The sequence below is a fragment of the Hemicordylus capensis genome, chromosome 3, assembly GCF_027244095.1.
Source record: "Hemicordylus capensis ecotype Gifberg chromosome 3, rHemCap1.1.pri, whole genome shotgun sequence".
NCBI classification, from domain to species: Eukaryota; Metazoa; Chordata; class Lepidosauria; order Squamata; family Cordylidae; genus Hemicordylus; species Hemicordylus capensis.
In genome coordinates this window covers 194,700,044-194,941,906 of record NC_069659.1, presented here as the reverse complement: position 1 = coordinate 194,941,906, position 241,863 = coordinate 194,700,044, and the positions used below count along the sequence as shown (strand labels likewise).

At 44.5% G+C, this 241,863-nt stretch overlaps 4 protein-coding genes across 14 annotated transcripts; 3 read left to right on the top strand and 1 right to left on the bottom strand.

Moving 5' to 3' along the window:
* Nucleotides 1-32,088: 32,088 nt before the first annotated feature.
* LOC128349903 (broad substrate specificity ATP-binding cassette transporter ABCG2-like) lies at nucleotides 32,089-83,944 on the top strand. Its single transcript, XM_053307192.1, has 16 exons — nucleotides 32,089-32,314; nucleotides 34,446-34,742; nucleotides 43,830-43,889; nucleotides 45,693-45,807; nucleotides 55,161-55,313; nucleotides 57,887-58,044; nucleotides 60,694-60,845; nucleotides 70,132-70,260; nucleotides 70,418-70,683; nucleotides 74,013-74,095; nucleotides 75,807-75,896; nucleotides 77,878-78,002; nucleotides 78,591-78,745; nucleotides 79,179-79,268; nucleotides 80,334-80,419; nucleotides 82,717-83,944. The coding sequence occupies exons 2-16, from the start codon at nucleotides 34,459-34,461 to the stop codon at nucleotides 82,862-82,864; spliced, it is 2,094 nt and encodes a 697-aa protein (XP_053163167.1). The 5' UTR covers nucleotides 32,089-32,314; nucleotides 34,446-34,458; the 3' UTR covers nucleotides 82,865-83,944.
* Nucleotides 83,945-89,565: 5,621 nt separating this feature from the next.
* BLOC1S2 (biogenesis of lysosomal organelles complex 1 subunit 2) lies at nucleotides 89,566-97,681 on the top strand. Of its 4 annotated transcripts, none has more exons than XM_053307200.1 (6): nucleotides 89,566-89,723; nucleotides 90,294-90,410; nucleotides 91,462-91,581; nucleotides 94,644-94,748; nucleotides 95,134-95,231; nucleotides 97,168-97,681. In XM_053307200.1, the coding sequence occupies exons 1-6, from the start codon at nucleotides 89,657-89,659 to the stop codon at nucleotides 97,279-97,281; spliced, it is 621 nt and encodes a 206-aa protein (XP_053163175.1). In that variant the 5' UTR covers nucleotides 89,566-89,656; the 3' UTR covers nucleotides 97,282-97,681. The 4 variants fall into 4 exon arrangements, with proteins under 4 accessions (XP_053163175.1, XP_053163176.1, XP_053163177.1 ...); XM_053307202.1 differs by having other exon boundaries at nucleotides 89,615-89,767; XM_053307203.1 differs by lacking the exon at nucleotides 89,566-89,723 and adding an exon at nucleotides 89,750-89,821.
* Nucleotides 97,682-100,181: 2,500 nt separating this feature from the next.
* Nucleotides 100,182-181,343, bottom strand: LOC128349904 (uncharacterized). Of its 7 annotated transcripts, XM_053307198.1 has the most exons (8): nucleotides 160,964-161,154; nucleotides 151,390-152,201; nucleotides 119,091-119,252; nucleotides 115,220-115,406; nucleotides 114,288-114,436; nucleotides 111,518-111,636; nucleotides 103,743-103,854; nucleotides 100,182-103,239 (listed from the first exon to the last, which is right to left on the bottom strand). In XM_053307198.1, exons 1-7 carry the CDS (start codon nucleotides 161,073-161,075, stop codon nucleotides 103,758-103,760), a joined length of 1,638 nt encoding a protein of 545 aa, XP_053163173.1. In that variant the 5' UTR covers nucleotides 161,076-161,154; the 3' UTR covers nucleotides 100,182-103,239; nucleotides 103,743-103,757. The 7 variants fall into 7 exon arrangements, with proteins under 7 accessions (XP_053163173.1, XP_053163174.1, XP_053163170.1 ...); XM_053307199.1 differs by lacking the exons at nucleotides 100,182-103,239; nucleotides 103,743-103,854 and adding an exon at nucleotides 108,586-108,798 and having other exon boundaries at nucleotides 160,964-161,157; XM_053307195.1 differs by lacking the exons at nucleotides 100,182-103,239; nucleotides 103,743-103,854 and adding an exon at nucleotides 108,853-109,244 and having other exon boundaries at nucleotides 114,288-114,433; nucleotides 160,964-161,165.
* A 9,747-nt stretch (nucleotides 181,344-191,090) lies between these two features.
* HELLS (helicase, lymphoid specific) lies at nucleotides 191,091-241,044 on the top strand. Of its 2 annotated transcripts, none has more exons than XM_053312135.1 (22): nucleotides 191,091-191,522; nucleotides 194,060-194,181; nucleotides 197,994-198,116; nucleotides 211,420-211,476; nucleotides 212,042-212,078; nucleotides 212,166-212,227; nucleotides 214,356-214,400; nucleotides 215,701-215,922; nucleotides 218,065-218,247; nucleotides 220,620-220,763; nucleotides 221,864-222,060; nucleotides 222,466-222,562; nucleotides 229,671-229,832; nucleotides 231,468-231,610; nucleotides 231,926-232,064; nucleotides 234,245-234,328; nucleotides 234,408-234,527; nucleotides 235,423-235,539; nucleotides 236,454-236,613; nucleotides 238,753-238,849; nucleotides 239,031-239,107; nucleotides 240,536-241,044. In XM_053312135.1, the coding sequence occupies exons 2-22, from the start codon at nucleotides 194,077-194,079 to the stop codon at nucleotides 240,628-240,630; spliced, it is 2,466 nt and encodes an 821-aa protein (XP_053168110.1). In that variant the 5' UTR covers nucleotides 191,091-191,522; nucleotides 194,060-194,076; the 3' UTR covers nucleotides 240,631-241,044. The 2 variants fall into 2 exon arrangements, with proteins under 2 accessions (XP_053168110.1, XP_053168109.1); XM_053312134.1 differs by lacking the exon at nucleotides 191,091-191,522 and adding an exon at nucleotides 191,628-191,828.
* Nucleotides 241,045-241,863: the final 819 nt, after the last annotated feature.

The window sequence follows — 241,863 nt, the reverse complement described above, 5'->3', positions numbered from 1 at the left end:
TTTTTTCTGAGGTGTTCTGAGTGTGGATTTTATGATAGCAAATAAGAGTGGATTCATGGTGTCTCATTGAAAATCTCATTTGCTATCATAGAATCCACACTCAGAATACCTCAGAAAAAACAGAAACCTGTACGCCATGGGTTAGAAACCCATGGGGGTGGTTGGCACCCTATGTTCACTACACCACCATTTGCTCTGGGCCACAAGCACCCCCCAAGTGCACTTATGGGGCTGCTGAAATCTCCATTATATTATAACTTATGAGGAAAAACCTTAAAGACGCGTAAACTTCAACAATTAACCAAAAAAGGAGCTCTTTCTTGCCTTGTTAAATCATATAACGGAGGGGCACTCTAGATCAGGATAGGGTAGGTTTAAAGCCATGCATCTCCAAGTGATTTTTGCTCATCTAAAAACAAGCATTTCAGCCTTAACAGGCCTAACATCACATGTTGCTTGGCAAAAGGTGGGACAGGTCCCATGGGGAGGCCACCAAAAACACACTTTGCTGTGGTCCTGCTCCACATGACGGACGCATACCTTTCAGCAGCACCATGTGTTAGCCCAAGCCCATACAATGTTTCCATGCTAACACCAGAAGACACCACAGATGTGGAGCTCTTGCATGAAATTGGGCTGATGCACAGAGTGAGTCTTGTTATGTGGTATGCCAGTCATCCTGAATAATTGCTTTTCAGCAGCCTCCACACTAAAATAGGCCCTTTTGTATACCTCCTTAAGGTTATTGAGTATTGCTCCCCATAAACCACTAGATGTCCCTAGTGTACAACCCATATCTCAACTGCATATTTATTTTTAGTATATTTTATTCTGTCTTGATCCGATCAATACTAGAACTGATCTGGTAATACGTGCTTACAGTGTTGCATATAAGCAGGTGTAAAGTGATGCATATTGGGGCAAAAAACCCCAACTTCACATATACACTGATGGAGTCTGAGCTGTCGGTGACTGACCAGGAGAGGGATCTTGGGGTCGTGTTGGACAGCTCGTTGGAAGTGTCGACTCAGGGCGTGGCAGCTGTGAAAAAAGCTAATTCCATGCTAGGAATAATTAGGAAGGAGACTGAAAATAAAACTGCTAATATGGTGTGGCCATAATTTGTACTGCATACAGTTCTGGGCACCATATCACAGAAGGAGATTGTAGAACTGGAAAAGGTGCAGAAGAGGGCAACCAAGATGATCAGGGGCCTACAGCACCTTCCATGTGAGGCAAGGATACAGCATCTGGGGCTTTTTGGTTTGGAAATGAGGTGACTACAGAGAGACATGATGCATAATATTATGCATGGAATAGAAAGAGTGAACTTTTTCTCCCTCTCTCACAATGCTAGAACCAGGGGTCATCGCATGAATCTGAAGGCCAGGAAATTTCACACAGTGCATAATTAATCTTGGAATTCTCTGCATTGGAAGGTGGTGACGGCCACTAGCTTGGAAGACTTTAAAAGGGGCTTAGACAAATTCATGGAGGACAGGTCTATCAATGCACAGGCACCATTTGGGTGATCAGCAACACCAAGCAAATGACACTCATGCATGCACGGATGTCATCATGTGCATGCTGATGCCGTGCAGGGCTTCAAGGAATGTGTGCCACCCCCTCAGGAAGCTGCATGGGGCAGTAGAGAGCCTGCTCTCCTCTTTCTTAAAGCTTCCATCGAAATGTGCTTGAATCACAGTTGGTGCACATCCCTAATCCTGAGTCTTGATCTTTTTCTCACGAGTATTCTTACTCCCAGTTAGTCCAACTGGTTATATTTGATGCCCCCAACTATTCCAGACCACATAACTTACAATAATTTAATATTTCACTTTATATGAGTGCAGTGGTGACCCTCACACCACAACTCACTGAGAATATGAGTTGTTAGCTAAGAAAAATTAACATTTCATACCCTACACTAATGAGAATCCATGCTTCAACATTTCACTTCTCAGCATTTCTGTTGAAAGGGCATACTGTCCTGACCTAAAGGCAATCATCACAGGTCTTGGTAGCTGGTCAAGCACATTCTACAGACCAGACTCCCACAATCGTCACATCTTTTGTTTAGCTTTTTGTCAGCTGTCCTTGGGCACACACTTCTTGTATACATACAAAACCTACATCTTCTAGGGATATGCACAAAACTGGATTGGCCTGTTCAGTTTGAATTCAAACCCAATTTGAACCTGGGTGGGTAGGTTTGGTTTTGGTTTTGCTCAAACCCCCACCCTGGTTTGGTTCAAATTCGAACCCAACTTGAACTAATTCTAAAAGGTTCTACATAGGGTATAATGGGGAGTCAAAGTAGCCCATTATTCCCTATGCATAGCACCTAGGGGCACAAAACTAGGGTGGGTGGTAGCCACCCAGGGGTTGATTGCGTAAGTCTAGGAGTGTAGCTCATGAGAGACATTATTACACATCAGAGTTGCCAGAACCTAAGGGGTATACTTGTGGGTCAAATGGGCCATAAGCCAGAATTTGGCTTTTTTAAAGCCAAATCTGGCCACCTAGTTACACATATCTAAAGCTAGATTTCAGCCAGTCTTAACATATAACATTTTTCAAAGTAGATTTCAGTCAGTCTTACAATATAGCATTGCTAAAAATTTCTCCCATCTATTAACCCTCATCCAGAAAACCTAGGTGGACTGATCCTCCACATCAACTCTGTGGGTGACAATACAAGGCCTGAAAGGAAATGTGCTTACAGGGGATGTGCTATCGCCCTCTGGATCAAAACGCTGACAGTGACTGGTAGTTGCCGCAGGAAGTCAGGGAGGAGTCAAGGAGAGGCAGGGCTAAAATAATGGGTGACTTCAATTACCCACACATAGACACATAGAGCTCAAATTTCTAGATACGCTGAATGACTATGTCTAGAACAGTTAGTCTTGGAACCAACCAGAGAGAAGGCAACCTTGGACTTAATCCTGAGTGGTACCCAGGACCTGGTGCATGATGGTCAGTGTCATTGACCCTTTAGGGAACAGTGACCATAGTGCAATCAAATTCAGCATACATGCAGGGAGAGAATCACAAAGGAAGTCTAACACAGACACTTTGAATTTCAGAAGAGGAAACTTCTCCAAAATGAGGAGTATGGTAAAAAGAAAGCTGAAAGGGAAAATCAGGAGAGCCACTTTGCTCCAGAGTGCATGGAGTTAACTCAAAACCACAATACTAGAAGCCCAGGTATATTTTATACCTAAAAGGAGGAAAGTCCAGGAGGATGCCAACTAAGTCTAGGAGGATGCCAACATGGTGAATAGGTACCGTCAAGGAAGCCATAAGGAAGAAGACTTCCTTCCGAAATTGGAAGGCCTGTCCAAATGAAGAGAACAGAAAGGAACATAAACTCTGGCAAAAGAAATTTAACTAAAAGTATTTACATTTAACTAGAATTAACTACAATTAACTAAAAGCATCAAGGGGAATAACAAAAACTTCTTTCAGTACATCAGAAGTAGGAAACCTGCCAGGGAGGCGGTTAGACCTTTAGACAATGAGGGAGTGAAAGGGATTATTAAGGAGGATATGGAGGTTGCAGAGAGGATATGGAGGTTGCAGTTATCCGTCTTCATGGCAGAGGATACTGAGCATATACGTGTTCCTGAACCAGGCTTTTCCAGGATGGAGGCTAAAGAACTGAGTCAGATAGAAGTGACAAGAAATGATGTTCTATACTGTCTGGAAAAACTGAAAACTAACAAATTGCTAGGACCGGATGGCATCCATCCAAGAGTCCTCAAAGAACTCAAATGTGAAATTACCAACTTCCTTGCCGACCTCCAGGGATATAACTTATCAGGCTTTGTACTGGAGGACTGGAAAGTAGCAAATGTAACACCAATTTTCAAAAAGGGATAAAGGGGTGATTTGGGAAATTACAGTCTGGTTAGCTTAATGTCCGATGAGGCAAATTGATGGAAAGCATCCTCAAGGATAAAACTGTAAAGCACATAGAACAACAGGCCCTGCTGGGAGAGAACCAGCATGGCTTCTGCAAAGGGAAATCTTGCCTCACCAACCTTTTGGAGTTCTTTGAGAGTGTTACCAAGTGTGTGGATGAAGGTGGTCCAGTTGATATAGTATACATGGACTTCCAAAAAGCTTTCGACAACGTTCCTCATCAAAGACTCCTGAGGAAACTTAGCAGTCATGGGATAAGGGGACAAGTACATGTGTGGATTGCTAACTGGTTGAAAGACAGGAAACAGAAAGTAGGTATAAATGGAGAGTTTTCACAATGGAGGGAAGTAAGAAGTGGGGTCCCCCAGGGATCTGTACTGGGATTGGTGCTTTTAATTTATTCATAAATGATCTAGAAGTAGGGGTAAGTAGCAAGGTGACCAAATTTGCAGCTGATACCAAACTCTTTTGGGTAGTGAAATCCACAACAGATTGTGAGGAGCTCCAAAAGCATCTCTCCAAACTGGGTGCGTAGTCGACAAAATGGCAAATGCAGTCCAGTGTTGACAAGTGTAAAGTGATGCACATTGGGACAACAAACCCCAACTTCAAGTATACGTTGATGGGATCTGAGCTGTCAGTGACTGACCAGTACAGGGATCATGGGGTCGTGATGGAAAGCTCATTGAAAGTGTCGACTCAATGTGCGGCAGCTGTGAAAAAGGTCAATTCCATGCTAGGGATCATTAGGAAGGGGATTGAATATAAAACTGCTAATATAATGCCCTTCTACAAAATGATGGTGTGGCCACACCTGGAGTACTGCGTACAATTCTGGTCACCACATCTAAAAAAGTACATTGTGGAACTGGAAAAGATGCAGAAGAGGGCAACCAAGATGATCAGGGGCCTAGAGCACCTTTCTTATGAGGCAAGGCTGCAACACCTGGTTTAGTTTAGAAAAAAGACGACTCCAGGGAGACATGATAGAGGTCTACAAAATCATGCATGGTGTGGAGAAAGTGGATCAAGAGAAATTCTTCTCTCTCTCATATAACACTAGAAGCAGGAGTGATCCCATGAAACTGATTGCCAGGAAATCTAGGACCAACAAACGTTAGTACTTTTTCACACAACGCATAATCAACTTACGGAATTATCTGCCACAAGATGTGGTGACAGCCAACAACCTGGATGGCTTTAAGAGGGGTTTGGATAACCTCATGGAGGAGAGGTCTATCATCAGCTACTAGTTGGAGGGCTAGAGACCACCCAGCCTCAAAGGCAGGATGCCTCTAAGTACCAGCTGCAGAGGAGTAACAGCAGGAGGGAGGGCATGCCCTCAACTCCTGCCTGTAGGCTTTCAACGGCTTCTGGTGGGCCACTGTGTGAAACAGGATGCTGGACAAGGTAGGCTTTGGGCCTGATCCAGCAGGGCTGTTCTTATGTTCTTATGCCATGGAGGTTTTTTTTTACACATGAGTGAGTAGAACCTCCTACTCCCATGTAATTCCATTGGATACACTCAACCTTTTCAGGCCATAGAAGTGTGTGTGTGTACACACACACACACACACACACACACACACACACACATATATAGATATATAGATATATAGATATATAGATAGATATATATAGATATATACATATACATATACATATACATATACATACATACCATGGCTAATCCCGTGCATGGCAGATCTCACAAGAGTTTGTGAGCAGAAGCACCGTGGTGACTGGGCAGTGGATTTTCCATATGCAGATAGGGAGGAGGAGTCTGTGAGACAAAGGCTGGGCCTAAATCTGCTACAGATACATACTCAAGAAAAAGTTAATTGGCAGTCCTGAATACCCCCCAGCCTTATCCACAGTGAAGGTAGTAAAAGCATCAGGAAAGGGATAATAAGTGGCTGTCAGTGTGAAATCAGGGTTTTTAAATGAAAAGTATGGGGTTCAAAGAAACCCTAGCAGTAGTATTCCTCCCTAGGGCCAGAGACAGGCAGGGAGAGAGGCTGAATTGTATCCCTTGCGGTGGCTCGAATAGGTGATCTTTTGGTAGCCAGAATGTCTCCATGTCCCATGGAGATCAAAGGCCGCTTCTATCTCCTGTCTTTCTCTAAGAATGGATGAGAAGCCCTTTAAGATCAGGGAACAAAGACTATTCTTAAAAGTTTAGTAAACAAGCCTGCTGGGCTTATTATGTGGATGAAAGCCTGAGAGCTGCCCCATCATCTCTTCCTTCCCCAGGAAAGAGCTTCAGAGAGCTCCTGCCAGTTTCAGCCCTGATAATGTGGGGAAAGCACACGTTGACTGCCATGAACCAGCAACCACAGATGGGCAGCTGCTTCTTAACATTTGTTCATTGAATGACTAGAGGAAAAGGAGTTCAGCAGCTTAGGCAGTGATACTGAAGAAGGAGTTTCAGCAGGTGCAACTTGTCATGTCATGACAGTTAACTGACAAATTCACATATGGGTTGTCCCTCTCCTATGCAACTGTTAAAGGTACAGACAGAGGTGCACCTAAGTAATTTTGGGTCCTGGACCTAAAGGCCATTGGAGGCCCCACTCACTCACCCAGTATTTTTTTAACACATTTTAGCATGACCACACCACCTGGGACAGACTAAAAGGAGAGCCAGCGTGGTGTAGTGGTTAGAGTGCTGGACCAGGACCGGGGAGACCCGAGTTCAAATCCCCATTCAGCCATGAGACTAGATGGGTGACTCTGGGCCAGTCACTTCTCTCTCAGCCTAACCTACTTCACAGGGTTGTTGTGAGGAGAAACTCAAGTATGTAGTACACCGCTCTGGGCTCCTTGGAGGAAGAGCGGGATATAAAATGTAACAACAACATTGACAATAAAATTCAGCCCATCCCAGGTCCTTGGGAAGGACTCGATGTCTGGATAAAACAAACCAGTCAATAACACCTGTCTGACTGTGTAAACAAGAAATAATAATAATAATGATTTGGAGGCCCCCAGGCGGTGAGGAGGCCCTGGACTTGGGCCTGGAAGTCCTAGGGTAAGCGTGCCTCTGGTTACAGGAGCTCAGATAGCCTCCTTTGCCTCTCAACATTCAGTGCACAAATGTATTGATATTATAGATTATATTATAATCTATTTGCAAAGGGCTCCCCACCCAGCAAAGCTGTATGGAACACTTAAGTTATCTCTGTGGAACACACTGTCTAGATTACTCTTCAAACTGTTTGGTTCCCACACATATTCTTGTCCCCATCACATGTGAACAGCAAAGAATGAAGCTCAGTTGGATTAATTCTTAACCCTGGGCCCCAGGTGTTATTGGACTACAACTCCCATCATCCTCAGCCATGAAGGCCATGTTGGGGATGATGAGAGTTGTAGTCCAACAATATCTGGGGGCCCAAGGTTAAGAAACCCTGATCTAGTCTTCTTTCTCTTTATTTTAAGAACTTCCATGTCATTCTGGTTAGTCATAAAGCTAACCAAAGCATGAAGGGATAGGTAATGTATATTCAGTCCTAGCAGAGATAAAACTGGAGAAGCAGTTAGAGAAGGATTGATAGTGGAGTCAACCAGACTGCTGCTGGCAATTGGCAGAGGACATCAGGAGGAGGTGTGTATGTATTCCATCTCCTTCCCTCCTCCTGGTCAGGCTCTGCCAAAGGCTCCCTCTCCACCCCTCTGGTTACCTGTCCTTCTAACTGTTCTAACACTGAGCAGCTGGGCCAAACCTGCCCATTAGCTGACGTGAGAGTCAGCTGACTGGGCTTTTTCAACTCTTTGGCCCTTAAAAGAAGGGCCTCTGCTGGAGGCATAGCCTACAGTGCAGGTTGTCAGCAGGTGGCCAGCCTTTGGGTGGGTGGAGAATTTACCATCTTGGGCTCCCTCCTCATAGTGCCAGGCCTCCTCTAATTGTCTGGCTATTTACAACTATGTGTCAGGGCTCTGGTGAAGGTGTGGGAATGGTGGGTACTTCTGAGGGTCCTGGAGCAGCTTTTGCCATAGTGGTGGGCAGTAGAAGATCTGGCACTGGCAGGTCAGCATGCCATTACAGGGGAGGGGAGACCAGAAATTTAATAGCTGTTTCCCCTTCTGGCTGTTGCCCCTTCTGGCTGTTCTCTCTGGACTTGGTGTGTAGTTGATTGGTTGATTGTTAAATTTATATACCGCCTTTCATTAAAACAATCCCAAGGCGGTTTACAGCAAAATTTAAAAACAAGATTATAAAAATGACACAGTTAAAATATTAAGCTAAAAATATAAGACAAATCTGATTGAAAAAATTTAAAACACAAGTATAAAAACAATACAAAATACAAAGTCCAAAGAGCAGCAGCAGAGACAACCCTATAAAAGTCTGGGTAAAAAGCCAGGATTTAACAAGCTTTCTAAAAAGCTTGCTCCATTCATCCTCAGAACCTGACCTTGCTCCTTTGCAATGCCTGGTCGGTTCAAAACCAAACCAAAACAATCCATGATTTTATTATGGATGAGGGAGCTGACTTGGCTTGCATAACTGAGACCTGGTTGGGGGAGGCAAGTAGCCCAGTATGGGCTCAGCTCCTCCCCGCTAGATATTCTGTAGTGAAGCAGGTTAGGGAAAGGGGGGTGGAGTGGCTGTGATCCATTGGAAAAACATCTCCCTTACCAGAATCCCTGTGAGACAATTGGACCATATTGAGTGTGTGTATCTAGGCCTGGGGACTAGGAATAGATTGGGGATTCTATTGGTATATCCTGTTGCCCAATGGAATCCCTGACTGAACTGACAGAGCTGGTTGCAGAGTTGGTGCTGGAGTCACCCAGGCTTTTGGTGTTGGGCGACTTCAATATTCACTTTGGGCCTGGCTTGTCTGGTGCAGCTGAGGAGTTCATAACAACTATGTTCATGACAACTATGAGCCTATCCCAATGAGTCATGGGCTCAACACACACTGCTGGTAATATTCTTGTTTTGGTCTTTCGCTCAGATCAGGGTGGTGTTCTGTGGGGTGGGGACTCCTAGAGTGTCTCCACTGTCATGGACAGACCACCATCTGGTTAAAGTTGGTTTCGTGGCCACAACCCTCTTCTTCTGCACCGGACCTGTTAGGATGGCCCATCCAAGAAGGCTTTTGGATCCTGTAGGATTCCAAAAGGATTCCTTGGAGGGTTTTAGAGTTGGTTCTGCTGGTGATTCTGTTGATGGCCTGGTGGGGAGCTGGAATAGGGAGCTTACCAGGGCAGTAGACACTATTACCAGGGCAGTAGAAGGCCTAGGCCCCTAATTGGCTCCATGGTATACTGAACAGCTATGGGAGCTGAAGCGGCAAGGGAGTAGAGGAAGACTCAACTTGATTCCAATAAGACACGGCACAAAGCTCATTTGAGGGCTTATTCTGTGGCAATATGTGCAGTGAAGAAACGATTCTATTCTGCATGTATTGCATCCTCAGGTTTGCATCCAGCAGAGTTGTTCAAAGTTGTGAGGGGATTAACTCAGGTTCTCTTCTTTCTGAACTTAGATCTGGATTTTTCATTCTCCCACTGTGAAGCTTTTAAAAACCTTTCTGCAGATAAAATTTCTTGCATTCCAGCCGACTTGGACTCCATGGTTATGGCGTGGTCAATTGCAGAGGTGTCCAGTAACTCCTCTGGCTCGATTTGAATGGCTCAGTTTCAATTTGTGACTCCTGAGGATGTGGACAAGTTCCTTGGAAGTGTTCGGCCTACCACTTTCCTTTGGACACATGCCCAACATGGCTTATAACATCTAGCAGGGAGGTTTTTAGAGATGGCATAGTTGCCATCATAAATGCCTCACAGAAGGAGGGCGGGATACCTTCTTGTCTGAAGGAGGCAATTGTGAGACCTTTGCTTAAGAAGCCTGCCCTGGAGTCCTCAGTGACGGACAATTATAGGCCAGTCTCCAATCTCCCTTGGGTGGGCAAGATAATTGAGAGGGTGGTGGCTGATCAACAGGCATTTTTGAAAGATACTGATTATCTAGCTCCATTTAAAACTTGCTTTAGAGCAGGCTATGGGATGGAGACAGCCTTGGTCACCCTGATGGATGATGTCTACAAGGGAATGTGACTCTGTTGGTTCCCTTGGATCTTTCTGTGGCTTTCGATACTATCGACCATGGTATTCTTCTGGATCATCTGGGGGATCTGGGAATAGGTGGCACTGCTTTGCAGTGGTTCCATTCCTATCTCTCTGGTAGATTCCAGATAGTGTCACTTGGAGACTGTGGTTCTCTGAAACAAAAGCTATTGTATGGTGTCCCTTCATGGCTCCATCCTATCTCCGATGCTTTTCAACATCTACATGAAACCGCTGGGTGAGATCATCAGGAGATTTGGAGCTGTGTGTTATCAATATGCTGATGACATGCAAATCTGTTTCTCCATGACATCATCATCAGGAAATGGAGTAACCCCCTTAAATGCCTGCCTACAGTAATGGATTGGATGAGGGATAATAAATTGAAGCTGAATCCAAGCAAGACAGAGGTACTCATGGTAAGGGGCCATACTTTGAGGGATGCCACAGATCTTCCTGTTCTGGATGGAGTTGCACTCCCCACCAAAGGAATAGGTACATAGCTTGGGAGTGCTTCTGGACCCAGGCTTCGCTCTGGTTTTTCAGGTTGAGGCTATGGCCAGGAACGATATGACAGCTGCGTCAGTTTCTTGAAGATAATGATCTCAGAACTGTGGTATGCTCTGTACACTCAGTAATTACAAGAATACTTCAAAAAGCACCCTCAGATAGAATTCCTTTTCTCATTATAGCAGAGTGCACAGAGGCACAACACAGTGGATTAGTTAAGCATGCGTGTGTGCTGAGAGTAAAGTAACTTGGAGCCAATTCATAGTTTCAAATCAATATAAAAGGCATTTATTAAGGAACTCTATTCTAGATAGGAAAGTGAGGAGTTAGGATCTCTAATCTATCTATCTAGCTGGATGCAGATGGATTCTGCATCCTCTCTGCACATATGGTGCAGGGAGAGAGGCTTGCCATGTTGCAAGGTAGGCGGGCAGGTAGGAAGAGAAAGTGAGGAAGGAAGTCCCTGAGATTAGCAATCTACACATCAAAGGGATAGCATCAGAGCAGTGGAGAAGTGATGACAAATGTCTTGACCCTCTAGCCCTCTGACTTACTAGTCTGTCCTCCACTGTCTGAGGCAAAGAGACAGCGCAAAGTCCTTTAACTTCCAACATGATATTGGGGTGGCACACTTTAAAAATCGTGGTTACCCAGTTGCAAAGAACATAGATGTAAGAAAATACAAAAAGCCCCTTTTAAGAGTTTACAGAGACTTTTGCAATGCCCTGCTGGAATAGTGCTGGCTCCGTTTCTCTTGGCTTGTTATGTTACAGATAAAACACAGTAAAACAGTTGCAAGGTCTTGCAAGGCACACCAAAGTAAAATAAGAAGGCTAACATGGGCTAACTAACAAACTGTTCCCTAGACTAAAACTTTCCCCAAGGCCAAAGCCCTGGCTTCCTTCCTGAACTCACCAAATCCATGGTAGAGACTTCAAGCCCCTGCAGTCCTAACTTCCCAGGATTGCAGTCCTCCTGGTTGCAGCCATTGCCTGGCCAGCCAACCTGTTGTTGGCCCTGCCTGGCTCCAACTGAGAACAAAGAACCCCTTCTCTTCCTGCCACAAGGCCCTCTAGGTCCCACCCACTGTGTGCTGAGCAGCTGATTCCTAGAGGTCACTGCCTGTTAGTCAAGGCAAGGTTCACTTCTGGTTCACTCTTGCGGGGGGGGGGGCATTCACTACAGCCTGTTTTATAGCAATTGCACTGAATACTAATAGGCTGATGATTACCTTTAAAGTCCTAAACAGCTTGGGACTGGGTTACCTAGGAGAGCGACTTCTTCTGCATGAGCCCCACTGCACATGGAGAGGTCCATCTCTATATGCTACCAGCTCTTCTGGTGAAGACTTGAGAGCAGGCCTTCTCTGTAGTTGCTCCTGAGCTATGGAATGCACTCTCTATAGATATTTGTTTGTGGTTTAACATCTTTGTCAGCCTTCAAAAGAGCTCTTAAGACACATTTTTCCAGCCAGGCTTTTAGTAGTCTCTGAATGTTTTAAATTTTTAAATTGCTGTTTTTAATAGTTTTATTTTGTTTTTCTTGTGTTTGTTTTTGTGAACCGCCTAGCACCTTTGGACTTAGGCAGTATATAAATAAAATAAAATAAGCTAACTTCCTTTCCACTGGGGCTGCCTTTAATTGCTGCATAGTAAATGGAAGTCCAGCTGATAAAGCTTTTCCCAGCATGCAACTGCAGGAAAGAAAACCCTGCTCACCTGTTGGATTTATATTTCACATGAGCTCTGCTAGAGAGGAAGCTGGCAACATCATTTTCCAAGAACGGAGACCAAAGGAAACTGTACAGCCAGCCTTAGAGGTAGGGATGTGCCGAAATGTGATTTGGCTTCCAAATTGTGGCACAATCCCTTTAAAATCATGGGCTTACCCAATCCCTTTAATGTGGAGAAGAGCAGGTCCATACTTGCTCCTCCTCTGCTCACTGCCGCTTCTGTACTGCTGCTGTTCTCCCCAGCTATCAGCATGCGCCAGCAACGCTCTCCCCCAGCAGCATGCACGTGACAATGGTATGCACATGGCCTCCGCACATGCTCTCCTCTGCATTAAAGGGGATGGGTAAGCACTCGATTTTAAAAGGATTGTGCTGCAATTTGGAAGCCGAATCACATTTCGAGCACATCCCTACTTAGAGGGAAGGGATTTTTAAAATGAATTAATTTGTTACATTTTTATTCTGTCCTTTCCTAGTGAGACCAGTACAGTATTTTTAGACTCACAATACTCTTGGGAGGTAGATTATGCCGGATTGACTGGCCCAAGGTCTTCCAGTGAGCTAGTTCCATTGCTGAGCCCTACATTCAGAAGGATCCGTTTGCACATTTATTACTTATTACAACAATTAGGCTCTGTACCAGAGGACTGGAAAATAGCCAAAGTAACACCAATTTTCAAAAAGGGATCCAGGGGGATCCGGGAAATTACAGACCGGTTAGCTTAATGTCTGTTGCAGGCAAACTGATGAAAAGCATCCTCAAGGATAAAATGGTTAAGCATATAGAAGAACAGGTCCTGCTGAAGGAGAAGCAGCATGGCTTGTGCAAAGGTAAATCTTGCCTCACTAACCTTTTGGAGTTCTTTGAGAGTGTCAACAGATGTGTGGATAAAGATGATCTAGTTGACATAGTATACTTGAACTTCCAAAAAGATTTCGACAAAGTTCCTTATCAAAGACTCCTGAGGAAACTTAGCAGTCATGGGATAACGGGACAAGTACATGTGTGGATTGCTAACTGGTTGAAGGACAGGAAACAGAGGGTAGGAATGAACTGACAGTTCTCTAAATGGAGGGAAGTAAGAAGTGGTGTTCCCCAGGGATTGGTACTGGGACCAGTGCTCTTTAACTTGTTCATATATGATCTAGAAGTTGGTAAGCAGAGAGGTGGCCAAATTCACTTTTTAGGGTTGTGAGATCCAAAAGAGATTGTGAGGAGCTCCCAACTTCATATATATATGCTGATGAGGTCTGAGCTGACCAGGAGAGGGATCTTGGGGTCATAGTGGACAGCTTGTTGAAAGTGTTGACTCAATGTGCGACAACTGTGAAAGAGGCCAGTTCCATGTGTAACCCCTGCTCTTCAAGGGTAAAAACATCAGGTGATATAGGCTTGTGCAGTAGGGGGCTGCAAGTTGAATAGTAAGTAAAGTAAAATGTGCTGTCAAGTTGATTTCGACTCCTGGCACTCACAGAGCCCTGTGGTTTTCTTTGGTAGGATACAGAAGTTTACCATGGTCATCTCCCATGCAGTATGAGATTATGCCTTTCAGCAACTTCCTATATTGCTGCTGCCTGATATAGGTGTTTCCCATAGTCTGGGAAACACCTATATTAGGAGAAGAGCAGAGGGAGGCAGGGGAGCAGAGTGCTGGCGGGGGAAGAGCAGAGGGAGGGGGTAACCTAGACATGGTTCTGGGTGATTTCAATCTTCTGGCTCTTGATTGGAGTTCAATGGTCCGGGAGTTCATGAGCTCTATGGCTATCATGGGCTTATCTCAGATCATTTCGGGCCCGACTCATGGGTGGACATACCTTGGACTTGGTTTATCTCTCGGGGCAATGGCAGGTGAATCTGGTCATGGGAGACATTGTCATCTCTCCCCTGCCTTGGTCCATTCATTTTCTGGTTAACATGCAGATTGTAGCTGTCCCCTGTCTCCACCAGGACAGCATTACTGTTGTCCTGGTGGATGGGTGGACCATTCCAGATGGTCCACCCCAGGCACCTTATGGATCCTGTCGGATTCCAGGAGGCTCTTGGGGACATTCCTTGCAATCTGGTGGGTGTTTCTCCGATGCAGCTCGTGGAATCTTGAAACATCGAGGCCACAAAAGTGTTAGATGAAATCGCTCCCAAGCGTCCTCTAAAGGTTCAAGGATTCTTGGTTCTCTGCAGAGCTTAGGGAGATGAAGCAGACCAAAAGATGCTTGGAACGTCATTGGGGGGAAACTGGTGCCAAAGATGACCAAATGCGATTACTTGCTCATATCCGGGAATATTTTAGGATGATAAGAGTGGCAAAATTTCACTCTTTCTCTGCTCTTATCGCATCAGCTGACTCTCATCCAGTGGCCTTATTCCAGATTACCCGCTCCCTTCTTAGGAGAGTGGATCTGGGAGATGTTCAATCTGGCCGCTGTGATCAATTTGCTCGATTCTCTGCTGATAAAGTCACCCGCCTTCAGCTAGGGTTGGACTCTACTTCTATAGGATCTGATCAGATAGAGGATATTCCACCTTGTGATGTTACATGGGACACCTTTGCGTTGGTCAAGGATATGGACACAATTCTTTCAGGTATCGGTGCGGCAACATGTTGCTTGGACCCTTGTCCCTCCTGGCTGGTTAGAACAGCCAGTGGGAATGTTAATTCTTGGCTATAGGAGTTGGTTAACTCCTCACTACGTGAGGGTTTCATGCCAGTAGCCCTTAAATATGCAATATTTCGCCCGCACTTGAAGAAACCCTCCCTGGACCCTGAGGTCCTTGACAACTATAGACCGATCTCCAACCTCCCTTTTTTAAGCGAAGGTGTTAGAGACAGTTGTATGTGCCCAGCTTGAGAGGGTCTTGGAAGAAACTAGCTATCTTAATTCTTATCAGCTGGGTTTCAGGCCTCGGCATAGCACAGAGACAACACTGGTCACTCTGGTAGATGACCTTCTTCGGGACCTTGATGAGGGTCGTGTCCCTCTCTTGTCCTTTTAGATCTCTCAGTGGCTTTTGACACTATCGATCATGCTATCCTCCTTGAATGCCTGCGTGGGTTGAGTATCGGGGGCACTGTCTTACAGTGGTTCCATTCTTACCTTAGCGGGCGTGTCCAGTCAGTCTGCATTGAGGACAGATGCTCTGACCCATGGCCACTCCTTTATGGAGTTCCCCAGGGTTCAGTTCTTGCCCCTGTCCTCTTTAACATCTATATGGAGCCGCTGGGTCAGGTCATTTCCCAGTATGGGGTGAGATTTCTTCAATACACTGATGATACTCAGCTGTATATTGCCATCCCAGACCATTCTGGGGATGCTGTTTCTGTGTTTACTTGACGCCTGGAATCTGTTAAGGTCTGGATCAATCAAAACAAGCTCAGACTGAATCCCACTAAGACTGAACTACTTTTATTCAGCCCTCGTACCAGCCAACAGCTGGATGTGAACCTTGTTTTAGATGGGGTGGTGCTGCCCCCAAAGGAGCTTGTTTGTGATTTGGGGGTCCTTTTACGCTCATAGCCGCTCCGTGGGTGTGCGTGCTTCTCTCTCTCACGCGCGACACCTGTGACCAGTGACCAGCACCATGCTTTATACTCACGAAGAGCTTGTGTGTGTCTACCCACCACTGCCATTCCTGCAGGATGTGCTGCTGCTGAACCCACTATCCACCACCCTGCCGCCACCAAATCCAAAGAACCAGGGCTGCTGCCGGGTGGGTCAGGTATGTGCTGCGTGAGAAGTGGGCTCAGGCTCTCAGCCCTCCAGCTCCTGCCATGACTGTCTCTGCACTGCAGATTGAACACAAAAGGGGGGGATGTTTTGCAAAGTTTGTTGGCTGGCTGGCTCAGCTGAGTGGGGGCATGGGGCGGTTGGTGGTGGTGGTGGGGTACTAGGCAAGATCAAGGGCAGAAATGCAGAGAGCTTGCCGCTTATATATTGGTCTTTTCCCCATCTCTCTCTCCCAAACACATTCTTATAAAACATGCTAGATCTAGAAAATGTAACGTTTAAATTGTAGTTTTCTTACTTTTGGCATTTGAAATTGATACCTACATGTAAGTATTACTGAAGTGTCAGACATTTGTTGTATTATCTGGCTGTATAGCAAATGGAAAAAAAATTGAATTACTTTACTATGCAAGTAAATAATTTATGTTTCAATATTTATGTGCATTTTTTAAATTTGGGGCCCCTTCATAACATATGCTACTGGCCCTGCATTAATCCGGCCCTGGCAGAACCGGCCACCTTTCTAACTGGTCCAGAGGCCCATAAAGGGCCTCTGAACTGGTTCCTTGCACATCCGTAGTTTAGAGTTCTTTCCTTGCTGTGGCATTAAGATACAGTCTGTTTCTGTCTCCCCTTCTTGAAAGCCTGAAAGTAATAAATATAGGCTTAACAAATAACCAGCCTACAGGAGCTCTCTATGCAGGGACCTTCTTCAGTAGTCCTCTGGATCCAAGGAGGAGGATTGTGCCTCTTTTACCATATATGGTAGTCCCTGTTCAACTTGCGTAACCACCTTAAGTGGAAATGCTTGACTAAAAAGCAGAAGGTTGCCAGTTCAAATCCCTGCTGGTATGTTTCCCAGACTAACCTGTTTGCAGGGAGGTAAGCTGCCGCCCTGATGGACTTTAGAAAAAGGAGTGCCAGCAGGGGAAGAGCAGAGGGAGGTGTAAGTGCACCCTCCCCCACTCTTAAAGCAGCAACACCCCCACCATCGAACCACCCGCGCCTGGTTCCATGCACATCCAAAGCCAACACCACCACCATAAAGGAAGAACCTCAGTTTGGACACATGAATCTAAGCAAGTCTCTGTAACCTTTTTTTTTTTTGGCAAATTCTGTTGTTTGTGTTAAGAAAGAAACTTAAAAGTGCAAAATTGTCATTTAATTATTGTTATGATTGTGTTTTATTTATATGGGAAGTTAAAGAAATCTCACAAGGCAGGGTTACACTGCCAATTGTATAATAACCCATACATAGTGTAAAGGAAGTGTTATACATGCTTTGGAATCATTAGGAAGGGTTTTGAAAATAAAACTGCTAATATTACAATGCCCTTATACAAAACGATGGTACGGCCACATTTGGAGTACTGTGCGTAGTTATGGTCACCATACCTTAAGAAGAACTTATTGTAGAACTGGAAAAGCTGCGGAAGAGAGAGCAGCCAGGGGCCTGGAGCACTTTCCTTACAAGGCAAGGCTACAACATCTGGGGCTTTTTACTTTAGAAAATAAGACGACTGAGGGAGCGACATGATAGTGGTCTATAAAATCATGCATGGTGTGGAGAAAGTTGACAGAGAGAATTTCTTCTCCCTCTCACATAACACTAGAAACAGGGGTCACCCATGAAACTGATTGCCAAGAAATTTAGGACCGACAGAAGGAAGTACTTTTTCACACAATGTATAATCAACCTTCAGAATTAACAATGAAGACATTGAAGTGGTGGATAGCTTCTGCCTTTTAGAATCCACCATCAACTGTAAAGGATCCAGCAGTCAAGAAATACGCCGCAGACTAGCACTTGGTAGGGTTGCAATGAAGGCCTTGGAAAGGATATTTAGATGCTGTGACGTGTCTACATCTACAAAGATCAGAATCGTTTGGACAATGGTTTTCCCCATGACACTCTATGGATGCAAAAGCTGGACTTTGAAGAAGCAAGATAGAAAAAGCATTGATGCTTTTGAACTTTGGTGCTGGAGAAGACTTTTGAGGATACCATGGACAGCCAGGAAACAAAACAAATAGATCATAGAACAAATCAATCCAGAATTTTCACTCGAGGCACAAATTACCAGGCTCCTCCAACTATCATACTTCGGACACATTATGTGAAGGCCCAGCTCCCTTGAGAAGTTCTATAATGCTGGGGAAAGTTGAAGGAAAGAGAAGAAGAGGACGACCAGCAGCAATGTGGATGGCCTCAATTACAACACCAATGAATGCACCACTGGGAGACCTTATAGTAGAAGCTGAAGACAGATCACCCTGGAAAGAATCTATCTATGTGCGACTTCGTGCACTCTTGACCCTTGCCTTCATGGCTAATAAAAACTGCCAGGGAGGGGACAGGCAGATGGCTGGAGGTGATCGTTAATGCTTCATTAAGGGAGGGCAGGATGCCATCGTGCCTCAAGGAGGCGGTGGTAAGGCCACTATTTAAAAAGCCCTCCCTTGATCCCTCCAACCTGGATAACTATAGACCTGTGTCTAACCTTCCCTTTTTGGGCAAGGTGATGGAGCGTGTGGTGGCGTCCCAGCTGCAGAGGGTCTTGGATGTTACAGATTATCTGGACCCTTTTCAATCTGGCTTCCGCCCCTTGTATGGGACTGAGACTGCCTTGGTCGCTCTAGTGGATGACCTATGCCGGGAACTAGACAGGGGTAGTGTGTCCCTGTTGGTTCTGCTGGACCTCTCGGCGGCATTTGATACCATCGACCATGGTATCCTTCTGGGCCGCCTCTCGAATATGGGAATCGGAGGCACTGCGTTGCAGTGGTTCCGGTCCTTTCATGGGGGGAGGGTCCAGAAGGTGGTGCTGGGAGACTACTGCTCGGCCCCGTGGCCGTTGGTCTGTGGGGTTCCGCAGGGATCAGTCTTGTCTCCCATGCTGTTTAACATCTACATGAAGCCGCTGGGAGAGGTCATCCGGGGACATGGACTGAGTTGTCAGCAATATGCGGATGACACTCAGCTCTATCTCTCCTTGTCATCTGATCCTAGGGAGGCGGTGGATGTCCTGAATCGGGGGCTGGAGGCCGTGATGGGCTGGATGTGGGCTAATAAACTGAAATTTAATCCGGATAAGACGGAGGTACTGTTGGTCAGTAGGAGAGCCAGTCGGGATGAGGAGATTTTACCGGTTCTGGATGGGGTTGCACTCCCCTTGAAGGAGCAAGTACGCAGCTTGGGGGTACTACAGGACCCGGCTCTGCTTTTGGAAGCTCAGGTGGAGGCGGTGGCCAGGGGTGCCTTTGCACGGCTTCAGCTAGTGCACCAGCTGAGTCCCTTTCTCGAGAAGGCAGATCTGGCCACGGTTACCCATGCCTTAGTCACGTCGCGGCTGGATTACTGTAACGCACTCTACGTGGGGCTGCCCTTGAAGAATATCCGGAAACTGCAGCTAGTGCAAAACGCAGCAGCGAGGGTTCTATCCGGAGCTGCCCATTGGGAGCACATCACCCCCATTCTGAAAGAGTTGCACTGGTTGCCGGTTCATTTCCAGGTCCAATTCAAGGTGCTGGTTTTGACCTTTAAAGCCCTTAACGGTTTGGGCCCGGGGTATTTGAGGGACCGCCTGCTCCCAAGGGTTGCTGCCCACTTGACGAGGACATCTGAGGGGGCCCTGCTCCGGGTGCCGACAATGAGAGAGGCTCGGCTGTCGTGCACTTGGGACAGGGCCTTCTCTGTTGCTGCTCTCAGACTTTGGAATGCTCTCCCAGTGGTCATTCACTCCTCGGACTCCATCATGGCTTTTAGAAAGCTTGTTAAAACTTGGCTTTTTACCCAGGCTTTTACATAATAGTTTTTACTGCAGCTTTTGTGTGTTTTTATCTGTTGTATTGTTTTTATGCCTGTATTTTATGTTTTTATTTTTTTTATTTTTAGCTTGATGTTTTATTGCGTTTTTATTGTATGTTTTAACTTTTGTAAACCGCCTTGGGGTTGTCTTTTAACGAAAGGTGGTATATAAATGTAACAATAAATAAATGTAACAATAAAAATGTGGTTGATAAGAATCGACACTAACTTGACAGCACTTAATCAATCAATAATCAACCTATGGAATTCTCTGCCACAAGTTGTGGTGACAGCCTAGATGGTTTTAAGAGGAGTTAGATAAATTCATAGAGGACAGGTCTATCAATGGCTACTAGTCTGAGGGCTACAGGCCACCTCCAACCTCAGAGGCAGGATGCCTCTCAATACCAGTTGCAGGGGAGTATCAGTAGGAGAGAGGGCATGCCCTCAGCTCTTGCCTGTGGGCTTCCCAGAGGCATCTGGTGGGCCAATATGTGAAACAAGATGGTGGTCTATGGGCTTCTGGGTCAGGGCTTTGGACCTGACCCAGAAGAGATTTTCTTATGTTCACATCCTGTTGACATCAGCTGGACATGGTTGATTTGTTGCTAATTTCAACAAGACTTCAGCATGAATAACTTTCTGTGGATTGGAACCGTAAATTCTGCGGAAAACCAGTAATAGCAAATACAATCCCTCCCTCAGACTGATTCCAGGGCATTTTTGTCCCAAGAGCTTATTTAATACTGGAATCAATCCTTGACATTCTGGTCCTCCTTTCCATACAAGTTTCTTTGTTTAGCAAAGAAGACTTGCCCCTTTTCATGTTTAAATACAGTGACTTTTAATGTGGCCTCTCCCAAGCAGAACATGAGTGTTGATACAACATGCAAGATTATATAGTGGCAGCTACCTAGATTTTCAGGAGCAAAGTCCACACAGCTTCTGCCTGAATTACCACGTAGGTGGATTCAGCTGCACCTTTAACTACTATTTGATCCTTCACTGTCACGAAACACAATATACTCGGTGATGCTGGAGAACTACAATAATGGCCGGCTGAAGAGAACACAGCAGAAGCACATAAACACTTTCATGGTCTAAGAAAAACAAATAGGAAAAAGAAACCTTCATCAGCATTCTGGAGCAGCCATTTGGGTTCCAAAATGAAGTCCAGAATTGACAGGTTCTGATCGCTCTCGACATCCGTACCTAAAATGAGTGGGGGAGAAGGGGCGGTGTGCATGTCTCCTCCGTGAACTGCGATGCTGTTCAGGGAAGCAATTTGTCTGAACTACCTCCTTGCAGGATTAGGTGATGATGGTGTTATTGATTTTGTGAGGGCAGAGGAGGGATGTGCATACCCATGCTCTTCCCCAAAGTGTTGAAGGGAACAGTTCAGAGTGTCACCCAAACTGGTTTTGGTTTTAAGCTTCTGGAAGCAGAGATAGTGCTTTTGCTTTATTCAAACAGTAATAACAAATATGCCCAGGTGGAGCCAGTTAGGAAAAATGGAGCAAGGGGGCAATAAAATTAAAGTTAAAAATTTGAAACACCAGTTTTGTAGCAAGCAAAGGAAGGCTTTATTATCTGGACTTAGAAACAGGATGTAGATCTCTGAATTCCCATGCAGAAACAGAGGAAACTCATGTTTAAAGAAACACGAAAATAAACATTCTGACAGGGGCAGATAAGTGCATTTGTACAGGATGCGTACAAATGTACTGTGATGTACTGTGAGACTAGCCCAGCGGAGGGTGGAGTCCACTGGGTCAGGGGGTGAATTCCACAGAAAATGCTCCATCTAACTCAATCCAGACAGCAATTTAAAGCTCAGGAAGAGGCCCAGTGAAGAAAGCGAAGTGAGTCCAGCCTCAGATAGGCCAGGTCTATATGCATTCTTGTACACATGCCCTCAGAGTGGTAGCAGTCTTGCCCATGTGCATTGCTCAACCTGGTCTCCTGGGGTATGTGCCATGAATGTTTTGCTGTGGATTTCTAACATCCTCCTCCACTCTGTTTTCTGTACTGAAAAGTGGGGTGGGGGGGGGAGACTGGGGGCCCTTGCTGAAGTGGAATTTTTAATTTCTAACTGAACCATGCATTTGAGAGGCCTATACCTAGCTTCACTTTTTAAATGAACACAGGTGCAGCAGGGGAGTAGGGAGCTCAGCCGTGGCCGGAGGACAAAGTCCTCTGGAGACTCCCTCACCCCCTAGACTTTGCAACCATGCACGCGGAGCGCACATGAACCCCAAGCCACACCCCCTGCATCTGATGTCAGATACAAGGGGGTGGGGCCAATGCTAAGGAAGGGACCCGTCGGAGCTTCCCTTCCCCAGTCAGCGATGCCACAAGCTGCTGACTAGGGAAGGGAAGTACTAATAGGTCCCATCCTCGACATTGGCCCCGCCCCCCTGTGTCTGATGTCAGATGAAGGGGTGGGGCCAATGCCCAGGAGAGGGTTGTTCAGACCCTCTCCTATGCCTCCCCAGTCAGTGTTTCATTGAAATGCTGGCTGGGCTTTTCCCCCCAGCACAGCCAGCATTTCAATGAAACACTCCCGGGGAGGAGAGGGACATGCCTTGTACTCCCAGCCAGCAAGCATTTTTTTCACCAGCTGAGTGCAGGGGGAGGGGCGAGGGGGCGCCCTGTCCGAGGGCAAGGAGGTGCCCCTTGCTCCATAGTCCCTACCAGTGTTCTCTCTAATTTTTTTCATCTGTGAATGAGTTTTGTTCTGAGCGGCAGTATCAAGGCAGTGTGCGCACACACGCAGTCAAAGTGGGACCTTCCTCATTCCACCTGAGCGGGATAAAAAATTAACTGAGCCATGTAAAATTAGTTTTAAAAAACCATGTGAGCATGCACACACATGCACGCCTTAGAGGGAACACTGGTCCCTACAACCCTGAGGTACAGTCATTCTCACAAAAACATGTACAAGTCTACAGATGTCTTTACACTTGTACAACATAATGTCTGAATAAGGCTATTGTCTCAGACCATCGGTTTGCATACACATCAGCTTAGCTTAAGGAATTTGTGGGCAAAAACCTTACCGAGCTGTCACCATTGCACCTCACCACCTCTGAGCCAATGGCCAGGATGGTCCAGGCAACAAAAGATGCCCTGAAGTAGATTGTTGGAGGAGACTAGTCAACATGTATTTCCAGGTTTCTCATTGCTTAACAATATTAGTTCTTGCTCTTATCTCCGGACCTTGGGGCCCCAGTCCATGGCCTCCAAGGTCCGGGAGGCCTCCAAATGACCGGGGGGGGGGTCCTGCTGCCACCCTGCACCCCACTCTGCCACTGCCCCACTCTGCCAAACCATGGCTTTTGTCTCATTTCAGCCACCTTGTGTGCAGCCACAGGGTGGGGGGTGAGCCAAGCAGGCTCCCGCCCCCTACCATGGCGGTGGTATGCAGAGCAGCCACTGGGTCTGTCTGTCTGGCCTAGCGGCCCTTGAAAACTGCAAGGCACACCTGTGCAGTTCAAATAGATCATCACAAGCCCGTGACATCACGAGGTTGCGACCATCTATTCAAACTGTGCAGGCATCCCTCATGGTTTTCAAGGGCCGCTGAGCTGGACAGACAGGCCCAGCGGCTGCTCTGCCCACCCCCGCCCTGGTAGGGGGTGGGAGTCCTGCTCAGCTCATCCCCCACCCCCGGGCTGTGCACGTGGGAAATTACAGAAAAGCCATGGTTTGGCGAGGCGGGGCCTCATAGCAGTAAAGGAAACCTTGCGGTTCTGGTGGGGCTTGCGTAGGCAGCAGACCTCATGGCGGGGGCGGTCTGGGCACCAAAATCACCTAGGTGCACCACTGATCAGAAGCATATTCCAAAGAGCAATCTGGAGTTGATGTGTCTGTCACTCTGCTCTTGAATTGTTTGAGTAGTTAAGTGCGGAGGATGGTACTTGTGTCTTACCTACAGCAGCTGTCAGCTGTCACCTGGGCATTCTGCATCTACCAATCAAATTCAGAGACCACGCCATGAAAAAGTTCCTCCTCTTTGGTATTGGTTTAAGGATTATGTTCGCTAAGGTGGGGGGAACTATGATATATTCCAGTTCAAGGGGCTGCTGTTCAAATTAGTGTTTTTTTAACACTAATTTTTCACCCCGGTTCATAATAGTTAAGAGCTGTAGCTGCTAGCTGGAGCCTAGTGTTGCTGTAGCGATAATTGATAGTTTGACTCTGAGGTATTCCAGGTGTAGAATGCTACAATTTAGCCTTGGACTGTTAGTAGCAATTCAATCATAAAACTTTTTAAATAAAAAATTCAGCCAGAGAATCACACCTTATAATGCAAACGAAAGCACTAATACCAATAGTGATAAAGACTAATTCCGTGAGAACTGACACCAATTCCATAATGTGATCCTTTATAGAACACTTATGCCACACCCACTGTATACTGTGAGGGCACAAGAAACAGCCTTTTGAAAATAAGATGCTTCCTACAGCCTCCCGCAATCTAAAGCCACACCAGCACTGTGTTTGTTCTGGGGACAAACCCTCCCAAATGTAGAAATTAACTTCTCCATATTCAGAGGGTTTTGCTCCAGTCTCGTGCAGTTCGTGAGAGCTTTCACAGGATGTAGCTACTGCTGAGTCATTGGTTAGGCCACGGTCATGAGTATGGTACAGATAATCAGGAAGACACCCAGCACTTCTATAGGGCATCAGGGCAAAGAACTTTGGGGCACATCAGTTTGGATGCAATGAGGAAATGAAGACACTCGTCACAACATGAAGCTGGCTTCTGGCTTGTGCAACATCAGCACTCTGCTCAGCATTTCTCCAGCCGGCCTGAGTGACAATGCTAAATCCTCACAATTGCAAACCTTCATTTCTGCTGAACCATGCTAGCCAGCAAAAATGAAAAGGGGCAGTTGTGCAATTCAGTGGTTCCAAACCAAAAGATGAGAATAAAAGTAGTAGTTGTGCAATTCATAGCATGGTTGGCCCCTTCATGAGATGAGGTAAGCTGGTCACCTCAGGCATCAGAATACTGGGGCAGCAGCAGGGCAGAAAGATGTGCCCCCTCCCCACTGCCGCCACAGCCATTGGAGCAGCTCTTTGAAACGGATCTGACCCTTGCAAACTTTGCCAGGGAGGAGTGCTTCTTCTCACATTCTTTGCAAAGCTTGCAAGGAGCACTAGGAGAAAAGAGGCTGCTAGCAACTCTTTCCCTCCTCCCATCCCTCAAAGCTTGCAAGGGTCCAGTGAGAAAGAGGGCTGCCCCCCCCCCACCCCGCACACTAGGTACCATGTTGTGTGCCACCTCTCAATATTCTTCATTTTGTTTGTGGCAGGGACGTACCAAGGTTGGAGTGGGCCCGGAGAAATGAGATTTTTTAAAAATGGGCCTCTCGCTGCCTTCCTCTTCTTCTCCTGGAGGTTTTTCCACACATGGCATTCTGCCTCATGGTATTTGAAGAGCGAATCTGCTTCACAGTAGATGGCTACTCCCCACATTCCCTGCAATCTTTCTCCTTTGTGAGTTCCCACTGTTTGCTCCGGGTATTTTCAAGCTGGACCCCCTCAAAGAGGGCTGCCCCCCCCACCCCGCACACTAGGTACCATGTTGTGTGCACACCTCTCTCTCTCTCTCTCTCTCACACACACACACACAAAGAAAAACCTTTTTTATCTCCCCCCCCTCCACCTCTCTTCTTCTGCAGCTTATTAATGAACACTGAAACTAGTTATTCATTACTAAGCATCATAAACATGCACCATAAATATGGAAGGACAAAGAAGTGTATTTTACAATTCTACTCTATTTTATTACGAAGTGTAATAAAAACAAGGCAATACTTCAACAAACAGTTTCTTCACCTGAGTGATACTTAATCTGAGTAAAAGCATGTCTGGGTAGACCCATAGATGCCACGATCAAGATTATAAAGTGCACTGAGTCATGTTTATAGAATCTGTAATTTATATGAACACCCGCAGTTTGATCAGTCTGTCCTCCCTAGTGAGTGGCAATTGTGGTGTCATGCCAGAGTTGCTGTATCAGCACCCTATTTTTTGGTGAGTGAGGCAGAACCATTCACCTGTAATTTGTTTGGGATGGGAGCAATTTTCACTCCACAGATCAGATACAGGGCTACACAGATGAGTAAGGGCTTTAAAGGCTGAAGATTATTGTGAGTGGTGCTTGGGAATGGACTGCAGGGAGTTGCTCTTCCAGTTGTTTCTAGACTTGGCATTCCCCTCTGATCGCCCCCCTTTCCCCATTGCCTGATACACCCTCAAGTTTACATTCCCTTGGCTGCTGCTCCCCCCACCCCTTCCCCATCACAGCCTCAGACTCTCTTTGCTTGGGCTGACTGAGTCCCCCCCCCCCCCACCGCCCGTTGCATCTGTTCTCACCCACGCCCTCCGCCTCTCGGGCGATCTCTTCTGACGGAGGGAATGTCTCCCTCCCTTTGCTGCTACGGAGCCCAGCGCCTCTGCCTCTCCCCACCTGCAGCAGCTCTTCTGAAGGAGAGGTGTTTGCTTGCTGCTGAAGGGGACCATCAGAGGGATCTGTGGAATTAGAATTTAAGCAGTCCCAACAGTGATTTTTAAGGGATTTTTAAGATTTTTAAAGAAATACAGTAACACTAAATAATCTACTCCTTTCTTGTGTCTATTTGCCCCCTCCCCCAATATAATTGCATGTTTCACACAGCAGGAAGGAGTCACTTTCACACAGTAAGCAGGATTCCCCCCATTCCATATCAGCTGTGGTTCTATAACTCCCCCCTACACCCCACTGCAAGGACCAAATTAACCTAAATGGGTCTACCTACCTACAGCACATATTCTAGCTTGTGGCTGGCTCTCCCAGTGTTCAGTCCAAGCCCCGAAGCAAGCAGTGTGGACTACAGGGTTCAATCCTCAACAAATAGCCAACAGCAAGCAAGTAAATTGGGGGGAAATGCACCTTTGCTTTAAGGCAGGGTTTCTTAACCTTGGGCCCCCAGATGTTGTTGGACTACAACTCCCAGAATCCCCAGTCACAAAGGCCATGTCTGAGGATTCTGGGAGTTGTAGTCCAACATCATCTGGGGGCCCAAGGTTAAGAAACCCTGCTTTAAGGGCAGCCTCTCATCAACACGCTCAAATGGTCTAGCAGAGGAGTTCTGAGGAGCTCTCACAGAAGTCAACGATAGTACTGGGGGAGGGACTGCACATTCAACTGGGCTCCCCAAGGAGCACGGTGAAGCTGCACAGCCCAAAGGAAGCACAAATCTCAAGTGTGGGGCTGCTTGGGCTTTGCAGCAAGAGCAAGAGTCAGTAGGAGATGTGGCTATTCCTTCAGCTATGTTTGCAGGGCTGGGCTGTTGAGTGGATGAGAGGGGGGACAGTGGGTGTTGCTGCTTCAGCAAAGTTTCCTTTCCACTTGAACAGCTAGCACCCAGCTGAGTGGGGAAGGAGCTGAAGACGAAGCTGGGGAAAGAAACTGACAAAAGAGAAATTGAGAGTCACAGAAAAACTTCGGGGGCCCTCAGAGGACACTTGGGCCAGGAGACTTTCATCTCCCCTTGTCTTATTAATGACATGCCCCTGGTTTGTGGGATGTTTTAGCCAGAAATCCCAAAACTGTAAGTACTGTTGGGTACAATTGCCAATTGTTTTGCCATGAAATGTAGAACTACTACAAAACTAAAATACGGTGGCAGGTAGTATGGTGTTTTTGATTTAATCCATTCCTTGATCTAGGCTAGCATTTGAATGGGGCTTGAGTTACTTGTATTCCAGTCCTGTAGTAGAGGCGGGACTAACAAACAGCCAGCAGCAAGAGCACTGGGAAAGCCATCTGAACTTGCCTCTCTGGACATAATATCTATGTCATTAACAACAACAACAATTTATATACTGCTTTTCAACAAAATTTCCAAAGCAGTTTACATAGAGAAATCATAAATAAAAACTAGCAGACCCGGCACATATCATCTGCGCAGCTAGTTTGTCACTTGCTCTCTCCCCCGCACCTCTCTCATTCACTCTCCCTCCACCTCTCTCGCTCTCGCCCTCCACAATGCTCTCGCTCACTCTCTCCCCCCACAACGCTCTTGCTCACTGTTTCTCCCCCCCACAACTTGCTTGCTCGCTCTCTCCCCCCCACAGCTCTCTCATTTGGTCTCTCCCCACAACTCTCTCACTCGCTCTCTCCCCCCAACTCTCTCACTCGCTCTCCCCCCACAACTCTCTCACTCGCTCTCTCGCCCCCCCACAACTCTCTCACTCGCTCTCCTCCCACAACTCTCTCTCTCTCTCGCCCCCCCACAACTCTCTCGCTCACTCTCTCCTGACTCTTCCCCTGACTTTTCCCCCTTTCAGCCCCATTTCATTCTCCCCCCGCCCCAGTTCTTTCCCACCTCCATCTGCACCTCTAGTTTGGTCTTCCCCACATTCTCGGCCTGACCACCACTTTCTCTCCCCCCCAACCACTTTCTCTCCTCACTGGCCTGCCAGCACCTCCTCCAGCATCTCTTCAGCGCTTCCTCCCCAGGGCCTCTTTCTCTCACCCGTTTGCTTTTCCCCTGCCTCGCCCAAACTACACCCCCACTCTCTCTCTTTCTCCCTTCTCACCGCAGCTTTTGGCCCCGACTCGCCACCACCTGCCACCATTTTCTTCATCTGTTGCCTGTCCCATCGCTGAGCAGTGGGGTCGGGGCTTGCTACACATCCCCACATCCCCACGCATCCCCTCTAAGAGTATATAGAAGATAAGTATATAGAAGATAAGACGGATCCCTGTCCCCAAAGGGCTCACAATCTAAAAAGAAAAAAGAAACATAAGACAGACACCAGCAACAATCACTGGAAGTACTGTGCTGGGAGCGGATAGGGCCAGTTATTCTCCCCTCGCTAAATAAAGAGAATCACCATGTTAAAAAGGTGCCTCTTTGCCCAGTTAGCAGGGGTCTAAATTATTAATATTCCTGATTCCACTCCCCTGCCTTCTCCTTGCATACCACAATTATTTCCCTTGAAAACGGTAGGGTCATCAGATACTTTTACAGATCCTGCATGTGGTGAATCCAGAGGTAAGATTCTGTCCAGATAAAGGAGGAGCTGTTTTGCTTTGTAGCAGGGTGTCAGACATTTCACCAGTGTGTATGTACCTGTCTAGTCCCAGTGGAAACAACATCTTGACCAACCTCTCACCCCAGCATCACCAAGACGGCAATGTAATTCTGAAATATTAGGGCTGTGCAATCATATTGGTCTGACAGACATGCCAGACTGAATATGCCCTCTGTCAGGCATTATCAGAATAACTTCTGCAATGACAGGAGGGAGCCCTGACAGTCAGAACTCCAACAACATTCCCTCCTGTAATTGTGGAATTCTCCATGCTTGTCAGACACCCCACTGCCTTCTCCCCATCCTCCTCCTTTCTTCTGCTTCCCCCCACCCTGGACCTGGGTGCAGCAGACAGCAGCACCATGTCCTCTTCTGGATGTGGTAAGAAGCTGCCTGGCTTCTTACCTCTTGCCACAGCTTCTGTCTTAAAAGGGAATTTCCCCCTTTAAGATTCTTAGGACCCTAGCCAGTATGATGGATTGGGGGAATTAATGCCATGAGTCCACTCATTAAAAGAACTATGAGATGCCTACAATCCACCATGCTGGCTGGGGTCCAAAGGATCTTAAAGGGGAAAAAAATCTCTTTTAAAACAGTTTAAAACAGCTTCCCCATTTCTTTCCTATGGCTGAAACACTTGAAATGATTTGAGCTTGTTTCGTCAAAACAACTGGTTGGACCAGTTGTTTTAATGAAACATTTTGGCCATTCGCATTTCATTTTGAGCTCAAAACTCCTAACAATTAACTCCCATGTTAGAGAAAAAAATTGACCATTAAGCAACAATGGTCAAATCTAAGACCCTGATCAGCCATAACTTTATGGCAAAACTGTCACATTCAGATTACACTTTCCCTTATTTGTGTTTGTGATACTAGTACCTTTGCTATGCTAACTTCCATGAGAACTTTTTAAAAATCAAACTTTTCAAACAGAAGACTGTAAACCCATCAGCAGTGGAAACACACAAAAATAGAAAAATGTATTGCATGCAGAATTCAGTTACTATCTCAGCCTTCACTTTTGCAAAAACAGATTTTAACCCTTGCATGGTTGATTGATTGATTGATTGATTGATTGTTAAATTTATATACCGCCTTTCATTAAAACAATCCCAAGGCAGTTTACACAAAAATTAAAACAAGACTATAAAAATACACAATTAAAATATGTTTTTAAAAGCTAATTATAAATATATAAAATATAATTTTATATTTATAAAATATAAGCTAAAATTATTTTTAAAATATGTATCTCAAAAGCAAGGGAAGTGGGTGAGATGAACAGGATTACTAGTCATCAAGAGGCAAGTTTCTTTGTTCCCCCTGTAAAATTTATATCATATGGCCTTTGAATGGGATTGCTTCTGACAATTGGCTTTGAGAGAGCTAAGGGATCCATCAAATTAAGAATAAGTGATGTTGACTGCCGGAATGACGTTGCCCCAGGCCCTAGACATCTTAATTCAGAAAGAATAAATTGTACATTGAAGCTGGCAGCATATTATTTATAATTTAACAACGCCTAGTCTTAGAAGAGCCTCTACCTTAGTGAGGTGTAATGCTTTGCTTGGGAGATACAGGAAAACTCCTTCTCATGAGTTTGCACTCCACACAAGCAGCCCTACCCGGGTAGAGGGGCTGTGCAAGCCTGTGTAGGGCTACTCATGTGCATGCCCTCATTGTTTACTATTACTGCCTGCCTGGTCTATTCCTAGAATGGCTGTGAGGCAGGATGAATGGGCTCTGTACTGTCACCAGACCTCAAAAGTTTACTCACATGTACAGTGATGGCCACAACAGTCCATCTGAGGAGAGTATTGGTAATCCCCATTTTCTCTTGCAAATAATACATTTACTATTAAGAGGAACCAGAGACTCAGAGACTCCACAAAAGTGGTAACGAAATGGGGTGAGTTTCTCTCTCAGTGCTAGAAGTGGCCAGCAAGTGGACAGTGGAGCTGTGATCGTGCAAGGTCCCTGCTCAGCATGTGTGCAGAGAGTCAGCATCTCAAGCCCTGTTCATGGCCCCCGCCAGGGGTATAGCAAGGTTGGAGTGGGCCCAGAGGCAAGATTTTAAAATTCCCCCCCTCACTAAAGCTCAACTGATGAAGTAAAAAAATCTTAAATGAGGCTGAATAGTGGTATCAAAAAGCATAGATATAGATATAGATAACACCTATGTGCCACAATAGAACATCTTCCTAAATTTTTTTTAAAAGTTTTGTAAATTGTGGATGATGCAAGTCATTTAATGATACTCAAGAAAGACATGCTGTTTGGGTAGCTCCAGGTCTTAACACTCACATCAATTGTGGAGGATGAATACAACTGAAGGAAGCCTGGGTGGGTGCGCGGCTGGGGGAGTCAGTCATGTGACTTGCCTCTTGGGGCCCCCAGACAACTGTCTCCCCTTGCCCTATTATAGTTACGCCCCTGGCTCCCGCCACTAACAGAGATCTGATTGGTGGGGACTAGAGACGGGGCCTTTTTGGTTGTGGCCCCTCGGCTTTGGAACACCCTCCCCAAAGAGCTTTGCCATCTTCCCTCCCTCAGTGTTTTTTTAAAAAAACAATTGAAAACATCTTTTAAAGAGGCTTTTTAATTTTCCATCTGTTTATAATTGGTGGGTTCTTTAGTTTTTATAATTCTCAATTTTTAGTTTTTAAAATAACTTTTAATTCGAAACTTTTTTTAAAAAAGTTGTAATTTTAAATGTGGTTTTAGCGTGGTCTTTTAACTTGTTTAACTTAAAACTGGTTAACTTTATTAGTCTTATTCTTCTTATTCTTCCTATTGTGGTGTGAGCTGCCCCGAGCACTAGTGTAGTGGAGGGGCGGGGTATAAATACATTAAATAAATAATAAATAAATAAATTCCACTAGGAAGTGTACAGGAGTAAAATCGTGTTTGGAACATGAGAAAAAACATTATACAGCCAGCACTAAGAAAGGTCCATAGTTACAACATACAAGCTCCCAATACATTTCTCTATGAGTAGACAGATGCAGTTATTTATCAGAGGGAAGTGGGCATGTCTGCACTCAAAAGCAAACGCTCTCCTCATCTAGTTTCGCCACTGTGGTTTATTTCTTGATCTCTCTCTGCAGTTCCACTGGACTGAAGCCCAAATCTACAAAAAATAAACATAAAAATACATGTTAAAGGCCACTCTGATTCTTTGGTGGTGACTTCTTCCCCAGTGACCTCAGGATGAAGTATATGATCACAGTAATTTGACACTCGCAGCAGCAGCAGCAGAGCAGCAGCAGCAGCTCCGCATGTGTGAGACTTCCTCAAACAGAAATTTATGTAACTTAACCTGAATTGAGTCATAAAAACCCAGAGGATAGCGGTTGTCACCGTCAGTGCCGCTCTGGGAGAGACCTCTAGACATTCAGCTGAGTGGAAGCCGGCTCGAAGTTTGGAAGCAAGTGAACCAAAAAGGTACTGAACCACTTTGGTGTTGGGGTAGACAGGATGTTATATGCCTTCAAAAGTGACTGTGACTGTGTGTGGCTGAGTTTTCCTAGGACTGGGGGTCTGGCTTTGGGAAGAAATGAAGCATTTGTTGGGCCAAAGGCAGAAGAGGCTTTTGCCTCTCAAAGATTGGAATGTTACCATATAGTCACTGCACAGTTGCACACAGCTGCTCATACATTTTCTGTGACTCTTAAAATATCTTGAATATATTCCGCAGAAGCCGATTCAGAGGAAGGCCTCCTCTTACCAGCATTACTCCAAAAAGCCCTCTGGCCTGCCTGTGCCACTCTTCCCTTAATACAACAAGCAGGAAAGAAGAGGGCACTGACGCAATAGGACACTCACAATCAATAATAACAGTATTAACTCACTGATTTTAGGATGCTCAGAATGGTTCACATGTTATGTTAAATAGTATGTGAGTGTTATGTTAAATATGTTAAATAACATGTTAAATAAATAAATACGTTATCTCAGTAATTGTTACAGGGAGGAGTGTATTGTTATCATCCCCACATTGAAGTGGCAGGATCTAAATCTGATTAATAGTGACTTTTTAGGCTTGTTCTCAGGGGCGTAGCAAGGTTGGAGTGGGCCCAGAGACAAGATTTTAAAATGCCACCCCCCCCCCCAGCTCAAGCACAGCTCCCAGGGTTAACCACCTGGGAGCCACCAGGCTCGCCTGCGGGCCCGGTGGCTCCCAGGATCAGGCAAAATCGGGCTAGGCTCCCCTAGCCCGATTTTGCCTGATCATGGGAATAACCCCTAAGTCAAGCCTGGAGGTTACCAGCATATGTAGCACTGTTCTAAGATCATTTGCCTCCAGAAATGTGCATAGATGACATATCAGCCGAAGCTGATTTAAAAAACGCTCCTGGCCACTGCCTCAACCTGAGAGAGTTTTGGATTCAAGAGCACTCCCAGGCTATGTACAGGTACTTGTTCTTTTGTAGGGGAGTGTAACCCCATCCAGAACAGGCAGATCTAAACCATCTCTCTGGTCCTGATCCCTCACAATCATATTGCTATTGATAATGCCTTGCACCATATCTCCTGACTGACACTGTTAGCAATGCACACACAAGTCCCCAGGGAGGTCTCCTGTGCAGGCCCTACTGAAATGAATAGGAACAAATAGGAATAATGAATTGTGCCAACTGCCACAGTACTACTTTACACAAACCTTTAAATATCTATTCAAGCATGCAGCTCCTGCTAGGGTACAACTCCAGTGGAATAGGGCTGAGGACGACCAGTCAGGGTTGACTCAAGGCTTCAGGGGGGCCTTTTTGGCAAACTGCCCTCCGTGGGCCTCCTTGTACTTGGGTGGGTCCTGAGAGAATCACTCCATCATCACCACATGAAGGTTGTGGGCACAAGAGTGCTCTCAGCAGCACTCAACAGTGCCAATTCGCTGATGGTGGTCCTGAAATCAGTTTGCTCATACCATAGAATGGGACTTGATTAAACTCAGGGCCATTAGACTAGGACATATCACTATCTGTCAGTCTCATTTTCCCTGGTGCATGAAGTAGAAAGAGTACCTAGGAACATAGGAAGCTGCCATATACCAAGTCAGACCATTGGTCCATCTAGCTCAGGATTGTCTACACAGACTGGCAGTAGCATCTCCAGGGTTGCAGGCAAGAGTCTCTCTCAGGCCAGTCTTGGAAGTGCCAGGGAGGGAACTTGGGAACTTCTGCATGCAAGCATGTAGATGCTCTTCCCAGAGTGGCCCCATCCCCTAAAGGGAATATCTTAAAGTGCTCTCAGATGTAGTCTCCCCTGCTTAGCAAAAGGGACCATTTGTTGTGAGCCACCCAGAGAACAATTTGTTATGGAGTGGCTAACATTATTAATTATTGATGATGATGATGACGATGACGACGACGACCAAATCTCCTTTGCAAGATTGCTATGAGGCTGTGTGAAAGAAGAAGATCATAATGAATTTTGTGCACTGAAAGTGCTATAGAGGGGGTGAATGATAAGTTCCGAGATTCCTTATTTTTCTTCAGTGCCTTGAAGATGGTTGTTAACATATAGATGCAAACATGTTATCCAGAAGTAAATTCAAAACTTTTTAATATTTCAGGCAGTTCCAGCAGATGGGAACCATTGATAACAAAGACTTTGTTAGCATTGGCCCAATAGAATTTGGTGCCTGTGGCAAAGATGCAACAATGAGTTTGTCCAACCGCACAAGGGAATCTACTGGGGATGAAGCGGAACAAGGGGGCAAATTCTTGCGTTCACTCCCAACCAGGGAATCTCTCCGATCCCCTCGGGGATCAGTTGTAAGCTTCCACAACATCCAGTATTCCATCACGCAGTCCCATGGGCTCCCATGCAAGCCGACAAGAGTGGAGAAGAAAATCCTACATAACGTATAGTAAGTGTACATGTAATTATACTTTTAAAATTTTGAAAATATTCAAAAAGCTTTGAAGGGCTCCTGTTCTGGATTTGTTGGGGATTAGGCCAAGCAAAGGAATGTGGTTATTTTCAGAGTCAGTGAAATGCTGGCATTTTAGAAACCCAAATATTTATATTATATTATTATCAGGGCTTGGGAAATGCACTTGTCTGCTTGTCACTGAACAGGCCTGGGTGCCCACCCCACCAGCCAGCTACTCTGCCTCCATCACACCTTTGCCAGCCATGTGCGCTCCCAAGGGGAACTTGGGAGGACCCGCCTTCCCATCCAGGGGTGGAGCCCCACCATGCCACACCCTTTCCAAACCATTCCGCAAGTCGTATTCGCTAGCATTACTCAGGATGGTGGGCGGGGGGGGGCACTAGAGGCTGATGGCACCCCTAAGCCTCTGCGCCCTTGGCTGGTGCCACTTTAAGCTCCGCACTAAGCTGGCCCTGGCCTAAGAGGAAAGCCCAACTGCCCAAGCAAGCACCCCCAAACTGCTTTTCTCCCTCGTGTCTTGCTTCTCTGGAGGAAAGCAGGTCAGAGGCACTTGCCTCTGTGACTGGGCGCTCCTGGTAAGCAGAGCTCAGTCGTGGAGGCAGCCCCCTCCCCCTCTGCTTTTCTCCATTGAGGTTTGGTCCCAGGCACGGAAGAAAACAGGGGGAGACAGGCTGCCTCCTTGACTGGGCTCTGCCTATGGAGAGAACCCAATCATCAAGGCAGGTGCCTCAGACTGCCTCTCCAACACCAACGTGGCAGCACAATCTTACCTTCACCTTTTACCAACCAACAACAATATCCCTGACTGGAGGATTGCTTCACAATGGGATGTGTCTGTGTGTTTCTTCTTTACAGCAGACTCAATGAAAGAATAGTACTCACAGTACAAGCTTATGCATGTCTACTCAGAAGTAAGTCCCATTTAATTAAATGGGGCTTACTCCCAAGTAAACAGATATGATTGTGTTTATGCAACATGGCAGGCTAATGTAGCTTCTTCCCAACAGCACACATGTACCAACACAACTTAAGGAACCATCTGACCAGTAAGATTTTTGTCCGGCTGGTGAACTGAGTCAACATTTCTTGTCTCGATTCTTATATATTACATTTATATTATATAATTTGACCTGGCTTTTGAAAACCCATATTTAGCGAATAGATCAGTCTTGAAAGGAAATGCATTTCTGTGCTTATGTGTGGAATAGTGCCCCCTCCACTCTGTGGTTGCCTCTCTAAGAGTTCCTGCCCACAGCATCCCAGCTGAGCTGCCCACTCTTTCCCCCCAGCTCATGTAATTAGGATAGGTGGGAGCTGGAAAGGAAGGTAGGCAGACCAGTACAGCATAAAGACAGGAGGAGACATCCGTGAAGGCTGACCATAACCTCTGAAAGAAGCTGGTGCCATCAGTGGTCCAAGAAACAGTCGCATTGGAAGTAGCTGGGAGACATGACATGCCTTTCTTTGACCTTGCATTTGTTTTTTGCATTGTGTCTTTCCAAGGGCACACAAGCCTATCCCTCTCTGTGTACTTTTGTATCCACTACTACTCTTTTTTCTTACCTGACCAATTACGTGTTCCAGAATAATTTCTGTAAGTAAAAGCGAGAGAGAGAGAGAGAGAGAGAGAGAGAGCATACCAGGATTTATAAATCTACAACACAACAAAAAATCAAAAGATCTTTTAAAAAAAATCTATAAAACAATATCTATAATATTATAATAGACCATAACAAAAGTCACTGACAATCATCATATAAAATGAACTATAACATAGGCACAAAGATAACAACAGTTTGTAAAACCATTGCCACACAAACAACTGATATAACAATAACCATATAAATCCACATATGCAACGGTAACCCAGTTCACAACTGTTTCCAAGATGTCAAGTCTTTCTCAAGTGGATTAAATGGGTTTTCAGACTTGAAACAAAAAAGCATTATTGGTATATGCCTGAGAGTCTGTTTGAAGCCTTATTATGAACTCGTCTTTGGGCTTAGAAGACTAAAAGGTTGTTCACATGGCTGAAATTTAATTTAATTTAATTTAATTTATTTAGCAAATGTATTGACCACCTGACTTCCTTACACTCGAGGCAGTTTACGTAAATTAAAACAACGAATCTCGAGTGGCTAGGGAGGGCTGGGGGGAAGGCAGGCGTATACCTACCTTTCCCCACAAGATCTCCTGGAACACTTTACTGCGCACACAATTGCCACTGTGCCGAGTGGCAGGGTGTTGTGGAGGCCAGGGGACCACCTTCAGAAATCTCACAATGCACCACACGGGGAGTGCAGTGCATTGGGGGATTCCTCTTCAAGCCAGGCATTCTAGGTATCCAGCTTTGTGTTACACCACAACTGAGCAGACACACGACTGGGATCCCCAGTAGAAGAGTGCACTCACACCCTTCTACTTGGGTAATAGCCCAGGGGAGATTCCTGGGCTACTCTGCGGATAATTCCTGTTTATATATAAACAGAAATTTATATCTTTATATCTCAGAATGCTTATATTTGGGGTTGTCATCATGGATATGTGGATTTATATGTTTATTGATATATTATTTGTTTGTATGGCAATGGTTATATGTACTTTTATTATATCATATTCTTTGTGCCTGTGTTGTAGTCCATTTTATATTATGCTTGTCAGTGACTTTTATTATGGTCTATTATCAAATGTGATAAATATAAAATGTGTTATAGATTTTGTTCCTTGGTAGATCCTTTTGCTTTTTGCTGTGCCAGCATAATTTCTGTCATTTTGTTTTCTGGAACAAATGATAGCCCAAGTAGAATGTGATGTTACTATTTCCCACAGAGACATATATCTTAATCAGTAGGTGAGACCCATTGTTGACCAGGCAAAGTCATTTTGTGTAGATTACACTGCTAAAAATGTGCAAGAAATGAAATCCAGGAGGCCCTCTAATATTGTGAGGGTAATGTTCATGGAAACCACAATATAGAGTGCTTAACCTAACCCAAAAAGTGGGGTTAGGTTCCTTAGCCAAACAATCCAATCTTGCAGTGAAAGTGGATGGAACAGCCTGCATGGGGGGATTGGCTACTTAAACTTTAAACTTCCCCACACATCAGCTGAGAAGTTCAGGGAGGTGTGAAGTTTAAATAGCCACTCTCTCCACTTCTCAGCAGATGCCTGGGAAGCTTTAAAGAAGCAATGGACGAGACCCAGAGTCTTTGGATGGATACCAGAGTCTTTGGATGGATAGGGCAGCATACAAATGTAATTAATAAATAAATAAGAGGCAAGAGTGGATGGAGCAGCCTGTGCCTCTCACACCACTTCTTTAATTTTCCCTGAACACCAGCAGAGAAGTGGGGAGAGTGGCTATTCAAACTGTATACAAAATTGGGGGGGGGGGCGGCGGTAGAAAACCACAAATAACCCAAACAGATATACAGAGAGGTGGCCCATGAATGGGTGAAACCGCTATTTGAGGGCCACCTGTCTATGTCATAGAATTTTTGAATTAATGTACTTGCAAAAAGAACAGTTTGACACTTGTAGGATTTCAACTTCAAATATTATTATTCGTTTTATTGATAAATTTGAATCATAGTAAATTTGAATCTGAGAAAGATCTTCTGCTTCTATTGGACATGATGTTATTATGGAATTATTGATCTGATTATTGAGTGTTAAAAAATCTGTTGAGAACCGTAACAGTTAAAATAGGGTTATATTCAGAATTTCTTCAAGAAAACCAACAACCAAGAAAAGAATTATTTAAACCTTTTCCCAGCATATTCTGGTGTAAAAGGTAATACAGTTAAATTAAGTGGAGGGATTGTTCATGGAAACATTTAGTGTTTGTAGGTAACCAGGAAGTATGATATTCAGAATTTCTTCTAAACCAACCAACCAAGCAATTCTTCAAAATATTTATTTATTTATTATTAATAAATAAATATTTTGATAATATATTTATTATAAATAAATAAATAAAACATACAATAGATACTAGTGAGAGGAGGCTGTGTTGTTCCTCTGTCAGCTGTCTTGGATCTTGCTCTCAATTACAACAGCAGCTGCAGTACAGTATCATGGTTTTATCATACTGCATTCTCAGGGTTCTTTGGGGCTTTGCTGTTCTTCTCTTTGGGTGACCATTTGGATGATGCATCTGAACCAGCCCCACTCACATAGGAACACAGGAAGCTGCCATATACGGAGTCAGACCATTGGTCTATCTAGCTCAGTATTGTCTTCACAGACTGGCAGCGGCTTCTCCAAGGTTGCAGGCAGGAATCTCTCTCAGTCCTATCTTGGAGATGCTGCCAGGGAGGGAAATTGGAACCTTCTGATGCTCTTCCCAGAGCGGCTCCATCCCCTGAGGGGAATATCTTGCAGTGCTCATACATCTAGTCTTCCATTCATTTGTAACCAGGGTGGACCATGCTTAGCTAAGAGGACGTCATGCTTGCTACCACAAGCATTGCTACCACAAGCATAGCACAAGTGCACATGCTTGCTACCACATGCAATAAGGGACACAAACACATACATTCCTCTCCTGCAATACCGTCCCAGCGAATCATAATCACATGGAAAGGGAGGTTCATATTTCAATCACATGTGAGGGATGGCTCAGATGAAGAACCCCCAATGTGATTATAATGTTGCAGAACAGCATTCTTAATGTTATGTTTTGTTTATCTGATGTTTTTGCACTCTTTTGATAACTGAAGGGGTAAAGGTAAAGTGTGCTGTCGAGTAGGTTTCGACTCCTGGTGACCACAGAGCCCTGTGGTTGTCTTTGGTAGAATACAGGAGAGGAGAGATTTATCATTGCCGCCTGGAGAATAAGTGATATAGTGCTAAAACAATTCCCTAGATGATAATGAAAAATCATTAAAATGCCTATAACTTGGCATTTTTATTTTTATTTTTGGCACAATGAGAAGAAAATTGTATGCCTGCTGAGGACATGCAGCCTGCCAAATTGTATAGCTATAAATCTGACCCTGGTGAAAACAAACAAACAAATAAATAAATAAATAAGATGCCAATGACTGAAAATAAAATGGCAAAGGTCTGCTCAGGTGCAGAAATGGAGGGAGAGTGCCCTTTGGAAGTCAACTCTTCCTTTTTTGTTTTTTAAACATTTTTTTTTTCAATTTTATTGAAACAAAGCAAAAGAAAAGAAAAACAGTGTCATGAGATTTCTTTAAGCAAGTGCTAGAAAGAAAACATTCTAAATATATTAACAGTTCTAAGAAAATTTGGCAGCAATGATCAGCTTTGATTACAACTGATCAACACTTGGTTGCATAAATCTGGGTACAAAAAGCTTCACAAATCAAATCCGGACAATGGGAACAAATGATGTCCTTGTTGGATATTAAAGTTTATAAAGGGATCCCAAGTTGACATAAATGACTCAGTTGAGACTTCATTCTTATAAACTGAAACTTTAGAAATTGAGGCATAATCCCATAATTTCAAAAACCTTCAGAAACGCTCCAATTATGAGCATATAAAGTCCTGGCTGCAGTAATCATATATAAAGACAGCTAATTACATTTAGAAGGAATATAAGGTTTTCTCATACTTAAAAGAAAGATTTCTAGTAAAAAGGAAATTTAATCTCTAAAATTTGTTCAATTTTCTCGTGAATTTGCTTCCAATACAATTGGCCCTTATTACAGGTCCACCACATATGGAAAAATGACCCTGGTTGGTGTTTACATTTCCAACAGTTTTTTGAGAATGAACTATCTGTCTTATTAAGGGGGTCATGTTCCATCTGAAAAACATCTTATACCAGTTTTCCCTTAGGTTATAACACATTGTAAATTTAACGTTTCTTTTCCACTGGTATTCCCAGTCAGAAAAATCAGTTGTCCTGTTGAAATTCTGCATCCACTTTATCATGCACTCTTTAACCTGCTCTGTCTCTGTCTCATATTTCAGCAACAGATTATATATTTTTCCCAACAAATGGTCCTTATTTCAACTTCAAAGTCAGTCAGTTCTCTAAGTTTTCCACCGTATATTTGTAACTCTTTCTGTACTATTGAACTAATCTGGACCTGTTGAAACCAAGGTGGTTGTTGAGATTCAGAATCTGCCTTGCTCTGTGTTAAGTCTTGAGTTAAACTTTGCAAAGTATATATATAAATTGTCTTTCCAAAATTTGTACTTATAAGAAGATTCTTCTTCATAAAAGTAAATGTTCAAAATTGACGCCAAAAGAGATAATCTCAGACTTATTCTTTTTTAGTATTTATCTCAAACACAAAAAAGACTTTGTCTGGTAGAATGTTATTGTATCTCCAAATCTTTTTTCATACTGGTTACCCACAGAAAATTATGCAGTCCTCTGAAAAGACCAGAGTTCTCCATACTGGCAAAACGGCCATAAGGGGTTGTAATCCAATCGGAAATCCAAGTCAGGCAGCTGGCATAATAATAAAGCTTCAAACTGGGAACAGCTAGCCTTCCTCTCTCTTTTAGAACCTGCATAATTTTAAATCGAATTCTAGGTTTTTTGTAATTCCAAATAAATGAATTTAGCTGACTCTGCCACTTATTCAAAGTCTTGTCATCAATCTTTATAGGAATCATTTGGAAAAGAAAGTTTATTCTTGGTAATATATTCATTTTTATTGCAGAAATCCTACCAAGCCATGAAAGAATCAGCTTTTTCCATCTATCCAACTCAGCAGTGATTAGTTTCCATATTTGTAAATAATTGTTTTCAAGCAGATCTTTATTGTTACTTGTTAATTTAATTCCCAAGTATTTAATTGGCTTCTTCATTATTTGAAATCCTGAAACATTATGAAAATGTTCTGTTTCCGCCTTTGTAAGATTCCAGGTCAAAATCTGTGTCTAATTATTAATCTTGTAAACAGAGACAGAACCGTACTTATGTATCTGTGTCATCAATGTGTCAAAAGAGTCTTTAACCTGAGTGATAGTTAGAAGGACATCATCCGAGTACAATTTTATTTTATGTTCTTGGTTCTCCTTATTGATACCCCAGATCCATTGCTCCTGTCAAATCTTAATTGCCAGGGGTTCTAGAGCGAGTATTGTTGGGAATACTCTCTGGTAAGAGAAACCTGTTTTAATTATAGCAGAGTGCACAGAGGCACAACACAGCAGAATTTGGTTAGGTATGTGTGTATGCTGAGAGTAAAATAACTTGGAGCCAGTTTCAGGGGCGTAACTACTATTGGGCAAGGGGAGACATTTGTCTCGGGGCCTGTTGCCTTGAGGAGCCCCCCAGAGGCAAGTCACATGATCATCATCCTGGCTCCCCATATATCTAGCTCATGATATCTTAGCATCTATCTAGCTAAGCAGCATAAATACTCTTACCTCTAGTGTTTCTAGTGTGTTCTAGGCATTAAAAGTAGCACAAATATATAGTATTCAATGTATATCACTATATATTGGGGTGTGTGTGTGTGTGTGTGTGTGTGTGTGTGTGTGTGTATTCAGTGAAATGTATTTCCAGCCAGCATACATATTTTGAAATATCAGACTTAAATCCTTGTATTAGTTGGTTCTGCTGTTATTTACACCTTGTAACTAGTTGGGATAGTTAGCAGAGACATTGGGCCAGGAGAAAGAGAGGAAAGCAGTGGGGGGGGGGGGGCATTTAAAAATCTCATCTCTGGGCCCACTCCAACCTTGCTACACCCCTGGCCAGTTCATAGTTTCAAATCAATATAAGGAGTATTTATTAGAGAACTCCATTCTAGATAGGAAAGTGAAGAGATAGGATATCTAATCTAGCTAGCTACCGTAGCTGGATGCAGATGGATTCTGCATCTCTGCACACATGGTGCAGGGAGAGAGGAGCTTGCATGTTGCAAGGGAGAAGGAGGGGAGGAAGAAGGGAAGAGGAAGTGGCAGGAAGGAAGGAAGTCCCTGAGACCAGCAATCTACATATCAAAGGAGTCAGAGTAGTAGAGAAGGGATGACCAATCGATTGACCCTCTAGCCCTCTGACTCACTAGTCTGTCCTCCTATGACATTGAGACAAGAGACAGCGCATAGTCCTTCACTTCCAACAAGTATAAATAGCAGCGGGCAACCTTGTCTTGTACCTTTACTTATAATACAAGGAATCAACTATTCCATACATCACCACATATGCAGAAAACTCATTCCTCCTCACACCCAGACAAGTTACACTTTGGTCCATCTACACCAAGTCTGCTCAACTTAGGCCCCCCAACTGTTTTTGGACAACAACTCCCACAATCCCCAGCCACAGTGGCCAATAGCCAGAGATTATGGGAGTTGTAAGCCAACATCTGCAGGAGGGCCAAAGTCAAGCAGCCCTGATCTACATCTTTCTTCATCATACAAGTTGTTCCTCTCTAAGGCTTTAATGTCAGAATATATGAGTAATGGGGGAAAACTGGTGTTTTATGGGGATAGTACACATTCCACACAGATAGTACATATCCCACATGGCATCTCGCAGACAGTGGGGTTATTCATACAACCACACAGGAAGGTGGTGGGGTGGGTGGGGTAGGGGGAAGGCAGGGTTACCTACCTTCCACCAGATGGTCAATGGTCTCCTCTTCGGCGTGCAAGTTGCATGCCCACACAACCCACGCTGCTGGGAACAGCACGGACCAACAGAGCCTGGGACTCATTTTCCTGGCCTCTGGATATCCCACAAGGGACTGCATGATGAGCACAGTGCCTTGGGCGATTCCCCCATCAGACAGGCACTCTAGATGCCCATCTCTCAGTCTCCTCAGGCTCCGTGGGGCCCAAGGAGACAATCAGCCAGGTTAAGGGAGCACTTGCTCCCTTAACTTTGTCTAAGAGCCAGGCTTGGGAGCAGGATGAGCCTGGGCAGAAACACCGGGATCCCCGTGAAACTTGGAGCTCTACATGAGCAGCCTAGCCTAGCCTAGTGAGAAAAAGCCTCATTGTCATATAGGCACCCCATAAAATCCCCATAACAATTGGTGTTCCTGTATAAACCACCATCTGCAAGCACCTACAAGCAGTGGTTGAGAATCTGAAATTCCTCTTTGTTCCTTTTACTTCTAGTGGTATCATGAAGCCAGGCATGAATGCTATCCTGGGGCCAACAGGCAGTGGCAAATCTTCGTGAGTATATCTTATAGTCAAAGCAACTTGCAAGTTTCCATTGTTTGCTTTATCAATTACTATCCTCCTTACTGCTCTCTAGATTAGGGAAGTGGTGCTCTGAGAGAGGGTGTTTCCCTTCTTGGCCTTTCCCCTATTTAAACCCCACCACCACCTCAATCTGCTATTGCCTAGATGAGGAGAAGATATTACATCATCTGTAACTACTTTTCCCTCTCCCAACAAAACCAATAGCAGCCGTAGTGGTGTAGATAAGAATCAAGACAAGGAAGAAAAGAAATATACTCTTCCAGAATGTCACTTCCCCAATTTTCAAAGCAGCCACATAAAGCTGCTACTTTTGAAGTGTCACAGGTAAATTATACTGGCAGAGTGCAGTATTTGTTAGCATTCACATGTGAGTAGGGTTGCTATCTTCCCCTGCCCCCAGCGTGGCTCTTATGCCTGTCACAGTGGTGTGCCAAGAAAAAATGCAGCCGGTGCCATGCAGAAATACAGCAAATTGCTGATGCAATGGTGCATCTTCACCTACTGAATGTTCTCCAAGAATTTCCTCCTACCCTGTAGCTCTTAGAGGTGCATCTAGAAGTCCTGCAAGACAAAAGAGTTGGCACCACTAGTTACTACTCTTAGGAGATCAAATCAGCAGTCATTCCCCCGTTGAATATTTACTTAGGATCTCTAACGGGAATCATCGTAGGGCTCTTTCAGTGGCTAGACTTAACGCCCTTCATATGGCGGTATTGGAAGGACGTTTTGTGAAGGTGCCCTACGATCAAAGATTATGCCCCTGCCAGAACAGTGAAGTGGAGACTACAGAACATCTGATGCTGAAGTGCAGATTTTATACTGAATTAAGGGAAAGCTTCTCTCCCCACTACTAACTCATTACAATTCTAATTGCTCTTCTGATGGAGACAAGGTCCTTTTCCTGCTTACTGCTAAGTCAGACTATGCTTACAGAAGGGTAGCAAAAATTTTCTTTATAGCAAGCAAGATTCAGTTTAGAGTGATTGAGGCACGAGATGCTGGGTTGTGTACTTCAGATTAACCGGTTTTATTTGAACGAAATTAGCCATGTATACGGTATTTGAAGGTATTAATGTTTTATGTATTTTATGTATTTTATGTATTTACTGCTGCTGTTGTTTCTTTTCTTTTTGTATTTATGCTGGCCTTGGGCTGAAATAAACAAATACATACAAATTCATACTACTTCTACTACGTATATTTATATACCGCTCTTCAACCAAAGTTCTCAAAGCGGTTTACATAGAAAAATAAATAATACATAAATAAGATGGTCCCCTGTCCCCAAAGGGCTCACAATCTAAAAAGAAACATAAAGGAGACACCAGCAACAGCCACTGGAGGGATGCTGTGTTGGGGTTGGATAGGGTCAGTTGCTCTCCCCCTGCTAAGTATAAGAGAATCATCACTTTAAAAGGTTTCTCTTTGCTCAGTTAGCAGGGGTTAACTCATGACATGACTTTTTTGTGCTGTTTGAATCACCTGCTCCTATTTCCTTTCAGAGCATTATTTGCTTGCAATTTGAAACATCAAATGAGTGTTTCCTTAGCACAGAATGTGAATTTCTTGTTGATTTCTTTCATATGAACAACTCTGCGTACTATATTTTAGAATTAGAACTTCTCCAGTATAGCTGTGTAGTAAACAACACATTCAGAGCTTGGATCCCGATTCCTGGAAAAGACTTTGCAGTGTTTATTCCAGTAATTATCACCACTGGAGATAACATTGTCCAGAGAAGAAAAACCTGACAGACCATTTTCCTGTTTGCAGGCTTCTAGATGTTCTGGCTGCTCGAAAAGATCCTGCTGGTTTGTCTGGGGAAGTTCTCATAGATGGTGTCCCACAACCTCCAAATTTCAAGTGTATCTCAGGATATGTCGTCCAGGTTAGTGTCGCGTTCTACATAAGTAGCTGGAAAAATGAAAGGAAAATGCAACATGCATGGTTTATGAGCAAAGCTTTCCAAACATTCAGCATTCTGTTGGGCATTTTTCACACAGCAGGCTTTACTGTGAGTTTACTGTGGGGCTTTACTGTGAGTTCGAAGGTACCCCAAAAACCCCTGCAAAAAGTGGATTTTTTTACCCTGGATATAAATCAGGCTACACTCTTCATGCGCAGTGAAAAACCCGAATCATGTGTAAAGTGCTTCCTGACAGTTCACAGGGACTTTGAGGTAAATCTGGTTGATATGTGAACACACACCCTCCATTCCAGAGGAGATGTGAGCTAAAAGCCCTGTGTGAAAAATGTCATAAAAGCCAAAACGGCTGCCGCCCAGCCCACAAACAAAGCTTGCTATTTCTGGTGGAAGGAAATGTTCCATAACCCCTGAAAACATAGCTTTGTTTCAGCCCCTGATGTTACCAATGTGAGCAAGGTTTAGCCATTGTTTCCTCTGTGAAACAATTACTTCCCTGTTGTATTTATTAAGCTCTCATTAGCTGCCAGCATTGACATTACATGGAAAAGCAAAAATTACCACTCACATCTCCAGGCTTTTAAATAGTAACCAGTCCAGTTGCCTCTGATGAGTTAGACTTGCCCCCAGGCAAACAGGAATGAAAGCTTCTGTGAACCGCAAGAAATTTGGCTCTGCCCAGCCCCTGATTTTAAGCCAGGGTTTCTCAACAGATATGTCACAGGACATTGGAGTGCTGCAGGACACTGGCCACTGGGCTGTGCCGACTCACTCTGAGTCAGCTCCAGAAGTGGGTATGTTTAAACTCCCCGCTTTGGAAGCTGACGTGCCCCAAAATGCACTGAGAAGCATGCATCCCTCCTGGTGCATAAGGGAGCAAGTCAGCTCCCATTTTAGGAGCTAATAACGCTTTCTCTTATGCACCAGGAAGAACAAGAGGGATAGCTACAGGCCACATTGCATATGGTGGAGGAAGAAATCTCAGACTGATAGATGTCGTCTAGTAGTTTTGCTGTCACAATTTTAAAAGTGTTCTATTTTGGGAAGGGGGCAGTGTACCCCCTTTAAAAAAATTTAAGTGTGTCTCAGTATGAAAGAGTTGGGAAAACATTGTTTTAGGCCATCAAAGTGAAACAGTTATTTCCAGAGTATCAGGTTGGCCACTGTGGGAAACAGGATGCATGACTGAATAAGCTTTAGTCTGATCTAGCAGGATTCTTCCTATATTCTAATAAATAAGATAACGAGGCTATTCCCATGATCCCTGGAAAGCAGGGGAGCTTAGCCACATGTATGACTATTTGCCCCATGGGCAGAAGTCATGGGTGTGTGCTCGGTGCAAGGAGCTCCTGGCTCTCAGGGAACAAATCCGTTCCTTTGAGACCAAGGTGGCGGATCTGGAGAAGCTCAGGGAGACAGAGAGGCATGTGGACGAGACCTTCGGGGATGTGATAGAGGCATCCCACTCCAGGGCTGGTAGCTCCTCTGCTGTCAGGGAGAATGAAGGTCTTGGGCAAGGAGGACATCAGTCTGAGGAAGAGGGAAATGCTCCTTTAGAAGGGACCCGTTCCGTGGATGATGAGCCCATATCCTCTCGCATGGGGGATACTCCTCTGGGGGGTGGGGGGCCTCTTTGTAGTGGGTGATTTGATCATTAGAGGTATAGAGAGATGGGTTTGTGACCCGCATGTTGACCGCACGGTGAGTTGCCTGCCTGGTGCGAAGGTTGCGGACATCACGCAGCGTCTAGAAAGGCTCCTAGGCAGTGCTGGGGAGGAGACAGCTGTCGTGGTGCACGTTGGCACCAATGATGTGGGGAAATGTAGTCGGGAGGTCCTGGAAGCCAAATTTAGGCTGATTGGCAGTGTATTGAAGTCCAGGACCCCCAAGGTAGCATTCTCAGAAATGCTACCTGTTCCACACGCAGGTACAGTGAGACAGGCAGAGCTGAGGGGTTTCAATGCATGGATGAGACGTTGGTGCCGGGAGGAGGGGTTTAGATTTGTTAGGCACTGGGACACATTTTGGGGCAAGCAAGGCCTGTACAAAAGGGACGGGCACTTGAACCACTTGAACCAAGATGGAACCAGACTGCTGGCGCTTAAAATCAAAAAGGTTGCAGAGGAGCTTTTAAAATGACACCTGGGGAACAGCCGACGGGAGCTGGGCAGTATCCCGTTTGGCAAAAGCCATCCCTTAAAGTGCGAGGGTGCAATGAATTCAGATAAAACAGAAGGGGACAGTGCAGAACCGCATAAAGAGCAGACAGGAGCCTGTGCCAGCAGGTCAAAGAGTCTTAAGAATAGCATACTTCAGGGGAGAGATTCAGAGTATAGGTGCTTATATGCCAATGCCAGAAGCCTCCGAGCCAAGATGGGTGAGCTGGAGTGCTTGGTTGCTTACGAAGAAATAGATATAGTGGGCATAACAGGAACATGGTGGAACAGTGAGAACCAGTGGGACACAGTCATCCCTGGGTATAAACTCTACAGAAAGGACAGGGAGGGGCGCATTGGAGGAGGGGTAGCACTGTATGTTAAAGAAGGAATAGAATCTAACAAGCTTGAAAACCTAGGTGGACTGGAGTCCTCCACAGAAACCCTGTGGGTGACTATACAAGGCCGGAAAGGGAACGTGCTACTGGGGATGTGCTATCGCCCTCCGGATCAAAACGCCAGCAGTGACTGGGAGCTGCAGGAAGAAATCAGGGAGGCGTCAAGGAGAGGCAGGGCTGTAATTATGGGTGACTTCAATTACCCACACATAGACTGGGTAAATTCACAGTCAGGTCAGGACAAAGAGGTCAAATTTCTAGATACACTAAATGACCGTGCCCTAGAACAGTTGGTCATGGAACCAACCAGAGAGAAGGCGACCTTGGACCTAATTCTGAGTGACACCCAGGACCTGGTGCGTGACGTCAGTGTCATCAACCCTTTAGGGAACAGTGACCACAGTGCCATCACATTCAGCATACATGCGGGGAGAGAATCACCAAGGATGTCTAACACGGACATTTTGAATTTCAGAAGAGAAAACTTCTCCAAAATGAGGAGTACGGTGAAAAGAAAGCTGAAAGGGAAATCCAGGAGAGTCACTTCGCTCCAGAGTGCATGGAGTTTACTCAAAATCACAATACTAGAAGCCCAGTTAGATTGTATACCCAAAAGGAGGAAAGATACCACTAAGTCCAGGAGGATGCCAGCATGGCTCACGGGTACCGTCAAAGAAGCCATAAAAGGGAAGAAGACTTCCTTCCAAAATTGGAAGGCCTGTCCAAATGAAGAGAACAGAAAGGAACACAAACTCTGGCAAAAGAAATGCAAGGTGACAATAAGGGAGGCAAAAAGAGAGTTTGAGGAACATTTAGCCAAAAGTATCAAGGGGAATAACAAAAACTTCTTTAAGTACATCAGAAGCAGGAAACCTGCCAGGGAGGCGGTTGGGCCATTAGACAATGAGGGAGTGAAAGGGATTATTAAGGAGGATATGGAGGTTGCAGAGAAGCTAAATGAGTTCTTTGCATCTGTCTTCACGGCAGAGGATACTGAGCATATACCTGTTCCTGAACCAGGCTTTTTAGGGATGGAGGCTAGAGAGCTGAATCAGATAGTGGTGACAAGAGAAGATGTACTAAACTGTTTGGGAAAACGGAAAGCTAACAAATCACCAGGGCCGGATGGCATCCATCCAAGAGTCCTCAAAGAACTCAAACGTGAAATTGCCGACCTCCTTGCTAAAATTTTCAACTTATCCCTGAAATCGGGCTCTGTACCAGAGGACTGGAGAGTAGCAAATGTAACACCAATTTTCAAAAAGGGACCCAGGGGCGATCCGGGAAATTACAGGCCAGTTAGCCTATCGTCCGTTCCAGGCAAATTGATGGAAAGCATCCTCAAGGATAAAATTGTAAAGCACCTAGAAGAACAGGCCCTGCTGGGAGTGAGCCAGCATGGCTTCCGCAAAGGTAAATCTTGCCTCACCAACCTTTTGGAGTTCTTTGAGGGTGTCAACGAGTGTGTGGATCAAGGTGATCCAGTTGACATATTATACCTGGACTTCCAAAAAGCTTTTGACAAATTCCTCATCAATGACTCCTGAGGAAACTTAGCAGTCATGGGATAAGGGGACAGGTACATGTGTGGATTGCTAACTGGCTGAAAGACAGGAAACAGAGGGTAGGTATAAATGGAGAGTTTTCACAATGGAGGGAAGTAAGAAGTGGGGTCCCCCAGGGATCTGTACTGGGACCGGTGCTTTTTAATTTATTCATAAATGATCTAGAAGCAGGGGTAAATAGCGAGGTAGCCAAATTCGCAGATGATACCAAACTCTTCCGGGTAGTGAAATCCAAAACGGATTGTGAGGAGCTCCAAAAGGATCTTTCCAAACTGGGGGTGTGGGCAACAAAATGGCAAATGCAGTTCAATGTTAGCAAGTGTAAAGTGATGCACATTGGGACGAAAAACCCCAACTTCAAGTATATGCTGATGGGATCTGAGCTGTCGGTGACGGACCAGGAAAGGGATCTTGGGGTTGTGGTTGACAGCTCGTTGAAAGTGTCTATTCAATGTGCGGCAGCTGTGAAAAAGGCAAATTCAATGCTAGGGATCATTAGAAAGGGGACTGAAAATAAAACGGCTAATATTATAATGCCCTTATACAAAACTGTGGTGCGACCACACTTGGAGTACTGCGTACAATTCTGGTCACCACATCTTAAAAAGGATATTGTTGAACTGGAAAAGGTACAGAAGAGGGCAACCAAGATGATCAGGGGCCTAGAGCACCTTTCTTATGAGGCAAGACTACAACACCTGGGGCTGCTTAGCTTAGAAAAAAGACGACTGTGGGGAGACCTGATAGAGGTCTACAAAATCATGCATGGTTTGGAGAATTTGGAGAGAGAGAAATTCTTTTCCCTCTCACATAACACTAGAACAGGGGTCACTCCATGAAATTGATTGCCAGGAGGTCTAGGACCAACAAACGGAAGTACTTTTCCACACAACGTGTGATCCACTTGTGGAACTCTCTGCCACAGGACATAGTGACAGCCAACAACCTGGATGGCTTTAAGAGGGGTTTGGATAACTTCATGGAGGAGAGGTCCATCAATGGCTACTAGTTGGAGGGCTGTGGGCCACCTCCAGTCTCAAAAGACAGGATGGCTCTGAGAACCAGTTTCAGGGGAGAAATGGCAGGAGAGAGGGCACGCCCTCAACTCCTGTCTGTGGCTTCCAGCAGCATCTGGTGGGCCACTGTGAGAAACAGGATGCTGGACTAGATGGGCCTTGGGCCTGATCCAGCAGGGCTGTTCTTATGTTCTTTTGTTAGGTGCCTCCCGCCTCCTCCTTCTGTTAGGTGCTGGAACAGGAATTCTAATTTTAGTAACTTCCTCCTTGCAGTTTCTGTTAAATGCAACTAGCATTACGGATGTCTGAGTAACTGATGAACAGTTCTCTTGCTAATCAGTTCCTGTCATCCCCCTTCACACTGTGAGCGGGTTGGGAATAGTTTTAATTCCCCAATTTCCTCTCTTTACTTTTACTTTTGTTTCTTTTACTGTGAAAATGTGCTATTTTTGTTGTAATTACATATCTTTATTAGTAATTGAACAAGAAGCCAACTTTAACTGAGAAACAAAAGTTTGATATTTATTACTAACTAAACATAGGCTAAGAAAACAATAAATTAGAGTGCTGGACTAGGACCGGGGAGACCCGAGTTCAAATCCCCATTCAGCCATAAAACTAGCTTGGTGACTCTGGGCCAGTCACTTCTCTCTCAGCCTAACCTACTTCACAGGGTTGTTGTGAAAGAGAAACTCAAGAATGTAGTACACCTCTCTGGGCTCCTTGGAGGAAGAGCGGGATATAAATGTAATGATAATAATGATAATAATAATAATCTCTTAGCAGAGAGAGGAAGAACCTCTTAGTATGAATTCAAGGCACCAAGTTAGGAGCAAACACTGTGGCTCCACCCCCAAGTCAGTACATAGATACATTCAAATAGAGAAGCATGCCCCATAACTGAGACAATGAGGCAGTTCCCACAATCAGTGGGAGCCGCCTGGGGAGGGTTAGTGGGGAGAGCGGGCTTAGCCCACTCTCCCCACACATGAGCAGGAAGTCTGCTCCGGGCGGCTGAAGCGGCCGCCCACACAACTGCTGACTCCATTACGGAGCCAGCGTGGGCTGGGAGGATCGGGGGCCGCATGACCCTGGAAGCTCCAGCATGCTGGAGAGACCCTGGAGCTGGGAGGCTGCTTTTAAGCCCTCCAGTTGGGGTCTACTCGTGAGTTGCCACAGCGCGAAGCCACACCGTGGCATCACACAATTTTTAAAAACGGGTTTGCGGAGCACTTGCTCTGCAAACCGGGTTTTAGGGCAGGGGTAGTTTAGCAGGTTAACTGCTTGGAGGCCACCGGGCTCACCTGTGAGCCCGGTGGTTCTCACGTTCAGGCGAAATCGGGCTAGGCTCCCCTAGGAATAGCCTCATGATCTATGGAAAAATCCCAACAATTTTGCTATGCTGCATAGGAGGCCGTTTGAGGTAGAGGTAGATTCCTTCCAGAGAAGTCTACCTCTACTTAGCTTCTAAGTAAAGGCACAGTAGCCCAGAAAAGCCTCAATAGTGCTTTACTAGTCCCTAATGAACAGGGTGGCACTGCAACTGCATTTCATATTTTTTTGAAACAGCCTCAAACTGACTTTAAAAAGAGGGGAGCAGGAGGAGCAGTGGAAGGCAGTGACATCTTAATTTTCTATAAAATTATAATGTGAGCAAATGAAGGATGGCAAGTCCAGATTTAACCAGTAATGTGGAAGCAACCTGTTTATATACCAGGAGTTCTTAGCCTTGGGTCTCCAGATGTGGCTGGACTCAGATGTGGGGACATCATCCCCAACCACAATGGCCAAAGGATGGGAATGGTGGGAGTTGTCCAACCACATCTTCTCACCCAAGCTTGAGAATTCCTGATATATCAAGACTGGAGTATGAATCCACCTATTTATATGCTAAACATTTGCATGGTTTCCTTGCCCTTTACTAGCATAATATGTGGATGTTGCAGACAACAGGAATGCATAAGCTCAGCCCCAAACATTTTGCCCCTTGAACTGGCTGCCCTGGATCATTCTCTGAACTCATCTTGAAGCTGGCTCCCACAGTCTTCCCAATGTGTGGGCTTCTATGGATGGTGAGGCATCACTTGGTTGTACACCACAACTGCATATGCAGAACAACACATGTGACTGATTACTATTTCCCTGTGAGTGTGCATTTGACTTGCATTGATCCTTCCATCCAGAGTTGTCCTCACAAATAAGTCAGGAATCAGGATTACTCTGTAAAATGGGATAGTGGCTTCCAAGCAGATTTGAACCCTGATACCTCTCTTTTCACAAACCACATATAACAGTCCTGCTCAACTTAGCCCCCCCACCCCGATGTGTTTGGACTACAACTCCCGTAATCCCCAGACACAGTGTACAATAACTAGGGATTATGGGAGTTGTAGGCCCAACATCTATAGGAGGGCCAAAGTTGAGCAGCCCTGACATATAAGCACAAACATTTTTTAGGAGCTGAGGCAACTCCAGTGGCAGCTTCAGCAGTTGTTAAATGAAGGAAACAACTGCTGTTGGAACATCCTGAAAGAAAATGATTCCCATACAGGACTTTGTCACAATCTTCAAGTATATTCCTGGGTGTTTTTCACACAGCAGGCATTCCCACAAGTTTACTGCGAGGCTTTAAAGCAAGTTCAAAGTTGCCTCCAAACCAACACAAAAAGCAGATTTTTTTTACCCCAGATATAAATTGGGCTACATTCTAACACACAATGAAAAACCTGTATGTGTGTAAAGTGCTCCCCTCATAGCTCTTAAGGACTTTGGGGCAAATCTGGCCAATATGTGAACACACACCCTCTACTCTGGAGGAGATTACGATAATAATAAATAAGAAACAACTTTATTTGTTAGCAACCCCATAACAAATTGTTCTCTGGGCAGCTTACAACACAACATTAAAACAAGAGATAAAAACACACAACACATTAAATCATAGTAGAACCCCAAAAAGGGGGAGAAAGAAATACAAAATATAATAAAAAACAATTTAAAAGACATTTAAAAAATCAGATAAAACCAGATCAAAATTTAAAAAATAAAAACAAATTTTATTTGATGCACCCTGTGTGAAAAATGCTCTGGTGAAATTACAGTAGAATATGTCAGATAAACCTCTGCAAAGCAAGACATCACCAATGGCCAACTCACCATCCTTTAAGTAATATAAATGGATGGAAAAAGAGCTGAAACATTGGCATCTCTATAGCAGCCAAGTCTGGAAAACATCAGGGCCTGATAACTTATTTAGAGAGAGAGAGAGAGATAAACAGAGACTATTTGTGAAAGCCAGATGGTTAATTATTTCCCCAATACTGACTGAGATTTGAAATTCTATGGGCTATGGGCCTTCACTCTAGATGGGCACTATAATTCATTAAGAAATTCATTGTTTTTTCAACAATGAGATTAGGGGATTTTCTTAACTGTTGAACTCTCCAGTGCTAACGTTTGTATTCCAGTTTACAAACCCCTGAATACAAACCAACCTGCTAACTAACCAACAAGAGAGTGAAACAGAGAGCTTGTTCTGCTGTAATTTTCAGGCAGCTAGCAGAAGAGTACAAAACTGGAGTTGGGGGAGCTCAAAAGAGCTGCCAGCTTTTTATTGGCCCTGCTTCTTTCTGATTAATAACTGCCAGGCACTCAGAAATTAAGCAGCTGAGCTTTTCCCATTGCCAGGGATGTAGCAAGGTTGGAGTGGGCCCTGGGACAAAAGGTGAAGATGGGCCCTTGCTTGCACATTCACCACCACCACCACCACCCACTTTCTTCAAAGAGGCATGAGGGGGAGATCAAAAAGCAAGCTGTGACCCAGCTGGTGGGGGGCCCTCTCTGCAATACTCAAGGAAATTTGTCCCCCCATCCATGTCCCCTGTAAAAGGGATTCCCAGATGTTGTTGACTACAACTCCCATCATCCCCAACCAAAGGCTATAGTCACTGAGGATCCAGTTACAGAGAACGCACCCCAACCACTGCCCATTGCTTTATCTGAATGCTAACAAAAACTTCACCTGCAAAATTTCTGTATGTTCCACTCTGTTAAAGGCACAGGATCAGGACTTTTTTTTTTTTTAAAGTATCTGAATTTCAAACTGCAGAATTGGGGAGTGGATGAGCAAAAGTATTTATTTGCAGGTGCCTTTCTGACATTAGAGAATTATGTTGTTTTCAGGATGATGTTGTCATGGGTACCATGACTGTGAGGGAGAATTTGATCTTCTCTGCAGCCCTGCGGCTGCCTGGCTCGATCAGCTACCAGGAGAAGGAAGAACGGGTGACTCAGATCATCAATGAGCTGGGGCTGAGCAAAGTGGCTGATGTGAAGGTGAGCATACTCTGAGATGCATGTGGAGGAGGTGCTGCTTTCGAACTCGAGATGTTTGTAGTGAACTTGGTGATAATTGTAAAGTATCTGCTGATATTCCCCAGGTCAGCAGAATAGCCAACAGTCTGAGGTTACAACTGAGCTGATGGTCTCAAATGTTTTTATACAACTGGAAATTTGGGATGAATTTTGTATGTGGGATAGAACTTGAATTTCTGAACCTCTCAGGTATCACCCTTTCAAAAGACAATTTCTAGCCTTTGTTGTTGTGGAAGTACCTTTGAAAAGACACTAGCAGCATCAAGTGTGTTTCTCCTGCCGCCTTCACCTCACCATGACCTCCTGTCTGTTGCCCTAATATACATGCAGGTGCTTGTTCAGCCTTTTGTTAAGCATCTCCAAAAAAGGGAAAGGGAAAGGAAAGAAAGTCTAATCTTACTGGTCTTCCTTAAAGATTCATCAGTTAAGCTAAAAAATACTCAGGGCAACTATAACCAAAAAATAATGTAATAATGTGGGGGACCAATATAATCCTCAATGGAAAACAAAAACAAAAGGTTTTTGCAATGTGGAGAGCTGATATGTGGGGGAAGGGCTAGCCTTTTTTTTTTTTTTTTTAAGGGTGATTTTGGTAAACAAGGATTTATACTGCCATGAAAAACAGCTTTTACTGCCATGAAAAAACAGGAAAAACAGCACTTGCTTCCCAGTACCCCAGTTTCCCCAAAAATATATTGGGCAGCAGCGATATAGGAAGATGCTGAAAGGCATCATCTCATACTGCGCGGGAGATGGCAATGGTAAACCCCTCCTGTATTCTACCAAGAAAACCACATGGCTCTGTGCTCACCAGGAGTCAACACCAACTCGACGGCACCACTTTACCTTTAAGTACAGGGATACCGCTATGTACAGGTCCGGCCTGGTTTAAGGGCCACCCCCACACTCACCCCCACCACAATGCCTGAGGTGGCTTGGCAAGACACTGCCCCAGCCCTCCTCTTCTCCCTGACCCAGCCAGTCTTCCACCCAATCTTGCTGCATAGCACCTCCCACAGTGCCCTGAGTGCACTGCACACCTGACTCCCACCCACCCCTGCAGTGCAAACCAATCTCCCTTTACCCGCCTAGTTTTCCATCCCTTGACCCCCACCCCCCGCCACCCGCTCCACAGCTCCTGGACTCCTCTTTGACTCATGCCGCAGCAGAACACAGGCCACCACTGGTCTCCTCCTCCACCCTCCCACCTCTAACTTTTGAAAAGCAACGGGAAAGGAGCAGAAGAGTGAAAGAGGATCCTCCTCCACACTTCCACTCCCCTCTCCTGTCTTTTCAAAAACCCGAGGAAGGAGAATGGTGGAGGGCAACAGTGACAGTAGCTGGGGATTTCCCAGACAGCAGGCTTTACTGCGAGTTTGAATTTGCCCAAATAAACGGATGCAAAAAGTGCATGTTTTTACCCCAGGCATAAATTGGGCTAGGCTCTAACGTGCAATGAAAAACTGGAATCATGTGTGAAGTGCTCCCCGATATCTTGCACGAATTTCAGCGTTAATGCGACCGATGTGCGAACACACAGCCTCCCTTCTGAGCTGAAAGCCTTGTCTGGAAATGCTCCTGGCATATCACCAATGTGTGAGATTTGGGGGAGGCAGCACACTGGCCAAGGTGATCAGAGGCAGAGGACCAGTAGATGTGGCTAGTGCACAATCCTCCCAGGGGCGTTGCAGGGTTCCTGGCGGCCAAGGGACAAAATTCAGCCAGTGGCCCTCCATCTCTCACGCAAAGCTCGCGGGTGCCCCAGAGCCCCAAGCCACACACCCTCTATCTGAAGTCAAATGCAAGGGGCGGGGCAACCTAACCCCTCTCCCAAGCCTTCTTGAACTCACCGTTTGGTGAGCTTTTCAGTACAGGAGGGTGGCCGCCACTGTGGCCAGAAGCAGCAGCAGCTCAACGGCACAGAGCCGGACCAGGCATGGGGCTGCCGGGGGTTGCCGTCCTCCTCCACTGGGGTGGAGGCAGATCGGGGCCAGGCAGGCCCTCCTCCAGCTGCTCCTACATGGTGGCTAGGGGGTGGAGCAGCAGCGAGGGGTGGTCTGCTGGGAGGAAGAAGTGTGGGGAAGGAGAAAGGAAGCCCCAGTGTGCATCCGCAAAGCACTGTGCGCCCAGCTGCAGGGCACCAGTGCCCAGTGCAGAAAGGGCTGTGGCAGCAGGGTGCACCCCGAGGCTTGTGGGCCCTCTGACCCTCTGGGCCTGGGGACACGTGTCCCCCCTTGTCCAATGGATGCTACACCCATGAATCCTCCATTTAATGCAGCTGCCTCACCCAGCCCCATTTGAAGGCCAGCCATGTCTAAGCCCAGGAAGGCTTGGAGTAAAGAGTATGTCCCAAATTGTGTTGTTTGTGTACTGCAGTTTGGGGAGTGTGATGATGTAGGATGTATATGATGTATGAAGTGCTATTATCTCTTATGTTGATTGGGCTACCATAAGGGACCTTCAGAATGTTCACCCTCTCAGCAGATGTTTGCAGGCTCTGGCACACATGCAACAGCATTAATTTCCCCCCTCAGGTAGGAACTGAACTGATCCGAGGAGTATCGGGGGGAGAACGGAAGAGAACCAATATAGGAATGGAGCTGATCACAGAACCCCCCGTATTATTCTTGGATGAACCCACCACAGGCCTAGATGCCAGCACTGCCAATGCTGTGCTCCTCCTGCTGAAGAGGTAAGATTGAGCCCTGCTGGGAAAACAGCTGAATGGACTTGAGGATAATACTCTGCACAACGTGGGAGATAACCAAGTGGTTTGGAGATCCAGAACTGAGGATACTTTAAAAGTCTCCTTTGTCCCCATGCTTTTCGGAGATGGAGCTAAAAGGAAAACCACCCTTAAGACAAAGTGGGATGAGGAGTGGAGAGTCGCCACTTTTGTTCTGGCAGGTGTGCCCTGGGCTTCACAACAAGCAGAAGCAGGTGAAGCTTTTCAGGGAATGTTGAGCAGCTGTTAAGGGCAAAGGAGCTTTGTCAGAAAAATGGCAGTAAACCTCGTTGTAGTAGATGGACTGTTTTCCTGGATGTTTACACGGAAAATTAGACAGCCTGGGTGTTCTCTGAATGCTCAGATTCTACAACTCCAATTCTAAAACCTGAAGAGATGCATTATGCAATTAGAATAAATAATGCCCCGATTTATAGGCTAGCTGCTAGACAATGATCAGAAAATCGAAGCACCAACCTACACTTGCCTTGCATATTGCCTTCCTTACAGATTAATCCACCCCTCATTCATATTGTAGTGGAGCACGAGCCAGGAATGAGAGTGAACAGCTTTCACCATGTCAATGGGATCTGTATAATGTTGGGAAACTACAATATTCAGAAAGTAGAAGTAATAGGCAGAGGTGGATTTAGCCACAGACCTCGTGGCCAGGTCCATGGCCTCCGGCTTCCTGGGGGGGCTCTGAATGATTGGGGGCTTTCCCAGAGCCCCACTGCCCTGCCCGCGCCCTCCTGCGCCTGCCCTGACACTGGACCATTGCCCCGTGCCAATATTTGCCATCTTCATCGCCAAGGGTGGGGGGTGAGCGGTGAGCAGTAGGGATGTGCACGAACCTGTTCGGAGGCTCTTTTACAGGCATCTGAACAGGTTCAAGAACCGGGTGGTTCGAAGTTCGAAGGTGGGGGGGGTCACACCTTAAGGGCAGGGGAGGGTGCACTTACCCCTCCCTCTGCTTTTGCCCCGCCGGCGCCTGGTATTTCTCAAGTCCTACAGGGCGGCAGCAGCCTGTGTTGCATCCAAATATGGAACTGCAGACTGCATTCCGTAGAATCAGAGTAGAGGGAGGAAGCTCCTCCTTCAGCTCTGGCCATGATTGGCTGTGTGAGCTGTCCTTCATGGAAGAAGGAAGCTTGCATAGCCAGTTCCCTCTCTTCTCTGCAGTCTTGCTGACTGCAGAGAGGGAGCTCTCTGTTATGTCTGGATTCGGGCTGAGGAGCAGGAGGAGGGAGCAGAACTGTGAGTCCATTAAGTGCAAATGCAGCCACTGACTCCTAGCTCTTTGCAACATTGTATCAAGAGCATCAGCAACAATCATTTGGAGAGGAGAGAGAGAGAGAGAGAGAGAGAGAGAGAGAGAGAGAGAACTTTTTTCTCTAAATGCTAAATAAGGCTATTGCACAAGAACAGCAATACAAATTAAAAGAGTTATAAAGGGGGCAAAATATTGTAATAAAAGTTAGTTGTAATATTGATCAGCTAACTAGGGTAGAGTGGGAAAAGGACCACACAAAATAAGAACTAGAAGAAAAGTGTGTTCAGGTGCAGAAGTGGGAGGATATGCAGGTCTGTACACTTGGGAGTCAACCCTCCCCAACGTCACCACCGATGTAAGTAACCACTCCTTTACAGGTTACCCTATGGCTGTCCATACCTTTGGCGAAAAAATAGTGTTGTAGAAAATATTCTTTTTTCACAAATTGGACAGATAATTGTGGCCAGAACATCCAAGAGGAGTTGTACAGTATGTCTTCTGAACCCCCAGCAACATTGCCTGTAGGAATCAGTGAAAAAGATGCAAAACAGTATATCACTCTATCTTAGAGCTAGGAGGGGCACTATTTGACCCTTGTGAAGACACTAGCACTCTTTGTCGTTTTACCTTCTGCTGTGTTTGAAGGCAGGATTTTAAAAGTCCCTTATGCAGAGCAGTCAGGCTCTTGCAAGTCAGGCACTATCGAGACATTATCCCATGTGTTGTTATACTGTAGTTTCTGCAGGGACACTTGTTATGAATTAATAGTGCCCCTCCTAGCAAATTACCCTGGCCGCCAAGAAGAATTCTATGTTAGTTATCTTTCATCTGATAGCAGTCACTAAGTTTTGTTTTGTTGCCATTAGAATTCAAAGTAAGAGTGTATACATAACAGCTGTGTGCCACAATAGAACGATGCCAGTCATTTAATGGTACTAGAGAAAGACATGCTGTTCTGGTAGCTCCAGGTCTTAACACTCACATCAATTTCGGAGGATGAATACAACCGAAGGAAGCCCAGGAAGGTGCACAGCTAGGGGAGAGTCATGTGACTTGCCTCGGGGGGGGCAAAGCAGTGGGCCCCCAGACAACTGTCTCCCCTTGCCCAATTATAGTTACGCCTCTGCCTCCCACACATGTGACTAGCATGTAGCTTTTGCTCATTTGTTTTAAAGCAGATCAATTACAGATTTCCTGGGATAACGTTTGGTCAGCCAAAGAGGAGACGTGAGTTTGTATAGATAGTTTGTAATTTTTATCAGTATTTGGGAGTATTGCATGTCAGCATAAGTGAAAGACACAGTGAAAAGGTTTGAAACTTTGGTCTTGTATTTCCCTCTTAGGCTCTCCAGAAGGGGAAGAACTATCATTTTCTCAATTCATCAACCTCGTTATTCCATTTTCAAACTTTTTGATAGTCTTACATTGCTGGCTTTGGGGAAAGTGCTCTATCATGGCCCATCCAAGGAGGCATTGGAATACTTTCGTTCTAATGGTAAGTTTTACTCTGTCATTACAAGAAGTCGTAGAGCAAGGACAGGCGACTTCTGTTTCAGGCTCTTCGTAGGGTGTGCAGACACAGCAAGCAGAGTACCCTGGCTTAGTTTTCCCGCTAACTATCATGCTCTTAACTCTTTCACTGAACATAAGAACAGCCCTGCTGGATCAGGCCCAAGGCCCATCTAATCCAGCATCCTGTTTCACATAGTAACCCACCAGATGCCACTGGAAGCCTACAGGCAGGAGTTGAGGGCATGCCTTTGAGGCTGGAGGTGGCCTACAGCCTTCCAACTAGTAGCCGATGATAGACCTCTCATCCATGAAGTTATCCAAACCCCTCATAAAGCCATCCAGGCTGTTGGCTGTCACTACATCTTGTGGCAGAGTATTCCAAAAGTTGATTATGTGTTGTGTGAAGAAGTACTTCTATTTTGTTGGTCCTAGATTTCCTGGCAATCAATTTCATGGGATGACACCTGGTTCTTATGTGAGAGGGAGAAGAATTTCTCTCTATCTACTTTCTCCATACGTGCATGATTTTATAGACCTCTATCATGTCTCCCTGCAGTCATCTTTTTTCTAAACTAAATAGCCCCAGGTGTTATAGCCTTGCCTCATAAGAAAGGGGCTCTAGGCCCCGATCATCTTGGTTGACCTCTTCTGTACCTTTTCCAGTTCTACAATGTCCTTTTTTAGATGTGGTGACCAGAATTGTACACAGTACTCCAGATGTGGCTGCACCATAGTTTTGTTTAAAGACATTATAATATTAGGCATTTTATTTTCAATCCCCTTCCTCATGATCCCTAGCATGGAATTGGCCTTTTCCACAGCTGCCGCACATTGAATCAACACTTTCAACGAGCTGTCTACCACGACCCCAAGATCCCTCTCCTGGTCCATCACCAACAGCTCAGATACCATCAGCATATACTTGAAGTTTGGGGGTGTGTGTGTCTCAATTTGCATCACTTTATACTTGCCAACATTGAACTGCATTTGCCATTTTGTCACCCACTCCCCCAGTTTGGAGAGATCCTTTTGGAGCTCCTCACAATCCATTTTGGATTTTACTACCTGAAAGAGTTTGGTATCATCTGCAAATCTGGCCACCTTGCTATTTACCCCTACTTCTAGATCATTTATGAATAAATTAAAAAGCACCGGTCCCAGTAGAATGGTTTGCCACCAAAACAATTTTCCAAATGCATGGCTGTCTTTTTGGTTTGTAGCCAATATTAGCTTGTCCCAGGTGTTTTTTAACGCCTGAGTCTTGGCAAATCTAAGGTTCCTTTTATAGGCCTTCTTTATAAAAAAAAATATGTTGGTGGAAGGTTGTGATCTGAACTCAGTCTATAATCTCTGTATATGCCTTTCATCTGATCACGCAGACTCCTGCAATGTGAGTCAAACCAGTTATTAGGTCATTTTCCATTATGCACACAAAGAGAGTTTGGATAGCTAAAGAACGAAATCTTTTGAGACAACATACCTTCTAGGTCCTCATATGCAATAATTGCTTGTAGACCCGGTTGATCTAATACAATTAAATTATACAAATTACTTCCCTCGGGGGGATCATATAAGGTATTCAGCTCATTTTCAACTTCCTTTGACCACTTGATTTTACAACCCAACTTAGCTGATCTTTGCTCAAACAAACAAGGGAAAGGGGTGTCCCACCTCACCCGAGGTAGATCTAAACAGGTGAGCATCAGGAGATGGTCGCTAAAAGTTTGCTCACCCACCTCAAAAGATGTAACCTCGGGGAGCAGAGAGCGGGAAACCATAACATAGTCGACCACACTACTCCCCCGTGAAGAAATGAATGTATATTCGCCTGGAGTATCTGGCAATATAGTACCATTTAATAATACCATCTCAAACATTCCAGCCAAGTGGATCAGTTGAACTCCAGACCTATTGATAACTTGATCTTTTGATTGCCCATTTGGTACAGGAGATCCCTCAATGCAATCCCCCCAGTTCCATAAATGAGAAGCCATTAAGGCAATGTCATCTGTACCACATCTAGAGTTGAAATCACCCATAAGGATGACCGCAGCATGCGGATACTTTAGTATTGCTTCCATTATATATAAATCTAATTGTTGCCAGATATTATTGGATAAACTGGAGGTTAAACCTGGAGGGATATATACATTGAACAGCAATATAGCCCCACTTAGAGCTTTAAGCAGAACAGTCATAGCATATGGAGGAAGATCAGGCAAACGAATAGATTCGACATTAAGGGCTAGTGATACACAACAAGCCAAACCCACCTTAGACCTTCCCCTGTTGTTATCTGAATGGGCTTTCAATGCATGAACAATATGGGCTTTCAATGCATGAACAATATAGCATGAACAATATTCAAGTCTTCTTTGGACCAAGTCTCTTGAAACATTAAAATGTCCCATTTTTGCAAGAAAGTGATAAACTCCATATCAGACCTTTTCCCAGCCCACCCAGCTATGTTCCAACTAAGAATTTTCCAGTCAGATTGCCTACAATTTACATTATATTCCTCCAATTCAACGCAGGGATGTAAATCAGATGAAGTCTCTATACATAAAGATCTAGAGCCGCTTCCTAGCCTAGATGCAGCCAGCGGGGGATTCATCGTTGCAAGACTGGACACTCCACCATCAAATGAGACAGAATCAACATTTGGATTGTAAAATCCCCGCTTAAGAGAACATAGGAGAAGATGTCACTTCTGCACAGGAGATTCCACCAGCTTATCCGAAACTCCACTTACATTTGCAGAGGGGAAAAACAAATTGGAGATTTTGGTCTGTCTAAGATGATGGGAGTCTAAAGTAGACAAGTTATTTAATTGATTCCTCTCACAAGAAGCAGCAGCAGGAGCCTTCTCCAACAATACAGGTCTCCCACAGGTCTCCCATGACCTCCTGAGGCACCTTCTTTCTGTGCTTGTGATTTTCTGCTAAAATAGTCTCAAGAGAGGTTAGTTTCCTAATATTAGTCCAGAGGCCATCCTTGAGAAGGGATCCATTGTTTATTTCAAAAATGCTTTCCTCAGCCAGGGATCCCAACGAGCTAGAATTAGAAGGGATAGAAGGAGAACAAAAGTTCTGAGACCTGGAGGTCAACAAAAGATCCTTAAATTTGGACCACTCAGATCTTCTGGTTCAGGAAACTCCTCATCCTCCAAAATCTGCAAGAAATTAAAATCATCTGACAGTTTTCCAACTTCCAAAATTGTTGTAAAAGATAAATCTTTGTGTTCACCAGAAGGCGGGGGAATCGAACTAGATGAAACATGGACATCCAAAATGGAGTCTCCAGGCCAACAGCCCTGAAGAGGATTCTGCGTCACAGAAGAGGGGTGTCTCCCTTGAACTCCCTTCTGGAAATTCTCTTTCTGCCTAAGATTCCGCTCTAGCAAACTGGGATTCACAGCCTCATTAGGAGAGTTCATGTGATTCACATTCGTATCCACAAACTTCTCAAAGACCCTCGTGGGGAAAATTTCCCACACAGCCAAATGAGTCCTCATTCTTATCAGTGATTGCGGAATCAAAGCATGATCAAATGTAAGCAAGAGTTTGAGCATATGAGCTTTGTTAGCTCTAAAACGTCGTCAAGTCAATGGCTTGTACAGGAAAAGCCAAAATTTGAGCAAGAGACCTACAAATTTGCACTTTTGAGTACCACCTCTGACGGTTGGTTGAATTCAAACAAATATCCAAGATAAGTTGTTTGGGTTGGTATACTAACCAAAAAGTTCTCACAATCTCCCCATAATTATGATGTCCAGGATGAATCAAAGAGGGGACCCCTCCTCGGATACTGGAACCTCCATACAGTGGTATTTGGTCTGTAAGTGAGGGCTGGAATTCTGTCTGCATGCCAACATCAGCAGGCTGGTGGTCCTCCTTCAGACTTGTTACTATAGGAGCTCTAAAGTTATCATTTAAAACAGACTTAGATACTTTCTTCAATTCCAAAGCCAGCTGGTCCATCTGTTCTGAGACTTTAGAAAAGCGCAGGAAAAGATATTTTAAAGTTTCCAGCACTATTAAAGCCAGATTTGAGGAAGAATCCTCACCAGATTCAGGTAAGGACGTTTCCCTAGGAATAGGGGGAGATAGATCAGCGGAGTCATTCGAGAATAACAAAGAAAGCTCATTCGCTTCACTTAGATTACTAGCTGGTTTGGAAGATTTGTAGCCTTCACTTTGATTCAAAACAACTCCTCACCGAGCTGTTTCTCATTCCAACACCTAATTTATCAGAAGCATGAGTATCCTCGTGAATATCCTCCGTGGCTCTGGAATTCAACTTACTTTCATTCTGAGGTTGCTGCAACTGTCCTGGTTGCTCAGAAAATTTATCCTTCTCCACTTGAAATGTTTGGTTTACTTGAGATGTAAACTCCTCTTCTCCCAGGAATTCCAGAGCTGAGGGTCTCTCTTCAAGTTGCTTATTCAACTTTATAGCTCGTTTATTTTGCTTTCTTCTCATATTTCTACCATCTTATCAGCTTCAGCAACTGACAGTAAAGTAGAAAAAACAAACTAAAACAAATAGTAATTAAGATAAGAAGCGGAGCCGAGAGAATCAGCGTCCTTCCTTAGACACATGATACCTGGTAGCCAGTCCCAATACATATCCCTGGGGGACCCCAACTCTTACTTCCCTCCATTGTGAATACTCGCCATTTATCCCTACCCTCTGTTTCCTGTATTTCAACCAGTTTGCAATCCACACATGTACTTGTCCCCTTATCCCATGACTGCTAAGTTTCCTCAGGAGACTTTGATGAGGAACTTTGTCAAAAGCTTTTTGGAAGTCCAGGTATACTATGTCAACTGGATCATCTTGATCCACACACTTGTTGACACTCTCAAAGAACGCCAAAAGATTTGTGAGGCAAGATTTACCTTTGCAGAAGCCATGCTGGTTCTCCCCCAGCAGGGCCTGTACTATGTGCTTTACAATTTTATCCTTGAGGATGCTTTCCATCAATTTGCCTGGAATGGACGTTAAGCTAACCGGCCTGTAATTTCCCGGATCGCCCCTGGATCCCTTTTTGAAAATTGGTGTTACATTTGCTACCCTCCAGTCCTCCAGTACAGAGCCTGATTGCAAGGATAAATTATATATTTTGTCAAGGAGGTTGGCAATTTCACATTTGAGTTCTTTGAGGACTCTTGGGTGGATGCCATCTGGCCCTGGTGATTTGTTAGTTTTCTGTTTTTCCAGAGAGTTTAGAACATAATCTCTTGTCACTTCTATCTGACTCAGTTCTTTAGCCTCCATCCCTGAAAAGTCTGGTTCAAGAACAGGTTTGTTTGTTTGTTTGTTTGTTTGTTTGTTTGTTTGTTTGTCACATTTTTATACTGCCCTAACCCAAGGTCTCAGGGCGGTTCACAACAAACAAATACTAAAAACAATTTTGTCAATCAAAAGTTTAAAAAGTTAACAAGTTAAAAAGTTAAAAAGCTAAAAGTTAAAAAGCTTAATAGCTTGGGTAAAAAGATAAGTCTGTAGACCCCTTTTAAAAGCCACTAGAGATGGGGAGACTCTTATTCCCACAGGAAGTGCGTTCCAAAGTCTCGGGGTGACAACAGAGAAGGCCCGTCCCTGGGTGGCCACCAAACAACATGAAGGTAGCCACAGACGAGCCTCCCCTGATGAACGTAGTGGACGATGGGGATCATGCAGAAGAAGACGCTCTCTTAAGTACTGTGGGCCTAAGCTGTTTAGGGCTTTATAGGTTATAACCAGCACTTTGTATTTTGCCCAGAAACTTATCGGCAGCCAGTGCAACTCCTGTAATATAGGAGTAATATGGTCTCTTCGAGATGACCAGGAGACCAACCTGGCTGCGCATTTTGTACTAATTGTAGTTTCCGGACTATGTACAAAGGCAGCCCCACATAGAGCGCATTGCAGTAATCAAGTCTGGAGGTTACCAGCAAGTGTACTACTGTTTTGAGATCATGAACTTCAAGAAACCCATGCAGCTGGCGTATCAACCGAAGCTGATAGAAAGCGCTTCTGGCCACTGCCTCAACCTGGGAAACCAGGGAAAGGTGTGGATCCAGAAGCACTCCCAGACTGCGTACCTGTTCCTTCTGAGGAAGTGTGACCCCATCTAGAACAGGTAGATCAATATTGCTTCCCGAGTGACGACCGCGCATCCGTCTTGTCTGGATTCAGTCTCAGTTTGTTATCCCTCATCCATCCCATTACTGCTTCCAAGCAGGCATTCAGGGAGGATATGCCTTCTCCTGATGATGTTGACATGGAGAAATAGATTTGGGTGTCATCAGCATACTGATAACACCCAGCACCAAATCTCCGAATGATCTCTCCCAACGGTTTCATGTAGATATTAAAAAGCATTGGAGACAGTATGGAGCCCTGAGGGACCCCATATAAAAGCTAAGATTTTGAAGAGCAGCTGTCTCCAAGCGACACCATCTGGAATCTGCCAGAAAGGTAGGAGCGGAACCACTGCAAAGCACTGCCTCCCACCCCCAACACTCTCAGACGTTCCAGAAGGATACTATGGTCGATAGTATCGAAAGCCGCCGAGAGATCCAAAAGGACCAACACACTTCCTCTGTCCATTCCCAATTGGAGATCATCCATCAGGCCGACCTAGGCAGTCTCCACCCCATAGCCCACCCGAAAACCAGTTTGAAATGGGTCTAGATAATCAGTTTCCTCCAAGACCGCCTGGAGCTGGGAGGCCACCACCCTCTCAATCACCTTGCCCAACCATGGGAGGTTGGAGACAGGCCTGTAGCTATTAAACTCTGAGGGGTCCAAGGCAGACTTCTTAAGAATAGGTCTAATAATTGCCTCCTTTAAACAAGGAGGCATCCTGCCCTCCCTCAGAGAGGTATTTATAATTGCCACCAGGCAATTATATTCTGCTGTGAAGATGGACACAAAGAACTCATTGAGCTTCTCTGCAACCTCCATATCCTCCTTAATAATCCCTTTCACTCCCTCATTGTCTAATGGTCCAACAGCCTCCCTGGCTGCCTTTCCTGCTTCTGATGTATTTAAAGAAGTTTTTATTATTCCTCTTGGTACTTTTAGCTAAATGTTCCTCAAACTCTCTTTTTGCCTCCCTTATTGTCACCTTGCATTTCTTTTGCCACCTTGCATTTCACTGCCATACTCAACTTTAGTTGATTTTTTGTAATTGTTTTTATCTGCCATGTTTGACTTTACTCTGCATTGTTAAAAAAATGTTTTCTTTGGTTCGGTGAGCGACTGAAGTTTCGAAAAACTACTAAACTATATATCTGAAGTAAAAAGTCATAGATTTGCGAAAGATTACTGTAAAGAGCAGTACAAAACATTGATAAAACTTCACGTAAAAGATGGTCATATGTTATGATGTCTGACCTTGAAGATGAAATATTTTTCTCAATCATTCCTTCTGTTGCGGCTATTTATAAGAAATTATAGGCAATGGAACTTCTTTTTTTTAACTTTAAAAGTCTAGAAGAAAACTTTTAAAAATATCAAATAAATATTAAGGTTTAAGTAAATAATTTGCTTGAGTCTTAATGTCTTGTCAGTTAAGCAATGGAGGGGTCGGGGGGGCATTGTTGGGCTGTGCTTAGGGCATCAGTTGCCCTTAATCCGGCCATGGCTGAGGGGAAAGCATGACAACAGGCAAGGGTGAAGGCCCTTCTGTGACCTGGAATTCCAATTGTGTCAAGTACACACTGGGAAAGACAGAATATCTAAGTCTTTCTGAGGACACAAGCTAGGAGCCCTGCCTTGGTCAGCCTGGTACTCAGTGTCTAGTATCCTCTGTTTGATGGCCATTTTCGCCTTGTCACAGCCCATAGCAAGTAGTAAAGGAGTGGAAAAGCCCAGAAGCACCACTTCAGTCCAGACGGCACATGTCTGGGAGGATTGAAATTTGTCCTGCAGGGTCAAAGGGCCAACCAAGGCAGTCTCCACCCCATAGCCTGCCCGAAAGCCAGTTTGAAATGGTTCTGGATAATCAGTTTCCTTCAAGACTGTTTGGAGCTGGGAGGCCACCATCCTCTCAATTATCCTCGCCTGGCCGTGGAAGGTTGGAGACAGACTTGCTTAATTCTGAGAGATCCAATGTGGGCTTCATCAGAAGAGGTCTAATAATTGCTCCTTAACAGGAAAGCAACCTGCTCACCCTCAGAGAAGCATTTATAATATCTACCAGGCCCTCTACAACAACCCCTCTGCCAGATAGTATAAGCCATATCAGACAAGGGTCAAGAGAACAGATGGTAGGCCAAACCACTCCAAGCAGCTTATCCACATCATCAGGAGTCACAAACTGAAACTGATCCAGCTTAACCACATAAGAGAAGTTGCTGGACACCTACTCATTATACTCTGCAATAATTGTGGGGTCTGAGTCCATGTTTGCCCCAAATACAAGATATTTTATTCACAAAAAAACTTATTTAAAACATCACAACAGGTAACTGATGGTTCCAAATTCTAATTCAAGGGAGCAGAAGCATGTACTAGCCTTCTCACATCCCTAAACAACTCTGTGGGGTATGAGCTTGCGGACGCAATATGGGCAGAAAAGAATTGTTTCTTTGCCGCACGTATAGCCTAAGGATAGGTCTTCAAATGTGCTCTGTATTGTCATCTGTAGGATTTGAGTTGAGTCTTTCTCCACTTGCACTCCAGTCTACCATGCCAGTTTCACATATAATGGAAGTTACAAATATGCTCAGGAGCCAGGCTTTGTCACACATCAGCATTTATGTCACTGGGAAAATATAATTCCTATCTGTGTAAAACAGTTTTTAGCATCAGAGAAAGAGGGCTTCAACAATTTTTTAATATAACCACTCAAAGTTGTTATATTAAAAGTTATCTGAGGCTGACTTGAATGTTCAGCAATTTAAATTTTGATTTGACTTGGGATGTTTACTTTTTTGTGCTAGAGTTTGGATTTTGTCATTGAAATTCGAATATTCTATCTATCTATCTATCTATCTATCTATCTATCTATCTATCTATCTATCAAATTTATACCCTGCCCAAACTTACATCTCTGGGCGGCCAAACATATTGCCAAACACACCACCAAATCAAAAATGTATTTTTAAAAAAATTGCCTTAGAATCAAAAACACTTATTTTAAACATATAATTTTTGGTCTAAAGCCTACTAAATATATTCTGAGAAAATGTAGGAACCGGAGCAACATTCAACAGCTAGGCAATTCTTGACTATCAGAATCAATTTAGCAACTGTGTTTTCTTTTATTTGCAAAGGTTATGAGTGTGAGCCATTCAACAATCCAGCTGACTTCTTTCTTGATGTGATCAATGGTGACTCCACTGCTGTGGCAGCAACAAAATGTGTTGAGAAATCCAAGGAATTGGAAGAGCAGAATCACATGGGTAAGAACAGCAGGCTTAACACTAGTTATTGAGAGGTGATACTAGAGGGCATTTCTTGCTTACCTTTGGAGTGTGGGTCTGTCATTGTTTTTCTGAAAAGCAATCTTTTATAAAGCCCTGAAAATAAGGGGTCCCTCTTTGTGTGTGCTTGCTTCAGAGACTGATAGTGAGAATAATGTGGCGGAAGAAAACATGGAGAAGACTGTGGTAGACTTGCTGCATGAGAAATACCTTCTCTCCAGCCAATGCCAAGGCATGATGGAAGAGCTAAAGAAACTGGGAAATGGCCAGGCAATCTCGAAGAAGAAGCCAAGGCAAATGAATCAAGTGACTTATGCAAATGGCTTCTTCACTCAGCTCTACTGGGTGTCCAAGCGCTCCCTCAAAAACCTTATCCGAAGTCCCCAGGCTTCTGTAGCACAAGTAAGAAGCAAAGTTATATGCTAATATAAGCTCTCAAATGGGAATGTTCGATATAGTCAGAATCCTGTCATGTAATCTGTAACTGGCCATCTGGGACTGAAAGGCCTAGGCTGCTGAAATCAATAATTAGTTTCCTTCATTGGAGAGCCAATTGATTATGATAGCATTAATTATTGCATACTAAGCATATTCTCTGTGTCCTTGAATTAAATAGTGTCATGCATTAGGTCGTGGCTAGCTGGCCAAACCTTTTTTTAGGTCAGTCACTAGATACTGAGGCTGTTCTCATGTGCAGTCTAACCAGGCTAGGGACGCCCATCCTGGGCTAGGCTGTGTGTGAGAACAACAGGGACTGGGTACGATCTCGGAGGACCAGCTCTGCCTAGCCTGGCTTTTTACCCAGCTGCCAGCCGAGGTTATGGGGAAAAGCACCGGGCTACTTGATCGTGTGCAAGACGGGCTGCTTCCAGCCTGGCCGCACACAGAGATGGGCACCTAGAGTGCCCCTCTCCCGGGGGAATCCCCAAATGCATCGTGCATGTCGCACGGTGCATTGTGGAATCACCGGAGGCTGGGATAACATTGTCCCAGATTCATCCGTGCTGCTCCCGGCAGTGCTGGTCATGTGGGCACGTGGTTTGCACACCTTCAGGGCTGCAAGCAGTCATCTGGGGGAAGTAGGTTGAGCCCTGCTTTCCTCCCCGATGGCCCAACCATGTGCACACAGGGTCATGTGAACAGCCCCACTAGCTCCAGATGCCCAGCCTGTTGTTTCTTCAGTGGTGTTACTGACTCTGCATCACTCTGGAGTAGGATGTCATGTACATCACATACCCTTCACCTGTTGAGGTATGAGATGATTCCTTCCCCCACCCCCTCGATGTGTATGTGTAAAGAGAACATTTGGAAGCAGTTGCTGAGGAAGAAAGTCAGACTGATTTTTGGAGCCTGCAATGAAGTAATTGTCCTGGAAAGCTGAAGCATCCTTGGAATTCAAGTGTTGGCTCTCTGGGAACTGATACTAAGCTTTTAGGAAATGTTCTGGTCTTGCATAAATAAACAAAAAAAATTAAGATATCATAAGCCTTCAATGTTGCAGAGAAATTACTTATCCTCTGTAAGTAACTGGAAGCAAACTTAACTGAGAAACAAGAGTTGATATTTATTGCAAACTAAACATAGGCTCAGAAAATAATAAACAAGCTAACAGTCTCTTATGCAGAAAGAGGGAGAACCTCTCAGATTGAATTTAAGTCAGCCTGTGAGAAGCAGACAAATAAACACGGTGACTCCACCCCCAGCCAGTACCTGGACACATTCAAATAAAGAAGCATGTCCCATACAAATAACTGAGACAATGTGGAAAAATCTCAATGTGAGAAACTCTCACATAAGAGCTGCACTGGAACTCAGAGAAGCTCAGAGAAGTGGAATTGGGGGTGAATAACACTGGTGTTAGCAGTGGTATTGTTTCCTTGGAGTGAAACTGTGAGCTGGCGTGACTGAGACAGAATGGAGGAAGTTGCACCAACACTCCTAGAGTAAATGATGCTGATGAAGCAAAAGCAACGCCAGCCAGCAACAAATAGAGGCATTGCAACAGCAAAACAAGCAGCTTAAAAGACAGCCTTGAAGCAAAAACCAAGGCCAGCTCCCAGCAGCCGACTGAGGCTTTTCAGAAGTATGAAAAATACCTCAAAGCCAGCATGAGCAACCTAGGTCAGGAGATGAGAGCCTTGCTAGACTAGAGGATACAAGGTGTTAAAACTGACTTAGAAGCCCAGCTTCTTTGGTCAGGATTGGCAGAGATGATCAGTGAGGGTGATGGGCAGTTGGCTAGTTTGGATTCTAGGGTTTTCCCGTCAGTAGCTGAGAGCCAACAAGCTTTGACTAACCTGGGAGTGACCAGCAGGGATGACTATGTGACACACTGCACAATGATCTACAGCAGGGCTGTCAAACCCCCAGCCCACAGGCCAGACTCAGGCCCTTCAACCTACCTACCTTCCTTCACCCACACCATGCTGTGTAGCTCCTTTCTTTTCCCTCCCCCTGCGAAGAGCCAAAGCACCAGCGGCTTCCTTCCCACCCTCCCCTCACCACACACATTGCTTTGCTCCTTCCTTCCCCACTCCATCGAAGTGGCAGCAAGTGACACCTGGCTTCCTTCTTCCCCTAGAGCCACTCCATCCTTTCCCCTCAATCTATGACATGCCAAAGTGCCGGCCAGCTTCTTTCTTCCCCCTGCCACCAGTATTTTTTCCCCTCCCTCTCTCATCAATCCTGCTCCATTTCTTCTCTTTCTCCCTCTTTCCCTATCGTCAAGCTGCCCCCACCCTCTTTCTCTCACTGCCCCTCCCCCCATTCATTGGAAGTATGATATTCAGAATTTCTTCCAAAAAATACCAAAAAATCATTTACATTTTCCCTGAGCATATTCCAGTGTTAAAAGTAGTGCATTCAGCTAATGTAAGTGGCAGAGCAAGAAGGGAAGAAAGGGAGTGAGAGAAAGAGCGAGGGGGGGGGAGGAAGACAATAGAAGCTGGTGCGAAGTGGGCGTGAGGCAACAGAATGTGGCGAGAGGCTATGATAGGGGACCAGCTGCTGCTGGGATGATGGGCAGATGACGGTTAGCTTTTTCTCACAGCTAACCTGAGTGGACCAGCCCTGATAGTACTGCGGAATCTACTCTCAGACATGAGGAAGAGTTATCCAGACTTGGTGAAAGCCTTAAATCTCTGATTTGGAGCAGTGCACAAAACAGAGCTGGCCAACTAACCATGACCTAATCCATCACAAAACCTTTGCCTTCCTAGTAGAAAGCTGTGTGACTTCCTTTGTCAACAGAATATGTAAAATAACCCTTGCTAATTGGGCAGAGATATCATCACTCTTTCAAAGTGATGATTCTCTTTATATTTAGTGGTGGGTGGGGGTGGGGGTGGTAAGAACTGGCCTTATTCGTCCCCAACACAGTGTCACTCCAGCGACTGTTGCTGGTATCTACCTTGGTTTATACCATCTTATGATGATGGTGATTTTTTTTTCTATGAAAACTGTTGTGAAAATTCTTTCATTAAGAATAGCCCTGCTGGATCAGGCCCAAGGCCTATCTAGTACAGCAAACTGTTTCCCACAGTGGCCCACCAGATGCCTCTAGGAAGCCCACGGGCAAGAGGTGAAAAGCAACATATAAATAATTGCACAAGCTAACTTGAGCTTGCCTTGTTTTGAATTGTTCAAGACATTGAAAAAAGATAGATGTTGTTCGTTCTGTCAATGAGTGTTTGTGACATTCATCCTTTTCTTACTCCTTTCCCCTGCTCCAGGTCCTTGTTACCATTGTCCTAGCATTGATTGTTGGGGCAATTTTCTTTGATGCAAAGCTTGATCAAAGCGGTATTCAGAATCGGTAATTATGGAAATTTTTTGTGTGTTTCATTTTACCCCCCCCCCCAAAGGATAAATGCTGTGTTCTCTCCAAGAGTGGCTCCAGGTTTTAAGGGGCCTCAGACAAGATGCCTTTGAGGGTGCGTGCCCTCCAGTGGACTCCCTCCTTGCTTCCCACTTGCTCACTTCAAGAGCTGGAAGAAGAGCAAGTGACAGCTCCTCCTCCTCCTTGCTGCCATTCCTACTACCCACTTGCTCCCCCAGAGAGCTGGTGGCAAACAAGAGAATAGGAAGATCGTGATAAGAGGATGAGCAGGAGAGCGCTCCAATCTGTAGTGGAGCCTTCGGGGCCACAGGGGCCTTGGTAAAAGCCTAAGAATGCTGATCCCTTCCACAAGAATTTCTTCCACCCCATACATGCTATCTCTGGCCCTGAATACCTGGAACTGTGCGTGTCTTTTTCTTTCCCCATTGCAGAATTCTTTGAGAAATTGGTTCGTTAGTTTTTTAAGCATCCCTGATTCCCACTAGCTTTAAAAAAACAAAAAACTTCACAGTATTTTAAAACAGCCACTTGAACCACATTTAAAATTGATGTTAAGTCATTTTTGGAAGGCCTGTTATGTAGGTTACCACTTTCAGTCCGCCACCTCCCTTCCTATTGCACAATGCAATCATGATAAATTCTTCACTCCACCTTTTTTCTTCTCCTTTTTACTGAGATAATCTGCCCTTGAACAGAGGAAAGGGAGAAACATTTCCTCTCCCCAAATGGATATTGCTTCCTGGACTACCTGCCCCACCCTTTACAACTGGAGTGCCATGAACCTCTTTGGACTTCTAGCTTGCCATTGCTGGTGTTCTCTACGCTTTTAGATATGTGTAAGGATACAGTTATATCCATGTGCACATACTAAGTGGGAAGAGGCAATGGTCAACCCCTCCTATATTCTACCAAAGAAAACCACAGGGCTCTGTGGGCGCCAGGAGTCTAAATCGACTTGATGGCACACTTTATCTTTCCACTTAATATTCACAGGCTGTGTGGGTAGTTGCTGCAATAAAGGAGCATAGTAGTGGAAGCCATCTGTTTGACTACAAAGGCTCCTCTATCTAAAATAAAAATTAATTTAAAAAGGCGGGGAGAAGGAGGAGATGGAGACCAAGAGAATTGGGGGGAGGGGGTACTACAGATCCTCTCCTACAAAAGAAAAGGAGAGGAGGCGGCTGTGGAGGAAGAGCTATATACAGATATAGCTATAAACGAATAAAGAAAAGTGACTTTCCTTCAAGTAACTATAGAGATTCGGCAGTTTTTCTCTCCCCCCCACCGGTCTCTCCGTTGCTGGTGGCGGCAGACGACTGCTGAACTCACTCAGCTTTTCAGAAAGTAGGAATGGACCCTCCCCCTCCACTCCCCTCCATCACCACCACCCGTATTTGGGGAATAAGTCCAGCAGCAGGAGATGAGCATGCTCAGTAAGAGCAGGAGCCGGGGCGGCAGCCCTGGCACCACCAGCAACAGGTTGGGTCAGCCCAGTGAGGCAGGGTGCTGGAGCAGGGTGCTCCTTGCCACCACCCTCAGCAATCCACTGCCAGGCCTTTGAACAGATGCACTAGATGTGTATGGCCAATGGCCAAATCGGCCGCAGCACTTTGTCAGGGCAGAACTAACTTTCTTTGTGATGGCTGTTCGGTAATGCAGTTGATTTCCTTTTGGTTAATTCTTTCAGAGTTGGATCCCTGTTTTTTGTAACCACAAATCAGTGCTTCTCCAGTGTGTCGGCTATTGAACTGTTTATCAGAGATAAGAAATTGTTCGTGTAAGTATCAAATCACCTCAGAAGGGGGGAGGTTAGTTTGGAGTTTGGGGTGGGGATTGGATGAAAGCGCTGGTGATGCATCTTGTTTCCTTGAAATAAGTCCCTGATTTCTTTCTAGCCTGGAATGCCACAAGGAGAAATGCAGACCTTTAGGCCCACCTTTCACTGAGGGGGTAAATCTCTGGGCTATCCCACCTCAGGATGCAAGAGCTCATATAACTGAATGCTCCTTTAAATGGGGAAAAAAATTCCTTCACATAGAAAATTAAAATGTTAGGGTGGAAGGGGTCCCCCCATGGGGGAGCATTTGATCATTAGAGCCCCAGATTGAAGTTATATAGCCCAAACAGGGCTAGCATCAGGGTCTGCATTGCTGAATAGATGCTGGGCACTTGGACCCTCAGAAGAGCTGATCCCTGACACCACCTCTGTGCCCATAGCCTTCATGTGATGGGATGGTGGAGTGACTCTCATGGACCCACCCAGATAGGAGAGACCCATGGAGGACAGACTCTGAAACCTGAAGCTGTCCCTGAGCCCAGATCAGGGCTGGATTATGACATGCTGAGGCCCTAATGTAGGTCAAGCTTAAAAGGCCCCATAGCATCACAAAAAAATATTATTATTCTAACAAAAGAGCAATGAAAATAGAAAAAACAACAATTTATTTTTACTTGGAAAAGAGCCAACGAAAAACTAGTAAACTAATCGAACAAGAACAGTTATCTTGCAATAAACCAATTTGCATTAGAAATACCTTTAAATGAAAATACATTATGCAAAACTTGAAATTTAGACAAATCTTTTTGTATTCAGAAGCCCCACATAATATGAGGCCCTAAACTGGAGCTTACTTAGCTTGTTCCTAAATCCGGCACTTCACAGATAGAGAGAGAATTTGGCCATAGGCTATGGTTAGGCATTTGAGGTGTTCTATTCTGAAAAGTACTCAGTTAGTCAAGGAGCACAGTGAAAAAATGGAACTATGACTAAATGTAAAGAAGACTAAACTAATGACAACGGGCACAGCAACCAGCCTCAGAACTGATAATGAAGACATTGTATATATGGTGGATAGCTTCTGCCTTTTAGGATCTACCATCAACAGTAAAGGATCCAGCAGTCAAGAAATACGCCACAGACTGGCACTTGGTAGGGTTGCAATGAAGGCCTTGGAAAGGATATTTAGATGCCATGATGTGTCTATACCTACAAAGATTAAAATCTTTCAGATAATAGTTTTCCCCGTGACACTCTATGGATGCGAAAGCTGGACTTCGAAGGAGCAAGATAGAAAAAGTACTGACGCTTTTGAACTTTGGTGCTGGAGAAGACTTTTGAGGATACCATGGACAGCCAGGAAAAGAAACAAATGGATCATAGAACAAATCAATCCAGAATTTTCACTCGAGGCACAAATGACCAACCCCTAAATGGGTCCTGTAGCCTAAATGACTAATAAGATTGCATTCTGACATGTATTTAATAAGAGCCTGTTGCATTAATTTACCCACTCACAAAATGTGAGTCTGCATTATCAGTATAAGCAAGCAAATCCTTTCCAAGAGTCAACCCAAATCTGAGAAAACGTGAGTTGCCAGTTGAGCCCTGGCTTTTGAAGTTAACCTCATTGGCTGATGAGGATAATGTTTCAGTAGCTCTGCACAGTTTTTCAGCACTAAAATACAAACCTAGTAAGTGGTCCGACTGATCCATATGAATATTTCTGAATGAATATGGACAAGAGTCAGTAAAAGTTGGACTAGAATAATTGTCACTCTAATGGCTAACTGGACGAAGAGCTGAAGTTATATTAAATCTCATGATGAGACAGAGCACTAATAACAGGCATAAGATTTGAACTCTGGTAGAAAAGATTATTCCATTTTTAATTTTTAATTTGTCACTTCTTGAATAATAATAATTTCTCATATTATGTGTGTACCCTTCCCATAAGTCATGTTCTATCTTGTCCACACAGCCACCAGTATACAAGTGGGTATTATAGAGTGTCTGTATATTTCCTTGCTTTGATGATTGGAGACCTGTTGCCCATGAGGACCATGCCCGCAGTTGTATTTTCATGCATAAGCTACTGGATGATTGGTAAATAACCTTGTACACATTTCTTTTCAATGTTTCCTTCTGCATCAGTGGGCCTTTCATATGCAGGGCCTTCATGGAATTCCTATTCTCTAGGCATGTATTGCACTGTGTCAGGCTAACAAACTACAAGAGAATATGATGGGGAGGGCAGGGTGTCACGGCGCTCACATTCCATACTGATATAAATTCCTGGCCTGGCATTATCTTTGCCAGGAAGCAAGTAACAACACTGGGGTGTAGTGCAGGGGGGACGCGCAGGGTCGGAGCAGTGGTAATTCTCAGGTTCTCTGGCTGTTGGGGTGGGCATGCCCAGGGGGGCTGTCATGGAGAGTGCCTGCACTTCTGAATTTGCAGCTACATCACTGAAACAGAAAGCAAACATTTCCACTTGACTTGAGTATAGCCCTGAAACTATTTGCCCAAGAGGACAGGTTGTAGAAGCAAGTACCACATTTTAAGACTTGCCCCATCTTTGTTTCTAAACTATAACTAGTGTCATTCTTAAATAGCATTTGCCACTGCAAGACTCTTTCTGGTTGTCTGCCTCATGGCCTGACCATTAATTGGATATGTTTGTCTTGTTTTCAGGCTATCAAGCTGTGGCAGGACGGTTCTTCTTTTTCATGCTGACACTGGTGCTCTTGTCCTACACAGCCACCTCAATGGCCCTCGCTATTTCAGCTGGGATGGATGTGGTGGCCATTGCCAACCTACTTATCACTATTTGCTTTGTCTTCATGCTGGTAAGTCCATATATGCATCATGCAGATTTAGGATCAGTTCTACTACCTGCACTCTTCTATAATGTCATATTTGGAAATGTTCATCCATGAATACTGACCTCTGAATAACTTACCCCTACCACTTTATATCGGAATGCAAGCTCCATGATCCCCTGCCCTCCCCATCGTATTCTCTTGTAGTGTGTTTGTAGTCGTTTAGCCTGACACAGTGCAGTATATGCCCAGAGAGTACAAATTCCATGAAGGGAATTCCATGAAGGCCCTGCATATGAAGGGCTCACTGATGAGACTTGGAACAGAAATTGTTACTGAAGAACAGAAGGGCTTGTGATGCATAGTTGTCTCCAAGCCTGAATGAGGTTATTTAATAATGAATACTCTCTTGGCATAAGAATTACAAATTAAATGTAACTTCTTTCCCCCTCAATTCTAGATCTTTTCTGGCTTATTGGTGAATCTTCCCAGTGTGATGGGTTGGTTGAACTGGCTGAAATACTTTAGCATTCCCAGATATGGCCTCACGGTTCGTATGCTATAATTATATATGTTTCTTTTCAACAGCCTTTTGGTTTCTTCTGTTTCATCCAGGTAATTAATTTGTTCATAAAAAATTATAAATTAAGTTTCATCTCTCTGGCCACAGCTGAAAGTGTCCTTCTAATTTACTCTGATAAGTGATTCATTTTGCTTTAAGTTAGGACTACACAATATGATCACATAGCCGCCACTAAAAGCAACAGCAACCCTGTGTCTCCTCCTCATTTCTTCCCCATTCTGCTTACTTGGGCAAGATGTCTAATGAGCCATTTCTCCATTCCACTTCACTGGCCGGAGGAAACTCCCAGTCCAGTGATCTTGTGTCTACAAATTTGCTAGGCAAGGACAAATGCCTCTGGCAAATAGTATACCCAGCAGCACCCAGGTCCCTTCCCTGGAGCTCTCATTTTCATTGCAGTTTGGAGAAAGTAAGAAACAGCAGGAGTCTCTTATTTCTTACTTTCTCAGCATTCCAGTGCAAGTGATAGAAAATCCTATCTCTCTCCCAAGCCCTTTCCATAGGGGACCAGAGGACTTCAGGAAGAAGGTTGGTTGTGACCACAAATACTAGCTGACGCATAAGCCAAGCAAACAGTTGTGGACTACTTGTAATGAGGTCACCTTGTACATTTTGCCTTACTAAATACTAAGGGGAGAGGAGAGACCAAGGACTACTATTCTCAGTGCCTACACATCAAAGAAATGTGTAATTTGAGCTCCATAAGCAAGCAGATGTTGGGAAGCAACAATCAATATTTTCAAAACAAAATTGTTGTGGTGCTTGGTTGAAAGACTATTTTTCACATCCATTGTCTAAAAATCCAGGCTTTTAAACCTGTTTCAAATTGGACAAAGTAAAAAATGAATTCTGGGTCAAATATTCTTACTGATCCAGTTAAGTAGCAAGAGGTTACATGGGTGGGTTTGCTATTGATGAAGCTGTGCAGACTATGAATTTGTTAAAATATGCAAATATTCAGTAACTATGGCAAACTGGTTGGGGGTTTCACTGTGGGTATTGTTGCTCTATCTGGTCTCTGTTCCTCCACAGGCTCTTGAAGTAAATGAGTTTAGAGACCTATATTTCTGCGACAATATTACAGAATCCAACAATTGTACATCTCAGCCTGGCCAAACGTAAGTGTCAGCCTATTACATCCTAGGCCACAGCAGCAGCTTCTTTCATGGCCACCACAAAGTTTCCATGAGAAAAAGTAGGATGCAGCTGCTGCAGCAGTGACCAGGGTTGGTGCTGAGGCCAAGACCAAGCTGTTCATGAGTTTTTTTCTAACCTTTACATTTCTGCTTATTGACGTTCATCTTGTTGGAGTTTTGACCAATGTTCAAGCCTATCAAAATGATTTTGAAACTTGATTCTGTCTTCTCAGCTGTTAGCTATCCTCGTAATTTAGTGCCATTTGCATCCACTCCATCCAAGCTGTTTATAAAAATTTTGAACACCACAGGGACCAGGAGGATAGAGGTGTGTGTCAATATCTCTTTGAGGTTGACATGGAGCTATTAATGAGCACCTGTTAAGTAAAGTTGTACCCAACCAGTTGTGAATCCACTGAGCATTTTACCCATCTTGTCTACAATGATATCATGGGAGACTTTGTCAAAAACTTTGCTGAAATCAAGATACACTATGTTCCCAGCATTCCCATGATCTACAAAACTAGTAACTCTAGCAAAGAAAAAAAAAGAGTTAAGATCAGTCTGGAATGATTTGTTCATGACAAACCCATGCTGGCTCCTAGTATTGCCTTCTACGCACTCATAGACCAAATGCTTAATAATCTGTTGTAGGATCTTGCCAGATATCAATGTCAAGCTTGACTGCACTGTAGTTTGCCAGCCCTCTCCACTGTGGCTTTTTGAAAATAGGAACAACATTTAAAAATGCATGTTTGTTTGTGAGGGTACACATGGTGGGGGAGTTGCAGCACTACTGAGTGGGAGAAAGGCTAAAAAGTCCATTTCTCCCCACCACCACCACCCCAATTGCTTTTCTTCTCCAAATCATCCCACTCTTGAAGCTGATTTGCTCTTTTCAAAATAAACTTTTAAAAACCTGTTGGCATTTAAATAAATGTATGTAATATGTAGTTTGGCTTTAAGTCAAAAGACCTTTAAAACCCTGTATGGCCTGGAGCCAAGGTACTTGAAGGACCATCTGATTTCATATGAACCTGTCCCAGCCTTAAAAATTTCTTTGCAAGCTGTCTGGCTTACCACTGTCTTCAACTCTTATGGCAATAACCAGAGACAGGGCTTTCTCAGTGGTGATGCCACACATGTGGAACACCTTCTTTGGGAAGACCTGACAGTTTGTGTCTCTGGCTGTATTTAAAAGACAGCTGAAGACCTTCTTTCAAAAAGCTTTTGACCCTTGCCTGAAATGTTTTAAATCCTTTGTCTGGTACTCCATAAGGGTTTAGACATTTAAAGGAGTAAGGTATAAATATATTAAATAAGTTGAACTATAAGACTTGCTTCCAAGTAAGTATAATAGAATTGAACCCTAAGGCTGGTTTATATATAATCCTGTTTATATCAATTTCCAGCATCTGCAGGAGGAAGGACAGAGGCCAGTACTTCATATGTGCATGCACACACCCCACAGAGTTATATTTTGAGTGGAGGCTGGGGATTAAATTTTAAATTAGCAGCTGGATGCAACAGTCACCTTCATTACAAATGCATTCCCATGTGATCCCTTAGTACGCAGCGGAATGCTGTGGCAGCATATGCCTGTACACTAAAATGCAAGAATGGTGTAGCTGGAATTTGATTGGCTTTGCATCTTCTAATTCTGGTGCCGGTCAAAAGAACAATAATCTGGTCAGGCCAATTGGTGGCAACCATATCTTCAACAGTAACTACATCTGATTTAATTTCAAAATAGAATGTACTAAAGAAACACTCTGAACTAGCTGGTCCGGGCACAGAGCATCTGCGTCTCTAGTTCTCCCTCATTCTCAGCCCTCCCCGCTCCAATGTTTTTTCTTTCTAGCTAGCAGCTTTTTCGGGCCACCCACCACTTTCCCCCCCAGCCCAGCTGCCGCCACTTTCTCTCCTGTTTTCGCTTTCTTTTCCCCCCGGTCGCCGCCTCTACTTTCTCTGCCCACCCGCCTTCCCACCTGCCCACCCATTCACTGGCCTGTCCATTGGCCTTATGTTCCCCACCGCCATCTTTTTCCTCTCCCCCTCCCCTCGATCATGAACTCTCATGAGAGCTGCCACACATGGGATTAGCGGTTGGTATTTCTAAGAGAATAATGCAGCCAGAGCTGGACTCTTTTGGAAAGGAGTGGTGTGTGGCCTTAGATCAGTTAGTGTTTGAGTCTAGTGAAATAATATATCTTTGTATAATATTTTATATTAATAGTTGATGCATAACCTGCCAAACTTGTGTGTGCATTCTTTAACAGGTGCGATGGTGTAACATACCTCTACAGCCAGGGAATAGAACCTACCAACTGGGCCATGTGGGAAAACATTGTGGCCCTTCTCTGCATGACGGTCATCTTCCTCTTGATAGCATATGCCAAACTGCGGTTTATGAAAAAATTCACCTAACAGCTGCCATGCGGAACAGATGGCATTTATGATGACATTAGGTCTTCCCAGGTCCAAGCAAGAGAACTCATTTTCACAACTCACTCTGGAGGACCATATTGTACCACCTGCTTTTTACTTTGATATTTAATCTACTTTTTGTAAAGAGATTATATGGCCAGCAAATCCCTTTAATATACAATTTCACATTTTTACACTTGTTTTGAGGCCAGCTTCAGATATTTCTCAGGAAGCTTGTTTAGATCTGTGGCTAGTCAGTTGTTTTGGAGAGCTACTTTCAAAAGGGAGTCAGAGTGGGTCAGAATCCCGATCATATTGCCCTAAAATGGTCTGCCAGCAAGTTATATTTCACATAGATGCCATTTTCTCTACACCTATTTTGCCTCTAGGCTGGCAAGTTATAAAGGCATCCACATGACTGTGTGTGTGTGTGTGTGTGTGTGTGTGTGTGTGTGTGTGTGTGCCCTCCTCCCTCACTTTTAGCCTGGGTTTAAAAGGTTGAGGATAAAGTGGTTGCTCTAGTCTAGTGTCATCTGGGATAGTATTCCTGATAGTTTGTATTTCATCTTGATGGGCAATATTTATGGATAGCACTTCTACATCCATATCATCCTTTCCACAAATGGAGATTCACTCATGGAAGCAGCTACAGAAGAATATACCAATGTAAACCACCTCACCTGCACTGCAACACTCATCTAGGTCCCATTGGTTTCGATGAATGCATCTTTTTGGAGTGGATGTGCCCTTACTGACAACTAATTGCTCAGAATAACATTGGACTATGGCCTATATCTTTAAACCATTATTTCCCTAGTGTTGGATTGTGATTCAGGATTGGAGACTTGAATAGAATAAGAAGCCTACATCCATATTTGTACTGCCAATGTAAATGACCTTAAATTATGTTTACATGTTTCAGTAATTGGGGAAATGATCCTATACTTTAAAATGTGTATATTTTTGTATTAATAATTTCAATGTTTTCAAATTATATTGCTTGAAACAGTGATTGATTGATTAAGTGCCATCAAGTCTGTGTCAACTCTTAGCGACCACATAAATAGATTCTCTCCAGGATGATCTGTCTTCAGCTTCTACTTTTAGGTCTCTCAGTGGTGCATTCATTGCTGTTATAATCGAGTCCATCCACCTTGCTGCTGGTTGTCCTCTTCTTCTCTTTCCTTCAACTTTCCCCAGCATTATGGACTTTTCAAGGGAGCTGGATCTTCGCATTATGTGTCTGAAGTTTTGATAGTTTGAGCCTGGCAATTTGTGCCTCAAGTGAAAATTCTGGATTGGTTTGTTCTATGAACCATTTGTTTGTTTTCCTGGCTGTCCATGGTATCCTCAAGTCTTCTCCAGCACCAAAGTTCAAAAGCGTCAAACCTTTTTCTATCTTGCTTTTTCAAAATCCAGCTTTCACATCCATGGAGTATCACAGGGAAAACCATGGCCTGAACGATTCTAATCTTTGTAGGTGTAGCCACATCACAGCATCTAAATATCCGTTCTAAGGCCTTCATTGCAACCCTACCAAGTGCTAGTCTGCGTCATATTTCTTGACTGCTGGTGTTGACAGTCAATCCGATAAGGCAGAAGCTATTCACCAATTCAGTGTCTTCATTGTCAAATCTGAGGCTGGTTGCTGTACCCGTTGTCATTAGTCTAGTCTTCTTACATTTTGTTGTAGTCCGTTTTTTCACTGTGCTCCTTGACTTTCATTACTAGAGCTAGAAGATCATCCACATTCTCAGCTATCAGAGTGGTGTCATCAGCATAGTGCAGGTTATTGATGTTTCTTCCACCAACATTAAAACCATGCTCATGTTCTTCCAATCCAGCTTCTCTCAGTATGTGTTCAGCATATAAATTGAATAAAGAAGGAGAAGGTATACTCCTATACTCCTTATCTTACTCCTTTGCCAATCCAAAACAAGTCTATCTCACCATGTTCTATCTGGACTGTGGCTTCCTGTCCTGTGCATAGGTTTCTCATGAGAACAATGAGGTGTTCTGGGATGCCCATTTTCCTAAGGATATTCCACAACTTGACATGGTTGACGCAATCAAAGGCTTTTCTGTAATCAATAAAGCACATATTGGAAGAGTAAAACATGCTAAATATATCTAAACTGCTTATTTATCACCGAGGGGAATGGAGGGGCTCAGGGGTGTGCTTGACCCTGGCCTAATATACACATTCATGCAGCCTTTGTTTACAATATAGCAATTTTTTTTCCAGCAATGCCAGTGATACTCAGAAAATGACCAACAGTGTGCTTGCTTGTGAGATGTCTTCTAATTGTCTTGGGGCCCTAGTTGACATCTGATCTAAGTCAGTCTGAAAAGCCTAAGCAAGCCTATCGCCTTCATCCTCATAGGACAACTACTGAAAACACCTCAGTTTCTCCCTGGGATTGTCCCTGTGAGTTTAGAAGCTGAATAACAGCTTCTAGCATCATGCTCCTTTCTATCATATCCTTTAGGATAGGGGATACAAGTTTGTTGTATTTGGCACAGCTAGCAACATCTAGATTTGTTTCCGACAGCATTGGGAAAGCTAAAAATCAGAAAGTGCTTAAGCTGGTGAGGGAAGCTAAGAAAAACAAAAAGCCGCCCCCCCCCCCCGCTATTTGTAGCAAGAGGAAGGAAATGGTAGGCCCATTGCTCAGTAAGGTGTCAGGCTCTCTACCTTCTGCTGACAAAGGAGGTTGAGGTGGCCTCAGAGTTTTCAGCCGGGGAGCTTTAAGGCTTACAGGCAGGGCTTGTTCCATTCACCAGTCCTGCCCTATTGTTGCTACCCACAAGGCTCAGTCAGAGTCCCAGGGCTCCTTCCACACCAAGCCCTCCTCCTAGACTGGCCCCTCATCACTGGCCAGTCCTCCCTTATATAGCTCCTGACAGCTGGGGCAAGTCTCTTGAGATCTCACAAGAGCCATTCCAGATCCTGCTAAGCTACACTGTCTGTTGACAGTGAGGCGACATCTCCCTGTCAGGGCCAGTGTGAACACTTCCAGGTGGGCGTATCGATGTCTACTTCTTCCCCCACCTAATAAAGTCCTCCCTGCAAGACCTGGGTGGACAAAGCCTCAACATGAAGTTCACTGTGTTTACCTGTGATGATTGCCTCCATCCCAGGGGTTCCCCCTACACAAGGATGGTCTTCTCCCCAAAGGGGACTGGTTGCATCCTCACAAAAGCAGTATGAATAGTGAGGGGTTGGGATTACAGTTCAAGATCAATAAGGAGTTGGTCAGGAAACACCTAGCTACCTTATATGAGTTCAAGTCTTCAGGGATGGATTTAGTATCTCAGGGTATCATTCCTCATCCAACAGAGGGCTGCATACACCAAAGATTACAGAAGCATGATAATTTTTATAGTTAAAGCATTACTTGCTTCCATAATGCCCACTGCTCTATGTGTAGCAGCTGAAGTACAGGGAGAATATCAATAGGTGCTGCTTGCACCCTCATATGCTGGGCAAAGTTGCACCTGTTGAATGCCTGTCATGAAACTGTTAAAAAATCCTGAGGCTTCTGGCCCTTACAAGGAACTCAGCAGCCCTTCTCAGCATTGCTTCTACCACTCCCAGTGCCCTCTGTCTACCAGCGGAATAACAGGCCAAAACTAGACCAGTGGCGTTTCCCCCAAGCAGTGGATCAGAGCATGGAGGACCTAGCCAAATTGTGTTTCCACCCATGGTTATGATTTTGTAGGCCATTACAATATCTGACTGGACTTCCGATCTCATCCCCTCATGATGTGAACATCAAGGGCCACCGAATCTTTCTTATTTATTTATTTATTTATTTATTAGATTTATATACCGCCCTTCCAAAAATGGCTTCAGGGCAGTTATTTGGGAGCTCAGTTGCAGCTGCCACATCTATAACTATCCCTGTAAACCAAAGATTCCCCTCTGCCTGCCACCTTTAATTGAATTTCCTAGCTTTTTTAAATGGAGGGTCCCATATGTGCCACACTCAATATAAGTGTGTTCAGGACAAGGAAAGTGAAAAATACTGCTTTAGCATTGCCAGGTGTAATAAAGAGGCAGACATCACTTGGTTTTAAAACAAGTCATAATTTTAAACTTGGATTTAAAACAAGCCATAGCCATAATCCTGGGCCTTCTGGCCCTTACAAGGAACTCAGCAGCCCTTCCTCCTTCTGAGGAACAAGGTTGGAGGGTGGTAGAAGCAGTACAGGAGCACCGAGACCTAGACGTCCTGAGGTAAAATGAAGTCGAGGCTTATGTGATTGAGCCTGTTCTTCTATTTACCTCAGAGACATGAGTTAAACCACTCAACTGTAATGGTTAACCTTTATTTTCAAGACAAATTTCTCCTTCTCTGGGAGGGAAGAAAGATTTCACCAGTCAGCCCTGGCAGAGGTCCTTCAAAGCTGTGTCCAGGACTAAAGACACAAGGGCAGTGGCTGCTTACTCCCCACTCCCTTCTTGCCCACTCACTCCCTTCTACCTCCCCTTTTCTCCTCACAAACACTCTGAGGGATCTGAGCAGGTGCCAACATTAGAGTCTCTTAGGGGAGACAGATCATCTAACAAGACCTTTCTCAAAGAAACTGAGTCAGTCTGTGCTTCCCTGTTTGAATGTAGAAAATCCCATTGCAAAGATGGAGTGGGGAGACCCAGTGGTGGTCTTGAGGTTTCATGTCTGTTTTTCAATTTCTGCTCCTCATAGCTTAGCCATTTCCCCATGGATTCATAAAAAAACCTAACACATTTGTTCAGCTGACAATTCTGAGCATAAAAATGCCCCTTCTAGCATAAGTAGTGCAAACAAAAAGCTTTGAGAAGCCATAGAAGGTTGTGGGGGGGGGGTGCATGACAGAATGCTGTTTTACCTCTCCACTCATAATACAGAGGCACTCCCATGCCTGTATAATAACAAGTGGACATTACCAAAATACATGTAAAATATCTGCCCTAGGAGACTGATACCTCCAGCAACAATCATCTATCACTGACTAATACCTCCAGCAACATTTTGATAAATGTTGCCTTGATCAGAGATGTACACTTTGCTTTGATCAGGCAGAAATTCATCAGAGGCAGCTCTAGGAACAGATTAGGGAAGTTTATCTATCTATCTATCTATTTATTACATTTATATCCCGCTCTTCCTCCAAGGAGCCCAGAGTTGCACCTGTTAAATGTCTTCCTGGATGCATCCTTCCCCAGCCCAACTGAAAGACCATGGAGCCTCATTTCTAAAACCATTCTCATATAACAGACTGTACAAAGTCTTTACAGCCTATTTATTTATTTATTTATTACATTTATAAACCGCCCCATCCAGAGGCTCTGGGCGGTGTACAACAACTTTTAAAAAGACATAAAACCCACAATTCAAACACAATGCTAAAAATAATATAAAAACAATTCAAAAATGATTAAAACCATTTAAAACCAATTAAAATACTTTTTAAAAACAACAACACTTTACAAGCCTTGAAAGGCCAGGCCAAACAAATAGGTTTTCAAGGCTCTCTTAAAGGCCAACAGCGAGCCTAAACTGCAGATATCTGCCGGGAGTGCATTCCATAGACCAGGAGCAGCTACAGAAAAGGCCCAGTTCTGAGTCGCCACCAGACGTACCGGTGCTAACTGGAGACAGACATCTCCAGATGACCTCACTGAGCGATGGGGATCATACCGATGTATGATCCCCATCGCTGCACCATATATGGTGCAGAAGTTAAGATGGGCACCCTGATTTGCAATTTCCATTCTTTTTAGAACACAAGTGAAAATGTAAAGCATCTTAACACTTATCTTACTTAACCCAAAGATTTTTGGATTACTGAATATTGTTGCCAGTCAAGTCCCCTAAAGGTAGGCTTTGCTTCACAGACACTGCATTTCCATTTCCCTAGGTGGGGCTTGAACCCACCCTCTCCTATTTTCCCATGTCGTAGTGTTTCTCTCTGCTGTGCTATTAGGCAGCCCACAACCTTAGCTGCTTACTGTTGTATCTTCTTTTCTAGCTTTTGTCCAAATAGCTCCTTTTCATTTCCCTTACAAGAAATTTGTTACTTTCACATAGGCGTTGAATGAAAATCAGTGATCCCAAATGAAAAGTAGCTAGATTTCCCCTTGTGGCATCCAGAGGTATGTTTTGTGTGTGCCTGGGAGGCTCTTTGGTGTATTGTCTATTTTCCACATGATTCTGTGATTATTTCAGGTGAATTAGAATTCAAAATACTAATTCAAACAAATTTATTTTTTCTCTCCTAGCACAGGAGTTATTGGCAGTACTCATTCTTAGATTTTTAAAACACGTTTTTCTCACATAAAAGAAAACGTGGTTCTTTGTTGTTGTGCACCGCCCAGAGCCTTTATGCGGCGATATAAAAATGTAATAAATAAATATTAATAAATAATGAATAAATAATAACAACCGAACTGGAAAGGGCATAAACTCCATTCTTTGCTTCCGCTGGAGGAAAGAGGGGACACGGTGCTCAATGATCGCTACTGCGATAAAGTTCTGCATTTTCTTACTGTGCTCGTCACTTTTCTCCCACTAACGAGAGGGGGGAAATTGTGTCAAATAAACCGTCGGTCTGGTATTTTTTTTATGTCTATCCATGAAGAGAGAGAAAAACCCAACCCAAGCCGTAAACACAAGATATACTCTCTGTGAACTAAGCAACCCAGTGTGTCCGGCTGCGGCGCATGCGCAGAACGCAGGGCAGTACAGTACGTGGTTGAAGGTATCCGGAAGTAACTCTCTTCTCTCAGAGGGAGGGGGAGGGTTTATCATGGCTGCGGTGCCGCCGCCGACGACCATTGAGGAGACTGCGGAGTCCCGGCGGCAAGCCTCCAAGCGTAAGAAGGGGAGCGGGAGCCCCTGCTCCATGTGAAAACGGAGGGTGGGTCTTGATGAGGCCTGGGGGGGAATGTTCAGTGACGTTGACAGATGTGAGGTTGTGCTTGATATAGTTCTTACGTTGAACGGGTTGTCCGCTTCTGAATTTCACAGTGCTTTTGATCAGTAGGAGTAGATTATTAATGGAGTGTTCCTACTGTTTTCTGTATACAAATGTTTTACCGTTCTATCGCACTGTTTTTTAAAATCTAAAAAAATCTCTCCTAACTCAGTACCAGAGACCGAATCCTGTTGCTGTCAGTTGTTAAATCGAATTATACTTAATTTTGTTGCCTGAAAATGTAAAATATAGCCCAGGGATGCCAGCTTGTGGTACTCCAGATGTTGCTGAACAAGAACTCCCATCACTGGCATTCAACAACAACTGGAGTACCACAGGTTGGGAACCCCATATAGTCTATTGCTGCTAACGCCATTCACCTCACAGCTTACTGTACTGTACATAGCTAAAACTGCTGTATAACTAAAATATTTTTCCCCTGTTGTCCCTTATACTTAAATGTGAGTAGAAGATCCTGCTGTTGAAACAGCAGAAGAAGCTACAGAACCAGCAGAGGCAGATATCAATGAACTTTGTAAGGATATGTTCAACAAAATGGCTATTTATCTAACGGGTGAACTTACTGGTAAGTTTTTAAAGAATACCTAACAAAATCTTGTATCTTGTGGCATAAGCCTTTTGTAGGGGGCAAGGGCTTTTGAAGCAGATCACACTGTGCCAGCTTAACTCTAGTCTGGCCTGTGTTCTCCAGTAAAATCACTATATTATTTATTTATTTATTCAATTTCTATACCACCCTTCCAAAAATGGCTCAGGGTGGTTTACACAGAGAAATAATAAATAAATAAGATGGATCCCTCTCCCCAAAGGGCTCACAATCTAAAAGAAACATAAGATAGGCAACAGTCACTGGAGTGGTACAGCATTGGGGGTGGATAGGGCCAGTTACTCTCCCCCTTCTAAATAAAGAGAATCACCACATTAAAAGGTGCCTCTTTGCCAAGTTAGCAAGGGTGCACAAATGGCACAATGTATATATGTGTATTATATTGCACAAATGAGTAGATCTTACTGGTATGTTGTAGCTGCACCCACTTCTGACTGAATGCTCTGCATGGTACAGCTTAGCTGGAAATGTTATCGGTGACACTCTTATTCCCCACTTGCTACCCATAAGTATTTGCCACCTTAAATGGCACAGCGAGGAAATGCTTGACTAACTAGCAGAAGATTGCCTGTTCAAATCCGCGCTGCTACTTTATCGGGCAGCAGCGATATAGGAAGATGCTGAAAGGCATCATCTCATACTGGAGGAGGCAATGGTAAACCCCTCCTGTATTCTACCAAAGAAAACCACAGGGCTCTTTGGTCACCAGGAGTCAATACCGACTTGATGGCACACTTTACTTTTACTTTACCCATAAGTATATTTCTGAGGGGAGGTTACAATCTAATGCTAGATCTCTGCTGGAGATGGGTTAGATTTTGAGGCCCAGGGTTTTAAGTCCTAAGTTTAAAATATCTGGAGAAGTGGTCAGCTCGAGAGAACAGTTGCCATATTTTGCTATCCCACTGAAACTAAAATTTGATTAAATTGTGTCCTTAAAATAATGGATACTATTTTTTTATAAGAAGCATTTTCTCTATTTTCTCTTTCCCCGCCCTCCCTTTTGAAGCTACTAGTGAAGACTACAAACTCTTGGAAAACATGAACAAGCTGACTAGTTTGAAATACTTGGAAATGAAAGATATTGCTATAAACATAAGTCGAAACTTGAAAGACTTGAATCAGAAATGTAAGTAGAGAGATACTTTAATGTGAGTCAGGAATGTGTTTATTTGGTTTTCTCTCCAATTGTAGGCTGTGTTTATACATAAAGACCATGATGCAAATAAGCTTTATCCTTAGGTGTGAGAACTGTACATGTAGTCAGAGCTATTTTTGAAGGTTTTTCCCAGCAGTTCCAATAGTAGGAGAGATGAGAAGCATTTTAAAATGAACAGGAGTTCCTCTGTTCATTAAGTGGAAGCTTTTGTAGCCATTTGACAGAAATTGCTTGCTGTATGAGCTGTTGCCTGCATGTGCATATAATTTATATGAATACCACTTTGCCCACTAGTTACTCCTAATTTTGTCTCTGATATTGAATGATATCACAGTCTGGAAAAGACATTTGTACGTCCTTTTCCATTCCTCTCTCTTCTTTTTGCACTCCATAGATCAATAGTGTGCTAATGATGCAGAATCTAATCCATTATGTAGATTTTTCATGTGATTAGATCTCAACTATGAAGACAGGAATATGAAGGGGGTGAGCACAGATGGGTTAGGAATGTGATGTCATTTCCTCGTATAATCTGTTTATTGCTTTAAGAAAAGCATTACAGGAAAGTAGTTAATTACACAAACCATCCATATTAATAGCTTTATCTCAGAGTTCCTTGGGTTGATCAGAATGAACAGAATACTTGGCATTTGTATAACACTCCTTTGAGCATGCAAGGCGCTTTATACAGGTGAAACTCGGAAAATTAGAATATCGTGCAAAAGTCCATTAATTTCAGTATTGCAAATTAAAAGGTGAAACTGATATATGAGACAGACGCATTACATGCAAAGCGAGATAAGTCAAGCCTTAATTTGTTATAATTGTGATGATCATGGCGTACAGCTCATGAAAACCCCAAATCCACAATCTCAGAAAATTAGAATATTACATGGAACCAAGAAGACAAGGATTGAAGAATAGAACAATATCGGACCTCTGAAAAGTATACAGTGTACTGTGCTTGATTGGCCAGCAAACTCACCTGACCTGACCCCATAGAGAATCTATGGGGCATTGCCAAGAGAAGGATGAGAGACATGAGACCAAACAATGCAGAATTGCTGAAGGCCGCTAATGAAGCATCCTGGTCTTCCATAATACCTCATCAATGCCACAGGCTGATAGCATCCATGCCACGCCGCATTGAGGCAGTAATTGCTGTAAAAGGGGCCCAAACCAAGTACTGAATACATATGCATGCTTATACTTTTCAGAGGTCCGATATTGTTCTATTCTTCAATCCTTGTCTTCTTGGTTCCATGTAATATTCTAATTTTCTGAGATTGTGGATTTGGGGTTTTCATGAGCTGTACGCCATGATCATCACAATTATAACAAATTAAGGCTTGACTTATCTCGCTTTGCATGTAATGCGTCTGTCTCATATATCAGTTTCACCTTTTAATTTGCATTACTGAAATTAATGGACTTTTGCACGATATTCTAATTTTCCGAGTTTCACCTGTATGTATTACCTTGAGAGGTAATCCTTGCAACAGCCCTGTAAGTTAAGTAGCATTATCAGCTCATTGCAACTGAGATGGAGAAAGCTACCTTGAATGGCTACCTAGTTTGGCAGAGGTGAGACATAAACCAGAAAAGTCCTGATTTATAGTTCAGTCTTTTAGCCACTGCACTGTTCCAGCTCTCTGTTACCAGGCTCGGACTGGCCCACAGGGCAACAGGGCATATTCCTGGTGCGCCCCACCTGCAGAGTCCCCTGTGCCCCGCTGCAGTCAGCAGTAGCGAATACTCCCACCCTTAAGCACCCATTCTGCTCAAAACCCAGTGCCCCACATACATTCCACCGCCCTCTCAGTGCCCCCAGTCTGGCCCTGTCAGTTACTGTGAGACTTCTTAAATTTTCAAATAAGGAAGAAAGACCAGGAGACTCAAATCCCTGTGGTGCATTCCAGAGTGAGGGGCAGGGTTTACTGGACAACAGCCTATAGAGAAATAGAGGGTGTGTGTGTAGAGTTCAGTTCTTCCCTGGAGGCCTAAGAGTGAGGTCTGACAAGCAGCTACTATAAAGAAAGTGGAGACTCAGCCCTGGGCAAGTTCCTTACATGGAAGTAAGTAGGAAGGATAGGGACTAGTTTAGCTAGACGCATCAGGGAGTTAATTTTTGTTTAAGTGCTTGGATCTGACTTGGTTCTTGTAGTTCCTGGGGAAGGGATTTACTTGAATGGAAGCAGCAATTGTTGATGCCTCTATAGTTCTCCTTATCATCCAGTTATTGATAAGTCGTTGTTGTTAAAGAGTGTCACTCCTTAATGTGTCCTGTCTAGTCACGCGCTCTTGAAGACAGCTCAAGCTTTACTATAGGGAGGGGTTTCCCACTTTACTCTCTCTCAATAATCCCTTGGAAGGGTGAATCTGCTCATACAAAAAATCGAGGACTCCACACAGCTAGAGGAGGGATTTTGTATCTCCACACACGCACACACACCTACCTTTTGATTGTTACACCATACCTTCCCCTACCCATAACCACTCTAACTGAGGCACCCCCTTCTCTCCCCAAGTTCACATTCTCACTCAAGCACATAAACAACTAAAACTACTCCCAGCAAGCAGAGTAGAGCCCTCGCCAGGAAATGATGCAGGACCCAGCAGAAACCACTGAGTCAGCACTCTGGGCCCTCCTGGGAGCTGCAGCTCTGCCACCAATAGAGGCCTCCAGCAATGTTGCTCCCAATGAGAGAGAGACTCGGGAAAACAGAGGGGCAGCAGCTGGTACTTAGCACAAGCTCAACTCACTGTCTTCCAGGGCAGGATGGCACAGAGCAGAGAAGCTTTCTTCTGCCTCTCTCTCCTCTCTTCTAAAGCTGGTGTATGTAAGTCATATGTTCATTGGACTTATTTTCAAAAGGTTTGAGGTCTTGAGAACACTACCAAGTCTATCCTGTTTCAAAGTTGATGACTCAAAATGTGATGCAAGTTGTTCACTTGGCAGCAAATCTCAACAAATCAATAACTGATCATTTGCTGTTGTTTCTCTCCCCTGCACCCACCCACCCTCCTTCAAGATGCTGGACTTCAGCCATATCTGGAACAAATTAATCTAATTGAAGATCAGGTGGCAGCTTTGGAACAGGCAGCCTACAAACTGGATGCATATTCAAAGAAACTTGGTATCTATTTGTGAGATTGATAAGCTATGGTGTGAGAAAACTCTACCTTTTTTCCTACCAGAGTTGGAGAATGTCCCTCATGGAGAATGCCCCTCTGTTGCTAGCAGCTGCTGTGTGTATCTCATGTTGCATGAGAATGGGACATCTTGAAAATCCACCTAGGTTTCTAAAAACAATAGAGGGCAGGTCTGTAGCTACAAAGTGATAGAAGATGCCATAAATCATCTTAATCCTGCAGCCAGGATATTTTACTTGTGAAAGCCATCTAGAAAGGGCGATGGGTGTTTGGGCATTATAGTAGCCACTGAAGGAAAGCTTTTGTATGGCTATGCTCTATGTTGTAGCAGTACTGCATATAAAAGCTAAACATTTGTTCTTATGCCAGAACTGTCCTTGAACTGGGGCAACAGCAGAAGAAGTAATGGTGCATTCCAAGCAGCCTATGTGACTGACCATTACTTCTGTTACCAGCCCTCTCATGAGGTAAGGCAGTTCCCTCAGGTAGCAAATGGAGCACCAGCAGGGTGGCAAGATTCCCCCAACCATCACCACCAAAGCAGTGCTTTGATCTGACCCCTGCAAACTTTGTCGGAAGTCCAAGGAGAGATGAGGAGGCTGCTGGCCACCTTCCCTCCTCCATTCCCCCCTATACACACTTACAAAAGTTGGTTTTGCAAGGGGGCTGACCCTCACTGGGGACATCAGGCAAGGCAGCATTTTGCACCTTGGCCTCCGGTGCTGCTATACCTTGGGCTGCCACTGTATATGACCATTGCAATGGGGAATGTGACTACATGGAGCATGGTGAGTTTCAAGTTTGCAGGAGCCTTGAACAATGTGGCCTCCGTGGGCCTGCCCCACATTGGTATGGGGCTCCAGACTGGCTGGGTGACAGCAAATGGAGAATGTGAGAGAGGGGTGGCAGGCATATTTTTCAGCATCTGCTTACTGCTGTTGCTGCCCCTGCTTCCGCTGCAGCAGTGGGCTTGAAAGAAGGGGGGCAAAAGCACTGGGGCAGTTGGAGAGTGTGCTCTCTAGCTACACAGCACTTCTGCTGCCCTCTTCTCCTCTTATGGCCGCATATCCTGCAAACACCTGGCACAGACTGAGGAGAGGCGGCAGCAGGCAAGCAACAAGAGAGGGGAGGGCAGCAGTGGCATAGTGCCTGGTAGGCTGGAAGTGTGTGCCATTTTAATTCTCACAGTGCCCACGACCCCAACATAGGGTCACTCTGGAGCAGCATTGCAGGCACTGGAGAATGGATGTATGGTTTTAAGGGAGCACCAACATCAGCAGTAGCAGGCCCTGAATGTTTTGCCAAGGGTGCCATGTGCTGACACTGGGTCTGTGGTGGAGGCAGGTTTTCAGCACATCCCATTAAGTAGATAACATACTCTAAAAATATTGGAAGTCTGCTTAGTAGTTTTTAGTTTAGAAGCAAGTAGAAACCTTGAATTTGCAGACAGTGAATGAATGAATGAATGAAATATATATATAAACTAGTGTTTTCTAGCCCATTGTAATAACGGGCGCTAGTAGGGGAGAGTTTTTCTGCCTTCCGCTGCCGTCTCTGCCTTCCCCGTAGCCCCTGCCCCCGCCCTCTCCCAGCCGGCCCCGCCGCCTCGCCGGGCCCCCGCCGCCGTTTTCCCTGGCCTTCCACTGCTGGGCCCACCGCCTTCTCCGGGTGAGTCCGCGGCTCTGGATGGGCCCGCCGCTGCCTTCTCTGCTCGCCTGGCCTTCCCCCACCGCCTCTTCCGCTCGCCGTCCACCGCCTCCTGCAGGCTTTGCTTCTTCGGGGCGGCCACTCGCCTTGCCGGGGCGCCGCCGTCTTCCCTGGCCTTCCCCTGCCGGGCCCGCCGCCTTCTCCGGGTGAGTCGGCGGCTCCGGCCGGGCCCGCCGCCGCCGCCTCCTCCGCTTGCCTGGCTTTCCCCCGCCACCTCCTCCACTCGCCGTGCACCGCCAGGCTTCGTTTTTTCGGGCCGGCCGCTTCTGGCCGCCCAAGATGGCCACCAGGTGCCGGTGGTTGTGTCTCCCTTGCCCTGTTCTGCGCCTGCGCTTCGCGCAGGCGCAGAACAGGGCAGGGAGGCACGGACACACGCTTGGTGTCCGTCCACGGACGGACACCAAGCGTTTTATTAGAGAGGATATGATTGTTAAAAGCTGTAAAACATGTGTATGGCACACAAATCATTACAAAGTTACAATCATAAAGTCAAATAACCAGAATTCTACCCATATAACCCTTAAAATGTTATGCACAGTATTGATGGGAATGCCTGGTGTTTGCAGAGCATCAAGTTCCTCCCAAAGATGGTCACACTGAGGCTCCAACATATATATCCTAGAAGTAGAAGTAAAATGGATTTCATTATTGACATGGTCTACTTGTACTAATGGTTGTTTTTTTTGTTTTTTGTAGAAGCAAAGTACAAAAAACTGGAGAAACGATGAAAGAAGCACATTGTGTAACGAGACTTCTAGAATACCTGATTTTTCTTACAAGAAGTCAGATCAGATATCACTGACTTGCTGAGCTTTACAGAATTTGTGCTGCAAAAAAATACTCTTGACGAGTTATGTGCGAGCTCTTGTCTTGGGAGCAGTGATGGCTGCCCTTATCTGAGGCTGAAATGTCATTCTCTTATCAGATAATATGTTCCCCTTTACTACTTTTGTTACTTACTTTATAGAAAGCTGATACAAAAGCCACTGTTAACTGGTTCAGCCAGTCTGCCACAAACTTTTCCTATAACTGTAACAGTTGTTGTGCCTGGTTCTCTCTTGGGCCCGAACGTGATCATTTCAGTGGTTTGTCAAGCCCTTGTGAGCCCGTAAGCGTCTATCATGAAGTGATTGCCACTAAAATGCTGTAACCTTACAATAAAGCATCCTCCCCTGCTATGCTTTTTTGAATAAATGACAATGCCTGGAAATTAAGGTGGCCCTCTTCTTGCTCTCTCTGTGGTCTTCAGACTAGCATCTGGGCTGACTCTCACAGTCCTCCTGGAGGCTTGTTTTTCAATCCAGATTTCCTCTGTCTTTGCAATGGCCATCTCAGCTTTCATATGCTTGTGGAGAACTGTCTCTGTGCCAGTTTAGTTGATGTGGAGTGAAGACAAACTGGCTGTAATTCTACACACAGCTACAAATCCTATTAATTTCAGTATGGACATAACTAAGTTCAGGACTGCATCTGCTACAAAACTAACATGTAGATGAGGAACTTCATAACTGGAATGAAAATGGGAGGATGAAATGATCCTCATGGCACTGTTCCTTCTGCACTTCATCTTTCAATTCAGATACCACAGTGGCAACTACATGGATTTTTAAATAGGTTCTTGCTGGCTGGCACAGGGAGAAAGAAATGGGAGCATTCACACACAAGTTCCACCTCATTTTTTCTGTTAGCCTGGAAGCATTAGAGGAGGCTTGTATGATTGCACTTGGAGTGGGGAACTATGTTGGTTAAATTTCAGCTGTCTAGATCAGGGCTTCTCAACGTGGGGTCCCCAGATGTTATTGGACTTCAACTCCCATAATCCCCAGCCCCAGTGGCCTTTGGTTGGGAATTGTGGGAGTTAAAGTCCAATAATATCTGGGGACCCAATGTTGAGAAGCCCTGGTCTTGATCAAGTGGAAGGCCCCTAACATTTGTTATTCCCATGAGTCAGTATTCCAATAGGGACATGATTCACTTAGCCCTAATCAAATGTGTGTAACATAGCCTCAAAGCTTTTTAAATTATGAAAAAAGCAGCTTAATACATTCACAGAAAATTCAGAGAAATGGAGGCAAACGATTCAAGATGCAGTACAATACAGTACAATTTGCTCAGAAGGAAATTCTTCAGTAAGGCTTACTCCCAGGCAAACATGGAAGTATTAGACTACAGCCTTAGGGTCTAATACATATAAAAGAGCCCTGCCACTGTAAAGCTCAGAGAATGTAGAAAAGCACAAGGCAAGGAATGCTTTGTGGGGGATAGTGTCACCACTGTACACTATCCCACCCCTAGCTTCTCCCGCAGCCACTCATAGTTCCAAACTTATCACAGCCCCATGGTTAGACCTGGGCGGGGGGAGTCAATGAGAGGCAATGTGGAACAGGAAAATGGACAATCAGGAACAGAATTAGCTACCCCTTCCCCTCTGCAGTTTCTAAATTCTCCCCTTTAATCCTTCCTAAAGCTGTTTTTTTGTTTTAAAATGTTGGGGCTCTCATAGAGCTGAATTAGACACGACAAGGGAAATCTGTGACTGGAAACTATAGGGTGGGGAAGAGGAGAGCTGGTCTTGTGGTAGCAAGCAGGACTTGTCCCCTTAGCTAAACAGGGTCTGCCCTGTTTGCATATGAACAGGAGGCTAGAAGTGTGAGCACTGTAAGATACTTCCCTCAGGACTCTGGGAAGAGCAGAAGGTTCTAGGTTCCCTCCCTGGCATCTCCAAGATAAGGCTGAGAGAGATTCCTGCCTGCAACCTTGGAGAAGCCACTGCCAGTCTGTGTAGACAATACTGAGCTAGAAGGACCAATGATCTGACTCCGTATATGGTAGCTGCTTATGGGACAGGTGGGGGTGGGGTTAACACTCTTCCCCTGGGCCATTCCCTCAGTTTAAATTCAATACTATTAACTAAGGTAAAGTGTGCTTTCAAGTCAGTTTCAACTCCTAGCACCCACAGAGCCCTGTGATTGTCTTTGGCAGAATACAGGAAGGGTTTACTATTGCCATCTCCCACACAGTACGAGATGATGCCTTTCAGCATCTTCCTGTATCACTGCTGCCCAATATAGGTGTTTGCCATAGTCTGGGAAACATACCAGTGGGGATTCGAACCAGCAACCTTCTGCTTGTTAGTCAAGCATTTCCCCACTGCGCCACTTAAGAAAAGACTGATTTCTGCATTGTAGCTGTCTTATTCTCCCCTCTGTAAAGAAGGGAATAGAATAGAAGCTTGTGATGGGGGTTTAAATGGAAGAGATGACTTAAGGAAAATGGTAGCCCATACTAGAGATAGCTGAACGGTAAACTCCCCAAGCATTTCAATAGCACCTATTATAAGCAAAAATATGCATGATTCCTTCTTGGAAATTGCTCAAGAAGTGAGATGTTGCATTAACCAGTTAAAATGATAAGCCAGCCTGCCATGATCTACCTCACTGTGACTGCTTTTAAATAAGAAGATGCCAGTAGGTCTGATTGTGGATCTTTCCCATCCCATCACTACTTTGCTCCTTACTCATCTTGCACAGCAGTTTGTTTCCAAATCTCTTTGGGATTTTCTGTGAGCGCAGACCAACCAATCCAGTTTGAGTGGGAAAATCTCCTTTTTGTTCCTTTTGTGAGGTATGATGTATAAATACAAGGTATGAAAGAAATGTGGCATCATTCCCCTTTCCCAGATTGCTACACACTCAATAAAGACAAACATCTTATCTTTTTCCATACGTGTTTTCATTAAGCATCTTACACTGATAATGTGAAGCTTCTTGGGGCCAAACCAGACATGATGTGGGGAATCTGTGTATAGGATTGTGGGGTTTCCTCTTTGCCTTTGCTGGTTTCTCAGTTAACACCAGTGCCACTGCCTCCTGTTTACCCTGTGGCTGCAAGTTAATCATGAAACGGGTACAAGGAAAAGGGGTTAACACCCTTCCCATGCTGTAGTCCAAATCCAAATCACTCCTTGCTCCCCACAGCTGCTATTAATGCATTTTCTAAAAGCAGGAAATCCTATTAATTGATCTCTTGTATCACACCTAGTTTGACCCTTGATTATAAATATATAATATATGTTACATAAATATATTTATGAAAATGGATAATTTATAATGTTAAGAGACTACTTTGCTTTATAAAAACTGTGCATATAAAAGTTATGTTTTACATCTGACATGGCTATTTGAACATTTTTTACAGGTTCAGTTCTGCATTCTGAAGCCCCCTACAATCACTGATTTCTGCAAAATTGCACAAAGGTGGATTTGAACCATACCAAGCAGTTTAAAAAAAACAACAACACCCCACCCGTAGCATAATACTCCCCCACATGCACCAACATGACGGGTTATTTCTGAAACACGGAAATAGACCCTTGCCACTAAAAGAAACAGCAAAAAGTTGCAAACATGTGGACTCCTGTGTGTTTCAGGCATGTGCAAATCCACACTAAGTCTGCATACAGCATCTGCTTCATTTACTTTTCACTTTGTTCACAGAATAATCTAGTTCCCATGTTCCACACCATTGGACAAAGCTGGAGAGATGCAAAATGAACAGCTGAAAGGACAAGGTTTGTCCATACATACATACAGGGTTTTTACATATATACACACATACATTTATTTGGTCAGTCATGACTGGACACTATTGAAATCAATGAGACAGACTATTTGTGACCAACTGAAGTCCCATTAATTTCATTGGGTCTCAGTAACAACAAATTTTATTTGGATAGAACCTATTAACAAGGAATAGATGCCACATACCTCTTGACATGGGGTAAGAACAGAAACAGGGTTGCTTTGCTTGCTTTGTTGCACCATCATCCTTGTGGGATCAAGGAGAATGAAAGGCACCTCTGCATTTTATGACGTTTGCATCCGGTGGAATATTTGTGCATGCAAAATTGGAGGTAGTGCAGTGAGATTGATAGCAAAATCCTCTCACTGAAGGATAGGCACAAATATTCTGGAGGCAAGGATAGACACAGCCAGAGCTATTGGGTGTGGGGATACAAAGCCATTTCGGATTGGGCCTCTTTTACAGCTGTGCTACCTCCCATCTCTTCACTGGCTTCATTCTGAACGAAGGGACACAAACTGAGGCGTTGTAGAACTGGAGATAGGCAGGCAGCCCCAGCTAGCAGAGAGCTCAAAGATGTCAACTTCATTTTACTGGATGGCGCAACCTCACTGTCTAAGACAGTGCCTGATATCCTCCACTTATGAAATTCTATCCGGAAAGTAGAATGCTTAGCTAATTTAACACTGTCCTGTTGATTCCCGCATGCCTTAGTAGCTTTCCCTCATGCTGGAATCAACAGGACAGTGTTAAACTAGTTAAGCATTCTACTTCCCAGATAGAATTTCAGAAGTGGAGGATATCAGGCACTGACTTAGACTGTCAGGCCATTGATCAATAGATCAATGACAGCCTAAGACAGTCTAAGACAGTGGTTGATATCCTCCACTTGTGAAATTCTAGACCAGTACTCTCCACACACTGACTGGAGGGTGGCTCTCTTAAGAGAGAGCAGTCTAGAGACAGATGTCTTTCCAAGCACCGTTACCCAAGGTTGTTTTAACTAGAGTTACAACACACTGAACCTGGGACCTTCTGAATGCATAGAACATGCTCTATTGCTAAGCTCTGAAGACATCTCTGCACAATAGAGGAGCCATCGTTTTCTACATTTTGATCAAACACATTGAGAAAACTTGCAATGGTGCCAGGTCATGATCAAAAGCTAAACTAATGACTGGTCTGAAAAAAATATAATGTGCACCAAGTGAGCTCATGTTCAAAATATGGCCAACATGACATGCAGCATTCTGGCACTGCTGCAGACACAGTCAGCCCCAATGCTATAAGAATGAGCAGTTGTGTAAGCAGTCCAACACAGTTATTCCTACTCATAGGAACATAAGAAGCAGCCTTATACTGAGTCAGACTACTGGTGTATCTAGTGCAGTATTATCTACACTGCCTGGCAGTGGCTCTCTAAGGTTTCAGGCAAGAGTCTTTCCCAGCCCTACCTGGAGATGCCAGGGACTGAACGTGGTACCTTCTGCATGACCAATAGACTGTTCAGGGCTTATAATGTTAAAATAACTCCTCATTTTAACTGTACTGGCACTACTGTGCCAGCATAATATTCTACATTTCTTTGTTTCTAATTTTGGTTCAGTTACAGTTACAAAGGAAGTTACAAAGGAAGGCGGGGGGAGATTCCTCCTGAACAATTAAAAAAAATCACCAAGTGACTTTTGAACCATTCTCACACAATTGCTGCAGGCAAGTGTGAAAGTACCACTAAGAGGAAAATCACTTTAGTTGCTCCTAAAAATGAACAAGCCTTAAGATGTTAATGTCAGATAACTGATGCCCATTCCTTATATTGCTTAGGATGGATAGATCTACCAACTAAGAGTAATAGTTCATGATTCTGATGAAGTAGGCTCTGGTCTCAAGGTCATGCCTCAACACATTTGTTCATCTTTAAGGTGCCTCTGGACTTTTGGTTGGTTTTGCCACAAAAAACTAACATGGGTTAACCTTTTGGAACTGCTCAAAAAGTAACTTAACATAGTTATTGTAAACAGCTATAATCTTGATATAAGAGTTTAAATTCATGAATAGACACATTACATGCGGGAAGCCACTGATTTCTCAGAAAGCATTTCTTTGCAAGATCTTTCTGCAAAATTATGATAGTCATTCTTGACAGGTTTTAGCATCACATTCTTCAGCGCTCAGATGTCTTCCTCTCTGAAACAAAACCACACAATAAGCAAAGGTAATTATTAAGTGTATTTATTTGAGCCAAATAAATACAGACAGGGCTAAGCTTGTTCCTGTGTAACCAAATATGCTGATCAGTTGCTCAATTCTGACTCTATTATTATTAGCTGTCAACAAAGAAGACTGAACAATCATGTGTTTAAAATTGTGAACCTGTATGAGGTGGCTTGTGAGAAGTCTTGCTTCCTTCCTCATCTCCCCTTTCAGTGCTATTTTTTCCTTCCTTCACTGAAGACAAAATCATTTTGAACTAGTTTCCATGATTTATCAAACCCCTCATTTCACATTTCTGTTCAAGGAGTGCCCTGAAGGATCAGGTCTTAAAGAATTGTTCCCTTCTCACTCTAAACTGTGACTCATTAGAGTTGCTAGCTTTAGCTCTCCTCAGCCAAAAGGATGGGTTATCACCACTGCTCAGTGATGGGGACGGGGGGCAGGGCGGGATATTCCATTAAGCATGGTTTCCTTACCTCATTTCCTTCCAGTCAGAAAGGCCAAGCATTTTCATTCCTTGAGCCTTTTCCCAATACAATCATAGAGTTCCTCTCCACTTTCTTCAAATCCAAAGGCATAACATCTGGCCTGGACAAATTGGGGGAGGGGATGCGGTTAATATTTATAGGCCTAAAAATATGGTGGTAGTTTTGTGCATATTGTGCTATATGGATATTGCATCCATATTATGGATGCAAAACTGACACAGTCACACCCAGGAATTTTCCATGTATACCCCAGACTACAATTCCAAAATATGGTGGTAGTTTTGTGCATATTGTGCTATATGGATATTGCATCCATATTGTGGATGCAAAACTGACACAGTCACACCCAGGAATTTTCCATTTATACCCCAGACTACAATTCCAAAATGGATACTCTCAAAATATTTGCAGCAGTTTTCAAATAGACACAAAGGGGAAAACAACATATTGCTAATACTCCCACTTCAGGAACAAGAAGTACATGGAACAACAAACAGACATGATGCATGACAGATAAACAGGATCGTTCACTAGAGAGCCAGAAATCAATGTGCAGAAAAGGAGAAATGCTTTGTTTGTAGGAGACATTACATTTTTATTAGCAATGGAGGCAATTCACAGGACAAACTCCTTTGAGTTGAAAAGCCTCATCCCATTTTGAGTTGCACTCAGACCAGTGCTCAAATTATAGGGAAGCCAGCAGGTACCCAGCCCCCTTAGCCACTACTTTTAAAAAGCCATGGAGGGAGCGTGATCAGGACCACTCCAGGTTTCAGGGGACCTTGGAGAATTGCCCTTCATGGGTCTCCTTCTACCGGGGTGGCCCCCACCATGAAACAACCCTGTTGGGGGCCACCCTGGTAGACCACTGCCACACAAAGGCTATGGGCACAGGGGTGGTCACACCTCCCCCCTGCCCCACAAAGTTCCTATTTACCACCAGGAACAGTCTCTATTTTCAGATATCTGTCCCTGGCAAAATCACTGGCCCTATTTTGTCCCCATTTCTGCACTGTGCTGAGTGCTTTGTTAAAATGTTGTTTATGTGAGTCACATACTATAGCACAGGCGTGCACAACTCAAATGACCTGGTGGGCCAAAACCGACCGTGACTTGGCTCATGGGGGCCAAAGTCAATTTTTAGGGTGCTGATTATTAAACTAACACTTAATATCGATCAATTAATAAAATAAAATAAAAGTGAAATTAATTAAAATGAATTTAATCAAAATTTAACTTTTGAAGTTCTGGCAGGCCAAGATTAATTTAAATTAAAATAAATATAAAATAAAATTAAATTAAATTAAAATAAATATAAATTTTAAAATAAATTGAATTAAAAGTTCTAATAAAATACATACAATACAATCTGTACAAAATACATAACTATAAAATGCATTTCTCTTCCCTTCCACCTCTGCCAAATCATCACACTTTAACATGAAGCACTTGTAATTAAAAAATTAGAGAAGTTTTTCTCATAATTTTGGATAAGAAGATTAAACTTTGATCATAAGGGAGAAAGAGGAAAAGGAGAGAGTGAAAGAGAGAGAGAGAATGGAGGAGGGGAAGAAAGGGAAAGAAGCCTTGGCTTGAGAGAGAGAGAGAGAGAGAGAGAGAGAGAGAGAATTGAGGGGGTAGAAAGGAAAAGGAGAGGGAAGGGGCTGAAGTCAAGAGAAGCCAGGGAGACGCAGCAAAATGACGGGGTGGCAACGTCTCCAGGAGAGGAAAGAGGCTGAAGCTGAGAGAATAAGCCAGGGAGAAGCAGCAAAATGGAGAGCAGAGTTTCTAGCTGTTTCCCAGGCTTGCTCTGATTAGCTCTGCACCCAGACCCAGCGAGCTGGCTTACTTACAGCCACGGCGGTGTTTCCCCCCCAAAGCTCAGCTGCCTGCAGCAGAAGTGGTTCCACGGGCAAGCAGCTGAGCGTTGTTCTTCTGTGTTTGTTTTGGCGGGTGGGGAACATGCAGAGGCAGAGAGAAGGAGCAGAGCACCAGCACTGGAGCTTCCTTTTAGAAAACGGGCAGCAGCGAACTCCCTGCCGTCCGCTTTGCCGGTCTGGCTGCAAATGGCTTCTAAGAAGCCTTTTGCACATGCGCGCGAAAGGCTTCTTAGAAGCCATTTGCAGCCAGACCGGCAAAGGGGAAGGGCACGGCCGGGGAGTTCTCCCGCCGCCCTTTTGCAATGGGAGAGCTTTTGCAGGGTAGGGGCCAAGAAAAAAGGCCTCGCGGGCCGCATGCGGCCCGCGGGCTGTATGTTGTGCAGGCCTGCTATAGCAAATGCATGGACATGAACACTAAGGTACCAAACTGTTCACAGCCTGAGATTTCACACACAGCAATTACTGTGTGGTGTATATAACATATTGTTGATAATTCTGCTTTTCTAGTATATCTTTACCAAAAATAGCATACTGTTATTAAATATACCAAAATAACATATCTCCCTCTTGGCACTAAATTTATTTATTTATTTATTTATTTATTATTAAAACTTTCCCTTCTAAAAGGCTCAGGGTGGTTTACATTAAAATCAGTTAATTAAAACAAAAACGATAAAACAGCATAAAACAATTAACAATTTAAAACATCATAAAAAACAACAATTAAATCATCAGAACAATTTAAAAACAAGTTTTAAAAAGCTGAGAAAGCTTGGTTGAAGAGATGTGTTTTCAGAAGTTTTTTAAAAGTTGCCAGAGATGGGGAGGCTCGTATCCCAGCAGGGAGAGCATTCCATAATCTAAAATCAGCTGAAGACAGGCTGTTACAGAAGAAATGAATGCATCATGCAGAAGCCAGTGATGCTGTCCAACAACAACCAGCAGTTTCATGAACAGAAGATATTCCACTTGCACAAGGGGCGATTTTCACCAATTCCCCCATTTCCTCGGCAGCCCCCCCGCCCATGACTCCTGAAAATATGTCTCTGAGGGTTGGGAGAACCTCAAGCACTTTTGGGGGAGGAGAGGATCACCCTCTTCCCTTGCTTGAGCAGAACATCTTCTACTCATAGAACATAGAATGCTGCCCAGTGTGTAATTATGGTGGGGCCGAGGCTCATGAGGTGATCTTTGAATACTAACAGAGATGTTTTAAGTACGTCCCTATTTTATTCACTGTAATTTGAGGGTATGGAGGCCAACAGCTGATGGCCCTTTCTGATGGCCCTGGGCTCTCAGGAGCTGCCCAATGACACTGGCCCCCCAATGCCAAGCCTGGACATGATATAATGTATATATTGGTCTTCCGAGGATCCAGGCAGCTGATCCCTTCAATGGTGTTATCCCCAGTTTAGAGAAAGGGGGGGGGAGGGAGAGACTTTGTAGCCTTGTGAATGAGTTCAGTATTCATACTGCTACCCCGGGGTAGAGCTATAATAGGACAGATGGGTTCAAAGAAAATAGGAAGCTGCCATATTCTGAGTCAGATCATTGGTCCATCTAGCTCAGTGTTGTCTTCACAGACTGACAGTGACTTCTCCAAGGTTGCAGGCGGGAATCTCCTTCAGTCCTATCTTGAAAAAGCCAGGGAGGGCACTTGAAACCTTCTGCTCTTCCTAGAGCAGCTTCATCCCCTGAGGGGAATATCTTACAGTGCTCACACTTCTAGTCTCACATTCATATGCAACCAGGGCAGACCCTGCTTAGCTAAGGGGACAAGTCATGTTTGCTACCACAAGACAACCCGAGGCACTCTGTGTCTGGGATCCAGCAAGCATTCAGGATGCGCTAGCAAGATCCCCCCTCCTCTGGCCAGGGTTCCCACCACAGCTGCTGGCCACCTGCTGCTACCACTGCCACAAGCTGCCTCCTCCAGCCACTCACCTGGTGCCCCAGGCCCATCTACCTTCAATTCGACTGGTTCCCGGTTGATCAATGGGCCCCATTGAGCTCGTGCTCCCAATAAAAGAAAATTTCCCCATTACCATGCAGGCTGAGTCATATCTTTTATGGCAGGGCTTATGCAAAGGGCTGGTCAAGTGCACTACCTAGGCTTCCCACAACAGGATATGGGTAGTTCACAAATTCCCAAAGATCAAAAGAGTGGGTGGAACATAGGAAGCTGCCATATACTGAGTCAGACCACTGGTCTATCTAGCTCAGTATTGTCTTCACAGACTGGCAGTGGCTTCTCCAAGGTTGCAGGCAGGAATCTCTCTCAGCCCTATCTTGGAGAAGCCAGGGAGGGAACTTGAGACCTTCTGGTCTCCCCAGAGCGGCTCCATCCCCTGAGGGGAATATCTTATAGTACTCACACGTGCAGTCTCCCATTCATATGCAACCAGGGCAGATCCTGCTTAGCTATGGCGACAAGTCATGCTTGCTACCACAAGACCAGTTCTCCTCTCCTCTGAGGGTGAGAAGAGTGGCAGAAACCCCCAAGGCCTTCCTTTCCAGACAGGAGATTTAACTGGATTTCCTGAGTACATATGTATGAATGGGAGATGGTTTTTTACATGTCAAGAAGATAGAGCTGTGTGTGTGTGTGTGTGTGTGTGTGTGTGTGTGTGTGTGTGTGTGTGTGAGTGAGTGAGTGAGTGAGTGAGAGAGAGAGAGAGAGAGAGAGAGAGAGAGAACACAAGCGGAGCAGCTTGACAGCTAAAAGTTAAAATGGAGCAATAGGGAAAAGGAAGTTTTGAACATAACTTATTTCCACAATTGTTTTGTTTTCATGCATTGATTGACTGATTGATTGATTAAGTGCCGTCAAGTCGGTGTCAACTCTTAGCGACCAGATAGATTCTATCTTTCTTTCATGCACTGCTCAGAAACAAATCTAGGCTTGTCATCAAATGTATTCTCAAATGTCTTCTCAACAGAAAGCTACAGCTCTGAGAAATGTCTCTGTGAGATGCACATGCTTGCAACGATATGTTTGTCAAACTCACACATTTCCTCTGCTAACTGGTCAAAGAAGCACCTTGAAAGTGGTGTTTCTTTTATAGGTACAGCAGCATCCCTTCAGTGGTTGTTGCTAGTATCGCCTTGTGTTTCTTCATTAATTGTGAGGCCTTTAGGGACATGGAACCATCTTATTCCTTTTTCTATGTAAACAAGTTTGAGAAATTTTAGCTGAAAAGTGGTATACAATATTAATAATACTGTGATTCCCTTTTTTTTTAATGCTGAGGTAATATTTTTTACACATATACAATACAACTGAAATCAGTGAAGCAGCCTGAAAATCCAATGAACAACTTTAAGGACTCATGGACATGAACAGAATTTATAATATGTGTTGCAGACCAACAATGCTTGAATTCCAAGGATGTTTCTTTGAGTGACTATTGCAGGGTCATAGAAACAAAGATGCAAGGGACCCTCCGTATTGGCACAGTAACCATGTCCTTTTCCCTCTACTGGATGTCCTAGGTGGCTGTGAAGAGTTGTGGAGGTTGTGGTGGTGGCGTTGGTGAAGGAAATGCAACCCATGCTCTGCTGTGGGTACTTGTCCCTCCGAGAATTATTTGCATCTTGGATTTCAGGAGAACTAATACATGAAGAGTCATAACATTAAAGCATGCCAGAGCAGCACCTCAGTTAATCCTACTATGGGCCAACAACAGCAACAAATATTTATATACCACTTTTCAACAAAGGTTTCCAAAGCAGTTTACATCGAGAAATAATAAACAAACAAATAAAATAAAATGGATCCCTGTCCCCAAAGGGCTCACAATCTAAAAAGAAACAAAAGACAGACTCCAGCAACAATCACTAGAGGTACTGTGCTGGGGGTGGATAGGGTCAGCTGCTCTCCCCCTACTAAATAAAGAGAATCACCATTTTAAATAAGTGCCTTTTCACCCAGTTGAATATGCAACTCTCCATCTGCAGTCTATTATGAATTATTCTGATGTTTAGGTGGTTTAAAAATGAAGCTGTCAAATCAGATGCTTATATTAAAGCAACTAAATAATAAAATATAAGAACTACAATCCATAGGAATGAGAATGATACATTCTAGGATTTGCCACATGATTCTGCTGAATCTGGCACTTGCAGTCCATACAGAAGGAATGATTAATACAGGCAGATGGATTGGCCCACTACCTCCTTTTGCTGAAGATCAAAAATATTATTCACTCTGTGAAGTGCCCTGATCAAAGCAGTCTGAGGAGTGTGGAGTGGGATTGAGAAACTGCTTTGTTCTGAAGGTGAAGATGAGCATGGGTCCAGGTCCACATGCCAACAAAAGTTCATATCTGTTTAAATTTGATCTCCGGCTATTTTTGCTCACAGCACCTCTTTTGATCTACTCCTTTTATTTATTTTTTTCAGCTGCCCAAACAATAGCAGGAAGTCAATCTGGCCCAACCCAATTTTATTTTCCATCTGCAAAAGCCTCTCTGGAACTAATAGGACTTTACAGCAGCAACTGAAACTCCACCAAGTCTCAAGTCAAAAGTGCAGCTGGATGCATTTAATTGTTTAGAGGTACATGACACAAGACACCCACGTCAAGTAATTAAACAGCTGCTCATCTCACTGGAAACCAGAAGACCCCTGCAGTAATTCCAGGAAGGGCCCTGAGATCTGGCAGAATCCCCAGCTAAAGAAACATGACAAGAGTTTCACAGCATTGCATAACTCATCTGTGTGGGCAGACACAACCAATTTCCTCTGCCTAGATCCACAAAACAGAGTCGCTCTTGGAAGACAAGAGAGGTTGGAAAACTGGGCCTGTTACAGCACCTAACATGTGGGAGAAGAACAAACTTACAGCAGGCAGTTTGTGGATGAGACACATATTAAAGGCTAGCCTTGAACTACAAGCCACACTTCATCTGAAGAACCAGGCAAAGTTAGGTTCTCTTTATTTATTATTATTTTATTATAACAATCAATATCTCGTCCTTCAGTGTCCAGGATGGACAACAAAACTAGCACAAAATAAAACAGTTCAACATGTTATCATGGTGGCCACTAAGTTAAGCCACCCCAGCAAAGGCAGTCCTGGCATGGATGTTGAAGTCCTCAAGAACCACCATTCTGGGGATCCTCAACACCAAATCTAAAACTTCCGTTAGCTCTGACAAGGAAAGGGCAGCAGCATGTTTGGTACTCCCAAATTCCAAACCTTTTCCTGGTACCCAACACCAAGTACAAACAATCAAAACTACAGCTCAACTTGACAGGTATCCTGGAGAGGAAGATGGAATATCATTACAGTGATGCCGCATCCACCCACTCCCACCCTTGAGCTAAAGCTGGTCCAGATCATCCACGCAAGTCAGGCTGGCCCTCTCATCCATAATTAAATCATGGAAGGTAACTGACTCGTCGACCAGTCTGGCATGAACTAACAGCACCAACCAACTAGAGGGCAAACTAGCAAGGCAACTGAGGTGTGTGTGTCGGCGGGGGGACTTAACACACCCAAAGCCATCTCTCTTCCTACCTATATTATTCATCTTTTGTCATTATTATATTATCCATGTTTTAGAGTGCAAAATGCTTCATAAACCTTCTCTTACTCATTCCCACACTTACCTGTGAAGTTAATATGCCCATTTTATTGGCAAGCTAACTAAGACAGAGCTAACAACTTGTCCTTCATAATATAATAATAACAACTCTGACTTCATAATATCTGGACAGAATTCAAGTCTCTTGTCCATCCAAGACCAGGATTCCAGCTACTAGACCACACTGGTTCTGTAATGATCAACCGCTGTTGAGTAGTTCAGAATAGCAATAGCTTCCTAGAATCTTTGCTGTTGCTGCCATTTCAGATGAATGCTCAGAACTGAGAAGGCTTACCTATAGAGCTGAGGACATGACCTTTTCAAAGCAGTTGATGACAGCCCCAGCCTGCTCTGATTCCTTCCTCTAGTCTTCCTCACAAGGTCTCTCATTCTTCCCCAGGCATGATATTCACTCTGTGGATATTTGGGGTAGGCACAAATATGTCATTCCAATGCAATATGAACACAAAGGGGATGGGGGATGGAACCTTCCTAGGCTCACACATGTTTCCCAGATGACTAACAAAATACAATGCACATGCCTGAAGTTTAGCTGTCCTTGCTTTCTCCCAGAGAAAGGTTCAATAGGAACATAGGAAGCTGCCTTCTACCGAGCCATACCATAGGTCCATCTAGCTCAGTATTGTCAACACAGACTGGCAGTGGCTTCTCCAATCTTGGAGATGCTGCCAGGGAAGGAACTTGGGACCTTCTGCATGTAGGTGCTCTTCCTAGAGTGACCCCATCCCTTGAGGGGAATATCTTAGACTGCTCACACATAGTCTCCAATTCAAATACAAAGCAGGGTGGACCCTGCTTAGCAAAGGGGACAATTCATGCTTGCTACCAAAAGCTCTTAATAGCCAGGTTTGTTTGGGCTTTTTGTTTGTTTTTGAGACAGAAAACCTAATTTAAGGGGTGAGGGAAAGAACATACACTCAAAATAACTGTCTGCGAGCACTTCGTGACCATCAGATTCTTTTCTTATACCTAGCATTGGTCTGTCACTAACAGGTCATGCTAAACTAAGCTTATCTCTTTTACTGATGGAGTTATTAGTTCAGTAGATTATGGCAATGCTAAGGACATAGTGTATCTTGATTTCAGCCAAGCATTTGACAGGGTCTCCAACAATATCTTTGACGACAGGTTGGTGAAACATGGACTAGATGTTATTACTGTTAGGTGGATTCACAGCTGGTTAAACAACCATACCTAGAACTAATGACTACACAAGAACAGCTTCATGTCATCCTGGAGGGAGGTATCAAGTGCAGTGCCACAGGGCTGTTCAAAATTTTCATAAATGACTTGAAGGAGGAAGTAGAAGGGATACTTTGCTAATTTGCAGATGACACAAAGCTGAGGGGTGGCCAACACCTAATAAAGATTCAGTCCAAATATTGGGCCAAAACCAACAAGAAGATGTTCTTCTTGTTCCTTGCGGCAGCAAGGAAGGGCCGGGTCAACCACTGCTGCTCCTGTGGGGAGGAGCAAGAACAGGGCTCAGATGAAGGTGGGGAGGTCTCTGGGGATAGGGGGCTGCAGCTTGGCCAATAGGTGCCAGCAATGCTGCAGCCATGGCCAAGAGGGTGAGGGGAATGGAGGAGTGACCAAGAGGGGTGAGGGGGATGGAAGCAACCAGATGTAGGAGGAGGAGCAGGAGTTTGGCTCAGGTGAAGGTGGAGAGATCTCTGAGGTCAGGAGGGCTGTAACAGGGGGTGAAGGAAGCAATCAAGTACTAGCATGCAGATGCTCTGTGCAGGTTAAGCTGGTATGTTTTGTTTATGTATATGTTATTGGTGTATATCAGGGCTGCTCAACTTCGGCCCTCCTGCAGATGTTGGCCTACAATTCCCATAATCCCTGGCTATCGGCCACTGTAGCTGGGGATTATGGGAGCTGTGGTTCAAAAACAGCTGGGGGGCCTAAGATGAGCAGGCCTGGTGTATATCCATTTTGGTGATTTCAGAAAACCATGAAAATGTACAGGGAAAACATTTTGGAATTAGGTAAGAAACATGTGAGTCTTCCACTGGTCAGGAAACAGTACATCTGCAGTCAGTACTCCAGATTATGCAAAACCAAAAATGCCACAATTGTGAAAAGAATATATAGATATAGATATAGAGAGAGAGTTTTCATTAGGGCAAATGTACATAAAATCTGAAATTCACCACTGTCAAAGAATGTGGGGGTTCTGTGTAGAATTCCAATCCCTTCATTCTCTTGAATCCTAATATTTTTGTGCCCCAGCTGCATTCTAGTAACCAAGACCTCTAACCATGGCCTCTCCTCAATGCCTGGTTCCTCTGTAAATTCTTTTTGACAGACTCTTTCTGCACAGGCACTTGATATTACAAATATTACAGTCAAACAATGTCTGTTTAAGACTGGAGTGTCATGAGTTGTGTCTAGATCTTTAGGCTGGAAAGTTTGAAATCTCTACAGTGAGTTCATCTTCATGGGCCAGGGCCTCATCCTGAAAAGTACAGATGAACTTTTGCTTTGTATCATCCTATCTCTGAACACTTCCTCTCCCTTTGCCAGCCACCTGCTTTTGAACTGCCAGTACCATTTCAATTTCAGCTCCCATCTGCATATACAGATCTAAGTATGTGTATCCTTCCAAATTGTGGAGAGGTAGCTGTGGGAGTCTGTTACAGTCAGCACAATAAGTAACCATGGTGCACCTTAAAGACATTGTGGCATAACCTTTCATGTATTAGAGTCAATTGGCATCTGATGACATGTGTTCTAGTCCATATTATGGACTTGGCAAAGAGGTTCCTTTTAGCGTGGTGATTCTCTTTATTTAGCAGGGGGAGAGCAACTGGCCTATCCACCCCCAGCACAGTACCTCCAGTGACTGTTGCTGGTGTCCGTCTTGTGTTTCTTTTAGAATGTGAGCCCTTTGGGGACAGGGATCCATCTTATTTATTTATTATTTCTCTGTGTAAAATGCCCTGAGCCATTTTTGGAAGGGTGGTATAGAAATCGAATGAATGAATGAATGAATGAAATAATATTATATACTGATACTGCGTATTTGTCCTGGCACTCACCCTTTTCATGGCTAGCTCCTTTGGCAGAAAAGCTTGGCCATCAATCCCGTTACAGTCTTCCCTGCATTCATTCTCTCCATTCTTCCTTCCATTTGAAAACTTTGATCCCATTATCAGCTGGTTATTTTCTGAATCCATGTGAACATCTTCTGCAATCAGAAGCTTTGGTTTACTGTTGTTAAGTAGACTACTGTATCTTTATGCATACTAGCATCACAAAAGTTTTGAGGTTAGAAATAGAGTCCCCGGCACATTCTTTCCTCATTACTTTTTGATTCAAAGATTAAGGGAGAAAATGTAGCTTGCACATAAGCTGGACTAGGGATTGCCACTTGGGATGTTTGTGATCCTCAGAACAGAGTGAAAGTAACTGACCCAGCAGATGCAGTCTATGCCTTGTGCAGGACTCCTACATTCTTCCTTCTCAGAACATGTGAGCTATTCCCTCATCACAGGACAGGCACCATCTTGTAAAGAAATTCAAAATATGGGAAGTCTGCAGAATTGCCAAACATTCTATGCTATAGGATTGTGGGTTAGTGTCCATTAGACTACTTTCTATGAAGTATGTTCTTTTTAAAACAACAACAACACGTGAGCACTTTGCACAGGCTCAGAAGCAGACTCTCCTTTAAAAAGAAATATCAAAGAAGAAAGGGACTGTTCCTCTTATAAACACTGGCCATTATGCAACAGAATTAAGCATGCTTAAATCCACTGATTGGCTTAAATATGCTTACATCTGTTGGGTTATGGTCCCTGCACCTATAAGTCCATTTTTGAACATATTTTAAAAACTGAAAAACTATTTCCCTTCACACATGCGTAGAGGCAATGTCATTTGTGTGTTTGGACATGGTTGCTTAAAGACCTATTTTATAGTAAGTGTGTGTCTTAAATTAAGACCACTGGCCAAATGGTCAGAAACATACCTCTGTAATCACTTGATTTTCCACTGCTTCTTCCCATTTCTGGAATGATTGAGAGGTCAGACATGTTTCCATTCTGAACCAACAGGCTGTGTGGTCTGCTCTTCCCGGCAAAAAGTCTCTTCATCTCCTGGTACGAGCTGAACAGAATGCTGGCAGCACCGCAGGAGCAATGCTGTAGAAAATACTCCTACATAAGAAGAAAGAAAGAGATATGCCTGTGTTTAATTTGCAACTGGTCAGAGTAAGGAACTGGCGCCACAAGTTATCATGGACAAATTGCCAGCATTCCAAGAGAGAGATGACTGGCTTTATCCTCAAGACTTCTGAGGCCAAAATAAGTGTGTGAGAGAGAGGATTCCAAACACCATCGAGGAATCTAGGAGACAGAACCAACAGTCTTGAACACGGAACTTTGTACAAATCCATTGATTATGATTTCTTTGTTCAAACTGCAGCTCTAATTTCTGTATTTACCCAACAGACGGCTATATGTTCCGCAGAACAAAGGACTGTAAGTATCAAAGGCAATATAATCCATCTAAAAGCCTATGAGTGGTGGTGTCCAGCACTAGGCTCTGTGTGGGAAGCACCAATAAAATCAGTGGATGAGCAGTTTTTGCAGCTCATGACAGGAAGAAAAGGTTTGAAGGACAGACACAGAGAATTAAAAAACAGAAACAATAGAAGGCAGAAGGGATGGCAGGAAACCGGTTACTCAGCCATAAGTCAAGTGCACAACTTCTATTCAGTCAGCAGCTGCATTTAAAAAATAAATAAAAGGAAGATGACAATATGTGACTAATTAAGAGAAAATCCGGCAGATAACATTCTTTTCTTAGCTCTGACACTGCTCTGTGATTGTGAGAGAGTCACATAGGAACATAGGAAGCTGTCATATACCAAGTCAGACCATTGGCCCGTCTAGCTCAGTATTGTCTATGCAGATTGGCAGCGGCTTTTACAAGGTTGCAGGCAGGAATCTCTCAGCCCTGTCTTGGAGATGCCAGGGAGAGAACTTGGAACCTTCTGCTCTTCCCAGAGTGGCTCCATCCCCTAAGGGGAATATTTTTCAGTGTTCACACATGTAGACTCCCATTCATATGCAACCATGGTGAACCCTGCTTAGCAAAAGGGACAATTTATGCTTGCTGCCACAAGACCAGCTTTCCTCCCATAGACACTGAAGCTATTCTCACAATCAGTAGAAAGCGGGCTAAGGGAGCCTAGCCCACTTTCTACTGATTGTGGGAACCACCGGGCTCACTGGTGAGCCCAGTGGTTCCAAGGCAGCTAGCCCGCCTAATTCCCCCTCCCCTTAAATGAGGTTAACAGAGCGAGCGCTCCTTTAACCTCATTTTTTTGCCCGTGTGCTGCCACGGTGCGCAGCAACACACGAGTAGACCCCTGACCGGGAGGCTTCAGCCTCCCGGTCAGCAGCCAGCCAGCCTCCCGGTCTAGGGGGTCCCCCCAAGAATGCCCACATGCTCGCACAGGGCATCCTGGGACTTCAGGGGGCCACATGGCTCCCGATCCCCGCAGCCCCCACCGGCTCCGTGACGGAGCCGGTAGTTGTGTGGGCAGCCAATCCTGCCACCCAGGGCTGCAGTCATGATTGTCTGCGGGGAGAGCAGGCTAAACCCACTCCCCCCACAGACCTACCAGAAGCTCACTGATCACGAGAAGAGCTTTAATCTCTCCTTATGCTGGTCTTGGACCATAATAAAGATGATTGATTGACCGACCATCTCTCCTTCCACATCATTTTGCTTGTATAGATTGAACTATTGGGAGGACTGGTAGACTGTGAGATTATCACAGCAGTATTCCTTCCAACCCGTTACCATGGACTGCATTTCCTCTTCAATTACTGTAAAACAGGAAAGAGCAACAATTGAAATAGGATGCTTAACTGAAATATAACATTACCGCAATTCTCAGAACAGACCATGCTGCATAATGTTCTTGTATCTGCTAAAACTGCAGACACTCATCCCTTAGCTGAGGCCAATTTTCTACAGAACTGCAGCAATTAGGGTCCTCTAATAGTTAGTTTACTGGATGGAAAATCTATTCCCAAGAACATTTTCAACAATTGAGGTTGCTTCAAGATGTGTCAAAAGCAGTACTGAAAATGCTTCATTATCCTTAAATACCTTTAAAGAGGTTGACTGACCTGGATATAACTCCATCCAGTAGAGAGAAAGGACAGTTTTGACTGTATTATGTTCTTCTGGAACCAAGACACATTTAAGGGAGACATACTCTCGGAAAGAAGGTGAGCAGTGCACTCATGCCCCCAGGGATCTCACTGTTTACAAGATTTCTCCTCAGCATCTCTGTATGAATGTGTGTGTGGATGACAAATATGTCTATCCAACAGAGGCTACCATTTCATGCTTCTGAAATGGGCTCTGGCCCACAAAAGCTTAAGCCACAATGCATATTAGTCTTTGAGGCTATTCTCATGACCGCTGGAAAGCAGGCTAAGGGAGTCCAGCCCTCTTTCCAGCAGTCGTGGGAAACAACGGGCTCACGGGCGAGCTTGGTGGCTAGCCCGCCTAAGTACCCCTCCTCTAAAATAAGGTTAGTGGAGCGAACACTCCGCTAACCCTGTTTCCGTGATCATGAGTTGCTGCGGCATGGCTCCGTGCTGCAGCGACTTGTGAGGAGACCTCTGACCATGAGGCTGCAGCAAGCCTCCCAGCTTCAGGGATCTTCCCAGAATGCTCCACGCACTCAAGTGGGGCATTCTGGGAATTCCGGGGGCCAGGTGGCCCCTGGTCCCTGCAGCCCCTACCAGCTCCATAACAGAGCCAGTTATTGTGTGGGTGGCCTATCTGGACACCCAAGAAGGGCTGTATGATCGTCTGTGGGGAAAGCGGGCCAGGCCCGCTCTCCCCACCAAATCCCACCTGGCTCTCCACACTGCTCATGTGGAGAGCCTCCTAAAGTTGTCACAGGAGTCTTGGTAGTTTTGATGCAATACCTCACTGTTCCCTACAGTATCCCCATGAAGTATCTTCGAGGTGCTTACAAACTAGTTCTTTAATATGATGATTCACACAATGAAAATGATCTCCAGTAAAGTTAAATGCCAGATTTGCACAGCACAAACATTTTCCCCATTTCTGGTCATGTGACCTCAGGGAAGTCAGCAATATCTGGTTGGCATAGATGGTGCTAACCTGAAACCTACCCAGGATTGACAGCTGGAGTTCAGATCTAAGATTCACATGCCCAATCTGATTCCACCCATTTTTCCTAAGAAATTCTACCAGAAATTCAGCACGTGCACCACCCAACTCTAGGGTTTAACAGTTACCAGAGAGCCTTTTAATCATCTGAACCACCCCATTGTCTGTTCTTGTCTCATCCCAGGCAGATAAATCAAACTCACCAGGATCATCATGTTATAATTTTTTAAACTATTTTTTTAATATAAGAAATAGATTTACAAATATTAGCTCCTCAGACATATTGCTTCAACTAAATATTTATAAATGTATGAAAAGTTTCAGCTGCCATGATAAAAACAGTTAAAGTAAAAGCACTTTTAAAATCATTTTCAGGGATCCTCAACATTGGGCCCCCAGATGTTCTTGGACTTCAACTCCCATAATCCCCAGGCCCAGTGGCCTTTGGTTGGGGATTATGGGAGTTGAAGTCCAAGAGCATCTGGGGGCCCAATGTTGAAGATCCCTGATTTAAATAATAGAAATAACAAGTGCCTGGCAGTTTTCTGATTGTTGAACAGAAGAATTTAGATATAACATCCTAGTCCAATTAATGAGAGGCAGGGCAGAAAAAGTGGCATAACGGGGGAGATGCAAGTAACATAGTCAAGGTGAAGTTGTAAGAGATCTTTTCTTACTTCTTTTAGTTGGATTGTTTTCTGCTCCTTCTGCAAGTTGCCCACTTGTTTCTGTAATCTCAAGTTGTGATCTTGTAGTTGCCCAATTTTTTCAATAAGTTGACAGATGTGCTCCAGATAGCCGAGGCCTGAGCCAAAGGCCTTGGCATTCCCTTGATTCACCTACAATGAGGAGGGGAGGGAGAAATCCAAGAATATCTATGAAATGAGAAAACACTGTTCCTAACAACAGCAGCAACTTACCTGCTGTGCTTTTACTGGCCACCTTAAGTCACTTCTTAAGCAATCAGCTCAAACCAGCCCAATTGTGCCTAGTTAACAGTGGGAACTACCCCATTTAAAGATAGTGTTTCTGCTTCAGTTGATACAGTCAAGTCAATATAAAAAGAAAACGTTGTCCACACAGGCCAAGAGTGTTGGCATTAAAATTACACCAGGACTTGTTGCAGCTGAAGAAATAGGGGATGATTTTAAAAAGAGCCAGAAACCATCTTGTGGGAAGAGAGGTGAATTGAGCACCATACAGTTTGCCACCATTCTTTGTTTTGGATATCATACTTCAAGGACTAAAAATAGGTATGCTGATGTGTACTGTTAATTTAATATACAGAAAAGGAATCAATCTTTCTCCAATATTAATAGATATTATGGAAACATTCTCATTCAGACTTCCTTGGAACATGTCATTAGGGATGTACAGAATGGTTAGGTCATGAACCAGTCCACCACAAACAGGACCACCCTTCAGGAAAGGGGGCTGGTTTGAGATCAACCCAAACTGAACTTGGTTCAAAGTGAACTAGGAACATAGGAAGCTGCCATTTACTGAGTCAGACCACTGGTCTATCTAGTTCAGTATTATCTTCACAGACTGGCAGCGGCTTCTCCAAGGTTGTGTGCAGGAATTTCTCTCAGCCCTATCTTGGAGAAGCCAAGGTAAAGTGTGCTGTTGAGTCGGGGTCAACTCCTGGCAACCACAGAGCCTTGTGGTTGTCTTTGGTAGTAGAGATGTGCACGGTCCGGACCAGTTCGGACTGGCACCAAAGGGGGGCCCTTTCTTTTAGGGCGGGAGGGCTTTCTTACCCCTCCCGCCTCTTCACCCCCTCCAGCGCCCGTATTTAACCGAATAACGGGGCGCTGGAAACCAGCCGCCCCCGCTGCCCCCCCAAGCAGATTTACATACAAAAGTACCCATAGTAGCCCGCCCGCCAGCCAGCCCTCCCTCCCTCCCAGCTGCCCACCCGCCCGCCCGAGTCCTTACCCAAAGCTTCAGGAGGAAACGAGAGGAGCTACCGAACAGAGCTCCTCTCGTTAGGAAGGCCTCCAGCAGACTGAAGGCGCTTTGCGGTCTACCCGGCCTTTTCCCGGCGGATAGACCGGGCCTCCGGCGATCGGTGTCCTTTGCGGCGCGCGCATGCACGCGCACACAAAGCGCCTTCAGTCTGCTGGAGACCTTCCTAACGAGAGGAGCTCTGTTCGGTAGCTCCTCTCGTTTCCTCCTGAAGCTTTGGGTAAGGACTCGGGCGGGCGGGCGGGCAGCTGGGAGGGAGGGAGGGCTGGCTGGCGGGTGGGCTACTATGGGTACTTTTGTATGTAAATCTGCTCGGGGGGGCGGCAGCGGCGGCGGCGGGGGCGGCTGGTTTCCAGCGCCCCGTTATTCAGTTAAATACGGGCGCTGGAGGGGGCGAAGAGGCGGGAGGGGTAAGAAAGCCCTCCCGCCCTTAAAGTTATACCCCCCACCCGGACCCGGACCAGCCAGGGCCGAACCGGTCCGGCAGTTCGGCCATTCCTTAGAATGGCCACCGGACCGGTTCGGACTCACCCCTATTTGGTAGAATACAGGAGGGGTTTACCATTGCCATCTCCTGTGCAGTATGAGATGATGCCTTTCAGCATCTTCCTATATCGCTGCTGCCCAATTATAGGTGTACCAGCAGGGATTCGAACCAGCATCCTCTTGCTTGATGGTTAAGCATTTCCCTGCTGAGCCATTAAGTGACCAGGGAGGGAACGAAACCTTCTGCTCTTCCCAGAGTGGCTCCATCCCCTGAGGGGAATATCTTACAGTGCTCACACTTCTAGTCTCCCATTCATATGCAATCAGGACAGACCCTGCTTAGCTAAGGTGACAGGTTATGCTTGCTACCACAAGACCAGCTTTCCTCTCAAACTAGCTTAAGCGTCTATGGTGGGTAGCCCTGGGCACCATTTTGGAAGGCTGTTGTCTTAATTTTGTCTTGTTTTCCCCTTGCTGATTGATGGGCGAAGCACTTTGAACCAGTTCGAGTTGGTTCATCAAACCAACCAGTCCAGACGGTCGGTTCGCACAAACCAGTTTGCGAACCCATGGTGCAGTTCAAATTCAGACCAAACAACAAAAAATGGTGCATGCACACCTCTTGTTGTTGTCTATAAATTGAAAGTTGTACATACTTTTACCTCAATGGAACCTGGGCCAGTAAAACCTGTGGTGAGGCTTTGCAGGACTGGGGCCCAGGGGGTGACTTGGCAGTTTCCTGGATCCCATCTGCCTAGAGCTTGCTGCTCAGGGCTATTTAGAGTGCTGCCAGGGGCAGCAGACCCACCACTGGCAGGGTCGCCCTTTGGCAGAGCCACTTCAGGGGACAGCAAGGGTGAGGGCCAGGTTTCCTGGCCCAGGAACTTCCATGTGGGTGAGTAGCTAATGGTGTGGCTTCTGTTTTAATTAGTCATGGGTGAGATTTTTTATAATATGTCTGGGCTTACCTGGAGATGGGGAGACAGGGGGTGCATCCATTGATTATGGGGTGGCAATTCCAGTGGTACTGGGGAACAGAAGAAGTAACATTGGCAGGCCAGCGGGCCATTATAGAGGAAGGGGAATTGGAAATCTAATAGCTGTTTCCCCTTCCAGCTGTCCTGCCAGCTCTTTGACCTTGGGGAGCAGTGCCGACCACCCTTGGAACCTCACCTTGCTCCTCTGTAATGCCAGGTCGGTCCAAAACCAATCTGGTATGTATTACAGAGACCTGGTTGGGGAAGGCTGGTGGCCCAATCTGGTCCCAGCTTCTCCCTCCAGGGTACTCTGTTGAGGAGCGGGTGAGGGGACATGGGCAGGCAGGTGGAGTGGCTGTGATCTATAAGAATAACATCTCCCTTACCAAGATCCCTGTTGAAGTGTCAGACTCTATCTAATGTGTGTAACAATCACTCATAATAAATTACTTAAAAACAATAAACAGCTCTCGCAATTAAGCACTTAATAGGGACCTTAACCTGATGGCAATGTAAAAAAATTTAGCTACAATTGTTGTAATCCCAGGACTTGAATCCGCGAGACAGTAATATGTATAAAAGAGCTCACACCTTCTGGGAAATTTGAGTAACAGAGGGGAAATAAGTTCTTCTCTAGCATCCTGATAGAAAGAGTAATATAGCAATACATGGGTGACAGTTTCCAAGAGGCCAGCGCCACAAGGGCAGAAAATCGTATCGAATGTGTGTACTTAAGTTTGGGGATCAGGGATAGACTGGGACTTCTGTTGGTGTACCGTTCATCCCGCTGCTCAATAGAGTCCCTAACCAAGCTGGTGGACTTGGTCTCAGGCTTGGTGTTGGAGTCCCCCAGGTTTGTAGTGGTGGGGGACTTCAATGTTCATTTCGGGACCAATTTGTCCCGGGCGGCTCAGGAGTTCATTGTGGCCATGACAACTATAGGCCTATCCTAAGTGGTCTCGGGACCGACACACATTGCTGGTCACACACTTGATTTGGTCTTTTACACTGATCAGGATGGTGTTCTGTGGGTGGGGACTCCTGAGATTTCCTACCTTAACCACTATCTGGTTAAGGTTGTACTCACAATCACTTCCCACCTTCGCAGGGCTGAAGGGCCTATTAGGATGGTCTGCCCGAGAAGGTTATTGGATCCAATAAGGTTTCAAGAAGCCTTAGAGGGATTTAGCGTTGGCTCTGTTGGCGATTCCGTTGATGCCCTGGTGGAGAACTGGAACAGCAAACTCACTGGGGCAGTAGACATGATTGCTCCTAAGTGTCCTCTCTGACCTGCTTCTAAACTGGCCCCTTGATATACAGAAGAACTATGGTGGTTGAAGTGGTAAGGTAGACGACTGGAGCACAAGTAGAGAAAGAATCCACTCAAGTCTGACAGACTGCAAAATAGAGCGCATTTGAAGATCTATGCTCAGGCTATATGTGCGGCAAAGAAGCGATTCTTTTCTGCCTGTATTGCATGTGCAAGTTCATGTCCAGTGGAGTTGTTCAGGGTTGTGAGAGGGTTAGTATGTGCCCCTCCACCCTTGAATCAGAATCTGGAACCATCAATTATCCACTGTGATGTGTTTAATGAATTCTTTGTGGGGAAAATCTCTCTTATTTGGGCTGACTTAGACTCCACAATTGCTTCAGTGTCTGAGGTGGAGGTGTCCAGTGACTCCTCTTGTGTGGTTAAGTTGGATCAGTTCCAGTTTGTGACTCCTGAGGATGTGGACGAGCTGATTGGAACGGTGTGACCAACCACCTCTTCTCTTCACCCTTGCCCGACATGGCTTATACTATCTGGCGGGGGGGGGAGGCGGGTGTTGTGGAAGGCCTGGTAGAGATTATAAATGCTTCTTTGAGGGAGGGCAGGATGCCTCCTTGTCTTAAGGAGGCAATTATTGGACCACTTCTGAAGAAGCCTACTTTGGATCCCTCAGAGTTGAGCAACTACAGGCCTGTCTCCAACCTTCCATGGCTTGGCAAGGTAATTGAGAGGGTGGTGGCCTCCCAGCTCCAGATGGTCTTGGAGGAAACTGATTATCTAGACCCATTTCTAATTGGCTTTCAGGTGGGCTATGGGGTGGAGACGTCCTTGGTCAGCCTGATGGATGATCTCCAATTGGGAATTGACAGAGGAAGTGTAATCCTGTTGGTCCTTTTGGACCTCTCGGCAGCTTTCAATACTATCCATCATAGTTTCCTTCTGGAGCGTCTGAGGGGGTTGGGAGTTGGAGGCACTGCTTTGCAGTGGTTCTGCTCCTAACACTCGAGCAGGTTCCAGATGGTATCCCTTGGAGACTGTTCTTCAAAATCTGAACTTTTGTATGGTGTCCCTCAGGGCTCTATTATTGTCTCTGATGTTGTTTAACATCTACATGAAACCGCTGGGAGAGATATTTGGTGCAGGGTGCTATCAGTATGCTGATGACACCCAAATCTATTTCTCCATGTCAACATCATCGGGAGAGGGCATAACCTCCCTGAATGCCTGCCTGGAGGCAGTAATGGGCTGGATGAGGGATAACAAACAGACTGAATTCATATAAGACGGAGGTACTCATTGTGCGGGGTTGAAACTCGGGAGATGTATTTTGATCTGCCCAGTGGTGGAGCGAGACCGCCGGTGGCCTGTGTGCGGCCGCCGCGGCAGCCTCACTGACTCTGCCCCCATGCCTGACGTCAGACGCTGGGGCTAGCCATGCCATGTCTGACATCGGACACGGGGGCATGGTCTGGCTGAATGGAACCTTGAGGCCGGGGATGGAGAGTTCCCCTGTAACTGCCGAAGGGGCCATTCTTTCACAGTGCAGCCCACAATCTGAAGCTCTGCGTGCATCTCAATAATAACAAAAGAAGCACGCAGCTCATCGGGGCTTGTTTCCTGAGGGTGAAAGGAAAGAGCAGTGAAACCATTCAGAAAACAAGCCGCTTCATTAAGAGAAAGGGGGCAGAAAAAGAAGTCAAGCTTTGGTCCAGGAAGGGAGGCTGATGCCAGGAATTATGGCACAGAGGGAAGGATTTACCTGGGATGCTTCTGGGGAGGCAGGGGGATGTATTTGGCAGCACTGGGGAGAGACAACTCACAGGATAAGCAGCAAGCAAAGAAATAACCTCTTTCTTCTCGGATCTTTTCTTCTCCTTCCTCTCCTTTTCGTCCCCTCAGTTTCCAAGCTTTGATTCCCAAGCGCACAAAATTAAGCTGTGTGTTGTCCTTTATCCCTTTTGTTTAAAAGAGTCCCAGTTGCGAGCAATAATTAATTAAAAGAAAAACAAACACAATCCCAGGAGCCCTCTGCAAGATGAGAGATCTGCAGGGTGGAAGGCTGCGATCCTCCCAAATGATTAAGTTAATCCACGCCTGAGGAAGAGGAGGAGCTGCAGCTCCGCCCACTGCAGGAGCGGCTCTTCCTTGCAAAAGGCAGGGAAGAGCTGCTCCTGGGCTGCATTGCAAAAGCAGCACCAGCCTTTTAACTCCTGAAGGGGCTGTGCGGCCCCTTCAGGAGCTAGTTAGGCTGGTGTTGTGGTTGCTACGCAGCCCAGGAGGAGCTAAACTAGCCTTCCCGCATCTGACGTCAGACGCGGGGGCCGTGTCGGGGCCGTGTCTCACGGCCCCTGATTGGTCGGTGGCCCGGGTTCTTTGAACTCGTTAGCCCAGTGGTGGCTCTGCCCCTGGATCTGCCTGTTCTGGATGGGATCACACTTCCCCGGAAGGAACAGGTACGCAGTCTGGGGGTGCTTCTGGACACAAAACTCTCCCTGGTGTCCCAGGTTGAGGCAGTGGCCAGAAATGCCTTCTATCAGCTTGGGCTGATACACCAGCTGCGTCCATTTCCTGAGATAAATGACCTCAGAACAGCGGTACATATGCTGGTAACCTCCAGACTGGATTACTGCTATGTGCTCTATGTGGGGCTGCTTTTGTGTGTAGTCCAGAAACTACAATTGGTACAGAATGTGGCAGCCAGGTTGGGTCATCTCAGAGAGACCATGTTACCCTCGTATTGAAAGAGCTACACTAGCTGCCGATACATTTCCGGGCAAAATACAAGGTGCTGGTTATAACCTATAAAGCCCTAAACAGCTTGTGCCCTGGGTATTTAAGCGAATGTCTTCTTCGTTATGAACCCCACCGCCCATTGAGATCATCAGGAGAGATCCGTCTGCAGTTGCCACCGGCTTGTTTGGTGGCTACTCGGGGATGGGCCTTCTCTGCTGCTGCCTGAAAGCTTTGGAATGTGCTCCCTGCTGAAATAAGAGCCTTCCCATCTCTGACAACTTTTCAAAAGTCATTAAAGAGTCTTTAAATCTATTCACCCAGGCTTTTAACTAAATATTGTTTTAATAGTTTTAACATTGTTTAAAATGTTTTAAGGTTTGAATTGTTGTAGTGTTAACTTTTGCTGTATCCTTTACTTTGTTTTAACTGATGTTTTAATTTTTGTTATTTATTATAACGTTTTGTTTGTTTTGTTTGTTTTGTTTGTAACCGCCTGGAGACATGAGTTTTGGGCAGTATAAAAATATGTCAAATAAATAAATAAAAGCCCTATTCATGTAACCAACTAGGTTCACTGAATATGTAGAGGGTGAGGGAGCAGGATCACAATGGCAGGCACTACTCCCACTCTACATGCATTCATTGGCTCTTTTACAGTTACTCTACATGGGGACAAGTTGTGTATGCATATTGGTATTCTCAGTAATGCAGATATATCTTGCATGTAGATAGCCTCTTCAGCAGAAGGCCAATGGGGACAGACCCTGCTGCCACAATCCCATTCCTTTGTCCTCACATGTACAGCACACCAGTTGGTTGCATGAACACAGGTTTTATTGAAGCAACTTCTGCTGGGGTAAATACATAAACGTGGGAGTTGTACAAACAATGACATTTTCTGAGGAAGCTAATATGAGATTGCTTGCATATAAATCTGCCAAAGAGGGGAAGCTAAAAGTCAGAAAAGAGCCTCATCTGTCTTATCAGCTCATATCTGATACCACATTAACAAACTTTTTAAAAATTTTAGTTGTACACCAATTGTTTTATTATTTGTTTTGTTTTGAATTTTAATCTTTACACAGCAAGAATGGAGAGGGGCTTTAACCCTTTGCGCTCCTGCTATGTTCTCACCAACCCCCTCCCCAAACTGGCTATTTGCTAGGGTAGCACACAGAATCAACATTCACTTCAAAACACATTTTGGAGATTCAGAGAGCGGAGTGGTCTATTGCTATTCACTTCAGTCCAATTTGGAGGATCACTTTGCTCCAGAGATAAAGCTGTGTCTGTAAGCTATAATGGGAGGATAACTAAAATACCACTCTCTCATTTCTTGGCAGAACTGAATGAAACTTGCAAGGATGGTAGCCCCTTCTGAGGGTGCTAATTTGGCCTATTTTCCTCCAAAATGCATGCATACTAACCAAGTTGCTTTTATGCTTGCAGAGTTCCTGAATACATACCTGCCAAGATGTCCCTATTTTCCCATTCACCTGAATGGGAAAATAGGGACATCTTGGCAGGTATGTGAATAAGGCTTGTGTGAGGTGCATGGAACAGTGAAGGGGGATAAAAGCAGCTGGAGTTACAGAGTCTGCAGTATAATGTATAACTTGTTCGTGAGTGAAAATACCCTTAGCTTTTCCTGTAAGTGCCATGAGTCAAACATCCTGGAGCCAAATGCATCTAGCAAAGCCCTCCCCCCCCCCGCCCTCATTGGCTGTCTTTGTCAAGCTGCATACAGCCCGGATTCTGAAGTTTATCTCACGCCAGAATGTTTGGCTTCCGGTACAAAAGCAGGAACCCCAGGTCACTCTCCATTCCCACCAGCGTTTGGATGTGGATCGGAAGTGCCAACCTTGAGCTCTTTCCTGTCTTTCCATTATTTCAAAGAGCTCTTCATGGATTCCAAAGCGAAACAATATCTGGATTTAAAACAAAACATTGGGGCACGAAGTTAACTTGTCCTTTATAAAATCTTTTCTACTATTTAGATGCTGTTCTGTTCTAAATGTGGATTTAAAAATTCTTCGTCAGTCAAGTTATGATATTACAGGCGAAGCCACATGGTCAATTTCCTTGTACACCACTGGGTGGAACTTGTGGCATTGGGATGTTTCGCTCTAGTATAAATAAATATATATATTTCAGGCATCTGTGCTCCAGAAGACAGGCAGATTTGCAAAACCAAACCCTCAAATGTTCAGTGTATGTTCTATGGCCAACATTTAATATAAAACCCCTAGTGATATTCAGTACGAAATTTATTGGTACTGAAGCCTTCCATGGCCTTCTGTCTCCGGGGGGAGCTGCAAATGTTCTGATGAGCCTCCCCAGAGCCCCACTACTGGCCTGTGCCCACCCCACCGGAGCATCCAGAGCCCCACTGCTGCCCACAGGAGGGGGGCTGGGGGCAAGTTAAATCTTTTTAAAAACTTTGTTCAACCACTGCTGTGTGCCAGGATCTGGAGATAGGTGGCGCCCGATGGGGTGTGGACCAAAGCAGGGGAGGCAGCAGTAAGAGCTCCTCCCCTGAGCCCGTCTGCCACCCAAATGACCGGTCGGGCCATTTTGGCCCATTGATGAGCTCTCTGTGCACACTGGCATACTGACATTCTCTCTAGCTGACATACTGCGCAACATTACACATGAGGTGGAATATAATACTTGTGCAGTTGTGCTAGAGTACTGCTGCACAAGTGCAAAAATTGTGCCACTCTGAGATGCTTGTAACACCCCTGTTCCAGTACCTAAAATAACTATCCATGCTCCCCACTCCACCCCACTCCCCATTGCTGAAGACTCTACTCCGCCAGCACTCCACTTCTTCACAAGTGGTGCTTCCACACTAGCTTTTTTCCTCTGGTACTGGCACTACGTGTAATTCTGAGAATCCAGACTACACTTATCCAAAACCACTGCATTTCCAATTTCCCCCTGGTGTTATTCTGCTTGGGGAAAAATGCTTCTTTGTAACAAATTTTTGGTCCATCATAATGGTAGCACAAATCTTTCAGACATAAACGAACATAGTGCTAACATAGTGCTCCAGGGTTTGGAGGTAGAATTTGTGATAGTGTGCAATCCTGCCCTTCTCCATGGCTTCTTCATTTCTCTACTGTTCCTCATCCCACTATTAATAATTTAGGAAGAGCTATGTATCCCCCTCCCCATCCAGTCATAGGAACATAGGAACCTGCCATATACTGAGTCAGACCATTGGTCTATCTAGCTCAGTGTTGTCTTCACAGACTGGCAGCGGCTTCTCCAAGGTTGCAGGCAGGAATCTCTCTAAGCCCTATCTTGGAGAAGCCAGGGAGAGAACTTGAAACCTTCTGCTCTTCCCAGAGCGGCTTCATCCCCTGAGGGGAATATCTTGCAGTGCTCACACATCAAGTCTCCCATTCAGATGCAACCAGGGCAGACCCTGCTTAGCTATGGGGACAAGTCATGCTTGCTACCACAAGACCAGCTCTCCTCTCCTCTGTTACTGTCCTTTTTGCTGCCTCACTCTCGTACTGGTACAGACACTCTGGTTTGGGAGCAGGGTGAAAACAGGCTTCCATAGAGCAACAGCAGTGGTGATGGAAGCTTTTGCAGGGAAATAGGATGGGTAGATAAGCTTCCTTAGCAACCATAATGGGCAGCAGCGACAACACTTCTACAGGGAAAGGGATACAGTTTTTCAAGCAGTCACAGTTTACAGACACTCCAGTAAAGCAGCAGTGATGACGGCAGATGCTCTTTACCAAGAAAGGGATAAGTAAGTGAAGTTCCCAAAACAGCATTGAAAAAAGAGTAGCAATTACATCAGGGATGGATGTTGCGTAATTAATAGTGACTAATATTAGTACCACCTAATGGCACAGTGGGGAAGTAACTGGTCTAGGGAGCAAGAGGTTGCTGGTTCGAATCCCCACTGGTATGTTTGGAAACGCCTATATCGGGCAACAGCACTATAAGACGATGCTGAAAGACATAAGAAAAGCCCTGCTGGTTCAGGCCCAAGGCCCATCTAGTCCAGCATCCTGTTTCGTACACTGGCCCACCAGATGCCGCTGGAAGCCCCAAGCAGGAGATGAGGGCATGCCCTCTCTCCTGCTGTTACTCCCCTGCAACTGGTACTCAGAGGCATCCTGCCTTTGAGGCTGGCCTATAGCCTCCAGCTAGTAGCCAATGATAGAACTCTCCTCCACGAAGTTATCCAAACCCCTCTTAAAGCCATCCAGGTTGTTGGCTGTCAGAGAATTCCACAAGTTGATTATGCATTGTGTGAAAAAGTACTTCCGTTTGTCGGTCCTGGATTTCCTGGCAATCAATTTCATGGGATGACCCCTGGTTCTAGTGTTATGTGAGAGGGAAAAGAATTTCTCTCAATCTACTTTCTCCATGACGTGCATGATTTTATAGACCTCTATCATGACTCCCTGCAGTCATCTTTTTTCTAAACTAAATAGCCCCAGTTGTTGTAGCCTTGTCTTATAAGAAAAGTGCTCTAGGCCCCTGATCACCTTGGTTGCCCTCTTCTGTACCTTTTCCAGTTCTACAATGTCCGTTTTTAGATGTAGTAATCAGAATTATATGCAGTACTCCAGGTGTGGCTGCACCATAGTTTTGTATAAGAGCATTATAATATTAGCGTTTTATTTTCAGTCCCCTTCCTAATGATCCCTAGCATGGAATTGGCCTTTTTCACAGTTGCCACATGTTGAGTGGACTCTCTGCCCTCCAGGGCACTTTCAATGAGCTGTCTACCATGACCCCATTGACCTCTCCTGGTCAGTCACTGACAGCTCAGATCCTATCAGCATATACTTGGAGTTTTTCATCCCAATGTGCATCACATTACACTTGCTAACACTGAACCGCATTTGCCACTTTGTCGTCTACTCTCCCAGTTTGGAGAGATCCTTTTGGAGCTCCTAACAATCAGTTTTGGATTTTGCTACCCGGAAGTGTTTGGTATCATCTGCAAATCTGGCCACCTCACTGCTTACCCCTGGTTCTAGATCATTTATGAATAAATTAAAAAGCACCAGTCCCAGTATAGATCCTTGGGGGACCCCACTTCTTACTTCCCTCCATTGTGAAAACTCTCCATTTATACCTACCCTCTGTTTCCTGTCTTTCAAGCAGTTAGCAATCCACACATGTGCTTGTCCCCTTATCCCATGACTGCTAAGTTTCCTCAGGGGTCCTTGATGAGGAACTTTGTCGAAAGCTTTTTGGAAGTCCAGGGATACTATGTCAACTGGATCAACTGGATCCACACACTTGTTGACACTCCAAAAGTTTTGTGAGGCAAGATTTACCCTTGCAGAAGCCATGCTGGTTCTCTCCCAGCAGGGCCTGTTCTTCTATGTGCTTTACAACTTTATCTTTGAGGATGCTTTCCATCAATTTGCCTGGAACGGATGTTAAATTAACCGGCCTGTAATTTCCCGGATCGCCCCTGGATCCCTTTTTGAAAATCGGTGTGACATTGGCTACTTCCCAGTCCTCCGGTACAGAGCCTGGTCAGCAATTTCACATTTGAGTTCTTTGAGGACTCTTGGATGGATGCCATCCGGCCCGGGCGATGTGCTAGTTTTCCATTTTTCCAGACAGTTTAGAACATCATCTCTTGTCAATTCTATCTGACTCAGTTCTTTAGCCTCCATGCCCAAAAAGCCTGGTTCACGAACAGGTAAGTGCTCAGTATCCTCTGCCGTGAAGACGGACACAAAGAACTCATTTCGCTTCTCTGCAACCTCCATATCCTCCTTAATCATCCCTTTCACTCACTCAGTGAGGCTATTCACACAATGGGACAAAATCAAGCTAGCTAGCTACGTCATTGTGATGTATGCGGCATGCACGCCGCCGGCAGCAATGGGCGGGCGCCGCAAAGGGCGCATGCGTGGCGCCAGCTTTTTCTACTTGTTAACTCTTTGAAGACAATGACGGGGGCAGGGGCGGCAGGGAGGAACTCTGCCGCCCCAAGAACGTTTTTGGAAAGTCCAGCGCCAGAGGGGGAGCAGGAAGAGCGGCGGCGGGGGGGGAAGTACTACCTCCCCCTTAAAGACACACTCCCCCCAGCGCCGGACCACGCCTTCGTGGTTCCGTGCACATCCCTACGATTTTGTCCCAGTATGGAAACCACCAGACTCCACTGCGGGCTCAGTGGTTCCTGAGTGGGTAACCCACTCAAGTAGCCCGCCCCTTAATTTTTTTGGGATTGTGAGTAGCCGCGCAGGGCATACTGGAGCTTCTGGGGGCCACGCAGCCCCCAAACTCCCCAGCCCCTTCCGTGAGACCCGCCTCATTGTCTAACCGTCCAACCGCCTCCCTGACAGGTTTCCTGCCTCTGATGTATTTAAAGATGCACCACCTTTGTCTCAATGGAACGAACTTGTTCCCTGAGAGCCAGGAGCTCCTTTCACCTTAAACTTAAAGAAGTTTTTCTTATTCCCCTTGATACTTTTAGCTAAATGTTCCTCAAACTCTCTCTTCGCCTCCCTTATTGTCGCCTTGCATTTCTTTTGCAAAAGTTTGTGTTCCTTTCTGTTCTCCTCATTTGGACAGGCCTTCCAATTTCGGAAGGATGTCTTCTTCCCTTTTATGGCTTCCTTGATGGTACCTGTTAGCCATGTTGGCATCCTCCTGGACTTAGTGGTACCTTTCCTCCTTTTGGGTATACACTCTAACTGGGTTTCTAGTATTGTGATTTTGAGTAAACTCCATGCATTCTGGAGCGAGGTGACTCTTCTGATTTTCCCTTTCAGCTTTCTTTTCACCATACACCTCATTTTGAAGAAGTTTCCTCTTCTGAAATTCAAAATGTCTGTGAGACTTCCTTGGTGATTCTCTCCCCACGTGTATGCTGAATTTGATGGCACTATGGTCACTGTTCCCTAAAGGGTCGATACTGACATCATGCACCAGGTCCTGGGTATCACGCAGGATTAAGTCCAAGGTCACCTTCTCTCTGGTTGGTTCCAAGACCAGCTGTTCTAGGGCACAGTCATTCAACTGTTCTAGGGCACAGTCATCCGTATCTAGACATTTGACCTCTCTGCCATTACCTGACTGTGATTTTACCCAGTCTATGTGTGGGTAGTTGAAATCACCCATAATTACAGCCCTGCCTCTCCATGACGCCTCCCTGATCTCCTCCAGCAACTCCCAGTCACTATCAGCGTTTTGATCCGGAGGGCAACAGCGCGTCCCCAGTAGCACATTTCCTTTCAGGCCTTGTATTGCCACCCACAGGGTTTCTGTGGAGAACTCCAGTCCACCTAGGTTTTCTAGCTTGTTAGATTCTATGCCTTCTTTAACATACAGTGCTACTCCACCTCCAATGCGCCCCTCCCTATCCTTTCTATAGAGTATATATCTAGGGATAACAGTGTCCCACTGGTTCTCACTGTTCCACCATGTTACTGTTATGCCCACTATATCTATTTCTGCATTAGTAACCAAGCACTCCAGCTCACCCATCTTGGCTCAGAGGCTTCTGGCACTGGCATATAAGCACCACTACGCTGAATCTCTCACTTGGTGTATGCTATCTTTCTTTTGACTCTTGGACCAGCCGGCACAGCCTTCTGTCTGCTCTTTATGTGGTTCTGCTTTGTCCCCTTCTGTTTTATCTGAATTCTTTGTACCCTCGCACTTTAAAGGATGGCGCTTGCTGAACCGGATACTGCCAGCTCCCGTTGGCTATTCCCCAGGCGTCATTTTAAAAGCTGCTCTGCAACCTTTTTGATTTTAAGTGCCAGCAGTCTGGTTCCATCTTAGTTCAAGTGCAGCCCGTCCCTTTGTACTAGCCTTGCTTTCCCGAAAATGTATCCCAATGCCTAACAAATCTAAACCCCTTCTCCTGGCACCAACGTCTCATCCATGCATTGAAACCCCTCAGCTCTGCCTGTCTCACTGTACCTGCGCGTAGAACAGGTAGCATTTCTGAGAATGCCACCTTGGGGGTCCTGGACTTCAAAATGCTGCCTATCAGCCTAAATTTGGCTTCCAGGACCTCCTGACTGCATTTCCCCACATCGTTGGTGCCAACGTGCACCACGACAGCTGTCTCCTCCCCAGGACTGCCAAAGAGTCGGTCTAGAGCAGGGATTCTCAAACTTGGGTCCTCAGGTGTTATTGGACTTCAATTCCCATAATCCCCAGCCCCAGTGGCCTTCAGGTGGGGATTATGGGAGTTGAAGTCCAATAACACCTGAGGACCCAAGTTTGAGAATCACTGGTCTAGAGGCTGTGTGATGTCCACAACCTTCGCACCAGGCAAGCAAGTCACCGGGCGCTCAACACGTGGGTCACAAACCCATCTCTCTATACCTCAAATGATTGAATCACCCACTACAAGAAGGCCCCCACCCCCCGGAGGAGTATCCCCCGTGCGAGAGGATATGGGCTCATCTTCCACTGAAGGGGTCCCTTATAAAGGAGCATTTCCCTCTTCCTCAGACTGATGTCCTCCTTGCCTGAGACCTTTGTTCTCCCTGACAGCAGAAGAGCTGTCAGTCCTGGAGTGTGATGCCTCTACCACATCCCCGAAGGTCTTGTCTGCATGCCTCTCTGACTCTCTGAGCTTCTCCAGATCCACCACCTTTGTCTCAATGGAACGAACTTGTTCCCTGAGAGCCAGGAGCTCCTTGCACCGAGCACACACCCATGACTTCTGCCCATGGGGCAAAGTGTCATAAATGTGGCACTCTGTGCAATACACTGGGAAGTGCTCCCTCCCCTGCTGACTTTCTATCTTCATACTGGTTTTGTTGGCTGTTTACAGTATTTAGAGATAGTTTATTAGAAAGATAGGTCTCAGCTGTAATGGTTAGCTACTTAACTCTCTAAACAGCCTTTCTCAAGAATATGAGGGAGGGATTTGTATTTACATTCTCTTCTCCACTGGGCTCCTTGTGATCATAGGGGCTTGTTCCAGGATCCCCCGCATACTTCCCGATAAACTCCTGCAAAACTCCAGTGTCCTGTTTGCTATCCCTGTCCGCTATGCTCTGTCTGCTATGCTCTCGGGCCTTCACCTCTTATGTAGAGAGTAGGCTTCCAACTGGCATCATCTCATACTGTGTGAGAGATGGCAATGGTAAATCCCTCCTGTATTCTACCAAAGAAAATCACATGGCTCTGTGGTCGCCAGGAGTTAACACTGACTCCAAAGTACAACTTTACTTTAGTACTATAGTATTAGCTATAATTATATCTGTTGTCCATAGATAGCTGTTGTACAGACACATTCTTTGTAGGCTCTTCTAAATTAATCTCACCTTGCTTTTCCCCTGCCTTGCCCTCTGGCTACGTACCCCAAAGGATCATTGCCAAAACTACTGTCAAATGAACAGAAAAGAACTTCTCTCCACTCGGAAAAAACAGGCAACCCTGCTTATTTACTTACCATTGCTCAAGATGAAATCATATCCATTTCTTTATTACTGTTGCAGTATTCTCTATAATGAGTCACACTGTGTAATTTCATTTTCTACATACCTGAGGTTCAATGGAATTGATGTTGAGAACAGAGTGTTTCTCTTGTGTAATCAAACAAGCAGCCTTCCTAGTTACTTAAAGAAATGCATTCTTCTAGGCACTTCTCTCTGTATACTGAATAAAGTTGTGCCATCAAGTCAGTGTCAACTCCTGGTAACCACAGAGCCATGTGGTTTTCTTTGGTAGAATACAGGAGGGGTTTACCATTGCCTCCTCCTGCACAGTATGAGATGATGCCTTTCATCATTTTCCTATATTGCTGCTGCCCAATATAGGTGTTTCCCATAGTCTGGGAAACATACCAGCAGGAATTCGAACCGGCAACCTCTTGCTTCCTAGGCTTCCTACTTCCCTGCTGCACCATTACACTTAGGGAATTTCAGAAAGCTATTAGAGATAAGGAGCAGTACTACAATGACATCTGTAAAGACCTTGAGGATGGAAATAGACACAGAAAAACAAGGAAAGTTTTCCAAAAGATCTCTGAACTCAGAAGGAGGTTCCAATCTCAAATTGGTATGTTAAGGGATGCCAAAGGTAACTGATTCAGAGAAGATCAAACAGAGATGGAAGGAGTATACTGAAAATCTGTACAGCAGGGACATCAACATCTAAGATGCTCTAGAAGATATTCCCTACTTGCAAGAACCTCTAATATGGGAAGATGAACTTAGATCAGCACTCTGGTCGTTACCAAGTTGGAAGGCTACAGGAATTGATGGAATAGCTACAGAAATATGGCAGGCAACAGAAGAAGAATCAGTCAAGGCTCTAACCAAACAATGCCAGCAAATTTGGAGAATGACACAGTGGCCAACAGATTGGAAGAGATTGGTATGGGTCTACATACCCATACCAAAGAAAGGAAACTTAACAAATTGCACAAACCATGGCACAATATCCTTAATTTCACATGCTAGCAAAATAATGCTTAGGATTATCCAACGCAGATTAGAGCCCTATATGGAAAGGGAAATGCCAGATGTTAAAGCTAGTTTCAGAAAAGGTCAAGGAACAAGAGACATCATTGCTGATGCACGCTGGATAATTGAGAAAGCCAAAGTATTCCAAAATGAAGTCAACACATGCTTTATTGACTACAGAAAAGTCTTTGATTGTGTTGACCATGTCAAGTTGCGGAATATCCTTAGGAAAATGGGTGTCCCAGAACACCTCACAAGAAACCTATGCACAGGACAGGAAGCCACAGTCCAGATGTAACATGGTGAAACAGACTGGTTCCAGATCGGCAAAGGAGTAAGATAAGGCTGTATACTTTCTCCTTCTTTATTCAACTTATATTAGTTAGTTAGTTAGTTAGATTTATATGTTGCCCTACTCCCATAGGACTCATGGCAGCTTACAAGCAATAATAGTCAACACAATTTCATAAAAATATATCTTACATAGCCTCATAAACCATAACCCCATACAATACTCATTCCACATGACATAATAACCATGGATTAAAAGAGCACTTTACAACCAGCTATCTCAGCGACCGAACACCCAGCGGAACATTTCAGACTTACATGCCTTACAAAAGGCCAACAGATCATGGAGAGCTCTGATATTATCCGGGAGACCATTCCATAGAGTCGGGGCCACCACTGAGAAGGCTCTGGCTCTCGTTGATTGCAATTTAATATCCCTAGGGCCTGGGATTACCAAGGAATTACTTGTGGCTGATCTCGGGACCCAGCGAGGGACATATTGAACCAGGCGGTCTTGGAGGTATGGAGGGCCCATACCGTGTAGGGCTTTAAACGTTAAGGTTAATAGCTTAAACTTAACCCGGTACTCAACCGGCAACCAGTGCAACTGAACGAGCAAAGGTGTCACATGTGCTTGCTAAGGCGCCTTAGTGAGGACCCTGGCCGCTGCATTCTGCACCAGTTTCAATCTCCAAGTGCAGTGGCAGCCCCACTTAAAGCGAGTTGCAATAATCTAACCTGGAAGTGACTGTCACATGGATCACAGTGGCCAAGTCCGGAGGGGACAGATAGGGGGCCAGCCACCATATTTGGTGTAACTGAAAGAAGGCCTTTCGAGCGACCTCCATGATCTGAGCCTCCATATTCAAAGAGGCATCAAGAATCACGTCCAGGCTCTTCACAGTAGACTGAGGTATCAAACAAGCACTATCAAGGTCAGTAACTGAAAACTCTCCCCTGACCTCTTTGGGCCCAGCCACAGAACTTCAGTCTTATCTGGATTAAGCCATAGACAACTTTGCTTCAGCCAGTCTGCAACCGCCTCCAAACACCTGGTCAGCTGGGCTATGGTGTCCTCAGCCCTGCCATCCATCAGCAGATAAAGCTGGGTGTCATCCGTATATTGGTCGCACCCTAGCCCAAAACTCCTCACCAGCTTTGCTAGCGGCTGCATATAGATATTGGACAGCAAGGGTGAGAGAATAGCCCCCTGGGAGACACCACATGAAGACCTCTCATCGCCCATTGCCACCCTATATCCCCAGTCTTGTAGGAAGGAACGCAGCCACAACAAGGCCACGCCTCAAATCCCAGCATCAGCTACACGGTGGACCAGAATATCATCGTCCACAGTGTCAAATGCTGCTGTGAGATCTAACAGCAACAGCAGCGCCGACCCTCCCCTATCAAGTTGGCGACGGAGATCATCAGCCAGGGCAACAAGAACCATTTCTACCCCATGCCCAGGCCGAAACCCAGACTGGAATGGATCAAGAATATCTGCATCTATCAACTGCTTGCTCTATCACTTTACCTTAAAAAAGGCAAATTCGATACCCGGCAGTAGTTAGCTGGCTCTGAGGCATCCAATGATGGCAATACTTTGGCTGGCCATGAGCTTGTGGATGCAATGGCAGCCCCAAAAAACTCTTTTTTCACATCCCTCACTGCTACCTCATAGGACCTCATAAATGATCTATAGGCTGATCATACAGGTGAAACTCGGAAAATTAGAATATCGTGCAAAAGTCCATTAATTTCAGTAATGCAAATTAAAAGGTGAAACTGATATATGAGACAGACGCATTACATGCAAAGCGAGATAAGTCAAGCCTTAATTTGTTATAATTGTGATGATCATGGCGTACAGCTCATGAAAACCCCAAATCCACAATCCCAGAAAATTAGAATATTACATGGAACCAAGAAGACAAGGATTGTAGAATAGAACAATATTGGACCTCCGAAAAGTATACAGTGTACTGAGCTTGATTGGCCAGCAAACTCACCTGACCTGACCCCATAGAGAATCTATGGGGCATTGCCAAGAGAAGGATGAGAGACATGAGACCAAACAATGCAGAAGAGCTGAAGGCCACTAATGAAGCATCCTGGTCTTCCATAACACCTCATCAGTGCCACACGCTGATAGCATCCATGCCACGCCGCATTGAGGCAGTAATTGCTGCAAAAGGGGCCCAAACCAAGTACTGAATACATATGCATGCTTATACTTTGGGGTATACTTTGGGGATTTGGGGTTTTCATGAGCTGTATGCCATGATCATCACAATTATAACAAATTAAGGCTTGACTTATCTCACTTTGCATGTAATGTGTCTGTCTCATATATCAGTTTCACCTTTTAATTTGCATTACTGAAATTAATGGACTTTTGCACGATATTCTAATTTTCCGAGTTTCACCTGTATACTGAGAGAAGCTGAATTGGAAGAAGATGAGCATGGTTTTAAAGTTGGAGGAAGAAACATCAATAACCTGCACCACGCTGATGTTACCACTCTGATAGCTGAGAATGTGGATGATCTGCTAGCTCTAGTAATGAAAGTCAAGGAGCATATTGAAAAAATGGGACTATGACTAAATGGAAAAAAGACTAAACTAATGATAATGGGGACAGCAACCAGCCTCAGAATTGATAATGAAGACATTGAAGTGGTGGGTAGCTTCTGCCTTTTAGGACTAACCATCAACAGTAAAGGATCCAGCAACCAAGAAATATGCCGCAGATTAGCATTTGGTAGGGTTGCAATGAAGGCCTTGGAAAGGGTATTTAGAGGCCATGACATGTCTATACCTTCAAAGATTAGAATCATTTGGACAATGGTTTTTCCCATGACTCTATGGATGTGAAAGCTGGATTTTGAAGCAGTGATGCTTTTGAACTTGGGTGCTGGAGAAGACTTTTGAGGATACCATGGACAGCCAGGAAAACAAACAAATGGATCACAGAACAAATCAATTCAGAATTTTCACTCGAGACACAAATGACCAGCAGAGGTGTATCTAGGGAAAATAGTGCCTAGGGCAAGCACTGAAATTGCGCTCCCTGTCCAAACATCTGGCACTCATCTTTCAGATAACTTTACCATAATATCAGCTGAAAAATAAAAGTCTGAAGGTCACATACAAGTCACATATCTGAATATGTGTACGGTGACTTATATTAATTTTTTAAAAAAAAATTATCTAGCCCATTCGGGGGGCTTCCTAAAGGCCATGAGGGGGGTCTTCAAAGGTTTCCTCTGCCCCCTGCTGGCCTCTAGGGCCTCACAGGGACCATTTGAGCATATGCAGTGGCCATTTTTTTAAAAAAAAAATTTAATGGCCGCTGAAAACAAAATGGCCACCACGCATACTCAAATGGCCTCTGTGAGGCCTGGCATGGCCTAGGGCCTCACAGAGGCAATTTGAGCATGCACAGTGGCCTTTTTGTTTTCAGCAGCCATTTTTTTAAAAAAAATAATTTTAAAAAATGGCACCCCCCTTCAAGTGGTGCCCAGAGCACATGCCCTGCCTGCCCTACCCTAGATACACCCCCGATGACCAGGCTCAAACTATCATACTTCAGACAAAATATGCAAAAACCCAGCTCCCTTGAAGTCCATAATGCTAGGAAAAGTTGAAGGAAAGAGAAGAAGATGACCAGCAGCAAAGTGGATGGACTCGATTATGACAGCAATGAATCCGCCCCTGAGAAACCTTAAAGGCCAAGTTGAAGACAGATCATCCTGGAGACAGGGGCATATCTAGGGTAGGGCAGGCAGGGCACGTGCCCCGGGCGCTACTTGAAGGGGGCACCATTTTGTAAAAAAAAAATTTTTAAAGGCTGCCAAAAACAAAATGGCCACTGTGCATGCTCAAATGGCCTCTGTGAGGCCCTAGGTCATGCCAGGCTTTGCAGAGGCCATTTGAGCATGCGCAGTGGCCATTTTGTTTTCAGTGGCCTTTTAAAAAAAAAGATTATTTTTAAAAATGGCCACTGCACATGCTCAAATGATCCCTGCGAGGCCCTAGAGGCCAGCGGTGTGAGGGGGAACCTTTGCAAAAAAAACCCCGCCTTTAGGAAGCCCCCCAAAGGGGCTATGGGTAAAATAATAATAATTAAAATATAATATAAGACACTGTACACATATTCAGATTGGCACTATGTAATCAGGGCTTGTGAATACTCAGCTGACGCTTATGAGCTAGGATTGTATTCATTTGCTCTTACTTTGCTTCTTGTGATAAGTGAGTTAAATGTGATGTCTTGCTAATATGGCTATTAATGGTGAGCTTGTCTTTGACTCAGTGTAAAATCCTTAATATTAAGGCCCACTGGGAGTTTCTTGCTCTCTTTCTCTCATTTTAACTGTCTTTCTGAAAGACTAGAGTATATTCCAAGCAGTGACACAGTTTACTCTGCATATCCTTTAATTATTTACAGAGTATCTGGGAAAAGTCAAATTCTCCATTGATTTTTAAAACTTATGTAATGGTGATGCTACAATGCATAGTAGAGAATTAGACAGGCACTTCTGTTTAGTTTTCCAAGTAGACCTCCACATAGTATTTGGGTATTTCATGAGCCCCTGCATACTGAAATTTGTAGTTTTCCAGCATTTTTTGGTCTGGCTAAGTCCACTGCTAAATAGTTTTTGAAATATTAAAAGATTAACAAGCTTGACTTGTATTTTTCAGCTGATATTATGGTAAAGTTATCTCAAAGATGGGTGTCAGATGCTTGGACAGGGGGAGCAATTTCAGTGTTTGCCCTAGGCGCTATTTCCCCTAGATACGCCTCTGCTTGGAGACAATCTATATAGTTGCTCAGTGTTGACTCCGACTTGACAGCACTTAATCAGTCAATCAACTTTCTATGAAGATCATCTAGCCTCTTATCTGTACTGTTTGGAAACACCTTTAAGACCAAATTGGACCCTAGTTGTATCACATGACAAGCAGTTTGATTTTTTTTAAAAAAAATAAAAATTACCATATTTACTCAAATCGAAGATGAGCCTGAATTTAAGATGACCCCCTTTTAAAAAAAATGAGTTAAGTATCAGTAATACTATTGACCAAAAAGGAAGAAAACCCTGACTTTAAGGTGATCCCCCAATTCCTAACATTGAAGAACCTGGGTAGGGGGGACTTGTCTTGGATTCAGGTAAACACAGTACTGAAAAGCAGCCTTGGTAGCCTGCAACCTGGAGTGGGAGGAGAGGCTGCTTAATCTTTCTCTTCTGCCATTTGTCCACTAAAATCCCATACACAGAGCTGCTTTTCCACAATTAGTGGGAAAGATAGGGAGGCTATTCACATGCATGTGCAAAACCAGGCTAAGGGAACCCTGCCTGGTTTTGCTCGTGTGTGTGAACTGACTGATCCCGGCGGCACTACGGTGGCAAACCTGCCTACGAAACCTCCCTTTAAAATGAGGTTTAGGGAGAGAGCACTCCCTTAACCTCATTTTACTGATCATCTGTCAGCCACAACTGCAAGCAGCCATGGCTAGCAGTCTTAGGGAGCGGGGTGCCCCATAATGCACCATGCACTCATGTGGTGCATTATTGGAGCTCCAAGGGGCAGGGTGATGTGGGGCAATGCATCCCGACCTTCAGAGCAACCGGCAGCAGCCAGTGATCGTCTGGCCAGGCAATCCGCCTGCCCAGAGGCAAGGACCAGCTCATCTGCAGGGAAGATAAGCTTTTCTCAGCTTCCTCCCCTTGCCCCGTCAGAGCCCTTTCTCTGCTCATGCGAAAGGGTTCAGGATGTACAATTTATTTTCCCAGAGAAAGAAAAGCAGCTGGAAGTGTGGTTTTGTTTTGTTTTTTAGCAGACAAAAAGCAGGAAGGGAAAGGGTTAGGTCATCTCTTTTGTTCCTTCAGTCACTCAAGGCTGCTTTTCATTTAAGAAGAAGAAGATCAGAGAACAGAGGCACTGAAGTGCATGCTGCATTTTGATTTAAAAAATTATCTGTACAAGGTCTGATTATTTGATTAAGTGCTGTCAAGTCGGTGTCGACTCTTAGAAACCACATTATTTATTCTTTCTCTGTGTAAACCACCCTGAGCCGTTTTTGGAAGGGTGGTATAGAAATCAAATAAATAAATTAATAATAATAAATAAATATATTGGGCAGCAGCAATATAGGTAGATGCTGAAAGACATCATCTCATACTGCGTGGGACATGGCAATGGTAAACTCCTCCTGTATTCTACCAAAGAAAAACCACAGGGCTGGCTCTGTGGTCACAAAGAGTCAACACCGACTCGACGGCACACTTTACCTCTACTCTCCGTCCCTTCCTTTGAATAGCCTTCAGCCTCCACTCTTCATTCAGATACAAAGTATCCCCCTAATATATTGTATTTTCTCTTCCCTCTGTTTATTTAGAATAATCCATATATCTCAACCCTGCTTATCTCTTCCAAGGCGAAAAGTTTGGGCGGTATAGAAGTTTAAGAAATAAATAAATAAGGCATTTTACAGCGATCTCCACTATCCAGACCAAAGTTCCTAAATTATGCATGCTGCTCCAGATTAATTTGATCAAGGGTGCTAGCTGTCCCCCTGGTGGTCAGAGTCCAGTAGCTGTAGAAAAGAACAGATTCTCCTATCCCCAAAGTAATTTCCCCTGGACTGGTTGCTGTTCATTCAGGGCAGCCTCCCAGAAATAAATAATTCTCCTAGGCCTTCCCATTTATAATTTTCCCCGGTTCCTATACAAACAACTAAATACAAACAATAGCATATTGTTTGTATGTGTCCTACTTGACTTACAAGACATGATGTCATGAGGACTCATCTCTTCTAGAAGGTGAAAGGTTGTTGAGACAGTGAGCATCTGAGAAATGGGGCTCAGATGCTCGCTGCACTCTGTTCGTTTTCTCCTTGTTTCTTTCTGTCTTGTTGTTCTCTCGCTTCCTCTTCTCCTGAGCAACTGTTGGCCTCCAAACTGCTGTCCACCATTTTTCCCCTTGCCCTCCTGAACATTACAAGCATGTATTTATTTGGTTATAGTCCCTTCCTTCTGTCTTTTTTCCCTTCTTTTCATTAAACCAAGTGCACTGGCTAAAACCAAGCATCCCGATTACCTAAGCAATGTAAATTATTAATAAGAGGATCAAAATCTAATTAAGGCAGCATTTGCACTTAACATGAAACCAGAGGTGAAGGGGCCTGCAATTTCATTTTCTGTATGTCCAAATGCAGGCAACCGCAGTTTCACTGAAAAATGGACACATAGTTTCTCTCCCTGGACTCTGAGCTGTACCTTCAGTTTGTAGTACGTTTTGCTGTCTTCAACTCTGGTTCTGCAGTGCCAGTGCCAGCATTACATCTGCACAGCAACACAGTCAGGCTCTTTCACAACTGGAGTTGAGGGAGAAAGTTCCTCCCTCACTTCAGCTGCCATTGGCTGTTGGGGCTGTTCTTCAGTCAGCTCTCTGTGACATCCAAATTTGAGTGGAAAGAGGGGTGCAGAACCATGGGTCCATTGGACCCACGGTTCCACGTTACATGCAAATGTGGCCTAAGAATCTGAATTAATGCTTGCCTAACCCTACAAAATCTAACTATACTAGCTGATCTGCGAGCAGAAAAGTGACATAACTGCTCTGCATTACGGCTCTGGGCTCCTTGAAGGAAGAGTGGGATATAAATGTAAAAAAAATAAAATTTATCAGGTCTGCCTGGCAATCTCAGTAAAAATGGAACAATAAAAGTAGAGTGGATATCATGGTAATACAGGCAATATAAAATAACATGACTCACTTTTTATAAAATCACAGCCACAGGGGCAGCTTCATTCAATCAATGGGCTGTTTCGATACCTGCCCTCCAGGACCGCTGAGGAGAGAATGTTAAAGCGGGCCATAGAAAATGGCCTCTGAGATGCTTTGGAATGTAAAGATTTGTTAGATATCTGGAAGGCATAAGGTTATTCATTTTTTAAAAAAAAACTTTTTCAGAGGTTGGCAGATACTGATTAGACTTCTGGGCAGGATAGGCTTGGCTGCTTGTTAGTCAGCGCCTGGAAGTTAGAGGGAGCTAGCCCCATGGGGGCCACAGATTTCACAGGCTAAAATCCAGAGAAGTAAAGAAAAGCAGACAGAAAAGCAATGTTTCTGTAGTCATGGAAGAGGCTGAGTACACAAACTGAAGCTGACTGCTTTTCTAAGAATACTGAAATAACAGGAAATGCTGGGATTGGTTTGTACATTTTTGTTATATCACCGTACACCTTTTCATCCAATTCTTTCCATAAACTGCTGGTGTTAACAGCAGCTAGACATTTTTTCAGCATGACTTTTCTCCTTTTGCTGAGAGATTTCGGTTTATTTGGTGACTGAATCTAATGGCGCCAACACATACATGGGATGCCATGTGGGGGATTATTGGGATGCACAACTCCCCAGCAGGAAGCTGAATGGGGTGGCACAGAGCGGGAAATTACCTGCTCTCTTTTTTCTTAAATTTTTCCGGTACAATCTCCCTAAAAGTGCTCAAACCACTCCTCAAAACTGTGCTTCGGGCACATCTCTACTTCATTTTGGTTGAACATGCAATCTGCCCTGCAGGACTGAGCTCAGAAGAAACCAGTTCTAATAGTTTCCTGAAAGACCCAGCTGTGCTGATTGTTGGCCCTTGTGGTATCACAAAATCCTCTCCCATGCCTCGAAGCAGGCTTTTATGTTTCAAAAATTGGAAACTGCTGAAAAAACCAATAATAATGTGCCAAACAACTTGTAAAATTAGAAATCCTTGCAAGGAGCTTGATTTTTTACTTAAAGATGGACATCCCCGCTGAACAGTGGGAAAGAACTGGAAATCAGTGTTGGATTCAGAGCTAAGTGTGCTGTCTGGGGAGTAAGGGAGACCTAGCTCACCCTGCAGCAGGAAAAAAACACGCACATGCCAGTTCCTGTTGCATCTGTGCTCACTCAGGGCCCTGACAAGTCAGCAAAACAGCAGCAGAGAACACTGAGTTCATTTTCCAGGAGATAAAAACACTATTTCACCTGCAGATAATGTTGTTTCATGGGATTATTGCCTGACCCTCATTAAGAAGACATTTTTGTTGAGAAGTGCAACCGCGTAAAGGTATTTAACATCTCTTTGCTTTATTATTCCTTTCCCTCAGCATCAGGTATCCAAATGCATGACCTTATAGGGTACTAGTGGCTTTGTAGCCCGTTGGATAACGGGAGCTAGGGGAGCTCTGCGCTCCAGACCACCGCCGCCATTACCCCTCCCGCCCGCGGCTCTGGCCGGGCCCTCCACTCACTGCCGCCCGCGGCTCCGGCCTGGTCCACCGCTGCCCGGGCCCACCACCGCATTCTTCTCCGCCGCCTCTTCCGGCGGCCATCCTGGGCGGCCAGAAGCGGCCTCCCCGAAGAAGCCAGGTAAGCGGCAGCACGGCCAGGCCTCGGCCATGGCTCTGCCGCCTCCTTGGCCGCGCCGTCTCCTCTGGCCAAGGCGGCGGCTTTGCCGCCGCCTCGGCCAGTGTCCCCCGCCGCCGCTTACCCGGCTTCTTCGGGGCGGCCGCTTCTGGCCACCCAAGATGGCCGCCGGGTGCTGGCGGTCCTGGCTCCCTGGCTCTGTTCTGGCCATGTGCTTCGCGCATGCCCAGAAGAGGCCAGGGAGGCACGGACACACGCTTGGTGTCCGTCCACGGACGGACACCAAGCGTTTTATAGATAAGGATGGCTTGAAAGCATGTGATGCAGCAACCATCTTGCTGAAGCCAAGTAGGTCTGGGTCTGGTCAGTGCTGTCAGCTTCCCCATAGCAGGGAGAGCAGCTGGTTGCAGGATGGGATTTTGAGCAGACAAATGACAAACTGAAAGAGTGAAGCTGCCTCTTCCCCCAACACTTCCAACTGAATATTTCAAGGTGCTTTGCATTAAGAAGAAATCCACCAGGAAGCTCTTTATTTCTCCTGGGCGCTTTCCAGATTAACTGCTCAATAGCAGCAAAATGCTTCCGTTCAGGCAAACTGCATTCAAAACGTAAACAGCTGGGAGAGCCGTCTCGCAAAAACTAACAACCCCCCAAAACAGCAACTTATTTATGCCGGATATATGACATCATAGCACTATATCACAGCGATTAAATTTGAAACAAGGCATTGGAAATATGAATGGCACCCTGCTGTCAGCGTAGGGACTGCGATGTCACAACACAGGAAGTATGGAAGCACACTTCAGAGATACATCCTGACCCCGTTTCAGGGTCTAGTCTGGAAAGAGCCCTGCATAGGTTTTCCTCAAAATTTAGGCCAAGATATCTTTTCTCAGAGGAGTTCCACTTTTGTTCAAACAAATCTTGAAGCCATGTTGAGGTTCTTCAGCTGATAAAATTAGTGAGAGTAAAATTAAAAATCAATCTAGTTCTTCAAAATCCAGGCAAATGAGATTGTCCTGCAACTCTGCGAACAAAAGCCTTATGGGGAAATGGGTGTGCTAACATGAAGCTTTTGATTGCCTCAAAGAACTGGGCAAGATTCTTCCCACTTTCCCCCCTACTCTTATGGGTCTTTGCTGCAAAACCCATGGGTTTTGCATTTCAGTGTAGCCATGGAAGAACACTGTGGTAACCAGCTCTACGTGTTGCAGCATCTATGTCAGTAAGCCATATACGTGGCATAGATAGATACATGCAATAAGCAGACCAGCACCAAGCACTTTTTCTTATGTAAATAGCATGCACAGGACCCTGATCTGGATCAAATCGTGTTGGGGAAGGGAGCTCTCACCCACCATGGTCTTGATCCAGATTATATCCCCTGACACATGATATTTGACATGGGAGGGGGAACAAACAGCACATGCAGGAGGCACAAATGGGACTGTGGCAGGTGCTATATTTAAAGTCCCCCAGTCCCTACTATGGTCCAAATCCAGATCACTCCCCCATGCATGATATTCATTATTTAAGAAGGAATTGTACTATTCAGTTACATGATTAAAGACACAGCTAGTTTGACCCTAAGACTCAACAGATAAGGAATGAAAATGCCACCTTTAAACATGATTATCCATATTATAGCACTTACACAGCAATAGCACTTACATTTATATACCGCTCTATAGCCGGAGCTCTCTAAGCGGTTTACAATGATTTAGCATATTGCCCCCAACATTCTGGGTACTCATTTTACCGACCTCGGAAGGATGGAAGGCTGAGTCAACCTTGAGCCCCTGGTCAGGATCGAACTTGTAACGTTCTGGTTACAGGGCAGCAGTTTTACCACTGCGCCACCAGGGGCTCATTATTTCTGTTGCCCTCCTTTACAATCTGGTTTAGCTCAATAGGATCTTCATCTGCGATGCCTAACTGATGATTGTGGGCAGGGTGAGTGGTTGGGAGCATGATATCTATCTATCTATCTGTCTAATTATTTCACTAAGCCAGTGTGTGGCGGGCAGAAGTGGCGGTGGAAATGCATGCAGATGTGGGTATGTGTGGGGATGATTGGCAGGTGAGGCAAGCCCAGCCCCAGCCCTATTAGCTGGGAGTGGGGGTAGAAAGTGGGAGAGGAGTCGGCCACTGGGCGGCCGGCGGAGCCATGCGGGCTCGGCCGGTGAGGAAGCAGTAGCAGCGGGTCCGGACCCTGTGGTGAGGCGGTAGCTGGGCCGCCGGGAAGAGGCGGAGGGCCCGGCTGGGCGGGTGGCAGAGCCACGCCGCAGAGCAAGCCCAGGAGGGGGGAAGAAAGTGGAGGTGGGCAGAAGCGGGAGGAGAAGCGGCTGGGCCCAGCATAGTCCGGCCACAGTGAGGAAGTGGAAACTGGGGCAGAAGGGGGGGAAGAGGTAACCGCCGGCCCCAAGGAGTTCACAGATGCTCTGTGCGGGGTCAGCTAGTGTATATATATGTGGGCAGGGCTTGCCACATATGTCCGTAGGGGTGAGTGTGTGTGTGTACACACACACACACACAAACACCCCTATGGACATATGTGGCAAGCCCTGCCCACATAGTGCTTTACCAATTGAAGGTAACAGAGCAGAAGCACTGTGGTGATTGGGCAGTGGGGATTCCATATGCAGATAGGGGGGAGGAGCCTGTGGTGGTTAAGGTCAGTTGGAATGCAACTGTTACTGGTCGGAAGATGAGCTTGATTGTAGGGGGGGGGGGAGAGCGAGAGATCTGTTAACTCAGGGAGGGAGGGAGAAAAAAAACACTAGACAGATAAAGAAGGAAGGGTGAGGGACAGGCCTGGGCCTGTCAGCAGCCTGAGGGGAACAAATGGCCATGGCAGCGGCATCAAGGAAGGGCGCAGTAAACTGCTGCTGCTTGGGGCTACCAAGGCCATTGGAAGAGGAGGCAGGTGAGGGATGTGTCCGGGCCTGTCAGCATCCCGATGGGAACGAGCGGCCATGACGGTAGCGACACCAGCTAGGAATGGCCAAGCCAACCGCTGCTGCTGCTCTTGTATGGAGAAGCAGGAGCGTGGCTTGGATGAGGAGGTCTCTGGGGTTAGGAGGCTGCAGCTTGGCCAGTCGGCCCCGCAGTCATGACCAAGAAGAGTGAGGGGGATGAAGCAACAGGATGGAGGAGGAGGAGCAGGAGCGTGACTCAGGTGAGGGTGGGGAGATCTCTGAGGTGAGGGGAGCAATCAAGTACTAGCGTGCAGATGCTCTGCGCGGGATAAGTTCCTTGTTTCCAGGGTTTGGGCAGAGATGGTTATAAAACGTTTAAAGCAGTGTTAAGGAGTGCCTAACCAATTTAACATCAGTGTTCTGTGTTCAGATTAGCTGTTAAGCTATTACATAAGAATTTTGTACATTTTAGTTTGCAAGAAAGTAGAACACAACAGATATGTAACACAGTTGATAAGAGAATGCAGAGTAAGCCCACATTTCAAAATTTTAGGACCCGTTCAAAATACTTCCAAGGATGCCTTCAATTCTATATTTTAGGGAAATTTTTGTTACTTTTTAGCAGAATAAAAAAGTACTCAAAACAGTTTACACATAATAGGTATACAAAGAGCAATGTCCAGGACACATAGTTTAAAGAACTCTTTCCACGAAGAAGGTAAAGGAGAATTACACTGATTGAAGAGACTCCTGGAAATCTCGGGGTTTGGGTTTTAAAAACTTAAATACAGTGAAGATTCTCCTGTGCTCTTGCACATTCTCCTTTCACTTTAAATGGGCTTGTATAGAAGAACTTCCTGGCAGACTTCCTGCTTGGCCTCTAATTTGTCTGGCCAGAGCCAGCTCAAGCTCTGGCATACTCAAGCTAATGCCAGGATGTCACTGACCATGCCCCCTGCCAGCATCAGGGCCAGGGCTAGACCCACCTCCCTCACTGTCCCCATCTCCCAGCTGCCTTACCTTCGGGGCATACTGGAATTTTAAACTACAAGTCAGCGGCAAGGGAAGTGCTTCCAGCATGGAGCAATGGCTTCTGTTGCCACTGCTCTGCTAATGGGATGGCTTTCTCGCTTGCTGTCTTCCCCCTGCCACATGCACAAGCCTGCTGGTGGGAGGGTGGGGAAGAGCGAGTGAAAGAAAAAGCCACCCAGCAAGTGAAGCTGTGGCAACAGAAGCTGCTCTTCCATGCCGGGTGTCTCCCTTGCCCCCACCTCCACTGCTGACTTGTCGTTTAAAACCCCAGTGTGCCCAGTAGGCAAGGCAGCCAGGAGATGGGGAAGGAAGGCAAGAGAGAGGCGGGGCTGGCTCCGCCCCCTGATGCTGATATTGGTGTTGGGGGCTGAGATGGGACAAAAGTGAGTGGGGGACAGAAAAGGGGTAGTGAGAAACTAGGAAGCGGCAGCAGTGACAGGCAGGTGAAGCAACACCCATGGGCACTGGAGGGTGGAAGGGAGATGTCCGTGCTCACTGTTCCATGGTGCAGGCACTGCCTGAGGCCATCACCACACCTTGCCTCATGGGTGAGCCACTCTGGTTTCAAGCACTTGAAATGCAGCGGACTGTCAACTACAGTGTAACAGGACAGGATTTTCAAATATGTTAAAGGTTGTGTAATAGGTTTTATAGTGGACAGGACTCCTTCTGGAATGTCATAATGGGCCTCCCCTCATCAAGAGCAAATTTGATTAAGTCTCTCCACAAATAACTAATACAAAGACACACAGTTTCTCTGGTATGTACATTGCCATCTTAAGTCAGAATCAAGCAGCTTTCCTAGACAGCAGGCTTTACCATGGGTTTTCTGCGAGGCTTTACTGCAAGTTCGAAGTTGCAAAAAAAAAAAAAAAACCAACACACACACACAAAGTGGATATTTTTAAACCTTGGATATTTTTAAACTCTAACATGCGATGAAAAACCCAAATTGAGTGTGATGAGCTCGTTAGCTCGCAGGGACTTTGGGGTAAATTTGGCCAATATGTGAATGCACATCTCCATTCCAGAGGATAAGCTAACTATAAACTGGGTGTGAAAAACTTTCTGCTGCTCTAGTTCCCACCAAACTGACAAAGAAGGAGTGGGGGCCACACTGGTAATGATAGTGGAAATCAAAGTATCTCACAGGTAGTTGTATAGAGGGAAGCAGCTCTGGGGAATGCTAGCAGGAAACTGAAGACCAGGGCAGCAGCCATTTTGAGATCAGAGTTCACAATGCTAAGTAAAGCTTGCTTTATTTGGTCTTAGAAAGTGGGGGAGAAGCACTGACCGATACAGGTGTAGGACATATAGCCGTCACATTGGCCTGAAGACAGAAAATTGCATCCAAAGCTAACTTAGATTCATGTCTGGAGAATTTCAATCCCCAAATACTCTATCCATGTGAACCTGGGCAAAATACAATCAAGGGCATTCTGGCTTGCATTAGATAGCCTTACCTCACTCAGTCTACAACACTCATCCATGTATTCATCCAAGCTGTCACTCGTAGGATATTTTCTTAGAGGATGCCCTTGCAGGGGACTCTCTTGTAAATGGTGTTTGCTGTAATCATCACTGTATCTTTCGTCTCCCACTGGAGTGGCGGGGAGGAGAAATGTGTTGGTCCCTTTGCTGGGTTTGTCTTCCAAGCATTCTCCTTGAGTGCTGCCAGAACAAGACTGGTCAGAATTGTTTCCCTCTGGACAATCCGTGACATCCTCCAAGGAAGCTGCAGAAGTCTGGATTGCATCTGCCTGCCCTTCATAGTGCTCCTCTGGCTTCTTGCTGTCTGAAATGCGGGGACAGATATCAACAGTGTCTTTGCACATTATCATTACTACATGGCCAGCTGTTGGTGAGGAAGAGACACTTAGCATCCCAGAGTCACAGGATGAATCTCTGCTGTGGAGCACAAAACTCTTTTCAGAGCCTTTGGGCGTCAACGGAGAGTTGGCTCCACTTGGCAACTCAACACCAGAGTCCTCTGATTCATACTTGGCTAGTCTTGGAAGATGGCATTTTGACGTCAAGGTGTTGAGACATGGGAGTGTGGCAAGCTGCTCTGCTTCCACTGGAGAATCTCTTCCAATGACCAAGTTTGCTTGTGGTTCTATCAGGGTGCCTGATTCAGGAGGTTGAGTTTCCTCTGAAGAGTCTGTGGCTGCAAGATTTTCTCGTGATTGTCCTTGGCTTTGGTTCATTTCACTGTTGATTATCTTCATGTTTGTTAGAATCACCTTGCTGTCAGATGATGGAGTGCTTTTGCCTACTAATGATAAGAATAAAGAGGACAATCAGAGAGAATTGCAATGCTTTGTCTCCAGTGTTATATAGCACCTCATAGCTATGCAGTACAGGGCAGCTACAGGGCATAAGGAGGTGCAAGACTCTCTTGATGTCCTGCACCATATAATTGGTAAATAGCTTTGCCCGGAGTCCTAGCTATGTAGAGACTTGCTACAGCTATTCAAAGAGAAGGGAAATTGACTTGGCACATTTTTACAGACAAGCTGCCCTCCAGCCAGCCTAAGTAAGTGTAGTGGAAGTGCTGTAGTTAATGCTTGGCAAGGTACATCTGGAACTGCATCACTTCAAACTGCAATTAGTGGGACATCCACAAGCACTGAATGTTCTGTAACAATTAAGAAAGAAATAGGGGCCTACTTCATTAAAAAATAATAGTAACTAGCTTAACTCTCTCAGAGCATCTTGCACTAGTACTTGATTGCTCCTCCCTGCAGGAATCTCTCCACCATAGGGGGAAGGACTGCTCTGCTTCCCCCCCCCCCAGCACCCCTCGGCCTGCTGGGGGGGGAGTTTTAAAAAAACACAAGAAACAGAGGTTTGGCGGGACGGGTCCCCCCAAAGGAGGTTTGGGGGGGCCTCATGGGGGGGGGACTTCGGGGCCGGTCTAGGCGGTCCAGGTGCCCAAATCATCTTGGTGTGCCCCTGATGATGAAGCAGCACTGAAATAAATGAGACATAGGAAGCTGCCTTATTCTGAATCAGACCATTGGTCTATCTAGCTCAGTATTGTCTACACAGACTGGCAGTGGCTTCTCCAAGGTTACAGGCAGGAGTCTCTCTCAGCTCTATCGGAAATGCCAGGAGGGAACTTGGATGTAGATGATCTTCCCAAGCATACAGAGGATCTTCCCATAGCGGCTTCATCTCCTATGGATAATATCTGACAGTGTTCACATGTAGTCTCCCATTCAAATGCAAACCAGAGTGGACCCTGTTTAGCAAAGGGGATAATTCATGCTTGCTACCACAAGACCAGCTCTCCTCAATGATTAACTCAAGTCCCATTAATAGAAATTGGACTTATTCATGACTAACTTAGTATGGCTCTTGCTTTTAATTTTGCGTGGGTCATACCTTTTTTACATTTAAAACATTTTACAAGCCTGATAAATCTTTACATTTCTTCAAGCTGCTGACCAGCTTGCTAAATAACTATATGAATCTCTCCTGTTTTCTCTAACACAGTATACATCAGATAAGCCACATACAGTGAGGGAAATAAGTATTTGATCCCCTGCTGATTTTGTCCGTTTGCCCTCTGACACAGAAATGACCAGGCTATAATTGGAATGGTAGGTTTATTGTAGCTGTGAGAGACAGAATAACAACAAACAAACCCTCAAAAGCCCAGTGCCCAAAAGTCAGCGATGGATTTGCATTGTAGTGAGGGAAATAAGTATTCGATCCCCTATCAACCAGCAAGATTTCAGGCTCCCAGGTGTCTTTTCACTATATGCAGGTAACTAGCTGAGATGAGGAACACCCTCTGTAAGGGAGTGCTCCTAATCCCAGCTTGTTACAGTACCTGTATAAAAGACACCTGTCCATAGAAGCAAGCAATCACTCAGCTTCCAAACTCACCACCATGCCCAAGACCAAAGAGCTGTCGAAGGATGTCAGGGACAAGGTTGTAGACCTGCACAAGGCTGGACTGGGCTACAAGACTATCGCCAAGCAGCTTGGTGAGAAGGTGACTACAGTTGGCACGATAACTCGCAAATGGAAGAAACACAAAACAACTGTCAATCTCCCTCGGTCTGGGGCTCCATGCAAGATATCACCTCATGGAGTTGCAATGATCATGAGAACGGTGACAAAGCATCCCAGAACTACACGGGGGGAACTTGTCAATGATCTCAGGGCAGCTGGAACCATAGTCACCAAGAAAACAATTGGTAACACACTACGCCGTGAAGGACTGAAATCTTGCAGTGCCCGCAAGGTCCCCCTGCTCAAGGCAGCACATGTACAGGCCCGTCTGCAGTTTGCCAATGCACATCTGAATGATCCAGAAGAGAAGTGGGTGAAAGTGTTGTGGTCAGATGAGACCAAAATCGAGATCTTTGGCATCCACTCGACTCGCCGTGTGTGGAGGAGGAGGAATGCTGCCTATGAGCCCAAGAACACCATCCCCACCGTCAAACATGGAGGTGGACACATTATGCTTTGTGGGTGTTTTTTTGCTAAGGGGACAGGACACCTTCACCGCATCGAAGGGACGATGGACGGGACCAAGTACCGTCAGATCTTGGGTGAGCACCTCCTTCCCTCAGCCAGGGCATTGAGAATGGGTCATGGATGGGTATTCCAGCATGACAATGACCCAAAACACACAGCCAAGGCAACAAAGGAGTGGCTCAAGAAGAAGCACATGAAGGTCCTGGAGTGGCCCAGCCAGTCTCCAGACCTTAATCCCATAGAAAATCTGTGGAGGGAGCTGAAGGTTCGGGTTGCCAAACATCAGCCTCGAAACCTTTCTGACTTGGAGAGGATCTGCAAAGAGGAGTGGGACAACATCCCTCCTGGGTTGTGGGCAAACCTGGTGGCCAACTACAAGAAACGTCTGACCTCTGTGATTGCCAACAAGGGTTTTGCCACCAAGTACTAAGACATCTTTTGTGAAGGGATCGAATACTTATTTCCCTCACTACAATGCAAATCCATCGCTGACTTTTGGGCACTGGGCTTTTGGGGGTTTGTTTGTTGTTATTCCATCTCTCACAGCTACAATAAACCTACCATTCCAATTATAGCCTGGTCATTTCTGTGTCAGGGGGAAACGGACAAAATCAGCAGGGGATCAAATACTTATTTCCCTCACTTGTATAAACCAGAGTCAGATTTATTTATTTTTATAACTGAATTGTGATGTCTTTAGGACTGAGGAATTAACTTTATTAAAAATGCACAGATAAACAGGAGATATTTTTAGACATGTAAGAAATGAAGATAGGTAAAGTCAAGAATATTCCCTCTATTCTAGGGAACAGAGCTGGTCTTATGGTAGCAAGCATGACTTGTACCATTCGCTAAGAAGGTTCTGCCCTGGTTGCATATGAAAGGGAGACTTGATGTGTGAGCACTGTAAGATATTTCCCTTAGGGGATGGAGCTGCTCTGGGAAGAGCATCTAGGTTCCATGTTCCCTCCTTGGCATCACATAAGAACATAAGAACATCTCCAAGATAGGGCTGAGAGAGATTCCTGCCTGCAACCTTGGAGAAGCCACTGCCAGTCTGTGTAGACAATACTTAGCGAGATGGACCTATCATCTGACTCAGTATATGGCAGCTTCCTATGTTCCTAAGTCTTAGATTTAGGAAGGATCCAAATAGAATGTTGGTTTTTAAATTGCAGCCTTTAAAATAGACTCATTCATGGTAGTATCAAGGATATAGTTGATAATACCAGACTCTTGGCAGGGAGAAGATTCAAAAATTACTTTAACATTTGAGCCAGTGAGCAGGGGCGTAACTATAATAGGGCAAGGGGAGACAGTTGTCTGGGGGCCCACTGCCTTGGGGGGCCCCCCAGAGGCAAGTCACATGACTGACTCCTCCAGCCGCGCACCCGCCCGCCTTCAGTTGTATTCATCCTCCGAAACTGATGTGAGTGTTAAGACCTGGAGCTACCAGAACAGCATGTCTTTCTCTAGTACCATTAAATGACTTGCATTATCCACAATTTACAAAACCTTTTAAAAAATAATTTAGGATGATGTTCTATTGTGGCACATAGGTTGTCTGTCTGTCTATCTATCTATCTATAAATTTTACTATGCTTTTTGTTACCACTATTCAGCCTCATTTAAGATTTCTTTACTTCATGAGCTGAGCTTCAGTGGGCAGGGGGAGCATTTTAAAATCTTGTCTCTGGGCCCACTCCAACCTTGCTACGCCCCTGCCAGTGAGCCAGAGTGGTGTAGTGGTTAAAGTGTTGGACAAAGACTGGGGAGGCCCAAGTTCAAATCCCCATTCAGCCATGACACTTGCTGGGTGACTCTGAGCCAATCACTTCTCTCTCAGCCTAACCTACTTCACAGGGTTGTTGTGAGGAGAAACATAAGTATGTAGTACACCGCTCTGGGCTCCTTGGAGGAAGAGCGGGATATAAAATGTAAATAATAATTTAAAATCATAGAAAGATTCTTCTTGTACTACATTTTACAGACCTATTTCCTTATTCATGCCTATTGCAACTAGCCAAGAAGTTAACAAAAATAAACAGGTGAATAAGTGTTAAAAGGTCAAAGGACTTTAACAAAAGATCACCTCATGCTAGTGCTAGAAGTCCAGTAAACATTATTAACATAATGCAATGCAGGAAAAAACTGTCTCAATGTTTTTAGATTCAAAAGGAGGCTTTAAATGGTTTTTAAAAATATCTAAGGCTAAATTAGTTATGAGGAATTTTCAAAAAGGTTTATATTGGAATGTATAACAAAGGAAGGGTATCACCTCTGATAACGAATTGTTTAATCCAGGCCTACAAATAAGTATATAAGAGTGTGTATCAAAGTATAACTCAAAAGTTTGGTTCATATCCCTAATGGAATATAAAGCTAGCAGGTTATTCAGAGTTGAGAAGCCTCTCAGTAACAGAGGCCAAAGTCAAGAGCGGGAGGACCCCTCTCAAGAATGTGGGTTGAGAAGCCCACCAGAGATAACAGGTACCAGGAGTGGTCAAACACACGCCATTAGCTAAATTCCCCAGTCAGCAGAAAGAGGGTCTTGCTGGTACAAAGAGATACCATAGGGATCAAAGTTGTCATAAAAGCCAGGTAGTAACTCATCTTCTCAGGCTCTAGATGACACCTCTGGAATATGTAAGTTTAATAACTAATAGCGTGTATTAATCGCTTTGTTGATATGCTTGTATGTTTGAGACCTATAAAAACTAGCCACCTGTATGGCTCAGCACGCAGTATCAGCCAGATGCTCTCTGATGATACTCGTGCCTTTCATGACATGAAATAAAAGCTTTTTTGAGCAATGCACCCTTGTTGTTTGACTCCATTCAGTTAGACAGCAAGTATATTGGCGAGAATTGAGCCTAATCCTCTTTGGTTCTGGCAAGATGTCCCATTCCCTATCCAGGATAGGAGGATGAAAGCCAGTGGCTGAATCAAACAGGAAGGCTAGATTCTAGAGGTTTTTCCCGCAACACCTCTCACTATTGCTTCTCACACTCTCCATGAACCATTCATACATACAATTAAAAATACCCAATTTAGTGAAAAATCTGCACATGGAAGCAGCTTTCCACATGCCTTGCAAATGTGCATCACAATGCATATCCTCATTCTCACTGTAACACTGTTTATTGAGCTAAGACTTATTGAGCTGAATAACTGTACCTGGTTGGATAAGAACCACCCTTTTGGGTCCAATAAAGAAATAGTTATACCATGTATAGCAATATCCACTAAATCTGTGCACTGGGTTGTGCACCACCCAGAGCCTTTGGATGGGGCAGTCTATAAATGTAGTACATACATACATACATACATACATACATATATACATACATACATACATAAGTCATCTGATCACCCTGACATGCACATAAAATCTGTTTGTGCACACCTTGTCTATTAGACCAAACTTGCAATAGTAATAAAATACGCAAGCTCATAAAACAGTTTGTGGGTTGGTGTAGCAATATCACATGTTGATATTAAAATGTGCACAGTTCCATGCCCCCAGCTGCAGAGAGACCACAGTTTAGGTAGCCTGACTTTAATCACTGCTCCTTCACACACTGTGCCCAGCCATCAAGCATTATGGTTTTTGTTTAGTTTGGGTGAATCAGTCTAATGCACAACAAGCCGTTTTACACAGAAGAATTCAGATCTATCAAATCAGACCTCTGAGAAACAAACACACAGCAAAGAGAATGATTTAGATACCTACGATAAGTGTAGCACTCAACTGAACCTCCCCTTAATGTATAATCAAGATTTCAATCAAAGTGGTTCACCCACATTCTGACTTTAAAAAATAATATGATGAGATTTGTGGATACCATTACAAGGGGGGTAATCAGTTTATCAACAAAATGGGGTGACGGGATAATCAAGGACCCTAGGAGTTCAGTTTAAATTGCTAAATTTTCAAAAGGACTTTGCCACAACAATAATGCTCATTTGGTTGACACAAATTTCAGCAAAGTCATAAAGGAACGTCGCGTTCCCAGCTGCTGGATTTCTGTATTGCTGTCAGTTTCTACTGACATGTGTGATATGCAGACAAAAAGCATGGCTGATGTCAGCCAGTAAAGTCCACATGGAGAAATTAGAAGTCTCCCTCTCCCTCCACCTTTTATTCACAGCGTTATTTATTGGCAATTCTGTAGCACTGGAGCTCAGAAGGTAATAACATGTATCTACGTTTACATCACGATTGCTATTTTTCCTGAATTTATGGGTACATTTGGTGGCAAGATTAGAAATGAGCAACACAATATGACTTAGGGTGATTAATGTTTGATCCCACTCCACCCACCATCCACCATCCCCAGCAGCGGCCAGTACAGTAACAGTATATCCCCTATTAACCTGGATGCTAACTTATTGGCAGTGGCTGGCACACTGGCAATGAGGGACTGTAGGGACACAGCTGGCCCTTGTGTTCAGCTTTCCCCAGTCCTCCTGTGGTGCAAGTGGACTCGCCAAACATTCCTACTCTTTCGACACTCCAGAAACACTCAAAAAGAGGACCAGCTAGGCCCCTGAGCATCAGCGTGCATGTAGAGGGACTGGGGTTGTTGAGCACAAGCCTAGCTGGGTCCCCGCAGTCTCTCATTACTCATGTGCTTATCAGCCAGTGTCACCTTTATTTCAATTGATTATTTCTAATTGCTGGAGAGCCACAGATTTTCTGCATCTTACTTCAGCAAAGTGATAGTGTAGAAATTGTTGCGAGAGAAAGCCAACTAAAAGGGAAACAGGGCAGGATTATACAATTATGCATGATACAGAGAAAGTGAACTTCTCCCTCTCTCATAGCATGGGAACGCAGGATCAAGCAATGAAAATTGCTTGAGATTCAGAACAGACAAAACAATGTTTTTAAAGGGACAGAAGTTAGTAGATGGAATTCAATGCCACAAACATGGTGGTGTCCAGAAGTTCAAGTGGCTTAAAAAGGAATCTGACAAATTCATTGAGGAAAGATCTATCAGTAGCTATTAGTCATGATACTAGTGGAACTTCCATGTTCTGGGGCAGTATATCTCCAAATAACAGTTGCTGAAGGGCAATGGAGGAAAAAAGCTTTTGTCTTTATGCACTGCTTAGATCAGGCCTGCACAACATAAGGCCCGGGGGCCAGATTCGGCCAGCAGGGACTGTTTGACTGGCCCTCAGGTATCCTACAGCAACACAGGAGCTGGGAACTGCTTTACAGCACCATTCTATGCATGTTTTCTCAGAAATATGCTCCGTGGTGTGCCCAGTGAGGCTTGCTCCTATATAAGCATGCCTAGGATTGCAGCCTGAAAGCAACGGCAGTTTAGGGAGAGGAGAAGATTTCGCATTTGTTTGGGGCTGGCATGCATTCCAGGGGCCCCACAGATGAGCAGGGACAGGACCCATTTTCTGGTCACTATCCTTGTTTAAAACTATGGGTCAATTGACAGGGGGAATAGATCCACAAGTAACTAATAATATTTTTAATTTGAATGTAATGTGCTAAAAATTGACCTTAGCCCCTGCACACCAAGTTGTTGATGGTTCCGGCCCACTAAGGCATTTGAGTTGTGCAGCCCTGGCTTAGATCCAGCAGGGCTCTTCTTATGATAATACATAACCCTCTCTTTAACTGGGCTATATGTCTTCTATGATTGTGCATTTGCAGCATTCCACATAGGAAACCAATTTCTGAGAATTTCAAGCATCATTTTCTAAAAACCCAGTTGTACAAGATATTGTTGGCATAGGTCTGCAAAAACAACAACAACACAAAACCACTTAATTGTATAGAAGACAAAACATACCCTACAATCTGGCTTCTGTGCTATTTATTTATTTAGGAAAGATATACAGGATACCACCTAAAATAGCACCCAAGGCAGTTTACAAACATTACAATCAACAATACCAATATCATAAATGATTTAAAATAATTTAAAACAGCAGCCAAACATCAACAGTACAGCTGTAGCAGGAGTAAAATCACAATGTTAAAAGAACAGGTGAAGAGGGCAGACTTCAATGAAAGTAAATATGTAAAGTAAAGCAGATGAATTTGCTTGGGGAGGGAATTCCACAAACAGGGCACCTTCAGAGAGACGGTCCTCTCTCAGGAGCCACACCTGCTTAACCTCTGAAGGCACATGGAGGAAGGCCGTAGCTGAAGATCTTCTTGGCATTCTCTGCCTCTGCATTCTGAACTGGTCAAGATTTCCAAACACTTTTCAATGTGACAAACAACACTTTGTAGTCAGCAACTTCTGTCTGAAGCCCTTCAGTCCCTCACACACTCATATCTCCCCGTCACTACTATGGTTTTGGCAACCATCCAAATCCTGCAAAATCCCTGCCAGCCTAAAGCACGGGAATAAGAAACGCTGTTAACATCTCAGTGCAGCATTTCATTTTGAGATTTGTCTGGTCCTTGATGCGATGTAAAAGCAGAACTCCCTATAAGAGGGAAGGAGTCGTGAGCAGGGACTCTTGTCATTTCACAACTCTGTGTGGGGCTAGAGGATGGCAGCATAACATTACCTGAAAAGCCACGGACAGGAAGGAGTTTGAAAGAATGCAGCTGGCCAAGGAAGGAGGCTGCTTCGTGGGCTCTCCTTTGTTGGAGGTGTTCAAACAGGAACTGCACAGCCATCTGGGGGATGCTGTAGCCGTTTCCTGCTCAAAACAGGCCCATTGATGTGTCATGGGCAGAGCAAGCTGATGCCAGTTCGTTATTTCATTGTTGTTGTTTTTCTGTGATTGTTAGCTACCTTGTGAGATTTCAGTCTAAAAAGCAAGGTATACACTTTTTAAAGACATAAATCCCTAACACACTCCCTAGACAATTCTCTGGCCCCTATACCAGTGAAATGTTACACCAACAACAGAGATAGTGTAACTCAGAATTCTCCAACTGAATTCAGTGAAGAGCCAAAATGCTCTGTATCCCACTTCCTTCCATTCCACCCATATTGCCACAACAGAACATAAGATTCAGACTGTAGCTTTGGTCACTTGTGCAGAATTGGATACTCAGGTACAGACCTAACTTATTCATAAATGATCTGGAGGTGGGATACGCAGCAAAGTGACCATGAATTTGTTCATGCATGTGTCTAACCCCTTTTAAAGCTATTTAAGCTAGTAGCCATCACCACATCTTCTGCCAACTAATTCTATAGATTGTGTGATGAATAACTTCCTTTCCAACTCTCCTGCCAATCAGTTTCACTGAATGTCCCTTGGTTCTGATCTTGTGAGACAGGGAGAAAAACTTATCCCTGTCCACTTCTCCATACCATACATCTGTAATATAAAATTGCTTGGGGCTCACTCACTTACTCACTCACTCATTCACTGACATGAGACTCCCAGAACAAACAACAAAATATAGCAAGATGCTGTTTTCACAGGTAGGTTCCAGACCTTGCCCAGACTACCAAAAAAATCAAAAACCCCAGAGAAAATCATTACTTCCCCAGAAAATCCAGAAAAACTCTTCCATTGTACAGCATGGGGAACGAGACCTCAGAGCTAGGAAAATACTACAGTCACAGCAAGATAAGACATTAATATGCTTGCAAACTGCAAGCCACTTTACTAGTTACTTTAAAAGCCTCCATGATGTCCACCCTTTTTTCCTCCCCTCCCCACAAAAAACTAAAATGCCCTTAGCTTTGTAGCCTTTCCTTGTAAAGAAAGTGCTCCACTCCTTGATCATGTTGGTTGCCCTCTTCTGCACTTTTTCCAGCTCTACAATATCCTCTTTGAGATGCAGCAACACAGCACAGATATGGATCTGTACAGAGTATTCCAAGTGTTCCTGCTAGCTAGGAAATGCCCTGTAATGTGTTCTTATCCTGACTGCTGCTTTTTCCATGGCAATGGCCTTTAAAAAAAAACAAAAAACCACTGCCCTGGGATAATGTTGCAATATGGTACCTGCCAAGAGGTGGCTGTGCATTGAATTCCTGCCCTGAGTACATGTTGTGGCAAAAAATGTTACTTTTTTAAGCATCTGAAAATGAATGGGAGTTCCAAAACATACCAAAACATTTCAGAAAATAATGGCACAGGATCTGATTGGTCCCAAAATGAATGCAACTGTATATAACAAAAATAAGTCAGTTCCAAAATGACTTTTTAAAAATAAAAAATGCACATCCTTAGGCACAGAAATCAGGGAGAAGAGCAGGTCTTAATGCTATCTTTGCTATGGACTTTTCACATGCAGCTAAGGTGGGAAATGAAAGAGCAATACCATCCTCATCTCAGAGCAATTTAAAAGGGATTTACCGGGTAATGCATGGAGGCCTTATGGCAACAGACTCTTGGATAAACCAGTGGAAGGTACGGAAACAGAAGGCTTTATGTGGCAGACCTTCCAGGCAACAGAGCAGCGGGGCATATTGACATGTGTGCTGGCCATGCTTTAAGAGATCAGAATCTTTTCGGAGGGAAAAATCCCAGTCGAATGAATTTGTTAGACCTCATTAGGAGTTGTGAAAGCAACACTACGCACAGTCAGCCTGATTTAAAAGAGGAAAAATACCATCATTCCCTTCCTAGTTTTCTGGGATTGACATGCAATAATAGCCTGTGCAGATCTACATACTGTGGGTGTCTGAGAAACCAGGCACCACGGAGTGAAGAGAGACACAGGGCTGTTTAGAATCAGCCCTGCTGTGATCTAGGGAAAGAGAGGGCGGGGAAGGTTCTCTCCTGCTCCCTCTCATTTCCGTTTCCTTTTCCTTGCCTTTATTTGTCATATTTTGGCTGGGTTATTTGTTCTCCACTCCCTGGAACTACACAGGTGGCCTTTCCCTCACCACATGAACAAGAAAAGCCTTTTTACCTCAGAGAACGTGCTAATTTTAAATAAATGATGACTTCTGTGCTTTCCACCATCTCCATGGAACTAGCCATTTCCTTTCTGAAACAATAAGCATTTCCCCTTCTCTGATGACCGCTGCTTTGCCTGCTGTGAAAGGGAACTGGGTCAGGGTGTAGCAAGGTTGAATTGGGCTCTGGGACAAGATGTGAAGAGAGTCCCCTGAGTCCCCTGCCTTCTTCTCTTCCCCCATCCCCTCACAAGTCTTTGCTGTGGAAGAACTATATGGAGATGGTGAAAAACAAGACATTCTAGACATGGCCTGGCCTTTCTTTCACTCCTTTGCAACTAATAACACACACTCTGATCAGAAGCCAGTAGCTTGCAAATGTGTCAAGAAGGTGAGAGGTGAGAGCAAAGAGAGGGCTGTTTCCCAGCCAGTAGTGCCCCCCCCCGCAATAGGCCTGTTCAACTATAACGATGCACCTGAACTGCATAATAAGGCACCCTTAGGAATGATTCTGATTGGCTGAGGGCAACTATTTGGTTCCTCACAGAGCTGGTCTTGTGGTAGCAAGCATGACTTGTCCCCTTAGCTAAGCAGGGCCCACCCTGGTTGCAAATGAATGGGAGACTTGATGTGTGAGCACTGCAAAATATTCCCCTTAGGGAATGGACCCACTCTGGGAAGAGCATCTAGGTTCCAAGTTCCCTCCCTGGCATTTCTAAGATAGGGCTGATATTCCTGCCTGCAACCTTGGAGAAGCCACTGCCAGTCTGTGAAGACAATACTGAGCTAGATGGACTAATGGTCTGACTCAGTATATGGCAGGCAGCTTCCTATGTTCCTATACATTGCCTAGAACTCCTACCTAGTAGAGAAGCCAGCTCCATGTAATGTGTGTGACTGTCATATACATGTACTTAAAATAAACTCTTTTAAAAAAAAAGTGCACACATTTTGCATTTTTAGGTGCACCCCTAAGAAGCTGAGTTTTTCAGCCTTTGATTTCCTATCTGTAAAACATAAATATTAAAGACTAGCCTCACATATTTGTTGGGGGAGGGGGAGACATATACCAATCCAGATGATTTTTTTAAAAATGATATATGTAATAAATTGAAATCTGTTTGGTAATGAAGATCATAACTCCTAACCCCTGCTAACTGGGGAAAGGGGCAACTTATACATTGGTAGCATTCTTTGATCACAAGCTGAGCAAGGTCAGAAGTGTGATGCAGCTGCAAAAAAAGAGTAATGTGATTTTAGGTTGCCATAACTGAACCATTGTTTCCAAGTCACAAGAAGTGATAGTTCTGCTTCATTCCACACAAATCAGACCTCACCTGGAGTACTGTGTCCAATTCTGGACACCCCACTTTAAGAATGATATAGACAAAGTAGAATGTGTTCAGAAGAGGATGACAAGGGTCAGGGGTCTGGAAAATAAGCCCTATGGGAAAAGGTTGAAGGAATGGAGTATATTGAGTCTGGAGAAGGTAAAACAGAGGGGATACATTATAGCACTCTTCAAATATCTGAAGGGAGGTCCGACAGTTTACAGTTAACAGGCAAGCAAGTAGACGGAGGTAATGGAACTCTCTGGTGAGGAGGAGGGCTTGAATAAAAAGAGCAGGCAATTTCAGCCTGAAGAACACTCCCTCAAGACAGTCACGAGTTCTTCTGCTTCTGAGCATAAAAGGAATTTAAAACTCTTGTTTTCTCACCAGCCATTTCACAGCTTTGTGTTTTTGTTTGTTTTGTTTGTTTTTACACTTATATCCCGCTCTTCCTCCAAAGAGCTCAGAATGGTGTACATGGTTATGTTTAAGGATCAGTCCCACCCACCGGACACAAAAACACCCAGAAAGCAGGGGGTGGGGGAGTTGCATATGAAATAAGACTCAAGATGCAACAGGGATTTATGTCTTTGTTGCCAACTTTTGCTTTTTCACCATGTTCAGCCACAGGCTCAGGTAACACATGAACACCAGAGATATGCTGCAACATGTTGTTGTGGGTCCATTCTTGTAAAGAAATAAAATTGGAGGAGGAGGTGATGCAAATAGTAGATGCATATAAAATACATAGTGTGTCTGCAGATTAAAATTGACAATAATCCACTTACAGCCACATCAGAATGATGTTTACTTGAAAGTAAGCCCCACTGGGTTCAGTGGGGCTTATTTCCATATATAAGTGCAAAGGATTGCAACTACAGGTAAGGGGATTAGGAAAGGCTACTGAAGACTATGCAGACCTGTTATGCTTGTGCTTACGCAGCTAAGACAGATATGTGATAAGAGGTAGCCAGCCCTTCAGCAGGGGAGGAAAGCTACAGTGATTACTTAATCTGCTTATAAAAAGCAAGAGGGGAAATGTGTATTATCATGAGATACTGCAAGTGCTAGATCTTCTTTCTTAAGACTTGTACCATCAGGGCCTGGGAGCAATACTCACCCCCTGACACTGGGCAACCAGATCAGCCCACTGTACAACCCAACACTTAATCAATCTGACAGAATCTGTTTGAGTTTTGCCTGTAAATAATCCTAAACAAATTGGAAGTTACTCCACTTAAGTGGAATTCATGATCAGACCACAAGGTTCGTTTTAAACAAAAAAATACATATTTTACCAGTTTTAATTGCTAGCCCACTCAGTTTAAAGCTCTAAGAGTTGGCAACTGCATTTACTGCTATAACTGCTTATTAACAACCAGATATTAAGCTATGAATCATGCATGTCAGAGGGAAATAATTTTGTGGTAGAGCCTGGAGCATGTTTAGTTTTGGAAAGAGAAAAACATCTTTGTCCTGTAACAGAGGCGTAACTAGGGAAAATGGCGCCCGGGGCAAGCACTGAAATAGCGCCCCCCGCGCCACAACATACTACATTATACTTAGGTTTTTCCTCACAAGCGCCCGCCGCCGCTGCCAAGCCAGGCCACTGACTGGCCGCCAGGTGCCAGCAAAGCAATGGGGGTGGCGCGGGTGGCGCAGAAGGGACCGTTCATGGGGGATGGGCTGCCTATGCGCTCCCTTGACTGCTGCAGCGCTGCTGCACTGAGCAGGAAACATTTGTATTAACAAAGAATTTAAAAAAAATTAAAAAAAATTGTCATGTCGGCGCCCCCCATGTGACCAGAAAAGATGGTGCCCGGGGCACGTGCCCCCCCTGCCCCCCCTATAGTTACGCCTCTGTCCTGTAAAGAATCATCCAGGTAACCTGAAAGTAACTACTACTATAGCTACTACCCTATAGGGATGGGAATCCATCTGCTTGGGGTCCCTAATTAATTTGCCAAAGAACAGGGGAGCATGGAGCCAACACAGGTAGTGACTCCCTGGCAAAGGTAGGATGTGTAGTTAGATAAAATAACTGAAATGTCCTGAGGGAACTAGAAAGATCCAGAGCTTCCTTCTGATGCTGAGTACAATACTGTATACCTGATGGAAATGTACACTGCTCAGAGCTCTTGGAAGGAACAGTGGGATAAAAGCAAAGTGGGCGAGGAGGGGAATGCTCATACACTTCACTGTAAGATCACGCACAATGACTTCCCATCAGGGGTGGAGTGTAGTTAGGGGATGTGCAGGGACAGAGCGCTGGTACTTCTTGTCTTCTCTGGCTGTTGGGACAGGCATGGCCATGGGGGCTGTCATGGGGAGCGCCTGCACTTCTGAATTTGCAACTACATCACTGCTTCCCATTCTAATCTATCAACATGTGAATGTCCCCACAAATTATAGCACTGCTGTATACCAGGATCTTGCTGCCGGTGTTTAATAGAAGCACACTGAGAAACAGTGCTGCCGGAAAGGGCTCGAATGGCCTTGTTGTGGAGAATGCAGAGTGAGCTGATCTTTCAAGACCCATTAATAGAATGTTTTTAATTCATCTTGAGCCAGGATGTATGGGAGCAGGATCTCTACCAACATTAAGGTACACAAGAAGTGGAGGAAATGCCTCTTGTTTCCTGGGAGCCCAGCAGAAAGCAGCTTTACACTCCAGTCCTACTACATAAGCTGACTTGGGAGGAAGTGAATTCCCCACTGAGTTCCCAGTATGCATGTTTAGGATTAAAGCTTCAGTTTGTACAGTTCCCTTCTTTAATATCCAGAATCACATTCTCTCCTCCTTAAATGTGTGTCCAAGTTAACCATTAAAGGTAAAGTGTGCTGTCAAGTCGATTTCGACTCCTGGCGCCCACAGAGCCCTGTGGTTGTCTTGGGTAGAATACAGGAGGGGTTTACCATTGCCTCCTCCCACCCAGTATGAGATGATGCCTTTCAGCATCTTCCTATATCGCTGCTACCCAATATAGTACCCGCAGGAATTCGAACCGGCAACATTCTGCTTGTTAGTCAAGCATTTCCCTGCTGCACTACTTAAGGTAACAAGTTAACCATTACATTTATGAATTATTGTGCTTTAGGATCTAACACAACTCTCATTTAGCCTTTTACTTTGATAATTTTATCATCTTAGAGGTAATATGTGAGCATCTAAATGACCTGGGAGTAGATTTGATAACTGACAAGAAAAAGCCTGGCCTTGCCCCTTAAACTGACATTTTACATGCAAAAATCAGTAAGTGAAACATTTCCTGGCACGCAGATACGCAATATCACCTGCTAATTGCTGCATGTCAAACTATTGTTAAACCAACAGCTACAGGGGCCTGTTCAGAAGCTGGCAACCCTACTTATTTATTTAACACATTTTTTATGCCGCCCAAAATACAAGTTCTGCTTGGAAGGGAAAAGCCAGTGAATTTGAACCTCTTGAATTTGAAAAGGCATTTTGAATCCTGGAAGGCTCACATTGCAGGGATGAACTCAGAGTGGCAGAGTGCTTCCACCTTGGAGGTCCTGAAGCCGTCCAGAGAGAAAGAAAGCACACTTGTGGCCAGCTGGGAGGGAGAGGCGAGAGAACATATCTGTGTGAGGCTGCTAGGCCCCCATATATCGACCACAAATAGAAGAGATGGTGGTGTTGGCTGATATGCAGCAGCACACAGTGTGAAGTTGCCTGGAACTTAAGTAGGCCTGCAGTGCTGGTTGGGGAGCAACCGTGTAAGACCTAGCGAGAGAGAAGACCTGACATGGCCATTCTCCATCATGGCTGGAGAAGCCAATTAGGGCATCTGATAGTGGGATGCTTGTAGTCCTGCTGGCTGATACAAATTAAAGGAAGCATGTGTAAACAAGGCTCTCCCTACTCTTGCTCTGCCCTGCTAGTATGGCTTCCCACAGCCTGTTTGATGTAAAGCTGCTCCTGAGGGGTGAGGTTCCTGAAAAGTACAATTTCTGAAATCACCTGAAATACATCCTTGCTCACTGCTATAGAATTTTAAAGCTATAAAGTGCTTTGGCTTCTGAGCAAGTGAAATACCTCAGAAATATGTAAAGGTAAAGTGTGCTGTTGAGTCAGTGTCGACTCCTGGCCACCACAGAGCCCTGTGGTTGTCTTTGGAAGAATACAGGAGGGATTTACCATTGCCATCTCCCACGCAGTATGAGACGATGCCTTTTAGCATCTTCCTATATCGCTGCTGCCTGATATAGGTGAATCTGGGAAACATACCAGCAGAGATTGGAACTGGCAACCTCTGGCTTGCTAGTCAAGTCATTTCCCCGCTACGCCATTAGGTGGCAGCAGAAATATGTAGGTAGTTGTTATTGCTGTTTACAGTTCTAAAGTGCTTGGTTTCAAGCTGCCTTCTTTCCCCCAATTTCATAGGTGGGATACTGAGACTGAAAGATGGTGACCAGGGTCATTCAGTTAATTGAGTATGCCAGTCACAAAAGCCAGGGATTTTTCAAGTTCTAGGGCCAAACCGAATAGGATTTCCCATGGAGGGTGTTTTTCTTTTTTTGTTTGTAATAACCATCTGCAGGGGCAAATTGGACCAGTCCAAGACCATGATGCTGGCAAGGAGAAGGTTTAACCATTTTTCCTCATGTCATTTTCCCAGTTAAAAGCACACCCCACTGAACTGCTGTTTGCCCATGGGATCTTCCTATATCCTACAGGGCACCTGTAAGTTTCCCAGAGAACAGAAGCAACTTCAGGAGAGAGATTTAATGGCATGAGGGGGAGGGTTAAAGAACCTTCCCTCACAGTTATGGTCTTACTCCAATTCCCTCTCCATGGTTGCTTTTAAAATAAATTTAAAGAGGCAGAAGATTTCATCTAGTTTATCCCCCAGCTTTTGGACACCTGTATGTTTTGAACCAGTCTCATAGAACCAGTTCTAATTATACCAGCCCCAGCACGCAGGGTGTGTGCCAAGCGCACACCCAACAGGAAGTACTCCACAGATGTCCCAGCATGTCCCTTGATCATGTGTGTTGGGGCTGCTGATCCAAATGGCCCCTATACAAATGCTCCAGATACTTGTTTAATTTGAACTGGCCCAATCTCTAACTAGACATTTAGTGTGTATAGGGATCCCAGTGTCTTCCTTTTCTTTTCCTTTTCTTTTTTTAAAGCAGCTTTGCGGAGGGAGAAGCTAGATTGAAATCATGATGCAGGAGGGTGAACCCTTTCCCCCAAACCATTGTCCTGTGGAAAATAACACTCCCAAACTGCCACTTGCTGCAAAGGCCAAGAGTAAGTGTGGGTGCAGGGAGGCTAAGCTGGCCACAAGGATATGTGAGACTGTAGAACGTGCTGTCTGTTTACACAACATGCAGCTTAAGTCAGTAGAATCCCCATGCTTTTTGCCACCACATGCTTGAATTTGTAAGCAGCTAAACTTTTCTTCTAAATTGAAGTTATTTTATTTTAGGATGTTTTGATGGGTGTCCAATACTCAGGGGCTGAACTCAAACGGATGAGTAGGGCTCTGCTTCTTTCCCTTGACCACTCTGGTCTAGGCAGCATCATCAGCTTGGTGGTTTTCTCTCTAAATTTTGTGTTTTTAAGTGCATTCACTGTCTCTTCACATTCCTGCCTAGTGATCAGCTGGGAATATGGTGGTTTTTTAAATAGTGGTCATCAGGTTTGTTTATTTCAAGTGGGATTCCTGAACTGGGTGGGAAGCTGGGGGGGGGACATTTATTACAGTACTTGTTCAGAGGATAAATTCAGAGGTAGCTGTGGGCCGATAAGCAGGAACTGAATTAGTAAGAAGCAATTCATGACAGGGCTGATTTTGGAATAATCTCTCAGACTCTGTGGCCCAAGTGCATATGATTGAATATCAGTTGCTTATCCTGGCTTGTTAATGAACTTTAGTTCAGTCCCAGTGAGTCCCCAGCTTGCTCTATGTGAGATAGGAAGCACAACCATCCTCCCCTTATGCAGTGATTTAGTTGCAAATTCAGAAGTGCAGATGCTCTCCATGACAGCCCCCATGGCCATGAGAAAATGAGAAGTACCAGTGCTCGGTACCTGTGCAGCCCCCCTCTGCTACACCCCTGCCCTTATGCAGGGGGGCGGGGAGTGCATGAGCCTGAGGTTCAGGAACATTGCACAGAACCAGGATTGAACCATGGTCAATGAACCAAATATGCTGACCCATTTGTTGGCTTAGAGAATGGTAGCGGAAGCATATTGCATTTGCCATGAAAGATCTCCACTGACTAAGGACAAATTAAGGACAAACTAGACATTATGAAGGAAACGTGATTTCCAACCTTCTGCTTCCCTAGTAATATTTATGGGACAGGTAGGGAACATTTGCAGGGGAGAATTGACAGGCAGGAGGGGGCACTTAACTCATGGCACATAAACTGCCAATTCTCCCCTGCAAATGTTCCCCTCAGGTTGTTGTTTTTTAAAAAACCCACTCCGAAGTTGGATTCTGAGACTGAGCCTAATTGGGAGGAAACAGCCTTGATGGGGTGAAACTGCACAGGGAAAGGGGAGGCACAGCACTGGCAAAATGGTCACCCAGATAACATCAAGTTTGGTCCTTACTCTCCTGGCAAAACAAAAGTACTTGTTTTGATCTTCCCCTGAATGCCTTGGATCCAAGGTATCTCAGAGAAGACCTCCTCTGGTGTGAGCTTCCCTGGTGCTTAGGTCACCACCCAGAGCTCTGCTCACCTGTGTGATCCAACATTGGCTGCCTGCACAAAGGACAGGTCATTCTCTAAGGAGATTCAGTAAACCTGCTCAGTTTTGTTTTTTAGGAATTCAGCCAGAAGACCTTTTTGTTCCCGAGAGCATTTGGGGAGATGTGTCTATTTCATTCCAGACTTAAGGTGGGGCAGGTTGGAACCCACTGCTATTATGCATTTGTAATAGTTGCTTATGTTGTTTTCTGTTGCAATTGGCATTATTTGTATTGGAGTTTGGATTTTATTGAGGCTTATTGAAGCATACAGTGGGAAACGGGGGAACGGATGATGAATAAATAAAAGCATTATCTGAGCAAAGTCAATTGCTTAACTCTCCCATTCAAACCAATAGAATCTAAAAGTGCTTAACTTTGGATCACATCCATTATATGTATATTTAAATGTATTCTTGCCAGTGCTGAGGAAATATTGAAAAGAACCAGATGGGTGGTAAATAAGCAGCAGTGCCAGAGTAGGGTAAGGGAAGCAAGTGCCTGCCAGACAGGCTCTCTCATCTCTCCTTGGCTGGACCCCTGCTGTTACTTGAAGAAAAGGCACTTTTCACATACTCAGAGTGTTTTCTTCAAAACGCAGTGGCTCACTTCTGACTTCTGGTGACAAAACTCCAGTGGGAAAGAGAACTTTTAACTCTACCAAAATCAATAGGATTTATTTCAGGGGAAAATATTGTTATAAGAATTAGGTCTGGTTAGTGCGAGTGGCCTCTCATTATGATTTTGAGTTTGCCCTAAGGCAATGCCTGATCAGTGTACCTCAGATCTGACAAAATAATGCTAATGCCGGAGAGGAAGAACAGTTAATGTTTCTTAAGGTAAATAGTGTGGTGGCTAAATGTTGTCAGATGTGTTTGTTTTTAGAAAATAAGGCTTCCCATGCCAAAAAACCAATATGGTGGCTAAATATCCAATATGGTGGCAATGGAAATCTAAAACATAAAAGATTATCAGAATCTTTCAAATAGAGACACAGGCCTAAGATTTGGCAGAAATGTTGTCAGATATTTTTGTTTCCAAAAAGAAAGGAAGGTCACTCCAAAAATCAAATATGGTGGCTAAAAATAAATATAGCTACTGGCCGACCTCTCTTTGCTATTGCCAAATTCAGTGGCAATGGGCTGAATCATATGGAGGGGACAAATTTTAATAATGTTTGGAAGATTACATATCAGAATGGCTGCTTTGAGATCAATTGGTAATTTGCTGCCAGACAGTGGTTGGACTGCAGCCCTTGTCAAAGCAGCCATAGTATCATCTGGTACTGCAGATCCGTTTCTGACAGCCTCAAATGTAACAAAAACATGACAAGTGCATCAGATCACAGTGTGCAGTTTGTATAAACTTCTGAACAGAGCATACAGTCAGTATTGTACTGAAGGAGCAGACCTTCCCAAAGGCTATGCCATGGACCTTGAATCATGGTGTAAGAAGTGTAACCTGGAAATTCTACAGTTTCACTTCTGGTACCTGATACCTTCTATGGAACTGACCATGCTCACTCTTATTCAGTCAGAGAAGCAAACTTTGTACTGTACCATGAAGCATTATTTGAATTGATACCATATATTTTTTTTTGCTAACAAGTCTAACTATTCCCATTGGCTCCCCATCCACTTTAGAGACATGAAGGTCATTCTCACAATCAGGCTGGTGGGGCAGCAGGAAAGGCTGCTTAAATTTATTATTGCTGAGGACCATCTGGGTGCACGCATCACATGCCCAGATGGTCCGCTGCTGCCCCAGGCAGCAGGGGCAGATCCAGGGGGGTGCAAGTGTGCAGTTGCACCCCTTGTGAATTAATGTTGAGTCTCTTGGAGATCTGCAGTAGCAGAGAGTAAAGCAAGGGTTAACTTTTCTCCCAGCCCTATTGGTTCTCCTGGAGTCTTGTGCTCCTCCCCCTCTTGGAATTTGTATGGAACTGCAGAGCCAAGGTTGGGCTCCCTCCAAGAAGGAAAGTAAAACGTTTTGTAAAAACCAACCCTTTGCTGTTTGTTTGGTTTGTGTGTGATCAAGCTACCATGTTGCTCATCCTGTCTCCCCACCCCCCATGAACTGGGTGTGTGTTGTTCATGTGAGAAACGTCCCGTCCCATTTGTGTGTGAGAGTGAGAGAGTGAGTTTTAAGCTTTAAAAAATTTTTTTTTCAAAACTGTTCTAGTGCAAACTTCTAAGAAAACCCCTCCCCATCCCAACAGTAAACCTTCTTGTGAGGAAATTAGCCAGTGCATATTTTTATATGAGGGGAATCTTTTATGGGGGAGATCTTTTATGGGGGGGATTCCTGTTGTACCCCCTGTAATTTCCTGCTGTACCCGCCCCTGCCATGCAGCACAGAGGTTTGGGGGCTGGGACACGTCATCCTGGTTTCTGGAAATCCCACAATGCACCATGCAAGTTCTCGGTGCATTGTGGGGATCCCCACAGCAACAGGCAGGCAACCATCAGTGTATCAGCACCGGCTGAAAGCAGCTGGTGCCATAGGTGTATCTAGGGTAGGACAGCCAGGGCACGTGCCCTAGACACCACTGGTGCAGTGCCAGTGCTATGCGGCCCCCTCCCCAATTCATGGATATTTTTTTTAAAAAAAATTAACCTGTTGCCCCTTCGCGGGGCTTCCTAAAGCCTGGGGCGGGGGGTCTGCAAAGATTCCCCCTCCCCCTGCCAGCCTCTTAGATCACCGCCGCAGCCCATCCCGGGCTGATTTTCAGGCCTGTTTAGGCCTACAAAGATCAGTGCGGCAGCCATTTTGGAGGTTGCCACACATGCTCAAAAGGCCTCTGTAGGCCTGGCAAGGCATAGGACCTTGCAGGGACCATTTGAGCATGTGTGGTGGCCATTTTTTAAAATTAAAAAAAGGTGGCTGAAAACAAAAATGGCCACTGCACATGGTCAAATGGCCTCTGCGAGACCCAAGTCTAGATTTTTCCCTGATCTAGGGAGTCAGAAGAATGCAAAGTTGTTGGCAAGGGACCCGAGCATTTAAAAAACAAATATAAATGGCACAAAAGTAAGTGGACAAAACATCCCTTAAAAAGACAGGGTGGTTTAATACCTTGTAAGCTGGCAAAACTGAAGGGTGAGGGGAGAGGCAAAGAAAAAAATGGAAATATTCACTCGCATGCTGTTTAATTCTCTATACAGAGCTCTATCTTTATCTGCATATTTGTCAAGCATTCTGATTATAAGGTTTGTGGGATTTCAAACTTGGAAAGTGCCTGCCTTTAACTTGTGTGGTGAATATTGTTTTAAATTTTTTAAATTGTTGTGTTTTAAATTTCTTGTTTTTGTTTTTAACTAATGTTTTACTTTAGTTTTTAGTTTTTTGTAAACCACCCAGAGATGTGTGTTTTGGGCAGTATAAAAATATGCTAAATAAATAAATAAAAATTTGCTAAAGAGAGCTTTCACTGCTTAGCTCTATGGAGGCATGCCCAGCACATGGATGTGCTGCATTTCCTTGGGAAGGTGCTGGCACATATGTGCCACATGTGTGGTTGTATGTGTGTGTGTGTATGCATGTGTGTGCTGCTTACAACCTGTTTCTCCTGAAAGTGTCTGGAGTTGTATTTTTGAGCTGATAGTATGGTAAGGTTATCTGAAAGATGGATGTCAGATGTTTGGACAGGGGCACAATTTCAGTGCTTGCCCTAGGCGCTGTTTTCCTTAGATATGCCCCTGGCTGGTGCTGACACACAGTCACATAAGCACAGCTAAAGGAGCACTCATTCCCTTAACCCCATTTAAAGGGCAGTCTTCCTAGGCATGTTTGCTGCTGAGGTGCCACCGGGAGTTGGTCGGCTCCTGTGGGTTCTTCACAAGTAAGCCAAGCCTGGGCTTAGCTGCCCTAGCCCGGTCTTGCTCATGAGAACAGCCTCATTATGTCACTGGAAAACCTACACTCACAGGTAGCAGAGCCATTTCACAAAGCCAACTTTGTTGTTCACAAATCTGAGAAAGAATACAAAGCTCTGCTGCTTGATCATGTGCATAAAAAGGCAAACAAAGTTATTAAGGGTAAAAGAGAAGCAATTGGGATAACTGAGAAACCATCAGCACTGAAGTGGTGGATGATTGCCGGACCTGAGGTGAGCCATCTGGTGAATAAATATTAGAAAGTTTCTGGTATCAAAGATTATAGAAAAAGCAGCAGTCACCATGAATAGTGTGGACGAGCTCAACAAGAATTCTTTGACGGAGTATGCAAGCTGACCAATGTAATACTTGAAATGTGGCAGCCTTTTACAGAATAATCAACAGACCTCCTTGTTCTCCACATCAGAGATATTGTAGATAGCAGTTGTACTGACATGATTTTGACACACTATGACAGAGGCAGTTTAAGTCATTCATGGTGGGACAAGACACTGAAGAAAAAAAACTCCTCTGTTCAACCTATTAAGAAAAACACGTTGTGTTTCTTCAAACAGCAGATTGCTGCTCCACAGGCTGTAATGAAGGAAGATTGCAACCTTTTCTCACAACTCTTTATTGCCTGTCAGAACAGACAGTTGGATTTACAGGAATGTTTAAAGTATGAAAACCAGGCATCTCCAGGTTCAGGCACGCTAACTGACAAGGGGAAGCATCACACACGTGAGAAGTCTCAATTGATCTAAGTTCTTGAAGCTGGTAGAACAGTGCTGCAGGAAGAACCAGCAGCAGATATCATCCTAGCAGATGGTTCTGCTGTGGTCAATACCCTAAAACCATGGAAAAGAGGAGCTACCTTTGATTGCTATGCAGAGGGTGTGTTTCTTCCTACAGTGCAGGCATACTGTAGAAAGTAAAAGAGATGTGATATAGTTTTTGATGTTTACTTGTAGGACAGTCTGAAAGCAGAGACTAGGTGTCGCTGGGGCCAAGGAGAAGGGCCACAGGAAGCAACATGACTGCTAAAAGTTTCTTAACAGATTCTAGCAGACAAGGTGGCAAGACTCAGCACAGAGAACACAATTATTGTAACAAAAAGGAGAACAGACCTTAAGCACCCAAAATATCTGCAAAGGTGATTTGGTTCCTTGTTCACAAGAAGAGGCCAACAATCGCATATTCGTTCATGCCAAAAATGCAGTAGCATGGGGTTGCAAGGATGTTTTGACCAAAGCAAATGACACAGACATTGTTATCATTGCCATATCAATTCTGCCATCACTGAAGGAGCTTGTCCTTCAGCCCATGTGGGTTTCTCTTGGAAGCAATGGTGGTTCCTCATTTGGGGAAGAAGAGGGGGTGTCTCCCCCTCCTTGCCAGCCCCACCTTTTTCCCCCATCCCCCCATTCCCTCACCTAGAGGCGCTCTTATCCCTGGACTTCCAGGCCAAAGTCCAGGGCCTCCACAGCCTCTGCCCCCCCCAATCCTCTTTAGTCTGTCCCAGGTGGTGTGGTTGCCTGGCCAGGCATGATGATGCTTAATTTGCATGGGAGGGGGACCCTCCAAAGGTCTTTAGGTCCAGGCTCCAAAATTACCTAGGTGCACCTCTGCTCTCACCAAACATACTATCTCTTCCTCTTTGTCTTTCTCTGTGTCTGTCTTGCTTGAATATTACTCTTGCATTTCCATTGCTTGCCAGTATGGCCCTGGCTGTCTTTTAAAAAAAAATATAAATTCCTTTGTAAAGCCATTTTCTCTCTCTTAGGGTGTTCAGTGGGATCCCTTGCCCCCAAATGAAATAATTACCATACTTAGTCACTATCCAAATTGCATCTTTAGTACCCCAGCACCAATCAGGATCTGCTTTTATTTTATTTTATTTCCCTAAGGGTGGGCAGTGGCTAGCCCTGCCCGCAACCAATCATAAGTCAGAATAGGTTACAGGCACCTATTCTGATCAATAGCCAGCAAACAAGGTCAGCCCAGTCATCTAATTTCCCAGAGTCACCCCGCCACTTCAGTTGATCTAATTATCCAAGTCTTGCATGGGGTGAGGAGGGGGAGCAATGGAGGCAATGCTGATAGAAGAAGGGATGGAACTACTGGAGAGAAGAGGCATGCGGACTTTAGAAAGCGAGAGAGGGCATTGCTACTTTCCACACTGACACAACCACTCTAAGGACAGAATTCCTTAACTCACAGCCAACCAAAAGGCAAATTTAGCACTAAATAGCCAGTTTCCAAGTGCTGGTTTGAATGATGGAGATTTTGTTGAGACAAGTAAACAACTTTACAGACGGCGAAAACCATGGGCTGGTTCTTCTCAACTTAGGGTTAGACCTGTCTACTATTTTTTCCCCTTTTCTAAATATTTTGCTTTTCTAGCTCACACATTTGCACTAATGAATTGTTTCTATAATCAGATTTCATCTCCAGTCCATAAGCTTGTTTACCCGGTTTCACCATATGCATCGTTTTATGGCCATCTTCTAAACCCTGAACAAATGTTTGAGATGTTCCAGCAGCAGTTATCTGACCCTCTCTTTTATTGTTGTGAGGCCAGACTAACTATTGGCTAGCAAGTACATCACTGAACTATTAATTAAATAAGCAATTTTGAGGGGTACAATAACAATTCAGGGATGTCACAGTATTTTCTTTCAACCCCTTCCCAAACCGCATGCCAAGAGCAAATGTTCAAAAGCGCACACTATGTTCTGAAGTCAAGGATTAATTGCAAGTCTTACTCTCTTTCTTAGCAGCCAATCCACCTGGCTGCAGTGGAGCAAGAGGGGAGAGAGCATGGTTCACTCCAGAGCCAGTGCCAGGGGCTAGCATAAATAGGCAGCTGCCAAGGGCCGCTGCTGATCCCTGAGACCACCTCCGTGCCCATCGCTTTCTCATGGTGGTGGTGAAGCAACTTTGTTGGAGCCAATGCAGATAGGAGGGGCTTGTGGAGGCCAGTTTACCAAGGGCCGGACCATTTGCTTCCAGCCTTCACGGCAGAACTCTCTCTCTTCACTTGCCATTCCACCTGGTGATTATGTTTCATCTATGTACAGCACCTAGAACATTTTAGTTTATAAATAATAAAAAGATGAGGAGGAGCCATAGCTCAGTGGTAAAGTACATGCTTTGCAGGCAGAAGGGCCAAAGTTCAAACTTCCGTATATCCAATTTCCACGGGCAAAGACCACATCCTAAAACCATAGAGAGCTGCTGCCAATCACGGTAGACAACACTGTGCTAGACAGATCAAGAGTCTGACTTCAGATGTATGTTCAAGAACTGTCCCAAGAATCCCAAAGATCAGACCCAGTGTGGTACAGACCACAGGTTATATCAGGTGAAGGTTGGGTAGCAGGCTTTTAAGCCTACCTGACTCACAGACTCAGTCAAGAAGAAGGTATTGTCTCCACAACATTGAGTTTCATGTGTGCAAAATGACACATCAAAGGAATCATGGTGTTCTAGACCAAGGCATCCTCCTCCATTTTTTCATGGAGAGAACAGACCACACTTTAGAATAGTAAGGACCCTGTACACCAAAACCAGGGGTTCCCAACCTGTGGTACTGCAGATGCTGCTGAACTACAACTCCCATCATCCCCAGCTGCAAATTATTGTGGCCGGGGATGATGGGAGTTATAGTTCAGCAACATCTGCAGTACCACAGGTTGGGAACCCCTGCCCAACTATTAATTCCCAAACCTGTAGTTAATGATTTCCCATAGAGGAGACTGCCCTCTGCATAATTAATTGTTCTGGTCTTTCCTCCCACTCTGCCTCTGGTGGAGAAGGAGAATTCTGCTTATTTTTGTCATGTATGTCCTGCCTTTAGGCACACCACATATGCAATATAACTGGATAATTAAATCACTCCTGAGGTAGAGATACAACAGAATTGCCCATTGTCTGAGAGATCTGCCTGATGCATCTCTGCAAGAGTCATTGTTCCAAGTTTGCCTCCTTCCAGTCAAGAAGTAACCTGTAACACTGATTCCTGCAGAAATACAGAATGAGGCTGTTCTCATGAGCAGCCAAACCTGCTCATGCAGATCCATGCAGATCCCAGCGGCACGGCAACAAACCCGTCTACGGAGCCCGCCAGTTAGCCAAGATTAAGGGTGTGAGTGTGCCCTTAACTCGGGCTAACTGCTCGTGTGCAAGCACTGGCTGCTCCCAGCTGGCACTGGCACAGGATGCACCATGCACTTGCATGGTGCATTGTGAGATTTCCAGGGGCCAGGACAACATGTCCTGATCCCTGCATCTCTGCACTGCCTGGGGCAGCACTGGACTATGGGGGTGCGCAATCCATGTGTGCAGCAACACCTGGTAATTGTCTACGGAGAAGGTAAGGTTATTATGGGTGTGCATGATGCGTGTGCACTAATAACAGTGGCGCACCCACCACTTCTGGTATAATGCTGACCAGGATGGCAAGAGGGTATACAGCTGCCCCACGACAGTGGTTTTGGAATCAGTGCTGGAGGGGGGATATGGCGGGGGAGGTGAGGGCACCCTCCCCACTGCTTAAAGCAACCCTTCCCCATCACCCAGGTGTGCACAGAACCGGTTCCATGCACATTCCTAAAAGTTATGCAGCCTTCCTCCCCACTGGCCCGCCCAGTCGTGTGAATGGGCCCAGTCTGTGCTCCACTAAGTACATGTAAATTTGATTCACATATTCAAAAAGAAAACCATATTGTGCTTGTCAGAGTGTGGAGTGCCTATAATTTTAATTCCAAATAAAAGCATCTCCGCTACCAGAAATTTCATAAACATTGCTTGAAGCTGAGGAACATACATCCCCCGGACCTAGATAACTCTGTCTTGCCCAATCATGGAAATACCACCACTGCAGTCTCAGCTGAGGGGGTCAAGCTGGTTACTCATGAAATTCGTTTCCAAAGCATCCATCTGGGGAAAGTGCTGGGTGCATTAAAACCAATGGAGCAGTAGGTGTTTGAAACATTTAAGTCTGTGTTCTTTTTGTTAATTTGCTAAGATGCTTTAACACCATAATATTATTCAACTGGGACAAATGCATACACTACCTACAATGACACCTCTTGACTCCTGTTTCTGCTATGGTCAAGACAACCATGTTGTGTCCTTAACTTGTTAGCAAAAACCCTCCCCGAGTTCCAAGATAGGGATACAATCCAAAAAATACTTTCAGATGTTCCAGCCGCTTACCTTTCCTCCACGGAGCACTGATTGTGAATGATTGGTGCCAGCTGAACATCCTGGATGGACTAAACATCTGGCCAAAAGAAGAGCAGGCCCATGCATTAGAGTTCTTCATTGGTATATAGGAATGCTGGTGCCCTTCGGAATCATGCAGCTAGTTGGCATAACATACTGGAGTTTCCTGAGGTTCACGTCAAGAGAGTAGTGGCACGAGGGAGGACGTAAAATCCCATTCAATTATGTTATCTTCCCAAAGAGGATGAGCAAAAGAAGACGCTCGCATGTTTTGTTTTCTCACCTCACTCCCAAAACAATGAAAGCAGGAGTCTTTGCTCAGGGGAGAATGAATCCTGACTCCACCAGCAGCCCCCACCTCCAGAGGACTGTTCTCTCAGCACAGCAGCGATTGAATTGCAAGTGGGCACAAAGCCAGCCGTGACTTTAAAAGGGAGCAGCCCTCTGGAATGCATCCCCCTTGGCTGATAAGCCAAAGATGACTGGAGGAGTTTGAACTACCTCAGCAGCTATTAAAGCGCCCTCCTGAGAAAAGAAGATGCCAATGCAATTGCTGAAGAATATCTGCGTTGGTGGTTGGTTTGTTTTTTTAAATCTCAGTAAAGCTTACAAGTGGGAGAAAACGGAGTGGAATGTTAGTTTTTCTTGCTTGCTTGGACAAAGATATCACTGATCTCTGGTTTCACTTTATGATCCTATTGAGCTTAGAAAGAGTAGGGGACATGATTCAGAGGATGCCCAGGACACAGCTCTATGGCAGGGGTGCCACGGGGGTGGGCGTTTTCCAGCATTTACATTTCTACATGACTATTAACAAAAACAAGCCTTAGGGCCGTCTTACAACAAATCAGATCAATAAAATATAAAATCATAGCGATACCATTCCACATAGAAACATGCCTGGAATCAAGCAAGCTTGCCCTTCCTTTTCTGGATTCAATAGCAGGAAGGAACTGCTGTGAGCTTCCCACCCATCCTCTTCCCTTCCAGTTCCACATCAGGTTGAGGAAAGGAGTTGCTGATAAGAACCTGGGCATGTGGAGGAACTAAAAGATGCCTGGAAGAATAGGAGCTCATTCATTTTGTTTCCCTGGCACCAGAGTTCTTCCAAGATCCCAGTCTATAGGGTTTCATTCCATAATAGAAGAGCCAGTGTGGTGTAGTGGTTAGAGTGCTGGACTAGGACCGGGGAGACCCGAGTTCAAATCTCCATTCAGCCATAAAACTAGCTGGGTGACTCTGGGCCAGTCACTTCTCTCTCAGCCTAACCTACTTCACAGGGTTGTTGTGAAAGAGAAACTCAAGTATGTAGTACACCGCTCTGGGCTCCTTGGAGGAAGAGCAGGATATAAATGTAATAATAATAATAATAATAATAATAAGTCTAGTCCAACTAGAAGAGGTTATTTAAAAAGAATGTACCAAATTAGGAAAAAAATACTATGGGACTTCCAAATCAGACATCACCAAGACCTGGCAATGGCTTAAGAATGGCAACTTGAAGAAAGAAACAGAGGGTTTAATACTGGCTGCACAAGAACAGGCACTAAGAACAAATGCAATAAGAGCAAAAGTTGAAAAATCCACAACAAACAGCAAGTGCCGCCTTTGTAAAGAAGCAGATGAAACAGTGGACCACCTAATCAGTTGTTGTAAAAAGATTGCACAGACTGACTACAAACAAAGGCATGACAAAGTAGCAGGGATGATACACTGGAACATCTGCAAAAAATACAAGCTACCTGTAGCCAAACATTGGTGGGACCATAAAACTGAAAAAGTTGAAGAAAATGAAGATGTAAAAATATTATGGGACTTCCGACTACAAACAGACAAACATCTGCCACACAATACACCAGATATAACTGTAGTCGAGAAGAAAGAAAAACAAGTCAAAATAATCGACATAGCAATACCAGGGGACAGCAGAATAGAAGAAAAAGAAATAGAAAAAAATCACAAAATACAAAGATCTACAAATTGAAATTGAAAGGCTGTAGCAGAAAAAGACCAAAATAATACCAGTGGTAATTGGCGCCCTGGGTGCAGTTCCAAAAGACCTTGAAGAGCACCTCAACACCATAGGGACCACAGAAATCACCATCAGCCAATTACAAAAAGCAACTTTACTGGGAACAGCCTATATTCTGCGACAATATCTATAACAACAACAACATTGACAATAAAATTCAGCCATCCCAGGTCCTTGGGAAGGACTCGATGTCTGGATAAAACAAACCAGTCAATAACACCTGTCTGACTGTGTAAATAAATAAATAATAATAAAAAGAGCCACACCAGCAGCTGCATATTTCACCAGTTATACTTTGCAATTTTTGCTGCAACCAAAACTACTGGAAATTTCAGAATGGCAGGAAGAATGGAGGACCCAGATTTAGGGTCAAACAATTATTTGGGGCGGGGGGTTCTGAAGGGAAATAAGTCCTTCACTCATTTATTACACTTAATCAACTCTTTGTATTGGTCACTACTGTACCCATTTTATAGATAAAGAATTGAGAGAAAAGGTTACCCACAGTCTCCCAGTGAGCTCCTGTCTTGAGCCTATACCACCAGAGCCTAATATTCTTTTTAGTGAACTACATCACTAATCAATCCAGAACAAATCAATGCAGAATTTTCACTCAAGGCACAAAATACCAGGCTCAAACTATCATACTTCAGACACATTATGCGAAGACCCAGCTCCCTTGTGAGAAGTCCATAATTCTTTGAAAATTTGAAGGAAAGAGAAGAAGAAGATGACCAGCAGCAAGGTGGATGGACTTGTTTACGACAGCAATGAATGCACCACTGAATGCACCACTTTAACCTTAAAGGCCAAGTTGAAGACAGATCATCCTGGAGAGAATCTATCTATGTGGTCACTAAGAGTTGACACTGACTTGATGGCAATCAATCAATCAAACAAAAAATCAAACATCACCTTACTGACAGCAACATCCAAAGTGAGCTATGGAATTGGAATCTAACTGGAACTAACTCCTCCTGCTGCCTGCATACCCGTGTGTTTAAGCAGTAACAAGTGCTTACTGATCAAAAGTAACACTCCATGAATGACTGGATCTGTGTCTTAAACACCAATTCTAAAGTGCTGTCCCAGCAACACGAGTCTAACATCTGGACATCACAGCTTGTGAGACTCTATGTTCCATCCCCCCCAAACATTTAATTCTTTTTTGCCCAGTATGTGCCTGTTAAGGCAGGTGGAAGGACCGTTCCTATCCTATTTTGTCTATGTCTGATAGAAGGTATTGGTCCCCATGATCATCTAGAGCACAGGCTGGAGAATTTCAGGGCAAATCAGATGTTCTGGCCATTTTTAAATTTTCCATTGAATTATTATATGCTGTGTCAGTCAGGGATGGTCAGACTCAATTTAACCTCCTTCCTGGCTCAATGTTCAAGCAACTCATTTTAAAAGAACATCAAAACTATAAGCTTTCCGGATGCGGAGTTTTATTGTGGCAGGAAATTTGATAAATGGGAGTCACTAGAAGCAGTCACTTCTAGATCCCAGCCTATGTAAATTATAGAAGCAGAAGCAGTCCACACAGACTGCTTCTATTTCCGCTTTTATCCCACTTTGTTCCATCCACATTGGATGCTTTTGTATTGAAAAGCTGAGGGTTACATCTCCTCGCCCATCACTATCCTCTTCTCTCGCCCATCACTATCCATCCTCTTTTGAATCCCTTATCCATTTCCCCTCCCATTACATGCACATCACTCCTTCATTCTTATCCCTCAATAATACTTTGTGTGCATGTGTGGTACCTGAAGATCATCGGGGCATATGATTTTTATGTTAATGTTTTTCAGTTTTTAAGAGTACTGTATTTGCACTCTTCCAAGCACTGGATAGCTTCTGCTGCAGCCACACCATAGGGAATACACAGCACATTTTGAGGGGTGCATGTTAGAGGTTGTTGATTTTTACCCACAATAGGTAAAACAGCAGAGCACTAAGGAATGAGCACACACTCCAGTTACAGAGTAGGTAGCAGAGGATGGTTTGGATATTGCAGCTATTTGGAGAAAACACATGGAGATCCTTGTGTGACTAAACACTAAACATTTATTGGTTAAATACACTTAGATAGAAAAGACCTATATCTAACCTAAAGGACTACATAATGGATAGGTAAGGAGAGAGCGAGTGAGATGTTTCCATCTGCTCTCTAGGAGGAAAGGAAGGATTGTGACTCAGAACAGGAAGTGCTGCAGAGTCAGTTCAGGGGTCATAGAGTAGGGACAGATAGGGAGACCCTGACTGACTGTCTCTACTCCCAATGCCCCTAGTGGTAATTAGGACAGTTGGTGCAAAAGGTTGATGCACTGGAAGTTCATCTCCAACACCCCTTCTCATCGCCTGTCGCACTTGGTCACGACTCCCATCTTCTCACGAAGCATCTGGAATCTGTCTCTGGATAATGGCTTAGTTAATCCATCTGCCAGCATCTCTTCTGTGGGGCAGTACCTCAGCTGGACCACCCCCTTTTCTTGCAAGTCCCGAACATAGTGGTACTTTATGGGAATATGCTTAGTTCGAGATTTCATCTTCTCCATTTGGGAAATCTGGATACAACTTTGGTTGTCCTCAAACATCACTGTGGGCTTTGGTTCCTCAATGCCAAAGTCAGATAGTAGTTGGTGTATCCATACTGCTTCCCTGCACGCTTCACTTGCTGAAACATACTCCGCTTCTGTGGATGATTGCGCGACAAGTGACCGCTTGCGGCTACTCCAAGTTATGGCTCCATCTCCATACAGGAAGAAGTGTCCACTTGTGGACTTGTGGTCTGTTCTGTCCTCGCCCCAGTCTGCATCCACATATCCCACGAGTTTGGGATTGCTGTTTGCTGGAATCTCCAATACATAATGTGCAGAACCTTTCAGGTACCTTCCCAGTCTTTTGACCGCTATCCAGTCCTTGTTCATTGGCACACTCACTTTTCTGCTCAGGATTCCCACTGCTGAGGCAATGTCTGACCTTGTCACTGTGGCTATGTACAAAAGTTTTCCAATTGCCTTTCTATATTGATTGTTGGCTGGTAAAGGCTGGCTGTCCTCATCTTGCTTCCAGAAATCAGCATTCATTGGTGTGCTGACTTCATTGGCATCTGTCAGTCCCAGGCATTCTAGAAGATCTTTTATCTTCTGGTTTTGGTTGAGAAGGAATGTCTCATTCTCTTCTCTTTCTGTTTGGATGCCAAGGTAATATGAGATGCTTCTGAGTTCTTTCACCTCTATTTCCTTGCTCAGATGTTGTACAATTTCATGACTTTCTTGCCTTTCCTCATTTGCAAGAATCAAATCATCAACGTAAGTCAGAATGTGAGTCCATCTATGGTCTCTGAGTCTAGAATATAGGCAGGGGTCAGCTTTTCCTTGCGTGAACCCCTCCTTAAGTAGTAATTGATTCAGTTTTTCATTCCATGCTCTGGCTGCCTGCTTTAAGCCATAGATGCTCTTTTGCAGTTTGCACACTAGCCCCTTCTTTCCAGGTTCCTCAAAGCCTGGTGGTTGTTGCATGTAGATGTCTTCTTTGATTTCCCCATGTAAGAAGGCAGTCTTTATATCCAGGTGTTCAACTTGTATCCCTTTGGCTGCTGCCACACTGAGCAATGTTCTAATTGACATGTGTTTCACGACTGGTGCAAAAGTCTCATCATGGTCCTGACCATAGATTTGGGAGTATCCTTTGGCTACTAGTCTGGCTTTGTAGCGCTGTACATCCCCTTCTGCACCCTGCTTGACTTTGAAGACCCATTTGCATCCCACAGTCTTTCTTCCAGCGGGTAGTTCCACAAGTCCCCAAGTCTCATTTTTGTGCAAGGAATCAATTTCTTCCATTGCTGCCTTTCTCCACTTCCCAGCTTCATCAGCTGGCAACCTTTCTATATCTTGCCATGTAGTGGGTACTTGCATCTCTCCTCCTTTAGCCATGAGTGAGAGTCTGTTAGGTGGAACCCCTTTGTTATGCCTCTGTGAGCGCCTCAGTTCGGGTTCTGGTTGTGCAGCCCCTTCTGAATCTGGCACTGATTTCTCGGTTAGTTCCCTCATTTGGGAGTCAGTTTCAAAGTTTAGGCTTCAGTGGCCCAATTTTCTGTGCCATGAGAAATCACAATTTTTGTGTTGGCAACTCCTTGCCACATTTGCTTGTGCAGTAGCACAGACTGCTTCAAAAAGTCCATCATCCCGCATGTGGGCAGTCATGATTAACTCATCACCTTTAGAGATGTAGCATGCTTCACTTTCAAAAATTGAAATTTTTTGAGTCCATGCCCTTCTTGAGTCCATGCCCAATTGAAATTGAGTCCATGCCCAATTGACTTGCATCTCTGGCACGAAAAGTGCATCATTCATCTTAACCTCATAAGCTTCAGCAGCAGAGCCACAAAGTATCTTTGCTGTCCCCCTTGCCAGCCATGCTTAGCTTCCTTGAATCTGCTAGGGTCACAACAGATCTGTGGCTTTTATCGAGTTCGATAAATAGACTGGGATCACAGATTATATTCTGGGATGCACCTGAGCCCAGGATGAAAGTATGACCCTTCCTTGGCTCTTTTAAGGCAATGTAGCTTTTGGCATTACTACTCAGCTCTGCTTCTGATTTCTCCAGACTGGACCCTGACTGACTGACTGACTGACTTCAGTGTGTGACAACATGGGGAATACAGACACTTCAAAATACAAGCAACAAAAAGATAATAAGCAATTAAACACAAAATGAAGGATTAATCTTCACCCTTCACACACACCCTTTTAAAAAATTATGCAGTATTTGCACTAATACACCTTTGCACAAGTCAGTAAACTCACTTCAGTTGCTCAACATCCTTCTATAGCTGTAACATCTCTGGGTTGTTTTTTGGGGTGCTGCAGCTTTAGCTCTGGGATTTTCCTTGGTCACCTATATATACATATATATTTATGTATATATTTATCTTTTAATGCAGTATTTGCACTAATATACCTTTACACAAGCCAGTGGAGATGTTACCACTGTAGAAGGTGGAAGGTTGAACAACTGAAGTGGGTTTGCTGGCTTGTGCAAAGGTGTATTAGTGCAAATACTGCATGAAACTGCAGTATTGTGAAACTTTCACATATGGACATACCACTGCAGTCCTTTTTCCTGTGGCACAGTCTGCTTCTGGCCAACTAGCAAACTTGCTTGTGGTTTCCTTCACACTCCTTAAAAAAAAAATTAAGTCACATTTGTACTTAACTATGTTTGCACAACTCCACAAACATTCCACCAGACTGATTCCTTGGACATGCACAAAGCCCTGTATGATACATTGTGCACAGCACTTTTCCTTCCATGTGTTCCCATAGTTTCCTCTACCACTCTTAGCCATTCTTACCACTCTTTGCAATTCCAGTTGTAGTTTGCTACCACACTTTGAGATTCCTGGTTCCTCTGTATAGAGTAAATCCGTTGTCAGTTGACCCTGGCATTGATTCCTTGTTATAGCTGCCACTTTGCATTTTAAAATTTTATTAGTTTTTACAATATCTTAACAATCCAATTACATTTAATTAAGTAAATATCGACTTCCTGCTTACCAGTCTGCGCGGTTCATGTTAGCTATACATATAAACCATTGCCATAGTAATTCAAAATACATATACTCCACATTGCAAACTCAATTTTACCCTACCCAACCTGCTGTTATTACTAAATTTCAAACCCTGCCGAAAGGTCCATATTAGAAAAATAGTTCTTTAAGTAAAGTAAGAATGGTTCCCAATCTTCTTTGAAACATTCCAAGTTTTCATCCCGTATAAGTGCTGTAAGTTTTGCCATCTCAGTGTATTCCAAAATTTTTATTAACCAGTCTTCTTTTGAGGGCATTTTATTGTCTTTCCATTTCTGTGCATATACTATTCTAGCCACTGTGGTTGCATACATAAAAAATGTTAAGTTTCTTCTGGAGAACTCTCCTTGAGTTATTCCCAGCAGGAAGGATTCTGGCCTCTTCGGAAATGTCATTAAAAAAAATTTCTTTAGGTCATTATATATCATATCCCAAAAGGCCTTTGCCTTCCAGCATGACCACCACATATGGAAAAAAAGTTCCTTCACATTGTCCACATTTCCAACATTTGTTTGAAACATTTTTATACATTAATGCTATTTTTTTCGGTGTCAAATACCACGTGTACATCATCTTATAATAATTTTCATTTAAAGAATAACATGCAGTGAACTTTAAATCAGTTTTCCATAATTTTTCCCAAGCTACCATATCTATATTATGACCCACATCTTGAGCCCATTTTATCATAGTCGTTTTAACCACTTCATCTCGTCTCCTCCAAAAGCAACAACTTATACATCTTAGAGACTCATTTTTCATCATTTTCACACAACTCCTTCTCGAATCTCGAATCTCGACATTTGATCCTTGATCTTGTAAATTTCGTTTAGCTGATGATACTGAAACCAGTTACTAACTAAATGTTGTACTTCAATCAAATTTTTTAATTTACAGCCCTTCTCTTGAAAACATAACAAGTCCCTATAGGTACCCCATTCAGATTGCATATTTGTCTTTTTACGTGCCAAAGCTTCAGTCGGGGACACCCATAATGGAGTTTTAGATTCCAGCCATTTTTTGTATTTTACCCACACTCCAATTAGACTCCTTCTTACATAGTGATTAAGAAAATCTTTATGCACTTTGGTTTTATCATACCACAGATATGAATGCCATCCAAACCTTCTGTCGAATCTTTCCAGATCAAGTATTCTGGGATTTCTTAATGTTATCCATTCTGGATAGCTGCCACTTTAAACAACTGTCCAGACTCTGTTTCTTTATCTGGAAATGTGACTATGCATTCCACAGCACATCCTAAAAAATATTTTTGCTCACACCTGACACGGACATGGTTTCCAAGTGACACAAGCAAGATCTGACTCAACATGGTTCTTTGGAGTGAAACACAGTAATAGGACCGGCTGGCTGGTTAGAAGGCAGCTGACTCCACACCTGAGCAACAACCACAGCTTTATAGGGCCAGATGGACCCCTATTGTTTTTCTGCTGCAATGTAGCATCACTGCTACAAATAACTGGATGGTGATAATGTAGCAACCAGCCCAGCAAGAATAAGCTGCCACAGCAGTTCTCTTTACTTACAAGTTGATACAGAGAGTATGGAACCTTGGACTCACTTCAGAGTTTCCAGGTTGAGGTACTTAGTTAAATGATAAATAAATAAATAAATAAATAAATTTAGCTGCCCCATAATAATTGTTCTCTGGGCATCTCACAAAGTGAAAAAATAAAACAACAATAGAATAAAACATACAATTAAAAACAATAGAATAAACAAAAACTACAATAAAATACATGTAAAAACAAAGCAAAAACACTTCTAAACAGCCAGGGTGAACAAAAAGGTCTTCACCTGGCATCTGAAAGAACATAATGATGCCTAACTGGGGAAGCATTCCTATAAATGGGATGTCATTGCCTAAAAGGCCTTCTTCCTAGTAGCCACCTACCTCACCTCATTTAGCAGGGGCACAAGTGTCCCAAGGAACAGAGCCTCTGAAGGAGACCTTGAGGTAGTTTAAGGATGATGGAATCCAATGGGATCTTCCCTAGACCTGCCTCTCACAGATATTTAGCTGAGGGGGCACAGGGACCTACCCTCCTTGCCCCAGCCAAAACTAGTCAATTTTGGGGTGGTGACTCAGTCAGGCCTTCCTCAGCACATCTTTGGTCAGTTGTCTTTTTGACTGATCATCCTGTTCTTTTTTGCATCCAGTTTGATTTGTAAGAGCTTGTTCTCTGTCTTCTGAAAGGGATAGTGAGGCCATTCCAGCCTGTTAAGGGTTTGTATAATATTGGGCAGATTTAAATTCTCAGACATTATTCTCATGTTTCTCCATCACAGCCCTCTGTTTTTTGCATCCAGCTTTATTTTTAAGGGCTTGTTCCAGCCATTCCATTGCAGTTTTGGCTGGGAATTGATTAATAATATTTTACTAATGAATAAATTACATTCCTAAACTATTGTTCACATTTGTATTTAACACATCCCACTGTTAACATTTGGCAAAGAAATTATTTATGAAATGTCAGCTCCAGGCTGCTCTATGAAGAGACTGATAAAAGTATAATACTGTAAAGATTACAAGCCTAAAACATTGTTCTCAAGTTTCTCTAACACACCCTGCTGTTTTGGGGTCCAGTTTGATTTAAGGGTTCATTCTGTCCTGTTCTGGTTTTTACATAATTCCCTTGAATTTATGACATGAACTTTATTAAACAAATTTTATTTTTGTAAAAACAAGACAAAATATAATTAGAGAAAACACAAACAAATTTAAAAAGTGCGAGCAAATACAGAAAAGTAACACACACACACCCGCACGCCACGCACAAGGTTCCTGTGTCTTTTAAGAAATTGAAGGCAGAAATGCAACCCGTTTCTTCACCTGCTTGATTGATTTTTGCCTGTGAGGCAATAATAAAACCGCATGAGCACTACCTGGGGAACACACAATTCAAGCAAAGGTTTATTTGCGGGAAGGAAAAGAGCGATTAGATTTGTTGTTGACAAGATTGGAGTTTAGAGGGAGGGGGGAGGGGGGCGTTTCGTTCTTTTCTTTTTAACTATTAGTAGATATTCTGATGTAAGGTCTTCCAAGAAGATGTAGATGCTAGTTTTGAACTGATCTCCTAATAGAAAGAAAATTTAAACGATTAAAAGTTAAGAAGAAGAAAAAAGCAAGGTCAACTAATTGGAGGAGAATAGGACTTGTGGAGATAATGGTGGTGAACGGGTTAAACATTTCGCGCGTTTTCGTCTTGGAAGAAGACGGGGGAACGAAGGAGCCCCTTTTCGGGCAGCAGCGATAAAGCGCAATGACTCTGTAGCTTCGACTGCCAAGAGTCAAGATGGCAGCTACGGAGCTTTGGAGCGGAGGAAGCCTTTGATTTAAAAGAAAAGGAAAGACTTTAGTAATATTGCAGTCCTGATTTGCACTTCTCATCTAAACTGATCTGATCTAAGTGATGTACAGTGGAATGTGAAAATAGAGATGGCAACAAGGTATAAAGAGACAACGTTCTGCTGCTCCTATAGCAGTTTTCAACGTTTACCGGAAATTCACCCTGTATGGCACTCTGGTATTTTCCTATCGCTATGGGAAGGGTAGGCAGACATTCTTTTCTCGCGGTGTTTGGAAAGCGCGCGCTTTTCACTTCTAGCGGAAGTGAGCTCTCGCTCACTCGATCGTTCGCTGGCTGCAGGTTGTGGTGCGCGCGTGCTGCTGCTGTGAAAGGGGAGCCAGCGGCGGAGCAATGCCGGTGGAGAACAGCAACAACAACAACGGCGCCGCCACTGGGAGCGACGCAGGTGAGGGCGGAAATAAGCATGGCCAGGGTGCCTCTGAGCACCTGTAGAATTTCTCCCTAGAAAGGGTTGGTGGTGTTGGGTTTTTGTTTTAATCAAAAGCTATTTCTGACTGCGCTCATCAAAGAGTCCTGACTCTTGCGGGGCGGGGGAATGCGCCTTTCTCTTGTTCACAAAGCTTTGCAACAGATGTAAATGTGCAAATAAAAACCTTTAGCGAGCCTTTTTAGTCCACTGCGGGGAGTGGGGTGGGATGTTGTTATACACGTGGCACACTGCATAACACTGTACAAAGGGAACACTTTTGTGCCCTGAGGGTCTTGCTATCTGTTGTAACATGAGGGAAATCACCTCAGCTCCTTAACCCTATCTTAGGTTAACAGGGATAACTATGCCTTTGTTAGGACAAATTGGAAGTTGCAAAGTAGAGAGCAATGGGTTGAGTTTCATATTTATTATTTACTTGAAATATATATATATACCCCACCTCTCCAGTGCACTACTGCTCGGGGCAGCTCAACAATAAGATAGACACAGATACAATAAAAGTAATAAAATTAACGAAAAGGGTTTTTTTTAAGTCAGATTAAAAACCACAATCATTATTAGGTTCAAATTAAAACTGAAAATTATAAAAAGCTAAAGAAACAACCAGATATAACAAAATAATAATGGAGTATTAAAAAGCTTCCTTAAAAGTTGTGTTTTAAGATTTTTTTAAAAAACAGTGAGGGAAGCTCTTCAGGGAGGGCATTCCAAAGCTGAGGGGCCACAACCGAAAAGGCCCTGTCCCTAGTCCCCGCCAACCAGATCTCTGTTAGTGATGGGGTCATGAGCAGGGCCTGAGATGATGAGCGGAGGGCCCTGGCAGATTTATATAGGTGAATGCAGTCCAACAAATACCCCAGCCACAAGCCATGTAGGGCTTTAAAGGTCAATACCAGCACCTTAAATCTAGCCAGGAAGCAGACCGGTAGCCAATGAAGCTGAGGATGGGTGTAATACTCGTGCCCCCACGAGCATCCTTGTGGAAGCATTCTGAACCAGCTGAAGCTTCCGAACAGTCTTCAAGGGCAGCCCACTTAGAGCGCATTGCAGTGTCAATCTGGATGTTACCAATGCATGAGTGACGGACAGGTCCGACTTCTACAAGTAGGGTTGCAGCTGGCATCCCAGCCGTAGTTGGTAAAAGGTGCTTCTGCACACTGCCGCCACCTGTGTTGGGTCCAGAAGCACCCCCAAGCTGCGGACTTTGTGTTTCAGAGTGAGCATGACCCCTTCCAAGACCAGATTTACCTCCTTCATGGATGATCAGTTCTACCAACCCAGAGCACTTCTGTCTTATCTCGCTAGAGTTTCAGCTTGTTTGCCCCCATCCAGTCTAGAACAGTCTCCAAGCCTCGGTTCCGAGCATCCACTGCCTCCCTGGTGTCTGCTGACTTAAAAGATAGGTAGAGCTGCATGTCATCAGCATATTGATGGCACCGCAGCCCACACCTACGGATGACCTCTCCCAGGGGCTTCATGTAAATGAGGTACAGAATAGATCCTTGTGGCACCCCAAAGGTCAAAGGGTGGAGCAGGCATCCACCAGCACCACCTTCTGAGTATGAACCCTAGGTAGGAACGGAGGCACCATATAACTGTGCCCCCAAGTCCCAGCCTAGAGGGACGTCCCAGAAGGATACCAGGGTCGATAGTATCGAAAGCAGCCGAGAGGTCCAAGAGGATCAACAGAGTCTCACTTCCTCTGTCTGTCTCCCGGCATAGGTCATCCACCAGGGCGACCAAGGCAGTTTCAGTTCCACATCCAGGTCGGAAGCCAGATTGTAAAGGATCTAAGTAATCAGATTTATTCACTCAGATTCCAGGGCTGCCTGGAGCTGAGATGCCACAATGCTCTCCAACACCTTGCCCAAGAAGGGGAGGTTTGAAACTGGTTGAAAGTTATTTAAGTCATCTGGGTCCAATGAGGGCTTTTTAAGGAAGGGCCTAGTGACTGCCTCCTTCAGGCAAGGAGCTCCTAAGGCTAGTTGATAAAGAATGCAGATCAAGAAGAGAAAAAGAGTATGTAAAGGACGTTGGTGGGAGTATAAAATTGATGATTCAGAAAGCTCTTTGCAGGACTATCATGTACTTCTCTTTGTAGTTTGGCTTTTGCCTTCTTGTCCTCCAGCCTTGGCAAGCCCAGATTCACACTTGTTTTCTAACTGAGCTTATCGGTTTTGTTTTAGGGCTCCTGCAGGCAGAGATGGACAAACAAACAGGAGCAACTGTAATCACTGCAGCGATGCTGCAGGAGGAGGAGCAGCTTGAAGCAGAAGGAATGGAGAAGGAGAGGCAGATAATGGAGAAGGTAACGGATGCATATGTATTTGCTTTCTGTGGGTCATCTGTGGACTGTTTGTTTTGAGCATATGAAGCTACCTTATGCTGTCAGGTCATTGGTCTATGTAAAGTCAGTATTACATTGACTGGAGGCAACTCTCTTAAGGTTTTGGACAAAAATCTTTCCCAACTCTACCTGAAGATCCCAGGGATTGAACCTGGGATTTTTGGCATGCACAGCATGTGCTCTGCCACTGAGCTATGGCTTGTTGGATGAAAGATGTGATTGTGTTAATAACTAAAGGAATACAGTTGGCACAGGACTAGAACAAATAGCCTCTGCTCACTCTGTAGATTTGTCACAATTCAAACCTGAGTGTGATATTTGTTTCAGCCTGCAGTTTGGAAGAAGTGCTGCAGGTGATGAAGCAAGTCCCTCACAACTTGGTGCTAGCTTGTTGTCACTTGTAAAGTTTCCATAATCTGTCAGATTGCTTTGGCAAAGGCATACCCTCAATTATCTCTTCTATGATAGAAATGATGTATTAGGGAACTGTCATGTTAGTCTTTTACAACAAAAATAAGTGTGTCTTGTTTGTTCTTAAAGATAAAAGAACCAAACCATAGAATTTAAAATTGGGAAAGACCTTGGAGGAAACAGTTACAGCATCCCAGACAGATGGCTGTCTGGCCTAGTTTTGAAGACTTCTAGAGCCCATTACTGCATGAGACAAACTGCGGAACTGTTGAACAGTGCTTACAGCTAAATAATTTCTTTCTAATGTCTGACTCGAGCCTAAATCTGCTTCCTTGTAACTTCAACCCATTGGTTTTAGTCCTACCCTCAGGAGCAACAGTGAACGAGCAGTGTGAGGGCCAGTGTGGTGTAGTGGTTTAAGTGTTGGACTATGACTAGGGAGACCTGAGTTCGAATCCCCATTCGGCCATGAAACTTGCTGAGTGACTCTGGGCCAGTAACTTCTCTCTCAGCCTAACCTACCACGGAGGGTTTCTAGGATAAATAAACCAAGTACACTGCTCTTGGCTTCTTGGAGGAAGAGTGGGATATAAATGCCAAAAAAATAAATAAATTCACTCCTCATAGACGGTGGCTCTTCAAATGTTTGAAGATGGCCATATCATAGATGGTGGCTCTTCAGATGTTTGAAGATGGCCATATCTCAGTCTTCTATTCTCTAGGCTTACGCAACTCCTTCAACTGTCCCTCATGAACTTTAAGTGAAGGTGAAGACATTTTAGCATAAACTGTCATGAAATGGAACCTGCTTGATCAGATGCATGAATTGTTATCCTTGGGTGTTAGATATATAAATTGCAAAAATATGTATGTGCACAGTACAGAAACAGAAGGAAAAAATGTGAACTTATGGGTCAAAAGGTTATGAAGAGAGATGTGCAAAACTACTTGAGCTAAATCAATTTGAGCTCGAATCAGGCGAATGATTCAAACTCTAAACAAAACATGCTTAAAAGAAAGGTCCTATTTTGAGTTTGAATCAGAACAACCCTGTTTTGAGCTAAAATTGATTCGAGTTTTGAGTGCTATTTTGAGGTTTGTTTTTCCAGCTGATCTACCAGTTGGGGTTCACAGGTAGACCAGTCCTCTGATGTGGGCTGACTTGCCAAGTTGGAGGTGGAGGCTTGGTCTATCTGCCTACCCCAGTTTGTAGACATGCTCTCCCTGGAAGAGCCCTGTTTTTCCATGGAGAGCTGTTCTATCGACTGGAGTTGGCAGGTGGGCCAGCCCTCTGCACCCGACTTAGCGCATTGGCCTGCCTCAGAGGAATGGTCTACCTGCCAACCCCAACTGGTAGACCAGCTGTCTTTGGAAAAACAGGTCTCCAAAACGGCACTCAAATTTCAAGGTTGATTCATCGAAACAGCCGGATTTGGAAGCTGTTTTGACAAATCAATTCAAGTATTTTGTTATTTGATTTGAGATCGAAGCTCAAAATCCAGTCTGTGCACATTCCTAGTTATGAAATGTAAGAATACTGTCCATTTTTATGTAAAGTGGAAATGTAAGTGATAAGTACAATGACAATTCATAACAGAAGTCGGTAGATAAAATCTTCCTGGTTATACAAAATTAACATATATAGTGAGATAGGAACAATGGCTTCTTATTAGAGCCTAAGTGGGTGGACATAAATCTGCCATTAGTGTGATGAAATGCTTTTGGAATACAATGGTGGCTATTCATATATCATGCTTAAATGTGTCTACAATACTATGCTGGATCAGGGCCGAGAATAGAATTGGCAACATGCTAGCCAAGAAGGACTTGGTTTTAGAACTTGTAAACCACACGATGGGAGCTCTTTGTGTGTCCTGATCTACTGTTTCAGTCTACTTTTTTAATCAAGCTCCAGCCTGACTCCACCTCATCAGCTAGAGACTGCAAGGGCCATCAAAGTCCTTTGGTTATGAGCACACAAATAATTTGTTGGCTTCCAGATGCAACTCCACATCTGCAAGCATAAAGGAAGTTCTCGCAAGTGTTAATCCTCACAGATGTGGATTGCACTCACTTGTATTTGCATCATCTGAGGAACATCTTCCAAGTAGACTCAAAGATGCAACTGACGGAGTTGTATGTGGATGTTAAAGCTGTTTTAGACCTATATGTTGTGATCCCCACTTGAAATGTTTTTCTAATGGGTCCATTGTTCATCAGCCCACCAACAGTGCACAGACACCCAAGAGGGATCTTCACAAGGTTTTCAGGGTTCTAACGAGAGATTTCTTCTAGTCCCTTAGGTCAGTTTGTCTTTAGTTACTGTTGTGGAAAGTGTTACTCTTTAAAACTATTACTCAGCATGGAGAATTTTAGACCTGGTCACCTTGTTCTGGAAGTAGCTACATTTCCCTACATCAGCACTCAGTTCTACAGGAACCAGGAGTTGGTGCTGCCCTTTTGACTCAAATGTAAACATCCAAAATGCACATGTTGGTATGTAACACAATAAAAGAATATCTGACTTTGGTATGGGACACTAGAGACTTTAGCATGTTGTATGCTCTTCCTTTGTTCTACCCTGGAGAAGGAGGTTGCCACGGTCACTTAAAGGTGGATCAAAGAAAGTGTTTCACCAACCTGTGAAACCCCAAATGCTAGAGTTCTCCTAGGTGTCATTGCGTACTTTGCACGAGCCTCTGCTATAACCAGCATTAAGGTTATGCTTCAGAGGGTCAAAAGCTGAATAATATGCACCAGTCCTTTGGTACTGTGCTGAAGTGTCCACTCCCTGCATGGCAGTCTTTGTGCAGTCTTGTATACTTCTAGTAATATGGGGTGGGGGCATCTTACAGGAAGCAGATCACAGTACTGTCCCAGCAATGACTGGGAAGGTGCACTCTGGGGGCGCCAGGAAGTGTATGCAATGAACGCTGGGAGGTGTGGTCTTTTCCCCATAAAGTTCTATAGAGGAAGCATGTTGAAGGACTATACCTTCCACGGTTGCCCATGCATACCACCTAGCATGCCATCCTAGCATTGCTGAGGCAGTACAGGGCTCTGCTTCCCTAAAGGGGGCCCCCCTGCAGTGGCTTTTGAGTATGGTACCGCATAGACATGCTGAGAGCACCCAGTTCTGAAGGGCCGATGTTTATTATTTGGGTTTGACATTCTGAAGCACAACACTGTTGAGCAACACGCCTGTTAGCAGAGAACTGCAAAGCAGCCACTTGGCTTCCATCTCCTTCCTTGTGAGACATGAGGGGTTGGGTGTGTTTGACGCTGCCTGAACTCTTAACAAATTTCAATTTCGATGGTTGCAGTACTATACCCTGTTGAAACTGATCGTTTTTGCCTTATAGGCTTGCATGTCCTGGGACAGAGACTCCGGTGAAATGCGCTACAAAAGGCTTCAGCATTTGCTTGAAAAAAGCAACATCTACTCAAAATTCTTGCTGACCAAAATGGAACAGCAGCAGCTGGAGGTAAGTGTGCTCTAAAAGTAAGTCTCAAAAGTTAGACTTCCATTCTAACATAGCAATGAATGCAAAGGAGCTCCATACTGTATTATAATGTGTCAGTGATGATAAATGAGTTGAGCTTAACACTGATTTTAATTTGATATGAGTTCTAGCCCCACTTTGAATTAAAAACCCAACTATATTTATAAACTATGCCATGTACATGGAAGTGCAGGATATAATTATTTTGTAATAAGTAAACTTGAAGCAGTTCCACAGATCAACCTGTATGAAATCTTTAGTATAAGAAATGTATAGCTAAAGTTGTTTGGGTTGCACAACATACATCTCTTGAGACAGAAACTGTCTTTGACGAGATTCTGATAGCATCTGAAGGTAGTCAGTTACAATTTTCTATGTCAGAAGAGAGGAATGAGGCGCAGAATAGGATAAAGAGATAGTGGCCTAGCGTAAAGTAAAAGCAGACATGAACAGACTGCTGAAAATAAACCCAAGCAGGTCAGTCCTGTGTTCCTACTATACCTGTAGTTGTGCCAGGGTAAGGTCTGTGTAATATAGTTGTGAACTTGTACCAGCTGACAGCATAGGAAGCTGCCTTCTACCGAGTCAGACCATTGGTCCATCTAGCTCAGTATTGTCCACACACAGGGAATTTGGGACCATCTGCATGCAAACATTCAGGTACTCTTCTCGGCTGGTGTAGGAGGTCACCCAAGCTTGGGATTACATCCCCCCACATACTCCAAAAGGCAGGAAGTAGTCATACTTGAAGATCCTTAACCCAGTGCATGTGGGCGGATCTCCTCAGTTCTACTTCCTGCCTTTGCTCCAGAAGGCTCACATTACAGCTCGCTGGCTCTGGCCTTGTTTACTAGGCCTCTTTTCTTCTGCTTATATTCCTATTATTTTTGACTATTTCCAATCTATTCTTCACCTGGTATTCTACTACTATTAGTTTTCTCTAGTTACTAAAGAAAAAGAAAAAAATTAAAAAGAAAAAAAATTAAATTAAAAAAAAAAAATATTTCATATCTGTTCTTCTACTGTCCGTTCTGTTATTCGTTACCTCTCCTCACCTCATCAACCCTTTGGCCGATGTCCGCTAAGACGACCTTCGGACTCCTGGCCGTTAGGGAGAGATCCGCCCGTCAGTGCCTGTTCCCGCCAAAAACTCGGGACTGCGCAAATCCTGTAAGGAAAATGGTGGATGTATCGGATGACCTTGCTGGCGCCAGTAGGCCACAGCGGCCCTCTCTGTCGCCAGATACCGGTGAGGAGACTGGGCGCAATTCATGCCACCAGCAATCCACCGTAGCAGGACACAAGTGGTGGCACAAGAAGCGGAGGCATCCCAACAAGGAGGCCCCGTTGATGGGAGAGCTTTCACCCAGCAGCGCGGGCAAGGTAAGCCCGCGAGATTTGGCATTGCCCCCCCAAACTCCTTTCCCTAGCAGTTGGGCGTGCAGGAGGAGGACTGTCTCAGCAAGTACTGGGGCCATGCCGAAAGGAACATCAGCAGGAGTGGTCGCCCCAGATCCCGTCAGAATCAGACGGGGAGGACATGGCAGGCAGTGCTGGGCCCGTGGACGGGGCGTCGGAGCACCCAGAAGGCCATGAACAGCTCCCCCCGGTGAGATCGGGACTTGCTCAGGGGGGTGAGGAGGTGGGTGCAGATGCCCCCTCCCTCAGTGCCTACTCAGGGAATGTGGGGGTTCCCCCCGGTTGCTGCCACTGTAAAGGGCTGGATTCAGGAGGCCGTTCAGGTCTCACTGGCAGCGGTGCTTAAAGCGCGGAAGCCTGCAAGGCAGGCTGTGATCCATGTGTCGTCCTCAGACTCTCAGGAGGAGACGGTGCCCGCTAAGCAGCCCAGGGTGGCTATATGCCAGGACTCTGTGCCCAGTGGTAGGGGGAGGTCTTCAGACGAGTCAGGAGAGGACTCCCCAGATTTATTGCGACCCAGGGCAGTGGGTCGGAGACATTGCTGGGCAACCCAGACAAGGGGCCCTCCTCCTCGGAAGAGGGGGAGATTATTGAGAACTCTGCAGCAAACTTACACAGTCAGAGGCTTTCTCTTATGGAGGATTTTCAGCCACTAATTAACCAGGCTATTGCTGTGCTTGATCTGAAGCCAGTTACAGAGGAACAGGTCTCTCCTGTGTCCAAGGGCTCCTTGGTGCTGCCTAAGGCTAAGGTACCTCAGATTAAATCAGTGATACCTGAGGGCTTTACTAATACCATCAAGGAAGAATGGGTGGCTATTGCAACTCCCAAAGCGTATGTTGGCATTGGCTAGCAAATTGTCCAACTTTGAGGAGGAGACTCTGGACTTGCTGAAGGTGCCACTTACGGATGCTCACTTCGGGGCCCTACTTAGTAGCATAGTGGTACTCAAAGATGGGGACTCCTCTTTTAAGGAGCCAGGAGACAGAAAAGCAGAATCTGCACTGCGCAGGGCCCACGAGGCTTCAGCAATGGCCATCAGAGCTGACACCACTGCGTCCTTGGTGTCTAGAGCATCAGTCTTGTGGATCAACGGGTTACCCAATGACCCTCCCGCTGATCAATCTAAGATGGGGCGTGAGCTACTTCATCTGCAGAGGGCGGCTGCCTTTTCAACGGATTCTACTCTGGACAGTTCAATTCTCGGCACGTGTGGTCAGTGCAAGTGTCCTGGCAAGACGCAACATATGGCTGAAATATTGGAAAGTTGATAATACGTCTAGGGCTAATTTAGCTGCTGCTCCCTATGCTGGGGGGAAGCTAATTGGGGATGAGGCCCTGAAAGAGGTCCTCATTGAAACTAAGGATAAGCGTGGGTTCTGCCATCAGCCCCTAGGAAGGAGGACAAGAGTTTTAATCGTAGACCGACGCAAACCTTCAGGGCATTTAGACCTCAGTTTTGTCAGAGGGAGCCTTTTAGGCCTTTTCGATTGCAGTGGAACAGATCCAGAGGCCAAGGCAGGCAAGGGTTTAATCAGCAGAACCGTCAGTCTTTCGGAAACCAGCAGCAGGGCCCCAAGCAGCAGTCCTGACTCTCACTCAGGCAAAGTGGGGGCCCGCCATTTGGCCCGTTTGGAAAGAATCCATCAACGACAGGTGGGTTCTTTCCATTATCCTACATGGGTACAAAGTGGAGCTGGGCAGCCCCCCAGGAAACAGATTCCTCCTTACCCCTAGATCCAGGAAACTGGAAAAGCACAAGGGGTTGTCCATGGCCATTCAGTATCTGGTGGCTATAGGGGTCATAGAGGAGGTCCCACCTCTCCAGAGAGGCAAGGGCATCTATTCTGTGATTTTTACGGTGCCAAAAAAGGTCGGATCGGCCAGGGCAGTTCTCAATCTATGCCCAGTCAACCGCTTTGTGATAAAAAGGAGGTTCAGGATGGAAACCCTTTGTACCATCTCAGAGGCATTGCAGATGGGGGACTACATGGCTTCAATAGATCTCCAGGAGGCCTATTTACACATCCCCATTCATCCACTCAGTCGACATATATTCCGTTTCTGCTACATGGGGAGGCATTATCAGTACAGAGCCCTTTCCTTTTGGTCTCTCATCAGCCACCTGAGTTATTATGAAGGTTCTAGTCTGCTAGTGGCCACTTTATGCACTGAGGGGGTCCACCTGTATTGTTACCTCGACAACTTGCTCAAGAAGGGGCAGTTCGGTCGGCTCTGTCCAGAACAATGTCTGTGTTACGTGAGCATGGGTTTCTGATAAATGTGGGCAAGAGTCACCTGATGCCCACGCAGAGCCTTCGTCATTTGGGCATGGTAATGGACACCTCAGTAGGCAAACTGTTTCTGCCACAGGATCGGATGGAGGTCTTATCGTCACTGGCTCGTGTGATTGCTTCGAGACTGTGGGCCAGCCTTCTCAATCTAGCAAGTTTGTTGGGTCTCATGGTGGCGGCTATGGACTCGGTGCCTTGGGCGAGGTTTTCATCTATGCCAGTTACAGTGGGCTTTCCTCCCTTACCAGCACAGGATTGCTCTCAAGCGTGACAAGAACATTCCTCTCTAGGTGTCTCTTCGCGAGTCGATTCGTTGGATGGCCCAGGGAACCTAGACAAGGGCAAGCTGTTCATAGAACCCAAGAGAGTGATGGTCACGATGGACGCCAGCCTATCAGGCTGGGGGGCTCACTGTTGGAACAGTTCTGCCCAGGGGCTTTTGGTCGGTGGTGGAGTCGCTCCATGGCATAAACTGGCTTGAGCTGTGGGCTGTCTTTCTGGCCCTAAAAGCCTTCACGCCCTTGGTGAAGGGAAGGAACATCTTAGTGTGTACAGACAACATCTCAATCAAGGCACACATAAACAGGCAAGGGGGGACAAAGTCAAGATCTCTTTTCTTCAGTCTGTGGAGTTGCTGGATTGGGCGGAGAACAACTTAATATCCATTCTGGGCCATCATGTAAATGGAATTTCTAACGTTCGGGCAGATTGGCTAAGACGGCAGGAGATCCAGCTGGCAGAATGGGGCCTGCACCCTCAAGTATTTTGGTGGCTGACAGAGCGGCCGGGGTGACCCCAGATAGACTTGTTCGCATATCCTCAGAACGCCAAGATTCAGAAGTTTTACTCACGTTTTCCAACATTGGGGGCAGAAGAGACTGATGTGCTATAGGTGCCATCGTCTCCATGTCTGCTGTATGCATTTCCTCCAGTGCCGCTGCTCTCCCATTGCCTCAGGAAGCTGCAGGGGTCACAGGCATCCCTGATATTGATTGTGCCTTTTTGGCCCAGAGGGCCTTGGTTTTCCGAGATCGTCGACTTGACAGTAGGTCATCCACTCAGATTGCCAGACCATCCAGATCTGCTGTGTCAAGGTCCGATTTACCATCCTTGCGTCTAGAAAGTGTTCAGCCAACAAGATTTACCAATCGACTTGGCGTAGTTTTCAGTGTTGGACAGCAAAGCGCTCCCTGCAGCTGGACAAGTGCAGGTCGAGGGAATTACTAGGTTTTCTTCAGGATGGCCTTGCGCTTAGTCTGAAACCCAACACGCTTAAACGCCAGGCGGCGTGCTTGATCCAGATGTTGTTTCCTCATCGGCGTTCATTCAGGCATGGCACCCTCTTATACACAAGTTCTTGAGGGGGGCAGCTTTGTTGTCTCCACCAGTCTCCCATCGTTTCCCGTCATGGGATTTGCATATTGTGTTGCGGGGTCTGCAGTTTCCACCATTTGAACCACTTTGATCTGTGTCATTGCAGATTTTGTCCTGGAAGGTGGCCTTTTTAGTAGCTGTAACATCAGCCAGGAGGGTTTCTGAATTGCAGACTCTGTCAGTTAAGAGTAATTTGTGTATTTTCTCTAAGGACTCTCTGAGACTTATCCCGGATCCTTCATTTATCCCTAAGATAAAGTCTCAGTTTAATCGTGAGGCGGACATTTAATTACCTTCTTTTTGTCCAGATGCTCGTTACCCTGCAGAGAAGGAATGGCACCGTCTGGATGTCAGGTGGGCATTGAAGATATATATTGACAGGACGCAGGCTTTTCGTAAATCAGATGCTCTTTTTGTGGCCTTTAGGGCTTCTAAAATGGGATGCAAGGTGTCTACAGCCATTATCACTCGATGGGTCCGTTCATGCATTACGGTGTTGTATGAAGCCCAGAAACTTCCGGTGCCTGGCCATATTACGGCACACTCAACTACATCGGCAGCCACTTCCGCTGTGTTATCTTCACCGGCGTCCCTTGAAGAGATTTGCAAAACAGCTACTTGGTCGTCGCCTTTTACATTTTCAAGGCATTACAAGTGGGATGAACATGAAGCTGCCAGAGCGGCATTTGGTCGGAGTGTCCTGCAACGGGTCCTTCCGGGTCAGTAGCTCCAGCTTGGGTATTTTCCCTCCCGTGGTTGGTGCTGTGTTATGTCCCAAGCTTGGGTGACCTCCTACACAAGCCAAGAAAGGTACATTGGTACTCACCGTGAAGGTGTCTTCTGGCTGGTGTAGAAGAGGTCACCCAAGGCCCGCCCTTGTTGTGTTAGGCTGGAGCTGATGATCTGGTTGTAGGGGGACAGTTTTTCTGTCTTTCTCTGCATTATTGTTTGTATATTGTTGTATATTCTCTGTTATGTTCTGTAGTTTTCATTCTGTAGCTTGAGCTGTTTTAAGCACTGAGGAGATCCGCCCACATGCATTGGGTTAAGGATCTTCAAGTATGACTACTTCCTGCCTTTTGGAGCATGTGGGGGGATGTAATCCCAAGCTTGGGTGACCTCTTTTACACCAGCCAGAAGACACCTTCACGGTGAGTACCAATGTACCTTTCTCAGACCCCTAAGGGGAATATCTTACAGTTCTCACTCATGTAGTCTCCCATTCAAATGCAAACCAGGGTGGATCCTGCTTAGCAAAGGGGATACCGTATTTTATGGACTATAAGACTCACTTTTTTCCTCGAAAAATATCCGCCAAAATTCAGGTGCGTCTTATATGTTTTAACAGTTTAATATGTTAAAACTCTGAAAAACTGGATTAAAATTAAGGTGCGTCTTATAGTCCGTAGCGTCTTATAGTCCGTAAAATACGGTAATTCATGCTTTCTACCACAAGAAAGCTCTCCTCTCCCTACTGAGCAGAATCAGTAGCACAAAAGCTTTCGGGTTTTTGTGGAAACAAGGTAGCAATGCTGGCAGGCAGTCCTGCAGAATCCATGGGAACTGCTAGTAGCAACAGTCGTGAAACCACTTGCTGATTATGCCCTTGAAGCAGCCATGTATAAAAGGCAGGAATGTTTCAATGACATCACTTGGACCATCAGATACACACCCCTCCCCAGATGCAAAGTAAAGCCAACCGTGAAGAACAGACTTCATCCATTGTGAGGCTTTTGTTAGTTTCCCAGGAGGCCAGAGGGCTAGCTAGCCATGGAGCTACAGCTTATTAGAGAAGCACAGACTTCATATAATGTCTAGATTCCCCTAGGGAAGAGAACTTGAGAAACTCTTACATGAGACAGTGTAGTCAGTGTGATGGCCAATCAGAGCTGTTAATACATTAGCATGTCTCTTATTTTGCCCACCCATCCAGACATGCATGTACACATACATCTCTGTTCATTTGATTTCCAGTACCTGCTCATTATTGCCTAAGGACACCTTATTATCTACCAGTATCCTTCCCGCCCTCTCTTTATCCAGCCAACTCCCAGGTTTTAAAAACATTTTTAAATATATGTTCATATAGTACTTGACCACAAAAAAGTTCTCAAAGCAATATGTAGTAAAAGAGAAGATGGTTTCCTGTTCCAAGATGACTTGCAGTCTTAAAGTAATAACACTAACGCATGTACTCACCAGCAGTAGCCACTGGAGAGACACCCACCAGCAATAGCCACATATGAGAGCCATCATTTTTGAAGATGCCTCTTGCCCAGTTAGCAGGGTATGCTAGCAATAATGTGGGGGTGCAGACCAACATCACAGAAGAATATTTGCCAGATGTTTTGGTTTTGCAGGGCCCTTGTGCTTTTGAAAGCTGCATGACAAACAAAGGAGCATGCGTGAAACCTTCCTGGTCACTGCATCCGTGTGCTGGGTATGGCTGCATCTCTGCCATTATGGTCATACACTCTGAAAAAGCATATGATCCTTGCTAGAACAAAAATATGGCCAGAAGAACAGCTAGCATCCTACTGGTAATTGCTACTGCTCTAGGCTTTGCTTACAATCTGAATGGCTGAGGCAGTGTGGAACATCCTGCCTCTCATCATGTTTAATGATTGCCTGCGAGGTGACTAGAGAAATGGTTTGTAACTGTAGGGGTGGTTGAGTTAGAACAGGGGTGCACAACCCAAATGACCTGGTGCGCCAAAACTGACCGTGACTTGGCTCATGGGGGCCGAGGTCAATTTTAGAGTGCTGATTATTAAAGTAACACTTAATCTCAATCAATTGATTAAATCAAATTAAAGTTAAATTAATTAAAATGAATTTAATCAAAGTTTAATTCTTGAAGTTCTGGCAGGCCAAGATTAATTTAAATTAAAATAAAATAATTTGAATTAAAATTCATTCTAATAAAATAAATACAATACAATCTGTACAAAATACATAACAATGAAATTCATTGTTCTTCTTTTCCACCTCTGCCAAATCATCACACTTAACATGGAGCACTTGTAAGGAAAAAAAGCAGAGAAGTTTTTCTCTTAATTTTTGATAAGATTACACATTGATCCTTCACCGCACAGGCTTTTATGAGAGGGAAAGAGAGAAGGGAGATGGGGAAAGAAAGAGGGAAAGGATGGGGCAGACTTGGCTTGAGAGAGCCAAGCAGAGGTGTAGAAGGCCTACTGGCTCACCCCGCCCCCACTGGCAGCCATCCCCTCAGCTGTGTGGTGGCTGGAATTGGAATTCAAAATGAAACATGGAGTTTTGCGGGGGGGCAGCAATGGCCCTGCATGGAGGTTCATGGTTCGGGGGGCAAGATAAAAGGCCTTGCGGGCCAGATGTTGTATAGGCCTGAGCTGGAGGGAGAGGGGGTAGCTGAGTGAAAGGTAGTAACTTTGCATGCCTTGGCTTAGCTCCACACACTTTCCAGATAACATGGTAGTCACCTTTCCATTGTAAGAGTGGAATATACTATTTAAATGTATTGATGTCCCTTGATTCATATCTTGTAAGGCAAAGTGAGTCATGATGATGGCTGGTTATGGCACTGTGGGTCAGAGAGCCTGATGGTGACTGTGCTCTCTGTTGTCTTCCATAGTGTCCAGGAGGAGTTTACCTGTAATTGGGGTGGGTGGGGGGGTTATGGCCTTTGGAGTCCCCTTCCTGCAAACTGCATACCTAAACAATGTCCTCTGTGAGGGTCTTGTCGTTGAGTTGCAAATAGGACCCAAGAGAGTATCCCCACGCCCTGCAATAAGAAGAAACTGTACGCTGTGTGCAGTTTCCTCTTATTGCAGGACATGGAAATAGTCTTTTGGTCCCTGGGTGTTTGAGTTATTTGTGTGCTTCATCTTTTTTTTCTTAGAGGTAATTGATAAAGCATTAGAAAGAAATAATGGCCCCAGACATCGAAGAGTGTTCATAGGATTGGTAACCTTAGCAGCCAAGGAAAAGGTCTCTTTTGGGGGGGGAAATGGGATTGGTGATCTAACTCACAAATATGATCTCAGTTTCTGAATTTGGTTGCAAGCTAATGTTAATAAAATTAATCTGTATGTCATTACTCTGCCTATGCTGAGGATCTCCATGTGGTATCTCAATAACTACTGTATTTTAGATGTATTTTGTGGGGAATATGGCAAGGAGTCTTGTGAATGGTACATGCATTCTGTAAACTGTACATTGGTGTTGTTGGTAATGCTGGCTTTTAGTTTTTGCTTTATTGAGATCACTATCTTAATAAAGGTTTTTTAGAAATCTCTTGAGGTCTTCCCCACACCATCCCTGACTTGCTTCCTGTGTGCAAGTCCAGACCTTGCAGCTCCGGTTGTAGGAGTGGAGTTGAGGTTGCTGGGTGGTGTTTGCATTTGTAGTTCTGTGGTAATATTCTATAAGAGTTCTTAGACAAGTATTATTCATCTGGGTTTCACTTCTCTTTGGTCTTTGTTGCTGTTGAGTAGAGATTGTGCCAAGTTCCCCAACACCAAATTACTATTAAGTACTGCTTGGGTATTCCTAGTACTCTAGACATGAAGCTGAGTGATGTGACCTCATGCTATGTATCTTGATGTATGTGAACTACACTCTCTGGCTAGGGCTAACATAGGGTGGGTGCCAGTTGGAAATAGGATCGTTCTACAGAACTAGTAGGGCTTTCTTCCTGTGTATTGAACATTGAAGTTGCATTAAGTCAGGCCTGACAAATCCAGTTGCCAGGTCACCATTGTGCCTAGAAATTTTATCATGGCACCTAGATGAAATCCTACAATGTAGGGAGTGACCATGGGGAATAGGGCAGAGCCAGTCAGGCAAGAGCAAGGCACTTGATCAGCTCTGATCACGCAAGGAAAGGCTCCTTCCATAGAGCAGAAAGACAAAAACTGATATTGGGGAAGGGGGGGGACCAAGACTGTCCCCCCCCCCTTGATGCATGTGTGTCTGGGTGTTCCTGTTCCTGAGGGGCCTCCCCTCTGCTACAGCTGGTACATCTCTTGGCTGTTCAATAGGCTCCATCCAATGAGCAGAGGGATAAGTCCCACCCAGCCCTGACAGTGAGAACAAAGTGGCTTCTCCAGCTCCTGCCTGACTCCAAGTAAATTAACAGTTATGGGGCTGGGGCACCCAAATGGGCAGAGGAAGGTTTTGGATCACAGCCTTACTTATGAGTAAGCCTCATTGAGCAATGGATCTTACTCCCAGTAAAGGTGCATTGTTGGTTTTCTCTCTTTAATGTTAGCAGCAGTGCCAATTATTCTTGCAAAACGTATTTCTTTAATTCTTTTGTCAATTGCTCTAACTCTAAAACATAAGCCCAAGAGCACATTTCATATGTCAAGCTTCTTTGCCGCAGAAAATCCTGGTCTCCCCTTGGCTTTGCCCATTTATCATCTGTGAAAGCCTTCAAAACCCACTTCGTTTAGGGCATTATAAACCACCCTGCATATTTCTGACTTACAACCAAAGGCAGGGGGAGCAAGTAAAGTGAGAAAGGAAGTGGGGGGGGGGAGATTCAATTTGGGATCTGGATTCTCTGGCTAGTTCCTTTCAAAGCAGAGTTGGTGGGGGAGGGGGAGAGAACAACTATTTTTTGGCTAGAAAAAGTCTGGTTCCCAAATTTTCAGTTGGTTCCTAAAGCCAAAAAAACTTGTCAAGGCCTGCACTAACCCTCATACCTCTTAACTTGTATAGGCTCTGGGGAATCTGCTTTTTGAGCACAATTTAAAAAACAATAGCTGTCCTGCTGAGTTGAGCAGTCATTCATCTAACACAACTGCCCTGACCAGATGGAAAACAAAAGCAGATGAGGCGCTATAGGCGCTGTAAATCATGGAGGCATGTCCGGGAGCTCATACTATGGCATGATTTCTGGGGCTGTGGTTAGCGCGAGCATGTCATTACATCTTTCATTACATATGAGTTCATTAATGGGAGACTTTGTCATAGCCTGTTGTGTGTAAAAATAGGGGGAGGGGGGAACCCTGTTCAGCATCCAGATGGTTGTCATGACTAAGGCCTTTTGAAATGTATGGGACTGAAAGCTGTCAAGACAGAGACACTACAATGGGGATAATTCTTCAGGAAGGTTGGGAAGGGATGAAGAGATTCTGGAGGAGGAACACAAGAAATGCAAAATACACCCTGAGGCATGGAAGTCTCAAGAAATGAGGAGCCCAGATGTTCTGTGTAGGCTTCCTCTGAAGGAAACCTCACTGATTTCAGTAGGGCTTACTCCCAGCTAAAGTGTGCACAAGTTTATGATTTGTGAGGGAAATTCTAGGGGTACTACCCTGAGAGGTTAAGAGTTCAACAAGGTGCCCGGAGAGAATAAGAGGACTACTATGGGGTCTGTGTGGGGGGGTATTTATTATTATTATTATTATTATTATTATACATTTATATCCCGCTCTCCTCCAAGGAGCCCAGAGCGGTGTACTACATACTTGAGTTTCTCCTTACAACAACCCTGTGAAGTAGGTTAGGCTGAGAGAGAAGTGACTGGCCCAGAGTCACCCAGCTAGTTTCATGGCTGAATGGGGATTTGAACTTGGGTCTCCCCGGTCCTAGTCCAGCACTCTAACCACTACACCATGCTGGCTCTCAGTGGCATGCAGAATGTGAGCAGGAGGACGGTGGGCTGTATAGAGTGGTCTTGCCAGCAACTCCTGGATCCTCTCTCCTCTGTTTCCCTCACAAACTCTCTTGCTCACCTTGTGCCTGGCTTCTCTCATGCAGGCACACTGTCTTGCTCTTACCCACCAAGTGGCCACTGGCATCAAGCTCTGCTATGGTCTCTTTCTCTTGGTGTACACCAGCAGCTCCCATATCCTCACAACTCCCCTTCCTCACAAACCCCCTCTCATGCAGGGCCCTCCTGCAGAACCCAGTAGTGCCTTGCTCCTGCATGCTTATTTAACCCCCCTACTCCAATGTGTTGCATGCACGCATACATGCAGACCTTGTAAAGATTGGGCTGCTGTGCTGTTTTCTCATCATGCACTCTCCCCTCCCTCAGTCACTGTTCCGCCCCCCCACAATTCTTCTACACAAGGAGGACTGTACTGCTTTCCCTTCATGCTGCTGCAAGGAGAACTGAGAATTTAAAAAACTGTGAGAATAAAAAGTCAAACGGTTAAAGGGTAAACTGTCACTTGTGCTAGCAAGTAATTTTTGCAAGGCAGGAGATCTGGTCTTGTGGTAGCAACTATGGATTGTCCCCTTTGCTAAACAGGGTCCACTCTGGTTTGCATTTGAACAGGAGACTACATGTGAGCACTGTAAGATATTCCCTTCAGGGGATGGGACAGCTCTGGGAGAGCGTCTGCATGCTTCCAGGCAGAAGGTTCCAAGTTCCTTCCCTGGCATCCCCAAGATAGGGCTGAGAGATTCCTGCCTGTAACCTTGGAGAAGCTGCTGCCAGTCTGTGTAGACCATACTGAGCTAGATGCACCAATGGTCTGACTCAGTATATGGCAGCTTCCTATGTTCCTGAATGCAGATAATGACCAAGGGGGTGAAAGCAGCATTGCATCCTAATCTCAATGGGGTCTGCATGTGGAGGTACAAGGAGGGATCAATAGGCACGCAGGATGAGGCACTCCTGGGCTCTGTGGGTAGATAAGTTGGCTAGCTGGCACCGGGCACACAAGGCAGAGGCCTGTTGAGGCGGGTTGGCTGTACTGTGATTGGATGGTCCTACGTGCAAGAGTTGGTGAGGAAAGGAAGCTGTGAGGATCTGTGAGCTCCAGGTATGTGTGCAGAGATAATGACAGTAGCAGAATCTGCTGCCAGTGATGGTTTGATGAGTCAGAGCAAGGCAGCATGTTGGGGGCTGGACCAGGTGCCCCCACAATTAATTTCTTAGGTGCCATGGCCAGTTGGTGCCTGGCTTAGTCAAGGCCTGGCTTAGTCATGCAGCTCCCTGATTTTCAGAATGGATGTTCCATAGCCATTAGATGACGAATGAAATACGTTGCTAATATGTCTGAACATAAAAATGTCTACAAAAAGGCGGGGATTTTGTTTGTTTATCTGCTTACTACTATTACTACTACTAATTAAATGTTGTGCTTTCAGCTTGTTTCCTTGGCTATACTACTCTAGGACCAGTGTGTAAACAACAGCTTTATATGTTTAACGGTTCTTGCCGGACAGAAGCCCATGCATTATTTCTCTCTCTTTTTAAGGAACAACAAAAGAAAGAAAAGCTAGAAAAGAATAAAGAAACATTACACACTGCAAAGGTAGAACAAACTTCCAGTTATCCTTTCATAGGTTACTCTGAGGTTATCCTTGCATAGGTTGCTCTTCTTATTTGCTCTTGTAGCAGACCACTTAGACTAGTTTTTGTTGTGGTCTGAGTGGAAAGAGCACCTCCCAGTTTAGATTTCTGCCTACTCCAAGGCAGTCGGGACATAAGATAGCTGTGGAATAATGAGCTCAGTTGCTGTAAACTGGTAAAACATGGGTTTTAAGCAGAATACTCTAATGAAAACATTTTAAAATTCAGGTGAAAGAGCTGTATAAAAGCATATTTAATGCAACAGAACAAAAGTAGGAGTTTTCTTTAAAAATGGGTGAGACACTCTTCTTTTTCCCCCCTTTTCTTTTAAAGAAAACAGTCCAAATTTTATTCGATTGGATTAAAATATGTTTTGGAGATAGTCTGTGGCCAAGTTATTTAAAACATTTTCTGAAAGGTTTTATCTGTAAAATGAGAATAATTATTGATAGTAACTTCAAAGATCAGTTTTATATGTACAAACAGGAGTAAGCTAATGATTTTGTGTTGAATGTTTTGCTTAATAGAATGAAAAAGTAGTTGGTGGAAGAAAAGGCAAATTGGGTAAGTCGTCTTAAACTTTGTAAATAGAACTATTTTGCTGTTTTATCTGGCATATTCAGTTTAAACCTGCATAATTTTTTGTTACAGCTGTAAAAAAGAGAGGCAGAGAAGATGGAGCATACAATATTTCTGATGTCATGACAAAAGAGGTAAGGGTGGAAATCCACCAAGTGTTCTCCTGGAGAGCCCCCAATTCTCCATGTGAATGATTCAAACAGAATGTTCAGGACTCCTACACAAAGTGGTTTTTAAAAATTATATTTATATCCTTCCCCTCCAAGCCACTTAGGGCAGAATTCATTTGCATGGTACCCCATTTTATTCTTGCCTCACAGGGTTATTGCAGGTTAGAAATTCTGGCTTACATACTGAGAAACGTTACTCTAAATTGTCCCATTGAAATGAAAAGGAATTGCCTAACTTGTCCTTTTAATTTCATTGGGACTACTTTCATTGGGACTCAGTAGTCCACCAGTACTCTATAATTGGTCCAAAGGGTTATCCAGTGAGCTTCATGGCCAAGTTGGAATTTGATACCAATTTTCCTTTATCCAGGTTTGACAATCCTTTGCAATATGCTGGCTCTCAATGTTCAGGTTAGGTAATATGTTTACAATGCCCATTTAAAGACAGGATGAGTTGAAAGGGGGAACCCACATAATCAAAGACAACAGATCAAGTTCACTAAGTGGCTATTTTAATACAAGCAATTGGTTCCTGAAAACTCTCTCAAGTCACAATATCTTATCCCAGACTCTCTCTTCCCATAGGAAACAATGTTATAAATGGGGGCTTGGTTCCTGAACAAAGGCTGCATGCCCTGTTCCCCACCCCACCCACTGCTGTCAATGCTGGTGGTGTGTCAGTCATGGGTGTGCAGAACTGCAGCCGAGAAGTTGATGGTGGAGAATCAGTTCCTCGCTCTTGCCACCCACTCTTTCCCAGTTCCATCCTAGTACTTTTTCACTTTTCTGTGGAAAGGAAGGGAGGCAACTGAGTAACGCGCCTCCATCTCCTCCTAAACAACAGATAGACAGAAAAGGAAAGAGAGTGGGCAGGAAGCAGCATGTAAGGTGGGAATGAGCCAGGCTGTTACCCTCTTGTCAGTACAGCAGCTGAGCTTGGAGGAGGAGATGAAGCGGGGCGGGGGGGGTTGCTTTTGGGTGGGTGATCAGCCAATCCCTCCACAGTGTCAAATGCAGCAGCAGCTACTGCCAGGACTGCCAATCTCAATGACAATGTGAGACTGTCTCCCACATCTAGCCCACGTACCAGTAGCCATCAAGTGGAGCCACCCCACCTGTGGCAAGTGTTGTAAAGTTGAAACAAGGTGGCAATTTACAAACGTCTTAAGTATTGTTCATCTTAACTAGGATCCTTTTATGTAGAGGACTGCCTGTAGAAAGTGCCAAGATCTGATGCATTTTAGTGGGTGCTCTTTGTGGATATCCTGGTTCTTCCAGTACAGTGATTATGAGTTCGGTGTCTGTGCATCCCGGCAAAGCCTGGGATGCTTCTGGATGCACACTCCACACAGCCTCACCACTGTACAAACAGCAAGCAGTGGTGATGCAGCTCAGAGGGTGAGGCTGGCAGCCACAGCCAGGAGAACAAGGGCCAGTGTCGGGACCGTTGAGGTAAGAGGAGGTGTGGTGGTGCCACCAGCAGCAAAAGGCGATAAACAGCATTCTAAATAAAGTTGTAAACAAGTTTTTTAAAGTGTGCGCCCTTCTGTTCCTGACAATTCTTTAATGTCTTTTTTGTTTAGATTGATGTGGAATTTAATGTTGATAAATATAGCATTGTTAACAATTGGACTCAAGAGAAGAATGGAAAACATATTACAAATCTAACCGGCTTTAGATCTTATTTTATTTTTAGTTTCCTACATGAAAAATTTACCTAAGGAGAACTAGTTGGCTACATGCTTGCTTCCAGGATGTGCTATGCAAGAGCTGTTCCTAATGTTAGTGAGTGGGAAGAGAAACTACTTCACTTTGCGGTAATAGTGAAACTGTCTGTATGGTGAAGGTTACAGAAGGATGACATTTAATGAAAATTGGACAGGTTTTATTGTATATTGGCAATAAAAGGCAGATTCTTCTAGTGGTTTTATCATATATTTGAATTATGATCTGTAGATTTACTGTATGGATTTTTTCCTTTTTCTATATCTGTATTTAGTTTTGCATCTTAATTGCAAATATGTCAACATAGAAGAAATTATTTTAAAAAACAAGGTTGTTAAACTATTTTATTTTTCACTTTCTCTGGTAGGAGATCCTGTCAGCAGCCAAAAAAAGCAAATCTGAAGAAAATCAGGTACATCAGTTGTTTAAATTCTGTTTTGAAATGTTAATTGCCTGAGAAATAACACACACATCTCGGATTACTCTTATCTGGTTTTCTTTGTACATAAATGAGTTTTGCATGACAACCCTTTATTTCTGTTTCCAAAGTTTCCTTTAGCTTTTCTGAAATTTGATTAAAGTCTTTGTTACTTTATAAGCAAAGTTATCTATAAATTACTGGCTGCCGTTCTGACTAACAGTTTTTACATTAGTAGGGGGGGGACACAGGAAGCCCTTGTGCAACTCACCCCAGTCCTCTTGTGCTGTTGCACAAGAGTGCTAATACTTCTGAGCGCTGTCTGCACTCTGGAAGGGGATTTCAAAGACTAACACTTTAAATACTGAATAGATGGGGTGGCGGGATTCCACTATGGACCTGAATTTTGGGACATATTTTATAGGGTTAATTAAAAAAGAGAACATTTGTCCAAAAATAGGTTGTCAAACAAATGAAATCGGCTTCATAGGGATCAACTTCCAAGCTGCTGTGTGTCAGTTATTTCTCAGCTGACAGCAAGTGGTGATGCTTCTCACTTAGTTGCCCTTAGTTGCCCTGTGTCAGCATGTGTGTCCCCCAACACACACTTTTTTTCCACGTATGCCGAGGTCAGGTGTCTTTTTCCCAACTGCAGATATGGAATCTGTGGGAAACGAGGTCCACCTGTACATATATTGGTGCTAGGGATGAGAGGAGTTTTTTTAAATGAAGAAAAGACCTGATATTTAATGTTTGCTTTTACGTGCTTGCACTCCTTGAGCAGCAGCATGTTAATGCTACTGCTTACAAATAGTAGAGTTATTTTACTCAAGCAGCAGTAATATAAAATTCTTATCCATGTAGCAAAATAATTACAGGAGGTCTATGTAATTGTTCGTATGTTTCATGCTACTTGGGTTCAGAATAGTGTTCACTTAGGTTTCCCCCACCGCAAGTAACAATGCACAAAATCCAAACAAGTTCTCCGCTAGTCCAAGGCTCCTTCCCGTCTTTGCACATTTTGAATACCATCTACTGCAGCCACCCATGCATGTTGCAGAGGACTCCTTGACCTTATGGGGTGCCTTTTCCAGCAACCGGAGGCTGCAGTAATGAGGAGCCAGAAGGGAAATTGGCTTTTGCTCACACAATAGTGCAAGCAATGGCCAGATGCTGGCCATTGCCTCGATCGGGTCTTTACCGTCTGCACTAAAGCAACTTACATACATGAGTGTAATTTTAAGTCTTCCAAAGTATGTATTGTAATAAACTTTCTCTAAACTTTCTCCTGTAGAATGAAAGCTCTACTCCAAAACTGTGTGCAGAACTCCAGAATAACAGGGACTCAAATAGCATTATTAAGGACAGGTTGGCACAGACAGTGCGCCACAGTGCTAAACACTTTGTTGACCCAATACGAACATTTAATGGGCAGCCAGTGCCTTTTCAGCAACCGAAGCTTTTCATTGGAGGAATAATGAGATGGTATCAAGTTGAAGGCATGGAATGGCTCAGGGTATGGATTTATTATAAACATTTACATCTTGGCTTGCTATAATAAAATGATCACTGTGTACACTTTTAACTGATAGGATGGTATTGGAGAAGTATAAAAGACAATGGTGTTCTAGTTGGCTAGGCTATTGGTGCTGTCTTCCATAATTAGCAAGTATACATCACACTGATCTCAAACAAGACTGCTTGAGCATTTGAAGCATATGTGTTAACTGTTTCTCCACCACAAAACCCTTAATCTACCCCTCTTCCTGCTGAGGGCAGAGTGTTTTGACTCCCTTCAGATGTATTAGCTAAGGGAATTGAGCAATGATTTTGTCATGATTCATTTTATTTCATTTTATTTTTTAATTTATTTAACATATTTTTATACCACCCAAAACTTACATCTCTGGGTGGTTTACAACACGATAAAACCAACATTAAAACATTAGTTAAAAACAAAAACAAGAAATTTAAAAGACAACAATTTAAAAATTTTTAAAACAATATATTCTAAAACATTAAAAACAATCAAAAAAGTATCAGTTAAAAGCCTGGGTGAACAGATGTGTCTTTAAAGACGTTAAAAAAATTGTCAGAGATGGGGAGGCTCTTATTTCACTAGGGAGCGCATTCCAAAGCCTCGGGGCAGCAACGGAGAAGGCCCGTCCCTGAGTAGCCTCCAGACGAGCTGGTGGCAAAAGCAGACGGACCTCTCCTGATGATCTCAATGGGCGGTGGGGTTCATGATGAAGAAGACGTTCTCTTAAATACCCAGGGCCCAAGCTGTTTAGGGCTTTATAGATTATGACCAGCACCTTGTATTTTGCCCAGAAATGTATCGGCAGCCAGTGTAGCTCCAGGCAGGAGTAATATGGTCTCTCCTAGGTGACCTAGAGACCAGCCTGGCTGCCGCATTCTGAACCAACTGTAGTTTCTGGATTATATACAAGGGCAGCCCCACATAGAGCACATTACAGTAATCCAGTCTGGAGGTTACCAGCAGATGTACCACTGTTTTGAGGTCATCTATCTCAAGAAACGGACACAACTGGTGTATCAGCCGAAGCTGATAGAAGGCACCCCTGGCCACTGCCTCAACCTGGGACACCAGGGAGAGACTTGGATCCAGAAGCACCCCCAAACTGCATACCTGTTCTTTCTGGGGAAGTGTGACTCGATCCAGAACAGGCAGATCAAAATCATCTCCCAAGTTTCGACCCCACACAATGAGTACCTCTGTCTTATCTGGATTCAGTCTCTGATGTCTGAATTGCCAAACTCTGACTTGTGATTAGCCAGCAAACCAGAATTTGAAATAGGCTGCTGACAGTGGTTTTGTGTTAACCATGGCTTGGCATGATGTCTGAATTGACAGACCATAGTTACAGCTGTGTTTCAGTGGCCACTGCAAGGTGAGACTGGAAAACCAGGTAGATAAGCAGCGCTTATGTCTGTGCATTTGGAAGCTCAAATCATGTTTTCTATTCTAAACTATGGTTAATGTAAACCATAGTTCAGCCTGTCTGAATTAAGCCTCTGTAACTAATCATTGTTTCCTCTTAACAGGGATCCCCATATGTTGCTGACTACAACTCCCAGAATCCCCAAGCAAAAGCCATTGCAGCTGGGGGATTCTGGGAGTTGTAGTTAACAACATATGGGAATCCCTGTTAGAGGGAACACTGTAACTAATAGCTGGACTTGGTTTACTGCAATTGGTTTCTCAGGGTATATTTTTCAGGCACAAATCTCTCTTCACAAAGATTCAAATAAAATGTGGGTTGTTACCCATGTCACATGACTGGTTGAACTATGTATGGTACTATGTGGCAGCATCCAAACTATCTGGTCATGTCTAAGCACCTGTGAAATCAATGAGACAAGTTAGTCATAACTGACGTCTTGATTTCAGAGTTGCTTAGTGATGTCTGGCTAGTTTGGATGCTGCCCATTTGTTTTCCTTTTAAATACCCACATTTATTGTACCACTTTTTAATAGTTAAGCTATTCTGGTATTGCATTACAAGTAACTTTTTAAGAAAGCATACTTCACTGTTATTTACTGTGAAAAGGTATTAGGAATTGGATTAGATGTTAGAATTCAAATTTCAGTTTTCAATTGGTACCTATTAAGCATTTCCCCCCTATTTGTATACAGATGCTCTGGGAGAATGGCATCAATGGCATCTTGGCTGATGAAATGGGGTTAGGAAAGACAGTCCAGTGTATTGCAACAATTGCCTTGATGGTAGAGAGAGGAGTCACTGGGCCATTCCTGGTGTGTGGACCCCTATCTACACTTCCTAACTGGATAGCAGAATTCAGAAGATTTACTCCTGAGGTAAAGTGTCTTTATTTTTTTAAAAACGTAGAACAAACGTTTCTTGGATAGATGAGATCTGATGGCTTCCTATCTACTTCAGGAGGTAGGACTTTCAGGGTCTTCTGCCACCTCTGTTGGGAAGAGGAGCTATCTTTGTTCTCATATTGCCTCCACTGAGTTAATGGGGCTCTTGCTGCAGTCTCAAAGCAAAAGTATTCTGAGATGCTTTCTTTCCCCCACTCAAACTTTTAATAATCTATATATATAATTCTCTAAGGCATACCCATGGCTAGTCCCGTGCATGGCAGCTTTCGCGAGAGTTTGCAAGCAGAAGCACCTGATTGGGCAGTGGGGATTCCATATGCAGATAGGAGGGAGGAGCCTGTGATGGTAAAGATCAGTTGGAATGCAACTGTTACTGGTCCGAAGATGTTCTTGATTGTAGAGGGGAGTGTGTGTGTGTGTAAATAATTAAAGGGTAGTGGGCGGGGGGTCGTGCGGGAGAAAAGAGCCCCTTCAGGAGAAGGAGGCTGCTGTTGTGTGAATTAGATGAGGAAACAATATCTGTTAACTCAGGAAGTGGGGGAGAGAGAGAAAAGAAGGGAGGGGAAGAAATACAGAGGGGGGGAGCGAGGGGGGGAGAGAGAGAAAGAAGGGGGAGATATGGGCTCAAGCCTATCAGCGGCCTGAGGGGAATGAGCGGCCATGGTGGCAGCAGCAGCAGCATGGAAGGGCCCAGTCAACCACTGCTACTGTTTGGGGCTATTGAGGCCATTGGCAGAGCGAGGCGTGCAGGCAAGGGCCTAGGCCTGTCAGTGGCCTGAGGGGAATGAGAGGCCATGGTGGCAGCAAGGGAGGGCCTGGTCAACCTCTACTGCTCCTGTGGGGAGGAGCACGAGCGGGGCTCAGGTGAGGTTGGGCAGGTCTTGGGGGATGGGGGCTGCAGCTTGGCCAATAGGCACCACCCAAGAGGGGTGAGGGGGATGGAAGTAACTGGATGGCAGAGCAGGAGTGCAGCTCAGATGGGGGTGGAGAGATCTCTGAGGTGAGGGGGGGCTGTGGCAGGGGGTGAGGGGAGCAGTCTAGTACTCGCGCACAGATGCTGTGCTCAGGTTAAGCTAGTAGTTAAAGTGTCTTATCTCAGCATGTATATGCTGCTTTTATTCACCTCATCATTCCTTACACAACTTGTAGCCAAAAACCCAAAGTTAAAGATCAGTTTAAGAAAAAATAAAATCAATTACTTGAAAAGGACTTGCATGCTTAATCTCCCCACAATCCATAGCATAGCTATTTGGAGCATGTAGATCAGACATCCCCAAACTGCGGCCCTCCAGATGTTACTGAACTACAACTCCCAGCATCCCTAGACACAATTTTTTTGTGGCTGGGTATGCTGGAAGTTGTAGTTCAGCAACATCTGGAGGGCCACAGTTTGGGGATGCCTGATGTAGATGTAATGCTCCAAGTAAACAATTTATTTTCTTGCTGGAGTACCCATAGCAACTGATAGGCTTTCTGTTTGGGGTCTGCATATGATACAGGGGGCAGTGTTCCCTCTAAGGCGTGCGCATGCACTCACATGTTTTTTGATGTCCACTTGATTAGTTTTAGATCCTGCTTAAATTGACTCAGGATGGCCCCACTATGAATACACATGCGCACGCACACTGCCTTGGTACTGCCACCCAGAACAAAATTCATTCTGCACATAGATGAACAAAATTAGAGAGAACACAGACAGGGGACCTTGATGAAATCATCGCTTGTACTTACTCAAATATGCCAGTGCACACTTGGGCAGGGGGGCACAGACATTTCCAAGAAAGCCTTTGCAAAAGTCGATGCTGGGGAAGAATAAGGTACAAAGTGAACCTTTTCACTCTTTTCTTCTCCATTCAAGGCAAGCTGGTAACTGAATATTGCAGAAGGTGTGCCAAAGGGCACCTGGACAAAGAGCCTTGCTTGAAATGTTAGTCTTGGAATATGGTGCATTCTTTATAGTAGAGTGAAAGAGTAGGTGTCAGTATCCTGTTTTAAAAATAGATCAGGCCAAGGATATGGTTGAAGTGCTTAATAAAGCTGTAACATTTAGTCCATTGATCAGTTAATTGGTTAAAAGCCTTGATTGACTGGTGTCTCTTACTAAGGTTTCTATTTGGGGCAACATGCTTTTTAAAATATGCTAATTATCTTTAAATAGTTATTAAAAGCTGCAGGTGGCAGGTGCCATCTTAGAAGCATTTTATCTGCCTCTCTCAGGAAGGAATCTCTCTTCTAAAATAGCACTTGCTATGATGCATGCATCATCTAAAAACATGACCATGGTTCTGCATTAGTTCTGCATAGGCTTTGTGCTACATTCAAAATTATTTTTTAAAACATTTTAGATTCCTATAATGCTGTACCATGGAACCCAGCAAGAGCGGCGTTCGTTGGTTCATAAAATTCGGAGGAGAGAAGGTTCGCTGAATGTCCACCCTGTGGTCATTACCTCTTTTGAAATAGCCATGAGAGATAGGAATTCACTTCAGGTGTGTAAGCAATGTTTCATCAGTATGGGCATGTGTGCTTCCTAATAGGATACAAATATTTTGTCTTAAAATAGATCTCCTTTTGCTTTAATGAAATCGGATTTCTGATTTGGGAATTATAACTTCTAGCATTAAATCTGTTGGTTGACAGTACTACAAAAGATGAACAGGATACAACTTCATTAAAAAGCCCTTTTTGGCTTAAAATCTCTTTGAAACAATAGGCATCTCTAGAGATTTGCAACTGTCACACTTATACCAGCAACTTTATAAGTAATAATAATATGAACTGTGGGTTATATCCTAAGAGTACAATTGTTGATTTTCTCCTGAGTTGTACATTTGGAAGGATATGAATGCAAGCAACTTCCCTGTCTCCTGCAAAAGCCACTCCTTGGAGTCATGGGGTCCTCCAGAACAGGGTGGAATGGCACCTGGGGCCCACAGGGGAAGGAGGAAAATGAAAATTGAGCAGAGGCTGTCATGTGTATAAGGCCTGAAAAGTCATCAAAGGCCCATCTGCAGACCCTCTTCTCTCCCTGCTCCCCAGGCTAACAGAACAGGTCGGATGGTCAACTATTAAAATCTATGTACCATTCCTCTCTAGGGTCAGGACAGTTGTTCATATTGTCTCTGCTGGAGGGTGGGAAGGAGAAGAGGTGGCAGTTTCATCTATGTGGTTGTACATGTGCAAAGCGAGTGCATACTAAAAGTGGAGAGGTATTGAACAACAATGGTAAAAAACAGCAGATAGGATGGGGGGGAAGACATTTTATCACTTTGCAAGAATTCATCCATCCTTACTCCATATTTTTATTTGGCAAGCATCTTGTTAGTCACCATTTCAAATGCAAGAAATGGAATGGTGGTATACTGTTTTGTCTGCCTGTGTGTGTGTTAAAGAAAGCAGAGGAGGTCTCCTCTGTGGCAACCTGCATTCAATGGGGAAGCATCTTTAGCTCTTATTGTACTGGAACTTGTTACAAGTTCAGTTTTGCATCAATTGAACAGACATTTGGTAGAAATGAAGGCTATATGTTTTGACAGCTTCCTGTGGGTTTTGTTTTCTGGGGGAAAAATCAAATATTCCTTTTATCTAGAACTTCTATTGGAAGTACTTGATAGTGGATGAAGGACACAGGATTAAGAATATGAATTGTCGTCTTATCCGTGAATTAAAAAGGTTCAGCACTGACAATAAACTTCTGCTAACTGGAACTCCCTTGCAAAACAATCTTTCTGAGCTTTGGTCTCTACTTAATTTCCTGCTGCCTGATGTGTTTGATGACTTAAAAAGGTAGGTAGCAGTCTTGTAGTATTTTGTACTAGAGTCCTACAACTTAAATATGTTACAATTAATGTCCATACTGTGATTAATACTTGCATGTGAAAGCTGATGGTCTCAAACTTCATGATTGTCTAAAAATAAACACACTCTCTTCAGTTGATGGGGTGTGTGTGTGGTATTTTATCTATTTAGATCAGATTATCTTGCCTTTAGGGGATAAGTTTGGAGGGTCCTCCAACTCCCAGAGTCTTTTAACCAGAATAATTTGAATCTTGGAGATGACTACCTTTCCTGTGTTCTACCTCTATTCTTATATATATGTTGCAGAATAGTGCTTTTCTCAGCACATAATTGAGTATATACATCTCATCCATTCTCTTATTTTGTTTTTCCTCTTGTGATTTATTTTCCTAGCTTTGAGTCCTGGTTTGACATTGCCAGTATCTCTGAAATTGCCGAAGATATTGTTGCTAAAGAAAGAGAGCAGAACATCTTGCACATGCTGCATCAGGTATCGGTTTCAATTACTTAAGATATATTAGTGACCTTTGTCCTTAACAATATTTTACTACACTAAACTCTGAATATGCATAAAGGCATGCACATGTCCACTCGTGACGCATAACTTGCACCACTACACACAATCACTGCCCGCACACAGCCCCTTATGAAAAGAGCATTTGCTCAGAATATGAGATGGCACATCTGTTAAATCACTTTTGCATTTACATTAGAACAGCCCTGCTGGATCAGGCCCAAGGCCCATCTAGTCCAGCATCCTGTTTCACACAGGGGCCCACCAGATGCCACTGGAAACCTACAGGCAGGAGTTGAGGGCATGCCCTTTCTCCTGCTGTTATTCTCCTGCAACTGGTACTCAGAAGCATCCTGCCTTTGAGGCTGGAAGTGGCCTATAGACCTCTCGTCCATGAAGTTATCCAAACCCCTCTTAAAGCCATCCAGGTTGTTGGCTGTCAGAGAATTCCACAAGTTGATTATGCATTGTGTGAAAAAGTACTTCCGTTTGTTGGTCCTGGATTTCCTGGCAATCGATTTCATGGGATGACCCCTGGTTCTAGTGTTATGTGAGAAGGAGAAGAATTTCTCTCGATCCACTTTCTCCGCTCCATGCATGATTTTATAGATCTCTATCATGTCTCCCCACAGTCGTCGTCTTTCTAAACTAAAAGGCCCCAGGTATTGTAGCCTTTCCCTAGGCCCCTGATCATCTTGGTTGCCCCCTTCTGCACCTTTTCCAGTTCTACAATGTCCTTTTTTAGATGTGGTGACCAGAATTGTACGCAGTACTCCAGGTGTGGCTGCACCATAGTTTTGTATAAGGGCATTATAATAGCAGTTTTATTTTCAATTCCCTTCCTAATGATCTCTAGCATGGAATTGGCCTTTTCCACAGCTGCTGCACATTGAGTCAACACTTTCAATGAGCTGTCCACCTGATCAGTCACTGACAGCTCAGATCCCATCAGCATATACTTGAACTTGGGGGTTTTCATCCCAGTGTACATTACTTTACACTTGCCAACACTAAACCACATTTGCCACTTTGTCGCCCACTCACCCAGTTTGGAGAGATCCTTTTGTGAGGAGCTCCTCACAATCAGATTTGGATTTTGCTACCCAAAAGAGTTTGTTATCATCTGCAAATCTGGCCACCTCGCTGCTTACCCCTACTTCTAGATCATTTATGAATAAATTTAAAAGCAGCGGTCCCACTACAGATCCCTGGGGGACCCCACTTCTTACTTTCCTCCATTGTGAAAACTCTCCATTTATACCTACCCTCTGTTTCCTGTCTTTCAACCAGTTAGCAATCCACATATGTACTTGTCCCCTTATCCCATGACTGCTAAGTTTCCTCAGGAGTCTTTGATGAGGAACTTTGTTGAAAGCTTTTTGGAAGTCCAGGTATACTATCTCAACTGGATCACTGGTTGACACTCTCAAAGGTTGGTGAGGCAAGATTTCCCTTTGCAGAAGCCATGCTGGTTCCCTCCCAGCAGGGCCTGTTCTTCTATGTGCTTTACAATTTTAGTAGCAGATAGGGATGTGCACGGTCCGGAGAAGTCCGGGCGGCACCGAAGGGGGGCCTTGTTTTTAGGGCGGGGAGGGCTTGCTTAGCCCTCCCGCCTCCTTGCCCCCGCCAGCGCCCGTATTGAACAGTATAGGGGTGCTGGAAACCAGCCGCCCCGCCGCCGCCGCGGCGAAATAACCCCTAAAACCAGCCAGCCCTCCCTCCCTCCCAGCTAGCTGCCCGCCCACCCACTCACCCGGTCGCTGGATTAAAAAGCGAGAGGAGCTCTGGCACAGAGCTCCTCTCGCTTGGAAGGCCTCCAGCAGAATGGTGGCTTGCGCCCGCAAACCACGCCGTTCTCCGGAGGCCCGGTCTACCCACCGGGAAAGGGCCGGGTAGACCGGGCCTCCGATCGCTGGGTAGACCGGGCCTCCGGCGATCGGAGGCCCGGTCTACCCAGCGATCGGAGGCCCGGTCTACCCGGCCCTCTCCCGGCGGGTAGACCGGGCCTCCGGAGAACGGTGTGGTTTGCGGCGCGTGCATGCGCGCGCAAGCCACCATTCTGCTGGAGGCCTTCCAAGCGAGAGGAGCTCTGTGCCGGAGCTCCTCTCGCTTTTTAATCCAGCGACCTGGTGAGCGACTGGGTGAGTGGGTGGGCGGGCGGGCGGGCAGCTAGCTGGGAGGGAGGGAGGGCTGGCTGGTTTTAGGGGTTATTTCGCCGCAGCGGCGGGGGGGGGCGGCTGGTTTCCAGCGCCCCTATACTGTTCAATACGGGCGCTGGCGGGGGCAAGGAGGCGGGAGGGCTAAGCAAGCCCTCCCCGCCCTTAAAGACATACCCCCCGCCCGGACCCGAACCAGGCAGGGCCGGACCGGTCCGGCAGTTCGGCCATTCTTTGGAATGGCTGCCGGACCGGTTCGGGCACACCATTAGTAGCAGACCTGGCACATAGCATCTGTGCACCTAGTTTGTCGCCGCGCTTTCCTCCTCTCAGCTTTCCCTAACTGCCCACTGGCCGTGCTTTCCTTCCTCTGCCCGGCTGGGCTCTCTCCCCGCCGCCCTCCCCCTTCTTCCCCAGTCTGTTCCTTGTCGTTCTGTCCTCAGCACGGTCCCCGCCCTCCGCCACCAGCAGCTTCCCCTCCCCACCCCCCGGCAGTGCTTTCTCTCCCCGCCTGGCACCCTCCCTTCCTCCTCACCATTTTCGCCACCTGCTCGCCTGTCATTGGCTGCTCGCAATGGTGCTTCCTCTTCCTCAGGCTCCCCTCTCCCCCCCCCCTGCATTTTCACCCGCCTGCTGGCCTCCTGTGCCAGGGCCCGCTACCGCCACAACCTCCTCACCCCGCCGGCTGCCTCTCACATCACTCTCGTGAGATGTTGCCACACATCTGGTCCAACACATGCCACGCATCCGGCACAACATCTTAGAGAATTAATTATATAGATCCTTGAGGATGCTTTCGATCAAAGAACTCATTTAGCTTCTTAGCAGCCTCCATATCCTCCTTAATAATCCCTTTTACTCCCTTATTGTCTAACAGTCCAACCACCTCCCTGGCAGGTTTCCTAATTCTGATGTATCGAAAGAAGTTTTTGTTATTCCTCTTGATGCTTTTAGCTAAATATTCCTCAAACTCTCTTTTTGCCTCCCTTATTGTGACCTTGCATTGCTTTTGCCAGAGTTTGTGTTCCTTTCTGTTCTCTTCTTCCCTTTTATGGCTTCCTTGACTTTACCTGTTAGCCATGCTGGCATCCTCCTGGATTTAGTGGTACCTTTCCTCCTTTTGGGTATACACTAACTGGGCTTCTAGTATTGTGGTTCTGAGTAAACTCCATGCATTCTGGAGCGAAGTGACTCTCCTGATTTTCCCTTTCAGCTTTCTTTTCACCGTACTCATTTTGGAGAAGTTTCCTCTTCTGAAATCGAAAGTCTCTGTGTTAGACTTCCCTGGTGATTCTCTCCCCGCATGTATGCTGAATATGATGGCACTATGGCCACTGTTTCCTAAAGGGTCGATGACACTGACATCCTGCACCAGCTCCTGAGTGCCACTTAGGATTAAGTCCAAGGTCGCCTTCTCTCTGGTTGGGTCCAAGACCAGCTGTTCTAGGGCACAGTCATTCAGTGTATCTAGAAATTTGACCTCTGTCATTATCTGACCGTTATTTTACCCATTCTATGTGTAATTGAAGTCACCCATTATTTCAGCCTTGCCTCTTCTTGACACCTCCCTGATTTCCTCCTGCAACTCCTAGTCACTGTCACTGTCGCTGTTTTGATCTGGAAGGCGATAGCATGTTCCCTTTCAGGCCTTGTATTGCCATTCACAGGCTTTCTGTGGAGGACTTCAGTCCACCTAAGTTTTCTATCTTGTTAGATTCTATGCCTTCTTTAACATATAGTGCTACTCCACCTCCAAGGCACCCTCCCTGTGAGGTCTATATAGAGGTCTATATCCAGGGATAACAGTGTCCCTCACTGTTCCACCATGTTTCTGTTATGCCCACTATATCTGTTAGCAACCAAGCACTCCAGCTCATCCATCTTGGTTCGGAGGCTTCTGGCATTGGCATATAAGCACCTGTACACTGAATCGCTCACCTGGTGTATGCTATCTTTCTTTGGACTCTTTGACCAGCCGACACAGCCTTCTGTCTGCTCTTTATGTGGTTCTGCTCTGTCCCCTTCTGTTTTATATGAATACTTTGCACCCTCACACTTTAAAGGATGGCGCTTGCTGAACCAGATACTGCCAGCTCCTGTCAGCTATTCCACAGGCGTCTTTTTAAAAGCTGCTCTGCAACCTTGTTGATTTTAAGTGCCAGCAGTCTAGTTCCATCTTGGTTCAAGTGTAGCCTGTCCCTTTTGTACAGGCTTTACTTTCCCCAAAATGTATCCCTGTGCCTAACAAATCTAAACCCCTCCTCCGGGCACCAACATCTCATCTATGCATTGAAACCCCTCAGCTCTGTCTGTATCACTGTACCTGTACATGGAACAGGTAGCATTTCTGAGAATGCTACCCTGGGGGTCCTGGACTTCAATACGCTATCTATCAGCCTAAATTTGGCTTCCAGGACCTCCCGACTACATTTCCCCACATTGTTGGTGCCGATGTGCACCACAACAGCTGTCTCCTCCCCAGTACTGCCAAAGAGCCTATCTAGACACTCTGTGATGTCCTGATGATTTAGTGGTTGAATATTTGTTGTTAGTCCACAATGGTTGCCTTGGGCCATTTGAACATGAGTAATGCTGTAGAAGCAGAGGTGTTTGCGTCTAAAGATGCAGGGGCAGTCCTTTCATGTGGCAAGGTGAGGTGGCTGCTTCAGGTAGTGGGTTATTAGGGCACCAGCAGGATGCCAAGAGGCTTTCTCCACCCCCATCAAAGCAATTCCTTGAGACTTCTCCTTGCAGGCTTTGTAAGAAGTGCCTCTCCTTTCAAAGCTTGCAAGAAAAGAGGAGGCTGCTGGCCATCTTCCTGGTTGTTTACAAGGGTCGATTTTGAAAGGGGGTTGGCCCATGACCAGACTCACGGGGCAAGGTAGGATTTGGCACATCATCTAAGGTGCTGCAATACCATGGGTCACCCCTGCAAAGATGGAGAAAGGTTTATGAAGGTAAACTTAGGTCATAACCTAGCTTTGAGTTGCCTTCACTGTTCCCTCTAAGGCATGTGTGTGCACTCACACATTTTCTAATGTCCACTCAATTAATTTTAGATCCTGCTCAGGTTGAATCAGGAAGGCTCCACTCTGAATGCATGTGCGCACATGTGCACACACGCACTATTGTGATACTGCCATCCAGAACAAAACTCATTTCACACACCGATGAAAAAATTTAGAGAGAACACTGATTACCTCCAGTGCATTGTGGTGCTGTAGTAGAACATCAGGATGGTGAATGTGTACCAGTGTCTAGGAGGCTTATATATGAAGAGGCTGTTGGTTTTGAGGGTTGGCAGATGTTTGCATGGGCCAGGGAATCATGAGGATGGTCTGGGTGCCCAGGAAGGAATTTTTCCCCTTATGGCCCCTCTGCCGGCTTATGGAGGTCCTAGTAGCTCTGGTGACCTGAAGGAGCGGCAAATGCTAGATTTTTATTTATTTATTTATTTGACATATTTTTATACCTCCCCAAACTTACATCTCTGGGTGGTTTACAACAACAGGTAAAACATTAATTAAAAACCAAAACAAGAAATATAAAACACAACAATTTAAAATTTTAAAACAATATTCTAAAAACTACATTAAAACAATGTCAGTTAAAAGCCTGGGTGAACAGAAGCATCTTTGAAGACTTTTTAAAAGCTGTCAGAGATGGGGAGGCTTTTTTCTCTAGGGAGCGCATTCCAAAGCCTCGGGGCAGCAACGGAGAAGGCCCGTCCCTGAGTAGCCACCAGGCGAGCCGGTGGCAAATGCAGAAGGACCTCTCCTGATGATCTCAATGGGCGGTGGGGTTCATGATTAGTCAGGTGTAAGACTATTCAGGGTTAAATCCTGAATGAGCAGGCCAACCTGGTGTCTGTAACTGAGGTCAGTGATGGACTGGATGTGGGCAAGCAAGCTGAAATGAAATCTAGACAAGATAGAGGCACTATTGGTGTACTCTTTACTTAATTACTTAATGGTAATTGATTAAGTCTCTGTCTTAATCTGTCTGTGCTGCATGGGGTTACACCCCTGTTGAAAAACCAGATCTGCAGTTTGGAGCTTCCCTAGATCTTTGTTCCTGGATGGTGGCTGTGACCATGGGTGCCTTTGCCCAGCTTTGGCTGGTACTCAACACTAACCATTCCTGGATCAATCGTTCAGCCGTGGGCACTCATTCATTTAATGACTGTTACGTATTCTGTATGGGGTTGCCCTTGAAGACCATTTGGGAACTTCAGTTAGTAAGATTTGATTTGACCAGGGTCAGATTTTATGACCTGTTTCACTGCAGCACTGGTTTTTAGTCTGTTTCCACCTTTCAAATCCCAAAGGACTCCCACTGCCTTTGGGTGCTTGGTTGACAATGTGAGGACCTATTCTGTGTGACATCCGGTATGTGGAGCTATCTGCCATGGGATGTTGCATTGACTCATTTGCTGCCAGTAAGGGTTTTGGTGGAGTTGCAGGGGCGGTGTTTGCTGCTGTGTCCTCTGTCTTATTTCTAAAGTTGTGTTTTGTTTTGTTTTAATTAATGGTTAGCCACTTTGGGCACTTCTGGTTTTGAACGGAGAAAGTGGGGTATACATTTTAATATAAAGTAAATTAAATACGCAAGAGTCTAGAAGTGTTTGGCTTAGCAACTGAAACTTGTCAGGTGATACACTTTATTTTCAGATCTGTATTTTGAGCGCACACATAACTGATAACTGGAAATATTCTCTTTAAAGAAGATGTTTGAGTAGTATATAAGATGTAGAATGTAAGGGGATCTTCCCAAAGCCATTCTCGCTATCAACATGCTTTTACAGGGGGAAATACAATTCTCATGCAATACCATCTTGGTATAGTGATGCAAGGTTGAGATGAACCATGTCCTTATTTTGATCTTGAATTATTAGAAACATGTGGGGTTTTCTTAAATTTAAACTCTAGATTTTGACCCCTTTCTTACTGAGAAGACTGAAATCTGATGTAGCTCTAGAAGTGCCTCCCAAACGTGAAGTCGTAGTTTATGCACCTTTGGTAAAGAAACAAGAAACCTTCTACACTGCAATTGTGAACAAGACAATTCAGAAGATGTTGGGAAACAAACAGGTACGTACTTTGGTGTCCTGTCACAGGGGTACTCCTAATCCTAAGCATCGTGCAGCAGGGTTGTCCCCATTGCTCAATCTGCCTCTGTTATCTGCCCCTGCTAACTGGGCAAAGAGGCACCTTTTGACCGTGGTGATTCTCTTTATTTAGCAGGGGGAGAGTAAATGGCCCAATCCACCCCCAGCACAGTACCTCCAGTGACTGTTGCTGGTGTCTATCTGATGTTTCTTGTGAGCCCATTGGGGACAGGGAGCCATCTTATCTTATTTATTATTTCTCTATGTAAACTGCTTTGGAAACTTTTGTTGAAAAGTGGTATATAAATATTTGTTATGTGCATGGAGTTCCCCAACTCTTCCAGAGTACACTCCTGTAGGCATGTGCATGGAACTAGTGACTGCTGATTCGAAGGTGGGGGGGGATAGCTTTAAGGACCAGGGAGGGTGCTCTTAGCACCACTACCACCCCACCGGCATTTTGCCCACTGGACGGCTAGGTACGCTGCTGCCCTGTGGGACTGTTTGTTAACACAGTCCAGTGGGCAAAGGGGTGGAGGGGGGAGCTAAGAGCACCCTCCCTGGTCCTTAAAGCTGTCTCCTCCTTCGAACTGCCGGACTTTTGAACTGGTTTGGAGGTCCGTAAAGAGGTCCTCTGAACCTGTCCGTGCACATCCCTACTCTTCTGCACTTCTGAAGTCCATTGTCACAGTGGAAACATGTCCCAACATGTTTGTGCTGTACGGAGGGCTTCAGGAACACAGGAGCACATTCTGGGAGAAGTACCCACTTCATTGCAGAACAATGTTCTCTTATGGAACTGCCTCCTCCATGTAGCTTGTCTGGCACCATCAGTTCACTCAGGCTGTTTAAATGCTATTTGTTGGTACTTTTAAAATTTGCCTGTGTGCGGTGGGGGGTTGCTTTACTGTTCTTGTAAGCTGCCCAGAGAACAATTTATGGGTTGGCCGTATAAACTATGTATTTAGATAAGAGGCAGATGTTGCAGTGGGGATAGTTCCATTGCATTATGGAGAGGAGAGCCAGTCTTGTGGCAGCAAGTATGACTTGTCCCCATAGCAGGGTCTGTCCTGGTTGCATATGAATGGGAGACTTGATGTGTGAGCTCTGCAAGATATTCCCCTTAAGGGATGGAGCTGCTCTGGGGAGACCAGAAGGTCTCAAGTTCCCTCCCTGGCTTCTCCAAGATAGGGCTGGGAGAGATTCCTGCCTGCAACCTTGGAGAAGCCGCTGCCAGTCTGTGAAGACAACACTGAGCTAGATAGACCAATGGTCTGACTCAATATATGGCAGTTTCCTATGTTCCTATCCTTGCAGCGGCTGCTTATTCGCCCACTTAAGTAGTCAGGATGTCAGCCACTGTTCTCAAAAGTAGAAGATAATCTTCCTGGGGAATGTCACTTGGTAAGGCTGTTGAAAGATCTTCTGGTGCCTCTCCTTTTGCCTTATTTTATTAAAGTCTCATCATGTTTTTTGATAGCTGAACAGAGCTCATAACAAGATAATTGATTTCACTTGATTTTTCCCCCCCCACTGTACACAATTTTTCCCCACGATTACTTTGTTTCCAATGAATCATGGAAATGAGAGTGATGACAGCTGCTATTCCACTTTACAGGAAGAAGTTATTGAGCTGAGTTCCACCGGCCGACCAAAGCGCCGCAGTCGGAAGATGGTTAGTTACCGTGAACTTGATGAAGGTGATTTCCCTGATGAACTGGAAGAACTGATCAGCAAAATGGAAGAAGCTGAAAAAGAGAGGTGCTTATCAAAACATGACTTGTCACTTGCAATGCATCTTTGCATCCAAACTCATAGCATTTAAAAATAACTTCACAGTAAAGGTTTTAAAGATGGGCCATTTCTTTAAAATGTGCTGTTCTTATAAATAATGCACTAACAGTGTAACAATGCCAAAATTAAAACTAATTTGGAAATGATGTCTTGAGACATTCATTTATTCTCTTCTAAAATTCTTGCAGTGCATAGCAGGTTTTGTATATTAGTTGAATTCTAACTGTTCTTGAATCATAGTCTTATTCTGTCATGCTTACAAACTCACCTGTCATTCATAAGGCCAGTGATAGAAATGGATCTGCCTTTGGATTCAGAAGTCAACCTCAAGTTACGGAACATCATGATGTTACTGAGGAAGTGTTGCAACCATCCCTATCTCATTGAATATCCACTGGACCCCGCCACACAGCAGTTTAAGGTAACTACTTTAATTGCCTAGTGAAAAGCAAATTTCAGTAGTGTTAGAAAGGTCTTATCTGATCTCTGTAGACTTTTCTTCAAAGGGCAGCTTTTTGCAAGTGTTTGTATATTTAATTTGAAACTTCTCCAGCACAGTGGATGAAGTATGATCAGAGACATTAGAATAAGATTTTGAGAAAAGCATCTGGAGTGTGTGCCAGATCCTCTCGCCTTAAAAAGTAGTTTTTGTTCATTTAGCATATTTGTAAACTGCCCAAAGATGCAGGTTTGGGGCAGTATACAATAAAACAACGATTTAACCTCTTTATTTTATTTATGGACATCTCTAGGTGGTGTACAATTTTAAAAAAAAGATTAAAATACACAAGACACAATAAAAAGTATAAAACAGTTATTAAAATGAATTATTAAAACTAGCTGACCCAGGCTCAGCCAGTTCTCCTCCCATCCCTTCAGCCAGTCTCCCTTGCCGCCTTTCTGCCGGCAGCTCTCATCCTCCTCGTGAGGCTGGTTGCCCCGTTTTTGCTATCTGTGAGGCCGCTCGCAACCCACACACCCCCAGCTCTCATCGTTGTCGCAAGGAGCCTGGCAGCCCATGTTTGTCGGCTTTTCTCAGTGGTGCTGCCACCTTATCCTTGACCTCCCCCGCCAGCTCTCATAATCCTTGCGAGGAGGCCAGCGGTCCTGTTTTCGCTGCCTGCTCAGCCGTCCTCCGTAGCTCACAATGGCGCTGCCGCCTTGGTCTTCTTCCTCACCAGCTCTCGCAACTGTTCGGAAACTCACACAAGAGTTGCCACGCACAGGATTAGCCATGGGTACGCCTTAGAGAATTGTATTTTTATAGATTGGGGAGGGGGGGGTATATGAGAGAGAGAGATTATTAAAATTCTAATTAAAAGCCTGCGAGAACAGGTGAGTCCTGAGGGTCTTCCTGAAAATGAACAAAGAAGGAGATATTCTTATTTCAGCAAGGAGCATATTCCAAAGCCCCGGGGCAGCCACAGAAAACTGAGTCACCACCAAACATGCTGTTGGCAACCATAACCAGACCTTTCCAGAAGATCGTAACAGGTGGCAGAGTTCATGACAAAGGAGGCTCTCTCCTTAACAAGCCGTTAAGGGCTTTATAGGAAATTACCAGCACTTTGTGTTTCACCCAGAAACATATTGGCAGCCAGTGCAGTTCTTTCAAAACCGGTGTTATATGGTCCCTTCGTATTGTCCCAGAGACCAATCTGCCAGATTCTGTACTACATACAAAGGCAGCCCCTCGTAGAACACATTACAGTAGTCAAGCCTGGCTATTCAGCTGTGAAATTCACTGGGTGACTCTGGGCCAGTCACTGATCTCTCAGCCTAACCTATCTCACAGGGATGTTGTGAGGATAAACATAACCAAATTCACCATTCTGGGCTTCTCAGAGGAAGAGTGGGATATAAATGTAAAAATAAAATATAAATTTTATCTCAAGTATCACCTCCATAAAGCTAAAACAAAGGTGATTTCAATAAATTGTGGTGTTCCATGAAAGTAACACTTGATTTTTTTAAGGATTCTTCTCTTCAGTATTCAACCCTCCAAAGTGTATTTTATTTGTCGGAATAATTACATTACAAATCAAACAATAAACTGAAAATTAAAATACGAATACGATGAATAATATACCACTTTTCAACAAAAGTTGCCAAAGTGGTTTACATAGATATAAATAAATAAAATGGCTCCCTGTCCCCAAAAGGTTCACTATTGAAAAAAGAAACATAAAATAGACACCAGCAACTGCCACTGGAGGGATGCTGTGCTGGGGATGGATAGGGCCAGTGGCTCTCCCCCTGCTCAATAAAGAGAATCACCACCTTTTAAAAGGTGCCTCTTTGCACAGTTATCAGGGGGCTTTTTAAACATTTTTCACTTCTAGGCTCTGGAAGTGAGAGATGAGAAATATACATCACTGCCTAAAGTGTAGAGGAAAGTGGGGCAGCTAGGATTAGTCAAAGAAACTGGACCATGAGGCTACCATTGTAGCTGATGGTGTAGTGCTTATTACTGATTTTTAACCTATTCAGAAGAGATGAAGGCAACAATTCTGCAAATACTACCAGAAAGGCAAAGAAAAGCCAGTCATTTCCTAATGCAGATCTGATATAATCAGTGTCCTTTGTTTTTCTCATGTCCAGGTTGATGAGGATCTAGTGAAGAATTCAGGCAAATTTTTACTCTTGGATCGCATGCTACCGGAACTTAAAAAGCGAGGACACAAGGTATTTCTCATCTGTGGCATCAATATAAATAACTTGAGCACCTGAGTCAAAAGTGTTAAGGAATCTTTGCTCTGTATAGGTACTGCTGTTCTCACAAATGACGCAAATGTTGGATATTTTGATGGACTACTGCTATCTGAGGAATTACCAGTTCAGTCGCCTGGATGGAAGCATGTCCTATCAAGAAAGAGAAGAAAATGTAGGTGATTCCTTCCTTGGAGCATAAGCCTAGCTTTCTTGATTCTTTTGAGATTCCTTGTACATTAAAACAAAGAATTGGTCACTAGTGTGGAAGAATAATCAGAAGCATAACTAGGGATGTCTGAGAGCTGGTGTAGCACAGTGATTAAAGCTAAACTATGAACTGGGAAGTCCTGGCTCAAAACTCTCCTTGACCATAAACCCATTAAGTGGCTAACCTTGGTGCCATCACATCACATTGACCCGTTTTATAGGATTGCTATGAGTGCAAGGCATTTATGCAAAATGCTAAATCAGCGCCAAGTATCATGCATTTCTGTCTTTCCCTTTAAGACAAACGTAGGCATGAAGCTCTCCTGTCTAGTTGAAGCTGTGAGGACTGTGGTTTGGTTTTTCTAGTTTTTTTGTTCAGCTAGTTTGCCGACCATTCATTAGGAGCAGAAAATGCTGTTAAATCCCTCACTTTTCCAAGATAACAGTGTTCTGAATCTTACCCACACTTGAGCTATAGATGTTCCTGCAGCATGGCACACTTCCTTACCACCCACCCCAAACACATAAGAGGATGAGAGGTAAAGAAACGTGCTGGAAAACTGTAAGTGAACTCCTGGAAGGGAGAGGAATCTTACAGTAACAAATTGTCACTGCTGTAGTAGAGCTTGCATCATTTCCTCTTAATGTAGTTAAGAAAAGGATCGAGTTTCTAATATTAAACACAACAGTATATCAGAGTATGATTGATACATGACCTTCTGCTACTTCTGTGTTTAAAGCAGAAGGTCTGTATACCTGGAGGCTTGTGTGTATTTTGGAAGACACACCAGCCATCTTTCTTATTTTGTTTTCATCACAGTGTGGAGGAGAATTCTACATAATGTTTCTATCTTTTACAGATGAAAAACTTTAATACAGATCCAGAAGTTTTTATCTTTCTGGTCAGCACACGGGCTGGAGGTCTTGGCGTCAATTTGACTGCAGCAGATACAGTAATCATATATGACAGCGACTGGGTATGTTTTGCATGCCAGTATTGAAATTGCTATGGGTCCTGCTTCCAAGGGGGCAGTGTAGAGAGAGACACACTGAGGTTTCAAAGTCCTCCCCCTCCAGCAATGTTGACCAAGCTAATCTTGAAATCTGGGTCCGTTCCAGAAACGTTCCTCCAGGGCCCAGGCCAACATGAGCTGCAGCCTGGGGGGTAACTCTACAGCCATAGTTTTATTTGCCCTTAGTTTCAAGTTGAGGTCTGCCATGAAATGCCGGTCTGGTTTTGCTGCTGCAGCTCACAGAAATAATGTGAGGTTCTTGAGCTGTTTCTGAAATCCAAGGTTCAGTTCAATAGTTTTGTCTTACTCCTATCCATTCTATAGCACTTTAAAAATATGATACAAATAAAATTCATAAACCCCCAGCAAACTGGTGCCAGTCATATTGACCAAACAGAAGGGGGGAGTGCTCCCTAGTGAACAGCACATGCTTTGCATGCAGTAGGTCTCGGGTTCAGTGCCAAGTATTGCCACAATAGTTAGCTACAAAGTAATATGGAGGGGGCTCTCTCTTTCTCTCCCCAAGTCACGAGCCCTCCCTCCAAGGAGTTGGCTCTTCATTGTCCTATCCTCCTGGGTCTGACTGTTAGTCCTCCTAGCACAGTACCCTGACTAGCAGCTCTCCAAGATTATGGGCTGAGACCTTTCCCAGCCCCCACTGCCAGAGATACTTTGGGAGGTAGGGTAGGGAAGATTGCTGGGCCAAATAACTATTGCTTTGTGTTCACTTTCAAAAGATAGTCTTTGGAAAGAGGACAGAACTCTCTCATTTGAGAGAGCCAATACTGAAAGCTGGTATAAGAAAAGAGACGACAATTTTACCAGAGAGTCATGGTAGTATTACACTCCCCCACCCCCCGCCCATTTGCTTTCTTTAGAATCCTCAGTCTGATCTGCAGGCGCAAGACAGATGTCACAGAATTGGTCAGACAAAGCCAGTGGTTGTATATCGCTTTGTAACTGCAAACACCATTGACCAGAAGATTGTGGAGAGAGCTGCTGCCAAGAGGAAGCTGGAGAAGCTGATTATACACAAAAGTTAGTGAATAGTTTTATTCTTCTTAAACATCCATATGCCCCTTCCCTAAATGTATATTTTACTAATAAACACAGAGGAGCTGTTATGGATTACCATGATGCCGAGCATGACAGATAATCCCTTTCTTGTACACTCAAAGGCTTTTGTCAGTACTTGTCCCAAAGGTACAGTATTTTGCATGCCCATATGTAGGCTCTGTTTTCTAGAACCTGAGTTTTTACTTTGGTGTTCCCTGGCCACCTGGAAATAGAAGGCAAAGCACATTCATTTCTGGTAGGCAGAGGTAAGGCAGTACAAGGAGAGTGCCGGAAGTGAATAGGCATTTGTTCACAAGATCATCACCTTAGGAAAAACAGCCTGTACTACAGTACTAAAAAAAATCAGTATTTTGGTCGGCACTGTTATGACCACTAACTTGTTGCATTATTATTAGCCAGGCTATTGGACTTAAGAGGCAGAACAAAGTAGGCAGTGTTTTTTTGTTTGTTTTTAAATATTGGGGCTAATTATTATGGAATTGATTGGAGGGCTCCTTCCCTCCTGTGAGCATGCAGTGTGCTGGTTCACAAGGAGACAAGGCTTAACTCTGGCTTTGCACAACAATATCCCTGAACCTTAGGAGCCTCCCTTCCTTAAACCAACCGATCCTGCCTTATTCTGTACAAAGTTGCAAAAGAGCCAGCATAGCATAGTGGTTAGTGTTGGACTTGGACCGGGAAGACCCAAGTTTGAATCCCCATTCAACCATGAAACGCACTGGGTGACTCTGGGCCAGTCATGTATCTCTCAGCCTAATCTACCTCATAGGCTTGTTGTCAGGATAAAAATAACCATGCATACTGCTCTGAGCTCCTCAAGAGGAAGAGCAGGATATAAATGTAGTAAATAAAATAAACCACAAAACTCAACACTTGCGATAGAATAAGTCTGTTTGGGTGTCATGAGCAATCTTGGCTTCTGCCTAACCACAATTGGAAGTAGACATTTTCCAGTACTTCCATGGGCAGGGGAGGGGGAAGCATGCACTCTTGGAGCTTGTGGGCGTCATGCAAAGACCAGGTTTAATCATGGCTCTATATGATGCCTGGACTAAGTGTCTGCACTATTGCTGCCAGAGAAATGCAGAGCTGGTTTGCAAATTCTGCATGCAATTGAGAAAACACATGCAGTAAAAAGCTTTCAGATATCCTGATAAGAACTTATTGATGACCTCCTTGTGGAGTTCAAATTTGTTTGTAATAACCAGAATTAAGGGTTGATTTTTTTAAAAAACACATTTGGTAACATCTGGACTAGTTAACCATAACTGACTTGTGTCGCATTTCAGAGATACTTTATCATGACTAATTTCAATGAGTCTGGATGTTAGTCACTTTATTAATTGAAATTACAAGAAAAATAACAATTATACATAGATGTTAATCAAAATACTCACCAACATTTAATACAATATTGGTTATGCTCATCTTGAGAAGAATTCATTTTTGCCTCTTTAGGTGTTTTCAGATAGGCAAAGGAAGGAAACTAGACAGTAAGAAAGATATCTGAACACTCAGGATTTCTGTATGAATGTTTATGTAAACTAAAATTGCCTATAGAAAAGCAGATCATCATTATGGAGAAAAATAGCCTTTTCCCTAGAATTATCTCTTATAATATAGTTATCCTAAGACATATGTTGGATGTTTAATATTCTAGTAGAACCAGTCACACTTCATTCATGAAGCTAGCAAGAAGAAAACTAACAATATTTCTTACCATGTTGTAGCAATAATGTGACTCTCATTGTTATAATTTGGTTAACAACCTAAATGGGGCATTCTTCCACCAATTAATTTGGTTTTACTTGCATTATTTCCACAAAAACTTGATGACATTTCCACTGTGTTCATGTGAATGTCAAATGACTGTATTCCAGTTTTCCTTGTGCTGGATGCAACGTTGGAGGCCTGCTAAGAAATCTTTTCAGACAGCTCTCTTTGACCCTTAAATGTATGTGTTGGGACATGTGCTCAGAGAGAGAGTTTGCAGAGTGGTGTGGTTCATGTTGAGCCTATGGTGTGACCAGCAGTTTCATGTTGTATCATTATTAAGAGAACCACTGATAACCCGGGTATCTTTCTTGGTTTGTGTTCAAGATCAGTTTAAAGGTGGCAAATTCGGAGTAAATCAGTCAAAGAGCTGCTTAGACCCCAAAGAGTTAATGGAGTTACTGAAATCCAGGGACTATGACAGGTGAGTTCATCTCATAAGTTGTAGGCAGAAAAAGGTATGTGAATAGTTGGTGTATGAAGAATAGAATAAGAGTGGGGCATTTTGAACAGAGAATATGGTCCTGTATGGAGGAGCGGGGTTATTTTGATGATCAACTTGCTTGTCTGTATTTGAGATTAATGTTCCTTCTTTCCCTTGATAGAGAGATTAAAGGGTCAAGAGAAAAAGTAATAAGTGACAAAGATCTAGAGTTACTACTGGACCGAAGTGACCTTATCAGTAAGTACAGATTATGCGGAGATGGCTTTTCTATTCAGTTGAATCTCTCTCCAACAGCCAGTTTTTCAAATGTGAACCCTGTATGTAGAGGAAGCTATACCAGATTCAGCTCGCAGTTCTCCTCCCTGGAGAGATTCAGTAACTAGAGAGGACTGAGCTTTCCACCTTGCTCGAGCAAGGAAAGCATAAGCAAAGGCCTAATTAAGACCAGTGCAGTAAGCATGAACAATACCAGCTTGTGCCTGAAAACTGGGATATCAGAAAAGACTCAGCCCATAAAAGTTGACAGAAGACCCCCTTATTAATACAACCATTGCATAGTTTCAGAATGAGATGACTAATATAGAACAAGAAGTAAGCTTAAGAGGCTTACCATGATGTTAGAGTTGCATACAGGATAGGATTATAGTGATTGCAGTTCTCAGCAAGACTTGCTTGCCACATGAGATCAGCTAGAGGGGCCTGATCTGCCCTTGCCAGGTGTTTAATACTTAATTGGATTAGTATGTCAGAGCATCTGCTTTTTTAAGTGATTCTGTTACTATGTTTTGATGTTGACTGCTGATGTAACTATGTACATTGCTTTAGGACAATGTGAAATCAATTAATACATTCTAAACAAATATATTTATTTGGCTTAAATGCTGGATCTGAAATTATTGAAGCCAAAGCCTTTCTATAACTTAATTGCATGTGTTCCAACTTTGTGTCGTTATTAGTTTATTTTTAGTACCTTTTTAGTTGTTCATTCTTGGTAAGCCACAGCAATCAAACTGGTTTTTGCCCTAAACTGTTAGGATAGCTAATTTGGGAAGGAAGCAGTGTCATGAAATGCAGGGTGGGAATAATTACTATGAGGCCTAAGCATTATCTCTTTGCTGAATCGAAGAGATTTTACTTTTTTCTTATCCCATGGCTAACATTCATTTTCAGCCTATTTGTCTCTTAAGAATCGGTGATCTCTCTGCCTCCAGATCCAGCTTCTCCTGACCAAATTGTTTAGTGTTAATATTTCATTGTGTACAATCTAAACATTGTTGCAAGGTTATAATACTACTAGACACAGTAAAACTGTCACTCTGTGCTGCATGGATGGATCACCTGCCCAAGGAAGAACTTTCAGCAGTAATTAAGTGGATAAGCCCACCCATTACATGTTTGATTCCAGAGACACGCTTCCACATGTAGAAAGCCTCTTCTACACATGGAAGGGCTGTTCCTCATGCTAGAGCACTGTGCAAGATAAGTGACATTAAATCCAAACTTTGTTCTCTGGAACAACCTCTTGTACATAAAGCATGAGTACTCATTATAGTAGTCTGTGAATCTTTGCTTCAGTCTTCTAGCAAGCTCCTCTTGCAAAAGGCTAATAAAATACTGGCTATTTGGAGAAGTCAAAACTGTCATACTTTTACTTTTTTATTCTAGACCAAATGAAAAAAACTGAACCACTTAAAGAAATAATTGGAGTCTTCAAGGTATTAGAGAACACTGAAGATGTTGGCACAGAAAGTGTGCTTTGAAATATGGCCAGCTTATACTCCGTGAACTGCAGATGCCATCATCATCTGAACAATGGACACGCTCAAGGTTGTCAACTTTATAGCTGCTCTGAGTTCAAAAACTTGTTTCGGATGGGGTTTCCCCCCTCGAGATGAGTGAAGGCTCTAAAATGTAACATGACATATTTTGAAAAGGGGACTTTTTGGAATCTTGATGATATGACTGACAACTTAGATTTCTTTTCTTTTTTTTACTTTAGTAGCAGGTGCTATTAAGTGGCACAATTTGTACAGTTTTCTGTGAAGCCCTGCTAAAATCGCTTTTTTTTTAACCTCCTTGCCTTGATTATGGTTTAAATTTGGACGGAGAAGCATGTTCAATATATGACTTCAGTGTGTGTTAATGTTTTTCTAAATAAATTCTTAATGTTGTTAGTTTGAAGTGTCAATGTCCGTTGTAAGAATAATGCCTGTCAGGTGTTGCTTGTTAGCATTAAGGTTGCTTTAACATCACAGGCTTAGTTGTCTCCTAAAACACTACAAGAAATTATATCCAACAACTAGAAAGTATAGCAGTGCTAAGTTCTGAACTCACTGAAGATATTTTGTCACCAAACATTGTATGTCACTCTCTAGCTTATCACATTTTCATGGTGTTTTTTTTGTTTGTTTTTAAAGTGTGTGTGTGTGTGTGTGTGTGTGTGTGTGTGTGTGTGTGTGTGTGTGTTTAAAAAATCCTTCTTAGTTGGATATAACTGAGGAATTTTCAGAAGTGGTGTCACTTAAAGTTACATCTGGCTCCAATTCTCTCTTGAAATACCCCTTGTGTTGCCAATTATCTTTTCCCCACAATATTCTTGTGAGAAATTGCCAGAGCAGCAATGGCTTGCCATGAAAGTAAATATGGCCGGAACATCCTGATCCCTTTTCAGGAAAAGAGATCGAAGCAGAAAATTCAGTTAAGGAAACGAACTTCTGAGTGTCTCTCATATGCTTGAGGAATCTCTGAATGGGTGACTTGTAGAGGGCCCAATATCCTGAGCAAGTTTTTATAAGCTAGTTCAAACTATCGTCATAAGGGATCCCAGCCTCCTGGACTGGGGGTGCTCATGACCAGGCAGCAGAGAGCTCTTGGCTGGATCAGAAAGCTTAGAGGAACATGACATGCTTGAAGAGCCATGCCATTAGGCTGATTCTATTGTCCTTCCAGGAAGCATTTCAGTGAAGGTACATATAAACAGAGTGAGACATGAT

What these genes read in the sequence shown, in the direction of transcription:
- LOC128349903 (XM_053307192.1), top strand. Translation starts at nt 34,459, where the DNA reads ATGGGAACCATTGATAACAAAGACTTTGTTAGCATTGGCCCAATAGAA. An exon ending in GGAAGAGCAGAATCACATGG is followed by an intron (nt 70,261 to 70,417) that starts GTAAGAACAGCA and finishes TGCTTGCTTCAG; the next exon opens with AGACTGATAGTGAGAATAAT. An exon ending in TTCCCAGATATGGCCTCACG is followed by an intron (nt 79,269 to 80,333) that starts GTTCGTATGCTA and finishes GTTCCTCCACAG; the next exon opens with GCTCTTGAAGTAAATGAGTT.
- BLOC1S2 (XM_053307200.1), top strand. Translation starts at nt 89,657, where the DNA reads ATGGCTGCGGTGCCGCCGCCGACGACCATTGAGGAGACTGCGGAGTCC. An exon ending in GAAAGACTTGAATCAGAAAT is followed by an intron (nt 91,582 to 94,643) that starts GTAAGTAGAGAG and finishes CCCTCCTTCAAG; the next exon opens with ATGCTGGACTTCAGCCATAT. An exon ending in TGCATATTCAAAGAAACTTG is followed by an intron (nt 94,749 to 95,133) that starts GTATCTATTTGT and finishes TTCTTATGCCAG; the next exon opens with AACTGTCCTTGAACTGGGGC.
- HELLS (XM_053312134.1), top strand. Translation starts at nt 191,774, where the DNA reads ATGCCGGTGGAGAACAGCAACAACAACAACGGCGCCGCCACTGGGAGC. An exon ending in AGATGTTGGGAAACAAACAG is followed by an intron (nt 229,833 to 231,467) that starts GTACGTACTTTG and finishes TCCACTTTACAG; the next exon opens with GAAGAAGTTATTGAGCTGAG. An exon ending in GGACCGAAGTGACCTTATCA is followed by an intron (nt 239,108 to 240,535) that starts GTAAGTACAGAT and finishes TTTTTATTCTAG; the next exon opens with ACCAAATGAAAAAAACTGAA.
- LOC128349904 (XM_053307193.1), bottom strand. Translation starts at nt 161,075, where the DNA reads ATGGCTGTGCAGTTCCTGTTTGAACACCTCCAACAAAGGAGAGCCCAC. An exon ending in TCCTGTCCGTGGCTTTTCAG is followed by an intron (nt 152,202 to 160,963) that starts GTAATGTTATGC and finishes TCTTATCATTAG; the next exon opens with TAGGCAAAAGCACTCCATCA. An exon ending in AAACAATCCAACTAAAAGAA is followed by an intron (nt 115,407 to 119,090) that starts GTAAGAAAAGAT and finishes CTTCTTATGTAG; the next exon opens with GAGTATTTTCTACAGCATTG.